At 40.5% G+C, this 245,850-nt stretch overlaps 1 protein-coding gene and 1 long non-coding RNA gene across 4 annotated transcripts in view; both read left to right on the top strand.

Annotated features, from left to right (window-relative positions):
* The first annotated feature begins 25,108 nt into the window (after nucleotides 1-25,108).
* On the top strand, nucleotides 25,109-192,539 carry smarca2 (SWI/SNF related BAF chromatin remodeling complex subunit ATPase 2). 3 transcript variants are annotated; one of them, XM_061980411.1, is made up of 34 exons: nucleotides 25,109-25,220; nucleotides 39,124-39,389; nucleotides 44,739-44,868; nucleotides 44,953-45,303; nucleotides 53,917-54,018; nucleotides 59,489-59,741; nucleotides 59,844-59,970; nucleotides 60,903-61,076; nucleotides 61,183-61,356; nucleotides 64,706-64,876; nucleotides 64,967-65,020; nucleotides 72,304-72,434; nucleotides 72,527-72,584; nucleotides 72,823-72,920; nucleotides 73,086-73,233; nucleotides 86,220-86,383; nucleotides 100,163-100,229; nucleotides 100,315-100,425; nucleotides 116,243-116,485; nucleotides 116,755-116,868; nucleotides 123,930-124,034; nucleotides 125,361-125,447; nucleotides 131,109-131,155; nucleotides 131,815-131,981; nucleotides 140,979-141,142; nucleotides 142,977-143,204; nucleotides 148,052-148,129; nucleotides 148,243-148,461; nucleotides 148,531-148,754; nucleotides 164,635-164,740; nucleotides 164,852-164,953; nucleotides 166,920-167,043; nucleotides 171,373-171,506; nucleotides 191,854-192,539. In XM_061980411.1, the coding sequence occupies exons 2-34, from the start codon at nucleotides 39,156-39,158 to the stop codon at nucleotides 191,887-191,889; spliced, it is 4,725 nt and encodes a 1,574-aa protein (XP_061836395.1). In that variant the 5' UTR covers nucleotides 25,109-25,220; nucleotides 39,124-39,155; the 3' UTR covers nucleotides 191,890-192,539. The 3 variants fall into 3 exon arrangements, with proteins under 3 accessions (XP_061836395.1, XP_061836394.1, XP_061836393.1); XM_061980410.1 differs by having other exon boundaries at nucleotides 166,920-167,049; XM_061980409.1 differs by having other exon boundaries at nucleotides 148,243-148,754; nucleotides 166,920-167,049.
* A 30,262-nt stretch (nucleotides 192,540-222,801) lies between these two features.
* The window catches only part of LOC133619411 (uncharacterized), a 28,587-nt gene continuing 5,538 nt past the window's right edge, over nucleotides 222,802-245,850 (top strand). The window contains exons 1-2 of the long non-coding RNA XR_009817419.1: nucleotides 222,802-222,842; nucleotides 223,394-223,472. This is a non-coding gene — a long non-coding RNA (uncharacterized lncRNA). The remainder of the gene's footprint in view (nucleotides 222,843-223,393; nucleotides 223,473-245,850) is intronic.

The raw sequence follows: 245,850 nt of genomic DNA, 5'->3' as shown, positions 1-245,850 counted from the left end.
TTGTTCACACCTCCTCATATGGAAGGTTCTTTTCCTTGATGATGTCTCAAGAAGGGTGGAAATACAAGAACACACACACACACACACACACACACACACACACACACACACACACACACACACACACACACACACACACACACACACGCACACCTTCACGTGAGGATGAGTTGAAGATGAAGCGCTCTTAACGGCTCACAGATGCTGTATCCACTGTGACAAGTCCAAAACACATGCAGGCGCTCGTTAAAAACACCAACCCTCCCATCGGCCATGTTTCTTTTCTTCTGTGTCCATTCCCCCGCCAAAGTACGAGACACGACTCAATCACAAGGCTCGCCAGGCGGGTTTGGGGCAGGAAGAGCAGTGCCCCCACATGTCAAGAGGGGACTTTTTCTGACTAATTTGGAACTTGAGCAAAACAGGCCCATTCACAGGCCCATATTATTATTGCTCATACTTGAACTTTTATTAATATTAATATTGTTGTTCCGCACATTTCTCTTACATCTAATACAAGACGAACCAGCCAACGAACCCCCACATATGGTATACCGTCGGAGAGGTCTCGTTTGCGCCAAAGGTGTTGTGTTTACTGAGAGGAGGTGACGGCTCAGACACCAGGGGGCAGTATATACAATAATTTATTATATATAATAAATATATATAATAATAAACAATACAACTAAACTATAGAAATAGAGTGTGTGACTAAAATACAAGAGTGTGTGTGTTGTAAGACTATGTGTGTAGATATCTGAAGTGTGTTACCAAGTGTTGATGAGAAAAAGGGCAGACAAGTCCAAAGAGGGCAAGGCAAAAGGGGTCCAAGATCAGCGAGGGGTCCGTGGGGCAGAGAGAGACGTCAGAGTCCAGGGGCGAGTGAGGAGTCGGGAAACGAAGAAGGCAGTCCAAAAACACCGGGGAAACAACGGGAGATCTCGAGGAGGGAAGACTCGGGAAGGCACTGCGGAAGAGCAACAGACGTCAGAATCACGGAGGGAAAAACAACACAGTAAGAGCGCATAAGGCTTACGGTACACCATGAGAAAACTAAGTTCCCGCGCCGATCCTAGGGTCCACTGGTCTTTTATTGAGCTTGCCCTCATCAGACCCAGGAGTGTAGATTGCCGGTGAGTGATTGCAGCTGGTGGCTGCTGCAGGGCGGGGACACGCGCGGCGCGTCCCTGGATGTGCGCACCCGTGGGCGTGTCCCGAGGTGCGCACAGACGGATGAGCGGCGTTGGCAGGAGCCTGAGCCGTAACAAAAGGTTGAGGCAACATGCTAACACTTAGCTTGTTTCACATACCAAGTTGTATGACTGCAAGGTGTATCGTGGCGGAATTAGAGAAAAAAGTGAATAATTCATAAATTTAAGCTCATGTACGTTGAACGATACGGACACGTTTGTTACTGGATACTTTCTGATACGTTTCTGCCTTGGAGACTTTGCATCTGTAAGTAATATGCAACAATAATTGTTTGATTCTTGTTTGTGATGACAAACTGTGGCTTTGTAATCCTCATACTGTGGTACGCCAAATAATCACTTGATTAAAGTACAGTGTTTTATCATTTTCCTATATTCCTACTCAGTGGCCTAGTGGTTAGAGTATCCGCCCTGAGATCGGTAGGTTGTGAGTTCATACCAAAGACTATAAAAATGGGACCCATTACCTCCCTGCTTGGCACTCAGCATCAAGGGTTGGAATTGGGGGTTAAATCACCAAAAATTATTCCCGGGCGCGACCACCGCTGCTGCTCACTGCTCCCTTCACCTCCAAGGGGGTGATCAAGGGTGATGGGTCAAATGCAGATAATAATTTCACCACACCTACTGTGTGTGTGACAATCATTGGTACGTTAACTTTAACTTTAAACACAGTGTTACTGTTCAAACTGTGTGTAATGTAACTATACTTGTTAAAAAAAACAACCTCTGCTTCATTTTAATGAATACTTATGCCTACTATGCTACTGTATATAAATGTTGGTCATTATGGTGGTACTTGCATGGTGAAGAAGATTCTAGAACCACTGCAATTTAGGATCGGGACAGCCCGAATAAAATGACAAGTAAAGCATCTAGCATCAAGTTTAGAGCAAGTTACTGACCTGTTTTCAAGTAGAACATTAAACAATGTTTGAGTACAATTAGTCAAACAGAGAACAATGGTAGGTAAGAAAAATGATTAACAGTCTGGAATGGACTTGTGCTGTCTTTAAGTCGAAGCGGAGTGGCAATTTTGGTGCCATATAGTGAACAATTCAGTAATTTAAGCTCATGACGCAGTATGTTGAACGATACGGACACGTTTGTTACTGGATACCTTCTGATACGCTTCTGCCGTGGAGACTTTGTATCTGTAGGTAATATGCAACTATAATTGTTTGATTCTTGTTTGTGATGGCAAACTGTGGCTTTGTAATCCTCATACTGTGGTACGCCAAATAATCACTTGATTAAAGTACAGTGTTTTATCATGTTCCTATATTCAAACACAGTGTTACTGTCCAAACTGTGTGTAATGTAACTATACTTGTTAAAAAAAACAACAACACTGCTTAGTTTTAATGAATACTTATGCCTACTACGCTACTGTATATAAATGTTGGTCATTATGGTGGTACTTGCATGGTGAAAAAGGTTCTAGAACCACTGCAATTTAGGATCGGGACACCCCGAATAAAATGACAAGTAAAGCCTCTAGCATCAAGTTTAGAGCAAGTAACTGACCTGTATTTAAGTAGAACATTAAACAATGTTTGATCAAGTAAAATTAGTCAAACAGAGAACACTGGTACGTAAGAAAAATTATTAACAGTCTGGAATGGACTTGTGCTGTCTTTAAGTCAAAGCGGAGTGGTAATTTTGGTGCCATATAGTGAACAATTCATTAATTTAAGCTCATGACGCAGTACGTTGAACGATACGGACACGTTTGTTACTGGATACCTTCTGATACGCTTCTGCCGTGGAGACTTTGTATCTGTAAGTAATATGCAACTATAATTGTTTGATTCTTGTTTGTGGTTACAAACTGTGGCTTTGTAATCCTCATACTGTGGTACGCCAAATAATCACTTGATTAAAGTACAGTGTTTTATAATTTTCCTATATTCAAACACAGTGTTACTGTCCAAACTGTGTATAATGTAACTATACTTAAAAAACAACAACACTGCTTAGTTTTAATGAATACGTATGCCTACTACGCTACTGTATATAAATGTTGGTCATTATGGTGGTACTTGCATGGTGAAAAAGGTTCTAGAACCACTGCAATTTAGGATCGGGACACCCCGAATAAATTGACAAGTAAAGCATCTAGCATCAAGTTTAGAGCAAGTAACTGACCTGTATTTAAGTAGAACATTAAACAATGTTTGATCAAGTAAAATTAGTCAAACAAAAACAGAACAATGGTAGGTAAGAAATATTATTAACAGTCTGGAATGGACTTGTGTTGTCTTTAAGTCGAAGTGGAGTGGTAATTTTGGTGCCATATAGTGAATAATTCAGTAATTTAACCTCATGAACGACACGGACACGTTTGTTACTGGATACTTTCTGATATACTTCTGCCGTGGAGACTTTGTATCTGTAAGTAATATGCAACTATAATTGTTTGATTCTTGTTTGTGATGACAAACTGTGGCTTTGTAATCCTCATACTGTGGTACGCCAAATAATCACTTGATTAAAGTACAGTGTTTTATCATTTTCCTATATTCAAACACAGTGTTACTGTTCAAACTGTGTGTAATGTAAGTATACTTGTTAAAAAACAACAACAACACTGCTTATTTTTAATGAATACTTATGCCTAGTACGCTACTGTATATAAATGTTGGTCATTATGGTGGTACTTGCATGGTGAAAAAGGTTCTAGAACCACTGCAATTTAGGATCGGGACACCCCGAATAAGATGACAAGTAAAGCATCTAGCATCAAGTTTAGAGCAAGTAACTGACCTGTATTTAAGTAGAACATTAAACAATGTTTGATCAAGTAAAATTAGTCAAACAGAGAACACTGGTACGTAAGAAAAATTATTAACAGTCTGAAATGGGCTTGTGCTGTCTCTAAGTCGAATCGGAGTGGTAATTTTGGTGCCATATAGTGAATAATTCATTAATTTAAGCTCATGACGCAGTACGTTGAACGATGCGGACACGTTTGTTACTGGATACTTTTTGATATGCTTCTGCTGTGGAGACTTTGTATCTGTAAGTAATATGCAACTATAATTGTTTGATTCTTGTTTATGATGACAAACTGTGGCTTTGTAATCCTCATACTGTGGTACGCCAAAGAATCACTTGATTAAAGTACAGTGTTTTATCATTTTCCTATATTCAAACACAGTGTTACTGTCCAAACTGTGTGTAATGTAACTATACTTAAAAAAACAACAACACTGCTTAGTTTTAATGAATACTTATGTCTACTATGCTACTGTATATAAATGTTGGTCATTATGGTGGTACTTGCATGGTGAAGAAGGTTCTAGAACCACTGCAATTTAGGATCGGGACACCCCGAATAAAATGACAAGTAAAGCATCTAGCATCAAGTTTAGAGCAAGTAACTGACCTGTATTTAAGTAGAACATTAAACAATGTTTGATCAAGTAAAATTAGTCAAACAGAGAACACTGGTACGTAAGAAAAATTATTAACAGTCTGGAATGGACTTGTGCTGTCTTTAAGTCGAAGCGGGGTGGTAATTTTGGTGCCATATAGTGAATAATTCAGTCATTTAACCTAATGAACGACGCGGACACGTTTGTTACTGGATACTTTCTGATACGCTTCTGCCGTGGAGACTTTGTATCTGTAGGTAATATGTAACTATAATTGTTTGATTCTTGTTTGTGATGACAAACTGTGGCTTTGTAATCCTCATATTGTGGTACGCCAAATAATCACTTGATTAAAGTACAGTGTTTTATCATTTTCCTATATTCAAACACAGTGTTACTGTTCAAACTGTGTGTAATGTAACTATACTTAAAAAAACAACAACACTGCTTAGTTTTAATGAATACGTATGCCTACTACGCTACTGTATATAAATGTTGGTCATTATGGTGGTACTTGCATGGTGAAGAAGGTTCTAGAACCACTGCAATTTAGGATCGGGACACCCCGAATAAAATGACAAGTAAAGCATCTAGCATCAAGTTTAGAGCAAGTAACTGACCTGTATTTAAGTAGAACATTAGACAATGTTTGATCAAGTAATATTAGTCAAACAGAGAACACTGGTACGTAAGAAAAATTATTAACAGTCTGGAATGGACTTGTGCTGTCTTTAAGTCGAAGCGGAGTGGTAATTTTGGTGCCATATAGTGAACAATTCATTAATTTAAGCTCATGACGCAGTACGTTGAACGATACGGACACGTTTGTTACTGGATACCTTCTGATACGCTTCTGCCGTGGAGACTTTGTATCTGTAAGTAATATGCAACTATAATTGTTTGATTCTTGTTTGTGATGACAAACTGTGGCTTTGTAATCCTCATACTGTGGTACGCCAAAGAATCACTTGATTAAAGTACAGTGTTTTATCATTTTCCTATATTCAAACACAGTGTTACTGTCCAAACTGTGTGTAATGTAACTATACTTAAAAAAACAACAACACTGCTTAGTTTTAATGAATACTTATGCCTACTATGCTACTGTATATAAATGTTGGTCATTATGGTGGTACTTGCATGGTGAAGAAGGTTCTAGAACCACTGCAATTTAGGATCGGGACACCCCGAATAAAATGACAAGTAAAGCATCTAGCATCAAGTTTAGAGCAAGTAACTGACCTGTATTTAAGTAGAACATTAAACAATGTTTGATCAAGTAAAATTAGTCAAACAGAGAACACTGGTACGTAAGAAAAATTATTAACAGTCTGGAATGGACTTGTGCTGTCTTTAAGTCGAAGCGGGGTGGTAATTTTGATGCCATATAGTGAATAATTCAGTAATTTAACCTAATGAACGACGCGGACACGTTTGTTACTGGATACTTTCTGATACGCTTCTGCCGTGGAGACTTTGTATCTGTAGGTAATATGTAACTATAATTGTTTGATTCTTGTTTGTGATGACAAACTGTGGCTTTGTAATCCTCATATTGTGGTACGCCAAATAATCACTTGATTAAAGTACAGTGTTTTATCATTTTCCTATATTCAAACACAGTGTTACTGTTCAAACTGTGTGTAATGTAACTATACTTAAAAAAACAACAACACTGCTTAGTTTTAATGAATACGTATGCCTACTACGCTACTGTATATAAATGTTGGTCATTATGGTGGTACTTGCATGGTGAAGAAGGTTCTAGAACCACTGCAATTTAGGATCGGGACACCCCGAATAAAATGACAAGTAAAGCATCTAGCATCAAGTTTAGAGCAAGTAACTGACCTGTATTTAAGTAGAACATTAGACAATGTTTGATCAAGTAATATTAGTCAAACAGAGAACACTGGTACGTAAGAAAAATTATTAACAGTCTGGAATGGACTTGTGCTGTCTTTAAGTCGAAGCGGAGTGGTAATTTTGGTGCCATATAGTGAACAATTCATTAATTTAAGCTCATGACGCAGTACGTTGAACGATACGGACACGTTTGTTACTGGATACCTTCTGATACGCTTCTGCCGTGGAGACTTTGTATCTGTAAGTAATATGCAACTATAATTGTTTGATTCTTGTTTGTGATGACAAACTGTGGCTTTGTAATCCTCATACTGTGGTACGCCAAATAATCACTTGATTAAAGTACAGTGTTTTATCATTTTCCTATATTCAAACACAGTGTTACTGTCCAAACTGTGTGTAATGTAACTATACTTAAAAAAACAACAACACTGCTTAGTTTTAATGAATACTTATGCCTACTATGCTACTGTATATAAATGTTGGTCATTATGGTGGTACTTGCATGGTGAAGAAGGTTCTAGAACCACTGCAATTTAGGATCGGGACACCCCGAATAAAATGACAAGTAAAGCATCTAGCATCAAGTTTAGAGCAAGTAACTGACCTGTATTTAAGTAGAACATTAAACAATGTTTGATCAAGTAAAATTAGTCAAACAGAGAACACTGGTACGTAAGAAAAATTATTAACAGTCTGGAATGGACTTGTGCTGTCTTTAAGTCGAAGCGGGGTGGTAATTTTGATGCCATATAGTGAATAATTCAGTAATTTAACCTAATGAACGACGCGGACACGTTTGTTACTGGATACTTTCTGATACGCTTCTGCCGTGGAGACTTTGTATCTGTAGGTAATATGTAACTATAATTGTTTGATTCTTGTTTGTGATGACAAACTGTGGCTTTGTAATCCTCATATTGTGGTACGCCAAATAATCACTTGATTAAAGTACAGTGTTTTATCATTTTCCTATATTCAAACACAGTGTTACTGTTCAAACTGTGTGTAATGTAACTATACTTAAAAAAACAACAACACTGCTTAGTTTTAATGAATACGTATGCCTACTACGCTACTGTATATAAATGTTGGTCATTATGGTGGTACTTGCATGGTGAAGAAGGTTCTAGAACCACTGCAATTTAGGATCGGGACACCCCGAATAAAATGACAAGTAAAGCATCTAGCATCAAGTTTAGAGCAAGTAACTGACCTGTATTTAAGTAGAACATTAGACAATGTTTGATCAAGTAATATTAGTCAAACAGAGAACACTGGTACGTAAGAAAAATTATTAACAGTCTGGAATGGACTTGTGCTGTCTTTAAGTCGAAGCGGAGTGGTAATTTTGGTGCCATATAGTGAACAATTCATTAATTTAAGCTCATGACGCAGTACGTTGAACGATACGGACACGTTTGTTACTGGATACCTTCTGATACGCTTCTGCCGTGGAGACTTTGTATCTGTAAGTAATATGCAACTATAATTGTTTGATTCTTGTTTGTGATGACAAACTGTGGCTTTGTAATCCTCATACTGTGGTACGCCAAAGAATCACTTGATTAAAGTACAGTGTTTTATCATTTTCCTATATTCAAACACAGTGTTACTGTTCAAACTGTGTGTAATGTAACTATACTTAAAAAAACAACAACACTGCTTAGTTTTAATGAGTACGTATGCCTACTATGCTACTGTATATAAATGTTGGTCATTATGGTGGTACTTGCATGGTGAAGAAGGTTCTAGAACCACTGCAATTATGGATCGGGACACCCCGAATAAACAATTTTGAGCAAGTAACTGACCTGTATTTAAGTAGAACATTATAACAAAAATAATAATAATACATTTTATTTATAAGGCGCTTTTCTGGGCACTCAAGGACACCATACAAAATCAAAACAATAAAATCAAATTGGATAAAAACAACAATAATAACAACAACAAAGATAGAGAAGAAAAGATGATTACAATGAATAAGCAGTCAGGAATAGGTGTGTTTTGAGTCTTGATTTGAAGAGGGATATTGAGTCCAAGTTACGAAGGTCTGGTGGCAAAGAGTTCTAAAGATGTGGGGCAGAGCGGCTGAAAGCTCGGGCAGTTTAAATAAAGGGACAGTGAGATGGATGGATGAAGAGGATCTTAGGGAACGTGAGGGCGTGGCGACATGGATCAGGTCAGAGAGATAAGATGGAGAGAGGTTATGGATGGCTTTGAAAGTGAGGAGAATTATTTTAAAGTGGATACAATGTTTGATGGGTAGCCAGTGGAGTTGCTGCAGAACAGGGGTGATGTGCTGGATTGAAGGGGTTCTGGTGATTATCCGGGCTGCAGAGTTCTGGAGAAGCTGAAGTTTGTGTAGTGACTTGTGAGGAAAACCAAACAGGAGAGAGTTGCAGTAGTCCAGGCGAGAGGTGACCAGGCTATGGACTAGTATGGCAGCAGTATGTGGGGTAAGGGATGGGCGAAGACGATTAATGTTCCGTGGATGAAAGTAAGCAGACCGGGTAATGCTGTTTATGTGGGCTTGAAAGGAAAGTGTGCCATTAAACAATGTTTGATCAAGTAAATTTAGTCAAACAGAAAACAATGGTAGGTTAAAAAAAAATATATTAACAGTCTGGAATGGACTTATGCTGTCTTTAAGTCGAAGTGGAGTGGTAATTTTGGTGCCATATAGAGAATAATTCAGTAATTTAAGCCCATGACGCAGTACGTTGAACGATGCGGACACGTTTGTTACCGGATACTTATTACCTGTATTCAAGTACAAACCCCGTTTCCATATGAGTTGGGAAATTGTGTTGGATATAAATATAAACGGAATACAATGATTTGCAAATCATTTTCAACCCATATTCAGTTGAATGCACTACAAAGACAATATATTTGATGTTCAAATTCATAAACTTTATTTTTTTTTTTGCAAATAATAATTAACTTAGAATTTCATGGCTGCAACACGTGCCAAAGTAGTTGGGAAAGGGCATGTTCACCACTGTGTTACATGGCCTTTCCTTTTAACAACACTCAGTAAACGTTTGGGAACTGAGAAGACACATTTTTTAAGCTTCTCAGGTGGAATTCTTTCCCATTCTTGCTTGATGTACAGCTTAAGTTGTTCAACAGTCCGGGGGTCTCCGTTGTGGTATTTTAGGCTTCATAATGCGACACACATTTTCAATGGGAGACAGGTCTGGACTACAGGCAGGCCAGTCTAGTACCCGCAATCTTTTACTATTAAGCCACGTTGATGTAACACGTGGCTTGGCATTGTCTTGCTGAAATAAGCAGGGGCGTCCATGGAAATGTTGCTTGGATGGCAACATATGCTGCTCCAAAACCTGTATGTACCTTTCAGCATTAATGGCGCCTTCACAGATGTGTAAGTTACCCATGTTTTGGGCACTAATATACCCCCATACCATCACAGGTGCTGGCTTTTCAACTTTGCGCCTACAACAATCCGGATGGTTCTTTTCCTCTTTGGTCCGGAGGACACGACATCCACAGTTTCCAAAAACAATTTGAAATGTGGACTCGTCAGACCACAGAACACTTTTCCACTTTGTATCAGTCCATCTTAGATGAGCTCAGGCCCAGCAAAGCCGACTGTGTTTCTGGGTGTTGTTGATAAACGGTTTTTGCCTTGCATAGGAGAGTTTTAACTTGCACTTACAGATGTAGCGACCAACTGTAGTTACTGACAGTGGGTTTCTGAAGTGTTCCTGAGCCCATGTGGTGATATCCTTTACACACTGATGCCGCTTGTTGATGCAGTACAGCCTGAGGGATCGAAGGTCACGGGCTTAGCTGCTTACGTGCAGTGATTTCTCCAGATTCTCTGAATCCTTTGATGATATTACGGACCGTAGATGGTGAAATCCCTAAATTCCTTGCAATAGCTGGTTGAGAAAGGTTTTTCTTAAACTGTTCAACAATTTGCTCAAACATTTGTTGACAAAGTGGTGACCCTCGCCCCATCCTTGTTTGTGAATGACTGAGCATTTCATGGAATCTACTTTTATACCCAATAATGGCACCCACCTGTTCCCAATTTGCCTGTTCACCTGTGGGATGTTCCAAATAAGTGTTTGATGAGCATTCCTCAACTTTATCAGTATTTATTGCCACCTTTCCCAACTTCTTTGTCACGTGTTGCTGGCATCAAATTCTAAAGTTAATGATTATTTGTAAAAAAACATTTTTTTTATCAGTTTGAACATCAAATATGTTGTCTTTGTAGCATATTCAACTGAATATGGGTTGAAAAGGATTTGCAAATCATTGTATTCCGTTTATATTTACATCTAACACAATTTCCCAACTCATATGGAAACGGGGTTTGTAGAACATTAAAAAAGTCAAGTTGGTGTATGTGATATAGAAAAAAAATGGTATTTGTGCCAAAATACTGGGGTCTTTTTTAAAGTTGATTTAAATGACGCAAGAATGTGATTACCGTATTTTTCGGACTATAAGTCGCAGTTTTTTTTTCATAGTTTGGCCGGGGGTGCGACTTATACTCAGGAGCGACTTATGTGTGAAATTATTAACACATTACCGTAAAATATCAAATAATATTATTTATCTCATTCACGTAAGAGACTAGACGTATAAGATTTCATGGGATTTAGCGATTAGGAGTGACAGATTGTTTGGTAAACGTATAGCATGTTCTATATGTTATAGTTATTTGAATGACTCTTACCATAATATGTTATGTTAACATACCAGGCACGTTCTCAGTTGGTTATTTATGCCTCATATAACGTACACTTATTCAGCCTGTTGTTCACTATTCTTTATTTATTTTAAATTGCCTTTCAAATGTCTATTCTTGGTGTTGGGTTTTATCAAATACATTTCCCCAAAAAATGCGACTTATACTCCAGTGCAACTTATATATAATTTTTTTCCTACTTTATTATGCATTTTCGGCCGGTGCGCCTTATACTCCGGTGCGGCTTATACTCCGAAAAATACGGTAATTGCGATTATTCAAAATGAAAAAGTGTGATTCAATGAATCTGATTGTTGAACAGCAGTACTCTAAACATTTGAGGGCGCCATGTTAGTTGACCCTGGTAAAGACGGTGTAGATGAGGGTCATCACATGAAAAGTTACAGTGCAAAATTGTTGCAGGTTTCCTGTCAGAGCTGCAGGATGCTCGCACATGCTCCAGAGCCGTCAGTCCTGCTAAATCAACATGTGTGCTCTGACAGTAGACATTTCTCAGGCGGGGGTTCCTCCTCACTGATCATCAGTCTGGCCCGGGCCCACCGCATGCCAGAAGAGGGAGGGGTGAGCCGGGGGGGTCGTAATATTAAACAGCACGCTTTAACAATGAATGGCAGAACACCTGCAGCACAGGCCACTACAAAGGGCCTTCCTTTGACAGCGTTTCCTCCCGCCTGACCCCTGCACCATCTTGGAAAAAGATCTCAGCGCTGCCGACCAGACAGCCCTGCCTCCCACGAGAGCGCTCAAAAAGCTGGGCTGGTGGGCGGGGCCACGCAGGCGCGCACGGTGCAGCGGTGCACCTCACCGTAAATCTTCTTTCCCTTTGGTGAGGACCGACAATGGTGTGACCTCATCTACACGTCTGTATCGACGCCATCAGGGACAAAAAGACCACAATGCAATGCGGTGCCTTTTTTGCAACCAATCACACTCGGTGATCAATTTGCACTTTAAAGCACCGCATGCACAATTGGAGTGCAATACTCGGCTGCAACCAGCTGAGGCGCTATAAGGATTTTTTTTTTTACTGAGTACGGCTGCAAAATAACCAACCGTGCCGAAACTATTGCTAACCTGAGCATATTAAAAACGCCTTATATAAATGTTATAATGAAGGCAACACATGATGTGTCTACATTAGTTATATTAGCCTACTATCAAAATGACTTTAAAAGTCTTATATAAGTGCTATAATGAAGGCAACACATGATGTAAGTGTCTATATTAGCCTACTATCAAAATGACTTTAAAAGTCTTATATAAGTGTTATAATGAAGGCAACACATGATGTAAGTGTCTATATTAGTTATATTAGCCTACTGTCAAAATGACTTTAAAAGTCTTACATATGTGTTATAATGAAGGCAACACATGATGTAAGCGTCTATATCAGCTATATTAGCCTACTATCAAAATGACTTTATAAGTATTATATATAAGTGATATAATGAAGACAACACATGATGTAAGTGTCTATACTAGCCTACTATCAAAATGACTTTAAAAGTCTTATATAAGTGTTATAATGAAGGCAACGCATTATGTAAGTGTCTATACTAGCCTATTATCAGAATTACTTTAAAGTCTTATGTAAGTGTTATAATGAAGGCAACACATGATGTAAGTGTCTATATTAGCTATATTAGCCTACTATCAAAATGACTTTAAAGTCATATATAAGTGTTATAATGAAGGCAACACATGATGTAAGTGTCTATATTAGCTATATTAGCCTACTATCAAAATGACTTTAAAAGTCTTATGTGTTATAATGAAGGCAACACATGATGTAAGTGTTTATATTAGCTATATTAGCCTACTATCAAAATTACTTTAAAAGTCTTATATAAGTGTTATAATGAAGGCAACACATGATGTAAGTGTCTATATTAGCTATATTAGCCTACTATCAAAATGACTTTATAAGTATTATATATAAGTGATATAATGAAGACAACACATGATGTAAGTGTCTATATTAGCCTACTATCAAAATGACTTTAAAAGTCTTATATAAGTGTTATAATGAAGGCAACACATGATGTAAGTGTCTATATTAGTTATATTAGCCTACTATCAAAATGACTTTATAAGTATTATATATAAGTGATATAATGAAGACAACACATGATGTAAGTGTCTATACTAGCCTACTATCAAAATGACTTTAAAAGTCTTATATAAATGTTATAATGAAGACAACACATTATGTAAGTGTCTATACTAGCCTATTATCAGAATTACTTTAAAGTCTTATGTAAGTGTTATAATGAAGGCAACACATGATGTAAGTGTCTATATTAGCTATATTAGCCTACTATCAAAATGACTTTAAAGTCATATATAAGTGTTATAATGAAGGCAACACATGATGTAAGTGTCTATATTAGCTATATTAGCCTACTATCAAAATGACTTTAAAAGTCTTATGTGTTATAATGAAGGCAACACATGATGTAAGTGTCTATATTAGCTATATTAGCCTACTATCAAAATTACTTTAAAAGTCTTATGTAAGTATTATAATGAAGGCAACACATGATGTAAGTGTCTATATTAGCTATATTAGCCTACTATCAAAATGACTTTAAAAGTCTTATATAAGTGTTATAATGAAGAAAACACATGATGTAAGTGTCTATATTAGCCTACTATCAAAATGACTTTAAAAGTCTTATATAAGTGTTATAATGAAGGCAACACATGATGTAAGTGTCTATATTAGCTATATTAGCCTACTATCAAAATGACTTTAAAAGTCATATATAAGTGATATAATGAAGGCAACACATGATGTAAGTGTCTATATTAGCTATATTAGCCTACTATCAAAATGACTTTAAAGTCTTATATAAGTGTTATAATGAAGGCAACACATGATGTAAGTGTCTATATTAGCTATATTAGCCTACTATCAAAATGACTTTAAAAGTCTTATGTGTTATAATGAAGGCAACACATGATGTAAGTGTCTATATTAGCTATATTAGCCTACTATCAAAATTACTTTAAAAGTCTTATATAAGTGTTATAATGAAGGCAACACATGATGTAAGTGTCTACATTAGCTATATTAGCCTACTGTCAAAATGACTTTAAAGTCTTATATAAGTGTTATAATGAAGGCAACACATGCTGTAAGTGTCTATATTAGCTATTTTAGCCTACTATCAACATTACTTTAAAAGTCGTGTATAAGTAATGTAATGAAGGCAACACATGATGTAAGTGTCTATATTAGCCTACTATCAAAATGACTTTAAAAGTCTTATATAAGTGTTATAATTAGACAACACGTGATGTAAGTGTCTATAGTAACTATATTAGCTTACTATCAAAATAACTTTAAAAGTCTTACAGAAGTGTTATAATGAAGACAACACATGATGTAAGTGTCTATATTAGCTATATTAGCCTACTATCAAAATTACTTTATAATATATATATATATATATATATATATATATATATATATATATATATATATATATATATATATATACATATATATATAAACATATATATATACAAAATGTAATAATTAGCTATATTAGTTTATTAGCAAAATTACTTAAAAAGTATTCTATGAATGTTATAATGAAGGCAACACATGATGCAAGTGTCTATATTAGCCATATTAGCCTACTATCAAAATGACTTTCAAAGTCTTATATAAGTCTTATAATGAAGACAACACATGATGTAAGTGTCTATATCAGCCATATTAGCCTACTATCAAAATGACTCTAAAGTCTTATACAAATGTTATAATGAAGACAACACATGATGCGGACGCGTTTGTTACTGGATGTTTATCAAAAACGGTTCTGCCTTGTATGTGTAAGTAATATAAACCTATAATTATTTGATACTTGTTTATATTCACAATTTGGTGTTTTAGACGGTCATATTGTTCAATTAAGGACACTTATTACGTATGTCTAGCTTGTGTGCTATTGTGTACTTAGCTGTTGTGTAGCTGCTAGCTTCCAGCAGCCTGTAGCCTACCGTGTTTATCTTTTGTAAATTACTTGCCTAAAGTAGAATAAATTGTGTGCTCATTGGAGGACATTTAGATAATAACCAGACTGCTTGTGTCGGAGCGCTTGTTTTAGAGATTTTAGATGTGAGCCGATACAACCTGATACTTGTTTTCTCGCTGATATCAATATCGAACTGAGTCATCTTGATGGGATTAAAAAAACCCAAAAAAAAAACAATGACACGGATTTATGATAAATAAACTTTAACTGTAACTATGTTGTAGTCTCCAGTCTAAAGTGTCCTCTGTTCAAACATCCACTCCTCCATCTGCCCCCTCCCCTCCCCTGCTACCCTGCAATGAAAACAAGCGCACCACAAAGTAAGTATTGGTTATTCAAATGAAACTCTGCCGAGAAAATGCTGGCCGCCAATTGTGGCTCAACTCTAAATACAGGACGGCACACCTTTGTTTGCGCACACCTGCAGACGACAATGCAATGTGCGTGTGTGTGTGTGTGTGTGTGTGTGTGTGTGTGTGTGTGTGTGTGTGTGTGTGTGTGTGTGTGTGTGTGTGTGTGTGTGTGTGTGTGTGTGTGTGTGTATAAGACAGTTCAACTCAATCCAACACACTGATATATCACTCTAGATATGACTCAAGGCAAGTGTTACTATAATAACAGCGAGCTCCTTTTGTTCCAATATGTTTCAATCACGCAGGCCAACAGCAACAAGTATTATATCTCCTCATAAAGTAAATATTTGATGTTCTTAAAGGGGAAGCGCACTTTTTGGTGCATTCTAAATCGTGAATAAACGTTAGTAAAAGTCAGCTAACAATGGAGTTAATGGAAGTTGCTCTATTCCGCCTATAAAGTGCTCTAAAAAAAACATTCAAAAGCCTCTGTTATCTTTTTATGTACACGCTTTAAGTATATCTATAATGTAGTAACAGGCACATTGATAATAACATGTAATATTCACATATTTTGCTCATTTTAAGCATATGGTGTATTAATTTCACAGACGTATCACAATGTTCGCTAACAACAACACTACTAATCATAACAGACATCACGGGAGACAACAAAGATTACTTTGGGACAAATGGATGATCCGGAACATTGTATTGTTGAGCCTGAATATAGGAAAGATGATTTAGAAGTTTTAGAAGCTGAGTGCTAATAAGATACAGATTTAGTGAAACACTAAGCATCATGCAGGAGAAATGCAAACTACGAACATAATAAAACATTCACTTACTGTACGATGTCTGCTCTCACTGGGACGCCGACTGACGGGATGTTTAAATATTCCTGTTTAGATGAAGAATTATTCATAATCCTCACAAAGGGTTAAAAAAAAGTGCATCTTTTCTTAGACTTAGACAAACTTTATTGATCCACAAGGAAAATTGTTCAGTTACAAAGGATGGAAAGGGTAAGGTTGGAAAGGATAATGCAGGTATAAAGTAGACTAAAAATGTACGATAGTAGCAATATAAAATATAACATATATGTAATATTTACATATTATATATACAGTATATAATATATACTGATATATTATGGTATTATATTATATTATATTTTTACAAACTCCGTTTCCATATGAGTTGGGAAATTGTGTTAGATGTAAATATAAACGGAATACAATGATTTGCAAATCATTTTCAACCCATATTCACTTGAATATGCTACAAAGACAACATATTTGATGTTCAAACTGATAAAAAAAAGTTTTTTTTGCTAATAATCATTAACTTTAGAATTTGATGCCAGCAACACGTGACAAAGAAGTTGGGAAAGGTGGCAATAAATACTGATAAAGTTGAGGAATGCTCATCAAACACTTATTTGGAACATCCCACAGGTGAACAGGCAAATTGGGAACAGGTGGGTGCCATGATTGGGTATAAAAGTAGATTCCATGAAATGCTCAGTCATTCACAAACAAGGATGGGTCGAGGGTCACCACTTTGTCAACAAATGCGTGAGCAAATTGTTGAACAGTTTAAGAAAAACCTTTCTCAACCAGCTATTGCAAGGAATTTAGGGATTTCACCATCTACGGTCCGTAATATCATCAAAGGGTTCAGAGAATCTGGAGAAATCACTGCACGTAAGCAGCTAAGCCTGTGACCTTCGATCCCTCAGGCTGTACTGCATCAACAAGCGACATCAGTGTGTAAAGGATATCACCACATGGGCTCAGGAACACTTCAGAAACCCACTGTCAGTAACTACAGTTGGTCGCTACATCTGTAAGTGCAAGTTAAAACTCTCCTATGCAAGGCGAAAACCGTTTATCAACAACACCCAGAAACGGTGTATTAGTGCCCAAGACATGGGTAACTTACACATCTGTGAAGGGGCCATTAATGCTGAAAGGTACATACAGGTTTTGGAGCAACATATGTTGCCATCCAAGCGACGTTACCATGGACGCCCCTGCTTATTTCAGCAAGACAATGCCAAGCCACGTGTTACATCAACGTGGCTTCATAGTAAAAGAGTGCGGGTACTAGACTGGCCTTTATAATCTAGAAATAACTTTCACCGACTCAGAAGTGATGCAGCAGCTCTTTAGCCCAATTTATCAATGTAGCAGCAAGCTAGTTAGCCGCTAAAAAGTAGTTCCTCAGCATTAGCGCTTATAATAACAACATCGCTAACAGGTTGTTAATACTCAGGTCACGACATGTAAATAGAGTATTGTTGGCGGTTTCCGGATGTTTTTTTGAAGGCTTAATGGGCAGAGTAGTGTACTTACATTAGCTGCATTGTTAGCCACCTTGTACTTGCCATATTTTACGACTTAGAATGTTTTTGAAAAAAAAAGAAGAAAAAAAAGAAAAACATATGTGTTCTTGTTTCACATAAAAATTGTTAATGATAGGAAATAAATACCCCAAAAAGTGCAGTTCCCCTTTAAAAGGGCAAATACTGAATATTAGCGCTGTTTTTTGTGACAGAATGAGTTGTCAAAACTGCAAGCACAATAATACACATGATGTCTATTGAAGACTCCTCGAAACTGAGCGGTATTATCTTTTAAGTTTTGTATAGCATACACTCTTTTCCACTGTTGCACTGCCCCAGCAGGCACAAGACATTAAAACCACGTTGAGAACTTGTTGAATTAGGTCCTGACGTTGAGCAACTCAAACATAACGTTGAAACAACATGCTTTTTGACGACGTTTAATCAATGTTGGGTTCTGACGTTGATTGGACCATTGAAATTTGGTCATTTTCCTATCAAAATTATACAACACAAATACAATGTTGAAACAACATGCTTTTTGATGACGTTTATTCAATGTCAGGTTGTGACGTTGATTTGACCAATGAAATTTGGTCATTTTCCCAAAAAATATTCTACAACACAAATACAATGTTAAAACAACATCCTTTCTGACGACGTTTAATCAATGTTGGGTTGTGACGTTGATTGGACCATTGAAATTTGGTCAGTTTCCCAAAAAATACAACGTTGAAACAACATCCTTTTTGACGACGTTTAATCAATGTTGGGTTGTGACGTTGATTGGACCATTGAAATTTGGTCAGTTTCCCAAAAAATATTCTACAACACAAATACAACGTTGAAACAACATCCTTTTTGACGACATTTATTCAATGTCAGGTTGTGACGTTGATTCGACCATTGAAATTTGGTCTTTTTTCCAACCAATATTCTACAACACAAATACAACGTTGAAACAACATCCTTTTTGACGACGTTTATTCAATGTCAGGTTCTGACGTCGATTCGACCAATGAAATTTGGTAATTTTCCCAAAAAATATTCTACAACACAAATACAACGTTGAAACAACATCCTTTTTGACGACATGTATTCAGTGTCAGGTTGTGAAGTTGATTTGACCAATGAAATTTGATGTTTTTCCAACGAAAATTCTACAACACAAATACAACGTTGAAACAACATCCTTTTTGACGACGTTTAATCAATGTTGGGCTGTGACGTTGATTGGACCATTGAAATTTGGTCAGTTTCCAACCAAAATTCTACAACACAAATACAACATTGAAACAACATCCTTTTTGACGACGTTTATTCAATGTCAGGTTGTGACGTTGATTTGACCAATGAAATTTGGTCATTTTCCAACCAAAAATCTACAACACAGATACATCGTTGAAACAACATGCTTTTTGACGACGTTTATTCAATGTCAGGTTCTGACGTTGATTCGACCAATGAAATTGAGTAATTTCCCCAAAAACTATTCTACAACACAAATACAACGTTGAAACAACATCCTTTTTGACAACATTCAGATTTGGTCATTTTCCAACAAAAATTATACAACACAAATTTAACGTTGAAATAACATGCTTTTTTTTTACGTTTATTCAGTGTCAGGTTGTGACGTTAATTTGACCATTGAAATTTGGTCAATTTCCCAAAAAATATTCTACAACACAAATACAACATTGAAACAACATACTTTTTGACGACATTTATTCAATGTCAGGTTGTGACGTTGATTCGACCATTGAAATTTGGTCTTTTTTCCAACCAATATTCTACAACACAAATACAACGTTGAAACAACATCCTTTTTGATGACATTTATTTAATGTCAGGTTGTGATGTTGATTTGATCATTGAAATTTGGTCATTTTCCTACCAAAATTTTACAACACCTATACAACGTTGAAACAACATCCTTTTTGACGACGTTTATTCAATGTCAGGTTGTGACGTTGATTTGACCATTGAAATTTGGTCATTTTCCCAAAAAATATTCTACAACACAAATACAACGTTGAAACAACATCCTTTTTGACAACGTTTATTCAATGTCAGGTTGTGACGTTGATTTGACCATTGAAATTTGGTCATTTTCCAACAAAAAATATACAACACAAATTTAACGTTGAAATAACATGCTTTTTTTGACGTTTATTCAATGTCAGGTTGTGACGTTGATTTGACCATTGAAATTTGGTCATTTTCCAACCAAAATTTTACAACACAAATACAACGTTGAAACAACATGCTTTTTGACGACGTTTATTCAATGTCAGGTTGTGACGCTGATTTGATCAATGAAATTTGGTAATTTTCCCAAAAAATATTCTACAACACAAATACAACGTTGAAACAACATCCTTTTTGACTACGTTTAATCAATGTCGGGTTGTGACGTTGATTGGACCATTGGAATTTGGTCAGTTCCCCCAAGAATATCCTACAAATACAACGTTGAAACAACATATTTTTTTACGTTTATTCAATCTCAGGTTGCGACGTTGATTTGACGATTGAAAATTGGTCATTTTCCAACCAAAATTCTACAACACAAATACAACGTTGAAACAACATGCTTTATGACAACGTTTATTCAATGTCAGGTTGTGACGTTGATTTGACCATTGAAATTTGGTCATTTTCCAACCAAAATTCTAAAACACAAATACAACGTTGAAACAACATGCTTTTTGACGACGTTTATTCAATGACAGGTTCTGACATCGATTTGACCAATGAAATTTGGGCAATTCCCAAAAAATATTCTACAACATAAATACAACATTGAAACAACATGCTTTTTGACGACGTTTAATCAATGTCGGGTTGTGACGTTGATTGGACCATTGGAATTTGGTCAGTTCGCCCAAAAATATCCTACAAATACAACGTTGAAACAACATATTTTTTGACGTTTATTCAATGTCAGGTTGCGACGTTGATTTGACCATTGAAATTTGGTCATTTTCCCAACCAATATTCTACAACACAAATACAACGTTGAAACAACATCCTTTTTGACGACATTTATTCAATGTCAGGTTGTGACGTTGATTTGACCATTGAAATTTGATCATTTTCCAACCAAAAATTCTACAACACAAATACAACGTGGAATGCGCTTTGACAGCGTTTATTCAATGTCAGGTTGTGACGTTGATTTGACCATTGAAATTTGGTCATTTCCAAAACAACAGTCTGGATCCAACGCTAGACATGAACGTTGTCTGAATTTATAAATACGACTATACATCAGCGTTGTTTCAAAGTCAGTTTTAAAGGACATGTATGTGTAATCAACGTTGTATTAATGTCTTGTTCCTACAACTATTTATTTTAACATGTTATTTTTTTTATATTGTATTGCAACTGCACCTAACATAGTATTCACCTGTATTTTGGTCATGCTTGATGACAAAAAAAAGCACGTCATCAGCATCTACATGCACCATATCAGAAATTAGGAATTAATATTTTACACAAAATATACGTAGTCTTATTTTTTTTATTTTTTAACGATGCAAGGACACATCAAAGGACGAGGCCTGAATGGACGTCCCATTGAATTTGAATAAAATGTCACGCCACCGACTGGTCCACCGGAGCCTTTCAAGGTGACGGCAGCGCCGCTAACCGCGCGCCCTTTCACTGCCAAATGACTGCGGCCCAGCCTTTTCCTGGCTCGATGAATTCTGAGGGGACGCCGCAGAGTTACTTGGGTTTCTTTATTTGGGTAACATTTACATCCACATCCTTTTTGCGGGGGGGACGGGGCGAGGGGATAAAAAAGAGAGGGCCCAAGATCAAGGCAGAAACGTTTCAGGTCACCTGTGTCACACATAATAAACCAGGGAGCGCTTAAACTCTTGGCCTTTGCTGCCACCTTGTGGTTAAAATGTAAGAGTGTCCTATGAGAGGATAAAAAGCAGGGTCAATTTTTTTTTTTTAAACCCCACAAAAATAATAGAAATACAAACTAAGAATATCAAAAATAACAGTTTTAGTTTTCAGGGAATTAATTATTTTTTTATGCGTTGTCCTTTGCAGTGGACAATCAAGTCTAGTCTATCATGTGCCATTTAGTGATACCTTTGTTTTTGTTATTATCCGTTCCATAAGAAATGATGTAAAACGAAATGAATCCAATCCAATATGAACCCATTTTACAGAGAATACTTTTAGTTTTACATACAGAAAACAATATGAAATTTGACATCAATGACTAATTAAATGGAGAAATGAATATTTGAACGTGACTTCTACCTTTACTGAAGACTCCTGTTGGCGAATGAGCGGAGAAGAAGGAGTGGAAGAAGAGAGTTCTTCCTTGAATCCGATGGTGTTCCTCACCTTCTTTATCAAAATGCTGTCGCTCGCCTTTTAGCTGGCACAAAAAAAACATGAGCACATTACTCACAGTTAGAATTCATTTTAAAATAGAATTGCCTATTTTTAAAATATTTTAACGGATTAGCACCACAATATATTTCAGACCTCTTGAAAATCTACACCCCCACAGGCTCGCTGAGGTCTGCTGAACAATTTCTCCTTCTCGTCCCAAAAACCAGGTTAAAACCCAAAGGGGATTGTGCTTTTTCTGCTGTGGCTCCGAACGTTTGGAACAATCTCCAACTGGTTATTCGAACGACTCTCTCTTTAATGCGTTTTAAATCACGTCCGAAAACATATTTTTACTCATAGATGTTAAAATCAGCATGAGAGTTGTGAGATTTTAGTCTATTTTCTTTTCTTTTATGTATTATTTTAAGTTAAATGTTTCTTACATTAGACTGTCCTTAGTTTGATCCTGCTTTTGTACTGTGCAGCACTTTGTGAAAAATTATTGTTTTTTGAAATGTGCTGTACAAACAAAGAGAATTGGAAGGCTCTGCCACTTGCAACTTTTTTTGGCCCCATTATGGCTTATTTTGCAGTGCTAGTCATTAAAAAAACACACATACTAAGTCACAAATGGGTGGGATTATTTGTTTGGGCATTTGATTTGGATAAAAAAATACGCAGGCGAACAAAGTTGTTTGTTATGCGCAATTGTTGACCATACAATAACCGAGACAGTATGGAAACCGGGATAAGTTTTTGTCCAAAACCAATTCCATAATTTTATCTACTATTTTGTTGAAAGAAACACTTTTTAAAAAATAATTAATGTAATATATATTTTTTCTATAGTTATCTTAATAGAAGACAACTTTGGCAATCATCACCTAATTTTTTCTTTCTTTTTTTTGTACATTTTGTACATTGCCACACGTTTTTTGTCATACACTAAATAATGATATGCTGTTTTTTCTTGTACATTTAAAAAAATAAATAAATTTATATGTCAAGTAGCAGTAATAAATCCTAATGTTCACCACAAAGGACATTGAGAAAATGTGTTGTTTTCAGTATCTGAAAAATAACTGTACCAAAATATACCTCAAACTATTAAATAAAATAACTGTACTAATAACTAAATACTCAACGTATATTGTAGTAAAGTACAGTATATATATATATATATATATATATATATATATATATATATATATATATATATATATATATATATATATATATATATATATATATATATATATATCCATCCATCCCATTCATTTTCTACCGCTTGTCCCTTTTGGGGTCGCGGGGGGTCGCTGGAGCATATCTCAGCTGCATTCATATATATATCTATATATATATATATATATATATATATATATATATATATATATATATATATATATATATATATATATATATACATACAAAAAGGGACAAGCGGTAGAAAATGAATGGGATGGATATATATATATATATATATATATATATATATATATATATATATATATATATATATATATATATACATATATATATATATATATATATATATATATATGTCTTAATAAGGTTATCCAAAAAATAGTGCTCGATACCGTAGTAGAGCGCAATATATGTATGTGTGGGAAAAAAATCACAAGACTATTTCATCTCTACAGGCCTGTTTCATGAGGGGGGGTACCCTCAATCATCAGGAGATTCTCCTGATGATTGAGGGTACCCCCCCTCATGAAAACAGGCCTGTAGAGATGAAATAGTCTGTAGAGATGAAATAGTCTTGTGATTTTTTTCCCACCCATACATACATATATATATATATATATATATATATATATATATATATATATATATATATATATATATATATATATATATATATATATATATATATGTATCTATGTATATACATATACATATACGTATATATATATATATATACATATATATATATATATGAGATTTTTTTTTTTCTATTGGCAAAAGGGACAGATTCGCTGAAATGGTAATGTATAGAATTCCAAATGTGCAGTTCCCATTTATATATATATATATATATATATATATATATATATATATATATATATATATATATATATATATATATATATATATACATACACATATACATATACATATATATATATATATATATGTATATATACATATACATTTTATATATATATATATATATCTAAATATATGTATGAATAATTTTTGGCTTAAGAATTATATACAGAATTTACAAAGTTCCTTCAAATGATCTTATACATTTTCTGAGTAATTTAATTTGTGCAACTTTTGATTTATAATTAGAAAAAGGACATGCAAGTTTATTTTGAGAGCGTTACAACAAGCAAATGGCACCAAATCGGTGGAATGGCCCATGTGCAGATGTCAATGGCAACAGTGCAACACCAAATAGGAACTTTACATGCAGATGCAAACAGCACCACACAGCAGAAATAAACTTTACAGGTTTGAAACTAAGAAAATGTCAAAGTGTAAGCAAAACATCGTTGATAGTGGACCAAATAGTGATGATGTTAGTAATAAAACCGTTTTAATGCATTATAAAAACGTTACACAAAGTCTGGTTGACAAAAAAGTCCTATTTTAAACTAGTTTGAACGTGTCAGCCATAAAAGTTACAGAAACGCAAACACACACCCAGGAAAGCACATAGTGATCGACAGGGCACAGTAGCCAATCACCTTACGAGAAGGGCGGGACGTCCTGTGAGGATCGTCCAATGAGGGGCGTCGACAGGGAGCTCAACTTTAAATATGTCAGCAAAACAGCAGGAAGGGAGGGGGGGAGTGAACTTGACGGCTGCAGTCATATTTTAAGACAAACATAATATTTCCATCTGACTCGCGCTCCGCGCACTTTCGCCACAGCCTGGAAGGTAAACTGTTTATTTACGCCTCGCCGCTAACGCCATTTCACCGCGCTGCGTGCTTCATAGCTGTCAAAACTTTTTTTGTTTTGTTTTGGGGGAGGACATGATGGACCCCACAGGCCAGCTAGCAGTGCGAGGCTACACGCGCCATGGTGGCTAACGTTAGCTTAGCCGCTAGCTGAGCCCTCGGCTCCGTGCGAACCTTGACGGGGGGAGACGAGGCGGGCGGGAAGCCACGAAATGACCATAAATGGGTCATTTATGGTGACGCGACTAACATAGTCGGGTCAATAAATGTCACGGGTGGTGTGCGGGTTTACCTGGAGCGAAGCTCGGTGCGCCCACTTTGATGCCAGGTAGCGTAATGATGGCCACCGTTTTTTGGGGGAGCCGCGATCCAATCAAGTCTGCTTTCGCTGTCATTAACGCTGCTAAGCTAATGCTGCTATCTCACATTGAATACGATTTCATAACAATGTTTTTTACACTATATTGTGTCATTACTGCTGTTTTGTAGCTTATGACACTAACTCAGCATTGGTTGTTGTCACAATTTATTTTTTATATGTATATATATATATCCACATGTGTATACCGTATATACACACACATATATGTATGTAAATATACATATATGTGTGTGTGTATATATATATATATATATATGTGTGTGTGTGTATATATATATATATGTATATATCCATCCATTTTCTACCGCTTGTCCCTTTTGGGGTCGCGGGGGTGCTGGAGCCTATCTCAGCTGCATTCGGGCAGAAGGCGGCGTACACCCTGGACAAGTCGCCACCTCATCACAGGGCCAACACAGATAGACAACAGACAACATTCACACTCTAGGGCCAATTTAGTATATATATGTGTGTATATATATATATGTGTGTGTGTGTTAGAGATGCGCGGATAGGCAATTATTTCATCCGCAACCGCATCAGAAAGTCGTCAACCATCCGCCATCCACCCGATGTAACATTTGATCAGAACCGCATCCGCCCGCACCCGCCCGTTGTTATATATCTAATATAGACGATGCAAGGCATTAGTGAGGTTATAAAGCTTTTGCCTGTTAAAGAAAGGAGACTGATCCAATGCAGCACAGACATTCGCGTGCCACGCTGTCACGACCCAGACGCACACCAGTGCGCAATCATATGGGAGCCGCGCTGAGCGCACCTCCAAGCGCGTCTCGCTGCAGGCGACGGCCGGGTATATGGGCCCGACGCTCCAGCGCCATCCATTTTCAGGGCTAGTTGATTCGGCAGGTGGGTTGTTACACACTCCTTAGCGGGTTCCAACTTCCATGGCCACCGTCCTAGCTGCTGTCTATATCAACCAGGGTGAGCCCCACCCCTTTCGTGAGCGCACTGCGCACGGAGTGACCCCTGTTACGCGCCCCCGGCAATGGGGGTGGCGGGCAGGTAAGCTGCGCGGGCGGAGCGCGCGGAGTGACCCCTGTTACGAGCCCCCGGCCACGGGGGTGGCGGGCAGGTAAGCTGCTTACCTGCTGCGCGTGACGCCGGCCGCGGCGAAGGCGGACGAGGCGGGGTGTCGGTGCAGTGGGCGCGGTGGTGACCCTGGACGTGCGTCGGGCCCTTCACGCAGATCGCCTCAGCTACGGCTCCCGGTGGGGCCCTCTCGGGGGAAGGGGCCTCGGTCCCAGACCCCGGCGAGGCGTCCCTTCTCCGCTCCGTAAAAGTGTCCATCTCTTTTTTTTTTCGTCTTCTGTTGTGGCATATGCAGCAGGTGCCTGCTCGTTTTTCGTATGTGGGTAACAACATTTAACTATGTATATATATTTTCGAATTGGTTTAACTGCCACCCGCCTGAATCTTTTTAAAATCAATTTTTTTTTTATTTCAACCACCCGACCCGACCCGACCCGCGGATAAAATCTAATTTTTTTAAATTTCATCCGCCCGATCCGCGGATAATCCGCGGACTCCGCGGTTGTGCCCGCAAACCGCGCATCTGTATGTATATATATGTATGTATGTGTGTGTATGTTTGTATATATATATATATATATATATATATATATGTATGTATGTATGTATGTATGTATGTATATATGTATGTGTATGTATGTATATATGTGTATATATATATATGTATGTGTGTGTATATATATATATGTATGTGTGTGTATATATATATATATATATATGTGTGTGTATATATATATATATATATATATATGTATGTATGTGTATATATATATATGTATGTATATGTATGTATATATATATATATATATATATATATATATATATATATATATATATATATATATATGTATGTATGTATGTACCGTATTTTCCGCACCATAAGCCGCCCTGGGTTATAAGCCGCGCCTTCAATGAACGGCATATTTCAAAACTTTGTCCACCTATAAGCCGCTCCGTGTTATAAGCCGCATCTAACTGCGCTAAAGGGAATGTCAAAAAAGCAGTCAGATAGGTCAGTCAAACTTTAATAATATATTAAAAACCAGCGTTCTAACAACTCTGTTCACTCCCAAAATGTACGGTAATGTGCAAATGTGCAATCACAAACATAGTAAAATTCAAAATAGTGCAGAGCAATAACATCAATAACTTACTGTTGCTCGAACGTTAATGTCACAACACACAAAATAAACATAACGCTCACTTTCTGAAGTTATTCTTCATTCATAAATCCCTCGAATTCTTCTCCTTCGGTGTCCGAATTAAAAAGTTGGGCGAATACGGAAGTCATTGCCTTCCGGAAAGCTCGGACCACAGTTGTGACCGAAATATTCGCCCAGGCATTTACAATCCACTGGCAGATGTTGGCGTATGTCGTCCGGCGCTGTCTCCCTGTCTTAGTGAAGGTGTGTTCGCCTTCGGTCATCCATTGTTCCCACGCCGTTCGCAGTCGTGCTTTAAATGCCCTGTTGACACCAATATCGAGCGGTTGGAGTTCTTTGGTTAATCCACCCGGAATGACGGCGAGTGTTGTATTTGTGTGCTTCACTTGTTTTTTGACACCATCTGTGATGTGGGCGCGCATGGAGTCGTATATCAACATGGAACACACAAAGGAAATGAAACGTAATACCCGCACGCTTCTTCTTCTACGGGGGCGGGTGGTTGCTTACCGTAGAAGAAGAAGCGCTGCCTCTTCTACGGGGGCGGGTGCTTACCTTGGCAGTTGCTTACCATAGAAGAAGAAGCGCTTCCTCTTCTACGGGGAAAAAAGATGGCGGCTGTTTACCGTAGTTGCGAGACCGAAACTTTATGAAAATAAATATTTATATTAATCCATTTATAAGGCGCACCGGGTTATAAGCCGCACTGTCAGCTTTTGTGAAAATTTGTGGTTTTTAGGTGCGGCTTATAGTGCGGAAAATACGGTATGTATGTGTGTGTATATATATATATATATATATACATATGTATGTATGTGTGTATATATATATATATATATATATATATATACATATGTATGTATGTATATATGTATGTATATATATATATATATATATATATATATATATGTATGTATATATATATGTATATATATATATATATATATATATATATATATATATATATATATATATATATATGCCATATTAGGGATGTCCAGATCCAGGTTTTTGCGCTTCCGATCCGATACCGATATTGTTTTTGCACTTCCGATCCGATACCGATACTGACCGATACCGATACTGACCAATACTGGTATTAAAGTTTAAAGTTATTTAGCCTACTTAGTTGTCAGAATCATGTTGAAAAGGGTTTTAATACTCTTGATAACAACTAGCCAGCTGAATTAGGGGAGTTTGAATAATACACAATGGTTGGTAACAAGAAACTGACCTGTTTATTCAAGGATAAACACAAAATAGACAAAATTATACATGACAAACAGAAATGGCATCATTGAACTAGGGCTGGGCGATATGGCCTTTTTTAATATTGCGATATTTTAAGGCCATATTGCGATACACGATATATATCTCGATATTTTGCCTTAGCCTTGAATGAACACTTGATGCATATAATCACAGCAGTATGATGATTCTATGTGTATTGATTGATTGATTGAGACTTTTATTAGTAGGTTGCACAGTGAAGTACATATTCCGTACAATTGACCACTAAATGGTAACACCCCAATACGTTTTTCAACTTGTTTAAGTCGGGGTCCACTTAAATTGATTCATGATACAGATATATACTATCAGATATATACTATCATCATAATACAGTCATCACACAAGATAATCACATTGAATTATTTACATTATTTATAATCCAGGGTGTGGAGGGGGGCGCCGGATGTAAGTGTCAAAAAGACAGCCAAAAGAGTTTGATATGAGAATAAATCTAAAGTTAAAATATAGGGTAGAAATGCACCCATTTGCAGGAAATGTAGTCTTGATTTTCAAAATTTTCTTTCAAGGCTTGCCTGTCTACATTAAAACATTCTTCTTCATACTGCATTAATATATGCTACTTTTAAACTGTCATGCAGAGAAGGAAATCACAACTAAAAATATCACAAATGTGGACATTTTTGCCTCTGCATTTTGATGGTGTGGGCGTGTGGCACCGAATGGAGATAAACGTCTCGACAGACGTCACAATATTTGAACAATGATGACGAAAACTGTTTTCTCTGTCGTGTCCGTGTGTCGAAAATTGTTATGCGCTTATTTTTTTATTTGATTTTGTGCGTGGCATATAATTGCTATGCGCAGAGGACGATTGAGCAGTGCGCAATTGCACAAGCGCGCACCTTAGAGAGAACGTTGGTCACACGGCTGCGCTAGCATCACAGCTAACGTTAGCCATGCTGCTACCTCTCTGCTGGGAGAGGACGTATACGTATGTGACGTATGACGTGACAGTATGTGACGTATGACGTGACAGTATGTGACGTGTGTAAGAAAGTGCGCTTGCTGTCTGTGAGAGGGAGACACAGGAAAGAGTGAGAAGAGCCTGTCGTGTAATGCCAGCAGCTAAAAGCAACTGCGTGAGAATCCACAGACCTGTGGATGTGTTGAAGGTGTGCTGGAAAATGCGGAACGGGAATTAGGGAGCAGCAGAAAAGTGGAATGTATTATTTAAATCGGTGCGTTGAAAAACACGGACCGGAGTTTTTTTTAAAACTGGATCTGGATCGGCATTTTCCCATGCCTTGCCGATACGCACTTTTTGGCAAATATCGGCGGCCGATCCGATCCAAATATCGGATCGGGACATCCCTTATGTATATATATATATATATATATATATATATATATATATATATATATATATATATATATATATATATGTATATATATATAAATATACACACACGTATATATATATATTATATTATATGTGTGTGTGTATATATATATATATATATATATATATATGTGTATACATACTGTATATGTGTGTTTGTGTGTGTGTGTGTGTGTGTGTACGTGTATGTATGTACAGTTTGTAAACGATCAATGAGTCCATACAAAGCTAAGTGCCGGAGATTCAAGAAATACACCGCACACTTAGCCGTGTAAACAATTGTCCGAGGAGGGGGACCTTAAACGCTGGTTTAGTGCTGCTGAAACGGGGCTTAGGCTAAATAATTATTCGTTTAAGGGGTTAAACGACTTAGTGGCGACATGGCCTAAGTCTATGAGCATGAACTGATGAATGCCTTCTTGAACGAGAGACGAAACGTCTTCTAAGACAAACCGGACAGTCCAGTTGCGATCGACTCAACGCCCTGAGATGATAAGGACTTGGATGAACGAGAACATTCATAGACAACATCAATTCATCTCATATTATGCATGAATATTCTATAAGCGATCTTTAAATGCCTTCTAAATCGTAACACGTTTCTGTATTTAAATCCCGTTTCCATTAGGTGGGTTTTACACAGACGATGACTCCAGTTTTCGGCTATTTGTTCTTCGGTTGTTTTGCTGTGCATTTTACTTTAATTTCTTAACACTTTGATGTTTTCCTTGGTCTAGCACAGATTTGGGCAAATTAAGGCCCGGGGGGCCGCCATTGAGCTTTTCAATCTGGCCCGCCGGACATTCCCAAATAATTTTTTTAGATCTTGAAGATGGAAACGGTAGCTGCCATTATGATGTGCAGTGATGTTTTCACATTACTGTTGAACTCTACAAAGTATTTCAATGGTGGGAATGTGCGCTATTGCATGATAAACTAGGTCCTGGGTTTGATGCTGGGCTCGGGATCTTTCTGTGTGGAGTTTGCATGTTCTCTCCGTGACTGCGTGGGTTCCCTCCGGGTACTCCGGCTTCCTCCCACCTCCAAAGACATGCACCTGGGGATAGGTTGATTGGCAACACTAAATGGTCCCTAGTGTGTGAATGTGAGTGTGAATGTTGTCTGTTTATCTGTGTTGGCCCTGTGATGAGGTGGCGACTTGCCCAGGGCGCGCCCCGCCTTCCGCCCGAATGCAGCTGTGATAGGCTCCAGCACCCCCCCGCGACTCCGAAAGGGACAAGCGGTAGAAAAAATGGATGGATGGATGGACTAGTCACTATGGTAATCTAAGTCACAGCAGCTCAGACGAGGCACAAAGGAGTGTGGGTGGGGAGCGTTTCCACAGTGTTTCCAGAGCCTGAAATGCGGGAGTCAGGGACAGATGTGGCAGGGGATTTTTACAATAAAGTTCTAAAGTTTAGTGATGTATCAGATTGTAGATGTTTTTTTGTTTTTTTTACCCTTCGCGTTCATATTTCGCTGTGTTTGTTGCATTTTTGTTGCGTTTCGCTTGATTGTAAAATATGTGGATGGGGAGGGGGTGTGACGTTCATCTGTTGTCAATATTCAGTGTTTTATCGGTCATAGTTAATATTGTAAATCACAAATTCTTTATTTTCATGTACATTCTGGGTGTCTCATTCAGTAAAAAAAAAAACTAAAATTCCATTCCATTTTTCAAGGTGGTCTGTCATAACGTTTTTAGCATTCAATCAGACATTATTGAGAGGTTTTGTATTAGTGTTCCTAAAAATCAGATATACTGGCCCTCAGACACATTTTTTTCTCAAAAAAGTCAAAATAATTGCCCAGGCCTGGTATAGAGGTTAAATTGTGTCCACATTGCAAACACTTTTTTGACACTGAGCTATAAGGGGGAAATAACCACAAAAGCACATCATATTCACTTACAAAATACATCAGTTAAAAGAATACATAATGTTGGTTATAGAGAACATACAGACCCTTTATTTATTAAATCCAAAATTATTTGGTGCAGTTACAAACAACTCTTCCCTCAACCATGACCATCATCACTCACAAGCCAAATACTAGAGTGCGTGAACATTGCTCCAAAGTACGGATTTTGTGTTGATTTATTGGGCATTCAAAAGTAAACATTGAAATGTGCAAAGGCAGTGATATACGATCAATTACTTCGCTGTCCAGCCCCTCTTTACTACACAAGAAAACTCCCCAGGTGAACAGCTGATTTTAATACTTCCCAATGCTGACATAAGACAACCATGCGACTTGTGTCCCATATGTGACCATAGGATGAACAAATATACTACGGTATTAAGAATAAAATGGGACCATTACCTCCCTGCTTGGCACTCAGCTTTTAGGGTTGGTGTTGGGGGTTAAATCAACAAAAATTATTCCCGGGTGCGGCCACCGCTGCCGCTCACTGCTCCCCTCACCTCCCAGGGGTGATCAAGGGTGATGGGTCAAATGCAGAGAATAATTTCGCCACACCTTGTGTGTGTGTGACAATCATTGCTACTTTAACTTTATATAGTCGCCATAAACAGTTAGCTTGTACAACTGGGGTGCCCAAAGTGCATTCTTTTCAACAAAAGAAGCCTAATATAACCTAAGAGGAAAAACCTCACTTAAAACATTTGTACGCATGTACAACACTTAAAACCTTTAGCACAGGGGAGTCAAACGTATGGCCCGCGGGCCTGAACAGCTTAAATCCGGCCCGCGGGATGAGTTTGCTAAGTTTAAAAATTAGCCGAAATTTTTGAATGAAAGAAACTGCTGTTCTAAATGTGTCCACTGGATGTCGCAATAGCAATTCTTTGTATCTTTGTAGATGATGCTACATATGTCAAAAACATAAACCACGTGATGTTAGTGCACCAGTCGAGGAAAATGATCAAACTACATAAATAACATCCCGTAATTTGATTTTGATATTCTCTTTTTATCTTGATAGATTGAAAATTAACACCAATGAGTTGACTGATTGATTGACATTATCACATCATTTATTCAGAAAGTATAAATAACGACAAATTGTCACGACTTGGACTATGGCGTGGTTTGTTCTCCCGAGGTGCAAAAGATTTGGACCATACGTGGCGTGAAGGGGAATACATGATTTATTTAAACACTAAAACTACAAAAAAAGGATCAAACAAAAGGCGCGCACAGGGGCGGAGGTACAAAACTAGACTATAAACCCAGAACTTGCACATTGGCAGAAACTATGAACAACTAAACAAAACACTAACTGTGGCTTAATAAACAAAAACTTACTTGGCATGGAACCGGCATGAAAAAAGAGTAGCAAGGGTCATAAGGGTGTGGAGAGTGCGCAGAAGCATAAATGCGGGGATGTCACCAGAAAGACAAACTGAAAAACAATGAACTTAAATACTACAGACATGATTAACGAAAACAGGTGCGTGACTCAAAACGTGAAACAGGTGCGTGACGTGACAGGTGAAAACTAATGGTTGCTATGGTGACAAACAAGAGTGCACAATGAGTCCAAACGTGGAACAGGTGAAACTAATGGGTAATCATGGAAACAAGACAAGGGAGTGAAAAGCCAGAAACTAAAAAGTCCAATAACTAAATAAAACATGACTAAGACAAAAACATGATCACACAGACATGACACAAATAAAGATGGAATACTATTTGTAAGTGTAAAAAAAATCCAACGATGTTATGATTTGTACATTTTCAGAATGTGCTTGTTCAATTTTTAAACAAAGAAAACAATCCGAAGTTGTCTTTATTTTTAAGTTATCGTGCTGTGATTTTATCAGTCCGGCCCACTTTGGAGTAGATTTTTCTCCGTGTGGCCCCCGATCTAAAATGAGTTTCACACCCCTGATGACTCCTTAAATGATGGAACGTATTAAGCAAAGAAGTCAAACATTGTACTGATGTGATCCAGTAAAAGAGGCTGTTCAAACAAGTGTTTACAAAGTAACAGGAAGATTTATGATAGACGTCATGAACCTTTTGAGAGTAAGATCATATCGAAAAGGGTATGATTAAGTAAGCCTTGTTTCTTCCTGTTTCTGTTCGGACATGCTGTAAAGAAGTGTAAAATATGTGATTTTCCCTTATTGATACTGTATAAATGTTCGAAATAAACTTCAGCCAACCAACCAATTTATGTCACTGAATTTTTTGCACTTGAATTTTGTGAAGTGCATTTTTTTTTTACGTCAAATAATGCTGACAATTTCATAGAATGCAAATTTCTGAGCAAAAGGTGTGTGTTGAGAAATTCAGTTTGTCAAAATAAAGGTTTGAAATTCATCGTGTTAAGATTCAGTGTAAAAGTGATTGAATACAAAGTCAGTGCAGAAACATTCACTGAAAAACATATTTGTTGATTCAAAAAGTCATGGCTCACTTATGTTAAATTAAGACTCAATCAATCCTGTCTCAGAAGCAGCCAATGAGGTGCTTAAGGCTTAAATGACTGGAAGTGGGTGTTGAGTTTTGAAGCAGCAAATATTTCTGCACTGATTTATTTTTGCACTGATCTGTATACATTGAATTGTTTTACACTCATTTTTTTTCACTGCATTTGTATTCAATTATATTGTCAGTATAATTTGATGTAAAAAAACAATTCAGTTACATAAATTCACTGTCCAAAACAAGCTTTTGTATTAAAGACACAATTTAACCTCCATAGGTCTGCACAAGTATTGATACTGGTAATTGAAAATGAACTGACTGCCAGTGTATTATCATACAGTTGCCTAAAAAGTTGAAATTATCCTTTGTTTAATTAGTCAGTTTTCTTACTTTGAACTAAAGCCAACAGGGGCGACAGGTGGGTTACGCCCTGGATTTATCACCAGTCAATCCCAGGGTTTACGCTGTAGACCAGGGGTGTCCAAAAAGTGGCCCGGGGCCCAATTTCGGCTTGAACTTGTTTTTTATTGGCCCTTGTCAGATTGTACAAATAAAATTAATTCATTATTAGGCAGCACGGTGCGACAGGGGTTAGTGCATGTGCCTCACAATACGAAGATCCTGAGTAGTCCTGGGTTCAATCCCGAGCTCGGGATCTTTCTGTGTGGAGTTTGCATGTTCTCCCCGTGACTGCGTGGGTTCCCTCCGGGTACTCCGGCTTCCTCCACCCGCCAGAAACATGCACCTGGGAATAGGTTGATTGACAAATTGGACAAGCGGTAGAAAATGGATGGGATAATTATTATTATGATATGTTAAAGGGGAACATTATCACAATTTCAGAATGGTTAAAACCATTAAAAATCAGTTCCCAGTGGCTTATTATATTTTTGGAAGTTTTTTTCAAAATTTTACCCATCACGCAATATCCCTAAAAAAAGCTTCAAAGTGCCTGATTTTAACCATCGTTATAAACACCCGTCCATTTTCCTGTGACGTCACATAGTGAAGCCAACGCAAACAAACATGGCGGAAAGAACAGCAAGCTATAGTGACATTAGCTCGGATTCAGACTCGGATTTCAGCGGCTTAAGCGATTCAACAGATTACGAATGTATTGAAACGGATGGTTGTAGTGTAGAGGCAGGTAGCGAAAACGAAATTGAAGAAGAAACTGAAGCTATTGAGCCATATCGGTTTGAACCGTATGCAAGCGAAACCGACGAAAACGACACGACAGCCAGCGACACGGGAGAAAGCCAGGACAAATTCGGTGATCGCCTTCTAACCAACGATTGGTATGTGTTTGTTTGGCATTAAAGGAAACTAACAACTATGAACTAGGTTTACAGCATATGAAATACATTTGGCAACAACATGCACTTTGAGAGTGCAGACAGCCCAGTTTTCATCAATTAATATATTCTGTAGACATACCCTCATGTCAGCAGGCCAGGGAAGCTAGGGTTGATATTCTTCTCTTGATCATCTTCGGGACGGTGTGAGCCAAGACATCCAGGGGGTTTAGCTTGCTCGTCTGCGGGAACAAACTGCCGCCATTGCTTGCCGTGCTACCGAGGACCTTTGTCCCTGAATTGCTCACACACTCCGGCAGATTCAATGGGGGTCTGGCGGCAGATTTCTTTGACTTTATCGTTGGAAATGCATCTGCTTTCAGTGTCGCAGGATATCCACACATTCTTGCCATCTCTGTCGTAGCATAGCTTTCGTCGGTAAAGTGTGCGGAACAAACGTCCAATTTCTTGCCATTTTCGCCTCTTTGGGCCACTGGTGCAACTTGAATCCGTCCCTGTTCGTGTTTTACACCCTCTGACAACACACCGACGAGGCATGATGTCTCCAAGGTATGGAAAACAGTCGAAAAAACGGAAAATAACAGAGCTGATTTGACTCGGTGTTTGAGAAAATGGCGGATTGCTTCCCGATGTGACGACACGTTGTGACGTCATCGCTCCGAGAGCGAATATTAGAAAGGCGTTTAATTCGCCAAAATTCACCCATTTAGAGTTCGGAAATCGGTTAAAAAAATATATGGTCTTTTTTCTGCAACATCAAGGTATATATTGACGCTTACATAGGTCTGGTGATAATGTTCCCCTTTAAAAGTAGTGCTGTCAATATATTTTTTTCAAATCAGATTCATCATGATTAACGGCCGTTGTGTCCTTGGGCAAGACACTTCACCCTTGCACCTGATGGGTCGTGGTGAGCGCCTCGCTTGGCAGCTTCCCCCATCAGTGAGTGAATGTGCGTGTGAATGTGACGTATAATGCAAAGCGCTTTGGTTATCATTCCAGGTATAGTAAAGCGCTATATAAATACAGACCATTGACCATTATTACCCTGATTAATCAAAGCATTACTAGTGGTATTACTCGCTTGCATAATTAAAATGTACTTACAAATTTCAATTAGCAAAAAACAACAGTATTTGTACACAAATGCAATTTTATTGTGAGAATAGATAAGAAGGTAAAAGTAATACAGAATAGTGCTGCTAGGATCCTGATGAGAGTGCGGAAATACGACCATATCACACCAATTCTCAAATCCCTTCACTGGCTTCCTGTTCCACTCAGGATAGAATACAAAGTCTCCCTACTAACCCACCAGTGCCTCCATGGAAATGCCCCCCTCTACCTGAAAGAACTACTCACCCCCAAATCCTCCGCTCCGGACAGGCTAACCTCTTCCAACCTCCGAGGACAAAGCTACGAACAATGGGAGACCGGGCTTTCTGCTCCCCCGCTCCCAGTCTGTGGAACGCTCTCCCTGACCACCTGAGGGCATCACAGACTGTGGATGCTTTTACAAAAGTCTTAAAAACCCTTCTTTTAAAAAAAGCTTTTTTTTAGATATATGCATATTAATTCCAGCTATTAGGCTGTTCTAGTTTTTATTTTTATTATCTTTTAATTTTTTTAATACACAGTAGCACTTTGAGGTTGTTTGCTCAATGTAAAGTGCTTTTTACAAATAAATCTATTATTATTATTAAAGTAAATTGCGTGAATACTCTGCATGTACACATGATTAATGAAATATTTGTGATTAATCGCATGAGTTAAATCGTTATTTTTGACAGCCCATATTATATTACACCAATTTCCCATGTCACCTATAACACAAAACTAACGTGGATGTTTTGCTCAGGTCGCTTAGCATATATTGATGTACGCTGGTTTGCTTTTAGCATTTAATGTATCAAAGCCGCTGCATTCTTAAATTTTTCTGAATGTGGCCCTTACTGGAAAAGTTTGGACACCCTTGCTTTAGGCCAGGGGTCGGCAACCTTTACCACTCAAAGAGCCATTTTGACCAGTTTCACAAATTAAAGAAAACAATGGGAGCCTCAAAACTCTTTTGAAATTTAAAATGACATAACACTGCATACAAGGTTTTTTTTTTGCTTTGTGCTATGTATAAACCAGGGGTCTCAGACACGCGGCCTGCACCGTAATATGAAAATTTAATGTTAGTGCGGCCCGCGAGTTTTATATGAATGGCGCTTGACAGCATCATACTTGCCAACCCTCCCGATTTTTGCGGGAGACTCCCGAATTTCAGGGCAACTATTCTCTCAAACGTCTGCTGATTTTCACCCAAACAACAATAATACGGGCGTGCCGTGATGGCACAGCATTTAACGCCCTCTACAACCTGTACAAACAGCGTGTCAGCCCAGCCACACGTTGTATGCAGCTTCTGCTTGCGCACGTAAGTGACAGCAAGGCATACTTGGTCAATAGCCACACAGGTTACACTGACGGTGGCCGTATAAAACAACTTTAACACTCTTACTAATATGCGCCACTCTGTGAACCAAAACCAAACAAGAATGACAAACACATTTCGGGAGAACATCTGCACCGTAACACAACATAAACACAACAGCACAAATTCCCAGAATCCCATGCAGCCCTAACTCTTCCGGGCTACATTATACACCCCTGCTACCACCAAACCCCTGGGAGAGGCACTGAAATCCGGAAGTCTCCCGGGAAAATCAGGAGGGTCGGCAAGTATGCAGCTGAGCCGCATCAGAGTGGTCAAAGAGCCGCATGCGGCTCAGGAGCCGCGGGTTGCAGACCCCTGCTTTAGGCGAAGAAGCATTCACACTGATGTACAGTTTAGAGTCTACACACGCATGTTTTTAAAAATGTGAGCATGAAACTGGGGAACACCACTGACATCCCACCTCTTTCCTTTCCCCAAAGGTGTCTGCCACCGTCCTGTCAGCAACCAGTAGATGTCCGCTCTTTCGGACACCACTGGTGGTATGTCCCATCCTGGTCCTTCCCCGGGTGCGGGCCTTTCGCCGGGCCCCATCCTGGGCCCCAGCCCCGGACCGGACCCGTCGCCCGGCTCCGTTCACAGTATGATGGGACCCAGCCCGGGGCCCGGAACCCCCAACGCGGCCCACGGCATGCAGGGGCAAGCGCAGGGCGACTTCTCCCAGGATGTTATGTATTCTATGCACAAGGTAAACACACAAATAACGCGGCCGTCTTGTGTGTCTGTGTGAGCTGTGTTTGTCTCAGACTAAATGTGTGTCTCAAAGAAGCGCTATTGTGCACTTTATCTAGACCAGGAGTCACCATCCTTTTCGAGTTCAAGGTCACTAGTCTCAGCCAAAAACCAATGCAAGATCTAGCCCTGCATCAACGGGGTTTTATATGTGTGTGTATATACATATACATATATATATATATATATATATATATATATATATATATATATATATATATATACATACATACATACATACATACGTTAGGTCAGTGGTTCTCAACCTTTTTTCAGTGATGTACCCCCTGTGAAATGTTTTTTTATTTCAAGTACCCCCTAATCATAGCAAAGCATTTTTGGTTGAAAAAAAGAGATAAAGAAGTAAAATACAGCACTATGTCATCAGTTTCTGATTTATTAAATTGTATAACAGTGCAAAATATTGCTCATTTGTAGTGGTATTTCTTGCACTATTTGGAAAAAAAGATATAAAAATAACTAAAAACTTGTTGAAAAATAAACAAGTGATTCAATTATAAATAAAGATTTCTACACATAGAAGTAATCATCAACTTAAAGTGCTCTCTTTGGGGATTGTAATAGAGATCCATCTGGATTCATTAACTTAATTCTAAACTTTTCTTCACAAAAAAAGAAATCTTTAACATCAATATTTATGGAACATGTCCACAAAATATCTAGCTGTCAACACTGAATATTGCATTGTTGCATTTCTTTTCACAGTTCTTTTTGACAGACATTTTAAAAAAATCTCACATACCCCTTGGCATACCTTCAAGTACCCCCAGGGGTACGCGTACCCCCATTTGAGAACCACTGCGTTAGGTCAGGAAAAAACACAGAGGCTATTTCATCCCTACAAGTCTGTTTCACAAGTTTCTCTGCTCTTCAGGGGATTTAGATTTTATATATATATGTATGTGTGTATATACATATATATTTTATTTTATTTTACTTATATAAAAAGTATTTATATAATATATATATAAATTATATACCGTATGTATGTGTATGTGTATGTATATATATATATATATATATATATATATATATATATATATATATATATATATATATATAATTTTTATATGTACATTTAAAAACTAAAAATTATTAGATTTTTCTTTATGGAGGAAAATATAAAAACAAGTATTTTTTTGTTTTGTTTTTGAAGACAAATCTTTGTGTCGTTATTATTGGCTGATGTCAACAGTTTGGCTTTTTCTTATTGTGTTTCTGGCTGTTTTCCCAGTTCTTGCTGGCATTTTTTGTTTTTTGTAATGTGCCTCGGGCCAATGACAGATGGCCCCTGTGGTGCACTTTGGGCACCCCAGTTTTAGAAGCTAGCTGTTTATGGCTACTGTATTCTTAATACCGTAGTATATTAGTTCATCCTATGGTCACATATGGGACACAAGTCACATGGTTGACATAAGACAGCATTGGGAAGTATTAAAATCAGCTGTTCACCTGGGTAGTTTTCTTGTGTGGAAGGAGGGGCTGGACGGCGAAGTAATTTATCCTATATCACTGCCTTTGCACATTTCAATGTTTACTTTTGTATGCCCAATAAATCAACACAAAATCCGTACTTTGGAGCAATGTTCATGCACTCTAGTATTTGGCTTGTGAGCTTCCCGTCGCAGGCGAGCGATGATGGTCGTGTTTGAGGGAAGAGTTGTTTGATGTTGGATGCTAGAAAATGTCCGATGCGTTGCAACAGTCAGCCTTAATGCATTGTTGCAGCTCGATGGGCACGTCACGCCAGCTAACTAGGAGAAAATCCGAAAGGTTCCTGAAGAACTAAATCTACCCGGGTAGTTTTTGGTGGAAACACAGGGTCAACTTTATTCACCCGGGTAAATGGGAAAATTCCTGCGGTGGAAAAAGGTTTATTGTTTTGGTTGTGTATATTTGAGGGTACCCCACCCACTCCTTAACATATTTTATTGCTTTTGGTTGTGATTTGTATTCAAGTGAAACATTTTGCAAACAGACAAAGTATACTTTATTGTTATTATTTGTTTGTTTTATTAACGTCAAGATTTTTTTTGAGGCATTCGTAATAAAGGGATATATAAATAAACTTTGATGAATTGATTAATATTTAAAAGTTTACATACCAATTAATATCCCAAAAAAGTTTATACAAAAAAAGTTATTTGCAATTGAGAGTCTATATATCCAACATTCATTTGGCGACAAAATAAAAAGGAAATTTGTTATCGCCAAGGCCTATATTTCAGTGATACAAATCTTACACAACATTGTGTGTGCCACACTTCTCGTGTGGCACACACAATTCTCTCTCTTCTTTGTGTGTCCCTGCAAAAAAACTTGAAAAGTTTAGTTTGAGTTCTTTAATCTCTCTCAATCACACAAGCTTCTAATACAACAGACTGCTTCCATATTGATAATTACAGCAGCTTTGTTGCAAGACAGCTGTCGCTTATGTTCATGAAGTTTTTTAAGGTATTCTGTAAGTATGCCTCTTACTCGCGCACAGTTTGCGTAACCAGATGGTGCCGTGGGCGGGACAGAGCTGAAGACAGGCGCAACTGCATCTGAGCCAAACTGACCAGTTTTAAATGAGTCTGTCAGATTAAAAAAAGGCAGATGATTGTTACATTTGAAATGATAGCAAAGGTGATAAAAGAGGTTAAATATTACTACCTATTATCAATATTTTTAAAAAGCTGATGCCTCTATATGTCAAAATGCCAAATATCGGCACTGATAATCGTTCCATCTCAATGTTAATAATAATAATTAGAGATGTCCGATAATGGCTTTTTTGCCGATATTCCGATATTGTCCGACTCTTAATTACCGATTCCGATATCAACCGATACCGATATATACAGTCGTGGAATTAACACATTATTATGCCTAGTTTTGTTGTGATGCCCCGCTGGATGCATTAAACAATGTAACAAGGTTTTCCAAAATAAATCCACTCATGTTATGGGAAAAAATGCCAACATGGCACTGCCATATTTATTATTGAAGTCACAAAGTGCATTTTTTTTTTTTAACATGCCTCAAAACAGCAGCTTGGGATTTGGGACATGCTCTCCCTGAGATAATCCTGATACCCACTACAACTATGGGAAATACTATACTTTGACTTTCACAAAGTGCATTTTTTTTTTTTAACATGCCTCAAAACAGCAGCTTGGAATTTGGGACATGCTCTCATGAGGAGGTTGAGGTGGGCGGGGTTTGGGATAGGGGGTAGCGTCCCGGAAGAGTTAGTGCTGCAAGGGGTTCTGGGTATTTGTCCTGTTGTGTTTATGTTGTGTTACGGTGCGGATGTTCTCCCGAAATGTGTTTGTCATTCTTGTTTGGTGTGGGTTCACAGTGTGGCGCATATTTGTAACAGTGTTAAAGTTGTTTATACGGCCACCCTCAGTGTGACCTGTATGGCTATTGACCAAGTATGTGTGCATTCACTTGTGTGTGTGAAAAGCCGTAGATATTACGTGATTGGGCAGGCACGCAAAGGCAGTGCCTTTAAGGTTTATTGGCGCGCTGTACTTCACCCTACGTCCGTGTACCACTCCGTACAGCTGCGTTTTAAAAAGTCATACATTTTACTTTTTGAAACCAATACCGATAATTTCCGATATTACATTTTAAAGCATTTATTGGCCGATTATATCGGCAGTCCGATATTATCGGACATCTCTGATACTAATAATGTTAATGTTTGAATTAGGTATGGTGGTAGGGTTTTGTGCTTGTACATAGGCCTCTACTGCCGCTGCTGTTGGAAAAGTGCTTGATTCGATATGAAGGAGAGCCTGCTTTTTATATGTTAATATAGACGACGATCACCCTCATTTAATCGTAGAAGCTAAAATTGTGATTGTGGTTATAATTAGATTAATTATGCAGTACGGCTGGGTGACACAGGGTTTCCCCTAAACTGCCAAGATACCTGTGGTGGTGGGTAGTTGTGGGCGTGGTCACCATGATGTCATCAAGAAATATGCATCATTCAACAGGGGGAGTCGAACTGGTTTTCACTGAGGGCCAAATCGCAGTTGTGGCTGAGGACCGCTTGTAACCGTGAATAATTTATGGATGTACATGTATGAGGATTCACCTCAAGGTATTATTATACAATTGTACATGCATTTGATTACATATATTTTTTTTCAAATCTTTAGATTTTCAGTAAAAAAAAACTGGCAGCTCAGTCGCTACAGTTTTACTGTAAAATTGATGGTGGTTTTTACAGCATATTACTGTAAATGGAAAAATGGTACTATAGTTCTTGTACGGCAAAATCCTAGCACCTCGACGTCCCATTGGGGTTGTGAGTTTTTCCTTGCCCTTATGTGGGCTCTGTACCGCGGATGTCGTTGTGGCTTGTGCAGCCCTTTGAGACACTTGTGATTTAGGGGTATATACATAAACATTGATTGATTGATTGATGACCTGAGCTGACAGTTTTTTACTGTATATTCTGCAGTATTGTTGTTTTTACAGTGCACAGTTGGATGGACAACTTGCTTTGAAATCATAGGTCAAGCACATATTTGTCATTATTATTTTTATGTTAACAAAAAAAAGTTTGAAATGTATGATAGTATTATATTTGTTGCATTATTAGATAATATTTAATTTTAAAAGATATGCAATTGCATGAAATATGTGTATTTTTTTCTGTCAAAATGGAAAGAACTAATACATTTTGTAAAGTACTGCATTGACGCATATTGCTTTAAAGCTTTTGCAGGCCACATTAAATAATGTGGCGGGCCAGATCTGGCTCCCGGGCCTTGAGTTTGACATTTTTGACATACAACAACGTAAGATTAAGGAATGGGACAGACAAACGTTTGCAACATCAGCAAAGCCATGCTAACGTTACACTCACATTTAAACAGCAGCGTCATGCCAGGTTAGCAGTTTTGCGAAAGAAAAAGTAAATATTAAACACCGTCTAGCGCTGACTGGCGTCTAGTTATAGCTCGGCTGGTAGAGTGGCCGTGCCAGCAACTTGAGGGTTCCAGGTTCGATCCCCGCTTCCGCCATCATAGTCACCACCGTTGTGTCCTTGGGCAAGACACTTTACCCACCTGCTCCCAGTGCCACCCACACTGCTTTAAATGTAACTTAGATAATGGGTTTCACTTAGTAAAGCGCTTCGAGTCACTAGAAAAAAAGCGCTATATAAATATAATTCACTTCACTAGTTCTTTAGATTTTAAGATGTGTAGTGAAGCCTACTTTTTTGAACCATTAAATTGCATTCCCTAAGCAGGTATATATAACATCATTGTTTGTGTTTCAGCCCATGGAGGGAATGAGTGACAAAGCCATGGCTGACGTGATGCACTTTGGCGCCATGAAAGGTGTGGGAATGAGGTCCCTCCACAGTGGCATGGGCCCCCCACAGAGCCCCATGGACCAGCATAGCCAGGGTACATTTAACCACTTTTGTAATGTCCATTAAATGGTGTGTGTGCACTTAAAAGCACATTGTTTTTTTTCCCAAATTTTTTTAGGTTACATGTCGCCCCATCCGTCACCCATGAGCGTGCACGAGCATGCATCCAGCCCTATGTCAGGGGGCGGAGGACCCACGCCGCCCCATATGCCTCCCTCCCAGCAAGGCCCCATGATGCCCATGGATCCCCACGGAGGCGGTGGCCAGCAGGGCAGGGGGCCGTCCACGTTCAGTTCGGGCCAACTGCAGCAGCTCAGAGCTCAAATCCTGGCCTACAAGATCCTGGCCCGGGGGCAGCCACTGCCCGACAACCTTCAGTTGGCTGTTCAGGGCAAGAGGAGCCTACCCACAATGCAGCCGCAGCCGCAGCAACAGGGGCCGGGTGGTAGTCCTTACAGCAGGTCTCAAGGTATGAAGATGTCCTTTAAGGTATTATACACAATTCCTTGTGGTAGTAAACACAAGTTTATCAAATCACCAAACTTTTCATATAACTTGCAACTAGAGATGTCCGATAATGGCTTTTTTGCCGATATTCCGATATTGTCCAACTTTTAATTACCCATTCCGATATCAACCGATACCGATATATACAGTCGTGGAATTAACACATTAATATGCCTAATTTTGTTGTGATGCCCCGCTGGATGCATTAAACAATGTAGCAAGGTTTTCCAAAATAAATCAACTCAAGTTATGGAAAAAAATGCCAACATGGCACTGCCATATTTATTATTGAAGTCACAAAGTGCATTATTTTTTTAACATGCCTCAAAACAACAGCTAGGAATTTGGGACATGGTTTCCCTGAGAGAGCATGAGGAGGTTGAGGTGGGCGGGGTTGGGGGGAGCGGGGTTGAGGTGGGGCGGGGGGTGTATATTGTAGCGTCCCGGAAGAGTTAGTGCTGCAAGGGGTTCTGAGTATTTGTTCTGTTGTGTTTATGTTGTGTTACGGTGCGGATGTTCTCCCGAAATGTGTTTGGCATTCTTGTTTGGTGTGGGTTCACAGTGTGGCGCATATTTGTAACAGTGTTAAAGTTGTTTACATGGCCACCCTCAGTGTGACCTGTATGGATGTTGACCAAGTATGTCTTGTATTCACTTGTGTGTGTGAAAAGCCGTAGATGTTATGTGATTGGGCCGGCACGCAAAGGCCTTTAAGGTTTATTGGCGCTCTGTACTTCTCTCTACGTCCGTGTACCACTCCGCACAGCTGCGTTTTAAAAAGTCATAAATTTTACTTTTTGAAACCGATACCGATAATTTCCTATATAACATTTTAAAGCATTTATCGGCCGATAATATCGGCAGCAACGTTCCCTCTAAGGTGCGCGCCTGCGCAATTGCGCACTGCTCAAGCGTCCTCTGCGCACAGCAAATATATGCCGCGCACCAAATCAAATCCCATCTGAATTCTAAACAAAAATAAACACATTTATTCTGTGTAATTTTGCAATGCAACTCTGAGTGACAGTGACAACAAGCGGCCCTAACGGTGTTTGTCAACACCGTTCAATTGAACACCGTTCAATTATTGTAACGTCTATCGAGATGCTTCGAGGACAGGAATTTTATCGATCACTTTATTTAGCAAAACTGTTTATATTCGGCCAAAACCACACCAAAAACATGAGTAAAAAACTTTTATGTCGAAAAACTAGTCATTTTCTGCCGTACAAACCAGGCCAAAAGAAACTTGTCATCTGTCACCAACACGCATACCACTAAGCCACTGGTGCGTTTAAGGCCACGCAAAAAGTCGGACAACTCAAACACCACACAAAGTTACACTATGACTCCTCAGTCATACGTGTGCTTATTCTACTGTCATTTATTATTAATGTTAATTTATTGATATTAATCATGGAATGCTGTTACAGGAATGCACACTTCATCCTATGCTTACATTTCATTGTGCAACATGAGGATGTTTAAGGGGAACTAAATGTGATCTCTGAAAGGGGTACAAATGATTTTCAAAGCAGGACCCCCACCCAGACATATTGTACAATACTAGTCCATAGCTTATGAAAAACAAGATGTATTTTATTTTCATCACAAGTGGGCCAAATCACTAATATTACAAAATAATCTCATGAAAATGACTCCTCTCATTTGAGTGTTATTATAAAAGATTGGTTTGAGACAGGTGTGCTGCTGGTATTGCCACGTGCGATGTAGCTCACATGTGCTCCACTGAATGCTCAGGGAGTTTTTGTGTTTGCTCACACACATGAACAATTAGAGGGAACATTGATCGTCAGTTTGATATTATCGGACATCTCTACTTGCAAACATCAATAATCCATAAACATTTAATTCAAAGCAATTCTGATTATCCCGCTTACACATCTGATGCAACTTTGACTGTCAATACTGTCTCACCTACACATCTAATGTCACCACTCAGGAGGTCATTTTTACACAGCAAAATACATGTAAGTAGGTATTTGTGCAGGTCAGCACCACCTTCTGTTATATTATCAGAAATGAACTGCTTCTCTGCCTCAATTTGGGAGACAGTACTAAACTCAGGTGCAGGCCCTGGCTGACTACTTAGAATATTAGCCTGGCTTGAAGGTGAGAGCCCTTGCCTACACAATACCCATTTTCTCTTTAGAGAACTGTCTGACTGGCCATGTTGAGAGTGGGGGGGACAAAAGTTTGGGTCCTCTACATCTAAGATGTCAGATTCTGAATCAATGCCTCTAATAGACTTATCATCCCATCCGTTCTGGATCATTTGTCGGGCAAGGTCCACAGGGATCTTAGTTGGCCCCCTGGCAGCCATGTTACTATAAAAAACATTAGAAATGCCTTTTTGAAATGCACAGAAAACTATAAGTCATACAAAAAACTAGTTAATATAAAATTAGCCTCGTTAGGTACAAAGTGCAAGCGTGAGTGTTAGCTAACAATATACTGTTTTGCTAAAAACAAAGTAAAATAATCTGATCACACAATTGATCACCAACATGATCGCACATCATATTCTGTCAAAAAAGCATTATAAAAAAGGTTTATATAAAATAAGTTCATAAATGGAAATAATACATGTATGTACATATATGTGAGACTGCTGACATCAAATGTGTAAGTGGGACAGTATTGACCAGGGGTCCCCAAACTTTTTGACTCGGGGGCTGCATTGGGTTAAAAAAATTTGGCCGGGGGCCAGGCTGTATATATATATATATATATATATATATATATATATATGTATGTATGTATGTATCAGTGACGTGCGGTGAGGTTCATGACTGGTGAGGCACTGACTTCATCACAGTCAGATTTACAAACATATGAACCCTAAAGAGTATCTTATTCACCATTTGATTGGCAGCAGTTAACGGGTTATGTTTAAAAGCTCATACCAGCATTCTTCCCTGCTTGGCACGCAGCATCAAGGGTTGGAATTGGGGGTTAAATCACCAACAATTATTCCCGGGCGCGGCGCCGCTGCTGCCCACTGCTCCCCTCACATCCCAGGGGGTGATCAAGGGGCTGGGTCAAATGCAGAGGACATATTTCACCACACCTAGTGTGTGTGACAATCATTGGTACTTTAACTCATTGGCGTTGTTAGGCCTATTTTAGGGGGGCTCAAGCCCCCCTAAAATATTCTTAAGCCCCCCTAAATAATTTGGTGTTTTTTTGGGTTTTTTTTACAAATAAATGCCGACATATTCATTATAAAGTGGCCCAAATATGAGTTTAAATAAATAATCATATAACCTGTTATTATTCACTCAGTTTCCCCTCACTTCGTAGCATAAGATAGAGAGCCCCTTTCGTGCATCGGTATCCAATCCATTCCACTTGTTCATATAGAAAATGCCCACATCACTCAAATTCCAGCCCGCATTTTCTCTGCGACCTTGCTTGCGGTCCTGCAGGTGTACGAAGTACATTATCTTCCTTTACAATGAGTGAAGCTGCACAAAACCTTGTGTGTGCAATTGTAAATCATTTATTTTTTAAGTTTTGTGTTTCTTGTAGAATCTATATAAAGTAATATACATAAGCCTATTGTTAAAATAATGAAAAAAACATAATTAAATATATTTGTTTTATTGTATTGTTACATTAATAGCTGTTTTATTATTATAGGATGGCTTGTTAAACATTTAATAGGATTTTCAGAGGGAGGAAAAACCAAGACATTTAATATAAAATGTAAAATGAATAAATACATAAAAAGAAAAAGAAAATATATGGTTAAAAGCCATCGTCCCGGGGAACATAATAACAATGAATAATTTCTAAGTCTTTGTTAGCCGTTTGTGAAGTTTTGTGCTCGTGCGTAACATTAGCTCGCATCCTGTGCCTCTCCTGGGGGCAAAGCCCCCCCTGTCCTTAAAAGCTAGTGACGCCCCTGCTTTAACTTAACTTTAACTTTGCACATACAAACTGTAGCACACAAAAAAGCACATTTAATAAAAAAAACGTTATTATGGTCTTACCGTTACTTATAAGTGCGGGTACAGTGGTGTTCGGTGTGGAGGAGTTGTGAATGAATGAAATATGAAATCCGTGCTGCAGTCTGCAGGTGTACCTAATGTAGTGTCCTTGCAGTCGTTCACGGCTCCTCCGGCGCGAGCAATGTTGTTTTTGCACTTTTTGGCTTCTTGTTAAGTGACTTTTTTTGGGTGGATTCGGTCTTGCACGTGGAGGGTTTGGGTGTGGCGTTCCCGTCGGTGGGTGCAGTCTGCGGCGAACGTGTCTTAAGCACCAGGAGGCGTGGTAACGCGTGCCTCAGCCAGTGCGTCTTCGCAGCAGTTTTATGATCGCTCAGCACAAGAAATACTTTACACACATACAGTTGTTGACAAAATACACTGTACATTATATACCTCAGCTAACTAAACTATGGAAATGTATAATATAATTCATATAGCAATACGGTCTCACTGCACAGCAGGCCAGCAGTTAGCCGAGTCCGCAATCCATGTTGAGGCACTGAGTGACGTGCCTCAACTGGCTGCTGATCACCGCACCGTCTCTTCTCAGTATTTGAACGGCAAATGTGAAAATTCAGCGATTTTGAATAAAAATAATCTAAAACTGGTGAAGTTAAATGGAAAATAACTTTATAGTATAATCACTGGATACATATAACAATTTAATACATTTTTTTTCTTTCCATGATGGCAGGTGAGGCCCCGCCTCACTGATACATATATATATATATATATATATATATATATATATATGTATGTATATATATATATATATATATATATATATATATATATATGTATGTATATATACATTGTCTTTATAATCCGTTTTGTCATTTAACATCAATTGACATTGATGTTCATCAACTTTTAACATTGTCACGATATCGATGGGAAAATTCATTTTTAGACAATATGATTTGCCTGAGCGGCTAGGAGACACCAAGAGTAACAAGCGGTAGAAAATGGGATTAGAAAGGAAAGATAAATAAAAAAAATAAAAATAAACTTTTTTTTTTTACTTGGGACGTCCTGTGGGCCGGATTTTGGTTGCTGGGGGGCCGGATCCGGCCCGCGGGCCATAGTTTGGGGACCCCTGGTATTGACAGTCAAAGTTGCATCATAGATGAGAGACGACATCAAATGTGTAACTAGGACAGTCAGAGTTGCCTTGGGATTAAAGGTTCATGGAAGATTCCATAGGAACTGCTTAAGGTCCTTTTTGACCTCACTTGTTGAGTAGTGATATAAAAAATACAATTTCTTAATGTTAATGAAAAAAAACCCGCAAATGGCCTCAAGTCACCAACATGTTTTATGAGGAATAACCGGAATATGAATATATTTCGACTTTTCATTTTTAAGATTTTGAAGTATAACAAGGGTTAAAATAGACACGACGGCAGGGCTCCCAGGAAGAACACATCCCCCCAAAATACCACCAGTTGATCAAACCAAATTATTTGTAAGAAACACTACCACCAGGAAAAGGGAACTGCGACTCGTTTCTGTCATGATCCGTGGCTCGGATCATGTTTTGTTATTTTCTGTTAGTTTTGGACTCCCTTAGTTCCTGTTTGTGCACCTCTGGGTTTGTTTTAGTTTCCATGGGGATTAATTGGGTTCACCTGCCTCTGGTTAGTGGTCGGCACGCTCACCTGCTGTCGACCACTAATCAGAGAGCTATTCATTCACCTTTCTCGCCACGCTCAGTCTGGCTTCATTGTTTGCCATACGCAACAGGTTACGTTAGTATTTCTTGTCTCCTAGTTTATGCTTCCTGCGCTAGTTTGTACCTTAGCTTCGGCACGTTTTTCCTTCTGCTTGTTTTCTGTTTTTGGTACGTCTTTGATTTTCGAAAATTAAATCATGTTCCTACCTGCACGCCCTGTCCGGAGTGGTCCATCTGCATCCCGGGGGAACGAACCCCGCAGTAAGCCGCGACCCCCCCGCCGTGACAGTTTCGGCCTAAAGCACCTGCAAATATACACACTTACACGCACATTAACACACACAAACACAAAGGAAATCGCACCAATTGAGATTGCCTCCCTCCTCGTACAAACAATAAATCAAATATGAAACTTTCTCTCCAGCATATAAACATTGACAGGTGAACATGAGTTTAAAACCAACTCTCGGTCTATCTCAACCAGGCCATTCGACACAAAATGTTGAGAACAACCATATGACTTAGTATATATGACCAAATTCTAAACGGAAAACTAAAATAAGAAAAGCAAGATTTTAACTACCGGTACTGTTAAAATTAGGAATAACTACATCCAAATGAAAAGAAATACATTTTCGCTGGTAACAACTACAATTACTATACAACAGTATTAAAGAATTCAAATGATTAACATATCAAATCATAGATTATATCGAATAAATCTAAATTGATGGAAAACGAAACGAAATAGTGCTCTGAGTGAAACCAAATTCAAGAAGGATTTATCCCAAACAGCGGTGTCCGCCGATGATTGGCCAATTAAAGCCAGCGTGCTCGTAGCTGCCTGCCAGGGAAAGAAGTTGGACGCATAATGATGATGCGTAATAAACAAAAGAGGCACGTATCTGCACACCAGAGAAAGAATGTCACAGCTTGTAATTAAAATATTTTCATACCAAGCCAGACAGGCGAGTCAGCTTACCCAAAAAGTCGCGCTACATGGGGCACACACCCACTGCGGAGCCCTAAGAAAACTGCGGCGGCCGCACCACCACGTCACCCACGCCAGCCGCACTGGGCGAGATTAATTAAATTGGTAATTAGCACAACCGGTTCACCCAACAGCCACACCAGCTGTGCTGCACAGGGAACAAAAAAAGCGAACAAATGTCAGAACAGAATGCCTAGATTGTAAGTCAGGCAAGTGAGAGAAAACCTTACCTTCTTTCCTCATGCAGCCGTCATGCAGGACCATTACCAGCCTGCGCACAACTCAAGTGTCTGTCCACCCTAACAGTTCACCTGCCGCAGAGCATGCCACAGACGCCAACTTTGTGGTTTTGGTGATGACACCCTTTTAAAGGCATACACCAACTAACACTGGTAAAACCGGTTAATCGTTGCATCCCTGCCTACAGCTCAGAACAGGCCTTTCAGCAATGTAGTGTTTTTTTAATTTTATTTTTTATCTGTTATTAGAGCTATTTTTTTATATTATTGGATTTATCGGTATGTTGTCTGTTTTGGAATGTTTTCCATTCAATAAAGAATTGTCCAGCGAATATTTATTTGATATCTCAAATAACATCAGATTACAAAGGAGAAATTTAACATTGCTACAGAAAGAAAGAAGGAGAGGAAGAAAAAGTGAGAAAAAGATAATGTACTCCTCCAGAACTTTATAGCTTTTGGGAATGACAGGGGGCGGGACAGAAGGGGTTTAGGCGAAATTTCTCATCCTGGGAGAGGAAGGGAGAAATGACCAAAACACACTTTAACCGATTGTGATATTCGCAAAACCCAGGAATGTTTTGATTCAACACATACAACATCAATCATAAAAGAAACCCCTTTGGACAAATACTATATCCGATAGATTCAGATTTAGATAGGTCTTTATTGTCATTGCACAAGTACAACAAAACCTTTTTTTTTAGCACACACCCGTTCAAGATTAGACAGAACAAACAGTGTACAGGGTTACAGAACAGGAACGCTGATGGGTCGCCATTTTAAGGCGCCCCGTAAAATAAATAAATGATAAATGGGTTATACTTGTATAGCGCTTTTCTACCTTCAAGGTACTCAAAGCGCTTTGACAGTATTACCACATTCACCCATTCACACACACATTCACACACTGATGGCGGGAGCTGCCATGCAAGGCGCTAACCAGCAGCCATCAGGAGCAAGGGGTGAAGTGTCTTGCCCAAGGACACAACGGACGTGACTAGGATGGTAGAAGGTGGGGATTGAACCCCACTAACCAGCAACTCTCCGATTGCTGGCACAGCCACTCTACCAACTTCGCCACGAGATGGGAAAAAGGTAAAACGCTGGGGAAAAAGATGAGTAAAAAAAATACAATCTAGACTTGGCTCCTAAGGGGGCCTAGTCTGGAGTGGGAAAAAAACCTCCATGCAATGCACACATAGACATAAATTATAAATATATAAATTAGAACATCACAGCAATCTTTGTCCTATTCACAGAGAAGGTGGGGGTTTGGAGCTGTCCCCAGCAAGCTCCAAGAATGTGTAAGGGTCATAAAATTATCGTATCTTAGGACAAAAAATAGGCCAATGCAGTGAAGACAAAGTCACACAATCAAACACCTAGACTTAAATTGTAACTTTAGACAAAATATCACTAAAATTCCTCATATTTATTGTGCCACATCTATTTAAAATATAATGCAAAATTGTCCATTATTTCATCAATTAGATTTTATTTTAACCACTTAAAAAGATTATCTGGTAAAAAATATTTTAAAAATCTATTATTGCTTGTAATATGTTCAGTTACTAGATATGTGCACTGTATTTCACAACTAATTACATTATAAATTAAGTTTAATGATGAACTTCTATTCTTGTATTCTGTTTTAAAGGCATGCCCATGGCACCTTTGGGTGGATCCCAGTCAAGCCCCTGCCCCACTCCGGTGATGCAAGGTCACAATCAAAGCACAGGACCCAAACCTTGGCCTGACGGTAGGTGTTGTAAGAATTTAGATACAGTGTATATATATGCGCACAGTAGTGTTGTCCCGATACCAATATTTAGGTACCGGTACCAAATGTATTTCGATACTTTTCGGTACTTTCCCATACTTTTCTAAATAAAGGGGACCACAAACATTGCATTATTGGCTTTATTTTAACAAAAAATCTTACGGTACATTACATATGTTTCTTATTGCAAGTTTGTCCTTAAAGGGGAACATTATCACCAGACCTATGTAAGCGTCAATATATACCTTGATGTTGCAGAAACAAGACCATATATTTTTTTAACCGATTTCCAAACTCTAAATGGGTGAATTTTGGCAAATTAAACGCCTTTCTAATATTCGCTCTCAGAGCGATGACGTCACAACGTGACGTCACATCAAGAAGCAATCCGCCATTTTCTCAAACACCGAGTCAAATCAGCTCAGTTATTTTCCGTTTTTTCGACTGTTTTCCGTACCTTGGAGACATCATGCCTCGTTGGTGTGTTGTCGGAGGGTGTAACAACACGAACAGGGACGGATTCAAGTTGCACCAGTGGCCCAAAGATGCGAAAGTGGCAAGAAATTGGACGTTTGTTCCGCACACTTTACCGACGAAAGCTATGCTATGACAGAGATGGCAAGAATGTGTGGATATCCTGCGACACTGAAAGCAGATGCATTTCCAACGATAAAGTCAAAGAAATCTGCCGCCAGACCCCCATTGAATCTGCCGGAGTGTGTGAGCAATTCAGGGACAAAGGACTTCGGTAGCACGGCAAGCAATGGCGGCAGTTTGTTCCCGCAGATGAGCGAGCTAAACCCCCTGGATGTCTTGGCTCACACCGTCCCTTATGCCACCGAAGATGATCAAGAGAAGAATATCGACCCTAGCTTCCCTGGCCTGCTGACATGAGGGTATGTCTACAGAATATATTAATTGATGAAAATTGGGCTGTCTGCACTCTCAAAGTGCATGTTGTTGCCAAATGTATTTCATATGCTGTAAACCTAGTTCATAGTTGTTAGTTTCCTTTAATGCCAAACAAACACATACCAATCGTTGGTTAGAAGGTGATCGCCGAATTCGTCCTTGCTTTCTCCCGTGTCGCTGGCTGTCGTGTCGTTTTCGTCGGTTTCGCTTGCATACGGTTCAAACCGATATGGCTCAATAGCTTCAGTTTCTTCTTCAATTTCGTTTTCGCTACCTGCCTCCACACTACAACCATCCGTTTCAATACATGCGTAATCTGTTGAATCGCTTAAGCCGCTGAAATCCGAGTCTGAATCCGAGCTAATGTCGCTATATCTTGCTGTTCTTTCCGCCATGTTTGTTTGTATTCACTATGTGACGTCACAGGAAAATGGACGGGTGTATATAACGATGGTTAAAATCAGGCACTTTGAAGCTTTTTTTAGGGATATTGCGTGATGGGTAAAATTTTGAAAAAAACTTCGAAAAATATAATAAGCCACTGGGAACTGATTTTTAATGGTTTTAACCATTCTGAAATTGTGATAATGTTCCCCTTTAAATAAAATAGTGAACATACAAGACAACTTGCCTTTTAGTAGTAAGTAAACAAACAAAGTCTACTTGTTCATTTACTGGTAATATCTGCTTACTTTCTCTTTTAACATGTTCTATCTACACTTCTGTTAAAATGAATTAATCACTTATTCAATCCGATACCAAGTAGTTACAGGATCATACATTGGTCATATTCAAAGTCCTCATGTGTCATGTGTTATAAACATAATATACATTTAAAAAAAAAAAAACACATATTTTGTGATGCGAAAAAATATTGATGTAATCGTAGTAGTGTCGACTAGATACGCTCCTGTACTTGGTATCATTACAATGGATGTCAGGTGTAGATCCACCCATGCCGTTGACCGGTACTTTTTACAGGCGGTATAGTACCGAATATGATACATTAGTATCGTGATACTATACTTGTACCGGTATACCGTACAACCCTAGCAGACAGTGTGGCTAACTAGAGCGCACGCTTTCATTCCACACATCATAAAGGCTGAAAGGGGGTGACGAAACTGTCACTAGACTGGATGCATCTTCTTGCATCACGCTCCTGTTTCAAAGGACATGGAAGTGAATTTCTTTACAAGTAGGGAAAGACCGGGAAGATGATGCAGTCGGAGGTTGAATTTGGATTGTGGAGGTGGTGGTCCTGTCTTTTATTTACAAATGGCAGTGGTAGAGCAAGTCTTGTCTAATGATCTTCTGCTGCGTTACTTCCTGTGATTTCTATTGTCAGAGCATCTCGAGTCAAAGCGCTACCGCCTTTCAGATTAGAAATGCAACTAACGACTGCTTTGATTGCCGATTAGTCATCGACCATCTTTACAATTTGTCAACTAATCAGGTTACAGTGTACACATTCAGTGATTCCAATTTAACTATCGCCTTTTAAATTCAGCTTGAGATATATTTAACAATAAAGATGAATTTCATTCAGAAATATTTATTGATACTGTCCCAATGCAACGTTTTCCCTTCTGATACAACACTAACATTAGAACTAGAGATGTCCGATAATATCGGCAGTCCGAAATTATCCACCTGGAATGGATTTATGATGTATTTTAGTTAAAGTGGATTAATAATTGTTTATTTTTGGCCACAATATTTTTTTAATGACGTAGATGCAAACACGTTTGTTATTGGATACTTTCTTAAGCTTCTGCCTTGGAGACTTTGCATGTGTAAGTAATATGCAACTATAATTATTTAATGCTTGTTTATATTGATAAATGTGCTGTTTTAGAATGCAATATTGGCTCCTAGTCAACACATCCTCATCCTTTGAATTGAACTGATGTAACTCCAGTGCAAGCTTTGCAAACCACATCTGATATTGAGCTTACATTCATTTAATCGCTTGTTTTCTTTCCTTCACAGAAAAGCATTAGATGTTTTTTAATTCACTCCTTGGGTTACCGTATTTTTCTGAGTATAAGTTGCACCGTAGTATAAGTCGCACCTGCCGAAAATGCATAATAAAAAAGGAAAAAAACATATATAAGTCGCACTGGAGACCGGCCAAACTATGAAAAAAACTGCGACTTATAGTCCGAAAAATACGGTAGCTTTATCAAAAATATATAAAATAATTCAGAATACAGTGCGTACAGTTAGTCACTTTTATAAAAGAGTGCATTTAAAAAAACAAGAGTTGTTAATATTAAAATTAATCAAAAGACCATATGCAGAGTTGAATAAATTCATCTATCTTCACACTAACAATACAAATACAAGAGTTTTTATTGTCCTTACCAAATATTTGGTATTAGAAAGCGTGGTTGATGGTAAAATGTGTGTACTTTTGTACATCTAACTTGTTAGTCGTAGTCTGTCAATCATCCTGGTTCTGCATTGTCATTAGGTCCCAGTAAATAAACAGCCAATCCACTGTATCCTGGGGTGGCACAAAGAGTAGGCGGCAGTTAGAAAGGAAGAAAAGCAGAAGGACGTTTCTGTCAGAAAAGTCATATCACACTAGGGCTGGGTAAAATGGCCTTTTATTAATATCTTGAGGATACACGATATATATCGCAATATTTTGCCTTTGCCTTGAATTAACACTTGATCCATATAATCACACCAGTTTTATGATTAGGGATGTCCCAATCCGATATTTGGATCGGATCGGCCGCCGATATTTGCCAAAAAATGCGTATCGGCAAGGCATGGGAAAATGCCGATGCAGATCTAGTTTAAAAAAAAAAGAACTCCGGTCCGTGTTTTCCAACGCACCGATTTAAATAATACATTCCACTTTTCTGCTGCTCCCTAATTTCCGTTCCGCATTTTCCAGCACACCTTCAACACATCCACAGGTCTGTGGATTCTCACGCAGTTGCTTTTAGCTGCTGGCATTACACGACAGGCTCTTCTCACTCTTTTCTGTGTCTCCCTCTCACAGACAGCAAGCGCACCTTCTTACACACGTCACATACTGTCACGTCATACGTCACATACTGTCACGTCATACGTCACATACGTATACGTCCTCTCCCAGCAGAGAGGTAGCAGCATGGCTAACGTTAGCTGTGATGCTAGCGGAGCCGTGTGACCAACGTTTCCTCTAAGGTGCGCGCCTGTGCTATTGCGCACTGCTCAAGAGTCCTCTGCGTATAGCAATTATATGCCACGCACAAAATCAAATAAAAAAATAAGCGCATAACAATTTTCGACACATGGACACGACAGAGAAAACCGTTTTCGTCATCATTGTTCAAATATTGTAACGTCTGTCAAGACGCTTATCTCCATTCGGTGCCACATGCCCACACTATCAAAATGCCGAGGAAAACATTTCCACATCAACGCCGTATGAAATAATTAGTGATTTTTTTAGTTGTGATTTCCTTCTCTGCATGAAAGTTTAAAAGTAGCATATATTAATGCAGTATGAAGAAGAATGTTTTAATGTAGACATGCAAGCCTTGAAAGAAAATGTTGAAAATCAAGACTACATTTCCTGCAAATGGGTGCATTTCTACCCTATATTTTAACTTTAGATTTATTCTCATATCAAACTCTTTTGGCTGTCTTTTTGACACTTACATCCGGCGCCCCCCTCCACACCCTGGATTATAAATAATGTAAATAATTCAATGTGATTATCTTGTGTGATGACTGTATTATGATGATAGTATATATCTGTATCTTGAATCAATTTAAGTGGACTGAAAAACTTATTGGGGTGTTACCATTTAGTGGTCAATTGTACGGAATATGTACTTCACTGTTCAACCTACTAATAAAAGTCTCAATCAATCAATCAAAACACATAGAATCATCATACTGCTGTGATTATATGCATCAAGTGTTCATTCAAGGCTAAGGCAAAATATCGAGATATACTGTATATCGTGTATCGCAATATGGCCTTAAAATATCGCAATATTAAAAAAAGGCCATATTGCCCAGCCCGAGTTTCAATGATGCCGTTTCTGTTTGTCATGTATAATTTTGTCTATTTTGTGTTTATCCTTGAATAAACAGGTCAGTTTCTTGTTACCAACCATTGTGTATTATTCAAACTCCCCTAATTCAGATGGCTAGTTGTTATCAAGAGTACTAAAACCTTTTTCAACATGATTCTGACAACTAAGTAGGCTAAATAACTTTAAACTTTAATACATGCTCGGATAGGCCAGTATCGGTCAGTATCAGTATCGGTCAGTATCGGTATCGGTCAGTATCGGTATCGGATCGGAAGTGCAAAAACAATATCGGTATCGGATCGGAAGTGCAAAAACCTGGATCGGGACATCCCTACCTGGGTCACATGTCTCAAACAAAAATGTCTAATAATACTTGCCAAAGTAGGAGCAAGAACCGATTATTTGAACTTGAAGCAAGAGGACTTGCTCCTGAAAAGTAACATAAAGTGTGGCGCATCGTCAGAGAAGCCACACTAAAGCTTGTGCTTCTCCAGGCCAGGGTGGTGACAATCCAGCCAGCGCCTCCAAGCACCTCGCCCCGGCTGCCAGCGGTCGGCCTTCCCCCGCACCCCCGCAGGCCCCCGTCATGCCGTCGGTGCCGCTGCCAGGCGGCTCCATGACCCCTCAGCCGGCGGGCCAGCAGGTGTCCCCTATGCTGCAGATGCAGCAGAAACAGAACCGAGTCACGCCCATCCAGAAGCCCCAGGGCCTGGACCCGGTGGGCATCCTGCAGGAGAGAGAGTACAGGTATTAAAATGAAAAGGCTAAAAATGTATCATCCTTTTCAATCCCCTGGCTGGCTTGATTCATTAATTTGACTATTCACTTTCATAATGGCGCCCCCCATAGGCTGCAGGCTCGAATTGCACATCGCATCCAAGAGCTGGAGAGTCTGCCGGGCTCCCTGCCACCCGACCTGAGGACCAAGGCAACAGTGGAGCTCAAGGCACTGCGTCTCCTCAACTTCCAGCGGCAGGTAAACAACATTTCTTCCCTCTCATCTTCACTCAATGTAAGGTTATTATTGTATTTTTTCTAGAGATGTCCGATAATTGTTTTTTTGCCGATATTCCGATATTGTCCACCTCTTAATTACCGATACCAACCGATACCGATATATACAGTTGTGGAATTAACACATTATTATGCCTAATTTTGTTGTGATCCCCCGCTGGATGCATTAAACAATGTAACAAGGTTTTCCAAAATAAGAGAACAACTTCAACTCAAGTTATGGAAAAAAGTGCCAACAGGGCACTGCCATATTTATTATTGAAGTCACAAAGTGCATAATTTTTTTTAACATGCCTCAAAACAGCAGCTTGGAATTTGGGACATGCTCTCCCTGAGAGAGCATTAGGAGGTTGAGGTGGGCGGGGTTGGGGGGGGCGGGGCTGAGGGGGGTCAGCGGGGGGTGTATATTGTAGCGTCCCGGAAGAGATAGTGCTGCAAGGGGTTCTGGGTATTTGTTCTGTTGTGTTTATGTTGTGTTACGGTGCGGATGTTCTCCCGAAATGTGTTTATCATTCTTGTTTGGTGTGGGTTCACAGTGTGGCGCATATTTGTAACAGTCTTAAAGTTGTTTATACGGCCACCCTCAGTGTGACCTGTATGGCTGTTGATCAAGTATGCCTTGCATTCACTTGTGAGCGTGTGAAAAGCCGTAGAGATTATGTGACTGGGCCGGCACGCAAAGGCAGTGCCTTTAAGGTTCATTGGCGCTCTGTACTTCTCCCTACGTCCGTGTACACAGCGGCGTTTTAAAAAAACATAAATTTTACCTTTTGAAACCGATACCGATAATTTACGATATTACATTTTAAAGCATTTATCGGCCGATAATATCGGCAGCCCGATCCCTAATTTTTTCATCATGAAATTAAACTTGTGCTGCCATCCATCCTCCAGCTGAGGCAGGACGTGGTAGCGTGCATGAGGCGGGACACCACCCTGGAGACGGCCCTCAACTCCAAAGCCTACCGGCGCAGCAAGCGCCAGACGCTGAGGGAGGCGCGCATGACGGAGAAGCTGGAGAAGCAGCAAAAGCTGGAGCAAGAGAAGAAACGCAGACAGAAGCACCAGGTTCACTTTACTTTTCATTTTGATTTTTATGATGAGCACCACTGTGCTCTTGTCCCCCCATGCACCAAGTCAATGTTGGTTATGTGTCCCCCCCCCACCCCCCCAGGAATACCTCAACAGTATTCTTCAGCATGCTAAAGACTTCAAGGAGTACCACCGCTCCGTGTCCGGGAAAAACCAAAAGCTCACTCGAGCCATTGCGACCTGGCACACCAACACGGAGAGGGAGCAGAAGAAAGAGACTGAAAGGATCGAGAAGGAGAGAATGAGGAGACTTATGGTAACACACTCTACGCAATTTGTGTATTACAGTAGCAGGCATGTGAAATGTCCGCGAAAACGCGAATATCCGTGTTTTTAAACATTAATTTTAACGTCAAAATATCCGCGTTTTTTTAATGAAATATCAGTACGACATGCGATCCAAACAAGATTTGTTGAACGCTCGCCTCAGCCGCAGGTACTTGCTGGTGGTCCTCTTGCCACACTGAGTTGCGATCAGGAGCACCGAAACAAGCTTGCTCGTTGCTAACCATCGAGTTAGCGTGCTTGTTGTTGTTGCCTGTGAGCCACAAACCTAATCAACCCGAACACTGTTAGTATTTATCACTAGCCAGGTATATTTTTGACGTGACGGATGTAAACACAGGTCACAACACTGGAAGTATATTACCCGAGGGGGCGTGGCTACAGGATAGCGTTGCCAAATGGGAAAGGTTTTCTGAGTTCTTCAATCAATCAATGTTTACTTATATAGCCCTAAATCACGAGTGTCTCAAAGGGCTGCACAAGCCACAACGACATCCTCGGCTCAGATGTTATTGAATTTTACGTTACATTTTCAATGATAATAATTACAGATGTCCTATAATGGCTTTTTTACCGATATTCCGATATTGTCCAACTCTTAATTACCGATTCCGATATCCACCGATACCGATATATACAGTCGTAGAATTAACACATTATTATGCCTAATTTTGTTGTGATGCCCCACTGGATGCATTAAACAATGTAACAAGGGGTTGGGGTGTATATTGTAGCGTCCCGGAAGAGTTAGTGCTGCAAGGGGTTCTGGGTATTTGTTCTGTTGTGTTTATGTTGTGTTACGGTGCGGATGTTCTCCCGAAATGTGTTTGTCATTCTTGTTTAGTGTGGGTTCACAGTGTGGCGCATATTTGTAACAGTGTTAAAGTTGTTTATACGACCACTCTCAGTGTGACCTGTATGGCTCTTGATCAAGTATACGTGGCATTCACTCGTATTGTGAAAAGACGTAGATATTATGTGACTGGGCCAGCACACAAAGGAAGTGCCTTTAAGGTTTATTGGCGCTCTGTACTTCTCCCTACGACCGTATACACAGCGGTCTTTTAAAAAGTCATAGATTTTACTTTTCGAAACCGATACCGATAATTTTGAAACCGATACCGATAATTTCCGATATTACATTTTAAAGCATTTATCAGCCGATAACATCGGCAGTCCGATATTATCGGACATCCCTAATAATAATGTTAGTAAATTATCTCCTTTAAAAAAAAAAACATTTCTGTGGTACATTACATGCGACATATAAGTGTCAAAAAGACAGCCAAAAGAGGTTGGTAGATGAGAATAAATCTAAAGGTAAAATCTAGTATAGCAATGCATTCAATTGCAGGAAATGTAGTCTTGATTTTCTAAATTTTCTTTCAGGGCTTGTGTGGCAGCACATTACGCCGATAGAAGTGTTCCTCTTTTTTTTTTTTTCAAAGGGTGCTGACATGCCTGCAGTAGGAAGGGGATTCATATAGCCCCATTAGTCGCGGTTTACCTGACACATGAAACGTGACAAATTGAGGTGTGCACTGCTACCCACTTTAGCCGCCAGATGGCAAGAGAGTGTTGACTATCCTAGTGTTTTTTGTGGCAATTCCATTATTTCCAGCAGACTGCTTTCTCTCACGTGATATCCACCCAGGAATATATGAATCCCTTCCCTGCTGTACAATTACAGATGTTCCTATCCTGTGGCCCGATTCCAATACATTATCATCCATGAGTGATGTCGGTCAATACCGATCATATGTATTAACTGTACATTTTCAATGTATTTATGGTGAATGCTGTTGGCTTTGTAACAATATCAACACCATTTTTAAACTAACTTATTATTCTTTTTCATTAAATACAATTATTTCAGCAAACATAGTCAATGATACGCAAAAACTAAATAAAAAAGTTTTAAAAAACGTGCCGCGCACCTAAACGAGTTGACACCTGGCAAAAACTAAGGAGAGAAAGGTATTTTAATTTAATTAATGCATTTCTTGTTAAAGCCAGTGTAAACTACCCTAAATCTTTTGACATTACTACCGACAATAAAGTCTAACTTTACGCCGTGTGCGTCTTTGAACCTTCCTTTGGACATCGCTATGTGGAGTGTACATTTGTCCCGTGTGTGTGTGGGTTTTCTCCGGGCATCCCAGTTTCCTCCCACATTGCAAAAATATTCATGTTCACATCATTGGAGACTGTAAATTGTCCATAGATATGAATGTGAGTGTGAATGATTGTCTATCGTCGCCCATGCTAATTTGAGTTAGCTTGTCTATGAGCGAGTCCATTGTACGTTAGCATCAAGCTAGTGGCAATAGACCTCAACCTTCGTTCTGCATAATTGTATTGCTTTTTTCCGTTTATTTCAAACTATATTATTAATTTAACGTGATTCATACATGTGTGTGCACTGCATGTGTATATATAATGTACTTTCTTTAGTGTGGTTAGTTTTACAGTGACTTCTTTGTGGAGAAAACACTTAAAGTTATTTTTTTCAAATCTAATTAAAGGACTGTTTACGTATTCGGCAACTAAATTGCAATAAATTGTAGCCTGTGTTACCTTTTACAATTAACAACAATAAAAACTGCATTGAACAAAGTCAAAGTCCTTGTGTTAAAGCTGATAGTGATTCTTATTCTGATGATACAAGAAAATAATGTTAATACTATTAATGGTAATATTAATAACAAATAACAGTAATATTTTTATATATTCATACATATTTTTTTAGCCTTTTTAAAGAAAATATATGCATCATTGCAAATCAAAATGATCATGTCATATATATGATGTCATATTGACCACGCCCCCACCCCACTTATATAGTGGCAATCTAGGGGAAACTCTGTACAACATAGCCAAACTATTATTGAATTTGAATATGTTTAAAGAAAAAGCAACCTACATCTCATCTTGATGTTATCTGTGACAAAGTAGTTACTAATTACCATTAGTTTGATCTCTTGCAATATTCAACATTTACAATTCTCTAGGAAGTGTTTTTTTGTGGGCCAAGCCTGATTAAAAAAAAAAAGAAATGGCACCTGGGGTGCACGTTAGACGCCTCTGCCTTACTTGCAATGCAGAGTGTGTTCATCCTCCATGGTATCTATTTAGTTTTCATCATGCATACGCAAACCTAATAATACATCAAGAGGTAAACTAATTGACAAGATCTTCTTCACTTTCAGCTTGTTTGTAAATGCATTAAATTCTGGCTTTGTATGACCATCAAGCTGAGCTTAATAATGTAAGCCTCTACCGCAGCAAATAAGCCCTCTGTCAAAATCCCCCAAACCCAGGCCGAGGACGAGGAGGGCTACCGTAAACTGATTGACCAAAAGAAGGACAAGCGCCTGGCGTACTTGCTGCAGCAGACGGACGAGTACGTGGCCAACCTCACCTCCCTCGTGTACGAACACAAAGCCGCGCAGGCCGCCAAGGAGAAGAAGAGGAAGAAGAAGAAGAAGAAGGTAGGGTGTCATTGTTGGACATGACATAAATGGAATTGTATTGTGATCAAAGCCCCTGTCATTGCTCCTAATGTGTTTGTGAATGTCTAGAGGGTGGATGGAGACGTCGGTGAAGGCACCAGTGCTATCGGACCTGATGGAGAAGTAAGTCACTTGGCTGTTTAAAGGCCTACTGAAATGCGATTTTCTTATTTAAACGGGGATAGCAGGTCCATTTTATGTGTCATACTTGATCATTTCGCGATATTGCCATATTTTTGCTGAAAGGATTTAGTAGAGAACATCGACGATAAAGTTCGCAACTTTTGGTCGCTGATAAAAAAGCCTTGCCTCTACCGGAAGTAGCAGACGATATGCGCGTGACAAAACCAGTTGTGGAGCTCCTCACATCTGCACATTGTTTATAATCATGGCCACCAGCAGCGAGAGCGATTCGGGCCGAGAAAGCGACGAGTTCCCCATTAATTTGAGCGAGGATGAAAGATTTGTGGATGAGGAAAGTGAGAGTGAAGGACTAGAGGGCAGTGGGAGCGATTCAGATAGGGAAGATGCTGTGAGAGGCGGGTGGGACCTGATATTCAGCTGGGAATGACTAAAACAGTAAATAAACACAAGACATATATATACTCTATTAGCCACAACACAACCAGGCTTATATTTAATATGCCTCAAATTAATCCCGCATAACAAACACCTCCCCCCTCCCGTCCATATAACCCGCCAATACAACTCAAACACCTGCACAACACACTCAATCCCACAGCCCAAAGTACCGTTCACCTCCCCAAAGTTCATACAGCACTTATATTTCCCCAAAGTCCCCAAAGTTACGTATGTGACATGCACATAGCGGCACGCACGTACGGGCAAGCGATCAAATGTTTGGAAGCCGCAGCTGCGTACTCACGGTACCGCGTCTGCGTATCCAACTCAAAGTCCTCCTGGTATGAGTCTCTGTTGTCCCAGTTCTCCACAGGCCAATGGTAAAGCTTGACTGTCATCTTTCGGGTATGTAAACAATGCCGGCTGTGTTTGTGCTGCAGCCGGCCGCAATACACTGCTTCCCACCTACAGCTTTCTTCTTTGCTGTCTCCATTATTCATTGAACAAATTGCAAAAGATTCACCAACACAGATGTCCAGAATACTGTGGAATTTTGCGATGAAAACAGACGACTTAATAGCTGGCCACCATGCTGTCCCAAAATGTCCTCTACAATCCCTGTCGTCACGCGCGGACGTCATCATACCGAGACGTTTTCAGCAGGATATTTTGGCGCGAAATTTAAAATTGCACTTAAGTAAGCTAACCCGGCCGTATTGGCATGTGTTGCAATGTTAAGATTTCATCATTGATATATAAACTATCAGACTGCGTGGTCGGTAGTAGTGGGTTTCAGTAGGCCTTTAAGACTTAAGTATTTGTTTGAAACCACATCTAGGCCGGTCTACAATGATGTCCATAAACGCTCCAATCGCTATTCAGCTAGCCAGACAGTCGGCTGTAGTCGCCGGCTGCGACAAAAACAAATACCGCCAGGGCCTGTAAAAAGCACTTGGTCAAAAAACGTTGGCATCCACTGCTGCGGCTGTAGGCAACCTACAAAGATGGCAGTCATTTTATCGGACGTATCATGAGTGGTCAGTATTGAGCTGCTTTATTTACGTCTGCTAAACTCACGCGTGCTACACCAACTACATAGCGCTATTAATGCTGACTCAGCAGTTTGTTCCTTGCCGATATTACAATTAGAGATGTCCGATAATGGCTTTTTTGCCGATATTCCGATATTGTCCAACTCTTAATTACCGATTCCGATATCAACCGATATATACAGTCGTGGAATTAACACATTATTATGCCTAATTTTGTTGTGATGCCCCGCTGGATGCATTAAACAATGTAACAAGGTTTTCCAAAATCAATCAACTCAAGTTATGGGGAAAAAATGCCAACATGGCACTGCCATATTTATTATTGAAGTCACAAAGTGCATTATTTTTTTAACATGCCTCAAAACAGCAGCTTGGAATTTGGGACATGCTCTGCCTGAGAGAGCATGAAGAGGTTGAGGTGTGGGGGGGGGGGGGGGGGGGGGTTTATTGTAGCGTACCGGAAGAGTTAGTGCTGCAAGGGGTTCTGGGTATTTGTTCTGTTGTGTTACGGTGCGGATGTTCTCCCGAAATGTGTTTGTCATTCTTGTTTGGTGTGGGTTCACAGTGTGGCGCATATTTGTAACAGTGTTAAAGTTGTTTATACGGCCACCCTCAGTGTGACCTGTATGGCTGTTGACCAAGTATGCTTGCATTCACTTGTGTGTGTGAAAAGCCGTAGATATTATGTGATTGGGCCGGCACGCAAAGGCAGTGCCTTTAAAGTTTATTGGCGCTCTGAACTTCTCCCTACGTCCGTGTACCACTCCGTACAGCGGCGTTTTAAAAAGTCATACATTTTACTTTTTGAAACCTATACCGATAATTTCAGATATTACATTTTAAAGCATTTATCGGCCGATAATTTCGGGCTGCCGATATTATCTGAAATCTCTTATTACAACATTGGCTCTGTTGCTGCTGTGTTGCGCAATATAGTTGTTCATAAATGAGCATTTGGTAAAAGAGAGCTCATGCACTCCGAATCATTGTTAAAGTTTTTAAAAAAGGAGCTTAATAAATATGAGTGTTCGCAATGCAAATGAATAATAACCTGCCTCCATTTATCGCCTTTGTCCAGTGAATGCTTTGTCGTCTTTGTGGTGATAAAGGCCAAGGCTTGGGCAATTAATTGATGTGATCGATGTAGTCAAGTTTTTTTTGCAGACGTTTCAAATAAATATATATACTTTTTGCCCCTCAGAGAGTTCCGTAGCTTGCGCCATCCTCTTACTTCCTTAGTACTGTAGCAAAACATGGCTAAAGCTAACGAGAGCACGATGTTTGCTCCAAAGAAAAGAAAAGTGTTGTCTGTACTTTGTTTTTGTGGCAACAGACGTGGATGAAATGACTGCACGCTGCAAAGTTTGGTTTAAAAAGGCAGCAGCACAACAAACTTATTCAGACAGAAGTTTTAAGTTTTCACTTTATTCGTCTCAATGTTAGAGATAATTGCTTATTTTTATGCAATGTGCAATGCTACAAAGTTGTGAACAGAAGTATTTTATTCGAGACAGAAGTATTGCTTCCCAGAGAAAGCTCTTAATTTAATGTACGATTTTTGTTCCATAAAAAGTACCTTTTTAACCCAGTCTAAAAAGGACAACATTATTCAAATCATAATTTTGTTTAAATTAAAATGCAGTGTATTTAATGTCATTTTTTGATCACTTTTTGAATTATCTCTGTCATTTGTATTCAATGGTTTCTTTAGTAGTGGGTAAAAAAATCTGAAATAATTTTTTTTGTGGAAAAAAAAATCAGAGATAATATTTTTAGGCCTATAAATGCCTATAGAGCGGTTGCTCCGGTTTCAATTCTAACTGAATCTTTGACGCTGTTCATATCTAGAAAATCTTGTATTGTGAATCAGCGTTGCCGATTGAGCTGAATTGAAATCAATTTAATTTTGCTTGGTCTACCCAAACAGAACATTTTTAACATGTAACATGCCTTTTAAATAAAAAACTAACTTTAAGATAACAAAAATATTATATGTAAAACAGTATGCTAAAAGTACTACAAACAACTACAGTAGTTTTATGAAGTACCGTATTTTTCGGAGTATAAATTGCTCTGGAGTATAAGTCGCACCGGCCGAAAATGCATAATAAAGAAGGAAAAAATACATATATAAGTCGCACTGGAGTATAAGTCGCATTTTTTGGGGAAATGTATTTGATAAAACCCAACACCAAGAATAGACATTTGAAAGGCAAAACAACAGGCTGAATAAGTGTACGTTATATGAGGCATAAATAACCAACTGAGAACGTGCCTGGTATGTTAACGTAACATATTATGGTAAGAGTCATTCAAATAACTATAACATATAGAACATTCTATATGTTTACCAAACAATCTGTCACTCCTAATCGCTAAATCCCATGAAATCTTATACGTCTAGTCTCTTACGTGAATGAGCTAAATAATATTATTTGATATTTTACGGTATTGTGTTAATAATTTCACACATAAGTCGCTCCTGAGTATAAGTCGCACCCCCGGCCAAACTATGAAAAAAACTGTGACTTATAGTCCGAAAAATACGGTAATATAATAGTAATGTACCGTATTTTTCTGAGTATAAGTCGCACCGGAGTATAAGTCGCACCTGCCGAATAAAGAAGGAAAAAAACATATATAAGTCGCACTGGAGTATAAGTCGCATTTTTGGGGGAAATTTATTTGATAAAACCCAACACCAAGAATAGACATTTGAAAGGCAATTTAAAATAAATAAAGAATAGTGAACAACAGGCTGAATAAGTGTACGTTATATGCAGTGTTGGGTTAGTTACTGAAAACCAGTAACTAGTTAGTTACTAGTTACTTTATTTCAAAAGTAACTCAGTTACTTACACCAAAAAGTAACGCGTTACTGTGAAAAGTAACTATTTAGTTACTTCTTCTACTTTTTTTTTTAAGCTCCCATTAATGCCCTTTTAGCCTTCATGTCAGTACTGTTATTGCACTGGAGAATAATACAATCTGTTGATCAACTTGACATGCATTTGCATCACTGAACTCTGCTAAGCAATGTGGTCTACATACGACACACAAAGACAAAGATATGTTTCAAAGGGCCAATTTATTTCAGGCCAGAACAAATTGACACAACTATTTTAAATAGCTGCAACATAACATACATAAGTAACAAACAGCATAATAACAACTCAGCTGTAACATACACAAAGCCTAACCAGGCAGATTTGAATTGTTGTTTTGGGCAGTAGACGGGATCTTTGATCCAAGACACAACTTATATTTAACTAAAATGTTCTTTTCTTTGTGCTCGACAAAAGAAAAGAAGTGAGAATATCTCATACTTGCCAACCCTTCTGAATTTCAGTGCTTCTCCCCGGGACAACCATTCTCCCAAATTTCTCCCGATTTCCAGCCGGACTTAAGGCACGCCCCCTCCAGGTCCGTGCGGATCTGAGTGAGGACAGCCTGTCGTCACGTCCGCTTAGCCAACCAAAAAGTAACCACTGAACACTATACCGTATAGTGTTCTGTGGTTACTTTTTGGTTGGCCAACGGTTTACGTTGTATTGCTTAACCCCCTCCCCTCCCTCCCCTTCCCACACCCAGACACACACACACAGAGCGCAGAGGAAGAATCAGAAGCACGTCACTGCAGCGCAGCAATAAAACACTCAGATCTTCTGTTTCTAGCCGATACTACATAAAAAATAACGTAAAATAACGCAGTAACGCATCATGTAGTAACGGTAACTGAGTTACTGAATATAAAAAATAACGCGTTAGATTACTAGTTACCGCCAAAACTAACGGCGTTACAGTAACGCGTTACAGTAACGCGTTACTTTGTAACGCGTTAGTCCCAACACTGGTTATATGAGGCATAAATAACCAACTGAGAACGTGCCTGGTATGTTAACGTAACATATTATGGTAAGAGTCATTCAAATAACTATAACATATAGAACATGCTATACATTTACCAAACAATCTGTCACTCCTAATCGCTAAATCCCATGAAATCTTATACGTCTAGTCTCTCACGTGAATGAGCTAAATAATATTTGATATTTTACAGTAATGTGTTAATAATTTCACACATAAGTCGGTCCTGAGTATAAGTCGCACCCCCGGCCAAACTATGAAAAAAGCTGTGACTTATAGTCCGAAAAATACGGTAATGTAATAGTAATGTACCGTATTTTTCGGAGTATAAGTCGCACCGGAGTATAAGTCGCACCTGCCGAATAAAGAAGGAAAAAAACATATATAAGTCGCATTTTTGGGGGAAATGTATTTGATAAAACCCAACACCAAGAATATACATTTGAAAGGCAATTTGAAATAAATAAAGAATAGTGAACAACAGGCTGAATAAGTGTACGTTATATGAGGCATAAATAACCAACTGAGAACGTGCCTGGTATGTTAACGTAACATATTATGGTAAGAGTCATTCAAATAACTATAACATATAGAACATGCTATACGTTTACCAAACAATCTGTCACTCCTGATCGCTAAATCCCATGAAATCTTATACGTCTAGTCTCTTACGTGAATGAGATAAATAATATTATTTAATATTTTACGGTAATGTGTTAATAATTTCACACATAAGTCGCTCCTGAGTATAAGTCGCACCCCCGGCCAAACTATGAAAAAGACTGTGACTTATAGTCCGAAAAATACGGTAATGTAATAGCAATGTACTATTGGAGAGCAGACTTTTATGGTATCTCCGTCGAGCTGCTTCTCCGTAAAACACACCATCAGCAGCTTCTCTTCTTTCCACGTCCTTGGTTTGCGTTATTGACTCATTCTGCTTCCAGTCATGTTGTTTTGAGAGTTGTCTCTTTCATTCGGTGAATAATATCCGCTTGCTCTACTGAGCACTCTGCTTCATACTCACTTTCTTTATTCCGATTGATGGAAAGTTATGTCGATCTCTTGCTATAAGCTAATGCTCGCGAGTAAGACCAGTTGTTTTGGACGGATATTACGAGGCTCACTGTGGCATTTGCTGTGCCAACTTGGAGAATTTAAGGCATTCGTTAAGATGGTAGTAAGATCCCACAAACAGTAAATGTTGTTTACGTTTGAGAAGAAGTAATGTGTGTGATTTACAAACCAAGCAAAATAAGCTGTCAAGAGTTTCCTCTAGCCTGCAATGACTTTGTCTCCTTGATGAGCAATTTTACTCAGCTTTTTAATGTGGCAGCCACTGTTTACTTTTAGCATTGTCTGTAGAGAGCCAGCAAGAAGCAAGATAACAGTTTTATTATCGGGATTTATTATTTGTCTACAGTTTAAATGGAGCACCAGTGAAGATAAAGAAATGAGTGTGTCTTAATCCGAATTGTTGGCCAGACTGCAATGTTGGCCATTGTCCATGTAATTGCTGGCATTGCACCGAGGCACACCTTCTATTATCAAGCTTCCACTACCGCTTTGAAATTGTCGTCTCAGTTTTTATTGTTTGCAGCCGTGTAAGCGGCAAAAGATCAATCTCCTCTTACGTGCAGAATTCATCTAGATTAGTTCGACCACGCTGATATTGGAACAAGCGGGGAAACATAATAATAGATGGATTTCAGTGATAAAAGTAGGTTGCATGGGCTGTTCAGAGGAAGCGCAAATAGATACAGCACACAGGCAAAGTGTCCTTCACCTCGTTATGGGAAAAAAACGTGGACTCCACAGATGAAAGACGCGTCTGTCTCGAGTGGAACAATGCGCTCGGTCGTCTTACGTAATCCTTCTTCTCCATGCCGTGTGTTTGTCCTGCAGCCCATGGATGAAAGCAGCCAGATGAGTGAGCTGCCCGTCAAAGTCATTCAGACGGAGACGGGGAAAGTTTTACAGGGAACAGATGCTCCCAAGTCCAGCCAGCTGGAGGCGTGGCTTGAGATGAACCCTGGGTGAGGAGGCAATGAAATATCAAGTGTTTTGTTTCTATTACTGTTTTAGAAAAAGAACACAACACTGATTATTGACCTTTTCCTGGATCCAGGTACGAAGTGGCGCCTCGGTCGGATAGTGAGGAGAGCGGCTCTGAATTTGAGGAGGAGGTACCTGACAAATTAATTCCACATTGGTGTACTTTGGCCCCAACATCCAGCATGTTATCATTGAAATGGCTTTAATTTTTGCAGCACCACACAGAAAAAAAAAAAACATTCACAGTAAAATCTCACTATGATCCACTAGGGGGCAGTAGCTGTCCACACTTCACTCTCGTCCTCATCATTGCTAATTCTATGAGATGTTGCACTTGTGTGTCATCAAACTTGTATTTCATTTCACAAGGAGGAAGAGGAGGTGTCCAAAGCAGAAAGCGAGGAGAAGACCATAAGCGATCCCAAAGGGGAGGGAGGATGCGGGACGGCGTCCAAGCACATTATCGAGTACTGTTATTTACCTTCTATCTCTCACATAGGCTCATTTTATGACCCCTTATTTTGTGTTGAATAATTTGCATTGGATAGTAAATCTATACTCCTACATTGACTTTCTATAGTACTGTCCTTTAATAAGATATACTGCAATAAAGATCTCGCTCACGTCTGCAGGTCGGTCAAGCAAGATGTGGATGACGAGTACAGCGTCCCGACGGGCCAGACCAGCTCCCAGTCTTATTACGGTGTGGCTCATGCTGTCATCGAGAGGGTGGAGAAGCAGGCATCTCTCCTGATCAACGGCACACTCAAACATTACCAGGTAGACTCTCGTCGGGAACACTGCACACTCTCTATGCGAGCACACATCTCAAAGTGGAGTCTGTCCCTGCCAATCATAAGTGTGAGATGCATCGCTATGCCCCAATCACATCCTGCTGTACATCACTGGCTCAAAAAATTAAAACATTTAATTACCCTAACTTGTAAAACACCACAGACGGCTAGCGTATCTCATTATCATTAGTGGTTTAAAAGAACTGATTGCATAGCAAGCAACTAGTTTGCTTTGTGTTGTTACAGCTTAACGTTGTAGCGGACAAAGCCCACAGCAAAGCCAAATGACTTGCATAAGATGGGTTAGTGCAAGTTCAATATTTTGGGGCTCTAGAACGATCAGTTCAATGCATGATTGAAGCCGGATGGAAACGTTTAAAGTGCTTAGGACCAGGATTTGGAGCCATGGAGGAGGGAAGCGTTTGTAAACATTGCGGTTAAAGCAAAGGTCAAACATCCGGGATAAGTCTGTGTCAAAAACTGCTGCAACGCCACAAACACTTGCACAATTTTACAAGAATAAACTCCCCTCTCCTTGAGAAATATTGGTTGAAAAATGGAAATGTCCTCGAAACGGGTGCTGGACTGAGTTACTGTAAATTCCGGACTATAACTGCTACTCTTTTCCTGTGCTTTGAACCTTGCGTCTTATAAAACGGTGCGGTTAATTTATGGATTTGAATGGCCATAATGTTTTGTGTTAAATAGTTTTCATTAAAACGAAGTAGACACAGTGGAATGGTGTGTTATTCCTTCTGCTATGGCGTCATCTTTTAGACGGGTTTGCCCACTGCAGGTTGAAAAAGTACTTCCTGTTTTAATGCCTTGAACTGGAAGTAAAACCGTCCATAGCGGTTCTACTCGAAAGGATTCTTCATTCATCACTCTAAGCAACGTTTGCAAGTTTTACTATTTGACTAAAGCAATTCATACTTACTAAACCGTCCCATGTGTGATGTCTTGAGGAGTGTGTCAAGCATATTTGTTAGAGATGTCCGATAATGGCTTTTTTGCCGATATCCGATATTCCGATATTGTCCAACTCTTAATTACCGATTCCGATATCAACCGATACCGATATATACAGTCGTGGAATTAACACATTATTATGCCTAATTTTGTTGTGATGCCCCGCTGGATGCATTAAACAATGTAACAAGGTTTTCCAAAATAAATCAACTCAAGTTATGGAAAAAAATGCCAAAATGGCACTGCCATATTTATTATTGAAGTCACAAAGTGCATTATTTTTTTTAACAGGCCTCAAAACAGCAGCTTGGAATTTGGGACATGCTCTCCCTGAGAGAGCATGGGAAGGTTGGGGGGCGGGGTTGAGGTGGGGGAGGGGGTAGCGGGTAGTGGGGGGTGTATATTGTAGCGTCCCGGAAGAGTTAGTGCTGCAAGGGGTTCTGGGTATTTGTTCTGTTGTGTTTATGTTGTGTTACGGCGCGGATGTTCTCCCGAAATGTGTTTGTCATTCTTGTTTGGTGTGGGTTCACAGTGTGGCGCATATTTGTAACAGTGTTAAAGTTGTTTATACGACCACCCTCAGTGTGTCCCGTATGGCTGTTGACCAAGTATGCGTGGCATTCAGTTGTGTGTGTGAAAAGCCGTAGATATTATGTGATTGTGCCGGCATGCAAAGGCAGTGCCTTTCAGCTTTATTGGCGCTCTGTACTTCTCCCTACGTCCGTTTAGGGAGAATATTATCGGACATCTCTTATTGTAAGATATCTGTATTTCCCACAATTGTAAATGAAATTGAATACAAATTGTCGTTGGAGCGTGTGCACATACAGTACACAAAAAGCAGTCCCAGATAAGCGAGCACCATTTTGCAGTCATGCTGTTATTACAGTGATAGAGAGATGAAGCAGGCACCCTTACTTACATACTTTGTATAAAAATGTAAACTGGTCCTAAAGGAACCTTGTTAATCTGCGCTTTCTGAGATGAAGGGTCGGCTTATCTCTCTTCTGTTTGTGTTTTTTTTGGTCGTGTTTCGAAACAAAACAGTTTTTCCCCAATCCGAACACTGAGGCATAAAACAGCTGCTAGCTGGGAATGGGCTCTCAGCCAATCACGGGGAACCTGACCAGGGCTTTGTGATTGGCACAGCAGTAATTGGGGCGGGTCCTCCTCGTTGGAGGGCATGTGAATAAACCAGGGGCCCTGCTTGGAAGAGCTGCTGAACGTGTGCGTCGCTGACTGAAATATTTATTTTGTGTTGGATCAATGTTCTTGTGATTGAAAAACATTTACATTTGTGGAAAAATTGTAAAGGGAATAATAAGAAAACAAAACATCAAATTAACCACAAATTCACAACCCCCCCTGCAATACCTCCACGGAACTCTTAGGGGTTGTGGACCCCCTGTTGAAGAGCCACGTGGTAGGCTATATATTCAAATGTTATGCATACTTGCCAACCCTCCCGGATTTTCCGGGAGACTCCCGAAATTCAGCGCCTCTCCCGAAAACCTCCCGGGACAAATTTTCTCCCGAAATTCAGGCAGACTCAGGTCCATGCGGACCTGAGTCCGCTTTCCCACAATATAAACAGCGTGCCTGCCCAATCACGTTATAACTGTAGAATGATGGAGGGCGAGTTCTTGGTTTCTTATGTGGGTTTATTGTTAGGCAGTTTCATTAACGTCCTCCCAGTGCGGAAACAACACACAACAGCAGTCACGTTTTCGTCTACCGTAAAGCAGTTCGTCTGCTGTAAACAGCAATGTTGTGACACTCTTAAACGGGACAATACTGCCATCTAGTGCATTTGATGAAAGCACTTTTGTGCGTGCCACACAGCAATGCATCATCAGAGAGGGTGTTCAGCATGGTTAGAAAAATAGTGACAGAGAATAGAACAAGGATGGACAATTCAACCCTTAACTCAACAATGAGTAGATGAGTGTTATGTGTATGTATATGTGTAAATAAATGAACACTGAAATTCAAGTATTTATTTTATATATATATATATATATATATATATATACTGTGTATATATATATATATATATATATACTGTGTATATATATACTGTGTGTATATATATATATATATATATATATATATATATATATATATATATATATATATATAAAATATATATATATTTATAGCTAGAATTCACTGAAAGTCAAGTATTTCTTGTATATATATATATGTGTGTATATATATATATATATATATGTGTGTATATATATATATATATGTGTGTGTATATATATATATATATGTGTATATATATATGTGTGTATATATATATATATGTGTGTGTATATATATATATATATATATATATATATATATGAAATACTTGACTTGGTGAATTCTAGCTGTAAATATACTCCTCCCCTCTTAACCACGCCCCTAACCACGCCCCCCACCTCCCGAAATCAGAGGTCTCAAGGTTGGCAAGTATGATGTCATGTCATGATCCATTGCCCAGGTCATGGCTTGGTTTATGTTTTGTGGCTTTTTGCTATGTCTGTCTGTTTCCGTGCCCTATCGTCTTTCCTTTCGTTTACTTTTGGTTTCCATAGACACTAATTCTCCACACCTGCCCTTGTTTTAGTAATTAGTGTTCCCCACCAGCTGTTTGGTTAATCACTCCCTTTTATATGTTCTAGTCAGCCAGCACAAGTCGCTGAGTCAACGTTCGCTCTTCGCAACATTACGTTTCATCTTGTTTTCACCACCCTTAAGTGTTTTTCCTTATTATAGACTCTCGCCGTTCACCCTTGGTGACTATTTTGTTTTTGGCTCCATGCTTGTTGAGCGTCCCAGTTTTCGTATATATTTGTCCTGCCTCAAGGATTTAAAAGACAGACTCCTGTCCTACCTGCACGCAGCTCCTGCTTGTCTTTCTGCATTCGAGAGAACACAACAATCGCAGCCGTGCGCCTGAAACCTAACGCGTTAATAGTTAAACTTTGCCAAATAGCTATCATTAGCTGACAAAAAAACATAAATAGTGCAGCGTTGCTCACAGATTGCCAACATATACCTGTGGCGATGAGGGCATGGCTCGGGGCGTGGGCAATTTGACATTATCATAACATTTGCATAATCACAGTTGATGCATATATTTTCTATAAAAGCCTTAAGTGTTATACATACATTTAAAAGCAAATCTGTGTTATTATGAATTAGTTCTAACATTGTTTTGCTCTATTTTTCAACTGTTGCCACTTTGACTTATATAATCTTTTTAGTGACTTTTTCTTTATTAAAAATGACCAGCAACAAATCCAGCAGTTTTATCGGAGACTTTACTCGGGTTTAGAGACCCTTTACTTCTGTTGCTCGATGTCTGCGACACACAGATAGAGCTGTAGCGAGCCTGACGTCACACTTGCTTGGCGCTGCTGATCCGGCTGCATTTTCTCTCCTTCTCACTGTCACTGTCACTCTCCTCTTAATATTTGCACATTGCACATTTTGTAAATTGCTATTTGTGAGTATATGTCGGACAAGTATATGTCGGATATTTTAATGTACGTCTACATCGCAGACATGCTGCCTCCACTCCAAACGATTGTGTGCATCAAAGTATTTTTCCGCTGGCCAAATTTTTTGTGTATCACTAGTCGGTAGTGCACAAATATACTATACTTTTTACTGTATATCCATTCATATTAGAGATGTCCGATAATGGCTTTTTTGCCTATTCCCGATATTGTCCCACTCTTAATTACCGATTCCGATATCAACCGATACCGATATATACAGTCGTGGAATTAACACATTATTATGCCTAATTTTGTTGTGATGCCCCGCTGGATGCATTAAAGGGGAACATTATCACCAAGCGTCAATATATACCTTGATGTTGCAGAAAAAAGACCATATATTTTTTTAACCGATTTCCGAACTCTAAATGGGTGAATTTTGGCGAATTAAACGCCTTTCTATTATTCGCTCTCGGAGCGATGACGTCACAACGGGAAGCAATCCGCCATTTTCTCACTTTCGTCGGTGTGTTGTCGGAGGGTGTAACAACACGAACAGGGACGGATTCAAGTTGCACCAGTGGCCCAAAGATGCGAAAGTGGCAAGAAATTGGACGAAATATGTTCAAAATACGAGGCTGTGGGGATAGCCGACGAAATGGTCAGTTGTTTGTTCCGCACACTTTACCGCCGAAAGCTATGCTACGACAGAGATGGCAAGAATGTGTGGATATCCTGCGACACTCAAAGCAGAAGCTGACATCAACTCCAAAACTGGACAAATCAGCTTTTAGGAAAAGAGAGCGGATGAGGGTATGTCTACAGAATATATTAATTGATGAAAACTTTATTCATTACTCGCGGTTTTACGTAAATTATTATACATAAACTGTGTTTACCAATAATTTAGCTTAAAAACATTTATTTTTTTCAATCATTCGAGTACATTCGGGTAGTCTTGTGTAATGCAGTATTTTGTGTCTATTTAGGTATGGTTAACCTGAGTGCTGAAATCGTGGAATAATATATGTTCTTAGCGCGCCTGAAATGGGCTGTCTGCACTCTCAAAGTGCATGTTGTTGCCAAATGTATTTCATATGCTGTAAACCTAGTTCATAGTTGTTAGTTTCCTTTAATGCCAAACAAACACATACCAATCGTTGGTTAGAAGGCGATCGCCAAATTCGTCCTCGCTTTCTCCCGTTTTGCTGGCTGTCGTGTAGTTTTCGTCGGTTTCGCTTGCATACGGTTCAAACCGATATGGCTCAATAGCTTCAGTTTCTTCTTCAATTTCGTTTTTGCTACCTGCCTCCACACTACAACCATCCGTTTCAATACATGCGTAATCTGTTGAATCGCTTAAACCGCTGAAATCCGAGTCTGAATCCGAGCTAATGTCGCTATATCTTGCTGTTCTATCCGCCATGTTTGTTTGTATTGGCATCACTGTGTGACGTCACAGGAAAATGGACGGGTGTATATAACGATGGTTAAAATCAGGCACTTTGAAGCTTTTTTTAGGGATGTTGCTTGATGGGTAAAATTTTGAAAAAAACTTTGAAAAATAAAATAAGCCACTGGGAACTGATTTTTAATGGTTTTAACCCTTCTAAAATTGTGATAATGTTCCCCTTTAAACAATGTAACAAGGTTTTCCAATACAAATCAACTCAAGTTATGGAAAAAAATGCCAACATAGCACTGCCATATTTATTATTGAAGTCACAAAGTGCATTATTTTTTTTAACATGCCTCAAAACAGCAGCTTGGAATTTGGGACATGCTCTCCCTGAGAGAGCATGAGGAGGTTGAGGTGGGCGGGGTAGGGGGTAGCAGGGGGTGTTTCGGAGCAGAAAGTGGGCAAGATTTAATGAAGTATGTTTGAAAGTCGCGTAAGCGTTGCAAATATCCCTTTTAACCTGCGTGTCCACTCTTCTGGCCTGGCACAGCGGCAGTGAGCAACACGCACATCATTTGCCTTGCAGCACTCTGTAAAACAACGATGCTTGCCGGTGGCAACAGCTTAAAAAAAAAAAAAAACTCTTTCTCTAACACTGTTTGCTCCATTCAAAACAGCACAGCCCTCTGCGGAGCGCGCTGTGACTGTTTACCTCTTTGTGACCATAACTCCAATATCGTCCTCAAAAGAGTGCATTGGCAGCCTACAGCACAGTTAACACCTACGAGTCATCTTCCATAAAACCACATGGGCCTTTGTCCTAAACATTTATTTTCGTCCATCCGTTTTCTATCATTAGGGTCACAGGTACGCTGGAGTCTGTTCTATTCTATTCTCCAGCCATCGCAAACAGTCATTCACACTTATATTCATTGACAATTTAGAGTCTTCACTTAACTGAATATTTTTGGAATGTGGGGTGAACCCACACAGAGCGGCCCAAAAAGACACTCAAACTCAGATCTTCTCACTGCGCAGTCTACGTGCTAACCACCAGGCCAGAAAAGTTAGACTTTATGATTCTGATAATATTCAGTTATTGCCGTATGTTCTTGTGCAAACTATCATCTTCTGCTCCTGAACTGCTCGCGCATAAAAAGGGTGAAAATATGGCTAAGCATGCATCCCCTACTATGTTGCTTGTGCTCTTATTTTATTATATTTTATTTTATTTTGTGTGTGTCAGGCATGTGATTTTTCCGTCTAAAGTCGGAATTCCGTCTTTTTTAATCTCGGGAAGAAAAAAAAATTATCTCCCGTTTTTCCGTTTTTTTTTCCGACCCTAAATCAAGATTCGAGACGTAGTTTATATTACGCCGTAGTTGATTGGTCGATATGTTCCTTGTGACCAATCAGGACATCTGTTATGAATGATGACGTTAACAACGTCATCATTCATAATGGTTATTACCGCCATTTTCCATATGTAAACGATGTCGGTTCTCGAGAGAAAGGACGCTTTACGAGTAAAAGAAATTGATAAATAAAGTTAAATAAGTTTCGATGGGACTGGATGGAAAGGGAAATCACTGATACTGTTGGGAAGAAGAAAATCGATCGTCCCGGAAAGGTTTTGTGCACGTGGTGTCATGATAATATTGACTATGGATCACGAGGTTTCAAGGCTTTGGAAGTACATGCGAAACGCCAAAAACATATGAAACAACTTGAAGCAAGGTATGTTCTATTAATGATGTTTTCATGTCTTTAAACACTAAAATATTTTCTTCAAATGGTGCTGTCTTTGTTAATTTTAGCATGTTAAATTGGTGAAAAGCCAGGAGCTTCGGGGGGCATCGCCCCCCTTGTCCCCCCACCAGGGCACCTGGACCTGGCTGGGGGCCTTTGTCCCCCAGACCCCCGGAAATTTTTTCAGTCTTTTTCATTGTGGTCAAATCACATGCTTGGTGTGTGTCATTGCCTGAAATAAATGAATAAATGAAATGAAAAAATAAAATAACATTCCCAGTACCGTATTTTTCAGACTATAAGTCACAGTTTGTTTTTTTTGTGTGAAATTATTAACACATTACCGTAAAATATCAAATAATATTATTTAGCTCATTCACGTAAGAGACTAGACGTATAAGATTTCATGGGATTTAGCGATTAGGAGTGACAGATTGTTTGGTAAACGTATAGCATGTTCTATATGTTATAGTTATTTGAATGACTCTTACCATAATATGTTACGTTAACATACCAGGCACGTTCTCAGTTGGTTATTTATGCCTCATATAACGTACACTTATTCAGCCTGTTGTTCACTATTCTTTATTTATTTTAAATTGCCTTTCAAATGTCTATTCTTGGTGTTGGCTTTTATCAAATAAATTTCTCCAAAAAATGCGACTTATGTATGTTTTTTTCTTTCTTCGTAATGCATTTTCGGCCGGTGGGACTTATACTCCGGTGCGACTTATACTCCGAAAAATACGGTAATCTGTTTTTTAAGCCACGTGCATTGACTTGTGTATGGATTCTCTTGTTCATTCAGGTCATTGTATTCTCAAAGCATTCAATCAATCACTACTGGACAGTTCAGTTTGTCTTAGAAGACGTTTCGCCTCTCATCCAAGTAGCCTTCCCTAGTTAGATTAAATTGAATTTGCTCCCACAGCTTGAAAAAACAGCCACTGAAACTTTCCGGTGTTAAATCCAATTACCACCAAATTTGGTACGCAACTTTTGGGGCCTCAGAAAATCCATGGCGTCTTAAATCCAACAATTTAAATTTAAAGCCTTAAAATGTCTAAAATTCTCCTAAAACCTTATAAAAGTTCTTAAATGTAATTTGGAAAGGTCTTACAAATCTATTTATGTCACTTTTATTTAAAACATGCATAATCTTCAGTCTTGTTTTTTAATGTTTTGGATTTTCGGGACGCTATAACGTAACTACAAAACGGAACTCAAGTAGGCTACCTGTGCTGCCCGGTCAGAATTAATCGCGGACCAACAACTAGTTTGCTTTGTGTTGTTACAGCTAAACATTGTAGCGGACAAAACTTAACGAATGCCCACAGCAAAGCCAAATGACCCGCATAAGATGGGTTAGTGCAAGTTCAACATTTTTGGCTCTAGAACGATCAGTTCAATGCATGATTGAAGCCGGATGGAAACGTTTAAAGTGCTTAGGACCAGGATTTGGAACCATTGAGGAGGGAAGCGTTTGTAAACATTGCGGTTAAAGCAAAAGTCAAAAATCCGGGATAAGTCTGTGTCAAAAACTGCTGCAACGCCACAAACTCCCCTCTCCCTGAGAAATATTGGTTGAAAAATGAAAATGTCCTCGAAACGGGTACTGGACTGAATTACTGTAAATTCCGGACTATAAGCTGCTACATTTTTCCTGTGCTTTGAACTTTGCGTCTTATAAAACGGTGCGGCTAATTTATGGCTTTGAATGGCCATAATGTTTTGTGTTAAATAGTTTTCATTAAAACGAAGTAGAAACAGTGGAATGGTGTTATTGCTTCTGCTATGGCGTCATCTTTTAGACGGGTTTGCCCACTGCAGGTGCTGCAGGTTGAAAAAGTACTTCCTGTTTTAATGCCTTGAACTGGAAGTAAAACCATCCATAGCGGTTCTACTCGAAAGGATTCTTCATTCATCACTCCAAGCAACGTTTGCAAGTTTTACTATTTGACTAAAGCAATTCATACTTACTAAACCGTCCCATGTGTGATGTCTTTAGGAGTGTGTCAAGCATATTTGTTAGAGATGTCCGATAATGGCTTTTTTGCCGATATCCGATATTCCGATATTGTCCAACTGTTAATTACCGATTCCGATATCAACCGATACAGATATATACAGTCGTGGAATTAACACATTATTATGCCTAATATTGTTGTGATGCCCCGCTGGATGCATTAAACAATGAAACAAGGTTTTCCAAAATAAATCAACTCAAGTTATGGAAAAAAATGCCAACATGGCACTGCCATATTTATTATTGAAGTCACAAAGTGCATTATTTTTTTTAACATGCCTCAAAACAGCAGCTTGGAATTTGGGACATGCTCTCCCTGAGAGAGGTGGGCGGGGTTGGGGGGAGCGGGGTTGAGGTGGGGGAGGGTAAGGGGTGGCGGGGGGGTGTATATTGTAGCGTCCTGGAAGAGTTAGTGCTGCAAGGGGTTCTGGGTATTTGTTCTTTTGTGTTTATGTTGTGTTACGGTGCGGATGTTATCCCAAAATGTGTTTGTCATTCTTGTTTGGTGTGGGTTCACAGTGTGGCGCATATTTGTAACAGTGTTAAAGTTGTTTATACGGCCACCCTCAGTGTGACCTGTATGGCTGTTGACCAAGTATGCATGCATTCACTTATGTGTGTGAAAAGACGTAGATATTATGTGATTGGGCCGGCACACAAAGGCAGTGCTTTTAAGGTTTATTGGCGCTCTGTACTTCTCCCTACGTCCGTGTACCACTCCGTACAGCGGCATTTTAAAAAGTCATAAATTTTACTTTTTAAAACCAATACCGATCATTTCCGATATTACATTTTAAAGCATTTATCGGCCGATAATATCGGCAGTCCGATATTATCGGGCATCTCTAATATTTGTACGTGCTATCGTAATGTAATGAAGCTAGCATCGTTAGCACTAGCTAATATGCTAACACGTCTACGAGTGTCTGTAACTGTTACTAACTTACTTTCGCTTTCTTTTCGTATTTTTTCAATTTCGTAAATTCACCAGAACGTCACCGTGGAGTTATTGACTTCTGTTTTGTTTTAACGGGCGTGTTTCCAACACCATTTGGCAACAATTAAGGTATGTATATAAAAATGCGCTCTATAGTCCGAAATTATGGTAATTGTCCATAAGTCATTGAGCATGTGTCTAGTGCAGGCCTGGGCAATTATTTTGACTCGGGGGCCACATTTAGAGAAAAAAATGTGTCTGGGGGCCGCTATATCTATCTATCTATGTATGTGTGTGTATATATATATATATATATATATACATATATATATATATATATCCATCCATCCATCCATCCATTTTCTACCGCTTATTCCCTTCGGGGTCGCGGGGGGCGCTGGAGCCTATCTCAGCTATAATCGGGCGGAAGGCGGGGTACACCCTGGACAAGTCGCCACCTCATCGCAGGGCCAACACAGATAGACAGACAACATTCACACTCACATTCACACACTAGGTTTATATATATATATAAATATAAATATACGCACGCACACACATATATAAACTGTGACAATCTGCTGTACAATATGTGTGTGTTTGGGTCCTATTTTTAGGAACACTCATACAAAAACTCACAATAATGTCTGATTTAACGGCAAAAACGTTATGACAGACCGCCTTAGTAAAAAGGAATGGAATTTTAAATTTTCTACTGAATGAGACACCTAGAATGTACATGAATATAAAGAATGTGGGATTTACGATATTAACTATGAACGATAAACACTGAATATTGACAACATATGAACGTCGCTCCTCTTTTACTTCTCACACCCCCTCTCCATCCACGATGGCGAAATATGAATGCACCTACAATCTGATATAATATCACTTTTCTTGTAGAACTTTGTTGTAAAAATCTCCTTCCGCGTCTGTCCCTGACACCCGCATTTCAGGCCGCTGTGGAAACACTCTGTGGAAACGCTCCCCACCCACACTGCTTGGTGCCTCGTCTGAGCTGCTGTGACTTAGATTACCATAGTAACTAATTATATTATCATAGTAATTAATTAGATTACCATAGTAACTAGTAAATCATGCAAAAGCGCAGATTCCTATCATTGAAATACTTTGTATGGTTCAAGACTTCCTGTCATTTGAAAACATCACTGCACATCATAATGGCAGCTACAGTTTCCATCTTAAAGATCTAAAAAATGTTTTGGGAATGTCCGGCGGGCCAGATTGAAAAGCTTAACAGGCCGCATGTGGCCCCCGGGCCTTAAATTGCCCAGGTCTGGTCTAATGACTACCAACAGTGAGGGTATCTGATTTACCTGTATGCATTTTGGCCACAAACCACATGGAGGGCCAGATATATCATTTACAATCATTTGAAAATAAGGACGACATCAAGGTGTTGATGAGTAAAAAAATATTTAAAAAATCAAGAGTTCTATCTGTGTAAAGTTGTGTGAAAACAGTCCGAAATATCACAATCCTCTGAAGGATGGCGCCTATGTGACTGACATGTGCTTCATAGCTTGTGTAATGTAATCCTAGTACCTTTACTGTAGCGAAGCAGGGTGTGATGGTTGTTGCTACAAAATGGAACTTGCTAGTAAGAATTCTGTTCCACGCGCAGTAGCTCTGATTTATGGTGTGCCAGACCTTTGCTTCCATATGGGGGGAGGCTCCTGGGGGAAATAGAGGTTTCCAACCTCACAGTAATTGAATGAGAAGTATACGGCGCAGACGTCTGTGACAAAAATTCACAAAAGCTCCACGCTTAAACGGAATCATCGCCATGTTTTGATAATTTTACCCTAAAATTCTTCTGTAATGATCTGAGCAGCCATGCGTCGAGCAACATGTACTTTTGTAATTGGTGGCTGGTCCTGCTGTGAGCTGACACTGTGCTCTGGCCTTTACCGCCCCTGCTATCTGCTCGTTGTCTCAGAGGGGGCCGCACACTGCGGCGCTCACTTCATTATGTGACCACGCTTGAGTTACTTTCAATATGAAATGCCAAAGTGGCAAAGAGATAAAAGTTCCCTGTTGAGGTAAAAATAAACTTTTGACATCTTCCAGACAAACAGCATCCACAGAGGCTGAGGTTACATCAAAGCTACCTTTCATTACTCAAAGCCAAATTAGCTTTTTCCATTGTCGTAGTTTGTTGTTGCATTGTAAGATACGCTGCGCCACATGATTTATTCATTATGCATGCTAATTCATCTGGGAGGAGAAGAGATTTGCTCCTATTTGCCATTCAGATTGCCTCCCCTTTGAAACGCCGCTTGAAACGTTGTGTTGGCTCCACACGCTCGACACATGGCCTCAAAACAACACAGCGGTGTTTAGGTTTGAGAGTGTTAACGCGTTTTTTTCCATCTAGGTCCAGGGTCTGGAGTGGATGGTGTCGCTGTACAACAACAACTTGAACGGCATCCTGGCTGATGAGATGGGCCTCGGCAAGACCATCCAAACCATCGCCCTTATCACCTACCTGATGGAGCACAAGAGGCTCAACGGCCCCTATCTAATCATCGTCCCTCTCTCGTCAGTACCTCTTTAGCTGGCTTTTGTTGCGCAGCGTTGTGAAATGACTAAATGTCTTTGTTTGTTTGTAAAAGGTAAGTGGTGTGAACAATGTTTCGCAAAAGACAAGATTAGACGCTTAACTGAGGTGTGAATCTTTAGGCCCATAACGATTCGATTTGTTTTTGATTCTTAATTTAACACGATTCTCAATTCAAATCAAGCTTCCTCAACACCAGTTGCCGTAGCAAATGCCAAAGTGAAGCCCGTAAGATCCGAACAAAAGATTCAATCTCACTCACTAGCATTAGCTTATAGCTAGTGATTGTTTGTTATGTGGTATAATAATTATAATGACTTTTTTTTGAACGGGTTATAGGTTTGAATAGCTCCTTCTGATTGCATAATTTAAAACACTGATTCTTATTTTTTTTTTTTAGTTTATTATTCTTCGGTCAATGGTCAACAAAATAAACAAACAGTTGTACATTCATAGATTGAAAATGAAAATGTTGCAGACCGAAAGGGTTTAGGCTGAAGTTGAACACTTATAGCGCCTAACCCTATAAACAATGTCAAGTACAAGATGAACTTCCGAAAATTATGAAATGTCTTTTGTACAACATATTATAAATACACATTATACACAATATGAACACTGTTCAATTATATACACAGTAAAGGCATGTGAAATATCCTTATACGCGTGTTAAACCTTTGTACCAATTTATATACTATATACAAACAATTATACTTCCATTATTATTTATATCCCAGATTTAGTATTTTAATTAACATTGATCATAGTATTAACTACTGTGTTGATTCAAGAGTGATATATTTTTCCAAGACATTGGTCTTAAAGTGTTTTTTAAATGTGTGAATGGACCTGGAACATGCTCATCAAACACTTATTTAAAACATATACAAACCCCGTTTCCATATGAGTTGGGAAATTGTGTTAGATGTAAAAATAAACGGAACACAATGATTTGCAAATCATTTTCAACCCATATTCAGTTGAATATGCTACAAAGACAACATATTTGATGTTCAAACTGATAAACATTTTTTGTTTTGCAAATAATCATTAACTTTAGAATTTGATGCCAGCAACACGTGACAAAGAAGTTGGGAAAGGTGGCAATAAATACTGATAAAGTTGAGGAATGCTCATCAAACACTTATTTGGAACATCCCACAGGTGAACAGGCAAATTGGGAACAGGTGGGTGCCATGATTGGGTATAAAAGTAGATTCCATGAAATGCTCAGTCATTCACAAACAAGGATGGGGTGAGGGTCACCTCTTTGTTAACAAATGCGTGAGCAAATTGTTGAACAGTTTAAGAAAAAACTTTCTCAACCAGCTATTGCAAGGAATTTAGAGATTTCACCGTCTACGGTCCGTAATATCATCAAAGGGTTCAGAGAACCTGGAGAAATCACTGCACGTAAGCAGCTAAGCCTGTGACCTTCGATCCCTCAGGCTGTACTGCATCAACAAGCGACATCAGTGTGTAAAGGATATCACCACACGGGCTCAGGAACACTTCAGAAACCCACTGTCAGTAACTACAGTTGGTCGCTACATCTGTAAGTGCAAGTTAAAACTCTCCTACGCAAGGCGAAAAGCGTTTATCAACAACACCCAGAAACGCCGTCGGCTTCGCTGGGCCTGAGCTCATCTAAGATGGACTGATACAAAGTGTAAAAGTGTTCTGTGGTCTGACGAGTCCACATTTCAAATTGTTTTTGGAAACTGTGGACGTCGTGTCCTCCGGACCAAAGAGGAAAAAAAAACATTCGTATTGTTATAGGTGCAAAGTTGAAAAGCCAGCATCTGTGATGGTATGGGGGTGTATTAGTGCCCAAGACATGGGTAACTTACACATCTGTGAAGGCGCCATTAATGCTGAAAGGTACATACAGGTTTTGGAGCAACATATGTTGCCATCCAAGCAATGTTACCATGGACGCCCCTGCTTATTTCAGCAAGACAATACCAAGCCACGTGTTACATCAACGTGGCTTCATAGTAAAAGAGTGCGGGTACTAGACTGGCCTGCCTGTAGTCCAGACCTGTCTCCCATTGAAAATGTGTGGCACATTATGAAGCCTAAAATACCACAACGGAGACCCCGGACTGTTGAACAACTTAAGCTGTACATCAAGCAAGAATGGGAAAGAATTCCACCTGAGAAGATTAAAAAATGTGTCTCCTCAGTTCCCAAACGTTTACTGAGTGTTGTTAAAAGGAAAGGCCATGTAACACAGTGGTGAACATGCCCTTTCCCAACTACTTTGGCACGTGTTGCAGCCATGAAATTCTAAATTAATTATTATTTGCAAAAAAAAAAATAAAGTTATGAGTTTGAACATCAAATATCTTGTCTTTGTAGTGCATTCAACTGAATATGGGTTGAAAATGATTTGCAAATCATTATATTCCGTTTATATTTACATCTAACACAATTTCCCAACTCATATGGAAACGGGGTTTATATATATATATATATATATATATAGATATATATATATATACAGTATAATATATATATGTATGTATATATATATATATATATATATATATTTATTTACATGTGTGTGTGTATATACAAATATGATATTATATTTGCATATACAGTACAGGGCAAAAGTTTGGACACACCTTCTCATTCAATGTGTTTTCTTTATTTTAGATTGTCACTGTAGGCATCAAAACTATGAATGAACACATGTGGAGTTATGTACAGTCATGGTCAAAACTTTACATACACTTGTAAAGAACATAATGTCATGGCTGTCTTGAGTTTCCAATAATTTCTACAACTCTTATTGTTTTGTGATAGAGTGATTGGAGCACATACTTGTTTGTCACAAAAAACATTCATGAAGTTTGGCTCTTTTATGAATTTATTATGGGTCTACTGAAAATGTGAGCAAATCTGCTGGGTCACAGCAATGTTGATATTTGCTTACATGTCCCTTGGCAAGTTTCACTGCAATAAGGCACTTTTGGTAGCCATCCACAAGCTTCTGGTTGAATTTTTGAGCACTCTTGACAAAATTGGTGCAGTTCAGCTAAATGTGTTGGTTTTGTGACATGGACTTGTTTCTTCAGCATTGTCCACACGTTTAAGTCAGGACTTTGGGAAGGCCATTCTAAAACCTTAATTCTAGCCTGATTTAGCCGTTCCTTTACCACTTTTGACGTGTGTTTGGGGTCGTTGTCCTGTTGGAACACCCAACTGTGCCCAAGACCCAACCTCCGGGCTGATGATTTTAGGTAATCCTCCGTTTTCATTGTCTCATTTACTCTCTGCAAAGCACCAGTTCCATTGGCAGCAAAACAGGCCCAGAGCATAATACTACCACCACCATGCTTGACGGTAGACCTGGTGTTCTTGGGATTAAAGGCCTCACCTTTTCTCCTCCAAACATATTGTTGGTTATTGTGGCCAAACAGCTCAATTTTAGTTTCATCCGACATCACATGGACAAAGATAAGACCTTCTGGAGGAAGGTTCTGTGGTTAGATTAAACACAAATTGAGCTGTTTGGCCACAATACCCAACAAGTTAAACATTTGTTGTGGCAGTGCTTCTTGAGCAAAGTAGACTGAGAAGCTCATATTACAAATACATTATTTCTGTCATCTTTTTAAATCCGTTTTTTTACGTACCGTTGCGTCCAGTAGCATAATACATACATGCAGTTTATATTTTGGCAGAAATGTGTTCTCCATCTTTTTCAAGTGCATTGTTGACTTGATAGAATCACGCAAATTGCAACTCGCCACGCCGCTGTCATGAACGCGTGTTGCCCCGAGTGATGCCGAGGCTTGAGTCAAACGGACCCGATAGTTGGCAATACTACTGAGGATTCTTTTTTCATAGAGAGAAAAATCCGGGGGAAAGCGGGATCAGCAAGACGCTGGAAAATATGTGATTTCTCGCCAAAAAGAAGCAGGTATGCTTCACACACTCCTCGTAATGGAGTTTGTGTCAAGTGAGCGCGGCTCCTACCCCGCCTCACTCTGCGTGGAGGAGGCGGAACAGCGCCAAGACATGCTGGATTACATATATGGGTATGGCAGTATTGTCTCAAATACACACACCTTTTTAAAATAATACCGGTATACTGCCAATCCCTAGGTTAAAAGTTAAAGTACCACTGATAGTCACACACATACTCGGTGTGGTGAAATTAACCTCTGTATTTGACCCATCCCCTTGTTCCACCCCCTGGGAGGTGAGGGGAGCAGTGAGCAGCAGCGGTGGCTGTGCTCGGGAATCATTTTGGTGATTTAACCCCCAATTCCAACCCTTTACGCTGAGTGCCAAGCAGGGAGGTAATGGGTCCCATTTTTATAGTCTTTGGTACAAGCTTAGTCACAGAACCAATTGACTGTTATGCAAAAATAAAACAGCAAAGTTATTAAACCACAAAAATGAAGTCTCCAAACTCTTTAATGATGTTCGAACAACAATGTGCATCCCTAGAGCTGTTTATGAGCACCGACTTTTTAAGTTGCAGTTAATTTCATGATGTCATGAAGGAAAAACCGCCTTCCTCATGGATATACTGTACTGCCTCCGACCCGCTCCCAGCTAAATAAGCAACAAACATGAGAAAACTTCTACCCTTTTCCTCACTTGTTTGCTCCACTTTTGAGAGACGAGGCCCTCAAGTGCTTGCTTTTGAAGTTCTGTCTTTGCTACAAATATTAAAATTGCTGCTTTTCAATCATGATGTGGAAAAAAAACCCTCTTTCTTCACGGGCATTGTATCTCCTCCGATCAGCCTCTAGCTAGATGAGCCAGCTCTTTGCCACGCCTACCATTTTGTAAAATACAGGCTTCGCTACACATCTGTGGAAGTCGCTTCCTCGCAGCTCCACTGTAGACACGGCACAAGAGCCAAGTGTGCAGGTTTAACAAAGTTTTAATGTTTTTTCCACAAAATCTTTCAATAATGTCTTTCAGCATGTCGTGACGTTGCCGTCACTCCCAATCCCCTCTCTTGCTCTGCTCCCGGCCGCTTACTGTTAAAGACAACAGATGATTAGATTAACACAGGGGTCGGCAACCTTTACCAGTCAAAGAGCCATTTTGACCAGTTTCACAAATTAAAGAAAACAATGGGAGCCACAAAAATCTTTTGAAATTTGAAATGAAATAACACTACATACAAAGTTGTTTTTTTGCTTTGTGCTATGTTTGAGAACCAAGGGTCTCAGACACGCGGCGCGCACCTTAATATGAAACTGGAATGTTAGTGCGGGCCGTGAGGTTTTATAAGACAGCTGCTTAACAGCGTCATACTTGTCAACCCTCCCGATTTTGCGAATGTGCCGTGATGATACAGCAGTTAGCGCCCACTACAACCAGCGTGCCGACCCAGTCACACGTATGAGGCTTCAGCTTGCTCACGTAAAGTCACAGCAAGGCATACTTGGTCAACAACCACACAGGTTACACTGACGGTGGCGGTATAAAAAACTTTAACACTCTTACTAATAATTCGCCACACTGTGAACCCACACCAAACAAGAATGACAAACACATTTCGGGAGAACATCTGCACCGTAACACAACATAAACACAACAGAACAAATACCCAGAATCCCATGCGGCCCTAACTCTTCCGGGCTACATTATACACCCCCGCTACCAAACCCCGCCCACCTCAACGGACGCACAGAGGTGGGGGGTTGATGTGTGGGGGAGCAGTATGCAAGTATGCAGCTGAGCCGCATCAGAGTGATCAAAGAGCCACATGCGGCTCCGGAGCCGCGGGTTGCCGACCCCTGGATTAACACGTACCACCTGTGAAATCTAATCACCTGCCAGCTGTGTCTCGCCGTCAACACATGCCCCGCCCCTGCCCGCTGGAGCTCGTCCTCAGTACCATTGGACAGCGGCGGTGACTTTTCCTCCTACAGGCAGCGCTGACTATACTTTCTCTCCACAACATCTTAAAATTAAAGCTCATGTACAAATGTAGGAGTTGTACATTTGATCATTGTGTCGTCATTCAGAGAATAGACTGGTTACCTTATTAGCCTTTGGCAAGCTAGCAGGATGTTGGTAAAATGTGAGTGTAATGTTAGCATGTTGCTCACACAGCTATGCTTGTGTTGCTAACGTTTGTGTACTGACGTCACTCTCTTTGTTGTTTGGTTGTTGGATGTGATATATGGCATCTATTATGTTGGACAAGGGGAGAGTTACTGTTTAAGTAAAAAGTGCACAATAGCGCTTCTTGGAGACACACACTCTGTTTGGACAAATTCAGCTCATTAATAATGAAGGTACAACAGACCCACAAAACGGCGTCTAACTAAACTCTTGACTCCAGCATCAAGGCTAGATTTTGTACATTTTGAAAATGATGGGACCTTAAAGGCCTACTGAAATGCGATTTTCTTATTCAAACGGGGATAGCAGGTCCATTCTATGTGTCATACTTGATCATTTGGCGATATTGCCATATTTTTGCTGAAAGGATTTAGTAGAGAACATTGACGATAAAGTTCGCAACTTTTGGTCGCTGATAAAAAAGCCTTGCCTGTACCGGAAGTAGCAGACGAGTAGCGTGACGTCACAGGTTGTGGAGCTCCTCACATCTGCACATTGTTTACAATCATGACCACCAGCAGCGAGAGCGATTCGGACCGAGAAAGCGACGATTTCCCCATTAATTTGAGCGAGGATGAAAGATTTGTGGATGAGGAAAGTGAGAGTGAAGGACTAGAGGGCAGTGGGAGCGATTCAGATAGGGAAGATACTGTGAGAGGCGGGTGGGACCTGATATTCAGCTGGGAATGACTAAAACAGTAAATAAACACAAGACATACAGGTAAAAGCCAGTAAATTAGAATATTTTGAAAAACTTGATTTATTTCAGTAATTGCATTCAAAAGGTGTAACTTGTACATTATATTTATTCATTGCACACAGACTGATGCATTCAAATGTTTATTTCATTTAATTTTGATGATTTGAAGTGGCAACAAATGAAAATCCAAAATTCCGTGTGTCACAAAATTAGAATATTGTGTAAGGCTAATACAAAAAAGGGATTTTTAGAAATGTTGGCCAACTGAAAAGTATGAAAATGAAAAATATGAGCATGTACAATACTCAATACTTGGTTGGAGCTCCTTTTGCCTCAATTACTGCGTTAACGCGGCGTGGCATGGAGTCGATGAGTTTCTGGCACTGCTCAGGTGTTATGAGAGCCCAGGTTGCTCTGATAGTGGCCTTCAACTCTTCTGTGTTTTTGGGTCTGGCATTCTGCATCTTCCTTTTCACAATACCCCACAGATTTTCTATGGGGCTAAGGTCAGGGGAGTTGGCGGGCCAATTTAGAACAGAAATACCATGGTCCGTAAACCAGGCACGGGTAGATTTTGCGCTGTGTGCAGGCGCCAAGTCCTGTTGGAACTTGAAATCTCCATCTCCATAGAGCAGGTCAGCAGCAGGAAGCATGAAGTGCTCTAAAACTTGCTGGTAGACGGCTGTGTTGACCCTGGATCTCAGGAAACAGAGTGGACCGACACCAGCAGATGACATGGCACCCCAAACCATCACCCAACCATGCAAATTTTGCATTTCCTTTGGAAATCGAGGTCCCAGAGTCTGGAGGAAGACAGGAGAGGCACAGGATCCACGTTGCCTGAAGTCTAGTGTAAAGTTTCCACCATCAGTGATGGTTTGGGGTGCCATGTCATCTGCTGGTGTCGGTCCACTCTGTTTCCTGAGATCCAGGGTCAACGCAGCCGTCTACCAGCAAGTTTTAGAGCACTTCATGCTTCCTGCTGCTGACCTGCTCTATGGAGATGGAGATTTCAAGTTCCAACAGGAACACACAGCGCAAAATCTACCCGTGCCTGGTTTACGGACCATGGTATTTCTGTTCTAAATTGGCCCGCCAACTCCCCTGACCTTAGCCCCATAGAAAATCTGTGGGGTATTGTGAAAAGGAAGATGCAGAATGCCAGACCCAAAAACGCAGAAGAGTTGAAGGCCACTATCAGAGCAACCTGGGCTCTCATAACACCTGAGCAGTGCCAGAAACTCATCGACTCCATGCCACGCCGCATTAACGCAGTAATTGAGGCAAAAGGAGCTCCAACCAAGTACTGAGTATTGTACATGCTCATATTTTTCATTTTCATACTTTTCAGTTGGCCAACATTTCTAAAAATCCCTTTTTTGTATTAGCCTTAAGTAATATTCTAATTTTGTGACACACGGAATTTTGAATTTTCATTTGTTGCCACTTCAAATCATCAAAATTAAATGAAATAAACATTTGAATGCATCAGTCTGTGTGCAATGAATAAATATAATGTACAAGTTACACCTTTTGAATGCAATTACTGAAATAAATCAAGTTTTTCAAAATATTCTAATTTACTGGCTTTTACCTGTATATATATAATCTATTAGCCACAACACAACCAGGTTTATATTTAATATGCCACAAATTAATCCCGCATAACAAACACCTCCCCCCTCTCGTCCATATAACCCGCCAATACAACTCAAACACCTGCACAACACACTCAATCCCACAGCCCAAAGTACCGTTCACCTCCCCAAAGTTCGTACAGTACATATATTTCCCACCAAAGTTACGTACGTGACATGCACATAGCGGCCCGCACGTACGGGCATGCGATCAAATGTTTGGAAGCGTACTCACGGTACAGTGTCTGCGTATTAAACTCAAAGTCCTCCTGGTAAGAGTCTTTGTTGTCCCAGTTCTCCACAGACCAATGGTAAAGCTTGACTGTCATCTTTCGAGAATGTAAACAATGAAACACCGGCCGTGTTTGTGTTGCTGAAGTCGGCCGCAATACACCGCTTCCCACCTACAGCTTTCTTTTTTGCTGTCTCCATTGTTCATTGAACAAATTGCAAAAGATTCACCAACACAGATGTCCAGAATACTATGGAATTTTGCGATGAAAACAGACGACTTAATAGCTGGCCACCATGCTGTCCCAAAATGTCCTCTACAATCCGCGACGTCACGCGCTGACGTCATCATACCGAGACGTTTTCAGCAGGATATTTTGCGCAAAATTTAAAATTGCACTTCAGTTAACTAACCCGGCCGTATTGGCATGTGTTGCAATGTTAAGATTTCATCATTGATATATAAACTATCAGACTGCGTGGTCGGTAGTAGTGGGTTTCAGTAGGCCTTTAATATAGATAGATTTAAATTAATTGGTTGCTTCCATACAAACGACACATTGTCAATATGTAATGTAAATATATTTAATGTCACAAGACAAAACTCATGTCTTCTTTCCTCCTTTTTTACAATGTTCTTCAACATGAAATCCTATTGTGGATGATAGATACTTTGTCACTTCAAGTAGTAAAAATGAAAGATAAGCAACAGCTGCTGTGTTATGAGATCGGCTAACAGATACTCCAAAACATGCGCCGCACACATTGATATTCGACTCGCTGCATCCCTCCGAGCAGAAGGAAGACAGCAGGAAGTCGGCATGAAAATCTCAGTTAAAGTTAAGCCCCTGATGATGAAACGAATGAAGCGATTAGCCGTCACAGTTCGGTGTTTTGTGTAAAATAAACATTGGCACCTCTTTAGCCATTCATTTGATGCAATTTAACTTGCAAAAAACAACCCGCCAGCTCTCTTGTAAGACCATCAAGAGGCCACCTCCTGTTTATGACGCATGCTTCAGTGTGCATTTAATTAGCATGCAATATAAACGGTAGAGGGGTGTCTTCTGGCTTATGTGCCCCAGCCTTTCTTTCTTGAGCTTTCACCGTCGGTCCTGAAAAGCAAGAGCTTGATTCTCTTGTAGAACTCACATGATTGACATGCTTTTGCTCTTATTTCATTTAATTAGTGGCGCTGAACGATAGTGCACATTTTTCTTGTCATCATTGTTTTTACAGGGATCATTGAAGCTTATGAGTAATATTTTAAAGGTCCCATATTATAGTATTTCTCTGCAATTTGACATAAGTGTCAACGGTACCACAATAGTGTATTTGAGGTGTGTTGTCCACAATGTAGAATTCAGACAAAGTCAACTTTTTTGTGTTAAGTTAAGTTAAAGTACCAATGATTGTCACACACACAGTAGGTGTGGTGAAATTTGTCCTTTGCATTTAACCTATCACCTTGATCACCCCCCTGGGAGGTGAGGGGAGCAGTGAGCAGCAGCCCGGGAATCATTTTTGGTGATTTAACCTCCAAATTCCAACCCTTGATGCTGAGTGCCAAGCAGGGAGGTAATGGGTCCCAGTTTTATAGTCTTTGGTATGACTCGGCCGGGGTTTGAACTCACGACCTACCGATCTCAGGGCGGACACTCTAACCACTAGGCCACTGAGTAGGTGAGCTGTGTTTGTTTGCGACGAAGCAATATGGTGTACTTTATCCACTTTTTACATGCTCAGTGTTACCTTGGGACACGAGTACGTTTTTTGTGGTGAATGCAAAACATCCGGTCTTACTCTCTAGCAATTGCTTGGTTTTAAATGACGTCACATCCGGCTCACGCCCTGCTCATTAAATCAGAATCAGAATCGTTTTATTGCAATTGTTTGAGAACCGGTTCACAAACTAGGAATTTTTCTTGGTGAAATCGTGCAACATAAAACACATATAACACAGATTTGGTAATAACAAGAGCTGTAACTGAGCTATCAGATCTTGTTATAGACTTAGAAGGAATTCAAAGGAGCTACTGTTAGGAGTTATTGTTCATGTGCCTGATGGCCCAGGGGAAAAAACTGTTCAGGTGGCGGGAGGTGTGGGTCTGGATGGACCGTAGTCTTCTGCCTGAGGGGAGAGGGGAGAATAGTTTGTGTCCAGGGTGAGAAGAGTCAGCTGTGATCCGACCCACATGCCTCCTGGTCCTGGAGGAGAACAAGTCCTGGAGGGATGGGAGCTTTCAGCCAATCACCTTCTCAGCAGCACATACAAAGCGCTGCAGTCGATGCTCATCCTGGCGCCGGGGAACCACACGGTGATGGAGGAGGTCAGGATGGACTCGATGATGGCTGAGTAAAACTGCACCAGTATCTCGGTCGGCACTTTAAGTTTCCTCAGCTGCCGCAGGAAGTACATCCTCTGCTGGGCCTTCTTGATGAGGGAGCTTATGGTCGACTCCCACTTGAGGTCTTGGGTGGTGCCCAAAAAACGGAAGGAGTCCACAATGGAGACGGGGGTGGGAGAGTCAATCAGGGTAAGGGGGGATGGTGGGGCTGTGACTTTCCTGAAGTCCATGATCATCTCCACTGTTTTCTGGGCGTTCAGCTCCAGGTTGTTGTGGCTGCACCAGGACGTGGTGGTCAATGGGTACAAGGCGCCATTTAGCCTTTCTCAAAGAAAAATGCCCTGTGCTTGCGTTGTTTTCGGCTGTACCAACCGTTTAAAATCGCAAAAAGATCAACATTTCTTCAGAGTTCCTTGAGAGGTAATCAAGAAGAGCGGAAGAGTGCATGATTTTACAAAACGACGATGAAAAAAGTAGCACGGAAGAATGCACACGTTTGCAGTTTGTTTGATATACAGTACAGGCCAAAAGTTTAGACACACCTTCTTATTCAATGCGTTTTCTTAATTTTCATGACTATTTACATTGTAGATTGTCACTGAAGGCATCAAAACTATGAATGAACACATGTGGAGTTATGTACTTAACAAAATAAAGGTAAAATAACTGAAAACAAGTTTTATATTCTAGTTTCTTCAAAATAGCCACCCTTTGCCTGATTACTGCTTTGCACACTCTTGGCATTCTCTCCATGAGCTTCAAGCACACCTTTGAAGTGAAAACCATTTCAGCAAAGCAGTAATCGGAGCAACGGGTGGCTATTTTGAAGAAACTAGAATATAAAACATGTTTTCAGTTATTTCACCTTTTTTTGTTAAGTACAAAACGCCACATGTTAAAGTTAAAGTACCACTGATAGTCACACACACAGACTAGGTGTGGTGAAATTAACCTCTGCATTTGACCCATCCCCTTGTTTCACCCCCTGGAAGGTGAGGGGAGCAGTGAGCAGCAGCAGTGGGAATCATTTTGGTGATTTAACCCCCAATTCCAACCTCTCAGGGCGGACACTCTAACCACAAGGCGACTGAGCACGCTATGTGTTCCTGTGTTCATTCATAGTTTTGATGCCTTCAGTGACAATCTACAATGTAAATAGTCATGAAAATATAGAAAATGCATTGAATGAGAAGGTGTGTCCAAACTTTTGGCCTGTACTGTACATTTAACATTCAGTGTTTCCCATTTAAGTATTATCGTGATATTATTTGCATTCCTTAAACACGTTTGTTAGATTTAGATTTATTGGTCCCCTTGGGGAAATTCATTGTCACTGCCGTACATTTAAACACTAGACATTACACATCACACACAAAAAAAAAAAAAATAACAAAAAGACATCATACATGACTAACACACATTTACAGGCTTGTCATTCAGGTCGGCCGGGCCTGCTGTTAAGGGCGGCTATAGCTGCAGGGATAAGGCTTTTCCTGAGGTGGGCCCTCCGGAATTTGATAGTTCTGTACCTGCGCCCTGATGGTAGTGGGATGATGTATTGGTGTAGTGGGTGAGTGATATCCTGGACTATTGTTTTTGCCAGTCGGGTGATGGACCTGTGGTTTAAGTCTGAAATGTTGGGTGTGGGTAGGCCGATGATTTTAGCTGCTATGTTTGTAATGCGTTACGAGTGTTTCGAAAAGCACCAACTCGGCGAGTCGAAATAAGAGAAAGCAAATGTGAGCAAAACCTAAAAGAGTTAAGCTTTTACCACAGGCAGCAATCATTATTAAGCCTTCAGCGCATACACAATGTTGAAATCTATAGTTATATTTTGATAAAGATGGGGAAAAACATGTGTACTTATAAAACAGTGCGTGCAACAGCAACAACGAACATGGTTGTAGACGTGAAGTTAAATCATCAAATGCAACCGTACCCAAGCAAAAACGATGCATATTCGTCTGGGAGAGTCTTGATACCAATTTCCTTGACCCAAGCACACACAAAGAAGTTGTAGACCTCCGGGCATTTGGGATTGACTTGCTCCGGTGATGACTCAGCTAGCAGCGGATGCGGGAGGCTTTTTTCTTGTCTTGAGAGACACCTGCGGGGCTTTGGGGTTCGATTTGCCATCCTTACTTAGACTTAGTTCCTCCAGTGCCTTGCGGAACATTGGGCAGCAACACCAGACCTCCGCTTCACTCTGTCCATAGCAACACTCTTTACTATACAAATCTTATCTTAGTGATAAAAATTAGTTGACTTCCACCAATTGACTTCTAATAAAAAAAGGTAAATAAAACAAATGTAGCCAGTGTCTCCTTAAGATCTTTAAAAGAGCCATTCATCTCGCCGCTATTAAATGAATCCCTGGAGGCTTGTGTATCAATCAAGCATGAACACTCCAATAGAGGAAGTCACTCTGCCTCTAATGGCCGGGGACCCACTCCACTATTGCGAAAGGACTGCTCTAGAGGCACAAATTACTGTTTTAGAGTATCATTAAAAAGTCCCTTTTACATAATAGGAGACCTTCACTCTGAACCGTATTTTACCGTCTGACCTGTGGAAAGTCTCTGATAGTGAGATACAATTCCACTCTTTACAAGCCTGTTGTTGGTAGTCAATACACGGCGGTAGCTCTCTCCACAAGCCTTTTACTGTCTAGTGGTTCATGCTGTCTCCAAGATCAAATTGCCTCTGGATGTGATTCTCATTGATTCTTTTTGGGGCTTTTAGGACTTTGTCCAACTGGGTTTATGAACTTGACAAGTGGGCCCCATCTGTGGTCAAAATATCTTACAAGGTAAAATATATAAAGTCCAAGATTGTCAGTTTGCACAGATCCCTACCACCTTAAAGACATCTCTGCTTGTTTTCTCCTTCAAAAGGGCACCCCCGGTTTGCGACGTGGATTCGTGCCGCAACTCCGAAGCGGAAAATTTAACGTTTTGCTGACGACCTACGAATACATCATCAAGGACAAGCATATACTGGCCAAGGTAAGGAAAGCTTCCCAACACATTTAATCCTCGCCTTCCTTCATCTCATACATTTGAAGTCAACAGTGAAACGTGGAATACTGATCAACCACAGATTTGTTAGAATCTCTAATAAGGATGTCCCGATCCAGGTTTTTGTTTTTGCATTTCCGATCCGATACCGATACTGGCCTATCCGAGCATGTATTAAAGTTTAAAGTTATTTAGCCTACTTAGTTGTCAGAATCATGTTGAAAAGGGTTTTAGTACTCTTGATAACAACTAGCCAGCTGAATTAGGGGAGTTTGAATAATACACAATGGTTGGTAACAAGAAACTGACCTGTTTATTCAAGGATAAACACAAAATAGACAAAATTATACATGACAAACAGAAATGGCATCATTGAACTAGGGCTGGGCGATATGGCCTTTTTTTAATATTGCGATATTTTAAGGCCATATTGCGATACACGATATATATCTCGATATTTTGCCTTAGCCTTGAATGAACACTTGATGCATATAATCACAGCATTATGATGATTCTATGTGTTTTGATTGATTGATTGAGACTTTTATTAGTAGGTTGCACAGTGAAGTACATATTCCATACAATTGACCACTAAATGGTAACACCCGAATAAGTTTTTCAACTTGTTTAAGTCGGGGTCCACTTAAATTGATTCATGATACAGATATATACTATCAGATATATACTATCATCATAATACAGTCATCACACAAGATAATCACATTGAATTATTTACATTATTTATAATCCGGGGTGTGGAGGGGGGCGCCGGATGTAAGTGTCAAAAAGACAGCCAAAAGAGTTTGATATGAGAATAAATCTAAAGTTAAAATATAGGGTAGAAATGCACCCATTTGCAGGAAATGTAGTCTTGATTTTCAAAATGTTCTTTCAAGGCTTGCATGACTACATTAAAACACTCTTCTTCATACTGCATTAATATATGCTACTTTTAAAATTTCATGTAGAGAAGGAAATCACAACTAAAAAAAATCACTAATTTTTTCATACGGTGTTGATGTGGAAATTTTTGCCTCGGAATTTTGATGGTGTGGGCGTGTGGCACCGAATGGAGATAAGCGTCTCGACAGACGTCACAATATTTGAACAATGATGACGAAAACTGTTTTCTCTGTCGTGTCCGTGTGTCGAAAATTGTTGTGCGCTTATTTTTTTATTTGATTTTGTGCGTGGCATATAATTGCTATGCACAGAGGACGTTTAAACAGTGCGCAATTGCACAGGCGAGCACCTTAGAGGGAGCGTTGCTCGCACGGCTGCGCTAGCATCACAGCTAACGTTAGCCATGCTGCTACCTCTCTGCTCGGGGAGGACGTATACGTATGTGACGTATGACGTGACAGTATGTGACGTATGACGTGACAGTATGTGACGTGTGTAAGAAGGTGCACTTGCTGTCTGTGAGAGGGAGACACAGGAAAGAGGGAGAAGAGCCTGTCGTGTAATGCCAGCAGCTAAAAGCAACTGCGTGAGAATCCACATACCTGTGGATGTGTTGAAGGTGTGCTGGAAAATGCGGAACGGAAATTAGGGAGCAGCAGAAAAGTGGAATGTATTATTTAAATCGGTGCGTTGGAAAACACGGACCGGAGTTTTTTTTTAAACTGGATCTGGATCGGCATTTTCCCATGCCTTGCCGATACGCAATTTTTGGCAAATATCGGCAGCCGATCCGATGCAAATATCGGATCGGGACATCCCTAATCTCTAAACAGGTTTTCCAAAAGGAGGCAACGGTTCTCAAGTCTCAGTGCATTGCAGGTTTTAAAGTACCATTGAGTACCAATGGTATTTGAGTAACAAATGAAGTTTCATGTTAAAATTACGTCGGTTTTAGAGTGAATGCAATTGTGGAAGTCGCTTCCTAGCAGCTCCACTGTAGACACGGCACAAGAGCCAAGCGTGCAGGTTTAACAAAGTTTTAATGTTTTTTCACAAGATCTTTTCCAAATGTCTTTCAGCATGTGGTGACGTTGCCGTAACTCCTAATCCTCTCTCTCCCTCTGCTCCCGGCCGCTTACTGTTAAAGACAACAGATGATTAGATTAACACGTACCACCTGTGAAATCTAATCACCTGCCAGCTGTGTCTCGCCGTCAGCACATGCCCCGCCCCTGCCTGCTGGTGCTCGTCCTCAGTAACATGGACAGCGGCGGTGACTTTTCCTCCTACAGGCAGCGCTGACTGCATTTTCCCTCCACAGAAATGTTCTAAAGTGGAACTGCACTTTTTAAAAAACGTTACCTATCATTCACAATTCTTACATTAGACAAAAACACAGGTTTTAATTTTTTTTTATGGATTTTAATTTGTAAAATAAGGCAAATACAAGGTGGCTAACAATGCAGGTAATGGGAGTATTCTATTGCGCCCATAAAGCCCTCTAAAAAAACATCCAAAAAACCACCAACAATACTCCATTTATGTCTTGTCACCTGAATATTAACCAAGTATTAGCAATGTTGTTATAAGCGCTAACGCAGACAAACTTATTTTAGTGGCGCCTTGATCACAGCGAGTTAACTAGCTAGTTACAGTATTGACATACTGAGCCGGTGAACTGCTACATCGTCTCTTTGCTGGTGAAAGTTAATTCTATACTATAAATCATGCCTTGCACTCAGATCGTAGACCGATGTCGCCATAAACCGAGGAGTTGGTCATCTTGGACATTCAACATAGACCCGTAGATGGCGAGAAAGACACACAAATGTGTGTTTGCGGTGCCTTTTTTCTCAGTAGATTATGATTAATGCTTCATTTAAATGGGAAGACATTAACATCCCATCAGTCGGCATCCCAATGAGAGCAGACATTGTACAGTAAGTGATTGTTTGTAGTTTTTAAGATGTTGTTTAGCACTTAGCAACATTGATACATTATGCCAAGTGTTTAAATAGAGCTGGATCTGTTCAGCACACAGCTTCTAAAACTTCCATCCATCCATTTTCTACCGCTTATTCCCTTTGGGGTCGCGGGGGGCGCTGGAGCCTATCTCAGCTACAATCGGTCGGAAGGCGGGGTACACCCTGGACAAGTCGCCACCTCATCGCAGGGCCAACACAGATAGACAGACAACATTCACACTCACATTCACACACTAGGGCCAATTTTATTGTTGCCAATCAAACTTGTGTATCAGAATTATTCTTCCTTGTACTTTGAGTTTGAACAGTTTCTTAAAGAGGATCTTTTTAGTACATAATTTGATATTTCTTTGCTTAATCCATTATTTTTATTGGCAACGAAAAATCCATAGATTAGCCGCACCTTTGCCAAAGCTTGGGGAAAAAGTAGCCGCTTGTAGCCTGGAAAATAGGTCAATTGCTGGTGTCTCTAATTAGCACCAGGTCATTTTGTGGAGAACATTTTCTTCTCTACAAAATGGCAGTTGTGTGGCTGTATTTGAAGTATCATTATTGGTCAGCATCCACAACTTGATCTACCTCTGCATGCACTTTAAAATGTTGGTTGCACTACTCAGCTATTAACGTGTGCACTGAGCTCATCAGCTGTATTAATGCTGGCTCAGCAGTTTGCTCCTTAACGCTATTGCTACATTGGTTCTGATTCTGCTGTGTTGTGCAAAAATGAGCATGTCGACAAAGAGAGCTAAATTTTTCTTTCTTTTTCGTCATGCTCTGCAAACATTATTAAAGTTACCATATGAACTTGTCACATATGTTTGAAATAACGAGCGCTCTACAATTTAGGCAAACAAACGACTATAATTCAAGCATTCATGGCGAAGGTGATTTGTATCTTTTCTACCATTTTTGTCACTCGTGTGTAGGAAGAAGTCACAAAAAGACCAAGCAAAACACGCACAGACATAACCCTGCAGTGACGTGCAGTCACTAGAGGCAGGTGAGGCAGGGCCCCTCACCTGCCATCATGGAAAGAAAAAAAATGTAAAAAGAAAAAAATTAATTAAATTGTTATATGTATCCAGTGATTATACTATAGAGTTATTTTCCATTTAACTTCACCAGTTTTAGATTATTTTTATTCAAAATCGCTGAATTTTCACATTTGCTGTTCAAATACTGAGAAGAGACGGTGCGGTGATCAGCAGCCAGTTGAGGCACGTCACTCAGTGCCTCAACATGGATTCCGGACTCGGCTAACTGCTGGCCTGCTGTGCAGTGAGATTGTATTGCTATATGAACTATATTATACATTTCCATAGTTTAGTTAGCTGAGGTACATAATGTACAGTGTATTTTGTCAACAACTGTATGTGTGTAACGTATTTCTTGTGCTGAGCGATCATAAAACGGCTGCAAAAGACGCACTGTGTGAGGCTCCAGTAATCCCGCCTCCTGCACCCCCGCCGTAGAATTGTTATATCAACTAAAGCCCACACTTAAACTTTCCACGTGCAAGATTGAATCTATTTAAAAAAGTTATTTCATAAGAAGCCAAAAAGTGCAAAAACAATAATGTTCGTGTTGGAGGAGTTGTGAATGACTGCAGGGCCACAACATTAGGTACACCTGCAGACTGCAGGTGTACCTAATTCACAACTCCTCCAACACGAACATTATTGTTTTTGCACTTTTTGGCTTCTTATTAAATAACTTTTGTAACCTATTTTCATGGGCTTTTCTCTTTGTGATATTAATTTACTGTTATGCGCTGTTATACAGTATAAGCCTTGAGCTCTTATTTTGAAGGCGCTAAGAGCGGAAGTCATGACATGGAGTGGAGCGGAGGTTTTTGAAAGAAGGTAAATAAAGTGGTCCTCGTGTAAACTGGAGCCTCCGTGTTTGTTATTTTGTAGTTTCATACAGTATAGGCGACATTTATAAACCCTCGGTTACACTTTTTTAAATAGATTCAATCTTGCACGTGGAAAGTTTAAGTGAGGGCTTTAGTTGTGGACTTCATTTATAAGTAAAGGTAAGACCATAACGTTTTGTTTTTTTTATTAAATGTGCTTTTTTGTGTGCTACAGTTTGTATGTGTAAAGTTAAAGTTAAGTTAAAGTACCAATGATTGTCACACACACACTAGGTGTGGTGAAATTTGTCGTCTGCATTCGACCCATCCCCTTGTTCACCCCCTGGGAGGTGAGGGGAGCAGTGGGCAGCAGCGGCGCCGCGCCCGGGAATCATTTTTGGTGATTTAACCCCCAATTCTAACCCTTGATGCTGAGTGCCAAGCAGGGAAGAATGCTGGTATGAGCTTTTAAACATAACCCATTAACTGCTGCCAATCAAATGGTGAATAAGATACTCTTTAGGGTTCATATGTTTGTAAATCTGACTGTGATGAAGTCAGTGCCTCACCAGCCATCAACCTCACCGCACGTCACTGTAACCCTGTGACACTTGCTGAACTGAAGTCCCATCGAGTGTTGCAATAAAAAATGGGTGTTTCTCTATGAGAGTTGAGGAAGGTCACTTGCATCAAACAAATAGGACTTCTGGGCAAGAGGGAGATTATTAGTGTCGGTTTCTGACAGTACACATAGCTGCTGTAACTGTTTGTTTATTTGCACCCATCTTGAAAGCAGGTGTGAGGTAAGCTCAAATCCAGCAGGGCTATAAAGCGCCGCCATTGATTTATCGACTTAAGCAGAGGCGAGTCGAGTGCATCACAGTAGTCGGACCTACTTGCCTTGAGATGAATACAAGACTCCTCCGGAGGTTAGAAGAGAGACGACCTGATGTTGTCGGTGCTCTTTACAGACAGTCTTGTCGATAACGGCCTCTTAATTTTATAGCTAAAGCAACATGATAATGTCGGCAGCAGAGGCTAAAGAGTTGACGTGTGCTAAAGTCTTTGGGTATCGACCACAGCTGGTTGAGGTCCTTGAAATGATGCAGCACTTTTATTGGGTCCAGTTTTATCCTGCAAACATGATAGCAATTTCTATTTTGTTAATATACTTCTGAAGAGTTAACTAGACTCTATGGCTGTCCTTGCTCCTCGAATTGGATTGACCCCATTCCAGCTTGTCGGTGCATCTTCTCCACCTTTAATCGCATTTTTACGCAATAACTTTGATCTTCCATTTAAAAGTCTCGTTGTGCGGTCAGTTGGTGCATGGTCCTTCTCGGAGCCTTGTTGGGCACACTCCCAACTTTATAGAATTTTTTTTGTAATTCATCAGTCCATCATTTTCTAAAGCGCTTGTCTCGGATTGGCTGGAGCCTATCCCAGCTGACTTGGGGTGAGCGGCGTGGTAAACCCTGGGGCACATATAGACAACCAGCCATTCAAGCTCACATTCACACTTAGACAGCATTTAGTCTCTAGTCAGCCAAGCATGCATGCTTTTGGGATGTAGGAGGAAGCCGGAGTACGTAAAGAAATTCCGATACTCAGCTCAGCGACTTGCTAACCACTATGATTAGGGATGTCCCGATCCAGGTTTTTGCACTTCCGATCCGATACCGATACTGACCGATACTGGCCTATCCGAGCATGTATTAAAGTTTAAAGTTATTTAGCCTACTTAGTTGTCAGAATCATGTTGAAAAGGGTTTTAGTACTCTTGATAACAACTAGCCAGCTGAATTAGGGGAGTTTGAATAATACACAATGGTTGGTAACAAGAAACTGACCTGTTTATTCAAGGATAAACACAAAATAGACAAAATTATACATGACAAATAGAAATGGCATCATTGAAACAAGGGCTGGGCGATATGGCCTTTTTTAAATATTGCGATATTTTAAGGCCATATTGCGGTACACGATATATATCTCCATATTTTGCCTTAGCCTTGAATGAACACTTGATGCATATAATCACAGCAGTATGATGATTCTATGTGTTTTGATTGATTGATTGAGACTTTTATTAGTAGGTTGCACAGTGAAGTACATATTCCGTACAATTGACCACTAAATGGTAACACCCGAATTAAGTTTTTCAACTTGTTTAAGTCGGGGTCCACTTAAATTGATTCATGATACAGATATATGCTATCAGATATATACTATCATCATAATACAGTCATTACACAAGATAATCACATTGAATTATTTACATTATTTATAATGCAGGCTGTGGAGGGGGGCGCCGGATGTAAGTGTCAAAAAGACAGCCAAAAGAGTTTGATATGAGAATAAATCTAAAGTTAAAATATAGGGTAGAAATGCACCCATTTGCAGGAAACTTGATTTTCAAAATGTTCTTTCAAGGCTTGCATGTCTACATTAAAACATTATTCTTCATACTGCATTAATATATGCTACTTTTAAACTTTCATGCAGACAAGGAAATCACAACTAAAAAAATCAAAAATTTTTTCATGCGGTGTTGATCTGGAAATTGTTGCCTCGGCATTTTGATGGTGTGGACGTGTGGCACCGAATGGAGATAAGCGTCTCGACAGACGTCACAATATTTGATCAATGATGACGAAAATTGTTGTCTCTGTCGTGTCCGTGTGTCGAAAATTGTTATGCGCTTATTTTTTTATTTGATTTTGTGCGTGGCATAAATTTGCTATGCGCAGAGGACGTTTAAACAGTGCGCAATTGCACAAGCGCACACCTTAGAGGGAACGTTGGTCACACGGCTGCGCTAGCATCACAGCTAACGTTAGCCATGCTGCTACCTCTCTGCTCGGGGAGGACGTATACGTATGTGACGTATGACGTGACAGTATGTGACGTATGACGTGACAGTATGTGACGTGTGTAAGAAGGTGCACTTGCTGTCTGTGAGAGGGAGACACAGGAAAGAGTGAGAAGAGCCTGTCGTGTAATGCCAGCAGCTAAAAGCAACTGCGTGAGAATCCACAGACCTGTGTTGTGTTGAAGGTGTGCTGGAAAATGCGGAACGGCAATAAGGGCGCAGAAGAAAAGTGGAATCTACTATTTAAATAGGTGCGTTGCGAACAGAGTTTTTTTTTAACTGGATCTGGATCGGCATTTTCCCATGCCTTGCCGATACGCATTTTTTTGCAAATATCGGCGGCCGATCCGATCCAAATATCGGATCGGGACATCCCTAACTATGATACCATGTTGCCTAGTTCATGTAATACTACTACTACTACTGCGTTGATAGAAATACAGTGGTACTCTGGTTTTTGTACACGACATTTTTTCTATGATTCTGTTTTCAATGACATTTTTGGCCCGAACTTTGTATAGTGTTTTGGTTATCGTACAACCAAACTTGTATCATTTTGCAGATTTGAGGGTCAAAACTAAAACTTTTTTTTTATTATTGAGTACGACCACAAAATAATCCACCATAAGAAAGTTGTGAGTGCCAACACTTTAAAAAAGGAAGTTAACATCACCATTGACCTGAAGAAAGAATTTGTAGCAAAGTAAGAATTGTCCGTGGAGCTGTCCCCTCTACCCAGGACCGTCGCTCCCTATAAGCCAGAGCTGGGCAAATTAAAGCCCGGGGGCCACATGTGGGCCGTTAAGCTTTTCAATCTGGCCCGCCGGACATTTCCAAATAATTATTTTAGATCTTTAAGATGGAAACTGTAGCCTGCAGTGATGTTTTCAAATGACCGTAAGTCTTGAATGGTATTTCAATGGTTGGAATCTGCGCTTTTGCATGGTATACTAATTACTATATCACAGAAGCTCAGAGGAGGCACTAAGCAGTGTGGGTGGGGAGCATTTCCACAGAGTGTTTCCAGAGCCTGAAATGCGGGTGTCAGGGACAGATGGCAGAAGGAGATTTTTACAGCAAAGTTCTAAAGCTTAGTGATATATCAGATATATTAGATTGTAGGTGGGTCATTTTTTTTACCCTTCACGTTCATATTTCGCTGTGTTTGTTGCATTTTTGTTGCGTTTTGCTTGATTATAAAATATGTCGATCGGGAGGGGGTGTGACATTCATATGTTGTCAATTTTCAGTGTTTTATCCTTCATAGTTAATATTGTAAATTCGCATTGTTTATTTCCATGTACATTCTGGGTGTATCATTCAGTACAAAAATGTAAAATTCCATTCCATTTTTTAAGGCGATCTGTCATAAAGTTTTTGGCATTCAATCAGACATTATTGTGAGGTTTTGTTTTAGTGTTCCTAAAAATACATATACCGGCCCCGAGACACATGTTTTTCTCTAAATTTGGCCCTCCGAGTCAAAATAATTGCCCAGGACTGCTGTAAGCTTATTTTGCGTGAAGATGCACATGTAAAATGTTCATTAGTGAATGACAAGGCACTTCATATGAAGTGTTCAAATGTTTTTCTAGACCTTTCCTGCTGTTACCGATAAGACATTGACATTGCGCCGTGTTAATGCACCGGTCTTGTAAGGCAGACCTACTGAGTTTGATCCCTCGTGGGTATGTTATTTTGCACTAATAAATATGTTATTTACCTTATTTACTACGTTGAGTCATTTTAATCTATAATATTAATATGTGGGGCGGTATAGCTCGGTTAGTAGAGCAGCCGTGCCAGCAACTTGATGGTTCCAGGTTCGATCCCTGCTTCCGCCATCCTAGTCACTGCCGTTGTGTCCTTGAGCAAGACACTTTACCCACCTGCTCCCAGTGCCACCCACACTGGTATACTGTAAATGTAACTTAGATATTAGGTTTCACTATGTAAAGCGCTCTGAGTCACTAGAGAACAGCACTATATAAATATAGTTCACTTCACTACAATTCACTAATCAAAAACATGTTTAGTTCAATTCATGTTTGAGGAAAATTGTACAAACGTGTGAAAAATATTGAATTCCTGCTGAAATCACTGTTTTGCTAACAAGAATATTGAATCAAGCAAAGTTAATTGTTTTCTTTATCCATTTCATTCATATGCATTTTGCTTTGTTTGTGCATGTAAAACTTGAATTGTTCTCTATTATGTTCATATTTATGTTAGATTTTTTTATTTAATTCTTGGAAAAATGGATTCAGTTTTCATACAATTTGGTCTTAGTCTGATCACTTGGAATGGATTACTTCAGAAAACTCTATTTGGGTGTTAAAGAAAGTCCAAACAGTTGAAGCAAGATCACTACACATTTTGGATGATACTCTGAGCAAACCATGGTAGAAGTTTTCGCATCACCTCATATTTTCATCGGCACTTCATAAGATTATTTCAGAAACTATTTTTTGTACGTCAAGGCTCAAGGCAAAGACCCATGTTTGCTTTGAAAATACAACGCAAGATGAGCGAGGACACATCTGTCTTGGATGATGTCACTGATGTTTGACGGCAATACAGAAAGCCTGTCAACCTTGTCATGTTAGCTGCTGGCTCTAGCCGCAGGTTGCTGTCATCCCCACTTATGACTGGTAAGGCGGGGTATTTTATGGTTTCATTTCAAAGCGGTTCTTGTCAAAGTAGTCATGAGGGTTACAATTTTTTTGTAAAGACACAAACATTTCATTATGTTGTATAATTGTATGACAGTTAAGAATATTCAAATGTGATGTAAAACATTGCCTGTACAGAACTATAAAAGTGCTGGATTGTTTTGTGGTATGATGGTTGGCTTCTTCTGACATATATAATTAAACCTAATCTATCATTGGCTAACTTCTTTTTACACCTGTCTGTAGAGCCGGATAATTATGGCAAAAATATGAATCAGCATTAACAACACAATGATAGAGGCGTGGCTCGGTTGGTAAAGTGGCCGTGCCAGCCTGCTTTGATCCCCAGCTTTTACCAACCTTGTCACGTCCGTTGCGTCCTTGAGCAAGACACTTCACCCTTCCTCCTGATGGGTCGTGGTTAGAGCCTTGCATGGGAGCTCCCGCCATCAGTGTGTGAATGGGTGAATGTGGAAATAGTGTCAAAGCGCTTTGAGTACCTTGAAGGTAGAAAAGTGCTATACAAGTATAACCTATTTACCAATGACTTACTAATTTGAAAACATAAACAAACAGCTGGATATAAATGCCTAACAAATAAACAAAGTAAAAAAAAAAGATTGTAACAACAAAACATGTAAATATCAATATAAAAAAATTCAGATTCTCCAGAAAAAATATTTATTCACTTATTTTACTACCATAGTGTGTGTGCTTTGAGTGTCATATTTAACATTTGATCAATTGTTTATTAATTAAATGCAAAAATCCTCACATTTATTGGTGCAGTACATCATTGGACAATTTTGACCACTATTTTAAAGGGGAACATTATCACAATTTCAGAATGGTTAAAACCATTAAAAATCAGTTCCCAGTGGCTTATTATATTTTTCGAAGTTTTTTTCAAAATTTTACCCATCACGCAATATCCCTAAAAAAAAGCTTCAAAGTGCCTGATTTTAACCACCCGTCCATTTTCCTGTGACGTCACATAGTGAAGCCAACACAAACAAACATGGCGGAAAGAACAGCAAGCTATAGCGACATTAGCTCGGATTCAGACTCGGATTTCAGCGGCTTAAGCGATTCAACAGATTACGAATGTATTGAAACGGATGGTTGTAGTGTGGAGGCAGGTAGCGAAAACGAAATTGAAGAAGAAACTGAAGCTATTGAGCCATATCGGTTTGAACCGTATGCAAGCGAAACCGACGAAAACGACACGACAGCCAGCGACACGGGAGAAAGCGAGGACGAATTTGGCGATCGCCTTCTAGCCAACGATTGGTATGTGTTTGTTTGGCATTAAAGGAAACTAACAACTATGAACTAGGTTTACAGCATATGAAATACATTTGGCAACAACATGCACTTTGAGAGTGCAGACAGCCCAATTTTCATCAATTAATATATTCTGTAGACATACCCTCATCCACTCTCTTTTCCTGAAAGCTGATCTGTCCAGTTTTGGAGTTGATGTCAGCAGGCCAGGGAAGCTAGGGTCGATATTCCTCTCTTGATCATCTTCGGTGGCATAAGGGACGGTGTGAGCCAAGGCATCCAGGGGGTTTAGCTCGCTCGTCTGCGGGAACAAACTGCCGCCATTGCTTGCCGTGCTACCGAGGTCCTTTGTCCCTGAATTGCTCACACACTCCGGCAGATTCAATGGGGGTCTGGCGGCAGATTTCTTTGACTTTATCGTTGGAAATGCATCTGCTTTGAGTGTCGCAGGATATCCACACATTCTTGCCATCTCTGTCGTAGCATAGCTTTCGTCGGTAAAGTGTGCGGAACAAACGTCCAATTTCTTGCCACTTTTGCATCTTTGGGCCACTGGTGCAACTTGAATCCGCCCCCTGTTCGTGTTGTTACATCCTCCGACAACACACCGACGAGGCATGATGTCTCCAAGGTACGGAAAACAGTCGAAAAAACAGAAAATAGCAGAGCTGATTTGACTCGGTGTTTGAGAAAATGGCGGATTTCTTCCCGATGTGACGCCACGTTGTGACGTCATCGCTCCGAGAGCGAATATTAGAAAGGCGTTTAATTCGCCAAAATTCACCCATTTAGAGTTCGGAAATCGGTTAAAAAAATATATGGTCTTTTTTCTGCAACATCAAGGTATATATTGACGCTTACATAGGTCTGGTGATAATGTTCCCCTTTAAGTCCGAGCATTATAAGTTTGTACATGTATCAATAAGTGCTTTGAATACATTATGCTTGTGTAAGGTACTTTTTTGAAGCCTTTATTTTGTTAGCGCAGTCAGGCCCCATTATTGTGAAGGGGGGAAATGTGCTGCTGTTTTGAGCTTGACAAGTTAGAAGACGACTTGAGTTTGTTTAAAAAAAAAAGAAAAAAGAAAGAGACTCTTATGTTGCGACTGCTGTCCAGATTGTACATTGATCTTACATCGATGATGTGGTTCACAACAACACAAGTAGATGAGATGTGTTGCGGGTGTATGGATTGTACTTGTTTGCTTTAGCTTCGTAGTTTAGACATAATCGTTGTTTCAAGTGGCCGTCTTGACATTGTTTAGTGCAGGACTCGGCGGTTGAGTGTTTCGAGGATGAATGAGCGGTCCCGGTCACGTTATTTTTCCAAACAATTGTTCCTTCTCCTCACAATGACAGCATTTCAATCACATTTATGTCCATTTCTGTGAAATTTTTTATTTTTATGATTGTGAGAAGCCAAAATCGAAATTGACCAGTCCTACCTGTATGACAGCTACACATTTTACGTGGAATATTGCAGGCTGTACAGCATATAAAGGTTTTATTGGTTTTTTTTTTATTATCACTGAACGACCGTGGAACTAGGGCTGGGCGATATGGCCTTTTATTAATATCTCGATATTTTTAGGCCATGTCCCGATACACGATATATATCTCCATATTTTGCCTTAGCCTTGAATGAACACTTGATGCATATAATCACAGCAGTATGATGATTCTATGTGTCTACATTAAAACATTCTTCTTCATACTTCTTTAATATATGCTCATTTTAAACTTTCATGCAGAGAGGGAAATCACAACTAAGTCAATTTACCAAAACTGTATTTATTAAACAGTTATTCAGCAGTGGTACAAACATTCATGTCATTTCAAAACAGAAAGTGCAAGATTGTCAGAGACATTTTAAAACAAGCTATTAGTGCACTTTTGTGCATGATGTCACTAAGATAACATATCAAAACAACACTAAATTTAAGTGCACTTTTTGTACAGAACGCCACTACAATAGTTTAAAACAAATAAAGTGCACTTTTGTGCATGATGTCACACAAGATATTTCAAAAACTGTCAAATAAAAATGAGCTGCATAATAAGAAATCAAATAGTGTATGTCCTTCACTATGTGGGAGTTTACTGCGGACGTTATTTCCTTCTGTTTTTGACTATTTTTTTCATACGGTGTTGCTTCGGCATTTTGTTGGGTGTGGCACCGGCCAGAGATGTTAACATGCGGAGTTTCAAGCACTCTTCATTCTCTAGCGGGTGACTTTCCAAACGATGCTACGAATTAGCATTAATGCTACTTTTTGTCGCAACGCTTTTACTTGACATATTACGGTTGTCTGTTCAGCATCTTCCCGCTTGAAGCCAAACCACCGCCAGACGATGGACCCCGTGCTGTTTTTCTTGGGAATTAATTCTTCCTCCATTTGTTACCAGATTCGCACCTTCTTTCTCGTATTACCACTCGCACCGTTCCGCTAGCATCACAGCTAATGTTACCCATTCCGCTACCTCTCTGCTCTGTGAGGACGTATGACAGGTATGTGCGAAGGAGAGACACGAAAGAGTGAGAAGAGCCTGTAGTCTTAAAGGGGAACATTATCATACTTTAAGAATGGTTAAAACCATTAAAAATCAGTTCCCAGTGGCTTATTATATTTTTCGAAGTTTTTTTCAAAATTTTACCCATCACGCAATATCCCTAAAAAAACTTCAAAGTGCCTAATTTTAACTATCGTTATATACACCCGTCCATTTTCCTGTGACATCACATAGTGAAGCCAACACAAACAAACATGGCGGAAAGAACAGCAAGCTATAGCGACATTAGCTCGGATTCAGACTCGGATTTCAGCGGCTTAAGCGATTCAACAGATTACGCATGTATTGAAACGGATGGTTGTAGTGTGGAGGCAGGTAGCGAAAACGAAATTGAAGAAGAAACTGAAGCTATTGAGCCATATCGGTTTGAACCGTATGCAAGCGAAACCGACGAAAACGACACGACAGCCAGCGACACGGGAGAAAGCGAGGACGAATTCAGCGATCGCCTTCTAACCAACGATTGGTATGTGTTTGTTTGGCATTAAAGGAAACTAACAACTATGAACTAGGTTTACAGCATATGAAATACATTTGGCAACAACATGCACTTTGAGAGTGCAGACAGCCCAATTTTCATCAATTAATATATTCTGTAGACGTACCCTCATCCGCGCTCTTTTCCTGAAAGCTGATCTGTCCAGTTTTGGAGTTGATGTCAGCAGGCCAGGGAAGCTAGGGTCGATATTCTTCTCTTGATCATCTTCGGTGGCATAAGGGACGGTGTGAGCCAAGACATCCAGGGGGTTTAGCTCGCTCGTCTGCGGGAACAAACTGCCGCCATTGCTTGCCGTGCTACCGAGGTCCTTTGTCCCTGAATTGCTCACACACTCCGGCAGATTCAATGGGGGTCTGGCGGCAGATTTCTTTGACTTTATCGTTGGAAATGCATCTGCTTTGAGTGTCGCAGGATATCCACACATTCTTGCCATCTCTGTCGTAGCATAGCTTTCGTCGGTAAAGTGTGCGGAACAAACGTCCAATTTCTTGCCACTTTCGCATCTTTGGGCCACTGGTGCAACTTGAATCCGTCCCTGTTCGTGTTGTTACACCCTCCGACAACACACCGACGAGGCATGATGTCTCCAAGGTACGGAAAACAGTCGAAAAAACGGAAAATAACAGAGCTGATTTGACTCGGTGTTTGAGAAAATGGCGGATTGCTTTCCGATGTGACGCCACGTTGTGACGTCATCGCTCCGAGAGCGAATATTAGAAAGGCGTTTAATTCACCAAAATTCACCCATTTAGAGTTCGGAAATCAGTTAAAAAAATATATGGTCTTTTTTCTGCAACATCAAGGTATATATTGACGCTTACATAGGTCTGGTGATAATGTTCCCCTTTAATGCCCGCAGCTAAAAGCCACTGCGTGAGAATGTATACTCGAATATCACGATATAGTCATTTTCTATATCGCACAGAGACAAACCCGCGATGTATCGAGTATATTCGATATATCGCCCAGCCCTATGTGGAACACATTATTTATATTTTTGTTATTTTTTATGGGGACAATTTTCAAACCCTGTTAAGCAGCAGCATTTGACTATAAAGGTTACCCTCTCTGTATGAATACAAGTATATTTAGAACTTAGCAGGAACGTCTCTTTTTTTTAGCTGTAATGGTGTGGAAACAATTAAATGGATCCCTTTGTCGCAGATCCGCTGGAAGTACATGATTGTGGACGAGGGTCACCGCATGAAGAATCACCACTGCAAGCTGACCCAGGTGCTGAATACTCACTACGTGGCCCCCCGCCGCCTCCTCCTCACCGGCACGCCACTGCAGAACAAACTGCCCGAGCTGTGGGCGCTGCTCAACTTTCTGCTGCCCACCATCTTTAAGAGCTGCACTACCTTTGAGCAGTGGTTCAACGCCCCCTTCGCCATGACGGGGGAGAGGGTACGTGTTTGGAAGTTCCTACACATTCTCAAAGTGTTGCATTCAAGCAAACTGTACAAACTAAAATGTAGTTGTTGCTCAAGGCACATGTATTAACAAATAAATGAATCAATAAAGCATCAGTCTAACTGCAAGCTTTAGCCCTTGGCAAGGAGAGGACCTTGCCTTAAGACTTCACCCTCAGGCAAAAAGCAGGATCCATGCATAGCTCTCATGTAAAATACATCAAGAAGTTTCCCCTCTAAAAACAAACGTGTGACTTTGTTCAGGTTGACCTGAATGAGGAGGAGACCATCCTGATTATTCGCCGCCTGCACAAAGTGCTCCGTCCCTTCCTGCTTCGCCGCCTAAAGAAAGAGGTGGAGTCTCAGCTGCCGGAGAAGGTGAGGAATCACCTTTTTTATTTGGCGAATACGGTTCTTGCAAATTAGGGCTACAACTAACGACTATTTTGTTCGTCGATTTGTCATGGACTAGCTTAATGATTAGTCGACTAATCGGATCATAAAGCGTACACATATTCAGTGGCTTTAATTTAGCCATCGACTGAGATAAATGGTAAATGGGTTATACAAACCCCGTTTCCATATGAGTTGGGAAATTGTGTTAGATGTAAATATAAACGGAATACAATGATTTGCAAATCATTTTCAACCCATATTCAGTTGAATATGCTACAAAGACAACATATTTGATGTTCAGACTGATAAACATTTTTTTTTTTTGCAAATAATCATTAACTTTAGAATTTGATGCCAGCAACACGTGACAAAGAAGTTGGGAAAGGTGGCAATAAATACTGATAAAGTTGAGGAATGCTCATCAAACACTTATTTGGAACATCCCACAGGTGAACAGGCAAATTGGGAACAGGTGGGTGCCATGATTGGGTATAAAAGTAGATTCCATGAAATGCTCAGTCATTCACAAACAGGGATGGAGCGAGGGTCACCGCTTTGTCAACAAATGCGTGAGCAAATTGTTGAACAGTTTAAGAAAAACCTTTCTCAACCAGCTATTGCAAGGAATTTAGGGATTTCACCATCTACGGTCCGTAATATCATCAAAGGGTTCAGAGAATCTGGAGAAATCACTGCACGTAAGCAGCTAAGCCCGTGACCTTCGATCCCTCAGGCTGTACTGCATCAACAAGTGACATCAGTGTGTAAAGGATATCACCACATGGGCTCAGAAACACTTCAGAAACCCACTGTTGGTAACTACAGTTGGTCGCTACATCGGTAAGTGCAAGTTAAAACTCTCCTATGCAAGGCGAAAACCATTTATCAACAACACCCAGAAACGCCGTCGGCTTCGCTGGGCCTGAGCTCATCTAAGATGGACTGATACAAAGTGGAAAAGTGTTCTGTGGTCTGACGAGTCCACATTTCAAATTGTTTTTGGAAACTGTGGACGTCGTGTCCTCCGGACCAAAGAGGAAAAGAACCATCCGGATTGTTATAGGCGCAAAGTTGAAAAGCCAGCATCTGTGATGGTATGGGGGTGTATTAGTGCCCAAGACATGGGTAACTTACACATCTGTTAAGGCGCCATTAATGCTGAAAGGTACATACAGGTTTTGGAGCAACATATGTTGCCATCCAAGCAACGTTACCATGGACGCCCCTGCTTATTTCAGCAAGACAATGCCAAGCCACGTGTTACATCAACGTGGCTTCATAGTAAAAGAGTGCGGGTACTAGACTGGCCTGCCTGTAGTCCAGACCTGTCTCCCATTGAAAATGTGTGGCGCATTATGAAGCCTAAAATACCACAACGGAGACCCCCGGACTGTTGAACAACTTAAGCTGTACATCAAGCAAGAATGGGAAAGAATTCCACCTGAGAAGCTTAAAAAATGTGTCTCCTCAGTTCCCAAACGTTTACTGAGTGTTGTTAAAAGGAAAGGCCATGTAACACAGTGGTGAACATGCCCTTTCCCAACTACTTTGGCACGTGTTGCAGCCATGAAATTCTAAGTTAATTATTATTTGCAAAAAAAAAAAATAAAGTTTATGAGTTTGAACATCAAATATCTTGTCTTTGTAGTGCATTCAATTGAATATGGGTTGAAAAGGATTTGCAAATCATTGTATTCCGTTTATATTTACATCTAAAACAATTTCCCAACTCATATGGAAACAGGGTTTGTACATAGGGATTGTGAATAATAGACTAAATTCCAAACAAAGTGCAGTTCCACTTGAAGGCTGCAAAAAATAATTAATGTAGGGGAAAGAATGGTCATTGGCCATTACACTTATACAACAGCATTAAATATGGATATTCTCTACCCTTTACAGCTTGAACAGCTTCCACTCGTCTGGGGAAACTTTCTATTTCAGTCCATTGGACTTTTTTGTTGTCAATTTACGAGGGTGGTGAAATGGACTGTTGCCTCACAATCATGGCCCACAGGTGATTGATGGCCGTATTTCTCACCAGACTCATCCAAGCATGCCTTAATTGACCTCGCTGTGTGCAGAAAAATACCTTCTCCGAACACAGAGTTAGATGCATACAGTTGTCCAAAGGGAGGAGCCAAAAACATCTGATTGGTTAATTATTTAGCTAAGAGTCTTTTGTCCATACAATACACAGGGGTTAAAAAAAACGCCTCAGGCACCTTCTTATACGGACCTAAACCCCTAGTTAATAATTTCTTTAAATATTTAAAGTTTTAACGAGACACTTCAATTTTGACTGGCAAAGCTTTTATAGACTTGACATGACTTTAAAGTAGCTCAAAGTTAACATAACACTTAAAAATACAGCAACAGCGTATGTTACCATCAGTGGTTTAACAGAACACATGAAAAAAGTCTATTTTTCACAATTATTAATTACCATCCATCCATCCATCCATCGTCTTCCGCTTATCCGAGGTCGGGTCGCGGGGGCAGCAGCTTAAGCAGGGAAGCCCAGACTTCCCTCTCCCCAGCCACTTCGTCCAGCTCCTCCCGGGGGATCCCGAGGCGTTCCCAGGCCAGCCGGGAGAGATAGTCTTCCCAGCGTGTCCTGGGTCTTCCCCGTGGCCTCCTACCGGTCGGACGTGCCCGAAACACCTTCCTAGGGAGGCGTTCGGGTGGCATCCTGACCAGATGCCCGAACCACCTCATCTGGCTCCTCTCGATGTGGAGGAGCAGCGGCTTTACTTTGAGCTCCCCCCGAATGACAGAGCTTCTCACCCTATCTCTAAGGGAGAGCCCCGCCACTTGGCGGAGGAAACTCATTTCGGCCGCTTGTACCCGTGATCTTGTCCTTTCGGTCATGACCCAAAGCTCATGACCATAGGTGAGGATGGGAACGTAGATCGACCGGTAAATTGAGAGCTTTGCCTTCCGGCTCAGCTCCTTCTTCACCACAACGGATCGATACAGCGTCCGCATTACTGAAGACGCCGCACCGATCCGCCTGTCGATCTCACGATCCACTCTTCCCCCACTCGTGAACAAGACTCCGAGGTACTTGAACTCCTCCACTTGGGGCAATATCTCCTCCCCAACCCGGAGATGGCACTCCACCCTTTTCCGGGAGAGAACCATGGACTCGGACTTGGAGGTGCTGATTCCCATCCCAGTCGCTTCACACTCGGCTGCGAACCGATCCAGTGAGAGCTGAAGATCTTGGCCGGAGGAAGCCATCAGGACCACATCATCTGCAAATAGCAGTGACCTAATCCTGCAGCCACCAAACCAGATCCCCTCAACGCCCTGACTGCGCCTAGAAATTCTGTCCATAAAGGTTATGAACAGAATCGGTGACAAAGGGCAGCCTTGGCGGAGTCCAACCCTCACTGGAAACGTGTCCGACTTACTGCCGGCAATGCGGACCAAGCTCTGACACTGATCATACAGGGAGCGAACTGCCACAATAAGACAGTCCGTTACTCCATACTCTCTGAGCACTCCCCACAGGACTTCCCGGGGTACACGGTCGAATGCCTTCTCCAAGTCCACAAAGCACATGTAGACTGGTTGGGCAAACTCCCATGCACCCTCAAGGACCCTGCCGAGAGTATAGAGCTGGTCCACAGTTCCACGACCAGGACGAAAACCACACTGTTCCTCCTGAATCCGAGGTTCGACTATCCGGCGTAGCCTCCTCTCCAGTACACCTGAATAGACCTTACCGGGAAGGCTGAGGAGGGTGATCCCACGATAGTTGGAACACACCCTCCGGTTCCCCTTCTTAAAGAGAGGAACCACCACTCCGGTCTGCCAATCCAGAGGTACCGCCCCCGTATTAATTACATAAAATAAAAATTGTTTGTCGGTCAAAGAAGAAAACACATACACAAAAGGACTCCCAGAGAAACGACGAGCAATCTTTCCTCTGAAAGCACAAACCTAGTCTGGCACATACACTCAGAGGTGGGCTGGACAATTAATAGAATTTTAATCTCCATTTCGAATGTGCATGCAAGTGACTAAACTTGTAAAACGGATGAGTGAGCGATAGTGAAAACGACCACGTGGACTCGAAGTTTGGGATCTCACCATGTTTGCTACTTTTTATTTGACGCAGCACTAGTATGCCAAATCAATAATCAATCAACTCAACAAAAAAAACTAAGGCCATATAAATTCCTCGTTAATGTGACCGCGGACGGAATCACATAATCGGCCAAAAGGCAGAATATAAGGAAAATTGACATAAATGTGATTGAAATGTTGTCATTGTGAGGAGAAGGAACATTTGTTTCAGAAAATAATTTGTCCGGTACCGTCCTGAACTAAACCATGTCGAAACGGCCACTTGAAACAAAGATTACAACTAAACTACGAAGCTAAAGCTAGCAGAACAATCCATCTCACCTGCTTGTGTTGTTGTAAACAACATCACCAATGTACAAATCAATGTACAAACAGGACTGCAGTGGCAACTTGAAAGGCTCTCTCTTTTATTTATTTTTTTAATAGCCTCAATCAAGTCATCTGCTTGAGGCTTCCCATCAGCAACACACTTCCCCCCCCTTCACAATAATACAGCTCTGCGCAACATCCAGTCTGACTGCAATAACAAAATAACGGTTTCAAAAAAAGTACCTTACACAAGCATAATGTACTTAAAGCATGCATTGATACATTTACACAACACTGACTTTTTGCAGTGTATGGGAACGGAAATAATTGCGCTGAGGCAATAAGATCCGATATTGCTTAAAATGACCAAAATACGGTAAAAATTGTACATATTGCATATTGTCATGAATGTGACTGTTACTACATTATATATAAACTTCCATCCATCCATCCATTTTCTACCGCTTGTCCCGTTCGTTGCAGTGTGTATTTAAAGTTTGATGGAGGGTTTTGAAGTTGTCTTAGAGGGCTTTGAAGGCTACAACGGCGACTCCCATTAGCCGCATCTTGCAAGCATTTTTTGTAATCATCTTTAGAATCTTAAAAAAAATAAAAGACGTGTGTTCTCGTCCCCTCTTATTAATTGTCAACGATCGGCAAAATGTTTTTAAAAAAGTGCGGTTCGCATTTAAATATCAAATAAAATATTTCCAGCTCTAGTTCAGAGGCATGAAAAGAAAGACATAACGCACCTTGGACATTAGGATGTTCTACACCTTTGCAAGAGGAATAACTGCTCTTATTTCAATTTATTTGAATACCTCTGATAAACCAAAATAAAATAATCATCATCATGCGCACTGTGCACATTGCTGTGATGTGTGTTTGCTTTACTGCACCATTCTGTTAGCAGATTAAAAAAAAAAGAAAAAAAGTTGCTTTCACGCTACTGTGCCTCCCTTAAAGGCCTACTGAAATGCGATTTTCTTATTTAAACGGGGATAGCAGGTCCATTCTATGTGTCATACTTGATCATTTCGCGACATTTTTGCTGAAAGGATTTAGTAGAGAACATCGACGATAAAGTTCGCAACTTTCGGTCGCTGATAAAAAAGCCTTGTCTGTACCGGAAGTAGCAGACGAGTAGCGTGACGTCACAGGTTGTGGAGCTCCTCACATCTGCACATTGTTTACAATCATGGCCACCAGTAGCGAGAGCGATTCGGACCGAGAAAGCGACGATTTCCCCATTAATTTGAGCGAGGATGAAAGATTTGTGGATGAGGAAAGTGAGAGTGAAGGACTAGAGGGCAGTGGGAGCGATTCAGATAGGGAAGATGCTGTGAGAGGCGGGTGGGACCTGATATTCAGCTGGGAATTACTAAAACAGTAAATAAACACAAGACATATATATACTCTATTAGCCACAACACAACCAGGCTTATATTTAATATGCCACAAATTAATCCCGCATAACAAACACCTCCCCCCTCCCGTCCATATAACCCGCCAATACAACTCAAACACCTGCACAACACACTCAATCCCACAGCCCAAAGTACCGTTCACCTCCCCAAAGTTCATACAGCACATATATTTCCCCAAAGTCCCCAAAGTTACGTAGGTGACATGCACATAGCGGCACGCACGTACGGGCAAGCGATCAAATGTTTGGAAGCCGCAGCTGCATGCGTACTCACGGTACCGTGTCTGCGCATCCAACTCAAAGTCCTCCTGGTAAGAGTCTCTGTTGTCCCAGTTCTCCACAGGCTAATGAAACACCGGCTGTGTTATCCGGCACAACAGTCAAGAGGTGCATTCTACGGCGGGGGTGCGTTATCCGGCACAACACCTGCCGCAATACACCGCTTCCCACCTACAGCTTTCTTCTTTGCTGTCTCCATTGTTCATTGAACAAATTGCAAAAGATTCATCAACACAGATGTCCAGAATACTGTGGAATTTTGCGATGAAAACAGACGACTTAATAGCTGGCCACCATGCTGTCCCAAAATGTCCTCTACAATCCGTGACGTCACGCGCTGACGTCATCATACCGAGACGTTTTCAGCAGGATATTTCGCGCAAAATTTAAAATTGCACTTTAGTAACCCGGCCGTATTGGCATGTGTTGCAATGTTAAGATTTCATCATTGATATATAAACTATCAGACTGCGTGGTCGGTAGTAGTGGGTTTCAGTAGGCCTTTAAAGTGCTCTACCTTTTCACTGATGTACATATAAACACATTTCAACTGGAGCCATTTAAACTGCCATACTAACGCACTTCTTGATGGAATAGGAAGGATTCAAACATACGTTTTACAGGGATCATGTTCACTTTTTTGTGTTCATAACAGTACTTAAGATGACATCATGCGCCAAGGGTAGCATTTTCTATCTGACATTCGTCGGGTGTAATTGTCATCACAGATAAGGAAGATTCACGCGGCTGCCATCTCTTCTGGAAAATGGGAATCACTTTTTTTTAAGCTGACAAGATCAACACGAGAGATGATTGTTGTTACTTAAAAACTTTGGATAATTCATGAACTGAATTGATTGACAGTCCGTCGTTGCCTATAAGAGGAGTGAGAAGAATGACTGTCAACTCTTGTTTTCATCGCCTCTTTGCACAGGTGGAGTATGTCATCAAATGTGACATGTCGGCCATCCAGAAGGTTCTGTACAGGCACATGCAGAAAGGCATCCTCCTCACAGACGGCTCAGAAAAAGACAAGAAGGTACAATCAAGCTGACGCCCCTCTTGTAGCTGTCAGTGTGACAAAGAGGGCGTCATGGCGACACCTCAGGCTGTGAGACCCGCAGGGACCATGAATGTTTTTTGCATTTTTGCTTATGTTTGTGACATCAGAAGCTCTTAAAGCAAAGTTGTCCAAAAAAACCGGGCTTTTTAAAAAAATCTAAAGACAGTGACAGCATCAGGAAGATTGCATCACATATCAGCTTAACCCTTGTGTAATGTTCATATTGTTGTTACTCAACCAGCCTTTGTGGGTCTGATGGACCCGTTGCATTTTGTGGCTTTTAATGCCTCACAATCAAACACTTTTATGTCAAAATACTGAACAGACCTTATTCCAACAAACATCTGTTCAGTATTTTAACATAAAAGTGTTTGACTGTGAGGCATTAAAAGCCACAAAATGCAACGGGTCCATCAGACCCACAAACGCTGGCTGAGTAACAACAATATGAACGTTGCACGGAAAATTTCTCTGCCAGTTTCTGCATCCCACAGGGATTCTCCTTTTGTGTTTCTGCATCTACGGTTCCCACACAAGGTTGCAACATTGTTTGTCAACATTGTCTGCTCTCATTTTCTCGCACATTTGACCCTCTGATGTTCTGTGTACCTAAACTCTGTCCTCCTCCTGTCTAGGCCTGCTGTGTGTGTGTGTGTGTGTGTGTGTGTGTGTGTGTGTGTGTGTGTGTGTGTGTGTGTGTGTGTGTGTGTGTGTGTGTGTGTGTGTGTGTGTGTGTGTGTGTGTGTGTGTGTTGTGGTACACAGAACATCAATTTCCACACTTCTATTAGCCCCGGGTCCAGTGGACCCGGACATCTTATATGTAATAGAAATGTGTAGGGGGGGTGTATGGAGTGTGGTCATTAAATATGTATTCTGATATATGTTCTTCACAGAAAATGAGCCAAAGTCAGTGAGTCTCAGTTTGAAAAATGAATTAATTGTATCATTTTTCTTTTAATAAAAAATGGAAACGGGTCCCACAGACCCGAACACCACACAAGGGTTAAGTGTTAGAGTGTTACTGCAAATACAATGGAACCTCTGAGCATCGGAGCTCAACAGTTTCAAGTTTAAACTGTCACCAGTGGTCAATGTTGGAGGTAATTCCACTCCTCATGGTCATACAAGTGACAAAATAGGTTAAACCCTTTGCTAATGCATGACAAATGGATTAGATGTACAGCCACATGCTATACAATACATGCTACCAACTCAAAGTGTCTCTTTAATAAGCAGTAGACTTTGTTAGAAATGTTGCTTTGCTTGAGGATGTCATGTGTTTGTATTTTCATTGTCTCAGGGTAAAGGAGGCGCAAAGACCTTGATGAACACCATCATGCAGCTGAAGAAGATCTGCAACCATCCATACATGTTCCAACACATCGAGGTGAGCAAAAGCCTCAGACCTTTTTAAAGATGCCATAATATAATATTTTTCACCCATTTTAAAGACAGGCCAGAGCCACAATTGAGTTTTAGAAGTGTGTTGTCCAAAATCTAGCCTTGATGCTGAGATTATAGTTAAAGTACCAATGATTGTCACACACACACACACACACACTAGGTGTGGCGAAATTATTCTCTGCATTTGACCCATCACCCTTGATCACCCCCTGGGAGGTGAGGGGAGCAGTGCGCAGCAGCGGTGGCCGTGCCCGGGGATCATTTTTGGTGATTTAACCCCCAATTCCAACCCTTGATGCTGAGTGCCAAGCAGGGAGGTAATGGGTCCCATTTGTATAGTCTTTGGTATGACTCGGTCGGGGTTTGAACTCACGACCTACCGATCTCAGGGCGGACACTCTAACCACTGAGCAGGTGCAGGTGTCAGAATGTATTTAGAGGCTGCACCCAGGTAGGAGAGGTAAGAATACTTTTTTAACATCAGCAGGACGCAAGAATATCAGTGAAAAAAACCCCAGGAGGCTGCAGTCGGAGCTGAGTGAAACCACGGGAGATAAACGGTCAAAACAAGAACAGCTTTAGCAAAAAGGATCGTAAACCTGAAACGTCCACAAGGAAGGTTGTATGATGTTGAAAAGCATAAACAGAAATGGCGAGGCGAAGATCCAAACAGATGTACAAACTGGCAACTGCAGACAGCAGTTGAGCAGTGAGACTTATTATTATTAGCATTTATTTAACCAGGTAAAATCCCATTGAGATCAAAGACCTCTTTTCCAAGGGAGACCTGGCCAAGAGGGCAGCAGCAAGGTTACATTAAAAACAGTAAACAAATACATATAACATCACATTTACAACATTAAAACTTGCTCACATGACACATGTGCATACAGACAAGGTAGACTGCAGTCCTTTCACAGAAGCTTTAAACTCATTCAACGTAACTAGAGTTTGAAGTTTAATATTCGATTGTAGGTTATTCCAAGCCTTCGGTGCTGAAAACCTAAATGCTTTCTTGCCCAGTTCAGTTCTTACTTTTGGGACGACAAATTGCAGAACATTCATTGAACGAAGATTGTGACTTCCTTGTTTCTTTGTTAAAAGACAAGACAGATAAGATGGAGTGATACCCAGAATGGTTTTGTAGATGAAAACATAGCAATGATTGAGGCGTCGAGCACATAAAGATGTCCAGTTAACCATTGAGTATAACACACAATGGTGAGTAAGGGGAGCGCAGTTGGTGATGAATCTCAGTGCCCCGTGGTACACACTATCCAGCTTATGGAGACAACCAGCAGTAGCATTCATGTACAACACATCTCCATAGTCAATAATAGCTAAAAAGGTTGTTTCCACCAATTTCTGTTTCACAGTAAAAGAAAAGCAAGACTTGTTTCTATAATAAAATCCCAGTAATAGTTTCAGTTTTTTTACAACATACTGAATGTGCTCCTTAAAACTCAAGTGGTCATCAATTAAAAATCCTAAATATTTAAAAGCAGATACTAACATAATTTGTTGCCAATTTCTTGTTAAAATGTTCTCACACAGTGCTGATCTTACAGTTTTTGATGTGGTAAAGAGCATACACTTTGTTTTCTCTGCATTTAAAACCAGTTGAAGATAGCAAAGTTGTTCTTGTACTCTTGTCAAATGCATGTTGTAGATATTTAAAAGCCTCAGCAAGAGTGGGTGCTGTGCAGTATATGATAGTATCATCAGCATAGAAATGGAAAGTTGAGTTCTGAATATTCTGTCCAAGATTATTTATGTAAATAGTGAATAATAAGGGGCCCGACACAGAACCTTGAGGGACACCCTTTTTCACTTGCAGTAGGTCCGAGGAGGAACCTTCTATCTGATAGTACCACAGCATATTTCAGCCTAAGGGCTGAAATATGCTGTGGTGTCCCCTCTGACGACGTCTTCATTCCTTTATAGCTCTTCTGCTGGCGCTGATGGTTGACTTGCAATTCTCCTCCAAAACACTAAGCAGTGTCTCCCGAGGGACAAGCTGTTTCGGTATTTTGTAGAGAGCGTGGTCTTGCACCTTCATGGCAGAGAGAGAATTTGCTCGTGCTAAAAACGCTATGAAAGCTGCTTGCAGTCCGCCACTTTTATTGTACCCGGCCACTCAGATTACCTTGAGGATTAGTTCCACCCTGTATTCCTCGCTGATGTAAAGTGAGGAGGAGTGACCAGACAGTTTGGTAGAACATGTAAGGCTGCGGAGTCACGACAGTGTGACTTGTTGTGCTGTAAAGCTGTTGTGCATGTGTTGATGTAAAACAAGTAATGTGTGCAGTTGCGTGCGTTCTTTGATATAACCATACTTGCCAACCCTCCCGAATTTTCTGGGAGACTCCCGAAATTCAGCGCCTCTCCCGAAAACCTCCCGGGACAAATATTCTCCCGAAAATCTCCCGATTTACAGCCGGAGCTGGAAGCCACGCCCCCTCCAGCTCCATGCAGACCTGAGTGAGGACAGCCTTTTTTCATGACGGGAGGACAACAGGGTGACAAGAACTAAATCATCCAGACTAGAGATAAATTGTATTATTATGTTTATCTTACCTAAAAATAAATATATTAATTTAAAAAAAAAAAAAAAAAAAAATGTTTACTATATTTTGCTAAAAACATCAAAATTAAGTATTTTTATTTGTATTTTTTCGTGACTCCTTATTACATCCAGCCATACAATTATACATTAAAACAAACATATTTGATTTTAAATTATCATAATAATTCATTTAAAATGACCATATTTAATTATTAAAATAATTTCTTGTTTATCAACAACTTTAGCATTTTATTTATCACATTTTGAAACTCTCAGAAGCCAAGTTATGTTATATTCCTTAATATTTATTTATGCAAGTTTGAAGTATCAATTATCTAAACACAGTTTTGTTTGCATATTTTCAGGATGTATATATATATATATATATATATATATATGTATGTATGAAATACTTGACTTTGTGAATTCTAGCTGTCAATATACTCCTCCCCTCTTAACCACGCCCCCAACCACCGCTCCACCCCGACCACGCCCCCAACCACCCCCGACCACGCCCCCAATCCACACCTCCCGAAATCGGAGGTCTCAAGGTTGGCAAGTATGGATATAACTAGTGCCAGCATGTTGATAAGAAAGGTGATAAATAGATAGATAGATAGTACTTTATTGATTCCTTCAGGAGAGTTCCCTCAGGAAAATTAAAAGATTTAATTCAAGAAAATTAAAAGACTTACCGTAATTGAAGAAAGAAGTTGTATGAGGTTGCATTCGTACCTTCCTCCTTCCGCAGCCTCCGTAGCAGAACCTCCAGGTTCTGTAATAACTTCTTCCCTCAGGCCGTAAGACTCTTGAACGCATTAAAATAATGCCCTCAATTCCCCCCAAAAATTGATTAACTCGCTGCAATGTAAAGACAAAATAACATACATCCATAAACATGGATGCATATGCAAAAGTGCAATATATTTATCTGTACAGTAGAGATGCGCGGATAGGCAATTATTTCATCCGCAACCGCATCACAAAAGTCGTCAACCATCCGCCATCCACCCGAACTAACATTTAATCAAAACCGCACCAGCCCGCCATCCGCCACCCGCCCGTTGTTATATATCTAATATAGACGATGCAAGGCATTAGTGAGGTTATAAAGCTTTTGCCTGTTAAAGAAAGGAGACTGATCCAATGCAGCAGAGACATTCAATGCGTGCCACGCTGTCACGGCCCAGACGCACACCAGTGCGCAATCATCTGGGAGCCGCGCTGAGCGCACCTCCAAGCGCACTCGCGCCACTCAAACTGCTGCAGGCAGCTGCGTTCTATCTTGTTTTAACATCCTGTGGCACTCTTCTGGGATCACGGCGGACGAAACTGCTCATGCTCAGGGTGTTTGTGGAGGTTCGGGGTTTTGCACAAATGTGATGCACCATGTTAGATGTCCCGGTTTTGTGACTGTCGTCGACATAAACAGCGTCGCAGCTCTTGCAAATCATGTAGCCAGCATTACTATCATCCTGATTTACAACCTCATAAAAACGAGTCCACGCTGAACTTTTCTGGCCTTTTTTTCCCCTGGTCTTTAGTATTCCCTTTTTTAGTTTGTCGCGTACCACGTTTGCTGCCGGCGTTGCCATCTCTTTTTTTTTTCTTCTGTTGTGGCATGCTGCAGGTGCCTGCTCGTTTTTCGTATGTGGGTAACAACATTTAACTATGTATATATATTTCCGAATTGGTTTAACTGCCACCCGCCTGAATCTATTTAAAATCAATTTTTTTTTTATTTCAACCGCCCGACCTGACCCGCGGATAAAATCTAATTTTTTTTTATTTCAACCGCCCGACCCGCGGATAATCCGCGGACCCCGCGGTTGTGTCCGCAAACCGCGCATCTCTACTGTACAGTAATCTATTTATTTATATCTGCACCTTATTGCTTTTTTATCCTGCACTACCATGAGCTAATGTATGAAATTTCGTTCTTATCTGTACTGTAAAGTTCAAATTTGAATGACAATAAAAAATATAATAAAATTTAAAAAAAGGAAGTCTAGTCTAGTCTTATCGATCTCGAGCGACTACAATAAATGTAACAGTGATGTTATAAACGTTCATTCATCCTTTTTATTTGCTGTTTGTGTATCCTTTATAAAAGTGTTTTGTGTTAACATTTTTTTGGTGTCTGGAATACATTAATAGGATTTACATCGTTTTCGTATGATTTGGCGATTTAAATCCTGTTCGGCCCGCAATTCAAAATATATTTTGGCTCCTATTTGACTTCCCTGCTCTGTAGAAACATATTAATCTTAGATCCTAGTACAGGGGTCGGCAACCCGCGGCTCTAGAGCCGCATGCGGCCCTTTAGCGCCGCCCTAGTGGCTCCCTGGAGCTTTTCCAAAGATGTATGAAAAATCGAAAAAGATGAGAGGAAAGAATTTATTTTTTGTTTTAATATGGTTTCTGTAGGAGGCCAAACATGACACAAACCTCCCTAATTGTTATAAATCCCACTGTTTATATTAAACATGCTTCACTGATTGAGTATTTGGCGAGCGCTGTTTTGTCCTACTAATTTTGGCGGTCCTTGAACTCACCGTAGTTTGTTTACATGTATAACTTTCTCCGACTTTCTAAGACGTGTTTTATGCCACTTCTTTTTCTGTCTCATTTTGTCCACCAAACTTTTAACGTTGTGCATGAATGCACAAAGGTGAGTTTTGTTGATGTTATTGACTTGTGTGGAGTGCTAATCAGACATATTTGGTCACTGCATGATTGCAAGCTAATCGATGCTAACATGCTATTTAGGCTAGCTATATGTACATATTGCATCATAATGCCTCGTTTGTAGCTATATTTGAGCTCATTTAGTTTCCTTTAAGTCCTCTTAATTCAATGTATACCTCATGACACACTATCTGTATGTAAAAAATGTTTGCGGCTCCAGACAGATTTGTTTTTGTATTTTTGGTCCAATATGGCTCTTTCAACATTTTGGGTTGCCGACCCCTGTCCTAGTAAAATTACTTTTGCATGATGGGAACCTTTAAGATAACAAAGTATACCTTTATTGAGTCACGTTTGATTGCTTATGCTAATAAATATTTTCCACGCTAGGAATCGTTTGCTGAGCATATGGGATATCCAAACGGCATCATCAGCGGGTAAGTTGCCCACACCCCTCAAAAGAAAACAAAGTCATAACTTCCCTCCAAACACAATGAATCGACATTCAATTTAATGAGTATCTTACGGTACATGAAAGCAGAAATTGCCCTTCCCTATCTGCAGTTAATCAGCGGCACAACACTGCTGTAATTCAGTGACTGTTTCATCAAAAAAGACGATGACACAGATATACAGGAACAATAGCAATTATTGGGAACATTTCACTTTGAATAGAACAATTGCACATGTGCTGTCTTTTCAGTTGTTGTGTTGCATCTAGTTATAGATATTCTGCATCGTCCTGTGCCTTCTCATTCAAGACCGTGACAAGTTCATTTCTAGTACATTTAAATTGGCTAAATGTCACCAGCTCAGGCCTGCATTGTGATGGGAATTGGCTATGAGTGTTCTTAGCCGCCGTATGTAAAGCGTCTGGTCTCAAAAGGGCTAATTAAAATAAAAATAATGAGCTGCTGCTTGTCCTCGTGCGCGAGTGAATGAACCAAATGTGTCCCACACCCTTGGACCAAGTGTTTAATCATGTGTTTTGCATGTGGGACAGGACAGTGTCAGTAATAGCAGACGTGTTGTAATGAACAATCTGACACGACAACACATTAAAGAATGACATTTATGCTGTTCCATTCCAACCCAGACCTGATCTGTACCGAGCCTCTGGGAAGTTTGAGCTTCTCGATCGCATCCTGCCAAAGCTGCTGGCCACCAACCACCGAGTTCTGCTCTTCTGCCAGATGACCACGCTCATGACCATCATGGAGGACTACTTTGGCCACCGCAACTTTCAGTATTTACGCCTGGATGGTAAGGCTGGGCCTCTGTAGACACATTTTTTAAAACATAAATCTTTCCTTTACATGTTCTGTCAACGGATCATCTAAATTAGGGGTTCTTAACCTTTTTGACCTTGGGGCCTAACTTTTCCACTACAGAGGGACCTGAGACCCACTCATACAAACCCCGTTTCCATATGAGTTGGGAAATTGTGTTAGATGTAAATATAAACGGAATACAATGATTTGCAAATCCTTTTCAACCCATATTCAATTGAATGCACTACAAAGACAACATATTTGATGTTCAAACTCATAAACTTTATTTTTTTTTGCAAATAATAATTAACTTAGAATTTCATGGCTGCAACACGTGCCAAAGTAGTTGGGAAAGGGCATATTCACCACTGTGTTACATGGCCTTTCCTTTTAACAACACCCCGTAAACGTTTGGGAACTGAGGAGACACATTTTTTAAGCTTCTCAGGTGGAATTCTTTCCCATTCTTGCTTGATGTACAGCTTAAGTTGTTCAACAGTCCGGGGGTCTCCGTTGTGGTATTTTAGGCTTCATAATGCGCCACACATTTTCAATGGGAGACAGGTCTGGACTACAGGCAGGCCAGTCTAGTACCCGCAGTCTTTTACTATGAAGCCACGTTGATGTAACACGTGGCTTGGCATTGTCTTGCTGAAATAAGCAGGGGCGTCCATGGTAACGTTGCTTGGATGGCAACATATGTTGCTCCAAAACCTATATGTACCTTTCAGCATTAATGGCCCCTTCACAGATGTGTAAGTTACCCATGTCTTGGGCACTAATACACCCCCATACCATCACAGATGTTGGCTTTTCAACTTTGCGGATGGTTCTTTTCCTCTTTGGTCCGGAGGACACGACGTCCACAGTTTCCAAAAACAATTTGAAATGTGGACTCGTCAGACCACAGAACACTTTTCCACTTTGTATCAGTCCATCTTAGATGAGCTCAGGCCCAGCAAAGCCGACGGCATTTCTGGGTGTTGTTGATAAACTGTTTTCGCCTTGCATAGGAGAGTTTTGACTTGCACTTACAGATGTAGCGACCAACTGTAGTTACTGACAGTGGGTTTCTGAAGTGTTCCTGAGCCCATGTGGTGATATCCTTTACACACTGATGTCGCTTGTTGATGCAGTACAGCCTGAGGGATCGAAGGTCACGGGCTTAGCTGCTTACGTGCAGTGATTTCTCCAGATTCTCTGAACCCTTTGATGATATTACGGACCGTAGATGGTGAAATCCCTAAATTCCTTGCAATAGCTGTTTGAGAAAGGTTTTTCTTAAACTGTTCAACAATTTGCTCACGCATTTGTTGACAAAGTGGTGACCCTCGCCCCATCCTTGTTTGTGAATGACTGAGCATTTCATGGAATCTACTTTTATACCCAATCATGGCACCCACCTGTTCCCAATTTGCCTGCACACCTGTGGGATGTTCCAAATAAGTGTTTGATGAGCATTCCTCAACTTTATCAGTATTTATTGCCACCTTTCCCAACTTCTTTGTCACGTGTTGCTGGCATCAAATTCTAAAGTTAGTGATTATTTGCAAAAAAAAAAAGTTTATCAGTTTGAACATCAAATATGTTGTCTTTGTAGCATATTCAACTGAATATGGGTTGAAAATGATCTAACACAATTTCCCAACTCATATGGAAACGGGGTTTGTATATTAACACTGAATTAGTAATCTTACTCTTGATTTTAAATAAATAAATAAATAAATGGGTTGTACTTGTATAGCGCTTTTCTACCTTCAAGGTACTCAAAGCGCTTTGACACTACTTCCACATTTACCCATTCACACACACATTCACACACTGATGGAGGGAGCTGCCATGCAAGGCGCTAACCAGCACCCATCAGGAGCAAGGGTGAAGTGTCTTGCTCAGGACACAACGGACATGACGAGGTTGGTACTAGGTGGGGATTGAACCAGGGACCCTCGGGTCGCGCACGGCCATTCTTCCACTGCGCCACGCCTATTTCTAGCCTACTTACCTTGTCAAATTATTTGAAAGCACGTGTTAATCACAAAGATTATTATTAAGGCTTAGGTCAGGTTGATTACAAAATAAATACTAATTAAATATACTGCAACAGAAAGAACTCAAAAGCTGATGAAATACAAATGTACATACAATTACGCTAAGCTAAAATTAATCAATTGTAACTAAATAGATAATAATATGTATGTTTTTTAACTAAATTGTCAATAGAATTAAAGTGAAAATACAGCTCCACCACTTTAGTCATAATTTTTGCCCTAAAGAAATGTTCCTATGACTTTAGCTCCTGCCACTAGTGGTGGAAAAGTGTTTTACACCTGACCACAGCTGAGAAACAGATATATTTTTGGCCAGGTGGCGTTCACGGCCCAACAATAGGGGCCCTATGGTAAAGAAACACTGATCTATATAATGAATGAATGATCTTTATTTGTCATTGTGCATGTACAGGTACAGTCCAACGAAATTTAGGTTGCTTCCCTGAGGTGCTTTGCATTTAAAAAAAAAGAAGAAACCACACAATATACACAATATGCAATATACAATATGGCCTAAGACCACTCTAAGAGGCAATGTAAAAAAAACGAGACAATAAAAAGTATAAAGTGACTAGTAAACTGACTAGAGAGGAGTAATGCTGGTTCCCAGTGTGCTGAGGGGGTGGTAGTCAGTATTTCCTAACATATAACCAATAAAAAATCATTTTTTCACTCGTTATTGGGGTTTTAAGATCCCGTGTAGTTAGGATCCACTTAATTTTATCCCGTTTCAACGAATAAACGTTTAGATAATGAACATGATTTCTTTGATGCATGCACTGGCTAAATAACCCAAAATTTGGATTTATGCTGATTTTAATGCAAATTTTACAGCGATTCACTGATAACATATTATTTTATCAATTAAGAGACTGGCAACTGAATCGACCATTTTAAAACACTGAACATGCTTGTACAACATACGGTCAGTCACTACTGCCAATTTACATTTGTATGTACTCATGTAAGTTGCTGTGTTAATGTGCAAGTAATTACATTCTTTAAAGGCCTACTGAAATGCGATTTTCTTATTCAAACGGGGATAGCAGGTCCATTCTATGTGTCATACTTGATCATTTTGCAATATTGCCATATTTTTGCTCAAAAGGATTTAGTAGAGAACATCGACGATAAATTTCGCAACTTTTGGTCGCTGATAAAAAAGCCTTGCCTGTACCGGAAGTAGCAGACGAGTAGCGTGACGTCACAGGTTGTGGAGCTCCTCACATCCGCACATTGTTTACAATCATGGCCACCAGTAGCGAGAGCGATTTGGACCGAGAAAGCGACGATTTCCCCATTAATTTGAGCGAGGATGAAAGATTTGTGGATGAGGAAAGTGAGAGTGAAGGACTAGAGGGCAGTGGGAGCGATTCAGATAGAGAAGATGCTGTGAGAGGCGGGTGAGACCTGATATTCAGCTGGGAATGACTAAAACAGTAAATAAACACAAGACATATACAGGTAAAAGCCAGTAAATTAGAATATTTTGAAAAACTTGATTTATTTCAGTAATTGCATTCAAAAGGTGTAACTTGTACATTATATTTATTCATTGCACACAGACTGATGCATTCAAATGTTTATTTCATTTAATTTTGATGATTTGAAGTGGCAACAAATGAAAATCCAAAATTCCGTGTGTTACAAAATTAGAATATTACTTAAGGCTAATACAAAAAAGGGATTTTTAGAAATGTTGGCCAACTGAAAAGTATGAAAATGAAAAATATGAGCATGTACAATACTCAATACTTGGTTGGAGCTCCTTTTGCCTCAATTACTGCGTTAATGCGGCGTGGCATGGAGTCGATGAGTTTCTGGCACTGCTCAGGTGTTATGAGAGCCCAGGTTGCTCTGATAGTGGCCTTCAACTCTTCTGCGTTTTTGGGTCTGGCATTCTGCATCTTCCTTTTCACAATACCCCACAGATTTTCTATGGGGCTAAGGTCAGGGGAGTTGGCGGGCCAATTTAGAACAGAAATACCATGGTCCGTAAACCAGGCACGGGTAGATTTTGCGCTGTGTGCAGGCGCCAAGTCCTGTTGGAACTTGAAATCTCCATCTCCATAGAGCAGGTCAGCAGCAGGAAGCATGAAGTGCTCTAAAACTTGCTGGTAGACGGCTGCGTTGACCCTGGATCTCAGGAAACAGAGTGGACCGACACCAGCAGATGACATGGCACCCCAAACCATCACCCAACCATGCAAATTTTGCATTTCTTTTGGAAATCGAGGTCCCAGAGTCTGGAGGAAGACAGGAGAGGCACAGGATCCACGTTGCCTGAAGTCTAGTGTAAAGTTTCCACCATCAGTGAAGGTTTGGGGTGCCATGTCATCTGCTGGTGTCGGTCCACTCTGTTTCCTGAGATCCAGGGTCAACGCAGCCGTCTACCAGCAAGTTTTAGAGCACTTCATGCTTCCTGCTGCTGACCTGCTCTATGGAGATGGAGATTTCAAGTTCCAACAGGACTTGGCGCCTGCACACAGCGCAAAATCTACCCGTGCCTGGTTTACGGACCATGGTATTTCTGTTCTAAATTGGCCCGCCAACTCCCCTGACCTTAGCCCCATAGAAAATCTGTGGGGTATTGTGAAAAGGAAGATGCAGAATGCCAGACCCAAAAACGCAGAAGAGTTGAAGGCCACTATCAGAGCAACCTGGGCTCTCATAACACCTGAGCAGTGCCAGAAACTCATCGACTCCATGCCACGCCGCATTAACGCAGTAATTGAGGCAAAAGGAGCTCCAACCAAGTATTGAGTATTGTACATGCTCATATTTTTCATTTTCATACTTTTCAGTTGGCCAACATTTCTAAAAATCCCTTTTTTGTATTAGCCTTAAGTAATATTCTAATTTTGTGACACACGGAATTTTGGATTTTCATTTGTTGCCACTTCAAATCATCAAAATTAAATGAAATAAACATTTGAATGCATCAGTCTGTGTGCAATGAATAAATATAATGTACAAGTTACACCTTTTGAATGCAATTACTGAAATAAATCAAGTTTTTCAAAATATTCTAATTTACTGGCTTTTACCTGTATATACTCTATTAGCCACAACACAACCAGGCTTATATTTAATATGCCACAAATTAATCCCGCATAACAAACACCTCCCCCCTCCCGTCCATATAACCCGCCAATACAACTCAAACACCTGCACAACACACTCAATCCCATAGCTCAAAGTACCGTTCACCTCCCCAAAGTTCATACAGCACATATATTTCCCCAAAGTCCCCAAAGTTACGTACGTGACATGCACATAGCGGCACGCACGTACGGGCAAGCGATCAAATGTTTGGAAGCCGCAGCTGCATGCGTACTCACGGTACCGTGTCTGCGTATCCAACTCAAAGTCCTCCTGGTAAGAGTCTCTGTTGTCCCAGTTCTCCACAGGCCAATGGTAAAGCTTGACTGTCATCTTTCGGGAATGTAAACAATGAAACACCGGCTGTGTTATCCGACACACCAGTCAGGGGGTGCATTCTACGGCGGGGGTGCGTGATCCGGCACAACACCTGCCGCAATACACCGCTTCCCACCTACAGCTTTCTTCTTTGCTGTCTCTATTGTTCATTGAACAAATTGCAAAAGATTCACCAACACAGATGTCCAGAATTCTGTGGAATTTTGCGATTAAAACAGACGACTTAATAGCTGGCCACCATGCTGTCCCAAAATGTCCTCTACAATCCGTGACATCACGCGCAGGCGTCATCATACCGAGTCGTTTTCAGCAGGATATATTGCGCGAAATTTAAAATTGCACTTTAGTAAGCTAACCCGGCCGTATTGGCATGTGTTGCAGTGTTAAGATTTCATCATTGATATATAAACTATCAGACTGCGTGGTCGGTAGTAGTGGGTTTCAGTAGGCCTTTAAATTCTGCAATTTATTTAACCCATAAAGAAGATAGGGATATAATTAGAGAAAAGCTGTTTAAAAATTCTTAAAAAAAATAGAGCAAGTTCTTTGGAAACTTAAATAATGATTTGGCGTACGAGAGAAAGTGAAATGCGAAAGGTAACTCTCTGACCTCAGGGTCCTTTGTAAAGGAAGTAGTATTGCAGACCTGCCAAATCGTCTGGATTCTCCAAGAAATGTCCCTTATCTACTGACATTCCCATACTTTGATGTTTTTACCTAAATAGTAAATACTATAGCTTCTGCCCGGACGTTGAAAGGATGATGAGGAGGAGGTTGATCGTCAATCTCTATAATGAAACGAACAACATACTTTTGGCCGCAAGCACGGCACAATATTATTTGCAAACTTCTTATCAACATGAAGCTCTCCGCTCTCACCTTCACCCACGCACACTGGCTCCCCCTTCCTGTTCCCTGTCCTCCTCGCTTGCTTAATATTCACAGCCTCGGAAATGATAAAACTCCAAGGCAAACAAGGCTATTTTCAAAAACTCCCGGGCATTTCTTGAATTTCAACTTTTGGCATGATCTCTGATATTGTGCCACTTAGCAGCAACGGAACAAATGTTGTTCAAGCAATAAGGAGATAACTGGTCAGTCAACGTTACTGTACCAGCATGAGCTTATCGTAAACAATATTATGGCGAGTGTAACATGCGTGAATTTAATGGCGTCAGCTGAGTAGTGCAATTACGCTGAAATACATCTCCTATTGAGAAGTCCCAGATCCTTGTGTGGAGTTCAGCGACCTACAAGGATCTGTATGGCGTCACATTAGTGCCAAAAATCCGAGCGCATAAAAACTGTTATCGCGCGCTGATTCTCCACTTCGTGCGCGCGCGACACCCTTTTTGCGCGCGCGCGGTGCCTTTCTGTGCGCGCGCGGTGCCTTTTTGCGCGCGCGGTGCCTTTCTGCGCGCTCTCTGTGTACTCCTGGCATCTTTCCTCGCGCTGTCATGTTTCTTTTTGGCACTTTGGGGGCGGGTATGCTTAGACGGCCCCTTCTTTCTGATTGGTCAGGCGAAAAATGCTGAAAAATGCTCAGAGCCAATCAGAAGTATAGCAGGGCGGGTCATCGTCAATATGTATCAAGATTTACAGAGGAAGAAGTGGATAAAAAAATGTCGCGCGCTGATGAAGGTTATTTCATACCACATAAACACAATACAGGGTAATACAAAATGTGACCCAAATAAATAATAAGACAACAAACACCATAATCACATCTTTCAGCCAGAACTGGTCCACCAGCAATAACATCCAACCATAATATTATTTTATATTTTCACTTCTTCTTGAACATTTGTTTTCTAATTTATGGAATTTATTTTGATTCAGCCATAAAATTAATGAAATAATCTTTGAATTTTGTTTTTAAAATGTTAAAAATAGCTTTTAATAATGTATTCTGAAACAGTTTAAAATAATCAGAGAACTGACTAACACTGACCCTACACAACTATGTTGCACAATTAAGTCTTTTTTTTTTTTAAAGCGAAAGAGGTAATTTCAACAGGTACAACATCCTATGTCATATCTACATGTAATAAGATTTGTAACAAGGCAAACCGTTTGTAAATTGGTCGAAAATCGAGCAAGTTATGGTAATTTAATTAGTACATGTACCATTGACATCAATGTAATGATTGAGGCTAGATGTCCGAGGTTAGATGGCTACAACGTTGCTACGCTGGAGAATGATTGGTCATATGAAAAATGCTCACAGCCAATCAGAAAGGAGGGGCCGTCTAAGCATACCCGCCCCCAAAGTGCCAAAAAGAAACATGACAGCGCGAGGAGAGATGCCAGGAGTACACAGAGAGCGCGCAGAAAGGCGCCGCGCGCGCACAGAAAGGCACCGCACGCGCGCAAAATGGCACCGCGCGCGCACAGAAAGGCACCGCGCGCGCGCACGAAGTGGAGAATCAGCGCGCGATAACAGTTTTTATGCGCTCGGATTTTTGGCACTAATGTGACGCCATAGATCTGGCGAGAGTCAGGTTAGGAAGCAGTGGCACAAGATCGTGAAGTCTGTGCTTCCCTACTGAGACTGCGTTCTGTACCCAGATAAGCGGAGGAAAATGGATGGCATATTTAATGTTGCATAATTTCTGTATTATCGATGACATTGGCAAATTGATATCCTACTGCGAGTATTTCCACTCCTAGTGTCAGACGTGTTTTATCATGCAGCTCAAGGTTTCAGAAGTAAATATTTGTAATTCTAATCCTCAACCTGAAGTATGAGGCAGTGTAGCAAGCAGAGAACTCGCGACTTAAAGAAGATCACTTTTCATTAGGGATTAAAGGATCCAGTTCCCTCACCCAACATATATTACTGTCACAAGGAAAATGTCTGGAGAAATCCCATCAGTATCAGTCGCAGTGACATCCACAGACAGCCCCAAGCCTCTGAGCAGATGTCATCCATTCCAACGTCAGCACTATTTTGGAACACACTCAACTGTGATACAGTACCACATTTACTCTCTTGTGTTTGATGGATCATGACCATTTCAGTGGGCTTGGTGCAGGGAAAAAAGATGTTTTTTGTGCTCTTGGTGCTAGTCCACAAATAACAAATTCAGTGTGTTTAATCATTTTAATACAGGCAACGGATCAATTCCTGAGAAGGGTATAAAAGCGCATTAGCACAATAATGAACATCATTAAATCTTAACAAAAGAAGCTTGATATTTTTTTTACGCGCCACAGTATTTTCATTCAAAAGAGATTGGATTTGAATATTGATGTGAGGTAAGGTTGAGTGATTGAAAAGGCCTGTTAGGCAGTTCATGGATGTTTTTTCACATTTTCAACCAGACGTAATTAGAGCCTTCAAAACAACTTCAGTCACAGCGGCGGTGTGTCATAAGTCGACAGTGGGGACTTTTTCTGAAAATAAAAAGCTTTCCAACCAAAACAACAGGCTTGGTGCGCCAAAGCGTGCAAAAGAGCTCGCGCTGCAATTGAAAGTGACCGTCTGTGTGACCTTTCAGGAACCACCAAGTCCGACGACCGAGCGTTGCTTCTAAAGAAATTTAACGAGCCGGGATCGCAGTACTTCATCTTCCTGCTCAGCACCCGAGCCGGCGGCCTCGGCCTCAACCTGCAGGCCGCCGACACTGTCGTCATCTTCGACAGCGACTGGAACCCACATCAGGTACATAGCCCCAGCATTCATCGTAATGCCAAAGTAACGCCTGATACTTAGTCGCAGGATGTACACGTTTTATTTAATAATAATTAGTACTACAGATGTGCGGATCCATCCGTGAACAAGTATGCGATCGGCCAATGCTAATTAATGCTTTTCAATGCAGATCCCCTCTGGCTGACACTGTTTTTATTTTTGGTGTATGTGTTCATACGCAGTGCTACATAATCATCACCTCCATTCATGCAAATATACTACATTTCTTTCACCGAGTAAGAGCAAGCCAGAAGCAGGAATGCTAATCGCTAGGCTAGCAGCTAAGCTAACTTAAAACAACACAAGAAATAAGTGTGTGAAGGGAGATGTTGTCAGCGCCGCCTGCAGGAGCAAAGGTCCATGGTGCTGAGGACAGAGCACCATCAGACAGGGACGTGGCAGTGCTGACGGCGAGACACAGCTTGCAAGTGATTAGATTTCACAGGTGGTACGTGTTAATCTAATCATCTGTTGTCCTTAACATTAAGCCGCCAGGAGCAGGAAGAGAGAGAGGATACGGAAGTGGCTGGAAAGTTGCGTCCTGCTGGAAAGAGAACTTTGTTAAAGCAATTGATCATTAAAAACTTTGTTAAAACTGCACGCTTGGCTCTCGCTAGGAAGCGACTTCCACTAAGTGCTTAGTTAAACTCTAAGAAGTAAGAGTAATAGATTAATAACAATATAGAGGATAATATAACAATGCTCTGTGGCTGTGTACGGCCAGATATACGTGAGTAGAGGGAGTGCAGATATTAACAGTAGTATCAGTTTATGATTGATACTAAAGTGATTAAATCGATATTTTTATTTTTACAAAAAAAAAAATGGGGCCATTCTTGTTAATGTTACCAATTCAGAAAATAATTCCCTGGACACAGGAGGACTTTGAGGGCACAGACCAAAGGATTTAAATGAGTAGTAGATGGTAGTTGTTGTTGTCTACTTAGACTTAGACAAACTTTAATGATCCACAAGGGAAATTGTTCAACACAGTAGCTCAGTTACAATGATGGAAAGTGTAAGGATGGAAAGGACAATGCAGGTATAAATAGACTAATATAGCGATAAAAAAATCTAACATATATACGAATATATACATAATACGTGTACAGAATGATATATATACAGATTATATTATATTATGTCTATAACATATATACAATATATACCAACATTTACTTTGTAATGTTGACTTTATTTTGCTCAAACAATTACAAGCAATAAAACAGAATAAGGAACTAGTTTAAACATTGTGTTGATATTCTGACACTGTCAATAGCACTCGCCATAGATACATTTTAAAACTTAGTTACTACACGTGACCTGTATCGCTCGACACCACTCATGGATGATCAGAACAAACCAGTCAGTTTGCCCACATAATATTCAGCAAAATCAAGTTCCTAAAGAAAGAAACCCCAACTTTGGTGGCTTAGTCTTGTCCTGGTTTTACAGTAATACACTGTGTGAGTCCAACTGTGATTTTGTGTCTGTAATGTTAAAGCAAGATTGGTGGAAAATCAAGATCAATCAAGATGTCTTTGCAGGGGCATGAACGGGCCTTCGCAACTAATTGTTCATAAGTGATTGACCATTTGTTTACTGATTAATAATCTTTGAGGACGCTGTATTATAATTCCATGACTTGTGTTGTTTTAGTAACCAGAAACAGTTCATGGATGTCTGGCAGAATACATGATGGTCTTTTCTGTACATAGATACATACATACAAGCATTGCTCATCATCAGAATGCAAACTATTTGTATTAAAAAATGTCCATCTTGTGTCTCCTCACGACTGCAGGACCTCCAGGCTCAGGACCGCGCTCACCGCATCGGCCAGCTGAACGAGGTGCGCGTTCTTCGCCTTTGCACCGTCAACAGCGTGGAGGAGAAGATCCTGGCAGCTGCCAAGTACAAGCTCAACGTGGACCAAAAGGTCATTCAGGCCGGCATGTTCGACCAGAAGTCCTCCGGCCAAGAGCGCCGGGTCTTCCTCCAGGCCATTCTCGAGCACGAGGAGCAGAATGAAGTGAGCATATGAAGCTTTTTGAATATTCTTTCTTGGACTTTCTTCCATCGTTTCAATGTGAGTAAAGCACACACATGTTTTTCATTCTGTATGCATTCTAAGTCATAAATAAACACTAGCAAGAGTCAGTTAATAATGAAGGTATTGGAATCTACTCAATTATGCTTACAAAGCATTCGAAAAAAAACATCCAAAAACCTCCGTCAGCGTTTTATATACACACTGGAAGTATAAATGTAATGTAGTAACAGTCACATTTATAATAACATGTCATTTTTACGTATTTTGGTCATGTTAAGCATACAGCGGCGTATAAATTTCACAGGGGCATCACAACTTTTGCTATTTCCTTCAACAAAATAACAACAAACGACTAATCATGCCGACTTTATGAGCGCCAACATTGACTACTTTGGCACCAATGATGATCCAGAAACGTATATTTTTGACTATGAGGATGAGCTACAAGTTTCAAAAGCTGAGCGATAAGCAGATTTATCAAGTATCAATATTGATAAGTACTAAAAAAGAAATAAACATTACAAACATAATAAAACAATCACTTACTGTACAACGTCTGCTCTCGCTGGGATGCCGACTGATGGGATGTTTGTATATTCCTGTCTAGATGAAGAATTACTTTTTTAGATATATGCGTGCTAGTTCTAGTTTTTATTTGTAGTTATTTTTATTATCTTTTTTTTTAAATTTTATACACTGTAGCACTTTGAGGTTGTTTGCTCAATGTAAAGTGATTTTTACAAATAAAATCTATTATTATTAGTATTATTATTATTATTATTAATAATTAATTATAATCCCCATGCAGGTAAAACAACGCAAATGGGCGTCTTTTTGTGTCTTTCTCGCCATCTCGGGATCTAAGTTGAATGTCAGAGTTGACGAAATTCTCTGTTTATGGTGCAATAGATTACTCCCATCAGCTGCATTGTTAGCCACCTTGTGCTTGTTGTAATTTACAAATTAGAATGCAAAAAAAATACATGTTTTCTTGTCTAATATAGGGATTGTGAATGATAGGCAAAAATCCAAAAAGATTGCAGTTCCCCCTTCAAGTAAATGAAATCTCGCTTCGTTTAATTAGCATTTCACTCCCAGCATATTATGGTTGTATTCATTAGATAACATCTTTGGCTTGTGAAATTTAATTGGCTGTAATTGCTTTTTTTAAATGAGAGCAGAATGTTGAAGTATTTAATTATCTTGTATTGAGCCAAAATTAAATAAATCAATAAAGCCACTCAAAATATTCTGTGGTAAAATATGAATAATGACATTAAACATTTTAAAGTAATTTATCAAGTTAGCCATCAATCAAAACACTAATAAATGATCTTCGAGTCCTAATCCAGTCTTGATATCAGCAAAAAAACAGATGATATTGTTTGCATCCAAAATCGCCGATATTATCGCTCTGATACAAGCAGTCCTCCAGCTCGTTTACTTGTGCAAAGCTGGACAGACAGTTCAAATCTAAATGTCCTCCAATAAGTTCACAAAGTTGGTATTTTTTGTATTTTAGTCAAGTCATCTACAAAAGATAAACATGGTGGGCTATTGGCTACGAAGCACACAAGGTAGACATACAGTACGTAATAAGTGTCCGTAATTGAGCAATATGGCTGTCTAAAACAGCACATTTGTCAATATAAACACGTATCAAATAATTATAGTAGCATATTACTTACACATACAAAGTCTCCAAGGCAGTGTATTAGAAAGTATCCAGTATCAAATGTGTTCACATCATTCAACGTAAGTTTAATTTAATAAATTATTGTGCCCAAAAAAATAATTATCACTCCACTTCAACTTAAAGACAGCATACGTCCATTCCAGATGGTTAATAATCAAAAGGTTATTGTTTTTCATTCCTACCATTGTTCTCTGTTTGAGTAGTTTTACTTGATCAAACCTTTTCTAACATTCCACACTCCAGAATAATACAAGTATAGACCATTTGTGCTGGTATATTATTGGATTAATATCAAGTGCTCAAGGATACAATATCGGTATCGCATCGGAATTTAAAAAGTTGTTTCAGGACGGCCCCATTTTCTTCATCAACTACTTATATATTTCATGACCAATTGTTTTTTTAATGATGTTTTCATTCATCTATGGACTTTCTATATCATGACGCTGCAGCGCATTTAATAACACCTTCAAAATGCATTTATGACAACATATGATGTACAGGATCAAGGTCCAAAGTCATGAAATATCTAAATTGGGTTTAAAATAATTATTTAGAATTATGTTTCAAAATGTAATCTATTAATGTAACATTTTATACTTGTCATCATTTTGATGAAGTATGCTGAATTTACACGAGTAAAATGATGTACTTGATTGTGGCACAAAAACACCTGCATAGTCATGCCTAGGGTTGCAAAGGGGTGGAAAGTTTCCGGGAAGTTAAGCTCAGTTTGGAAATATTTACCATTTTTTGATTATTCAAAGTTGAACACCGTCCATGGGAATTAATGGGAATATATGGGAATTAATGGGGAATTACAATAATTATATATTATTGGGAGGCAGCACGGTGGGAGAGGGGTTAGTGCGTCTGCCTCACAATACGAAGGTCCTGAGTAGTCGTGAGTTCAATCCCGGCCTCGGGATCTTTCTGTGTGGAGTTTGCATGTTCTCCCCGTGACTGCGTGGGTTCCCTCCGGGTACTCCGGCTTCCTCCCACCTCCAAAGACATGCACCTGGGGATAGGTTGATTGGCAACACTAAATTGGCCCTAGTGTGTGAATGTTGTCTATCTGTGTTGGCCCTGTGATGAGGTGGCAACTTGTCCAGGGTGTACGCCGCCTTCCGCCTGATTGTAGCTGAGATAGGCTCCAGCGCCCCCCGCGACCCCGAAGGGACTAAGCGGTAGAAAATGGATGGATGGATGGATGGATATATTATTGGGCACTTGTCTATATGCTGCTGCATCTTTGTGGCATTTTTGACGTAGCTCTTTGCACAGTATTTGCAAATGTTGAGTTTGAGTTTATTTTAATTGCAAGCATACACATGATACATCACAATGTACACAGCCTTTCCGCCTACATTGGTTGGGGTGAAATGTCTCCACACATCAGATGGTGTACGTGGCATTATTCTGTTTGTATTTATTTATTCTTGTAAAACACTAATGCAACGCCACACACAGATATAAATAGTCAACTAAACAATTGGAGTAATCTTTAAAAATATTTTACTGATAGACAAATTAATAGAAATAGGCTAGATCAGGGGTGTCAAACTCAAATACAGAGTGGGACAAAATTTAAAACTGAACAAAGCCGCGGGCCAAGGTCGAACAAATTAACCTTTAACGTACTCTACGAGCTATCGTCACGTCCGCTTTTCATCCATTCTAACATCGTTCAGACCCAGTCACAAGATATGTGCGGCTTCTGTACGCACACACGAGCGAATGCAACGCATACTTCATCGACAGCGATACAGGTTACACTGAGGGTGCCAGTATAAAAAACTTCAAACACTGTTAGAAATATACGCCATGCTGTGAACCCACACCAAACAAGAATGACAAACACATTTCGGGAGAACATCCGCACCGTAACACAACATAAACACAACGGAACAAATACCCAGAATCCTTTGCAGCAGTAACTCTTCCGGAACGCTACAAAATACACCCCCGCTACCACCAAACCTCCCCCCCCACACACACACACACACCATGTAGCGTCCTGGAAGAGTTAGTGCTGCGAAGGGTTCTGGTTTGGTGTGGATTCACAGTGTGGCGTATATTTCTAACAGTGTTAAAGTTTTTTATTCGGCTACCCTCAGTGTAACCTGTATCGCTGTTGATGAAGTATGCGTTGCATTCTAATGGGTGTGCGTGCAGAAGCCGCACGTGTTATGTGACTGGGCCAGCGCTGGCTGGCTGGCTGGCGTTTGGAAGACTCCCGGGAGGATCGGCGGGCCAGCTTTAGTGTTAATTTGATATCGCCTCAAGGGCCAAGTGAAATTACACGGCGGGCCATATTTGGCCCGCGGGCTGGAGTTTGACACCCATGGGCTAGCTGAATAAATGAACACTCAATCAGCATGCTAAATCAAACTATAAGCTACTTTCTTGTATGACAACAGAATGGCGAGCAGAACAGAAGGCAGAGGAACCTACACGTTTTGATTTAGTATTTGCCAGTTGAACTTTACAGATCACAAAAAAGGTCAATTCGGATCACTAACGTTGTTAGCATAAATGAAAGGGATTTAACACAGAGAAAATTAGCATCATGGCTAACTGAGAAATATTTTCGGTTCATTATGAGACTGTGGTGGTACATAAGATATTGGCCCCAAAACCATTTAACAAGTACAGGAACAGCTAGCTAGCTTGAGTTTGAGCTTAGTCTGCTGGAGTAGTCTACAGTCATACAGTAACAAGCAATTACACCTCTATTAAACTTAAATACCATAGATCAAATATATTTACCCCAGTAATATCATCAAAACTTACCTGACTGGATGAAGTCCTTGGGCTCAAATACTAGTGTGGCCTCAATAGCCCTGCTGTAGTGTGTAGCATGCCGGGAATTATCTGCGCATGTGATGGAGGAATGCACAGTGAAGGGTTGAAATTGTACTGAATTTGCATTAAATCTGGTTGTTTTAGCTAATAATCATGCTGCAAGATTTAGCAATGTTTATTCCCATTAATTTCCCATTAATTCCCGTTACTTCCCATATATTCCCGTTAATTCCCATGGAAAGTTTCCAACTTTGAATATTCCCGGAATTTTGCAACCCTAGTCGTGCTACAACATTTTTTTGATTTCTCACATTTGCACCTGCAGGAGGAAGACGAGGTACCAGATGATGAAACCCTCAACCAGATGATCGCTCGCAACGAAGACGAGTTCGAGCTTTTCATGGTAAGCAAATACCGTTCGCTTGACTTCGAGCTTTCTTTTGCCCGTTACTCGTTTCTGCATCACAGTCAAGTTGCACAATACCGGCTGAGATATTGGTTTCACCCTTCATGTAGCGTTTTGACATGGATCGACGGCGGGAGGATGCCAGGAACCCTAAGCGTAAGCCCCGCCTAATGGAGGAGGACGAGTTGCCCTCGTGGATCATCAAGGACGACGCTGAGGTGGAACGCCTGACGTACGAGGAGGAGGAGGAAAAGATCTTCGGCCGAGGGTCGCGCTGCCGCCGGGACGTGGACTACAGTGACGCGCTGACCGAGAAACAGTGGCTGCGGGTAAAAAAAGATCTCTTTGTGACTCATTTTTGGGAATTTTTCGGAACTCGCTGTGTTCCCCAATGGCAGGCAGTTGAGGATGGCAACCTGGAGGAGATGGAAGAAGAGATACGACTGAAGAAGCGCAAACGCAAGCGGCGTCCGGACAAAGACCCGTCCGACCGGGAGGACTGGGGCGCCAAGGCCAAGAAGAGACGAGGACGCCCGCCTGCTGAGAAGCTCTCCCCCAACTCCCCGAAACTCACCAAGCAAATGAACACCATCATCGATACAGTCATCAACTACAGGGATGGGTCAGTACTCTCCTTCCACTTGCATATTATTCTCTCTGAAAACTTTCACAGCTAATTAGATAATGAGTCAATAGTCTCTGCTTCTAGACCTCTTTGTGCCTGCTCCAAATTTGGATTTACTCGATTTAGGTTGGGCAGAGTCCAAAAGGATTCGGGCTCATGCAGTGTGCCAATGTCTTATTATGCCTGAAGAGTTGTTAGAGGTATTAATGGAGCATCTCTCTGATGCTAGTCAGTTTAAAAATGGAAATGACTCATGTTGGTTTCTCTTAGTTCCTGTCAAAAGTGACTTTTTAACAATGTTCTTACAGTAATATATCTCCCTAGATCAGGGGTCGGCAACCCAAAATGTTAAGAGCCATATTGGACCAAAAATACAAAAACAAATCTGTCTGGGGCCGCAAAAATTAAAAAAATTAAAAGCCATTTTACATACAGATAGTGTGTCTTGAGATATAAATTGAATTAAGAGGACTTAAAGGAAACTAAATGACCTCAAATATAGCTACAAATGAGGCATAATGATGCAATATGTACATATAGCTAGCCTACATAGCATGTTAGCATCGATTGGCTTGCAGTCATGCAGTGACCAAATATGTCTGATTAGCACTCCACACAAGTCAATAACATCAACAAAACTCACCTTTCATGCACAACGTTAAAAGTTTGGTGGACAAAATGAGACAGAAAAAGAAGTGGCATAAAACACGTCCTAGAAAGTCGGAGAAAGTTATACATGTAAACTAACTACGGTGAGTTCAAGGACCGCCAAAATTAGTAGGACAAAACGGCGCTCGCCAAATACTCGAATCAGTGAAGCATGTTTAATATAAACAGTGTGCTTTGTAAAAATTAGGGATGCTTGTGTCATGTTTGTCCTCCTACATAAACCATATTAAAACAAAAAATTATTTTTTCCCCCCTCATCTTTTTCCATTTTTTATACATTTTTTAAAAAGCTCCAGAGAGCCACTAGGGCGGCGCTAAAGAGCCGCATGCGGCTCTAGAGCCGCGGGTTGCCGACCCCTGCCCTAGATCCTGTTAGCAAACACAAGAGCAATCTATCACCACCCTGATGTCTGAGAGAACGGGCGCTCAAAGGCGGCTTTTGAAGTTAAAGGGGCTGTCACGCCAAATTTCTTCCCCCTACAAAAACCTTCCCCACCCCCCATTTACTTCTGGGGTCATTTTCTCTTACGTCATTTCCTCTTACGTCATTGACAGCGATCGATAGAATCCAAATCTCCTGAAAATGGTGGTGTCGCTGAATGACATTTGTCTTTATCTTTCCCAGGGGACTTATGTCAAACACCAGCAGGTTTCGAAAAATTCCAGGCGGAGTGTTAGGGAAAATTTCTGGCGGAGTGTTAGGGCCGCTGCTGGGAACTTCTGTCTTCGTGGTAACGTGCAAAAAATATTAAGTTAATTTGTCCAATTAATACAGACGTTTTGTTAAAGCTATATTATAAAAAATAAAATGAAATTTAAAAAAAAACAAGTATCCTTCCAGCGACGGGCAGTCAAAGCCGAAGTGTTATCGATCGCAGTCAATGACTAAAGAGGAAATGACCTAAGTAAGAGGAAATGACCCCGGAAGTAAATGGGGGGGAAGGTTTTTGTAGGGGGAAGAAATTTGGCGTGACAGGGCCCTATCATGTAAAACCAACTTTTATTACCTATTAGTACCTGCTGTTGTGCATTTGGGATCTGCATAAGTCCCGAAAATATGAAATCAAAGCGTGGAGGCATTGTGTAGATATTTATATTTTACAAGAAATGCATTCAGGGCAAACTCCGTAACTTGCGTGCGCTAGCTTTCGGAGACTCTTATTTTATTAGCGCAGGAATGGAGCATCACTTTTATTGTGAAGACGGGAACTGTGTGGTTGGTCTTCAGGCTTTTGACAGCAGGTACGGAACGAGACTCTGTTGAAAGAAAAAGTTTTTCTCGCCTTCCTGCCGGTCATATTTTTCTTAATAGTGAGCTAACAGCAGCTAGCGTATTCTTACAAGATCCTCAGGTGCCGTGAGTGTCAATCAAGTGACGTCAGATTAGGGCTGGGCGATATATCGATATGCGCGATATATCGCGGGTTTGTCTCTGTGCGATATAGAAAATGACTATATCGTGATATTCGAGTATACTTTCTCACGCAGTTGCTTTTAGCTGCTGGCATTACACTACAGGCGCTCCTCGCTCTTTCCTGTCTCTCCTTCTCACAGACAGACAAGCGCAGCTTCTACACATGTCACATACTGTCACGACATACGTCACATACGTATACGCCCTCGCGCAACAAAGAGGTAGCAGCAGGGCTAACGTCAGCTGTGATGCTAGCGGTAATACGAGAGAAAGAAGGTGCGAATCTGGTAACAAATGAAGGAATAATTAATTCCCCGAAAAAACAGCAGGGGGTCCATCGTCTGGCGGTGGTTTGGCTTCAAGCGGGAAGATGTTGAACAGACAACCGTAATATGTCAAGTAAAAGCGTTGCTACAAAAAGTAGCATTACTGCTAATTCGTAGCATCATTTGAAAAGTCTAGCTAGAGATATTGGCCCCAAAATCATTTAACAAATACAGGAACAGCTAGCTAGCTTGAGTGGAAGTCTGCTGGAGTAGTCTACAGTCATACAGTAACAAGCAATTACACCTCTATTAAACTTAAATACCATAGATCAAATATATTTACCCTAGTAATATCATCAAAACTTACCTGACTGGATGAAGTCCTTGGGCTCAAATACTAGTGTGGCCTCAATAGCCCTGCTGTAGTGTGTAGCATGCTGGGAATTATCTGCGCATGTGATGGAGGAATGCACCGTGAAGGGTTGAAATTCTACTGAATTTGCATTAAATCTGGTTGTTTTAGCTAATAATCATGCTGCAAGATTTAGCATGTTGCATTCAATGTTTATTCCCATTAATAAATAAATTAATTCCCCCCAAAAACAGCAGGGGGTCCATCGTCTGGCGGTGGTTTGGCTTCAAGTGGGAATATGTCGAACAGACAACCGTAATTTGTCAAGTGTGGGGCGAAAGCGTTGCTATAAAAAGTAGCATTACTGCTAATATGTAGCATCATTTGAAAAGTCACCTGCTAGAGAATGAACAGTGCTTACTCCGCATGTCAACATCTCTGTTCGGTGCCACACGCCCACACCATCAAAATGCCGAGGCAAACATTTCCAGATCAACACCGTATGAAAAAAATAGGGATTTTTTTTAGTTGTGATTTCCTTCTCTGCATGAAAGTTTAAAATGAGCATATATTAATGCAGTATGAAGATGAATGTTTTAATGTAGACACATAGAATCATCATACTGCTGTGATTATATGCATCAAGTGTTCATTCAAGGCTAAGGCAAAATATCGATGTATATATCGTGTATCCCGATTTGGCCTTAAAATATCGCGATATTAAAAAAAAGCCATATCGCCCAGCCCTACGTCAGATTGATGATTGCTAATTTTTAGGTCTATTTTTTTAAAGGCTGTCAATCCGCGATCGACCGGTAGATTGCGATTAATCTAATGGGCACCCCTGGTCTCGAGCACTGGTCCCCAAACTTTTTGTAACTGCGGATCGGTCAACGCTTGAAAATTTGTCCCACGGACCGGGGGGTGGGGGAGGAATTAAAAAAACTAAAACAATAACATTTTTTTTTTTCATTAAAAAATACAATCATGCGTGCTTACGGACTGTATCCCTGCAGACTGTATTGATCTATATCAGTGTTTTTCAACCACTGTGCCGCGGCACACTAGTGTACCGTGAGATATTGTCTGGTGTGCCGTGGGAGATTATGTCATTTCACCTAATTGGGTTAAAAATATTTTTTGCAAACCAGTAATTATAATCCGCAAATAATGTGTTGTTGTTGAGTGTCGGTGCTGTCTAGAGCTCGGCAGAGTAACCGTGTAATACCGGTAGCTAATTGCTTTGTAGATGTCGGAAACAGAGGCAGTGTGCAGGTAAAAAAAAGGTGTCTAATGCTTAAACCAAAAATAAACAAAAGGTGAGTGCCCCTAAGAAAAGGCATTGAAGATTAGGGAAGGCTATGCAGAACGAAACTAAAACTGAACTGGCTACAAAGTAAACAAAAACAGAATGCTGGACGACAGCAAAGACTTACTGTGGAGCAAAGACGGCGTCCACAATGTACATCCGAACATGACATGACAATCAACAATGTCCCCACAAAGAAGGATAAAAACAACTGAAATATTCTTGATTGCTAAAACAAAGTAGATGCGGGAAATATCGCTCAAAGGAAGACATGAAACTGCTACAGGAAAATACCAAAAAAAAGAGAAAACGCCACCAAAATAGGAGCGCAAGACAAGAACTAAAACACTACACACAGGAAAACAGCAGAAAACTCATAATAAGTCATGACAGTACACCTACTTTGTGACAAGAGCTATATTGATGCATGCTTGGTTATGGTTTAAAGTCATATCCAACAATTGCGACAACAGCTTTTTACTGTCAACTGAGTTTAGTTTTTTAGTGATTTCTGCTGGTTGTGTGCCTCCGCATTTTTTCTACGCAAAAATTGTGCCTTCGCTCAAAAAAGGTTGAAAAACACTGATCTATATTGATGTATAATGTAGGAACCAGAATATTAATAACAGACAGAAACAACCCTTTTGTGCGAATGAGTGTAAATGGGGGAGGGAGGTTTTTTGGGTTGGTGTACTAATTGTAAGTGTATCTTGTGTTTTTTATGTTGATTTAATAAAATAAAATAAAAACAAATATTTTATTTTTTTATTTTATTTTATTTCTTGTGCGGCCCGGTACCAATCGATCCACGCAGTCATCAGAGCTTGAATAGTAGTTTCCTGTGAAAGTTGGGTCAAACACAACGTTTCCCACAATCCCTGCGTGTTCTTTACATTTTTCAGTCATGGCACTCTACACAGCCATCAAGGAAGTGGAGCTGCTCTGTCTGCTGACTTTCCAAACAGTGGAATAATAAGATGTATGTTCAGCCATTTAATGCCACAAGAGACGCACAGAGGACAGCTGTCACTGTGGGAGTACTTGCTACCGGCTGTTTGGAGCTAAGTATTGCAGCCAGTTATCAACTGAGCACATGAAACGAGTCTGAAATTGTCTCAGAGGTAAAGGTGGGAATCCTTTGTCACCTCACGATTCGATTACAATTCAGGGGCTACAATTGAATTATAATTAGATTATTTATACATCTTGAATTATTATATTGTATCAGAAACAGAAGAGTTTTTATTGCCATTGTTTGAGAACGGGTTCACAAACTAGGAATTTTACTTGGCGCAATCGTGCAACATAAAACACAGAATAGAATAACATGAGCTGATTAAAGGGGAACATTATCACAATTTCAGAAGGGTTAAAACCATTAAAAATCAGTTCCCAGTGGCTTATTTTATTTTTCAAAGTTGTTTTCAAAATTTTACCCATCACGCAATATCCCTAAAAAAAGCTTCAAAGTGCCTGATTTTAACCATCGTTATATACACCCGTCCATTTTCCTGTGACGTCACACAGTGATGCCAATACAAGCAAACATGGCGGATAGAACAGCAATGTATAGCGACATTAGCTTGGATTCAGACTCGGATTTCAGCGGCTTAAGCGATTCAACAGATTACGCATGTATTGAAACGGATGGTTGTAGTGTGGAGGCAGGTAGCGAAAACGAAATTGAAGAAGAAACTGAAGCTATTGAGCCATATCGGTTTCAACCGTATGCAAGCGAAACCGACGAAAACGACACGACAGCCAGCGACACGGGAGAAAGCGAGGACGAAGTTGGCGATTGCCTTCTAACCAACGATTGGTATGTTTGTTTGGCATTAAAGGAAACTAACAACTATGAACTAGGTTTACAGCATATGAAATACATTTGGCAACAACATGCACTTTGAGAGTGCAGACAGCCCAGGTTTAATCAATTAATACATTCTGTAGACATACCCTCATCCGCTCTCTTTTCCTGAAAGCTGATCTGTTTAGTTTTGGAGTTGATGTCAGCAGGCCAGGGAAGCTAGGGTCGATATTCTTCTATGCCATCTTAGCATAGCTTTTGTCGGTAAAGTGTGCGGAACAAACGTCCAATTTCTTGCCACTTTCGCATCTTTGGGCCACTGGTGCAACTTGAATCTGTCCCTGTTCGTGTTGTTACACCCTCCGACAACACACCGACGAGGCATGATGTCTCCAAGGTACGGAAAACAGTCGAAAAAACGGAAAATAACAAAGCTGATTTGACTCTGTGTTTGAGAAAATGGCGGATTGCTTCCCGATGTGACGTCATCGCTCCGAGAGCGAATAATAGAAAGGCGTTTAATTCGCCAAAATTCACCCATTTAGAGTTCGGAAATCGGTTAAAAAAATATATGGTCTTTTTTCTGCAACATCAAGGTATATATTGACGCTTACATAGGTCTGGTGATAATGTTCCCCTTTAACCATTTACCATGAATTGATTAACGTGGACCCCGACTTAAACAAGTTGAAAATCTTATTCGGGTGTTACCATTTAGTGGTCAATTGTACGGAATATGTACTGTACTGTGCAACCTAAAGTTAAAGTTAAAGTACCAATGATTGTCACACACACGCTAGGTGTGGCGAGATTATTCTACTAATAAAAGGTTCAATCAATCAATCAAAAAAGCTGTAACTGTGCTGTCAGATCTTGTTATTGTTCATGTGCCTGATGGCCGAGGGGAAAAAACTGTTCAGGTGGCAGGAGGTGTGGGTCTGGATGGACCGTAGTCTCATGCCTGAGGGGAGAGGGGAGAATAGTTTGTGTCCAGGGTGAGAAGAGTCAGCTGTGATCTGACCCACACGCCTCCTGGTCCTGGAGGAGAACAGGTCCTGGAGGGGTGGGAGTTTGCAGCCAATCACCTTCTCAGCAGCACGTACGATGCGCTGCAGTCGATGCTTGTCCCGTACTGTGGCGCCGGGGAACCACACGGTGATGGAGGAGGTGAGGATGGACTCGATGATGGGTAGTAGTATCATAATACTATAATATTAATGTCTACAAGACTCTTCCCTTGGCTTCTGAAGTATGCAGTAATGCGTCATTTCTGGTCTTTAGATGTAGGGCTGGGCGATATATCGAATATACTCCATATATCGCGGGTTTGTTCTCACGCAGTTGCTTTTAGCTGCGGGCATTACACTTCAGGCTTTTGTCACTCTTTCTTGTCTCTCCTTCTCACAGAGACGTAAAACAAGCGCACCTTCTTACATACGTCACATACTGTCTCGCGCGCAATGTCATACGCCCTCGCAGAGCAGAGAGGCAGCGGCATGGGTATGGGTAACGTAAGCTGTGGCAGGTGGTGCTAGCGCAGCCGTGCCAGTGGTAATACGCGAGAGAGAAAGATGCGAATCTGGTAACAAATGGAGGAAGAATTAATTCCCAAGAAAAACAGCAGGGGGTCCATCGTCTGGCGGTGGTTTGGCTTCAAGCGGGAAGATGTTGAACAGACAATCGTAATAAAATGGTAAATGGGTCGTACTTGTATAGCGCTTTTCTACCTTTTTTTTTAAAGGGGAACATTATCACCAGACCTATGTAAGCGTCAATATATACCTTGATGTTGCAGAAAAAAGACCATATATTTTTTTAACCGATTTCCGAACTCTAAATGGGTGAATTTTGGCGGATTAAACGCCTTTCTAATATTCGCTCTCGGAGCGATGACGTTACAACGTGACGTGACATCAGGAAGCAATCCGCCATTTTCTCAAACACCGAGTTAAATCAGCTCTGTTATTTTCACTTTTTTCGACTGTTTTCCGTACCTTGGAGACATCATGCCTCGTCGGTATAACAACACGAACAGGGACGGATTCAAGTTGCACCAGTGGCCCAAAGATGCGGAAGTGGCAAGAAATTGGACGTTTGTTCCGCACACTTTACCGACGAAAGCTATGCTACGACAGAGATGGCAAGAATGTGTGGATATCCTGCGACACTCAAAGCAGATGCATTTCCAACGATAAAGTCAAAGAAATGTGCCGCCAGACCCCCATTGAATCTGCCGGAGTGTGTGAGCAATTCAGGGACAAAGGACCTCGGTAGCACGGCAAGCAATAGCGGCAGTTTGTTCCCGCAGACGAGCGAGCTAAACCCTCTGGATGTCTTGGCTCACACCGTCCCTTATGCCACCGAAGATGATCAAAAGAAGAATATCGACCCTAGCTTCCCTGGCCTGCTGACATGAGGGTATGTCTACAGAATATATTAATTGATGAAAATTGGGCTGTCTGCACTCTCAAAGTGCATGTTGTTGCCAAATGTATTTCATATGCTGTAAACCTAGTTCATAGTTGTTAGTTTCCTTTAATGCCAAACAAACACATACCAATCGTTGGTTAGAAGGCGATCGCCGAATTTGTCCTCGCTTTCTCCCGTGTCGCTGGCTGTCGTGTCGTTTTCGTCGGTTTCGCTTGCATACGGTTCAAACCGATATGGCTCAATAGCTTCAGTTTCTTCTTCAATTTCGTTTTCGCTACCTGCCTCCACACTACAACCATCCGTTTCAATACATGCGTAATCTGTTGAGTCGCTTAAGCCGCTGAAATCCGAGTCTGAATCCGAGCTAATGTCGCTATAGCTTGCTGTTCTTTCCGCCATGTTTGTTTGTGTTGGCATCACTATGTGACGTCACAGAAAAATGGACGGGTGGTTAAAATCAGGCACTTTGAAGCTTTTTTTAGGGATATTGTGTGATGGGTAAAATTTTGAAAAAAACTTCGAAAAATATAATAAGCCACTGGGAACTGATTTTTAATGGTTTTAACCCTTCTGGAATTGTGATAATGTTCCCCTTTAAGGAACTCAAAAGCGCTTTGACACTATTTTCCACATTCACCCATTCACACACACACATTCACACACTGATGTATGCGGCAAAAACGTTGCTATAAAAAGTAGCAGCACGACTAATTCGTAGCATCATTTGAAAAGTCACCCGCTAAAAAATGAAGAGTGCTCGAAACTCCGCATGTCAACATCTCCGACCGGTGCCACACCAACAAAATACCGAAGCAACCAGCACTGACCCAATTCGACGTCTTCCGTTTCCACATCAACAAAAAATAGTCAACAACAGAAGGAGATAACGTCCGCAGGAACCTACCACATAGCGAAGGACATACACTATTTGATTTCCTATTATGCAGCTCATTTTTATTTTACAGTTTTTCAAATATCTTGTGTGACATCATGCACAAAAGTGCACTTTGTTTGTTTTAAACTATTATAGTGGCGTTCTGTACAAAAAGTGCACTTTAATTTAGTGTTGTTTTGATATGACATCTTAGTGACATCATGCACAAAAGTGCACTCATAGCTTGTTTTAAAATGTCTCTGACAATCTTGCACTTTCTGTTTTGGAAATGACATGAATGTTTGTGCCACTGCTTAGTTGTGATTTCCCTCTCTGCATAAAAGTTTAAAATGAGCATATATTAATGCAGTATGAACAAGAATGTTTTAATGTAGACACATACACTCATCATACTGCTGTGGTTATAAGCATCAAGTGTTCATTGAAGGCTAAGGCAAAATATCGAGATGTAAATCGTGTATCGTGACCATGCTTGCCAACCCTTCCGATTTTTCCAGGAGACTCCCGAATTTCAGGGCCCCTCCCGAAAATCTCCCGGGGCAACCATTCTCCCGGATTTCTCCCGATTTTCACCCGGACAACAATATTAAGGGCGTGCCGTGATGGCACTGCCTTTAGCGTCCTCTACAACCTGTCGACGCGTCCGCTTTTTCACCATACAAACAGCGTGCCGGCCCAGTCACATGTTGTATGCGGCTTCTGCATACACACGAAAGTGACTGCAAGACATGCTTGATCAACAGCCATACAGGTCACACTGAAAGTGGCCGTATAAACAACTTTAACACTGTTACAAATATGCGCCACACTGTGAACCCACACCAAACAAGAATGACAAACACACTTCGGGAGAACATCCGCACCGTAACACAACATAAACACAACAGAACAAATACCCAGAATCCCTTGCATCTCTAACTCTTCCGGGCTACAATATACACCCCCGCTACCACTTACTAAAATCACTTTTAAGCTGTTTTAATTTCAGCATTAATGCTCGATCTCACTTCTGATACAATATTGTCCTTCCCCTGACCCTTATATAAAATTGATCAAAAAAGTGTGGAATGCTGGACATTTAATGGTTGATGCTTGTACGCCCACAGGCGTTTTGCATTCATTTATGGGATTTTCTTTAAAATTGCAAGATGTTCATTAACAGTCAGTGTACACTACATCCAACATGTCCCTTTAGGTTGCAGAGTCAAATTCTTTCCTCTTTCAGTGTCGTAGTTGTTCTTCCCCAAGCATCTCTCAATCACAGTTCTGGCCCTTTGCTTGCTTAACTAGTAAGGAAAAGCTTCTGGAATTTCCCGTGTTGGGCTTTAGAGCCCCTTTTTACGAAACTTAACTTTCCATTTCAAGTACACATATTTGTTGAAGATCAATAGTTTGATCATTCTCCCATCAGAGGAAACACACACTCATGCTCACGATTCCATCCATTCTACAGAAACCAACAATTGGATCTGAGCCCGGAAGGTCCCTAGTGGCTTCATGCTAGACTTCACACCTCAAACACTGAAGGTGTAAAAAGAAACAACTTGAACAGGATGTACACATTAGCACATTGAAGCTCGGTTCGCATTCACACAGTAGCCTGGGAGACATTATGCACATTATTAAAGATTTTCTTTAAAATTTCGCAGGAGTAAGCAGGGACAGCTAATAACATGAATTTGTGTTGACAGCAGAAACACAGGGTCATGGTTCTCAGTCAGAAAAGGGGCGAAAATGGATGGATGGATGCATGCACCAGAAACACAAACTTCTCTGGCAATTAGTTGGAGGGAATATGCTCTAATGGAGGACAACAATACAATGATTGAGGGGCCGAGGAAAGGTGTTATTATGTCTTATCTGTTCCCCCATAAAAAAAGGTAACAAGATAATAATTGCCTTATAAATATCATGTTGCTGTTAAAATTCCTTCAGGCTATTAGAAATGGAATAAATGGACCCACAACTCTGTTTTGTGTGTAATATTATTATGTAGCGTTGTTGTCAAATAGTAATTATGTCCATCGGCCACATTGTTTGTTTTTCTTTCTTTTTAATACATACAGTTGACCACAGGCGTGTGCAGTATTGTTGCATAGATAGAGTCAGGAAAAGACATATTACCACTTGGTGTTTATTATAGACGAACTGCACTTTTTTGGATCTTTGCCTATCATTCAAGGGGAACATTATCACCAGACCTATGTAAGCGTCAATATATACCTTGATGTTGCAGAAAAAAGACCATATATTTTTTTAACCGATTTCCGAACTCTAAATGGGTGAATTTTGGCGAATTAAACGCCTTTCTAATATTCGCTCTCGGAGCGATGACGTCACAACGCGACGTCACGTCAGGAAGCAATCCGCCATTTTCTCAAACACCGAGTCAAATCAGCTCTGTTATTTTCCGTTTTTTCGACTGTTTTCCGTACCTTGGAGACATCATGCCTCGTCGGTGTGTTGTCGGAGGGTGTAACAACACGAACAGGGACGGATTCAAATTGCACCAGTGGCCCAAAGATGCGAAAGTGGCAAGAAATTGGACGTTTGTTCCGCACACTTTACCGACGAAAGCTATGCTACGACAGAGATGGCAAGAATGTGTGGATATCCTGCGACACTCAAAGCAGATGCATTTCCAACGATAAAGTCAAAGAAATCTGCCGCCAGACCCCTATTGAATCTGCCGGAGTGTGTGAGCAATTCAGGGACAAAGGACCTCGGTAGCACGGCAAGCAATGGCGGCAGTTTGTTCCCGCAGACGAGCGAGCTAAACCCCCTGGATGTCTTGGCTCACACCGTCCCTTATGCCACCGAAGATGATCAAGAGAAGAATATCGACCCTAGCTTCCCTGGCCTGCTGACATCAACTCCAAAACTGGACAGATCAGCTTTCAGGAAAAGAGAGTGGATGAGGGTATGTCTACAGAATATATTAATTGATGAAATCTGGGCTGTCTGCACTCTCAAAGTGCATGTTGTTGCCAAATGTATTTCTGTATATGCTGTAAACCTAGTTCATAGTTGTTAGTTTCCTTTAATGCCAAACAAACACATACCAATCGTTGGTTAGAAGGCGATCGCCGAATTCGTCCTCGCTTTCTCCCGTGTCGCTGGCTGTCGTGTCGGTTTCGTCGGTTTCGCTTGCATACGGTTCAAACCGATATGGCTCAATAGCTTCAGTTTCTTCTTCAATTTTGTTTTCGCTACCTGCCTCCACACTACAACCATCCGTTTCAATACATGCGTAATCTGTTGAATCGCTTAAGCCGCTGAAATCCGAGTCTGAATCCGAGCTAATGTCGCTATAGCTTGTTGTTCTTTCCGCCATGTTTGTTTGTGTTCGCTTCACTATGTGACGTCACTGGAAAATGGACGGGTGTTTATAACGATGGTTAAAATCAGGCACTTTGAAGCTTTTTTTAGGGATATTGCGTGATGGGTAAAATTTTGAAAAAAACTTCGAAAAATATAATAAGCCACTGGGAACTGATTTTTAATGGTTTTAACCATTCTGAAATTGTGATAATGTTCCCCTTTCACAATATTTATGGAAGACAAGAACACATATGTCGTTCTTTTTTGCAATGCATTTTAACTCCTAAATAAATGGTAGCAAAAGTCAGCTAACAATTGAGACGATGGGAGTCGCTCTTTTTCACCTATACAGCGCTCTAAAAACATTCAAACACCTTCATCAATGTTTTATATACATAGGGATGATGTTTGATAAGAAATTTTCGAGTTCGAGCCTATTATCGAATCCTCTTATCGAACCGATTCTCTTATCGAGTCCAGATAGGTTGTTGTATATGGAAAAAAACACACAATATTTGGTTTAACAAATCACTTCACATTCTCTACTGCTCGCTACTGTAGTATTACCATATCTGAGTTATTGTGCAGAAATGTGGGGAAATAACTACACATGTGCGCTACATTCGTTAACCGTGTTACAAAAAAAAAGTAATTAGACTGATACATAATGTTGGATATAGAGAACATACAAACACTTTATTTATTGAGTCAAAAATATTAAAGTTCGATGATTTGGTAACATTGCAAACAGCTAAAATGATGTGGAATTAAATGATGGAATGGATTAAGTAATGAAGTTAAACATTGTACTGATATGATCCAGTTTAAGAGGTTGTTCAAATTAATAGTGCTTACAAAGTACAAAGAAGAATTATGAGAAATACTTTCAACCTTATTAAAAATAAGATATTCTTCATCTCAGTATATTAATAATGACTGAATTAATTAATTACATATTACCAAACTGTTGTATCTACTAATTCACAGATATTTTATTATAAGAAGGTCAGTAAATGATGTGTATATTTGTATGAAGTGGGAAAGGGGTAGGGTTAAATAAGCTTTACTTCTTCCTACTCCTGTAAAGTGAAATGATATGAAACTGTGATGTATTATGATGTGGTCGGATCATGTTTTGTTTAGTTATGTTCTGTTAGTTTTGGACTTCCTTGGTTGTTTTGCGCACTTCGGGGGTTTGTTTTAGTCCATACTTGCCAACCTTGAGACATCCGATTTCGGGAGGTGGGGAGGCGTGGTCAGGGGTGGGGTGGGGGCGTGGTTAAGAGGGGAGGAGTATATTTACAGCTAGAATTCACCAAGTCAAGTATTTCATAGATATATATATATATATATATATATATATATATATATATATCTAAGAAATACTTAGATATATATATATATATATCTATATTTCATAGATATATATATATATATATATATATATATATATATATATATATATATATATATAAGAAATACTTGACTTTCAGTGAATTCTAGTTATATATATATATATATATATATATATATATATTTATTTTATTATATATATATATATATATATGTATATATAAATAAAAGAAATACTTGAATTTCAGTGTTCATTTATTTACACATATACACACACATAACACTCATCTACTCATTGTTGAGTTAAGGGTTGAATTGTCCATCCTTGTTCTATTCTCTGTCACTATTTTTCTAACAATGCTGAACACCCTCTCTGATGATGCATTGATGTGTGGCACGCACAAAAGTGCTTTCATCAAATGCACTAGAGTCTGGAATCTTCCAGTATCTCATTTGTGGCTTCTCAACGCAACAACACACAACTCCCGAAATGTGTCTCGTGAAAACTCGTCCGACCGGAACTCTCTAACAAAAATAACTATGAATTATGTAAACTCACTACAATATCAAAAAAATAGGATCCAAACAAAACTTCTTGAACGCTTCTCAGTTTATAGCCACATCCTTCTATAATCAGGTGACAGGCATGATTTATAACATATAATTAACTTTCACCAGCTCAGAGGTGATGTAGCAGCTCAGTATGTCAATATAGCAGTATATAAGCTCATTTGTGATCACGGCGCCACTGAAAATAGATTGTCTGCATTGGCAATCATACTGTATAACAATATTGCTCATACTTGGTTTATATTCAGGTCACAAGATGTAAATGGAGTATTGTTGGAAGTTTTTTAATGTTTTTTAGAGGGCTTTATGGCGGCAATTAATTAACTGCATTGTTAGCCACCTTGTACATACAAAAAGAACAACATATGTGTTAGAGATGTCCGATGCGTTAAAATGTAGTATCGGAAATTATCGGTATCGTTTTTTTTGTTATCGGTATCGGATTTTTTATTTTTATTTTTATTTTTTATTTTTTTATTTTTTATTAAATCAACATAAAAAACACAAGATACACTTACAATTAGTGCACCAACCCAAAAAACTCCCTCTCCCATTTACACTCATTCACACAAAAGGGTTGTTTCTTTCTGTTATCAATATTCTGGTTCCTACATTATATATCAATATATATCAATACAGTCTGCAAGGGATACAGTCCGTAAGCACACATGATTGTGCGTGCTGCTGGTCCACTAATAGTACTAACCTTTAACAGTTAATTTTACTCATTTTCATTAATTACTAGTTTCTATGTAACTGTTTTTATATTGTTTTACTTTCTTTTTTTATTCAAGAAAATGTTTTTAATTTATTTATCTAATTTTATTTCATACATTTTTTTTTTAAAGTACCTTATCTTCACCATACCTGGTTGTCCAAATTAGGCATAATAATGTGTTAATTCCACGACTGTATATATCGGTTGATATCGGTATCGGTAATTAAAGAGTTGGACAATATCGGAATATCGGATATCGGCAAAAAGCCATTATCGGACATCCCTAATATGTGTTCCTATCTTGCATACAGATTGTGAATGATAGGCATTTTTTTTTAAGTGCAGTTCCCCTTTAACACAGTTCTGTTTGTTATTCCTAAATTCATTCTACATAATTATTACTTATTGATTTAGTTATTTATGTCTGCTGCCCAAATTTGGGCATATGCCATGGAACATGCTTAGGGACTTTAGATTTTGGTTCATCGCTTTTTGAAACCCATCCATCCATCCATTTTCTACCGCTTGTCCCTTTTGAGGGCGCGGGTGGGTGCTGGAGCTTATCTCAGCTGCATTCGGGCGGAAGGCGGGGTACACCCTGGACAAGTCGCCACCTCACCGACCTCATCGCTTTTTGAAACATTTATGGCAAAACAGAGTGTACTACTTGGCAGCAACCAGCAGAGGCGCTGTGGATTCTGTCGAGTTTGACTTTAAATTGCAGCTTTGACGCAGTCCAAACAATATGGATGTGGTTTGTGTCTCATCGGCAGGTCCGGAAGACAGCTCAGCGAGGTCTTTGTCCAGCTGCCGTCCAGAAAGGAGCTTCCAGAATACTATGAGCTAATCAGAAAGCCTGTGGATTTCAAGAAAATCAAGGTACGCTGGACCGTTTGGGAAGGTTTCACTCTCGGGCGGCTTCCAATGTTTATGCTAAGAAGGCTACGGGTTGTGGAGCCTAAGTGCTAATGAAGCTGTTTCGCTCCTTAGGAACGTGTCAGGAGTCATAAGTACCGAACTGTCAGCGACCTGGAGAAGGATGTAATGCTGCTCTGTCACAACGCCCAGACCTTCAACCTGGAGGGTTCCCAGGTCAGTAGATTGACTGTGTTTATACTCAATGACTCAAATTATGCAGTCGGGTCATACTTGCCAATCTTGAGACCTCCGATTTCGGGAGGTGGGGGGTAGGGGGGTGTGGGGCGGGGGTGTGGTTGGGGGCACGGCTAAGAGGGGAGGAGTATATTTACAGCTAGAATTCACCAAGTCAAGTATTTCATATATATAAGAAATACTTGACTTTCAGTGAATTCTAGCTAATATATATATATATATATATATATACATACATATATATATATATATATATATATTTATTTTATTTTTTATTTTTTATTTTATTATATATATAAATATATTTATATATTTATTTTATTATATATATATATATATTTTTATATATAAATAAAAGAAATACTTGAATTTCAGTGTTTATTTATTTACACGTATACACACACATAACACTCATCTACTCATTGTTGAGTTAAGGGTTGAATTGTCCATCCTTGTTCTATTCTCTGTCACTATTTTTCTAACCATGCTGAACACCCTCTCTGATGATGCATTGCTGTGTGGCACGCACAAAAGTGCTTTCATCAAATGCACTAGAGTCTGGAATCTTCCATCTCTCCCTAGCATGGCCCAAAACCGGTCAATCTTTGCTTCCTGAGGAAGATCTTCACTGCCAAGCACTTGGTAGTCCACTACTTCTTCCCGGAGGCTATCCAGGTCCAATCGCAGCTGCGGCTTGGAACTTACAAGCGTATTTCTTCATCTTACTCGTCGTCTGCGTCGCCACGGCTGTATCTTCCTCGTTCTTCTGCTTCGTCTCCTTGTTGTGTGCGCAGTTGTGCACTGCACTCTCTAAAAGCCCTAGATGTTATTGTCACATATGCATGTACAGTAGATGGCAGTATTGTCCTGTTTAAGAGTGTCACAACATTGCTGTTTACGGCAGACAAACTGCTTTACGGTAGACGAAAACGTGACTGCTGTTGTTGCCGCGCTGGGAGGACGTTAATGAAACTGCCTAACAGTAAACCCACATAAGAAACCAAGAACTCGCCCTCGATCATTTTACACTTCTAGCGTCATTGGGCAGGCACGCTGTTTATATTGTGGGAAAGCGGACGTGAAAACAGGCTCACTCAGGACCGCCTGAATTTCGGGAGATTTTCGGGAGAAAATTTGTCCCGGGAGGTTTTCGGGAGAGGCGCTGAATTTCGGGAGTCTCCCGGAAAATCCGGGAGGGTTGGCAAGTATGAGTTTGGTTGTTTGACATATTAAAGTGAAGAATAGCCAAGAATATCAGAGCAGTTCCATGCCAGACCATCACAAGTAACATCATTGTGATCTGCTCCGACGCCAAAGGCTATGCAGTAATATTCTTGTGTATTTGTCATATTTCTAAAAATCTGAATATTTGATGAACTAAAAAGTCTGGGAATGTTTTTCCATTGTAGAATGACTGAATAGTTGCAATGGACTAATATATTAGCAACAACAAGACAAGGCACTTTAAGTGTACTATTAGGCCACTCTGATTTTTAATTCACATGTCTTTGGTTCTGGGCAGCACGATGGAACAGGGGTTAGTGCATGTGCCTCACAATACGAAGGTCCTGAGTAGTCCTGAGTTCAATCCCGGGCTCGGGATCTTTCTGTGTGGAGTTTGCATGTTCTCCCCGTGACTGTGTGGGTTCCCTCCGGGTACTCCGGCTTCCTCCCGCTGCCAAAAACATGCACCTGGGGATAGGTTGATTGGCAACACTAAATGGTCCCTAGTGTGTGAATGTGAGTGTGAATGTTGTCTGTCTATCTGTGTTGGCCCTGCGATGAGGTGGCGACTTGTCCAGGGTGTACCCCGCCTTCCGCCCGAATGCAGCTGAGATAGGCTCCAGCACCCCCCGCTACCCTAAAAGGGACAAGCGGTAGAAAATGGATAGATGGATGTTTTTGGTTCTACCCTTTCTTTTTTTCTTTGCCTTGTCCACCAAAGATATATGAGGACTCCATCGTCCTGCAGTCCGTGTTCAAGAGCGCCAGGCAGAAGATTGCCAAAGACGAGGAGAGCGAGGAGGACAGTGAGGATGATGAGGAGGAGGAAGAGTCAGAGGCTGAGGGTGAGGGTGAGACATTATATTGACCACACACACACACACACACACGTCAACTCATTGAAATTCTGTGCTGTAAACCCAGACAGTCCCCCTGTGGGGTCTGAGTAATTTAGTTCTCTCCATAATGTTTATTCCGGAAGACAAATTGTCTGAGTAGAAAAAGGTCTCGTAGAAGGTCGGTGTACTTTTTACCTTTACAAAGTCTTAAACGGGTCTTAGCTAGGTCTTAGTTTTATTGTATTATCAACATAAGATGAAAGGATCTTGAATATTTCAAAGGTTAGATTAAATCAAAGGTCATTAAATTATGCTGCTGGTACCCTAAGGGTGAACTCACACTGGCATGAAACTGCATATTTTCTACCCTTTACACATTCATACCCTTGAAGGAGAACTACATTTTTGTAAATGTTGTCTACAAACCCCGTTTCCATATGAGTTGGGAAATTGTGTTAGATGTAAATATAAACGGAATACAATGATTCGCAAATCCTTTTCAACCCATATTCAGTTGAATATGCTACAAAGACAAGATATTTGATGTTCAAACTCATAAACTTTATTTTTTTTTTGCAATTAATAATTAACTTAGTATTTCATGGCTGCAACACGTGCCAAAGTAGTTGGGAAAGGGCATGTTCACCACTGTGTTACATGGCCTTTCCTTTTAACAACACTCAGTAAACGTTTGGGAACTGAGGAAACACATTTTTTAAGCTTCTCAGGTGGAATTCTTTCCCATTCTTGCTTGATGTACAGCTTAAGTTGTTCAACAGTCCGGGGGTCTCCGTTGTGGTATTTTAGGCTTCATAATGCGCCACACATTTTCAATGGGAGACAGGTCTGGACTACAGGCAGGCCAGTCTAGTACCCGCACTCTTTTACTCTGAAGCCACATTGATGTAACACGTGGCTTGGCATTGTCTTGCTGAAATGAGCAGGGGCGTCCATGGTAACGTTGCTTGGATGGCAACATATGTTGCTCCAAAACCTGTATGTACCTTTCAGCATTAATGGCGCCTTCACAGATGTGTAAGTTACCCATGTCTTGGGCACTAATACACCCCCATACCATCACAGATGCTGGCTTTTCAACTTTGCGCCTATAACAATCCGGATGGTTCTTTTCCTCTTTGGTCCGGAGGACACAACGTCCACAGTTTCCAAAAACAATTTGAAAGGTGGACTCGTCAGACCACAGAACAATTTTCCACTTTATCAGTCCATCTTAGATGAGCTCAGGCCCAGCGAAGCCGACAGCGTTTCTGGGTGTTGTTGATAAACGTTTTTTGCCTTGCATAGGAGAGTTTTAACTTGCACTTACAGATGTAGCGACCAACTGTAGTTACTGACAGTGGGTTTCTGAAGTGTTCCTGAGCCCATGTGGTGATATCCTTTACACACTGATGTCGCTTGTTGATGCAGTACAGCCTGAGGGACCGAAGGTCACGGGCTTAGCTGCTTACGAGCAGTGATTTCTCCAGATTCTCTGAACCCTTTGATGATATTACGGACCATAGATGGTGAAATCCCTACATTCCTTGCAATAGCTGGTTGAGAAAGGTTTTTCTTAAACTGTTCAACAATTTGCTCACGCATTTGTTGACAGAGTGGTGACCCTCGCCCCATCCTTGTTTGTGAATGACTGAGCATTTCATGGAATCTACTTTTATACCCAATCATGGCACCCACCTGTTCCCAATTAGCCTGTTCACCTGTGGGATGTTCCAAATAAGTGTTTGATGAGCATTCCTCAACTTTGTCAGTATTTATTGCCACCTTTCCCAACTTCTTTGTCACGTGTTGCTGGCATCAAATTCTAAAGTTAATGATTATTATATGTTTATCAGTTTAAACATCAAATATGTTGTCTTTGTAGCATATTCAACTGAATATGGTTTGAAAAGGATTTGCAAATCATTGTATTCCGTTTATATTTACATCTAACACAATTTCCCAACTCATATGGAAACGGGGTTTGTATAATTCATAATCCTAATGTGAGACAAGCACACCGGTCTCTGTAGTAAAATAATATTGAGCCAATCACTTACTATACAATGTCTGCTTTCACCGGGATGCAACCGATGAGATGTTTATATATTTCAGCACAAGACTTGTGTCTTTGATTAGATTCTGAATTCAGCTTAAACCTCACTCTGATTTAAACAAAAAAAAATGGGGCAAAAACTACCATCTTTCAAAGTTGACCAACTTCTCGGCATATGGCCACGACCTTCTATTTTACAAGTGAGAAGCATGATTAATAATCTATCATTAACTTTCACCGACTCAGAAGAGATGCAGCAGCTCACCGTCAATGTCAATAGCTGCATAAGCTAGTCAGCTCTCTGTGATCACGGTGCCGCTAAAAGTACAGTCGTGCTCAAAAGTTTACATACACTTGTAAAGAACATAATGTCATGCTTGTCTTGAATTTCCAATCATTTCTACAACTCTTATTTTTTTGTGATAGAGTGATTGGAGCACATACTTGTTGGTCACAAAAAACATTCATGAAGTTTGGTTCTTTTATGAATTTATTATGGGTCTACTGAAAATGTGAGCAAATGTGCTGGGTCAAAAGTATACATACAGCAATGTTAATATTTGCTTACATGTCCCTTGGCAAGTTTCACTGCAATAAGGCACTTTTGGTAGCCATCCACAAGCTTCTGGCAAGCTTCTGGTTTAATTTTTGACCACTCCTCTTGACAAAATTGGTGAAGTTCAGCTAAATTTGTTGGTTTTCTGACATGGACTTGTTTCTTCAGCATTGTCCACAGGACTTTTTGAAGGCCAATCTAAAACCGTAATTCAAGCCTGATTTAGCCATTCCTTTACCACTTTTGACGTGTGTTTGTGGTCATTGTCTGGTTGGAACACCCAACTGTGCCCAAAACCCAACCTCCGGGCTGATGATTTTAGGTTGTCCTGAAGAATTTGGAGGTAATCCTCCTTTTTCATTGTCCCATTTACTCTCTGTAAAGCACCAGTTCCTTTGGCAGCAAAACAGGCCCAGAGCATAATACTACCACCACCATGCTTGACGGTAGGCATGATGTTCCTGGGATTAAAGGCCTCACCTTTTCACCTCCGAACATATTGCTGGGTATTGTGGCCAAACAGCTCATTTTTTGTTTCATTTGACATCACATGGACAAAGATAAGACCTTCTGGAGGAAAGTTCTGTGGTCAGATAAAACAAAAATTGAGCTGTTTGGCTCTTATAATAATAATGTTGCTAATACTTTGTTAATATACAGGTCCTGCATATAAATAGAGGTTTGCTTGCATTTTTTGGAGTTTTTTTAGAGGGCTTTATGGGCAGAATAGATGACTCCCAGTAGCTACATTGTTAGAACAGGGGTGTCAAACTCAAATACAGAGTGGGCCAAAATTTTAAACTGAACAAAGCCGCGGGCCAAGGTTGAAGAAATTAACCTTTTAATAGGGACCCAAACAAGTTTTGCATTGAATATTGAACAAGCAAGGCTTATATAACTTTATAGTGACATGCAAAATCGAGTTTCAAATAATAATAATAATAATTAAAAAATATCAATGGTATATCAAATACAATTTAAATGAAAATGTAATGCCTCTTTTCTATTTGCTGCCTTCTGAGGTAAATATCAACATTAACTTTTTCCACAGGCTAATAAATTTGAAAATAAAATAACAATGAATAAACCAACCATTCAGGACTTTAATCTGCTCAATTTGCAACACACTGATCTAATCTGATGTGCCCAAGCCAGATACCTGCCATTTTTTCTTGGATGCTAGTTCATTAATGTCGGGGCTCAGGCTTTGAGCTGAGGCAACCTTCATTATCGAACAAAGGTGTTCATCAGTCATTATATCTCATAGTCCACCCGGACCACAGTCTTGGGGGCGTGCCTTAAAGTCACTGCCTTTAACGTCCGCTTTTCATCCATTCTAACAACGTGCAGGCCAAGTAACAAGATATGTGCGGGTTTGGCAATTATGAGAATTAGCGGTGAATGCGGTGTTACCGCGGCACCGCCGCTGTATATAATCGGCGGGCCAGCTCTAGTGTTAATTTGACATCGCCTCAAGGGCCAAGTGAAATTACACAAATTTGTCACCCATGGTCTAGAACAAGCCGTATTTTAAAATAAAACATTTAAAATAGAGTAAAGCATATGTGTTCTTGTCTAACATAGGGACTGTGAATGATAGGCAACATAAAAAAAAAAAAGGTGCAGTTTCCCTTTAAATATCCATATTTACATATGAGTCCATTAATCACTCTTTTGTTATACATGATTTATGTGCATTTTAACAAGTTGTGCTTACCCCTCACAGCTAAGCCGGTGTGGGTCAAGATCAAACTGAACAAAGAAGCCCGGAGTGCCGAGCGAGGCAAGAAGCGGCAAAGCAGAGCCAAGGCCAAGCCTGTTGTCAGCGACGACGACAGTGACGACGACCAAGACGCCAATGTAAGTCACACCCCTGCTATGTAATGTAAGGCTAATACCAAAGTACCGTATTTTTCGGACTATAAGTCGCAGTTCTTTTCATAGTTTGGCCGGTGCTCCTGTGCCGTTTATATATGTTTTTTTCCTTGTTTATTGTGCATTTTCGGCATGTGCGACTTATACTCCGGTGCGACTTATACTCCGAAAAATACGGTAGTAGGAGACTTCTGGTTTTCCAGATGACTTAATTTTGCTGGATGGTTTTTTTTCTGACTTTGCTTCATTAATAACTGTTATTTTAGAATCAACGTCATAACTACTGATCTCTGCTTACAACCTTTGAGACAGTGTGCAGTTTTCCCCACAGCACTGCAGTTTACCCGTGATGGTAGGTTGGTAGTTTGGGGCTTTTTTGCTTATTTAGCATTGACATATAGGATGCGCATGTCATTTTTGTGAACACTGCTAGCGATATATTTTTTAGTCACTGAGGATGTCATTTATATTTTTCCTCGTCATGAATAAAAACGTTGGAGGAAGGAATACCATACCTGCCAACTACTCCGGTTTTCCCGTAATTAGTACGGTTTTCATCAACCTATTCCGGGTTACGGTTGCAGTGATAAAAAATACGGTTTTTCATTAATTAAAAAAAAAATATTTTTTTAAAGTTTTATTCACGAAATCGCGTAACAACAATGACAATCGACACTGCTTCCCGTAACTTCCTATCGAGCCATTCCGAATGCCATGCGCGAGGCTATTTATAGCACCGCTGCCAAGCACGAGGCACCAGTTGCCATTGTTTCCAAACGAGCGAACGATCATGGAATCAGCCGGAGAAAAATCGCAAACGAGTCTTAAACCGAAAAGAAAACTGCAGTCATTCCGTGAAGAATATTCAAAAGCCTATCCGGGAATAATTATCCGTTCCAAAAAGGGTGAAAACTACGCGAATTGCACCTTGTGCAGACAAGATTTTTCGATCGGACACGGAAGAATTAGCGAGGGAATGCAATACGGCTTCCACAGGCGAAAACATTTACAAAATACTCGCGGAAGAAATAGACTCAAACGAAATTCCTTGGCAGAATTTGGTTTGCTTTGCTGCCGATAATGCTGCAGTGATGATGGGATCTAAAAAGGGTGTTGCAGCTTTCATTACGGAAATGTCTCCTTCGGTTTACATCGCCGGTAAGTACAGTTTGTAGCATAAAAAAACTCACAAAACATAAAATTTTAAGTAAATCTTTTATTACATAAACAATAAATCAATCTATCCATCCATCCATTTTCTACCGCTTATTCCCTTTGGGGTCGCGGGGGGCGCTGAAGCCTATCTCAGCTACAATCAAATCAAAAATAATTTCTGTGTACAGTATATCTTTTTATTTGTGATAACGATAACATGTTCAAAACAAGTAACATATAACTATCATACTATTCTATTAGTCTTTATTAATTTGAAAAATGTCGTCATGAAGTTTTATATTTATATTTCTTTATATTTCTTTATATTTCTTTCATAAACCAAAATTTCGACCTGAAGTTTCTTGTTACAATAATGTCTGCAATATCAATAATGACATGTCTTATTTATATTGTGTAATTTGAACCAAATACTCTCAAAAATCTTATTCTTTCAAGTTGTTGAAAGTTTCAACATATATGATAGACTGATAGAAAAGTGATGGTTTTAGCAACATTTTAACCTGTCTGAATGCTAATAATCATTTTGCGTCGGGGGGCGAAGCCTGAACCCCCCACCAGGACTTTGTCCTGGACCTACCGGGGCCTGCGGCCCCTAGACCCTGGCTACTAGGTTTTTCTGATTTCAAAAGTTGGCAGGTATGGAATACTTTGCAATTCTGACAATAGACAAGTCGTGCATGCTCGCCATTTAATTGCAGTTTTGTCATTCCTGCTGTTTGGCAGGGCGGAGCCGTACTAAGGCTGTCTGCACACAGCATGGTCGTTGAAGACCACGTCGGTAGCTACAAACTTGCATCACTGTGGAATCCCGGGTGGCTCCTACTCCCACATCAGTGCAAAAGAAAATACTGTGTACTGTCAAAATTATGTAATCAGCGACTAGTCAACGTTAAAAAAAGTATAATTGTGGCATCATCTAGTGCAGGGGTGCCCAAAGTGGGTCCGGGGGGGTGGGGGGGCAAATTTCCAAATCAATTTCCAGATCAATTTCCAAAATTTCGTTTGGCCCCCCCAAGTTGTGGTTTTCCTAAATGTCCTAAAAATCCTAAAATCTCCGCCAAGTTGGGAGAGGACCCTGGCGCTGTTTATTCGCGATTTATAGTTTGTTTCTGCGCTACTTTTAGCCAGCCAACATACTCATTCAAACAGCACTAACTTTTTACTTTTCTGATCTTGCGATCAGCCGCTTTTTATATCGGCACCTACTATGGCGTCACATTAGTGCCAAAAATCCGAGCGCATAAAAACTGTTATCGCGCGCTGATTCTCCACTTTGTGCGCGCGCCACACCCTTTTGCGCGCGCGTGGTGCCTTTTTGCGCGCGCGCGCGGTGCCTTTCTGTGCGCGCGCGCAGTGCCTTTCTGCGCACGCGCGACGCCTTTCTGCGCGCTCTCTGTGTACTCCTGGCATCTCTGCTCGCGCTGTCATGTTTCTTTTTGGCACTTTGGGGGCGGGTATGCTTAGACGGCCCCTCCTTTTTGATTGGCTGTGAGCATTTTTCATATGACCAATCATTCTCCAGCGTATCAACGTTGTAGCCATCTTACCTCGGACATCTAGCCTCAATCATTACATTGATGTCAATGGTACATGTACTAATTAAATGACCATAACTTGCTCGATTTTCGACCAATTTACAAACGGTTTGCCTTGTTACAAATCTTATTGCATGTAGATATGACATAGGATGCTGTACCTGTTGAAATTACCTCTTTCGCTTTAAAAAAAAAAGGACTTAATTGTGCAACATAGTTGTGTAGGGTCAGTGTTAGTCAGTTCTCTGATTATTTTAAACTGTTTCAGAATACATTATTAAAAGCTATTTTTAACATTTTAAAAACAAAATTCAAAGATTATTTCATTAATTTTATGGCTGAATCAAAAGAAATTCCATAAATTAGAAAACAAATGTTCAAGAAGAAGTGAAAATATAAAATAATGTTATGGTTGGATGTTATTGCTGGTGGACCTGTTCTGGCTGAAAGATGTGATTATGGTGTTTGTTGTCTTATTTATTTGGGTCACATTTTGTATTACCCTGTATTGTGTTTATGTGGTATGAAATAACCTTCATCAGCGCGCGACATTTTTTTATCCACTTCTTCCTCCGTAAATCTTGATACATATTGACGATGACCCGCCCTGCTATACTTCTGATTGGCTCTGAGCATTTTTCAGCATTTTTCGCCTGACCAATCAGAAAGAAGGGGCCGTCTAAGCATACCCGCCCCTAAAGTGCCAAAAAGAAACATGACAGCGCGAGCAGAGATGCCAGGAGTACACAGAGAGCGCACAGAAAGGCACCGCGCGCGCGCAGAAAGGCACCACGCGCGCGCAAAAGGGTGTCACGCGCGCACAAAGTGGAGAATCAGCGCACGATAACAGTTTTTATGTGCTTGGATTTTTGGCACTAATGTGACGCCATAACCTACCTGCTACCCGCTACCTCCAGCTGTCAACTTCGCCTCTCCGGGGATCCTGCTCGTCCATCAAACCACCGTTGACGGAGAGCTATTCCCCTTCCACCGCTGCAAGCCGACCCTCACTGATTTTGCCCTGAGAGGTATTTTGCGGCTAGCCCTTGCTGCTGGGACCGCTGCCTTCTCATTGAGCTTTTTGGCTAACGCTGTTTGGCTAGCGGCTAGCCGGGCTAGGCAATATCCTCCCTTGGACAGCATGACGTTCAGATATTCCATCTCCGAACTCCTCCGACTCAACTCCACAACCACTCCTGGATATAAAATCCCCATCATCAATGAACTCGGACTTCTGCGTCGGCCCTATATATCCACGGACGTTGTCGGAAAAAGTTTGTCTACAACCAACAGCTTGATCAGTGTATTCCATCCATCTGGACCCCTGTCGCACATCTGACACGTCATCAGAGCGCTGTCGCTCCTGTCATTAGTAGTACTGGAAACGTCACGAGACCACTGCATGGGATACAGTCCGTAAGCACACATGATTGTGCGTGCTGCTGGTCCACTAATAGTACTAACCTTTAACAGTTAATTTTACTCATTTTCATTAATTACTAGTTTCTATGTAAATGTTTTTATATTGCTTTACTTTCTTTTTTATTCAAGAAAATGTTTTTAATTTATTTATCTTATTTTTTTATTTTTTTTTAAAAAGGACCTTATCTTCACCATACCTGGTTGTCCAAATTAGGCATAATAATGTGTTAATTCCACTACTGTATATATCAGTATCGGTTGATATCGGTATCGGTAATTAAAGAGTTGGACAATATCGGATATCGGCAAAAAGCCATTATCGGACATCCCTAGTTTTCACCTTCAAAACCAGTACAATATTTACATTTTTATTTTCAAATAATTTGAAAATGGCATTTTGGGTGAAATGTTGTGTGGATGCTGAAGTGCTGAACTGAAATGCTAACAGTTAGCACATCAAGTAACAAAGCATGAGCAAAACAAGTTTAAAAAAAAGTACTATGCTAATATACTAATAACATGCTTAAAGTTTGCATTAGTGAAATACCAAAATATAAATTGCTAAATACTTGTTGAATTAGGTAAAAATAAAAAAGCTAGTATGCTAATGTTAGCAAGTTAAAATGCTAACTTCAACGTGTGTCAAGTACTAAAAGATATTACTCTGATTTGTGTATCTGAAAAATGGGTTTAAAATGCTAACGTTAGCATGCATCAAATACTAAAATATGACTTAGCTGTGTGTAAACCTACAAAATTAGCTAAAAAAAAAATAGGATACTAACAATGGCATGCTAACAGGTATCATATTGCAAAATAAGCAAACAAAAAAGCTAGCATGCTAATATTAAAATGCAATTGTGGCGTGGGCTGTACAAACATTAGCTACGTAACGCTTCACTCTTGGTGCTGCTGTACTATTAAATGTTGTTTGGCCAGCGGACCATTGGCACATTTTCACTACTCCCTTGGAGGCAAAAAGTTTGGGCAGCCCTGATCTAGTGCAGTGTTTTTTAACCAAAGGCTGGCAAAAAAAATATCTGTTTTTTAGCTACGGTTCGTATGGGGTCTTGTTGTGAATGTCTATTGTGATAGACATTCACATATAGTGATGCTCTGCAATAACCTACGTAAAAGTGGTTTTAAGAAAACTTCAAATATGCTTTGAACTTTATATTTTAGTCAACAAAATTTTACTGTAATTTTAATGCTAAGGAATTTAGTCGACTAAACCTAAACTAATTTAGATGAGTAAAATATGACTAAAACTAATACATTTCCATCACAAGACTATCACTCAAACTACTTTAAAAACTGCTGTCAAAATTAACGCTGATTTGAAATACACAAAGCTGATCCACAGTGCTGATTTTTTTTGCCCTTATGTGTCATGTATCGGACGTTTTTATGTCAGTATGATCAGTACAATTCCGATGTTTTCCAACCCGACACTGGCCCCTTTTCCATGTGGTCATAGATTCTATATGTACAAACCCCGTTTCCATATGAGTTGGGAAATTGTGTAAGATGTAAATATAAACGAAATACAATGATTTTCAAATCATTTTCAACCCATATTCAGTTGAATATGCTACAAAGACTACATATTTGATGTTCAAAGTCATAAACATTTATTTTTTTGCAAATAATCATTAACTTTAGAATTTGATGCCAGCAACACGTGACAAAGAAGTTGGGAAAGGTGTCAATAAATACTGATAAAGTTGAGGAATGCTCATCAAACACTTATTTGGAACATCCCACAGGTGAACAGGCAAATTGGGAACAGGTGGGTGCCATGATTGGGTATAAAAGTAGATTCCATGAAATGCTCAGTCATTCACAAGAAAGGATGGGGCGAGGTACACCCCTTTGTCCACAACTGCGTGAGCAAATAGTCAAACAGTTTAAGAACAACGTTTCTCAAAGTGCAATTGCAAGAAATTTAGGGATTTCAACATCTACGGTCCATAATATCATCAAAAGGTTCAGAGAATCTGGAGAAATCACTCCACGTAAGCGGCATGGCCGGAAACCAACATTGAATGACCGTGCCCTTCGATCCCTCAGACGGCACTGTATCAAAAACCGATATCAATCTCTAAAGGATATCACCACATTGGCTCAGGAACACTTCAGAATACCACTGTCACTAAATACAGTTAGTCGCTACATTTGTAAGTGCAAATTAAAGCTCTACTATGCAAAGCGAAAGCCATTTATCAACAACATCCAGAAACGCCGCCGGCTTCTCTGGGCCCGAGATCATCTAAGATGGACTCATGCAAAGTGGAAAAGTGTTCTGTGGTCTGACGAGTCCACATTTCAAATTGTTTTCGGAAATATTCGACATCGTGTCATCCGGACCAAAGGGGAAGCAAACCATTCAGACTGTTATCGACGCAAAGTTCAAAAGCCAGCATCTGTGATGGTATGGGGGTGTATTAGTGCCCAAGGCATGGGTAACTTACACATCTGTGAAGGCGCCATTAATGCTGAAAGGTACATACAGGTTTTGGAACAACATATGCTGCCATCTAAGCGCGGTCTTTTTCATGGACGCCCCTGCTTATTTCAGCAAGACAATGCCAACCCACATTCAGCACGTGTTACAACAGCGTGGCTTCGTAAAAAAAGAGTGCGGGTACTTTCCTGGACCGCCTGCAGTCCAGACCTGTCTCCCATCGAAAATGTGTGGCGCATTATGAAGCGTAAAATACGACAGCGGAGACCCCGGACTGTTGAACGACTGAAGCTCTACATAAAACAAGAATGGGAAAGAATTCCACTTTCAAAGCTTCAACAATTAGTTTCCTCAGTTCCCAATCGTTTATTGAGTGTTGGTAAAAGAAAAGGTGATGTAACACAGTGGTGAACATGCCCTTTCCCAACTACTTTGGCACGTGTTGCAGCCATGAAATTCTAAGTTAATTATTATTTGCAAAAAATAAATGAAGTTTATGAGTTTGAACATCAAATATCTTGTCTTTGTAGTGCATTCAATTGAATATGGCTTGAAAAAGGATTTGCAAATCATTGTATTTCGTTTATATTTACATCTAACACAATTTCCCAACTCATATGGAAACGGGGTTTGTACATCCAGTACGGAAGCTGGGGTTGCGTTCATCAAAAGGCAACAGCGTCATAATTCTTTGCCAAAACAGACGGTCGCATATTGAAATGGTGGACAAGTGCACATAACAAAGAAGATGTTTTAGTACTTACGTCAATCACTCCAACCTCTGACATCTCACCCACATGCTTCTCGGAACAGGCATTAAAGCAAATGCCACACAAACTGCGAGAACCAAACTCCTTGCCCTTCTTTTTCTTTATCTTCTAAGCCAAATAATATGTTAGCGAAATAATAATGTTCAGGAGCCTTGAAATTGCCACAAATGCGCCAGGACTGAGTAACTGAGTTTACTTCGTGTGACGTCATGGTTTGTGCACATATAGGTCACTTCATGGACTCAATACATTCATATTAGATATTGCATTTTTCTTTGCAGTGTGATTGACAACATACAGTAAATAGGATCAGTGCATGAATGTGTGCGTGACATAGGTGTATAGCACTATACGAATACACTAGGGCTGCAACTAACGATTAATTTGATAATCGATTAATCTGTCGAATAATACTTCGATTAATCGATTAATAATCGAATAAAAGAGACAAACTACATTTCTATCCTTTCCAGTATTTTATTGAAAAAAAACAGCATACTAGCGCCATGTTCTTTCAACTTGCCAAATAAAACAAGGAAAATCTTACAAAAATGCACACTTTTGACACCCCTGCTATAGATAATAAAAAATTTAATTTGATAAATCTATGGATAAAAAGCAGAGCCTGACGACGCATGCACGTTTATCATAACTCTCTCGCTCTCTCTGTCTCTCCCCCTCCCTCACCAATGCTGCTGCACGCACAATTTGTTGTGTTTTTAACCTTCTTAACCCTGAACGTATATTGATAATACAAGCAACCTTAAAGGTGAACATTATCACAATTTCAGAAGGGTTAAAACCATTAAAAATCAGTTCCCAGTGGCTTATTTTATTTTTCGAAGTTTTTTTCAAAATTTTACCCATCACGCAATATCCCTAAAAAAAAGCTTCAAAGTGCCTGATTTTAACCATCGTTATATACACCCGTCCATTTTCCTGTGACGTCACATAGTGAAGCCAACACAAACAAACTTGGCGGAAAGAACAGCAAACTATAGCGACATTAGCTCGGATTCAGACTCGGATTTCAGCGGCTTAAGCGATTCAACAGATTACGCATGTATTGAAACGGATGGTTGTAGTGTGGAGGCAGGTAGCGAAAACGAAATTGAAGAAGAAACTGAAGCTATTGAGCCATATCGGTTTGAACCGTATGCAAGCGAAACCGACGAAAACGACACGAAAGCCAGCGACACGGGAGAAAGCGAGGACGAATTCGGCGATCGCCTTCTAACCAACGATTGGTATGTGTTTGTTTGGCATTAAAGGAAACTAACAACTATGAACTAGGTTTACAGCATATGAAATACATTTGGCAACAACATGCACTTTGAGAGTGCAGACAGCCCAATTTTCATCAATTAATATATTCTGTAGACATACCCTCTTCCTGAAAGCTGATCTGTCCAGTTTTGGAGTTGATGTCAGCAGGCCAGGGAAGCTAGGGTTGATATTCTTCTCTTGATCATCTTCGGTGGCATAAGGGACGGTGTGAGCCAAGACATCCAGGGGGTTTAGCTCGCTCGTCTGCGGGAACAAACTGCCGCCATTGCTTGCCGTGCTACCGAGGTCCTTTGTCCCTGAATTGCTCACACACTCCGGCAGATTCAATGGGGGTCTGGCGGCAGATTTCTTTGACTTTATCGTTGGAAATGCATCTGCTTTGAGTGTCGCAGGATATCCACACATTCTTGCCATCTCTGTCGTAGCATAGCTTTCGTCGGTAAAGTGTGCGGAACAAACGTCCAATTTCTTGCCACTTTCGCATCTTTGGGCCACTGGTGCAACTTGAATCCGTCCCTGTTCGTGTTGTTACACCCTCCGACAACACACCGACGAGGCATGATGTCTCCAAGGTACGGAAAACAGTCGAAAAAACGGAAAATAACAGAGCTGATTTGACTCGGTGTTTGAGAAAATGGCGGATTGCTTCCCGATGTTGTGACGTCATCGCTCCGAGAGCGAATATTAGAAAGGCGTTTAATTCGCCAAAATTCACCCATTTAGAGTTCGGAAATCGGTTAAAAAAATATATGGTCTTTTTTCTGCAACATCAAGGTATATATTGACGCTTACATAGGTCTGGTGATAATGTTCCCCTTTAACTCAAAATGCCGGACATTTGAGGCATTTAAGAAACACCGCCCGACAGCCCCGCATAAGAGGACATGTCCGGTGAAAAGAGGACGTATGGTCAGGACCTAGCGATCGGTTTCACGTCCTGTGAAACCGATCGCTGCTAGCATGCTAGAAGCTAACGGGCTAGGATAGACTGACCTTACTCATCTCACCATATGAAATGTAACTTACTTCACCGAATATTATTTGTTTATTTATTCATTTATTTTTATTGTGATTACTTATGGAGTACATTGTGAATAAATTGAGAACAGGAAGGGAACAAAAGTTTTAGCCACTGTTATGTAAAAGAAAAGGGGTAGGATTAAATAAGCTCTGCTTCTTCCTACTCCTTTTCGAACATGTTGAAAAGAGAAATGTATCATGTTGTATGCTTGCATGTTCGAAATAAACTCAAGCTAATACACCCCCATACCATCACAGATGCTGGCTTTTGAACTTTGCGCCTATAACAATCCGGATGGTTCTTTTCCTCTTTGGTCCGGAGGACACAACTTACACAGTTTTCAAAATCAATTTGAAATGTGGACTCGTCAGACCACAGAACACTTTTCCTCTTTGCAGCAGTCCATCTTAGATGAGCGCGGGCCCAGCGCAGCCGGCGGCGTTTCTGGGTGTTGTTGATAAATGGCTTTCGCTTTGCATAGTGGAGTTTTAACTTGCACTTACAGATGTAGCGACAAACTGTAGTTACTGACAGTGGTTGTCTGAAGTGTTCTTGAGCCCATGTGGCGATATCCTTTACACACCGATGTCGCTTTTTGATGCCGTACCGCCTGAGGTAACGAAGGTCACAGGCATTCAATGTTGGTTTTCAGCCTTGCCGCTTACGTGCAGTGATTTTTCCAGATTCTCTGAACCTTTTGATGATATTACGGACCGTAGATGGTGAAATCCCTAAATTCTTTGCAATAGCTCGTTGAGAAATGTTGTTCTTTAACTGTTGGACAATTTGCTCACGCATTTGTTCACAAAGCGGTGACCCTCGCCCCATCCTTGTTTGTGAATGACTGAATGAATACCCAATCATGGCACCCACCTGTTCCCAATTAGCCTGTTCACCTGTGGGATGTTCCAAATAAGTGTTTGATGAGCATTCCTCAACTTTATCAGTCTTTTTCGCCACTTGTGCCAGCTTTTTTGAAACATGTTGCGGGCATCAAATTCCAAATGAGCTAATATTTGCAAAAAATAACAAAGTTTACCAGTTCGAACGTTAAGTATCTTGTCTTTGCAGTCTATTCAATTGAATATAAGTTGAAAAGGATTTGCAAATCATTGTATTCTGTTTTTATTTACCATTTACACAACGTGACAACAATACAGACATCAGATGTCTCAACGTATGTTCTATTGAAGTGTATCGTGCCATGAACCTTGCAAATCCAACATGAGGAGGCGCAATGTTCGGTAGTCTTGCGTCAGAGTCCCTTCCAGCCATCGTCTTTGAATCCCGCTGACGTTATCAGGTGCTTACACTTCCCTGCCCAAAGCTCAAATCGATTGCACACCGCAGTCATTGCAACCTCTGAATAAGACCCACCAGCAAGATGGTTGGGTTTATTTTATTTTCTTAAATACATCTTCAGCCTGCGTCATTGAGTCACCAGTTCACATGTCAAGTGACTCATTATGTACCCTCTTACCATGACGACTTGTCACTTGTCACGCCAGCAATCATGCCTTCAAGAGCTGAAGACAACATGACCACATTAGCCGGAATCATCTGCTGACAAATGAAGCCTTGAACCCCGCGTTCGATTTGTCAACCCTTAAATTTGTCTGAGCTTAAAGCGAACTCCTCAAGTAAAAATGTCTCACCTAGATCTTCTGCTTCCATTTTCAGGAGGGTGGATATGAAAAGCATGAAAAATATAAACTTGTATACATCGTGAAACGGGTGGCTGTCGCAAAGAAAGAGCAATTTGGTACACTGCAGTAACGTGGACTTGTCTGTCGTCGTAAAAAAAAAAAAAGGCACTCGCGTAACCGTGTGATGATCCCACCCCAATGCTTGACTTTAGCATACTTGCCAACCCTCCCGGATTTTCCGGGAGACTCCCGAAATTCAGCGCCTCTCCCGAAAACCTCCCGGGACAAATTTTCTCCCGAAAAACTCCCGAAATTCAGGCGGAGCTGGAGGCCACGCCCCCTCCAGCTCCATGCGGACCTGAGTGACGTGTTTTCCTCTACCGTAAAGCAGTTCGTCTGCCGTAAACAGCAATGTTGTGACACTCTTAAACAGGACAATACTGCCATCTAGTGCATTTCACACAGCAATGCATCATCAGAGAGGGTGTTCAGCATGGTTCGAAAAATAGTGACAGAGAATAGAACAAGGATGGACAATTCAACCCTTAACTCAACAATGAGTAGATGAGTGTTATGTGTGTGTATATGTGTAAATAAATGAACACTGAAATTCAAGTATTTCTCTTATTTTTATATATATAATAAAAGAAATATATATTTATAGCTAGAATTCACTGAAAGTCAAGTATTTCTTATATATATATATATTCTAGCTGTAAATATACTCCTCCCCTCTTAACCACGCCCCACCCCCCGCCCTAACACCCCACCCCCCACCTCCCGAAATCGGAGGTCTCAAGGTTGGCAAGTATGGACTTTAGACAAGACTACTGTAGCAAGATTATCTTGCGACAGGAAGTCCGCCCTCTCAAACTCGTTCTGTTTCTACAACAACGATGAATGTTAAGTTTTAGGTAACTTTACTAAATTACAGTATTGCTTAATCAGAAAGAACACACGACACACAAATGACATATAAAATACAGTAAATGAAAATGTAATACTAAAAAAAGAGAGTATATTTTCTCCCTGCGGTTGTTTTGCACTCTGGAAGGGGCGTTGCAAGGAAGGGAGAGACTGGCCTACTGGGAGGAGTAAGTTGTAATAATGAGACCCCTACGGTGCTTAGTTTCATAGAACAGTGTTTTTCAACCTTTTTTGAGCCAAAGCACATTTTTTGCGTTGAAAAAATGCCACCAGCAGAAATCATAAACTCAGTTGACAGTAAAAAGTCGTTGGATATGACTTTAAAGCATAACCAAGCATGCATCACTATAGCTCTTGTCTCAAAGTAGGTGTACTGTCACCACCTGTCACATCACCCCCTGACTTATTTGGAGTTTTTTGCTGTTTTCCTGTGTGTAGTGTTTTAGTTCTTGTCTTGCGCTCCTATTTTTGTGGCTTTTTCTCTTTTTTTGGTATTTTCCTGTAGCAGTTTCATGTCTTATATTTCCCGCATCTACTTTGTTTTAGCAATCAAGAATATTTCAGTTGTTTTTATCCTTCTTTGTGGGGACATTGTTGATAGTCATGTCATGTTCGGATGTACATTGTGGACGCCGTCTTTGCTCCACAGTAAGTCTTTGCTGTCGTTTTTGTTTACTTTGTAGCCAGTTCAGTTTTACTTTCGTTCTGCATAGCCTTCCCTAAGCTTCAATGCCTTTTCTTAGGGCAGGGGTCGGCAACCCGCGGCTCCGGAGCCGCATGCGGCTCTTTGATCACTCTGATGCGGCTCAGCTGCATACTTGCCGACCGTCCCGATTTTCCTGGGAGACTTCCGGATTTCGGTGCCTCTCGCAGAAAACTCCCGGGATTAATATTTTCCAATTTTCACCCTAACAATAATAATAAGGGCGTGCCATGATGGTACAGCATTTGGCGCCCTGACAAACACATTTCGGGAGAACATCTGCACCGTAACACAACATAAACACAGCAGAACAAATACCCAGAATCCCATGCAGCCCTGACTCTTCCGGGCTACATTATACACCCCTGCTACCACCTGCCCCCCCCCCTCTGTGCGTTGGTTGAGGTGGGCGGGGTTTGGTAGCGCGGGTGTATAATGTAGCCCGGAAGAGTTAGGGCTGCATGGGATTCTGGGTATTTGTTCTGTTGTGTTTATGTTGTGTTACGGTGCAGATGTTCTCCCGAAATGTGTTTGTCATTCTTGTTTGGTGTGGGTTCACAGTGTGGCGCATTATTAGTAAGAGTGTTAAAGTTTTTTATACCGCCACCGTCAGTGTAACCTGTGTGGTTGTTGACCAAGTATGCCTTGCTGTAACTTACTTGAGCAAGCAGAAGCCCCATACAACGTGTGGCTGGGCCGGCACGCTGGTTGTAGCGGGCGCTAAATGCTGTACCATCACGGCACGTTCGAGAGAATAGCTGCCCTGAAATTCGTAGTCTGCCGGAAAAATCGGGAGGTTTGACAAGTATGACGGTGTCAAGCGCCATTCATATAAAACTCGCGGGCCGTACTAACATTCAATTTTCATATTAAGGTGTGGGCCGCGTGTCTGAGACCCCTGGTTTATACATACATGTTTTCTTTAATTTGTGAAACTGGTCAAAATGGCTCTTTGAGTGGTAAAGGTTGCCCACCTCTGTCTTAGGGGCACTCACCTTTTGTTTATTTTTGGTTTAAGCATAAGACACCTTTTTACCTGCCTTTACAAAACAATTAGCTACCGGCTGCCACCTACTGATATGGAAGAGTATTACACGGTTACTCTGCCGAGCTCTAGACAGCACCGACACTCAACAACAACACATCATTTGCAGACTATAATTACTGGTTTGCAAAAAATGTTTTTAACCCAAATATGTGAATTTAGATAATCTCCCACGGCACATCAGACTGTATCTCGCGGCACACTAGTGGTTGAAAAACACTGTCATAGAAGATATTTTCCACTGATTAATAATAAAACATTTATCCTTGAGGAAGGTCTGGGCTATTGGCTTTCTTGATTTTTCCACATCATTATTCTAGGACTGTCTTCAGCTACAGATTTTTATACCGTATATTACCAAATAAACGCCCTTGGGCAAATAACCGCCCATGTCTTAATAGCCGCCCGGGGTCCAACCCCATTTTGTGAATTAACCGCCTCTTCCTAATAACCGCCTATGTCCAAATAGCCGCCCATGGGCTGTTATTTGCATAATTTAGATTAAAATGCTACTGGGGTTGCGTTTGCTGCAGTATTATTGTTTTGATGGTTTTATAGAGTACTTGGTACCATCATTTTATTTGTCCTGTATGCTGCTTTATTTAAAAGTTGGAGTACTGTAGCCTTTATTTTATTTGAGTGACAGTGTTATTGTTCTGTTTTGATGGTGGGTTTTGTACTTGAGTACTTGGTACCATAATTTTATTTTTCCCGGTAGGCTGCTTTATTTAAAAAGTTTATTTATTTTTAGTATTGGTATTCTATTTGACAATTGTTGCACCACTGCCATGTTGATCTCTTGTCTTTTGATAGCCTACCTCATGTTGATCTCTTGTTTTTTTGTTTGTATGTTTACAATAGCTTTTACATTTAAAGTTTTTTGTACGAAAAAAAAATACTGGACAGTAACCATTGTAACCAAATAATGGCTTAGTGCAGGCTGGTGCAAAAATAAGTAAAAGCCTTGTGCAAATAACCGCCTGCTTCTTTTAAACGCCTGTCTCCAAAATCGATTTTGTGAAATAAACGCCCGGGTTACTATTTGGTAGTTAAATATGTATCGTTAAATTTTGTCCATTGTTGACGATCAGTTGAATTTTTAGTAGTGTTTTTTTTTTTTTTTTAATAGAGAGAAATAAACAGATTGTGATGGAATCTTCCAAAAGTAATTAATTAGACGACAAGCATGCAGATGAGCTTCCCTGAGAGGGTTTCTCACAGTTTGTGCAGACATTATTTGGTTATGCAAACCAATTGTTGCAGCACCTGTCCGGGTGGCTGGTCTCAGACGATCATGGAGGTGCACCTGCTGGATGCGGAGGTCTTGGGCTGGTGTGGTTACACGTGGTCTTCGGTTGTGAGGCCGGTTGGATGTACTGCCAAATTCTCTGAAATGATTTGTAGACTGCTAAAGATAGCGAAATGAACATTCAATTTACAGGTACATTCCTGCAGTCAGCATGCCAACTGCACGCTCCCTCAAAACGTGCGACATTTGTGGCATTGTGTTGTGTGATAAAACTGCACATTTTAATGTGGCCTTTTATTGTGGGCAGCTTAAGGCACACCTATGTAATAATCATGCTGTTTAATCAGCATCTTGTGGGGCGGCATAGCTCGGTTGGTAGAGTGGCTGTGCCAGCAACTTGAGGGTTCCAGGTTCGATTCCTGCTTCCGCCATCCTAGTCACTGCCGTTGTGTCCCTGGGCAAGACATTTTACCCACCTGCTCCCAGTGCCACCCACACTGGTTTAAATGTAACTTAGATATTGGGTTTCACTATGTAAAGCGCTCTGAGTCACTAGAGAAAAGCGCTATATAAATATAATTCACTTCACTTCATCTTGGTATGCCACACCTGTGAGGTGGGATGGATTATTTTGGCAAAAAAGAAATGCTCACTAACACAGATGTAGACAGAACAATATTTGAGCGGAACAGGTCCGTTGTGTGTATACAGTAGTTAACGTTTTAGTTATTTGACTTCAACTCATGAAAAATGGGAGCAAAAACAAAAGTGTTGCGTTTATATTTTTGCCCAGTGTACAATGTCGATTTGATTTCACAGAGCACATTGCAACGTTTTCTATTTCCTTCAACAAAATACAACTACTACTAATCATGGCGAACTTCATGAGAGCCAACAACCACTACTTTGGGACAAATGATGAATATAAGGAGAATGAGCTACAGGTTTTAGAAGTTGAGTGCAAAGCAGATCCGGCTTTCGTGAAACATGTAGCAGTATTGCTAAGTGCTTTCCCAAGATAAACAAACGATGAACATAATTAAACAATCACTTACTGTACAATGTATGCTCTCAATAGGAATACCCACTGATGGGATGTTCATATATTTCAGTACAGGACTTGCAATACCCATTTAGATAAGAATCCTCACCCCTCAGGTAAAAATAATGCTGGGATGAAACTAGCGTCTTCCTAGCAATGTCTTCAGGTCTAATGTGAATTTCAAAGTTCTTAAACTAGTGTAAGGCATGACTTATAAATTAGTACAGACTTTTACCAACTCAAAGGCTATGCAGCAGCTCACTAGCTCGGTATGTCAGGAGCTGCAGTAGGTACGTTACCTGAGTAAAGAAGGCGCCATGTTACCAAAAATAGTTCCTCGGCATTAGCACTTGCAATTTTGCCGATATCCGATATTCCGATATTGTCCAACTCTTAATTACCGATACCAATATCAACCGATATCGATATACACAGTCGTGGAATTAACACATTATTATGCCTAATTTTGTTGTGATGCCCCACTGGATGCATTAAACCAGTGTTTTTCAACCTTTTTTGAGCCAAGGCACATTTTTTGCGTTGAAAAAATGCGGAGGCACACCACCAGCTGAAATAATTAAAAAATAAAACTCAGTTGACAGTAAAAAGTCGTTGTCGCAATTGTTGGATATGACTTTAAAGCATAACCAAGCATGCATCACTATAGCTCTTGTCTCAAAGTAGGTGTACTGTCACCACCTGTCACATCACACCCTGACTTATTTGGACTTTTATGCTGTTTTCCTGTGTGTAGTGTTTTACTTCTTGTCTTGCGCTCCTATTTTGGTGGCTTTTTCTCTTTTTTTGGTATTTTCCTGTAGCAGTTTCATGTCTTCCTTTGAGCAATATTTCCCGTATAAACTTTGTTTTAGCAATCAAGAATATTTCAGTCGTTTTTATCCTTCTTTTTGGAGACATTGTTGATTGTCACGTCATGTTGGGATGTACTTTGTGGATGCCGTCTATGCCCTCACAGTAAGTTTTTGCTGTCGTCCAGCATTCTGTTTTTGTTTACTTTATAGCCAGTTTAGTTTTAGTTTTGTTCTGCATAGCCTTCCCTAAGCTCCAGTGCCTTTTCTTAGGGGCACTCACCTTTTGTTTATTTTTGGTTTCAGCATTAGTTACCTTTTTACCTGCACATTGCCTCCCGCTGTTTCCGACTTTAGCTACCTGCTAATTTGGGACATGCCCTCCCTGAGAGAGCATGAGGAGGTTGAGGTGGGCGGGGTTGAGGTGTGGGGGGGCAGGGGGTAGGGGATAGCGGGGGGTGTATATTGTAGCGTTCTGGAAGAGGTAGTGCTGCAAGGGGTTCTGGGTATTTGTTCTGTTGTGTTTGTGTTGTGTTACGGTGCGGATGTTCTCCCGAAATGTGTTTGTCATTCTTGTTTGGTGTGGGTTCACAGTGTGGCGCATCTTTGTAACAGTGTTAAAGTTGTTTATACGGCCACCCTCAGTGTGACCTGTATGGCTGTTGAACAAGTATACGTGCATTTACTTGTGTGTGTGAAAAGCCATAGATATTATGTGACTGGGCCGGCACACAAAGGCAGTGCCTTCAAGGTTTATTGGCGCTCTGTACTTCTCCCTACGTCCGTGTACACAGCGGCGTTTTAAAAAGTCATACATTTTACTTTTTGAAACCGATACCGATAATTTCCGATATTACATTTTAAAGCATTTATCGGCCGATAATATCGGCAGTACGATATTATCGGACATCTCTACTTGCAATAACAATGTTGCTAATACTTGGTTAAGACATTTGGCAGTTTGTGGGTGTTTTTAGAGGGCTGTCTAGGCAGAATAGATGAATCCCACTATTTTAATTGTTAGCTATCTTACACTAGCCGTTTTTTCGAATTTAAATTGCTCAAAAAAGAGAAAGACGTGTGTTCTTGTCTCACATAAGGATTGTGAATGTGCAGTTCCCCTTTAAGTTGCAAGTAAACGTTTGGGTTACGAATAAGCTTCAGTTACATCCTCAGCGCTACTTGCCACAGTGAACCCCATAAGATTCGGCGCCTTACTCGCTGGCATTAACTCATAGCTAGACGGGCAAAACTTAGTTTTCTAAACATGGCTTTGAGTGTAAGGATGGTGCTAAGAATCAGAATGATAGAAAGAAATCATACAAAACTTGGTCAAATTGTGTAGCCAATTTGTCTGTGTCCCCTGCACAAGGAAATATATACAAAATATGAGGACAATTATAAAGGACAGCAGGGGTTTAACATCAACACCTCCCTTCTTAACCATGTGTCATTAGGTCTCGACACTCCTTGTCCGCCTCTGCCCGCAGAGTGTCAGCAGGCAGCAGTCTAAAAAAAAAAAAAGGCCTCTTTTTGTTCTCTCTTTTTTACAAACCCCGTTTCCATATGAGTTGGGAAATTGTGTTAGTTGTAAATATAAACGGAATACAATGATTTGCAAATCATTTTCAACCCATATTCAGTTGAATATGCTACAAAGACAACATATTTGATGTTCAAACTGATAAACTTTTTTTTTTGCAAATAATCATTAACTTTAGAATTTGTTGCCAGCAACACGTGACAAAGAAGTTGGGAAAGGTGGCAATAAATACTGATAAAGTTGAGGAATGCTCATCAAACACTTATTTGGAACATCCCACAGGTGAGCAGGCAAATTGGGAACAGGTGGGTGCCATGATTGGGTATAAAAACAGCTTCCCAAAAAGTGCTCAGTCTTTCACAAGAAAGGATGGGGCGAGGTACACCCCTTTGTCCACAACTGTGTGAGCAAATAGTCAAACAGTTTAAGAACAAACGTTTCTCAAAGTGCAATTGCAAGAAATTTAGGGATTTCAACATCTACGGTCCATAATATCATCAAAAGGTTCAGAGAATCTGGAGAAATCACTCCACGTAAGCGGTATGGCCGGAAACCAACATTGAATGACCGTGACCTTCGATCCATCAGACGGCACTGTATCAAAAACCGACATCAATCTCTGAAGGATATCACCACATGGGCTCAGGAACACTTCAGAAAACCACTGTCACTAAATACAGTTGGTCGCTACATCTGTAAGTGCAAGTTAAAGCTCTACTATGCAAAGCGAAAGCCATTTATCAACAACATCCAGAAACGCCGCCGGCTTCTCTGGGCCCGAGATCATCTAAGATGGACTCATGCAAAGTGGACAAGTGTCCACATTTCAAATTGTTTTTGGAAATATTCAACATCGTGTCATCCGGACCAAAGGGGAAGCGAACCATCCAGACTGTTATCGACGCAAAGTTCAAAAGCCAGCATCTGTGATGGTGTGGGGGTGCATTAGTGCCCAAGGCATGGGTAACTTACACAACTGTGAAGGCACAGTAATGCTGAAAGGTACATACAGGTTTTGGATCAACATATGCTACCATCTAAGCGCCGTCTTTTTCATGGACGCCCTTGCTTATTTCAGCAAGACAATTCCAAGCCACATTCAGCACGTGTATGTAAGAAAAGAGTGCGGATACTTTCCTGGCCCGCCTGCAGTCCAGACCTGTCTCCCATCGAAAATGTGTGGCGCATTATGAAGCGTAAAATACGACAGCGGAGACCCCGGACTGTTGAACGACTGAAGCTCTACATAAAACAAGAATGGGAAAGAATTCCACTTTCAAAGCTTCAACAATTAGTTTCCTCAGTTCCCAAACGTTTATTGAGTGTTGTTAAAAGAAAAAGTGATGTAACACAGTGGTGAACATGCCTTTTCCCAACTACTTTGGCACGTGTTGCAGCCATGAAATTCTAAGTTAATTATTATTTGCAAAAAAAAATATAAAGTTTATGAGTTTGAACATCAAATATGTTGTCTTTGTAGTGCATTCAATTGATTATGGGTTGAAAAGGATTTGCAAATCATTGTATTCCGTTTATATTTACATCTAACACAATTTCCCAACTCATATGGAAACGGGGTTTGTACTTCTGTCTTGTTTGTGGACTGGACTTGCGTCGATGCCCTGAGCGGACAAAAAAATAAATCCTCATCGTCTTCTAAATTTCCATTATTGCTTTTTGTGTGTCTCTGCAGGACCAGTCGGACGGGAGCAGGAGTGATGACGAGTGAGGAGGTGCAACCTGAAATAAGGTCCTATACTGTCCAGGTTCTTTTTTTTTTGGGTCTCCTTCTTCATTTGTCCTGTTAGTTCACGCAGTGTACGTCTTCCTTATTCCCCATATCCTTGTTTTCAAAGACACTTTTTTTAGTACATTTTTAAACTTCCAGAGAGGCTTATATCACTAGCTTTTGCAATTGTTACTTAACGCTCGCTTGCACCTTTACAAGACCACATAATGACATGAAATTTTGGGGGAAAAAAAGTGGGCATAATTGGGCATCACCTCGCGCAGTGCCAAGTTGTCTACCAAGAAGCACACGCTTACTTACGCTCACTAACAAGTTTGTTTTGCTCCTGGACTGCTGGAGTGGACTTTTGCAGAACATTAGAAACGAGGGACAAAAACATTGTTAAAAAATAAAAATCAGTATTATGGCTTTTAAACAATATATTTGAATCAGTATTTTTGATGTATTTGTGCATCCGGTATCGGGGCAGTCTTTGTGGATTTTCTGTGTTTTTTAGCATGTAAGTCATTTTGCCGTATCCTCGCCCGTATCAAGTGTGACTTAATGTTTGCTTTCTTTGCACAATGTCTTCGTGGTCGTGTCGCATAGCCCAGAGCCAATTAAAAATCACCAATTTGGAGCACAAAAAACATGTTGTTGGTCTTTTTGTCGAGTCAACCTGTCATGCCAAGCATCGAAATTGTTATTTTCACAGAGACTCTGGATTAACGAGGTCTCCCTCTCTGTGGGGATCATGTTTATAGTATAAATATACTGTATTTTTCAGGCTATTAGGCTTGAAATCCTTTAATTTTCTCAAAAATGTACAAGTGCGCCTTGTGAATGTATTAATTCTGGTTGTGCTTACTGACCTCGAACCAATTTTATGTCATACAAGGTGGATGGATAAGTGTGACCAGTAGATGGCAATCACAGGTAAGAGATAGGTATGGACTGCAGGTTGATGCCTGTTCAATAAATGATGCTAACAAGTACCGGTAAGTAAGCAAGCAACACCCAAACTTTGATGTTTCTATACCTCTTTAGTACCAAGCTGTTTGTTTACATCCTTTTTTTATTTCTTATTTTTATATTTTTTTATTTCTCTTTGCTATTTGGGCTTATTGGACCCTAATTAAATAAAAACTAAAAATCATCTTTTGATATGATGTACTTACCATTAGTACACAAACGTGTACTTCATGTGTGTAGTGACATGCACATTTTTTTATTTACACTTTTTTTTCCAAATTCCATTGTATGTTATACCCTTCTGACACCACCAGATGGCAGTATAAGTGTCCACATAAGACCCCAATTCAGTAGTGTACACAATTTTGGAAATAAGAGCTAAAAGGTGCTGTCCACGCATGTGGCCACTAAGCCTTTAGAGGTTTTACGAATATATATATTACACATGGCGCTCAAAAATCTGTCAAATGTTCTAATACGACTTTAGTAAGCTACCAAAAACCGCACCGCTTAATTGTCGGCGCATTGCGGCTACCGTAGTCAGACGTGCTTTGCTTCAACATACGGGTATTATTATAGTGCGTGTATGTCATGTCTGTGTGATCATGTTTTTGTTTTAGTCATGTTCTTTTTTGTTTTTGGACTTTTTGTGCACTTTTGTTTTGTCACCATAGCAACCATTAGTTTTCACCTGTCACGTCACGCACCTGTTTCACGTTTTGAGTCACGCACCTGTTTTCGTTAATCATGTCTGTAGTATTTAAGTTCATTGTTTTCAGTTTGTCGGTCTGACGACATCCCACAATTATGCTCTACACACTCTTCATCCTCTTAGATCCTGCTTCATGTCCCATGCCAAAGTAAGTTTTTGTTCCATGTTTATAGTCTTTTTGGTTTCATAGTTTGTTCTCCGCCATTGTGCGCACCTTTTGTTTACTTCCTTTTTTTGTAGTTATAGTGTTTAAATAAAAATGTACTTACATTCCCGTCTCGCCCGAGCCAACTTTCCGTTGCATCCCGGAAAAGCAAACACCCAGGACCAAGTCATGACAGTGTATAAGGACCCCAAAATGGCAACAATGAGAATACATATTATTTGGTGTTTTAAATCCCCCTATTATGCAACACCAACTTTTTTTAACTACAGTATTGGTACCTGCTGGTGTGTATTTAGGATCTGCGTAAGTCCCGAAAATGTACGCGCCTCCGCCATTGTACTCCGCACCGTAGTCAATAAGCTACTTCAATCAATCAAAGTTTATTTATATAGCCCTTAATCACAATCCTTGACGACTTCCTTGGCTCTGATCCCACATCAGAGCAAGAAAAAACTCAACCCAATGGGCACAATGAGAAACCTTGGACAGGTACAAACCTCGTTTCCATATGAGTTGGGAAATTGTGTTAGATGTAAATATAAACGGAATACAATGATTTGCAAATCCTTTTCAACCCATATTCAGTTGAATATGCTACAAAGACAACATATTTGATGTTCAAACTGATAAACATTTTTTTTTTTTTGCAAATAATCATTAACTTTAGAATTTGATGCCAGCAACACGTGACAAAGAAGTTGGGAAAGGTGGCAATAAATACTGATAAAGTTGAGGAATGCTCATCAAACACTTATTTGGAACATCCCACAGGTGAACAGGCTAATTGGGAACAGGTGGGTGCTATGATTGGGTATAAAAGTAGATTCCATGAAATGCTCAGTCATTCACAAACAAGGATGGGGCGAGGGTCACCACTTCGTCAACAAATGCGTGAGCAAAGTGTTGAACAGTTTAAGAAAAACCTTTCTCAACCAGCTATTGCAAGGAATTTAGGGTTTTCACCATCTACGGTCCGTAATATCATCAAAGGGTTCAGAGAATCTGGAGAAATCACTGCACGTAAGCAGCTAAGCCCGTGACTTTCGAGCCCTCAGGCTGTACTGCATCAACAAGCGACATCAGTGTGTAAAGGATATCACCACATGGACTCAGGAACACTTCAGAAACCCACTGTCAGTAACTAAAGTTGGTCGCTACATCTGTAAGTGCAAGTTAAAACTCTCCTATGCAAGGCGAAAACCGTTTATCAACAACACCCAGAAACGCCGTCAATTTCGCTGGGCCTGAGCTCATCTAAGATGGACTGATACAAAGTGTAAAAGTGTTCTGTGGTCTGACGAGTCCACATTTCAAATTGTTTTTGGAAAGTGTGGACGTTGTGTCCACCGGACCAAAGAGGAAAAGAACCATCCGGTTAGTTATAGGCGCAAAATTGAAAAGCCAGCATGTGTGATGGTATGGGGGTGTATTAGTGCCCAAGACATGGGTAACTTACACATCTGTGAAGGCGCCATTAATGCTGAAAGGTACATACAGGTTTTGGAGCAACATATGTTGCCATCCAAGCAACGTTACCATGGACGCCCCTGCTTATTTCAGCAAGACAATGCCAAGCCACGTGTTACATCAACATGGCTTCATAGTCAAAGAGTGCGGGTACTAGACTGGCCTGCCTGTAGTCCAGACCTGTCTCCCATTGAAAATGTGTGGCGCATCATGAAGCCTAAAATACCACAACGGAGACCCCCGGACTGTTGAACAACTTAAGCTGTACATCAAGCAAGAATGGGAAAAAATTATACCTGAGAAGCTTAAAAAATGTGTCTCCTCAGTTCCCAAACATTTACTGAGTGTTGTTAAAAGGAAAGGCCATGTAACACAGTGGTGAACATGCCCTTTCCCAACTACTTTGACACGTGTTGCAGCCATGAAATTCTAAGTTAATTATTATTTGCAAAAAAAATAATAAAAGTTTATGAGTTTGAACATCAAATATCTTGTCTTTGTAGTGCATTCAATTGAATATGGGTTGAAAATGATTTGCAAATCATTGTATTCCGTTTATATTTACATCTAACACAATTTCCCAACTCATATGGAAACGGGGTTTGTAGAAGACGCAGTCGAAGGTGAGTCACATAAATAAGACCCGCTCACAAAACGGCGCATCCTGAAGAGACTGTAAAAGAAGGTCTGTAAAACATAATCTATGCAACATTTTTAACAAAGAACCACCATTACATGCTACCGTATTTAGGTCTGTTTTCATAAAAAAGACGCACTAGATTACAGTATAAAGCTCATTAAAGAGGTCATATTATGATTTTTTTCTAAATGTAAAACTCTTCCTTGTGGTCTACATAACATGTAATGGTGGTTCTTTGGTCAAAATGTTGCATAGATGATGTTTTACAGATCATCTTCAAGTCACTTTCTGACCCTCGCTTTAGGATGCGCTGTTTTGTGGGCGGTCTTATTTACGTGGCTCAGCGTCTTCTCCCCGTCATCTTTGTTGTAGCGGTGTAGCGTGCAAGGACGGGAGTGGAAGAAGTGTCAAAAGATGGAGCTAACTGTTTTAATGACATTCAGACTTTACTTCCATCAATAACGGAGCAGCATCTCCTCATCCGGAAACAACAACAAGGCCGGAAATGTGTCCCGTGAAAAACCATCCGACCGGAACTCTCTAATAACTAAAGTTCCTTGGGTGAATAATGTAAACTCACTACACCGGTATGTTTTAGCGCTTCCATAGCGAGATATAAGTTAGAACTTTACGCTACTTTATGTTAGAAATGGCAACAGCGGAGGATAAGGGTGTAACGGTATGTGTATTTGTATTGAACCGTTTCGGTACGGGGGGTTCGGTTCGGTTCGGAGGTGTACATGCTGGCAACGACCGAGCTACTACAAGATGCAAAAGCCAGACCTGGAAGACCCTCCTGCCTCGTTAAGATCTCCCGTTTGTGCGATACAACAATGGATAACATCGCTTCAACAAAGAGAAAGATGAACAAACACCGCTCCCACCTCATTCAAGCAGCTTCTCCTCGGCGAGTCAGGCAGGGCTAAAGCAATAACAAATGTTTTTATAGCAGCACATTTAAGACCATATTGCATTAAAAACTAGATTTTGACCCACTTCTATGGTGGGAGAACAATGAGCCCATATATTCTCTTACTGCCAAGTTAGCCAGGCACTACCTCGCCATACCTGCTAGCTCCGTGCCCAGTGAAAGGGTATTTTCCACAGCTGGAGACATTGTAACTGCAAGCAGGTCTGCTCTTTCTGCAGACAATGTGGATAGACTGATTTTTCTGGCAAAAAACATGAAAATTGAGTGAAAGTCACCAGGGTTATTAAAGACTAGGGGGGAAAAGAAAAGTTAATCTGAGGCTGAGTTGACTTGAAACTGTTTAATGTTGCACTTTTTATATGTAGAAGAAAATTTGTGTCATTTTATTTAATCTGAGCAACAACTTGAAGCAGTTTAATGTTGCACTTTATTTGTAGAAAGGTTTTGTTAAAGGCCTACTGAAAGCCACTACTACCGACCACGCAGTCTGATAGTTTATATATCAATGATGAAATCTTAACATTGCAACACATGCCAATACGGCCGGGTTAGCTTACTAAAGTGCAATTTTAAATTTCGCGCCAAAATATCCTGCTGAAAACGTCTCGGTATGATAACGTCAGCGCGTGACGTCACGGATTGTGGAGGACATTTTGGGACAGCATGGTGGCCAGCTATTAAGTCGTCTGTTTTCATCACAAAATTCCACAGTATTCTGGACATCTGTGTTGGTGAATCTTTTGCAATTTGTTCAATGAACAATGGAGACAGCAAAGAAGAAAGCTGTAGGTGGGAAGCGGTGTATTGCGGGCGGCTGCAGCAACACAAACACAGCCGGTGTTTCATTGTTTACATTCCCGGAAGATGACAGTCAAGCTTTACCATTGGCCTGTGGAGAACTGGGACAACAGAGACTCTTACCAGGAGGACTTTGAGTTGGATGCGCAGACGCAGTACCGTGAGTACGCATGCAGCTGCGGCTTCCAAACATTTGATCGCTTGCCCGTACGTGCGTGCCGCTATGTGCATGTCATGTACGTAACTTTGGGGAAATATATGTGCTGTATGAAGTTTGGGGAGGTGAACGGTACTTTGGGCTGTGGGATTGAGTGTGTTGTGCAGGTGTTTGAGTTGTATTGGCGGGTTATATGGACGGGAGGGGGGAGGTGTTTGTTATGCGGGATTAATTTGTGGCATATTAACAATAAGCCTGGTTGTGTTGTGGCTAATAGAGTATATATATGTCTTGTGTTTATTTACTGTTTTAGTCATTCCCAGCTGAATATCAGGTCCCACCCGCCTCTCACAGCATCTGAATCGCTCCCACTGCCCTCTAGTCCTTCACTCTCACTTTCCTCATCCACAAATCTTTCATCCTCGCTCAAATTAATGGGGAAATCGTCGCTTTCTCGGTTCGAATCGCTCTCGCTGCTGGTGGCCATGATTGTAAACAATGTGCAGATGTGAGGAGCTCCACAACCTGTGACGTCACGCTACTCGTCTGCTACTTCCAGTACAGGCAAGGCTTTTTTTATCAGCGACCAAAAGTTGCGAACTTTTTCGTCGATGTTCTCTACTAAATCCTTTCAGCAAAAACATGGCAATATCGCAAAATGATCAAGTATGACACATAGAATGGACCTGCTATCCCCGTATAAGAATAAGAAAATCGCATTTCAGTAGGCCTTTAAGAAACCATTCTGAGCCTTATCTTATTTAGTTTTTATTTTGTATATGTTGACCACATTAACCCTGACATTGGACCCTATGAGTATAAGTACGTTATTGTTATGCTTAGCATTCATGACTGCCTGCTGTTGCACTGATCAGCCTAGTGGTGGCTCACATCCATCTCACACAGAGCTATTTTAGAGCAATGTTAAAAGGATAAAGCCATTGTTTACACATTTTGGTAAATAAATAACCAGAAAATGTACATTTTGTTGTTTTCTTACTGTACCGAAAATGAACCGAACCGTGACCTCTAAACCAAGGTACGTACCGAACCAACATTTTTGTGTACCGTTACACCTTTAGCGGAGGATGAATGTCCCATAACAAGAAGATGGAGAAAAAGAAGAAGCTTATCGACTACGGCGTCGGCACGGACTACAATGACAGACGCGGGCAAATTTTCAGAACTTACGCAGATTCCAAGTAGGTACCAGAAGGTAAGAAAAGTTGTTTATTGTAATATTACAAAACAAAATGCCAGATAATATATCTACTGGAGTAGTGCCATTTTGCGGTACTTATACACACACCATAATAATACCGTATGTTGAAGCACAGTGCGTCTGACTATGGTAACCATAATGCTCCGACTATCCATCAAACGGTGCGGTTTCGTAGCTTACCAAAGTCGTACTTAAACATTTTGACAAGATTTTTGAGCGCCGTGTGTAATGTTCTATATTATCAATTAATTATTTTAAAGTTTTGGTGTTGTTTACTGGCGTCATCTTGCAGTCTACACGTATCTCTTATGTAACTGCCATCTACTGGTTACACTTATCATTACACCGTGTACCGAATAAAATAGCTTTGAAGTCGGTAAGCACAACCAGAATGATTCCGTACATTAGGCGCAGCGGGTTATAAGGCGCGCTGTCGATTTTTGAGAAAATAAAAGGATTTTAAGTGCGCCTTATAGTCCGAAAAATGCAGTATGTAGACCACAAAAAGGTGTTATAAATGTCGTACTACAATGCTTCTTACAATCCGTTGTGCCTTTTGTATAAAAAAAAAAATAGACCCGTTTATCGACAGTGTGCCTTATAACACGGTGCCCCTCATGGTTAAAAAAAATACTGTAAAACAAAAAGACGCGGGCAAATTTTCAGGACTTGCGTAGATCCCAAATACACATCAGCAGGTACCAGAAGGTAAGAAAAGTTGTTTTTGCGTAATATTGCAAAACAAAATGCCAGATAGTATGTCTCCTAATAGGTGCCATTTTGCGGTACTTATACACACACCATAATAATACCCGTATGTTGAAGCACAGTGCGTCTGACTATGGTCAGTCGTACTAAAACATTTTGACAAGATTTTTGAGCGCCGTGTGTAATGTTCTATATTATCAATGAAACATTTAAAGTTTTGGTGTTGTTTACTGGCGTCATCTTGCAGTCTACACGTATCTCTTATAAGACTGCCATCTACTGCTCACACATATCATTACACCGCGTACCGAATAAAATAGTTTGAAGTCGGTAAGCACAACCAGAATGATTCCGTACATTAGGCGCACCGGGTTATAAGGCGCGTTGTCTATTTTTTTGAGAAAATAAAAGGATTTTAAGTGCGCCTTTTAGTCCGAAAAATACAGTATGTAGACCACAAGGAGGTGTTATAAATGTCGTAATACAATGCTTCTTACAATCCGTTGTGCCTTTTGTATAAAAAAAAAAATAGACCCGTTTATCAACAGTGTGCCTTATAACACGGTGCCCCTCATGGTTAAAAAAAATACTGTAAAACAAAAAGACGCGGGCAAATTTTCAGGACTTACGTAGATCCCAAATACACATCAGCAGGTACCAGAAGGTAAGAAAAGTTGTTTTTGCGTAATATTGCAAAACAAAATGCCAGATAGTATGTCTCCTAATAGGTGCCATTTTGCGGTACTTATACACACACCATATTAATACCCGTATGTTGAAGCACAGTGCGTCTGACTATGGTCAGTCGTACTAAAACATTTTGACAAGATTTTTGAGTGCCGTGTGTAATGTTCTATATTATCAATGAAACATTTAAAGTTTTGATGTTGTTTACTGGCGTCATCTTGCAGTCTACACGTATCTCTTATGTAACTGCCATCTACTGGTTACACTTATCATTACACCGTGTACCGAATAAAATAGCTTTGAAGTCGGTAAGCACAGCCAGAATGATTCCGTACATCAGGCGCACCGGGTTATAAGGCGCGTCGTCGATTTTTTGAGAAAATAAAAGGATTTTAAGTGCGCCTTTTAGTCTGAAAAATACAGAATGTAGACCACAAGGAGGTGTTATAAATGTCGTAATACAATGCTTCTTACAATCCGTTGTGCCTTTTGTATTAAAAAAATAGACCCGTTTATCAACAGTGTGCCTTATAACACGGTGCCCCTCATGGATAAAAAAAATACTGTAAAACAAAAAGACGCGGGCAAATTTTCAGGACTTGCGTAGATCCCAAATACACATCAGCAGGTACCAGAAGGTAAGAAAAGTTGTTTTTGTGTAATATTGCAAAACAAAATGCCAGATAGTATGTCTCCTAATAGGTGCCATTTTGCGGTACTTATACACACACCATAATAATACCCGTATGTTGAAGCACAGTGCGTCTGACTATGGTCAGTCGTACTAAAACATTTTGACAAGATTTTTGAGTGCCGTGTGTAATGTTCTATATTATCAATGAAACATTTAAAGTTTTGATGTTGTTTACTGGCGTCATCTTGCAGTCTACACGTATCTCTTATGTAACTGCCATCTACTGGTTACACTTATCATTACACCGTGTACCGAATAAAATAGCTTTGAAGTCGGTAAGCACAACCAGAATGATTCCGTACATTAGGCGCAGCGGGTTATAAGGCGCGCTGTCGATTTTTGAGAAAATAAAAGGATTTTAAGTGCGCCTTATAGTCCGAAAAATGCAGTATGTAGACCACAAAAAGGTGTTATAAATGTCGTACTACAATGCTTCTTACAATCCGTTGAGCCTTTTGTATAAAAAAAAATAGACCCGTTTATTGACAGTGTGCCTTATAAAACGGTGCCCCTCATGGATAAAAAAAATACTGTAAAACAAAAAGACGCGGGCAAATTTTCAGGACTTACGTAGATCCCAAATACACATCAGCAGGTACCAGAAGGTAAGAAAAGTTGTTTTTGCGTAATATTGCAAAACAAAATGCCAGATAGTATGTCTCCTAATAGGTGCCATTTTGCGGTACTTTTACACACACCATAATAATACCCGTATGTTGAAGCACAGTGCGTCTGACTATGGTCAGTCGTACTAAAACATTTTGACAAGATTTTTGAGTGCCGTGTGTAATGTTCTATATTATCAATGAAACATTTAAAGTTTTGATGTTGTTTACTGGCGTCATCTTGCAGTCTACACGTATCTCTTATGTAACTGCCATCTACTGGTTACACTTATCATTACACCGTGTACCGAATAAAATAGCTTTGAAGTCGGTAAGCACAGCCAGAATGATTCCGTACATCAGGCGCACCGGGTTATAAGGCGCGTTGTCGATTTTTTGAGAAAATAAAAGGATTTTAAGTGCGCCTTTTAGTCTGAAAAATACAGAATGTAGACCACAAGGAGGTGTTATAAATGTCGTAATACAATGCTTCTTACAATCCGTTGTGCCTTTTGTATTAAAAAAATAGACCCGTTTATCAACAGTGTGCCTTATAACACGGTGCCCCTCATGGATAAAAAAAATACTGTAAAACAAAAAGACGCGGGCAAATTTTCAGGACTTGCGTAGATCCCAAATACACATCAGCAGGTACCAGAAGGTAAGAAAAGTTGTTTTTGTGTAATATTGCAAAACAAAATGCCAGATAGTATGTCTCCTAATAGGTGCCATTTTGCGGTACTTATACACACACCATAATAATACCCGTATGTTGAAGCACAGTGCGTCTGACTATGGTCAGTCGTACTAAAACATTTTGACAAGATTTTTGAGCGCCTTGTGTAATGTTCTATGTTATCAATGAAACATTTAAAGTTTTGGTGTTGTTTACTGGCGTCATCTTGCAGTCTACACGTATCTCTTATGTGACTGCCATCTACTGCTCACACATATCATTACACCGCGTACCGAATAAAATAGCTTTGAAGTCGGTAAGCACAACCAGAATTATTCCGTACATTAGGCGCACCGGGTTATAAGGCGCGCTGTCGATTTTTGAGAAAATAAAAGGATTTTAAGTGCGCCTTATAGTCCGAAAAATACAGTATGTAGACCACAAGGAGGTGTTATAAATGTCGTAATACAATGCTTCTTACAATCCGTTGTGCCTTTTGTATAAAAAAAAATAGACCCGTTTATCAACAGGGTGCCTTATAACACGGTGCCCCTCATGGTTAAAAAAAATACTGTAAAACAAAAAGACGCGGGCAAATTTTCAGGACTTACGTAGATCCCAAATACACATCAGCAGGTACCAGAAGGTAAGAAAAGTTGTTTTTGCGTAATATTGCAAAACAAAATGCCAGATAATATGTCTCCTAATAGGTGCCATTTTGCGGTACTTATACACACACCATAATAATACCCGTATGTTGAAGCACAGTGCGTCTGACTATGGTCAGTCGTACTAAAACATTTTGACAAGATTTTTGAGCGCCGTGTGTAATGTTCTATATTATCAATGAAACATTTAAAGTTTTGGTGTTGTTTACTGGCGTCATCTTGCAGTCTACATGTATTTCTTATGTGACTGCCATCTACTGGTCACACGTATCATTACACCGTGTACCGAATAAAATAGCTTTGAAGTCGGTCAGCACAACCGGAATTATTCCGTACATTAGGCGCAGCGGGTTATAAGGCGCGCTGTCGATTTTTTGAGAAAATAAAAGGATTTTAAGTGTGCCTTACAGTCCGAAAAATACAGTATGTAGACCACAAAGCGGTGTTATAAATGTCGTAATACAATGCTTCTTACAATCCGTTGTGCCTTTTGTATAAAAAAAAAAAATAGACCCGTTTATCAACGGTGTGCCTTATAACACGGTGCCCCTCATGGATAAAAAAATATTGTAAAACAAAAAGACGCGGGCAAATTTTCAGGACTTGCGTAGATCCCAAATACACATCAGCAGGTACCAGAAGGTAAGAAAAGTTGTTTTTGCGTAATATTGCAAAACAAAATGCCAGATAGTATGTCTCCTGATAGGTGCCATTTTGCGGTACTTATACACACACCATAATAATACCCGTATGTTGAAGCACAGTGCGTCTGACTATGGTCAGTCGTACTAAAACATTTTGACAAGATTTTTGAGCGCCGTGTGTAATGTTCTATATTATCAATGGAACATTTAAAGTTTTGGTGTTGTTTACTGGCGTCATCTTGCAGTCTACACGTATCTCTTATGTAACTGCCATCTACTGGTCACACGTATCATTACACCGCGTACCGAATAAAATAGCTTTGAAGTCGGTAAGCACAACCGGAATTATTCCGTACATTAGGCGCAGCGGGTTATAAGGCGCGCTGTCGATTTTTTGAGAAAATAAAAGGATTTTAAGTGCGCCTTTTAGTCCGAAAAATACAGTATGTAGACCACAAAGAGGTGTTATAAATGCCGTAATACAATGCTTCTTACAACCCGTTGTGCATTTAGTATAAAAAAAATAGACCCGTTTATCTACAGTGTGCCTTATAACCCGGTGCCCCTCATGATTAAAAAAAATACTGTAAAACAAAAAGATTAATACAAAGAAAACCAATGAAAGATAATAGATAAAGAACATAAACTAGACACTGATGGGAGACAGAAGTGACAGGCAAGGAGCCGAGTGGCTGGACACGGGGTAAAGTGGGCGGGGCTGAAGATGCATCATAACAAATAACCCTGGGGGTATAAAACACACACATGAGGAAGCCATGGATTCAAACTAACCATGTGTAACAATTTGAAGTGCAAAACAAGACAGTCCCCCGAGGTAATGAAACAGAAAAGCAAAACACAAACTATTGCGTTTGTTTTTCAGCACCCGCTGGGGGCCGTGGGGGCCGTTGTGGTTTTGGGTGAGCAGCTGTGGAAAAAGAAAACTCTGACTGAATGAAGTCGTCTGCTTTGCTTTGTGTGTGTTATTGCCGGACTCTGAAATGTCTCCGTCGCCTCCATTAAGGCGATAGGAGTGACATTTCAAAACATCCGCGTGTGAGAGTTACTGAGGGTTTTGCACGCCATTCAAATGTCATTATATTTGAAGGGAGATGGCAGTTATTGGACATCTACCAGCTATTGTTTTTCACAGCAAAGTGTATTCTGATCAAACCGGGGGGTGTATAATGTAGCGTCCCGGAAGAGTTAGTGCTGCAAGGGGATTCTGGGTATTTGTTCTGTTGTGTTTATGTTGTGTTACGGCGCGGGTGTTCTCCCGAAATGTGTTTGTCATTCTTGTTCTTGTGGGTTCACAGTGTGGCGCATATTTGTAACAGTGTTAAAGTTGTTTATACGGCCACCCTCAGTGTGACCTGTATAGATGTCCGATGATGGCTTTTTTGCCGATATTCCGATATTGTCCAACTCTTAATTACCGATTCCGATATCAACTGATACCGATTTATACAATCGTGGAATTAACGCATTATTATGCCTAATTTTGTTGTGATGCCCCGCTGGATGCATTAAACAATGTAACAAGGTTTTCCAAAATAAATCAACTCAAGTTATGGAGAAAAAAAAAATGCCAACATGGCACTGCCATATTTATAATTGAAGTCACAAAGTGCTTTTTTTTTTTTTAACATGCCTCAAAACAGCAGCTTGGAATTTGGGACATGCTCTCCCTGAGAGAGCATGAGGAGGTTCAATCCAATCCAATCCACTTTATTTATATAGCACATTTAAACAACACGTTTCCAAAGTGCTGCACAACATTATTAAAAACAATATTCAAATATTATCCTTAGCTCCACCAATGACTGAATAAAAACAAAAAAATTAATACATATAAAACCAATATAAAATAAATATGATTAAAAACGATTTTAAAGGGTAAAACCAATTAAAACAGTAAATAGAAATCACAATTTTAAAAACACAGAGGACCACACAACTCACGTTGAGGTGGGCGGGGTTGAGGTGGGGGGCTAGGGAGTAGCGGGGGTTGTATATTGTAGCGTTCCGGAAGAGTTGGTGCTGCAAGGGGATTCTGGGTATTTGTTCTGTTGTGTTTATGTTGTGTTACGGCGCGGGTGTTCTCCCGAAATGTGTTTGTCATTCTTGTTCTTGTGGGTTCACAGTGTGGCACATTTTTGTAACAGTGTTAAAGTTGTTTATAAGGCCACCCTCAGTGTGACCTGTATGGCTCTTGACCAAGTATGGATTGCATTCACTTGTGTGTGTGTGAAAAGCCGTAGATATTATGTGATTGGGCCGGCACGCCTCCAATATTGTTGTCTGGGTGGAAATCGGGAGAATGGTTGCCCCGGGAGATTTTCGGGTGGGGCACTGAAATTCGGGAGTCTCCCGGGAAAATGGGGAGGGTTGGCAAGTATGACTGGGAGACGCAACTGCTCTGTACTTCTCCCTACGTCCGTGTACCACTCCGTACAGCGGCGTTTTAAGAAGTCATACATTTTACTTTTTGAAACCGATACCGATAATTTCCGATATTACATTTTAAAGCATTTATCGGCCGATAATATCGGCAGTCCGGTATTATCGGACCTCTCTAGATCAAACCAATATCTTCCAAAAGAAGAGGTGGCTTTGTGCCATTTCCAAAGAGCTTCCCAATGCCAAGAAACTATAAACTACAGACACTCTGCCTGTGTTAATAAATACATAAAGTCAGTCACGTTAAATGACGTTCAAATTGTACTCCTCTTTATCCGCTTCTCCTGAACAGCTTTGCTCAAAAAGTGTGATCATTTGTCAAAACACAACCTATGCTGTTATTTTCCTGACAAATACTTCCTCGAGTTGTGACGTGAGTAATTTGAGGAGAAAAAAAAATCTCGCACTCAACCTTTCACAAGATTTAGTAGTGGCGTAAAAATGAAAGCAGGCACAATTTAAAAAAAAAAAAAAAAGGCATAAATGTCACGACTTGACACTTCCATACCATTAGTGTAACATGTCAATCAAATAGAATAGTCTGAAAAGTTGTAAATGTAAAAAAAAAATGCTTACATGTCAGCTTTTGTGACAAAGTGACAAGGGCTGTATTGCGGCATGCAAATTCAAAATGCCAGCCGTACACCGCGGAGGATGACAATGATGGCGCGTCTGCCTCAAAATATACACTTGCGGTGTCTTTATTGCACTCGTATGAACAAAGAAACAAGTACCGCAAATTCTGGACTGTAAGCGTCTATTTTTAACGGAGTTTTGTGTTCAATAGTTTCATTAAACACAAGCAGAGACGCTGAAAAGGTGGGTCATTGTTTGTTCTATGGCGCCATCTGTTGGACGAGTTTGCTCACTGCAGGTGTAGCGGGTTAAAAAATGTTTTTTTGCCTTGAACCGGAAGTAAAACTGTCCGTAACGTTTCTTCCCGAAAGGGTTCTTTATTCGTCACTCCATGCAACATTTGTAACTTTTACTTTACGTTGTAACTAAAACAGGTCATACTTACCAAACCGTCCCGATGTGTGTTGTCTGGAGGAGGGTTTTCATGCATATTCGTACGTTTTTTGATTGATTGATTGAGACTTTTATTAGTAGATTGCACAGTACAGTACATATTTATCTGTACAGTAATATATTTATTTATTTATATATATTTATTTATTTTATATATATATGATATATTTTATTTATATATATTTATTTATTTATATATGCACCTTATTGCTTTTTTATCCTGCACTACCATGAGCTTATGTAACGAAATTTCATTCTTATCTGTACTGTAAAGTTCAAATTTGAATGACAATAAAAAGGAAGTCTAAGTCTAAATATTCCGTACAGTTGACCACTAAATGGTAACACCCGAATAAGTTTTTCAACTTAACGTTAATCAATTCAGGCTATTGTAATGTTATCAAGTTAGTGTTGTTGGCATTAGCTAATATGCTAACACTTTTACAAGTGCCTGTGTTAGTATTATTAACTTACAATGACATTCTTTTTTGTATTGTTTCAATTTCACAAATTCCACAGTAAATTCACCAAAACTTCACCGTGGAGTTTTCGAGTCCGTTTAGCTGATTGTAGAGCTGTCTTCCGCAGCTAGTGGGTCCATGACGATGACTTCTGTTTTGTTTGATCAGCCCTTTTACTGCCGCATCACAGACGCCGTCTGGTAACAATTAAGGTAAGTACAAACCCCGTTTCCATATGAATTGGGAAATTGTGTTAGATGTAAATACAAACGGAATACATCCGTCCATCCATCCATCTTCTTCCACTTATCCGAGGTCGGGTCGCGGGGGCAGCAGCCTAAGCAGGGAAGCCCAGACTTTCCTCTCCCCAGCCACTTCGTCCAGCTCCTCCCGGGGGATCCCGAGGCGTTCCCAGGCCAGCCGGGAGACATAGTCTTCCCAACGTGTCCTGGGTCTTCCCCGTGGCCTCCTACCGGTTAGACATGCCCTAAACACCTCCCTAAGGAGGCGTTCAGGTGGCATCCTGACCAGATGCCCGAACCACCTCATCTGGCTGCTCTCGATGTGGAGGAGCAGCGGCTTTACTTTTGAGCTCCGGAATACAATGATTTGCAAATCCTTTTCAATCCATATTCAATTGAATGCACTACAAAGACAACATATTTGATGTTCAAACTCATAAACTTTATTTTTTTTTGCAAATAATATTTAACTTAGAATTTCATGGCTGCAACACGTGCCAAAGTAGTTGGGAAAGGGCATGTTCACCACTGTGTTACATGACCTTTCCTTTTAACAACACTCAGTAAACGTTTGGGAACTGAGGAGACACATTTTTTAAGCTTCTCAGGTGGAATTCTTTCCCATTCTTGCTTGATGTACAGCTTAAGTTGTTCAACAGTCCGGGGGTCTCCGTTGTGCTATTTTAGGCTTCATAATGCGCCACACATTTTCAATGGGAGACAGGTCTGGACTACAGGCAGGCCAGTCTAGTACCCGCACTCTTTTACTATGAAGCCACGTTGATGTAACACGTGGCTTGGCATTGTCTTGCTGAAATAAGCAGGGGCGTCCATGGTAACGTTGCTTGGATGGCAACATATGTTGCTCCAAAACCTGTATGTACTGTACCTTTCAGCATTAATGGTGCCTTCACAGATGTGTAAGTTACCCATGTCTTGGGCACTAATACACCCCCATACCATCACACATGCTGGCTTTTCAACTTTGCGCCTATAACAATCCGGATGGTTCTTTTCCTCTTTGGTCCGGAGGACACGACGTCCACAGTTTCCAAAAACAATTTGAAATGTGGACTCGTCAGACCACAGAACACTTTTCCACTTTGTATCAGTCCATCTTAGATGAGCTCAGGCCCAGCGAAGCCGACGGCGTTTCTGGGTGTTGTTGATAAACGGTTTTCGCCTTGCATAGGAGAGTTTTAACTTGCACTTACAGATGTAGCGACCAACTGTAGTTACTGACAGTGGGTCTCTGAAGTGTTCCTGAGCCCATGTGGTGATATCCTTTACACACTGTTGTCGCTTGTTGATGCAGTACAGCCTGAGGGATCGAAGGTCACGGGCTTAGCTGCTTACGTGCAGTGATTTCTCCAGATTCTCTGAACCCTTTGATGATATTACGGAGCGTAGATGGTGAAATCCCTAAATTCCTTGCAATATCTGGTTGAGAAAGGTTTTTCTTAAACTGTTCAACAATTTGCTCACGCATTTGTTGACAAAGTGGTGACCCTCGCCCCATCCTTGTTTGTGAATGACTGAGCATTTCATGGAATCTACTTTTATACCCAATCATGGCACCCACCTGTTCCCAATTTGCCTGTTCACCTGTGGGATGTTCCAAATAAGTGTTTGATGAGCATTCCTCAACTTTATCAGTATTTATTGCCACCTTTCCCAACTTCTTTGTCACGTGTTGCTGGCATCAAATACTAAAGTTAATGATTGTTTGCAAAAAAAAAAAAAAAGTTTATCAGTTTGAACATCAAATATGTTGTCTTTGTAGCATATTCAACTGAATATGGGTTGAAAATGATTTGCAAATCATTGTATTCCGTTTATATTTACATCTAACACAATTTCCCAACTCATATGGAAACGGGGTTTGTAAATAAACTCATTTCAAAACGTACATATCTGCGGCTTATAGTCTGATGATTAAATTGAGAACAAGGGTATTGACGATGACAAGGATGAAGATGAAAATGACGAACATGCCAAAATATTGGTAATGACAGCTGTAGAGGTTGCCCTCTAGTGGGTTCTTCGGACCACCACACACTGCCACGAGAGCCCGGATTTCAGGGTACAACACTGTTTTATTTTCATAAGTCGTGCTAGGCTTTTGCTTTCCAGCAAATTGTCTTTTTTCTCAGTCCGTCTCTCTCTCTCTCTCTGTCTCTCTCTCTCTGGCTCCCACTCCAACTCCAACTGCCGTGTCTCAACCCGGCTGCTGCTAATAAAGGCGACAGGTGATTAGATAACAAGGCCCACCTGGTCCATCTACTCACCTGTCGTTGTCTTCGAGGCCGGTCCTTGCACACCCCGTTCCGCGGCAGGCCCGCGGGCCACGCCCCCCTCCACAACAGCAAACAAGCACACGACCCCACCATTATCCAGGCCACAAGCCACCGTAGGTGAATGTGATTACTATAATTTAAACCCACCGCGCGACCCGACCTGTGCAATGTTGAGGTGGCCAATCACATGCAGACACCATTTAATGGTATAAAACAAGTGTGTCTCCTACAGGCGTTTTTTATTATCAATTATTATGTATGTTTTCATTAATAACTAGCGACACAAACTAGACATACGCAGTAAGTCCTAAATGAATAATATTGCAGTCTAAAACACAACATTTGAGGATAAAACAAGTATCAAATATAGTTGCATATTAGCGACACATACAATGTCTCCAAAGCAGAAGCGTATTATAAATGTTCCAGTAACAATCGTGTCCGCATCATTCAAATTTCTGCATAATGAGCTTAATTAGAAACATTTTTGAGGCCACCAGATCTATCCATTCATCCATTTTCTACCGTTTGTTCCTTTCGGGGTCGCTGGAGCCTATCTCAGCTGCATGCGGGCGGTAGGCGGGGTACACCCTGGACAAGTCGCCACCTCAAGGCCACCAGATGTCACCTACAAATCAATTAAAGACGTCTATTCCAGACGGTTAATATTAAATATCATTGTGGAGGACCTCTTCCTCCGGGTTCCTTGGACCACCAATGACGGACATGACAGCTGCGTTCATCTTGGCGAACAATAATTTTTTTTTTCAATAAATGTTCGTTGGGACCTTTTCCAGTCATTCTCTGCCCGTCTCCTTCTCGCTCGAGCACATATATGGTTTTTCTCAGAGTGTCACCAACCGCCATCGCCAACAACAACTCTCCCCTGTCCTTCCCGACTGCTGCCTTCAACAGAGCGACAGGCGATGCCGCTGATCTCGAAGCCGGTCCGCAGGCCACGCCCCCCCCCCACAATCATGTTAGTGTTTTTTATACCCACCTTTGTTCTATGTTTGACTAATTTCACTTAATCAAACCTTTTCTAACATTCCACACTGCAAAATGATTCATGTTGATATCGTGTTGGATCAATGTCCGTATCGGCCAATACTCAAGTCTCTAATATCGGAAGTGAAAACGTCTAATCGGGACGCCCCTAAAAATAACACATCACAGGGTCAAAGCAGGTGAGAAACACTGTTGAATTCAAGAAAACACGCACTGTAGCAAAGTTAGAAGGTCATGTCTTTATTTGCAAGATAAAAGTGATGGTAAATTATTATTATTATTATTATTATTACTACAGGCCTTGAATTTTAACTTTTTACGGTTAAGGCAAGTGTTGCCTTAAAGGAGGGCTCATATTTGAGGCACTTTTTGATATCAATATAAAACACAAAGCAGTTTGGCTAAAAAAGATGAAGTCTAATAAACAAGCTTTGTTCTTCTCCAACACCTCCCTAGTGATTCAGTACAACAGTTTGGCCAACAACACCAAAAAAACGGAGTGATAACTCTCACATCGAATACACAATCTTCACAGTCAGTGTTCAATTGGATGAGATGACAAAACATTTTAGCTAGTACTGATGTTATTTGAACACTGATACAGTTTGTAGTTAGATAAAGGAGGAGTCAGCATCCCAGTAAACAAACTAAAGACTTTATAAACAAGTTGTGACAATGTTCTCGACACATTGCCTGCTGCATGTTTCTTCACCTCATTACCTCTCAGTCACGGCAGCTGATGGACGCTGTATTGAGAAATTAAAAGCGACATCAAAAAAGTTAGTCTCCTTTGCTGTATACTTTTAGAGGGGGGACAAGTGCGTCTGTCGCCAATATTGTCCACACCTGTCTCCATCTAAACACAGCAGTGCGCTCTTAAGCGAGGGAAAATGCCGTTAAACTAAGCTCTTGGCTCCGTTTACTCCGAGGGGAAATCTTCGGAGCAGAGTCCGTATAGCTAGTCCGCCATGGTTATCAAGCCAAACGACGCTAGTGTGCATACGCCTGACTTCCTGTTGCCTAAAATGCATTAATAATTGATGTTTTTTTGGTAATTAAAAAATTAGACGGTATTACTAACCGTCTGGAATTTTATCGCAAATTATCATTAGACCGTTTACCGTTACATCCCTCGTCCATTAAGAAGTAAAAAGTCAAGGGCGGTCACGGCATGTTCTTGCCCTAGATGCTGGTCAATTTTTTAGGGCATTACGGCAAATGACGTAAATTTGAGTCCTGTTATTTTGTATTTCACACCATAATTATTCTCCATCAGTCGCACTGATATTGTATCTGATCGATGTCGAGATACGCAAAGCTCCAATATTTGGTAGCAGAAGTAAAAGAGTTGTAAACGTTTTCTCGCTCACATTACGCTTTTGTTTGTTTGTTATTGTAGAGGTTGCCCTCTAGTGGGTTCCTCGGACCATCACACACTGCCACGAGAGCCCGGATCAGGGGTACAACACTGGTTTATTTTCATTAACTGGTGCCAGATTTTTGCTTTCCAGCAAATTGTCTTTTTCTGCGTCTGTGTCTCTCTCTCTGGCTCCAACTCCAACTCCAACAACGTGTCTCGCTCCGGCTGCTGCTAATAAAGGCGCCAGGTGATTAGATAACAAGGCCCACCTGGGCCATCTACTCACCTGTCGCTGTCTTTGAGGCCGGTCCTGGCACACCCCGTTCCGCGGCAGGTCCGCAGGCCACGCCCCCCTCCACAGTTATGCTACATTTTTGCTATAGTTAAAAGACACACGCTAAGGGCCACACCTTTCAGACACAGCTGCTGTATAGCCTTTCAAATATGTATCAAGTTGTGTTTCATAGTCGAAAGTAAACTACACGTTGATTATCAACCAAGTGTGCTCAAATGTTACTCTTTTTGTTGATGGGGAAAACAACTTTGAAAGCTGAGTTGGTTTGAACAGCGCTAGACTGAGAAAGTTGGCCACAAGGTTGCAGATACAAATCAATACACGGAGACATAAGAGAGGACTGTTTAAGGGACGCGCGGTTTGCTTAGATGAGCAGCAGAGATCAATATCTAATAGACGTCGGCACTGTTTGCCTTTTTGTTGCATTTAAATAACTTCAAGATGTTGGCACGACTTCGGAAAACACGTTCAGGCACGATTATTGATTTGTTTCTCCGTCTGACCTGCAGTGTGGAGTACGGTGTAATCCCTCAGCGCGGATTGTTTGCTGGAGCTCGCGGAGAGACTGAACAAAACAAACTAAGCGGGAACGAGAGTCGGCGCAGAGTCGAGGAGAGGAGGTGCGTCACCCGCCGTGCACTCCTTCTCAAATGTGTTCATGTTGCAAAGTTCCAATCCTCTTTATCTATATAGCACCTTTCAAAAAACATTTAAAAGTTTCACAAAGTACTGCACAGAAGTTGAGACATACACACTAGGAGAGTCAATAATATAAAACATTTAACTATACAAAAAATAAATACATCAAAGAAAAGAAAATAAAGCAGCTCAATTTTTGTTTCATCTGAGAACTTTCCTCCAGAAGGTCTTATCTTTGTCCATGTGATGTCAGATTAAACAAAAATTTAGCTGTTTGGCCACAATACCCAGCAATATGTTTGGAGGAGAAAAGGTGAGGCCTTTAATCCCAGGAACACAATACCTACCGTCAAGCATGGTGGTGGTAGTATTATGCTCTGGGCCTGTTTTGCTGCCAATGGAACTGGTGCTTTACAGAGAGTAAATGGGACAATGAAAAAGGAGGATTACCTCCAAATTCTTCAGGACAACCTAAAATCATCAGCCCGGAGGTTGGGTCTTGGGCGCAGTTGGGTGTTCCAACAGGACAATGACCCCAAACACGGAATGGCTAAATCGGGCGAGAATGAAGGTTTTAGAATGGCCTTTCCAAAGTCCTGACTTAAAGGCCTACTGAAAGCCACTACTACCGACCACACAGTCTGATAGTTTATATATCAATGATGAAATCTTAACATTGCAACACATGCCAATACGGCCGGGTTAGCTTACTAAAGTGCAATTTTAAATTTTGCGCGCAATATCCTGCTGAAAACGTCTCGGTATGATGACGTCTGCGCGTGACGTCAGGGATTGTAGAGGACATTTTGGGACAGCATGGTGGCCAGCTATTAAGTCGTCTGTTTTCATCGCAAAATTCCACAGTATTCTGGACATCTGTGTTGGTGAATCTTTTGCAATTTGTTCAATGAACAATGGAGACAGCAAAGAAGAAAGCTGTAGGTGGGAAGCGGTGTATTGCGGCCGACTGCAGCAACACAAACACAGCTGGTGTTTCATTGTTTACATTCCCGGAAGATGACAGTCAAGCTTTACCATTGGGCTGTGGAGAACTGGGACAACAGAGACTCTTACCAGGAGGACTTTGAGTTGGATACGCAGACACGGTACCGTGAGTACGCATGCAGCTGCGGCTTCCAAACATTTGATCGCTTGCCCGTACGTGCGTGCCGCTATGTGCATGTCACGTACGTAACTTTGGGGACTTTGGGGAAATATATGTGCTGTATGAACTTTGGGGAGGTGAACGGTACTTTGGGCTGTGGGATTGAGTGTGTTGTGCAGGTGTTTGAGTTGTATTGGCGGGTTATATGGACGGGAGGGGGGAGGTGTTTGTTATGCGGGATTAATTTGTGGCATATTAAATACAAGCCTGGTTGTGTTGTGGCTAATAGAGTATATACAGGTAAAAGCCAGTAAATTAGAATATTTTGAAAAACTTGATTTATTTCAGTAATTGCATTCAAAAGGTGTAACTTGTACATTATATTTATTCATTGCACACAGACTGATGCATTCAAATGTTTATTTCATTTAATTTTGATGATTTGAAGTGGCAACAAATGAAAATCCAAAATTCCGTGTGTCACAAAATTAGAATATTACTTAAGGCTAATACAAAAAAGGGATTTTTAGAAATGTTGGCCAACTGAAAAGTATGAAAATGAAAAATATGAGCATGTACAATACTCTATACTTGGTTGGAGCTCCTTTTGCCTCAATTACTGCGTTAATGCGGTGTGGCATGGAGTCGATGAGTTTCTGGCACTGCTCAGGTGTTATGAGAGCCCAGGTTGCTCTGATAGTGGCCTTCAACTCTTCTGCGTTTTTGGGTCTGGCATTCTGCATCTTCCTTTTCACAATACCCCACAGATTTTCTATGGGGCTAAGGTCAGGGGAGTTGGCAGGCCAATTTAGAACAGAAATACCATGGTCCGTAAACCAGGCACGGGTAGATTTTGCGCTGTGTGCAGGCGCCAAGTCCTGTTGGAACTTGAAATCTCCATCTCCATAGAGCAGGTCAGCAGCAGGAAGCATGAAGTGCTCTAAAACTTGCTGGTAGACGGCTGCGTTGACCCTGGATCTCAGGAAACAGAGTGGACCGACACCAGCAGATGACATGGCACCCCAAACCATCACTGATGGTGGAAACTTTACACTAGACTTCAGGCAACGTGGATCCTGTGCCTCTCCTGTCTTCCGCCAGACTCTGGGACCTCGATTTCCAAAGGAAATGCAAAATTTGCATGGTTGGGTGATGGTTTGGGGTGCCATGTCATCTGCTGGTGTCGGTCCACTCTGTTTCCTGAGATCCAAGGAAGACACATAGAATCATCATACCGCTGTGATTATATGCATCAAGTGTTCATTCAAGGCTAAGGCAGAATATTGAGATATATTTCGAGATATTAATAAAAGGCCATATCGCCCAGCCCTACTTGGGGGTAACGATTCCATTCTGAATCCATTCAAAATCAATACTTTTTTTTTTTTTTTCCAACTTTTTTTATTGGCATTTTCAAATAGACAGAAAAAAGTGCAAGTCGAAACAGTACAATTTTAAAGTCAGTAAATTATTCACACCCTTTCCCTTAAAACCCAAACCACCCACCCACCCTCCCACCCCACTCAGGTCCCACCAACGAGGGACAAATGGCACACTTATATAACAAGTAAGACGACAAAGACAGACACATTGTCACACACACACACACACACACCTATACGAGGCCAGAGACAGACAGACGGGCTGAAAAGGAGAGAAAGGGAGAAAAAAAAATATATATATATATATATATATATATAAAAAAAAATATATAATAATAATAATAAAATAAAAATAAAAATTTAATAATAATAATAATAATAATATATAATAAAATAAAAAGAGAGGAGGCTACGCCGGATAGTCGAATCTCGGATTCAGGAGGAACAGTGTGGTTTTCGTCCTGGTCGTGGAACTGTGGACCAGCTCTATACTCTCGGCAGGGTCCTTGAGGGTGCATGGGAGTTTGCCCAACCAGTCTACATGTGCTTTGTGGACTTGGAGAAGGCATTCGACCGTGTCCCTCGGGAAGTCCTGTGGGGAGTGCTCAGAGAGTATGGGGTTTCGGACTGTCTGATTGTGGCGGTCCGCTCCCTGTATGATCAGTGTCAGAGCTTGGTTCGCATTGCCGGCAGTAAGTCGGACACGTTTCCGGTGAGGGTTGGACTCCGCCAAGGCTGCCCTTTGTCACCGATTCTGTTCATAACTTTTATGGACAGAATTTCTAGGCGCAGTCAAGGCGTTGAGGGGATCCGGTTTGGTGGCTGCAGGATTAGGTCTCTGCTTTTTGCAGATGATTTGGTCCTGATGGCTTCATCTGGCCAGGATCTTCAGCTCTCACTGGATCGGTTCGCAGCTGAGTGTGAAGCGACTGGGATGAGAATCAGCACCTCCAAGTCCGAGTCCATGGTTCTCGCCCGGAAAAGGGTGGAGTGCCATCTCCGGGTTGGGGAGGAGATCTTGCCCCAAGTGGAGGAGTTCAAGTACCTCGGAGTCTTGTTCACGAGTGAGGGAAGAGTGGATCGTGAGATCGACAGGCGGATCGGTGCGGCGTCTTCAGTAATGCGGACGCTGTATCGATCCGTTGTGGTGAAGAAGGAGCTGAGCCGGAAGGCAAAGCTCTCAATTTACCGGTCGATCTACGTTCCCATCCTCACCTATGGTCATGAGCTTTGGGTTATGACCGAAAGGACAAGATCACGGGTACAAGCGGCCGAAATGAGTTTCCTCCGCCGGGTGGCGGGGCTCTCCCTTAGAGATAGGGTGAGAAGCTCTGTCATCCGGGGGGAGCTCAAAGTAAAGCCGCTGCTCCTCCACATCGAGAGGAGCCAGATGAGGTGGTTCGGGCATCTGGTCAGGATGCCACCCGAGCGCCTCCCTAAGGAGGTGTTTAGGGCATGTCCGACCGGTAGGAGGCCACGGGGAAGACCCAGGACACGTTGGGAAGACTATGTCTCCCGGCTGGCCTGGGAACGCCTCGGGATCCCCCGGGAGGAGCTGGACGAAGTGGCTGGGGAGAGGGAAGTCTGGGCTTCCCTGCTTAGGCTGCTGCCCCCGCGACCCGACCTCGGATAAGCGGAAGAAGATGGATGGATGGATAAAAATAGAATAAATAATACTAATAAATAAAAGAGAGATTATTCCTCATCTGCGTCTGGGCATAGGTCAAGAGAGTTGACATACAAAATCAATACTTTTTTAATAACATTGGGGGCCAGTTCTACAGCCCTCGTGCAGAGTGTCCAATCCAGTCTTCTTTGCACGGCCTTCCGTCCTCCAACACCGGAGGGCAGGAGCCATATTTGAGCCGGGCTTGACTAAGCCGATTCCTGCCCAAGAATGAGCGTCCACCGCCCGGCCTTTCAAGCGGCCCCCTTTTGAAGTGCCGCCCTGTTAGCATAGCCGCCAGCCCGGCAAGAAAGCGAAAGTTAATCCTTGTCTAAGCGCTGGAAAGAAGTCAGGTGCCAGCGCCTGTTCCTCTGTAGCCTCTGTCGGGGGGGGGGGGGGGGGGGGTCTCTGCCATCCCACAAACCATTCGGGGAATTTTCCCTCCTGACGACTCATGAGTGACCCGCCTGAAAGGGCCAGGTGCTCCCATGGTGGTTTTGTAACCGGCACCAAGGCGGGGGAAAGGTTGCCGCTAACACTTGCACAACTTAAAAGCAAGAACGGGAAAATGCTTTTGTCTCCCCTCAGATTCCGGGGTTCACTTTCAGTTTAACGCATGATCGGGGAAACGTTTTGTGCACGGCGCCCAGTGAAAGGACGACAGGCGGGATTTGGCTTTTGCTTGATCTACGTTGAGGCTATTGACTCAGCTGTCAGGCGTCTTTAGTCGCAGGCAGTGGCGTACACACTGAAAACAACAACAAAAAAGTCAAACTATTTAATTTTATATTGATATTACGATAAACAGACTGTGGCTGCTGTATATTTGACATATCATTTCATTGTTGGTGAGAATTAAGAAATATAAGTTCTTTATTATACACGTAATGTGATTAAAACGGTGGCATCCCATGACAGTTCCACGCTGGAATCACTGAGAGCGGCCCATTCTTTCACAAATGTTTGTAGAAACAGTCTCCATGTCTAAGTGCTTGATTTTATACACCGGGCCAAGTGATTAGAACACCTGATTCTCATCATTTGGATGGGTGGCCAAATACATTTGGCAATATAGTATATATGTATTATATGCATACTTGCCAACCTTGAGACCTCCGATTTCGGGAGGAGGGGGGTGGGCGTGGTCGGGGTGGGACGGGGGCGTGGCTAAAAGGGGAGGAGTATATTTACAGCTAGAATTCACCAAGTCAAGTATTTCATATATATATATAAGAAATACTTGACATTCAGTGAATTCTAGCTATATATATATATATATATATATATATATATATATATATATATATATATATATATATATATATATATTCATTTATTTACACATATACACACACATAACACTCATCTACTCATTGTTGAGTTAAGGGTTGAATTGTCCATCCTTGTTCTATTCTCTGTCACTATTTTTCGAACCATGCTGAACACCCTCTCTGATGGTGCATTGCTGTGTGGCACGCACAAAAGTGCTTTCATCAAATGCACTAGATGGCAGTATTGTCCTGTTTAAGAGTGTCACAACATTGCTGTTTACGGAAGACGAACTGCTTTAGGGTATACAAAAAAGTGACTGCTGTTGTTGTGTGTTGTTGCCACGCTGGGAGGACGTTAATGAAACTGCCTAACAATAAACCCAAATAAGAAACCAAGAACTCGCCCTCCATCATTCTATAGTTATAACGTGATTGGGCAGGTACGCTTTTTTATATTGTGGAGGACCTGAGTCCGCCTGAATTTCGGGAGATTTTCGGGAGAAAATTTGTCCCGGGAGGTTTTCGGGAGAGGCGCTGAATTTCGGGAGTCTCCCGGAAAATCCGGGAGGGTTGGCAAGTATGATTATATGTATATAATTATCAGTGTTGGGACTAACGCGTTACAAAAGTAACGCCTTTAGTTTCGGCGGTAACTAGTAATCTAACGCGTTATTTTTTATATTCAGTAACTCAGTTACCGTTACTACATGATGCGTTACTGCGTTATTTTACGTTATTTTTCATGTAGTATCGGCTAGAAACAGAAGATCTGAGTGTGTTTTATTGCAGCGCTGTGGTGGAAAAGAAAAGGCGTGCTTTGTGTGGGTGGGGGCAGGGGGGACTCCCTTACCGCAGTTGAGGAGCGCAGGGGAGACGTTCCTCCAGGGCCTAAGTACGTCTTCGAGGCTAACAACCTTCTGTAACCCGGGTGACAAAACCTAATCTAAGCTGTTCTTGCGTGCGTCATTACGTCACGCGGTCACGTGACTTAACGCGGCTGTCAGACGAGCATAAAACCCGGAAGTCGGCTGCTACCGGTGAGAGCGAGAGGAACACACTGTGTGAGGTTGCTGCAGGAGCCGACTACCGGAGCCGTGGGTCGTCCGCGGGAGTGTTTGAGAGTGATTTATCTGCGGAATTGGCCAGGTTGGATGGCGAGCTTAGAGCCCTTAACTAGAGTCTGAAGCTTTATCCCTGGAACCGAACCACCTGAACTGAATCCACCCAACCGAACCCCGGGCTGGTAGGAGGCTTCTCAGCAGCCGCCCTCTGTTTTTCCTTCTTTCTGCCAAAACGCAACAAGTTCATTGCGGTCCTCCTGAACCTTCACTTTTTCCCCGCCCCTTCACTAAAACCCCTCTGGACACTGCCACCACAACGTGGACTTAGCGGGGCCCGTTTAATGAACTCTGAATTTGTGTTGCGCTCATACCATTGTTGGGATAAAACAAGGACTGAATCACGTATACTGATGTTGTAAATAACTGAACGTTGTGTGAATTGATGTATATGTTAATGGCCATTTGAATTTACATGTTTAATGTTGTTTGTTATTTTTCCTATTATTCTTTAATATAATTTGGTACCACTTAAACATAAAATCTGTGTTCAGTCTTCATTACTCTCCATTCCTAGAGCTGAGTTTAGTTTCTTCTGATCTAGCCCAGACATATCATTCACTGTTTTATTTAGTACTTGTACAGCGCTTTATTAGAGTAACATACAGGTTACATTCACTTTACCCGGAAGTGGGTCTTTACAGCTGAGGGTGAATGACGAGGCCGGCGGTTTGTTGCAACTTTGTGACTTTATTGGACGCGGCCATCCACCAAGCTAGAGCACCTGCACGCACTCACTGTCGCCGGTCCCTCACCTCTCTCGCCCACTCACTCACTGACATCACTCACTTTAAAAGCTGTCATATCTTAAAGGGCCACACACACACACACACACACACACACACACACACATTCGCTACTCTCATAACAACTAACAAGACATCATGGCAAAGCCAGAAGTCGAGTTTCTTAACATGGAGACATTCTCAATACTTTTCTTTTGTCGAGCACAAAGAAAATAACATTTTAGTTAAATGTAAGTTGTGTCTTGGATCAAAGATCCTATCTACTTAAAGTTCAAGTTAAAGTGCCATTATGTTGCAGCTATTTAAAATAGTTTTGTCAATTTGTTCTGGCCTGAAATAAATTGGCCCTTTGAAACATATTTTTGTCTTTGTGTGTTGTATGTAGACCACATTGCTTTCTGAGTTCAGTGATGCAAATGCATGTCAAGTTGACCAACACATTGTATTATTCTCCAGTGCAATATCAGTACTGAAATGAAGGCTAAAAGGGCATTAATGGGAGCCTTAAAAAAAGGGGGGAAAAAGAAGTAACTAAATAGCTACTTTTCACAGAAACGCATTACTTTTTGGTGTAAGTAACTGAGTTAGTAACTGAGTTACTTTTGAAATAAAGTAACTAGTAACTGTAACTAGTTACTGGTTTTCAGTAACTAACCCAACACTGATAATTATATACATATATATGCATATATCTATATACATATATGGATAATGTATATATATACAGTATACACAGTATATATATATATATATATATATATATATATATATATATATATATATATATATGTATATATATATATATATACATCACTGAAGCTGTCCCTCAGCGACAGCTTCAGTGATGTAACCAGGGACCTCCCAAATAAATAGAGGAAGCACGCCGGCTGGACTTTTAGAACGTAGTTTGGATCTCTAACTAGAGTACAGCCCAAAACACGTGTCTCCTCATTGAGCCAAATTGAATTCTGTCTCTGCATGATTCCTTGCTTCTCGTCTGTTTAATAGATGTCATCAGTGTTTGAACCGGACAAATAATAATAGATTTTATTTGTAAAAGCACTTTACATTGAACAAACAATCTCAAAGTGCTACAGTGCATTTCAAAACAAAACAAAAACAACGCTAAAACAACAAATAGCTGCCCCCAACAAGTAAAATAAATAGTAAAATAAAATAAAAACTAGAACAGCCTAATAGCTAGAACTAGCACACATAAATCTATCAAAAGGCGTTTTTAAAAAGAAGGGTTTTAAGCCTTTTTTGAAAATAATCCACAGTCTGTGGTGCCCTCAGGTGGTCAGGGAGAGCGTTCCACAGGTGGAGCAGAAAAGCCCGGTCGGTCTCCCATGGTTCTGCGCTTTGTCCTTTGAGGTTTGAGGAGGTTAGCCTGTCCGGAGCGGAGGTGTCGTGTGGAGGATTTGGGGGTGAGTATAGGGGGGCATTTCTATGGAGGCACTGGTGGGTTAGTAGGGAGACTTTGTATTCAATCCTGAGTGGAACAGGAAGCCAGTGAAGGGATTTGAGAACCGGTGTGATGTGGTCGTATTTCCGCACTCTCACCAGGATCCTAGCAGCGCTATTTTGCATGTGTGACCATGTTTGTTAACTTTTTGAGCTGGTTGATTTTTTTTTCTTCTGCACCATGACTAGGGAAGGTTGTTGGGATTTGGTCATGTAAGTGAATGCTGTGCTTGTAATGTAAAGAAAGTATACTTCATGGTCACTGACCTGAGTTTCTTACATTGTACCCAAGATGGCAACAAATAGCCACCTTGTCACACCCCAAGGTATTTAAGTTAAGTTAAGCACGGCCAGGTTGCTTATTGGGACTGAACTCACGCCGTCGTCTGGCGGGCCAGATTGAAGATGCCGCGTTCCGTGGTTTGGAAAGCCCTGGTTTAAAAGATATACCATTGCATGCAGTGTGTGTATTTTTTTAATGTCTAAACAGAAAGAAGGAATACATTTTGTAAGAAAGCATAAAGTGTAAAAGGTAGCCATTTTTTTTTTTGTGCTTTTATTTTGAAGAGCCCACTCTTATTCTGTTACTTCCTTTATTGCTGATGCTTGACTTCCTGCTGCCGTCCCGTCTGACAACAGCATGCTCACGTCACTCCAGGACTGGTAAAACATGCTGACAAAGATATATTTGTCATATTTGTCATATTCTGTGTGAACATTTGTGATAAGTTATTTTATTGTGCCTCGTGTTTGTGTTGTTTGTATGTCACATTTAAGGAGAGTCACGACGAGCTGTGTGTGGAAGCTAGGCTAACAAGCTGAGCAAAATCGTATTTTTTTTATTTATTTATTTTTTTAAACTTTATTTAACTTTATTTATTTTTTAAATTAAGCTTTTAATAATTATTACTTTTAATTGTATTAATTATTAATTCTATATTAATTATATTAATTGTAATAATAATTAAGTTTTTTAATTAAGATGAATTAAATTAAGCTGAGCAAATTTAGCGCCTTTGGAGGTAGAAGGAGTTCTAATGGTTTATTTATTGTAAAACAAGTGGTTCATTTCATTTAAAACAAACGGGAAAATGTCATTATTTGTATTGACTAAAAAATATTTTGTTTATAGGTTTAAAAATGTAAACATGATGTATGCATTGTTTGTGGAAATATGGTACAATGGCATTTGTATTTTCTGTCCATCTTCATAGTTTTCACGTGAGGAGAAAAAGAGGAGAGATTTAAAGTTGCACCAGTCGAAGCTCTCTGCATCTTGTGTCATTGATCCAGGTGGGCCAACACATAAAGTACTTTGTTGACGCATAATATTTACAGGCTTTTGCTGTGGCGGGCCACATGGCAAATAAATGGTAAATGGGTTATACTTGTATAGCGCTTTTCTACCTTCAAGGTACTCAAAAGCGCTTTTGACACTATTTCCACATTCATCCATTCACACACACACATTCATGCTTTAAACTTTATATTTTAGTCATCAAAATTTACTGTAATTTTAACGCTGAAAGCTAAAATGAGTTTGACATGAGCTTGAAATTAGTCGACTAATTTAGATGAGTAAAATGTGACTAAAACTAATAGACTAAGGGTGTTACGGTACACAAAAATTTCGGTTCGGTACATACCTCGGTTTAGAGGTCACGGTTCGGTTCATTTTCGGTACAGTAAGAAAACAACAAAATATAAATGTTTTGGTTATTTATTTACCAAATTTGCAAAATCTTCCACCAAAAATATTTTTCTTAGTGGACTATTTGATGTGAAGTAATGGGAACCTTGGATAGGTCAATAATTCATAATAGCATTGATTTTGATTCAATATTATGTTTTGAGCAATGACAGTTTGAAAGAAAAAAAACAGCTTTGTTTTATTAGTCAACATTGCAACTTTTTCTAAATTACATTTAACCTTTAAAGCTTTTTTATTTCAGTTTTGTTATGTTTTTGTTTATTTTAATAGTATTTTTAGAATGTGCCGTGGGCCTTTAAAACATTAGCTGTGGGCCGCAAATGGCCTCCGGGGAACATTTTTGACACCCCTGCTATAGATAATAAAAAAATTTAATCTGATAAATCTATGGATAAAAAGCGGAGCCTGACGACGCATGCGCGTTTATCATAACTCTCTCTCTCTCTGTCTCTGCCCCTCCCTCACCAATGCTGCTGCGCGCACAATTTGTTTTGTTTTTAACCCCTTCTTAACCCCGAATGTACATTGTTAAAGGGGAACATTATCACAATTTCAGAAGGGTTAAAACCATTAAAAATCAGTTCCCAGTGGCTTATTTTATTTTTCGAAGTTTTTTTCAAAATTTTACCCATCACGCAATATCCCTAAAAAAAGCTTCAAAGTGCCTGATTTTAACCATCGTTATATACACCCGTCCATTTTCCTGTGACGTCACACAGTGATGCCAATACAAACAAACATGGCGCATAGAACAGCAAGCTATAGCGACATTAGCTCGGATTCAGACTCGGATTTCAGCGGCTTAAGCGATTCAACAGATTACGAATGTATTGAAACGGATGGTTGTAGTGTGGAGGCAGGTAGCGAAAACGAAATTGAAGAAGAAACTGAAGCTATTGAGCCATATCGGTTTGAACCGTATGCAAGCGAAGCCGACGAAAACGACACGACAGCCAGCGACACGGGAGAAAGCGAGGACGAATTCGGCGATCGCCTTCTAACCAACGATTGGTATGTGTTTGTTTGGCATTAAAGGAAACTAACAACTATGAACTAGGTTTACAGCATATGAAATACATTTGGCAACAACATGCACTTTGAGAGTGCAGACAGCCCAATTTTCATCAATTAATATATTCTGTAGACATACCCTCATCCGCTCTCTTTTCCTGAAAGCTGATCTGTCCAGTTTTGGAGTTGATGTCAGCAGGCCATGGAAGCTAGGGTCGATATTCTTCTCTTGATCATCTTCGGTGGCATAAGGGACGGCGTGAGCCAAGACATCCAGGGGGTTTAGCTCGCTCGTCTGCGGGAACAAACTGCCGCCATTGCTTGCCGTGCTACCGAGGTCCTTTGTCCCTGAATTGCTCACACACTCCGGCAGATTCAATGGGGGTCTGGCGGCAGATTTCTTAGACTTTATCGTTGGAAATGCATCTGCTTTGAGTGTCGCAGGATATCCACACATTCTTGCCATCTCTGTCGTAGCATAGCTTTCGTCGGTAAAGTGTGCGGAACAAACGTCCAATTTCTTGCCACTTTGGCATCTTTGGGCCACTGGTGCAACTTGAATCTGTCCCTGTCCGTGTTGTTACACCCTCCGACAACACACCGACGAGGCATGATGTCTCCAAGGTACGGAAAACAGTCGAAAAAACGGAAAATAACAGAGCTATTTTGACTCGGTGTTTGAGAAAATGGCGGATTGCTTCCTGATGTGACGTCGCTCCGAGAGCGAACAATAGAAAGGCGTTTAATTCGCCAAAATTCACCCATTTAGAGTTCGGAAATCGGTTAAAAGAAAATATGGTCTTTTTTCTGCAACATCAAGGTATATATTGACGCTTACATAGGTCTGGTGATAATGTTCCTCTTTAATACACGCAACCATAACTCAAAGTGCCGGACATATGAGGCATTTAAGAAACTCCGCCCTGACGTATGGTCAGTCTATCCTAGCCCGGTCGCTTGTAGCATGCTAGCATGATCGGGCTAGAATAGACTGACCGGACATGTCCTCTTTTGCGGAGCTGTCAGGGCGGAGTTTCTTAAATGCCTCAAATGTCCGGCATTTTGAGTTATGGTTGCGTGTATTAACAATGTACGTTCAGGGTTAAGAAGGGGTTAAAAACAAAACAAATTGTGCGCGCAGCCGCATTGGTGAGTTAGGGGCAGAGACGGAGAGAGAGAGAGTTATGATAAACGCGCATATATTGTTTACACAACGTGCAGTACGCTACTTATTATGTCCGTGTGGAAACCGAAACCCCCGTACCGAAACGGTTCAATACAAATACACGTACTGTTACACCCCTATAATATACATTTCCATCACAAGACTATCACTCAAACTACTTTAAAAACTGCTGTCAAAATTAACACTGATTTGAAATACACAAGGCTATATCCACAGTGCTGATATTTTTGCCCTTATGTGTCATGTATCGGACTTTTTCATGTCAGTATGATCAGTACAATTCCGATGTTTACCAACCCGACACTGGCCCCTTTTCCATGTGGTCATAGATTCTATATGTACATCCAGTCCAGAAGCTGGGGTTGCGTTCATCAAAAGGCAACAACATAATTGAAGAACAGTCATAATTCTTTGCCAAAACAGACGGCCACATATTGAAATGGTGGACAAGTGCGCATAACAAAGAAGATGTTTTAGTACTCACGTCAATCACTCCAACCTCTGACATCTCACCCACATGCTTCTCGGAACAGGCATTAAAGCAAATGCCACACAAACTGCGAGAACCAAACTCCTTGCCCTCTTTTTTTCTTTATCTTCTAAGCCAAATAATATGTTAGAGAAATAATCATGTTCAGGAGCCTTGAAATTGCCACAAATGCGCCAGGACTGAGACCTACACAAATGAGAGTAACGTTTACTTCGTGTAAATGTACCGTATTTTCCGCACTATTAGCTGCACCTAAAAACCACAAATTTACTCAAAAGCTGACAGTGCGGCTTTTAACCCGGTGCGCTTTATATATGGATAAATATTAAGATTAATTTTCATAAAGTTTCGATCTCGCAACTTCGGTAAACAGCCGCCATCTTTTTTCCCGGTAGAACAGGAAGCGCTTCTTCTTCTACGCAAGCAACCGCCAAGGTAAGCACCCGCCCCCATAGAACAGGAAGCGCTTCTTCTTCTACTGTAAGCAACCACCCGCCCGCGTAGAAGAAGAAAAAGCGCGCGGATATACCGTACGTTTCATTTCCTTTGTGTGTTTACATCTGTAAAGACCACAAAATGGCTCCTACTAAGCGTCAGGGATCCGGTTCATGAAAAGACGCAATCTCTCCATCCGCACACGGATTACTATTTCACAGCAACTGATATTCCTGTGAACCGCACTGTGGATACAACGGGAGCACGTACGGTGAATATTCGCACCACAGGGAATGAGAAGTCATCCTTCACTGTGGTTCTAGCTTGCCATGCTAATGGCCAGAAACTTCCACCCATGGTGATATTCAAAAGGAAGACCTTGCCAAAAGAGACCTTTCCAGCCGGCGTCATCATAAAAGCTAACTCGAAGGGATGGATGAAGAAAAGATGAGCGAGTGGTTAAGGTAAGTTTAAGTTTACGCGAAGAGGCCGGGTGGCTTTTTTCACGCAGCTCTGTCCATGTTGATATACGTATGTTTGTGATTGCACATTTGCGTACATTTTGGGAGTGAACAGAGTTGTTAGAACGCTGGTTTTTAATATATTATTAAAGTTTGACTGACCTATCTGACTGTTTTTTTGACATTCCTTTAGCACAGTTAGATGCGGCTTACAACACCGGGCGGCTTATAGGTGGACAAAGTTTTGAAATATGCCGTTCATTGAAGGCGCGGCTTTTAACCCAGGGCGCCTTATGGTGCGGAAAATACGATAAATGGGTTATACTTGTATAGCACTTTTCTACCTTCAAGGTAGGGCTGGGCGATATATCGATATACTCGATATATCTTGGATTTGTCTCTGTGCGATATAGAAAATGACTATATCGTGATATTCGAGTATACTTTCTCACGCAGTTGTTTTTAGCTGCTGGCATTACACTACAGGCGCTCCTCGCTCTTTCCTGTGTCTCCTCACAGACAGAGAAGCGCACCTTACACATGTCACATACTGTCACGTCATACGTCACATACGTATACGCCCTCCCCGAGCAGAGAGGTAGCAGCATGGCTAACGTTAGCTGTGATGCTAGCGCAGCCGTGCGAGTGGTAATACGAGAGAGAGAAGGTGCGAATCTGGTAACAAATGAAGGAAGAATTAATTCCCTCAAAAAACAGCAGGGGGTCCATCATCTGGCGGTGGTTTGGCTTCAAGTGGGAATATGTCGAACAGACAACCGTAATTTGTCAAGTGTGGGGCAAAAGCGTTGCTATAAAAAGTAGCATTACTGCTAATATGTAGCATCATTTGAAAAGTCACCTGCTAGAGAATGAAGAGTGCTTACTCCGCATGTCAACATCTCCGTTCGGTGCCACACGCCCACACCATCAAAATGCCGAGGCAAACATTTCCAGATCAACACCGTATGAAAAAAATAGTGATTTTTTTTAGTTGTGATTTCCTTCTCTGCATGAAAGTTAAAAGTAGCATACTGTATATTAATGCAGTATGAAGAAGAATGTTTTCATGTAGACACATAGAATCATCATACTGCTGTGATTATATGCATCAAGTGTTCATTCAAGGCTAAGGCAAAATATCGGTATATATATCGTGTATCACGATATGGCCTTAAAATATCACGATATTAAAAAAGGCCATATCGCCCAGCCCTACTTCAAGGTACTCAAAGCGCTTTGATACGGTTTCCACATTCACCCATTCACACACACATTCACACACTGATGGCGGGAGCTGCAGCTAACGATTATTTTTCTATCGATTAATCTATAGATAATTTTTTTCGATTAATCGGTTAATCTATAGATAATTTTTTCGATTAATCTATATATTATTTTCCTTTTACCGATTATTTTTTTTATTTAAAATGAAGATGAAAAAAATAAATGTAGGACAGTTTTTTCAAAAGGCATGGCTTTTATTTACAAAAAAAAAAAGGTATGGCCACTCAGTCAACATTGACAACATGACAAAATATTCTGTAACAATGTAAACATTTAAAACTTTTAACATTTAACAAAATTAAAAGTAGCTTATTTGCTTTTTAATGTGCAAATATAAAATAAACATACAGTGCAAATCTTAATATTCTGCAATAGTATAAGCATTTCAAAAGTAAAAGTATTGCTTATTTTGCTTTAAAATGTGCAAAAATAAAGATAAACATCCAATACAAGAAAGTGCATATTTCCTTGAATTGGCGCCAGGTATATAGTATTCGCATGCCTCGAATTACTGCCGGGTCAAACTCGTTTCGCAAAATAATTAGCGCATGCTTGGCCTTACCGCCGGCTCAGGATTAACGCCGGATCAAACTCGTTTGGCAAAATATTAATTTTATTAGCGCATGTCTGGAATTTTCGCCGGGTCAAACTCGTTTCGCAAAATAATTAGCATATGTCTAGAACTTTCGCCGGGTCAAACTCGTCACTTCATGAGTGACACTTCACCTGTCATCATTTTCAAAATGGAGGAGGCTGATTTCAATAATTTGAAATCGCATAAAGGGAAGAAGATTAAGAGCTATTCAGTAGGATTTAAGGTCCAAGCTATTGAATATGCTAAAAAGAACAGTAAGCAGCTATGTTTTATTAATATACCGTAGCTGCGTGTGTCAAATATGAGTCATTAAATGACTCCCGCCTCCTGGTGGTAGAGGGCGCTAGTGATCCTTCTTGCGACTACCGGTACTGCAGAAGAAGACAACAAGCCACAAGAGTGAGCAGTGATCGTTTGCTTGCACTTTTAACATGGAGGATTACATATCTAAAATAAAACAGTTTTCTAAACTGGACTTTCAATCGAAGCAGGAGGTAATAATTAAAGAAATATCTCCATCGAGACAGAGAGACTTTTAAAACTGAAGAAAGATAAGGAAGACTTCTATAAACAAGTTATCGATGCTTTTGATCAGAAGCAGCTGCTGCATGGACTCATAAGTAAAAGGTAAGACCATAATATTGTTTTTATTAAATGTGCTTTTCATGATGGTATCCTTACATCACACTCAAATTTATAAGCGCAGGCCTAAATTTACCCCACGCATTTTGGTAAGTGCAGGAGTGAGAAGAGGTTTTAAATTAATTAGCGCCCCGGCGGCTATTCAAGGAAATACGGTATGTGACGCGTCGACGCACAAAAACAGCGTCGACGTATTTACGTAATCGATGACGTGGACTTAGCTGCCATGCAAGGCACGACCCATCATGAGCAAGGGTGAAGTGTCTTGCTCAAGGACACAACGGACGTGACGAAGTTGGTACACTGCAAAAACTGAAATCTAAGTAAGATTAAATATCGCAAATAAGGGTGATATTTGCTTATTTTCTGTCTGATAAGATAATTCTTCTCACTAAGCAGATTTTATGTTAGAGTGTTTTACTTGTTGTGTTTTGGTCCTAAATGATCTCAGTAAGATATTACAGCTTGTTGCTGAGATGTGATGACCTATATTGAGTAAAACATGCTTGAAACTAGAATATCAACTGTTGCAAAGCTGTGTCTTTTTTAAAGTAATAATTTCTTATTTCAAGCATGAAAAACAAAATCCTCACTTTGTCACAATTGTGTCTCATAATTAAAACAGACGACAGCCAAATGGACTTTGCGGTTTTATTTTCAATGAAACAATAGAAAACACGTACTCATTTAGTAGTACAGTTGGCACAGTCCAGCAAACTGACAGTTAATATTTAAACATTTAATACGTGACATTTCTAACAATTTTCAACAGAAATAGTTCATGCACATTCAGATGAATTCTTCAAAATTACAATTAAAACATTTTTGTCCGGGGGCCGGGCTGTATATATGCGCACTAATTGACTGAAAGAGCATGCACTTGGCGCGATGATGTCATGTTATCGATGGAAAAATGCATTTTTAGACAATATGATTTGCCTGAGCGGCTAGGAGACCCCGAGAGTAACAAGCGCTTACCTTGTTGCCTTTCCATTAAGAACAATAAATTAGTTTTTACTATAAGTTTGCTGGTTTCAAGAAATGTAATGTCGAGCGCATATCATTATGTCAAGATAATGGCACTAGCATTTACTTCATTTAAGAATATTTTTCAACATATTGAGCAAAAAGGTCTCATATTTTTTTATGGAGCACAAGATACACTTACAATTAGTGCACCAACCCAAAAAACTTCCCTCCCCCATTTACACTGACTCACACTCATTCACACAAAAGGGTTGTTTCTTTCCGTTATTAATATTCTGGTTCCTACATTATATATCAATATATATCAATACAGTCTGCAAGGGATACAGTCCGTAAGCACACATGATTGTGCGTGCTGCTGGTCCACTAATAGTACTAACCTTTAACAGTTGATTTGACTCAATTTCATGAATTACTAGTTTCTATGTAACTGTTTTTATATTGTTTTACTTTCTTTTTTACTCAAGAAAATGTTTTTAATTTATTTATCTTATTTTATTACATTTATTTAAATGTACCTTATCTTCACCATACCTGGTTGTCCAAATTAGGCATAATAATGTGTTAATTCCACGACTGTATATATCGGTTGATATCGGTATCGGTTGATATCGGTATCGGTAATTAAAGAGTTGGTACAATATCGGAATATCGGATATCAGCTCAAAGCCATTATCGGACATCCCTATTTTTAACCCAAATAGGTGAAATTAGATCATCTCCCACGGCACACCAGACTGTATCTCACGGCACACTACGCGGCACTGTGGTTGAAAAACACTGCCCTAGAGAGTGAGGGATTTCAGATACTGACTGCTCAGGTTGGGGCAGAGAAAATTACCCAATTTCTAACATCCAGCCCCCGGGCCTTGAGTTCGACACCGGTGTCTTAGATACAATGAACAATTTACAGTTAATAAATGTGTTGATCTCACTCAAGGTCGATGGTGATCGGGAGCATAAGAACGTCCCTCATAAATGGATGACGTGCACAAAATCCTTTTTTTCATGTTTATGTTATTATTTCTCTTCTTTCACCGTCGCCTGGCGTTGGTTTTGAATGCTCACTTTTAGGCCATCAAGAACAACATTCTGACAGTGAAAGGTTTAAAATCATTAGGAACGTGGAGAACAAACTGTCGTTTTTCTCTCCCAATTGATTCTAAATATGGCGACGAAACGCAGTTCACGAGCATCTGGGGGGGAGTGGGGGGTGGGGTGATCGATCTGGCAAATGAGCGGTGTGGACTGGCCTCACTGCGGGTGTACTGTAATCACAAGGGAGGCGGCGGGGGGCCGTGTCATGTCAAGCTGTTTCCTTTGCACACTGACAGCGGGGGGGGGGGGGGCATCGCACGCCTCCCCCAGGACATTGTTTCTGGAAGTCTTCAATGTCACACACACTCCATGCCCGTCTAGGACTTGCATAATGCACATCAATAGCTCGACAGTCGGACCCTCGGCACAACTTTTAAAGAAAGTGGAACGAGCATCAGACCGTTTGGGGGCGTTCCAAAGACTTGTCGCGTGTCAAGTGTTGTTGCGAGGAAAGAGACCCCCGGTGGTGCAACCATACTTGCCAACCCTCACGATTTTCCCCGGAGACTCCCGAATTTCAGTGCTCCTCCCGAAAATCTCCCAGGGCAACCATTCTCCCGAATTTCTCCCGATTTCCACCCGGACAACAATATTGCCTTAAAGGCACTGCCTTTAGCATCCTCTCTCACCTGAAACCTTCACTCCTTAAAGGGGAACATTATCACAATTTCAGAAGGGTTAAAACCATTAAAAATCAGTTCCCAGTGGCTTATTTTATTTTTCAAAGTTTTTTTCAAAATTTTACCCATCACGCAATATCCCTAAAAAAAAGCTTCGAAGTGCCTGATTTTAACCATCGTTATATACACCCGTCCATTTTCCTGTGACGTCACATAGTGAAGCCAACACAAACAAACATGGCGGATAGAACAGCAAGGTATAGCGACATAAGCTCGGATTCAGACTCGGATTTCAGCGGCTTAAGCGATTCAACAGATTACGCATGTATTGAAACGGATGGTTGTAGTGTGGAGGCAGGTAGTGAAAACGAAATTGAAGAAGAAACTGAAGCTATTGAGCCATATCAGTTTGAACCGTATGCAAGCGAAAACTACACGACAGCCAGCGACACGGGAGAAAGCGAGGACGAATTCGGCGATCGCCTTCTAACCAACGATTGGTATGTGTTTGTTTGGCATTAAAGGAAACTAACAACTATGAACTAGGTTTACAGCATATGAAATACATTTGGCAACAACATGCACTTTGAGAGTGCAGACAGCCCAGTTTTCATCAATTAATATATTCTGTAGACATACCCTCATCCGCTCTCTTTTCCTGAAAGCTGATCTGTCCAGTTTTGGAGTTGATGTCAGCAGGCCAGGGAAGCTAAGGTCGATATTCTTCTCTTGATCATCTTTGGTGGCATAAGGGACGGTGTGAGCCAAGACATCCAGGGGGTTTAGCTCGCTCGTCTGCGGGAACAAACTGCCGCCATTTCTTGCCGTGCTACCAAGGTCCTTTGTCCCTGAATAGCTCACACACTCCGGCAGATTCAATGAAGGTCTGGCGGCAGATTTCTTTGACTTTATCGTTGGAAATGCATCTGCTTTGAGTGTCGCAGGATATCCACACATTCTTGCCATCTCTGTCGTAGCATAGCTTTCGTCGGTAAAGTGTGCGGAACAAACGTCCAATTTCTTGCCACTTTCGCATCTTTGGGCCACTGGTGCAACTTGAATCCGTCCCTGTTGGTGTTGTTACACCCTCCGACAACACACCGACGAGGCATGATGTCTCCAAGGTACGGAAAACAGTCGAAAAAACGGAAAATAACAGAGCTGATTTGACTCGGTGTTTGTAATGTGTTTGAGAAAATGGCGAATTGCTTCTCGATGTGACGTCACGTTGTGACGTCATCGCTCTGAGAGCGAATAATAGAAAGGCGTTTAATTCGCTAAAATTCATCCATTTAGAGTTCGGAAATCGGTTAAAAAAATATATGGTCTTTTTTCTGCAACATCAAGGTATATATTGACGCTTACATAGGTCTGGTGATAATGTTCCCCTTTAACAGCTGCATGCTGTCCAGGCGTCCGCTTTTCCACCATATAAACAGCGTGCCGGCCCAGTCACATAATAATTTAGCGTTGGACGGGTTTAACAATTGTCTTTACTCGAAGATGTCAAGAAATGCTGACACGTTGTATGATCTTTTAACTGGCTTAATGATAACGTTAATTTCAAGCACACACACATACACACAAGTGAATGCAATTCATACTTGGTCAACAGCCATACAGGTCACACTGAAGGTGGCCGTATAAACAACTTTAACACTCTTACTAATATGCGCCACACTGTGAACCCACACCAAACAAGAATGACTAACACATTTCGGGAGAACATCCGCACCGTAACACAACATAAACACAACAGAACAAATACCCAGAACCCCTTGCAGCACTAACTCTTCCGGGACGCTACAATAATATCTACGGCTTTTGGAGCTCAGTGCACAACTCCACACACAACGAGAAGGAGACGAAGCAGAAGAACGAAGAAGAGACATGGCGACGACGAGTAAGAAGAAGAAATCAGAATCAGAATCAGCTTTATTGTCATTACGCAAGGTAACGAGATTGAGGCCATTCCATACAGTGCGATGTGTGCATGCTAGAAAAACAATGTGCAAATATATAGAAATATAAAAAATGTAGAAGTGCAATGAATATGGTGTGAAATGAATAAATACATGAAAAAACAAAACAAAAACAGGGTGGTTGGTGGAATGGGTTATTGCGCCGAAGAGCAGGCAGTTATGAGGGACAATGGGGCAGTCCGTTCAGGATGGTTATGGCCCTGGGGAAGAAGCTGTTCTTTAGCCTGTTTGTTTTGGTTTTAATGCACCTGTAGCGCTTCCCAGAGGGCAGCAGGTGGAACAGGTCAGAGCCAGGGTGGGTGCTGTCCTTGATGATGGCACTGGCTCTGTTGAGGCAGCGAGAGGTGTAGATGTCCGTCAGAGAGGGGAGAGGGCGGCCGATGATCTTCTGAGCCGTCTTGACCACTCTTTGCAGCCTCTCCCTGTCTGCTGCAATGCAGCTGCCGTACCATACCGTAATACAGTAGGTCAGCAGGCTCTCGATGGACGAGCGGTAGAAGGTCAGCAGCAGGTCAGGCTTCAGGTTGTACTTCCCGAGGACTCTAAGGAAGTGTAGCCGCTGCTGAGCCTTCTTGATGATTGATGTGGTGTTGACTGTCCAGGAGAAGTCATTAGAGATGTGGACTCCAAGGTACCTGAAGGTGTGGACCCTCTCTACACGCTCGCCGTTGATGTAGAGGGGGGCAGGGTCGGTGCTGCTCCTCCTGAAGTCGACGATGATCTCTCTGGTCTTGCTGGTGTTGAGAGCGAGGTTGTTCTCCGAAGACCAGGCCGTCAGCTTCAGGACCTCCTCTCTGTAGGCAGCCTCGTCACCCCTGGAGATGAGCCCGACCACTGTGGTATCGTCGGCGAACTTGACGGTAAGGTTGTCACTGTGGGCCGGACTGCAGTCATGGGTGTAAAGGCAGTAGAGGAGGGGGCTCAGCACACAGCCCTGTGGGGAGCCGATGCTCAGCGTGCGGGAGGATGAGAGGTGCGGGCCAAGTCTCACATTCTGGGGTCGGTCCGTTAGGAAGTCCCTTATCCAGGCGTTTGTGAGAGGGGGGAGGCCAAGAGTGTCCAGTTTATTGCAGAGTCTGTCCGGGATTATTGTATTGAAGGCAGAGCTATAGTCCACAGAGAGCATCCGGACGTAGCTCTGCTGCTGCTCCAGGTGGTTCAGAGCAGAGTGGAGAGCAACAGCGATGGCGTCCTCTGTGGACCTGTTCGCCCGGTATGCGAACTGGTGGGGGTCGAAGTCTGGAGGGATATGGTCCTTGATGTGCTGGAGAACAAGTCGCTCAAAGCACTTCATGATTACCGGAGTGAGGGCCACTGGTCGGTAATCATTCAGGCTGGTGATGGGAGACTTCTTCGGCACCGGGATTATTGTAGATGACTTGTATAAATATAAATATATATAAATATAAATACGCTTGCAAGTTCCAAAATGATTGGAAAAAAGAATTTAATTCCATCCAAGACAGCTCGAAGGGGAAGGGGTATGCTGCCTGCACCTCAACCCCACCCCCCCAACCACGCCCCCCCAACCACGGCCCCAACACCCTCCCGCCCCATCTCCCGAATTCAAAGGTGTCAAGGTTGGCAAGTACGCACGCCTCCCCCAGGACATTGTTACTGGAAGTCTTCATTGTCACACACACTCCATGCCCGTCTAGGACTTGCATAATGCACATCAATAGCTCGACAGTCAGACCCTCGGCACAACTTTTAAAGAAAGTGGAACGAGCATCAGACCGTTTGGGGGCGTTCCAAAAACTTGTCGCGTGTCGAGTGTTGTTGCGAGAAAAGAGACCCCCGGTGGTGCAACATAAGGCCCGACTAGCCTTGTTGCTCCTATTATTTTTGGAATTTTTGTGTCCTGGGCATGACGTTAAAGTGCATCCGGCAGTGGAGGCTCCTCTGTGGGGTCTTGGGGCACTAGGAGGTTAACCCCTTTACTACTGTTACCCCGCCTGTGCACCGGTTGGGGACATCTCTGCGCTGCTGACCCGTCTCCGCTCGGGATGGTCTCCTGCTGGCCCCACTATGGACTGGACTCTCACTATTATGTTAGATCCACTATGGACTGGACTCTCACTATTATGTTAGATCCACTATGGACTGGACTCTCACTATTATGTTAGATCCACTATGGACTGGACTCTCACTATTATGTTAGATCCACTATGGACTGGACTTTGACAATATTATACTCGACCCACTCGGCGTCCATTGCATCCGGTCTCCCCTACAGGGGGGGTCACCCACATCTGCGGTCCTCTCCAATGTTTCTCATAGTCATTCCCATTGACATCCCACTGGGTTGTGAGTTTTTCCTTGCCCTTATGTGGGCTCTGAACCGAGGATGTCGTTGTGGCTTGTGCAGCCCTTTGAGACACTTGTGATTTAGTGCTATATAAATAAACATTGATTGATTGATTGATTGATACCCCAAGTGGCCCTTGGCAAAGGCCTAGTACCTGACTGCCCCCTAGCCAGGGATACGGTGAAGACCTCAACGGCGGAGCAGGCGGAAGACGGTAGATTTAAGAACTACCACAACGGCTGCGATGGCGGAAGAAGGCTGCAGCAGAAAAGGGTCCCCAGTCGTCTTGGACTCCATGCCACTGGACCCTGACCCGATTCTGTCAAGGATCGTGTGGTGACTGTCTGTGCACCAGTCTCCCCACGTTAAACAAAGTCACGCATAGGCATCCTCCATAAAGGGATACACCCCTACCAGGAGGATCGTCATAATCGTTCGAGTGACCGCCGATGAGATGATGATTTTTGGAATGGCTCAAAATGTAACATGTACTGATCGACGTCAGTTTGTTAAACGGTTGGTCGGGACGAGCACTTCTTCATGTTTTTTTTTTGGTCCCCCCCCCCCACACTCGGATGTCTCCCAGAGAAATTGTGCCGTCTGGCAGAGATGCGGGATTGTATTTAAAAAAAAAAAAAGAAAAAAAAGGGGATTGTAAAACGTGACGATTCAGCCTGTTGGCTTAAGCTCTTGAAGCTTCTGATAACATTGTTGCTGCAGCTGCAACACTCTGTGGACCACTTTGGTGCAAGCCCCACTGTTTGAGTGTAAAGAAGTGTGCCTTGAATAAAAAGTACATATAAATAAATAAATACAAGTTTCCGCCAGGCCCTACGTCCTAATAGCAGATTTTTCGGACCATAGAACCAAAGTAGCGTATAGTTCAAACTCGGGTTGTCCCGATACCCATATTTTGGTACCGGTACCAAAATGTATTTCGATACTTTTCTAAATAAAGGGGACCAAAAAAATGATCATTATTGGCTTTATTTTAACAACAAATCTTAGGGTGCATTAAACATATGTTTCTTATTGCAATCAAATAACAATTTTGTCCTTAAATAAAATAGTGAACATACTAGACAACTTGTCTTTTAGTAGAAAGTAAGCAAACAAAGGCTCCTAATTTAGTCTGCTGACGTATGCAGTAACATATTGTGTCATTTATCATTCTATTATTTTGTCAACATTATAAAGGACAAGCTGTAAAAATGAATTATTAATCTACTTGTTCATTTACTGTTAATATCTGCTTACTTTCTCTTTCTACATGTTCTATCTACACTTCTGTTAAAATGTAATAATCACTTATTCTTCTGTTGTTTGGATGCTTTACATTAGTTTTGGATGATAACACAAATTTGGGTATTGATCCGATACCAAGTAGTTACAGGATCATACATTGGTCATATTCAAAGTCCTCATGTGTCCAGGGACATATTTCCTGAGTTTATAAACATAATATACATTTTTTAAAAACGGAAAAAGATTTTGTGATGCTAAAAAATATCGATGTAATCTTAGTAGTATCGACTAGATACGCTACTGTACTTGGTATCATTACAGTGGATGTCAGGTGTAGATCCACCAATGGCGTTTGTTTACATTGTGACGCGGGTGAGCTACGGTGTGTAGTGAAGCATGTTTAGCTATTCATCGTCCTGCAGGGATGATACTTGTAAGAAACTTACTTTATTTGTCGCCATGGAGACCAAGATTAGTGATTTAGAAGTGACTAAAACACTGCCGACTGCGGATGGACATTAGCTGCTAACTAGCTAGCCATGTCTTAAAGCACCTCTTCCTGAGGGCGTTTAAGTGTTATAACTAGGGATGATGTTTGATAAGAAATTATCGAGTTCGAGCCCATTATCGAATCCTCTTATCGAACCGATTCCTTATCGATTCTCTTATCGAATCCAAATAGGTTGTTGGGTATGGAAAAAAACACAATATTTGGTTTAACAAAAGCTCACTTTTATTTTATAAGAAAAAATAAAATAAAATAAATAAATACCGTATTTTCCGCACTATAAGGCGCACCTAAAAACCACAAATTTTCTCAAAAGCTGACAGTGCGCCTTATAACCCGGTGCGCTTTATATATGGATAAATATTAAGATTAATTTTCATAAAGTTTAGGTCTCGCAACTACGGTAAACAGCCGCCATCTTTTTTCCCCGTAGAAGAAGCGCGCGGTGCATGCTGGGATATGTGACGTTTCATTTCCATTTGTGTGTTTATGTAAAGACCCCAAAATGGCTCCTATTAAGTGTGTTGTCTGTCTAATTATAAATAATGCAGACGAGGCGTGTTAACTGAGTTCTCAACGTTTACTCACAGCGTGCTCTAACTGCCAGCATACAACAACGCTTCTCAGGGCTACCGCGCATGCTCGTAACTATCGTTGCATGCTGGGTAGTGTAGTTGTTATATTTGCTAGCTCATAACAGCACATTGAGAGACACGCTTACGCGCTTAATTCAATACTCGCCGTCATTCCGGGTGGATTGACAAAAGACCTCCAGCCGCTAGATATTGGTGTCAACAGGGCATTCGAAGCTAGACTGCTAACTGCGTGGGAACAATGGATGACAGAAGGCGAACACACCTTCACTAAGACGAGGAGGCAGCGCCAGACGACGCCAACATCTGCCAGTGGATCGTAAATTTGCCCAACTTTTCACTTCGGACACCGAAGACGAAGGATTTACGAATGAAGAATAACTTCAGAAAGTGAGCGCTATGTTTATTTTGTGTGTTGTGACATTAACGTTCGAGCAACATTATGTTGCTATTGCTCTGCACTATTTTGAATTTTACTATGTTTGTGATTGCACATTTGCGTACATTTTGGGAGTGAACAGAGTTGTTAGAACGCTGGTTTTTAATATATTATTAAAGTTTGACTGACCTATCTGACTGTTTTTTTGACATTCCCTTTAGCGCAGCGTAGGCGCGGCTTATAGTCCGGGGCGGCTTATTGGTGGACAAAGTTATGAAATATGCCATTCATTGAAGGTGCGGCTAATAATCCGGTGCGCCTTATAGTGCGGAAAATACGGTACATATTGACTGTTACGCCCCTAAAAAAATAAAATAAATACATATTGACTGTTTCCCAAAGTATATTAAGTGGGATTTTTCAGAAAAACAAATATATACAGTAACACAAAAACAACCTGTCTCTGTGATCACTATAGGTGTATAAATAATAATATAGTGTTAAATAAAATCAGTCCCTTGGGCACAAAACTGAAAATAATACAGCTCTCCAAAAAGTGCACTTCTGCTGCTATTGGAACATATTAACTACACACACAGGCAGACAGCTAACAAACAATCCAAGACGTCTAATAAAGTTCCAAAGCAGATTCATCCATTTAGGCTCTTTATTGTTGTTGATCTTGCTTTGTCTTTTCCTATCTTTACTTTTGTCTTGCACTGGACTGTTTTTTTTTTTTTTTAAACTGAAATACACACAATGACAAATGTATAAGCTATGTGATTCAATTAACATACTGAAATTTAATACACAATATGTAAATATTAGCTTCACACAAATATACAGTACTATCATCAAACAAATACTTCTGAGTGTTGAAACTATTTCGATGGTGGGAATACACGACTGGCAGCCATTTTAAGTCCTCAAAACATCCATTGAAACAGTGCACAAAAATCGTTTTAAAAAAAAACAACCTTTGTATCAAATGTAACCACTTTCCACCTTAATATTGAGTTACATAAACAAGTTAAACAGTTTACTTACAGACTTATCTTTTCCAAGGCTTGTAAGAGCTAACAACTTGTCTACTTCTCAATTGTCTCATGAACTGAACTGAAGTCGCCAACCCAGAAGTGCCCAAACTAATGACGCGTAGTATTTTCATATCGCCACAAGGTGTCAGTAAGAGTCTACAGTCAAATGGGCATAACATTGCCGTCCCACAGGGCATTTCCTGTGGGAAGGGATTTGTTCCCAGGGATTTGAATAAAGAACCAACTCTTTTTCTTTACTATAGTGGCCTCGATAACGGGAACCGGTTCTCAAAAAGGGATTTGAGTCCATGGAATCGGTTCTTTTCTTATCGAACAACCGGGAGAACCGGTTTCGAACATCATCCCTAGTTATAACTTCACCTTTATCTTTACTTTTTAAGCCACCATGCGTCCGTTCTCCCTTTTCTGTCCAAACACTGTGTCTGCTTGTAAGTACTCTGTGATTGTGCGCTGCCGAACATGCTCCTCTGCTCGTAAAACCAACAATGTCACGACGTGTCGACGACGCGTAAAAAAAAAAAAAAGGCGAACCGCTACTTTTCAAACAGAGTATAGTACCATTTTTGATTAATTAGTACCGCGATACTATACTTGTACCGGTATACCGTACAACCCTGGTTCAAACTTAACCTGTCAGTAGGCTCGCTATGGAAGCGCTTAAAACTACAACATGTTTGACGGGGAGAAGACACAGTCAAAGTGGAGGCACGGAAATAAGACCGCCCGCAAAACGACGCATCCTTTGCCACCGCATGTAGAGCGACTGCAGGCCTACAGACTTAACACATACCATGGACCATGGCTACATACACACACATACCCCCACCCCAAGCCTTTGCCACCGCTTCACCCCACATGGTGGCTGACACTTAGGGCTAGATGCCTGCCCGCTCCCCTCCTGTTGCAAGTCTTGTGGTTTCTGTGTAAAATGTTTATGTGTGCTTATCGGCTATACATTTTTTTTCCTCCACCCCAGTCTGTGCCCCCTCCACCATACTCCGGAGCCCAGTTGATATCGACTTTTTTTACTCATCCTGTCCCAGCGTCTACCTGTTTCACACCTTTTTACGTGGCGCTGTAAGTGGCCACCCATCACCACTCCTGTTCGGTCTCCTGTACAATGTTTGTCTAATCTTGAACAGGTTTGTGGTAAAAATGAAATTCCGTTGTCCTTGTACGATGACAATTACCATACCATACCATACGTTGAGAAAGCGGCTTGAAAACGGTCTGTAAAACATAATCAATAACATTTTGACCAAAGAACCAACATTACATGTTATGTAGACCACAAATGTGTTTTAAATGTAGAAAAATAATCATAATATGACCCCTTTAACAAAGATAGCACTTGTAACGCTGCTTCGGATGGGTACCGACTCCGGTACTTTTTTGGCATTGAGCAAATACCATCGGTCCTATGATTGTAAAAAAAACTAACCCTAACCCAACAAGAAATAAACTAAAAAAAGTGCTCCAATGTTAAGTAAGACTTTACATTTCCAAAAATGTGCTACATTGATGCGAGTATACATTGGCTTTGCTATTTACATGCTACTGATTAGCATGAGCAATTTTACATGGCGATTTCAACACTCCCAAATGTGTTAATGAAAACTACAACTAAGATGCACGTTACAATCAAACAGCTGATGCGTAGCAAGTATAATACTTACAGTATTAACACCTTCTGGGGCGCAACAAAAACAACACAACACACCGTAAACTATAAAAAACTGCCATCTAACGTCTGGACATGGCAGCGTGTTTGCCTGAAAGCCCTGCCACTTTTCAGAGAAGGAGTGCTGTGTCCCAAACAACAACAACTGAGACTCCATCCACCAACATGGTGCATCAAAACAACAACAACTGAGACTTTATTCACCAACATGGTGCAACAAAACAACAACAACAACAACAACTGAGACTTTATTCACCAACACGGTGCAACAAAACAACAACAACTAAGACTCTATTCACCAACATGGTGCAACAAAACAACAACTGAGACTTTATTCACCAACATGGTGCAACAAAACAACAACAACTGAGACTTTATTCACCAATATGGTGCAACAAAACAACAACAACAACTGAGACTTTATTCACCAACATGGTGCAACAAGACAACAACAACTGAGACTTTATTCACTAACATGGTGCAACAAGACAACAACAAACATGGTGGCAATTGTTCAGTAAATACAACAGAGGTGACTCAGGTGGAAGCCATGCCAACGCTTGTCATTTGAACAAATGTGATAAACGCGGGGGGAAATGAAAAATGGCGGCTGGTGTTTGTTCCCAACACTACAAAGCAGCTTTCAAGCAAAATTTGTCTGGGCTTTCCACGGATGTTGGATGAGGAAATCACTCTCACACGCAGCGGAGACCCAGCTTTTCGTTTTTTATTTGAAAAACGCTTCATCATAAAGTTTTGTGTCAAATAAATCCACAAAGTGACTGCGGCATCAAAACACTCCCACCTAACATGCTCTTTGGTTTATAGCAGGTGTGCCCACAACTTTTCAGCTGGCGAGCTACTTTTTAAATGACGAGTTGAGGTAATCTACCTCATATACACACATATATACACACATATATACGCACATATATATATATATATATATATATATATATATATATATATATATATACCTCCAGCACCCCCCGCGACTCCAAAAGGGACAAGCGGTAGAAAATGGATGGATGGATGAATTTCGTGGGAAAAATATTGTTAGCAAAATGCATGTAAATAATTAAGAGTGTAAAAATTTTGTGTAAAAAAAAAAAACTGTGCTTAAAAATTTGGTGCTGAAAATTTCAGTGAAAAAAATTCAGTGCTGAATATTTCATCGCAAAAATTGTTTGCAAAATACATGTTAATTGAGTGTAAATAATTCTGAGTGTAAAAAAATCAGTGTGTAGAAATTGAGTGTAAAAAACATATGTGCTTAAAAATTTAGTGCTGAAAATTTTCAGTGTACAAAATGTCAGTGTTTTACATTAAATTATGCTGACAATTTTGTGGGGAAAAAATTGTTAAACGTAAATAATTTAGTGTAAATAATTAAGAGTGTAAAAAGTTTGTGTAAAAAAATAATCTGTGCTGACAATTTCAGTGTAAAAAATGTCAGTTTTACATTAAATTATGCTGACAATTTCATTGAAAAAAATTGTTAGCAAAATGCGTGTAAATAATTGAGTGTAAATAATTCACAGTATAGAAATTCAGTGTAAAAAAAAAATCAGTGTATAGAAATTCAGTGCTGAAAATTTCATCGAAAAAAATTGTTAGCAAAATGCATGTTAATTGAGTGTAAATAATTCCAAGTGTAAAAAAATCAGTGTATAGAAATTCAGTGTAAAAAAACCTCTATGCTTAGAAATTCAGTACTGAAAAATTCAGTGTAAAACATTTCAGTTTTACATTAAATTTTGCTGACAATTTCATTGAAAAAAACTTGTTAGCAAAATGCATGTAAATAATTGAGTGTAAATAATTCAGAGTATAAAGATTTTGTGTAAAAAAAAAAATCAGTGTATAGAAATCGAGTGTAAAAAAACGTGCTTAAAAATTCAGTGCTGAAAATGTTCAGTGTTGTACATTAAATTATGCTGACAATTTCATGGAAAAAAAATTGTTAGCAAAATGCATGTAAATAATTTAGTGTAAATAAGAGTGTAAAAAAATTAATCTGTGCTGAAAATTTCAGTGTAAAAAATTCAGTGCCGAGAAATGTCAGTGTTATTTATGCTGACAATTTCATCGAAAAAATGTTTTAACAAAATGTGTGTGTATAATAATTCAGTGTCGAAAAATTGGCTGGCTCAAAAAGCAAGACTCACTTCTGGTAAATTAAGACTGAAGTAATCAGTCCTGGTTCTGAGACACAATCCATTACTTAAGTCTTAATGAGGTTTGATTACTTCGGTCTTAATTTACCAGAAGTGACTCTTGCATTTTTGAAGCAGCGTCATTTTCCACACTGAATTTTAAAGCACATTTTGCTGACACACTTTTTTCAGCATCATTTGTGTTGTATTGTTTACAATATTGAAATGCAAAAAAACTGCAGTTCCATAAATTGAGTGAGAAAAAAGAGGCACGTCAAATAAAACCGAAAGTGGACTCAAACTGGCAACCTTTGATGTCAAACAACGGAGGTCTGTAAGCTTATTCCCAAAACAAGCTTTCTCTCGCTTTCCCCTCACCTGCGTCTGCTTTCGCTAATCAGTCCAATTTGCTGCTGGCTTGTTGCGAGCGGGAAGACGTCTGATAGACGCTATCAGGAAAATAGAAGTTTCTCTATAATTGGCTGGCAAAATTGAAAAGGGGACAAAAGTAATTAGTGCTGAGGCCGCGACTTCAAACGGGGGGATTATTTCAGGTAGAGACCGCACTTTTATGGACTCTGTTCAAGTGGACTTGGTGAAAGGCCCAGAGTGAGGGAATAATGGAAGTGAGGGAGTGTAAGAGAATAAGACGCCAGGCAGGAAGGGGAGTCATATGGCCCCATTTGGCGGGGTTTACCTGACACATGAAACGTGACGAACCCCCTCTGGATTGTTACAGCAGTAAGTGTAATGGGTGCATGGCAAGTACAACAGCGCAGTAGGAAGGGGATTCATATGCCCCCCCCCCCCGTCGCAGTTTACCTGACACACGAAACATGACAAACTTTAGCCACCAGATGGCAGTAGAGTGTTGAATGTCTTAAAAACATTTTTTTTTTGTGGCAAATTCCAACTGTGTCTTTGCCGAGTGGCGCTTTCCATCATTTTCAACAGACTGCATTGCAAAATGACTAACCCTACCAGCGACTAAAGTTGCCTTATGTTAACGATAATGGGTGGCATTGATGTCATGGAACACCATCTTCTACAGTTTGTCCTCCTGAGAATCAGGATCATCTCGCGCTGTTACAGATTTCAGAAAAAATAATCCAGTTATGCAAAACACAAATGTCCACTGTAGAGGATGCCAGTGCTCAGGATGACATGTCAGAGCCATATGTTGTTTTTAAGAACCTTCTGCAAAAATTATTATTTTCCACGACAGGAATCAACCTTTTCAG

The sequence above is a fragment of the Nerophis lumbriciformis genome, linkage group LG20 (genome assembly GCF_033978685.3).
Source record: "Nerophis lumbriciformis linkage group LG20, RoL_Nlum_v2.1, whole genome shotgun sequence".
NCBI classification, from domain to species: domain Eukaryota; kingdom Metazoa; phylum Chordata; class Actinopteri; order Syngnathiformes; family Syngnathidae; genus Nerophis; species Nerophis lumbriciformis.
This window is presented reverse-complemented; position numbering and strand designations above follow the sequence as displayed.

Bases quoted from the DNA above. Each gene is read 5' to 3' on its own strand.
- smarca2 (XM_061980409.1), top strand. From the start codon at position 39,156: ATGTCCGCTCTTTCGGACACCACTGGTGGTATGTCCCATCCTGGTCCT. The intron at 61,357-64,705 runs GTAACACACTCT...CCCCAAACCCAG, and splicing joins AGAGAATGAGGAGACTTATG to GCCGAGGACGAGGAGGGCTA. The intron at 148,755-164,634 runs GTCAGTACTCTC...TCTCATCGGCAG, and splicing joins GTCATCAACTACAGGGATGG to GTCCGGAAGACAGCTCAGCG.